The following is a 288,358-nucleotide window of genomic DNA, read 5'->3' on the forward strand; positions in this document are numbered from 1 at the left end:
TTCCTGCATGCACTGAGTTGCTTTTAATGATCCCCTTGCTTGCCATCAGTCTGCATAATAAGACTAGCCTTTGTGGGCATTTTTCCTGAGTTTTGAAACTCTGCAGGTCTTTTCTTTACCCTCTTTATATTTCTAAAGCATATGTGTTTAGTAGAGAAAGACTCCAAATTGTGCTCACTGTGCTTGATTGGATACGTAGTTTTTCTGCTTTGGGTTTTAAATAGATTTGCAGATTTAGGAATCTGCAGAGGTAAAGCTGCCCAAGCCTTCCTGAATGGACTACCCACTCCTGTAGCCAGATAATTCAGCACCCACCAACACTTTCCAGTTATGTTTTCCATGCTTATTCAGATGCAAATCCCAAACCATATGTTTACCTTTATGTTTAACATCATTATTTACAGCAACAAAATTGTAAATCCTTCATTCATATGAACTCTAGTAGGTAAGAAAAGGGTAACAGGAAATGGGGTGTGTGTGTGTATATATATATACACACACACACACGCACATATATATATATATATAAAATTATTTTTGACCCATAAAAGGTGTGGGATGGCTAAGGAGCTTGGCCAAGTAGTTGTATGGAAAAGTACAGGCTAATGCCAAATACCTAAATAAAAGCTAAAGAACTCATAAAAGTGTTCTGTCTGTCTCCATAATATCAGACAGCCAGATATATGAAAGTATCTGCATAATGAACTATGTTTTTCTAGATTTTTTTTCTGATTGTGATGTCATTCAGAGGCCCACCTGACTCTAAATTATTAACTTAGTTCTTGGCGTCTCTAGTGCTACCTTCTGTGTATGTGACCCAAGAAGGTATTAGACGGTTAGAGGCTGACCTAATACCATTATTGCCCTAGGTGGTCTCTACTTATCTAGGCATAATACCACCTTGAGGAAAGGATCCCTTAGTGATCTACTAAGTTAATTCATCTCTAAGGGAAACAATTGCCCCAAAGATTAGTTTAATAACAATGGCTCTGGGAATGTTGTAAAACATCTAGGGGAATTTGGTTTTGTTTCTAGAAGAAATCAAGACAAATCTTATGTCATACTATCTAGAGTTACTATTAAGCATGGCCATCTGTGTATTTCTGAATCTATCTAAACTTTAGTTCTTTCGTTATGAATGTGGGTATGACAATATCATTTTGGAGTTGATATGAGGTTAATAAGAAAATCTGTGTTTAAATGTCTACTCCAGGACCTGACACATAGTAAGTATTCAATAAGTGGTAGTTGTAGGGTAGTATCAAATACTTATTGACAAAACACTGAAGTTGTGTAGAGTAGCTGTACTCAATCATACAATAGCTGCAGCATAAGTGTTAGATGCCTTTCTCTCCCATTACTGAGTAAAATTTTATTTTTAATAGCTGAGACGTGAGGATGCGCCATTCTTCAGAGTCTTCAGCTGAGAATGCTTGTCTAAAGCACGCTCTCCTTAAGGGAGCTCAGGTGCACAGTTGATAGCCTTTCTATTTGTCTCTGTTGTCTAAAGACATTTCCTTCTCTGCTTTCTTTTTCTCGCCTAAAAGAGGTTAAGAGAAATGATGCAATAGAATGGGAAACAGTCATTGATGATTATGCTTACTACCGCAAGATCTGATTTCAAAATTACTTAGGACTTTGAGGAATTTTAAAAATTCTAAGTAGTTTTCATCTATTAATTTTTTTCTGTTTAAATTAATTACCACGGGAGTAAACACCATATAGAGATAGATTACTTGCACCTGTATTAATTCAGTACCATGTACTACCATGTTCAGAACATTGGTGGATATACTGCTAGGAAACAGACACAACTGTGGGATGAAATGAGTTAGGAATGACTTAAATTATAGACTTCTGAGCACTGATCATGTGAACACTGATAAGAGGGTGAGAACTTGAGTCCTGAGTTCTCTTTTTTACTCCTTTACTACAAGGTACGGAAGAGTGTCTTGACTAGGGTCCAGTCTTGAGATAGAAACCATACCTTTTTTCAATGTTATGAATTGTTAATTTTATATTAAAGAACGGAAAATGCCAAAAAGGTACATTGCCATATACCTTTTTGGAGGTAGTCTGAGTCAGCAGGGCTGGTTTCACGGATTTGCAGCCCCTGCATTTGCACAGTTTCCTTGTTAAGACAGGTCATATGCTAGGTTTAATGCTCTGCTACTGCCATCTTAAAATTCTTAATAATTTTTGAACAAGGAGCACACATTTTTATTTTTCATTGGGCTCTGCAAATGATGTGGCTGGTGGCACCTGTAGGAGGCAGCTAGCACCTTAAAGGTGGGAGAACAAAGGGAAATAATTGAGTTAATTAGACAGGGAGTCTTAGAGAAAGGGCCTCCCAAGTGTAGATACAGCCTGGTGTTGGTGTCTCCAAGTTTAAAGGAGGGGGCCTTGTGCAGCTGGGGCACAGACATCTGAGAATGGGTACTGGTCGACTGGTGCTGGAGTCTTGGGAGAACATACTTGTTCTAGAATCTGTGAAGTGACACCATGAGGCTGGTTCTGTGAATGCTAGAACTTCAGACTTCTGCCGCTGGAGGAACTGCTGTTGCTGGGCTGAAGAAGTATTGCTAGGTAAGCCAAAGGCAAAGAGGAACAGGAAACAAATGAAATTCAAGAAGCAGAGAAGTAGGAGCAGATGCTTTCTTCCTCCTCCAGCCTTCACCTTTCCCCTATTGCCTACTGGTAAAGTCTAATGGAATCAGCTGTCAAAGCAGATCTGTGGGCTGTAGAGCCCCAGCCTCAGAAACACAAGATACAGAAAGGTGTGTTGGAAGCAAGAGCTTAATAACCCCCACAAGCAGTTAAGTAAGAGACTAAGATTTGTAAAATGCCTTGGGTCTCTGTCCTCCCAGTTGTATCTGTAGCAGCTCCACCACCACCTATCGAAGCAAATCCTCTGATTGTCAATACAGCACTCAGGAGGCAACTAACACATCTTTTCAAATAGACTTACAATCATTGTAGCTCCAATTTGCTCTGATAACTTTATGATGATTTATGTAATAAGTAATTCTCGTTCAGACTAGTAAAGTCTGAAAAGGGGAGGGAATATTTTATTATGCAGAATGTTTCCTTTCCCTCTGAGTGCCTCCTGGCAGAAAAAAATTCAGACTTTTCCCATTATGTTCCCTGCAGATTTGGAATTGTGTTTATGCCAACATTTAGATAACATTGGTTGAACATCAAGTTTACATCTAGTATAGTCTTCTCACCGCCCTTTCCACCCTTTTCCCCTTTCCTTTAGTTCTTTTCATTGTACTCAGCTAAAGTAAGATTTTATTTTAAATAAAAAAACTTTTGCATTGAAGGATTTAAAGTTCCTATAAAGAAGGCCATTCTCCAGATGAATGGATATGTAATTTTCATCTTGCCCCATTTCATTGGGCTGTTCCTTGGCTACCATTTTGTTCTGACAGTCAAAGCTGTAGCAATGATGAGTTCAGCTATCAAGTTTGGTAGGTTAAAGAAAATAAGGTTCTTAGAGAGTGATTTATAAGACTGGTATCTTCATCAACATTCTTTCCCTTACAGTTGCTTTTATTTTTTTTAACTACTGTTTTTACGAAGATTGAGTATCACAATTTCCCAACACAAATAGGTGCTAAGGGAAAAGGGTTTTATCAGAATGATGGTGTCAAACAAGGTAATAATATGAATTTAAAGTTAATATAACCTTCACATGGCTACTTTACTTACCTTTAGGGCTGCCTTTCTAATAATGCCTTAAAAAAATCAAATGCCTTTTAAAAATCACAGTTGCTTGATTTTTAGCAGCTGTGGTTGCTAAAGGGTCAGAGGAATGAAAACTATATATATGGAAGATAAAAAGCCTGAAACATAATTTTTTTTAGAGTTGTTTTCAGATGAAGAACAAGTATAGTAATAGTTCATATACTTGTTATCCATGGTCGATCCCAATTTTCCTCAAAGAGGAGTGGATGGCACATTATACTAGAATGTCAAACCTCTACCTTGAGCAATTTAGCTAAGCCCCGTTGACACATTTAGTTCACAACTGACGTTAAGGGTACATTCAGGCAGGCTGACAGGTTAACCTGATACACTCAATTTCAACATCATGCTGGATCACTCAGGGTGCTGAATTCAGTGAAGTTATTGTTTAAGAAATGCGAAAGGTGGGTTCTTTACAAAAGTATCTAAGAGAAATCCATCTGTAAAATGTATTCGCTTCATAAAGTGCACAATTTGCCACAAAGAACACAAGAATCAAGGACCCTTCCTGCTGCTTTGCTTGTCTCTCTTTTTCATTTAACAGCAAGAATTCCCAAATTATGTAAACATAGAGAGGCTTTGGCACACTTTTGGAGAAGGGGAAAAAGAGACCCAGCTGAATCAGCTTCCTAAACGACTGCATTATTTTACTCTGATGGTTTTAATTAGAGAAAAAAAATAACTGCATTGAGACCATCTGCATATTCATAATGTAGAACATATGGCTGGTTTTCAGGATTTTGAAAAAGAAAACACATTAATAAGCATGCTTCTTTCCATTCATTTCTCACATTCTAGGTTATTTCTTTGAGAAATAATATATTTGAAAAATCTGTTTACTCTTTACATAAGCCAAATGTTCTCAATCCTTTAGGGTTTGTGTGTGTGTGTTGTGCGTGTTATTACTGTACATTTTAGCAACAAATGTTGAAAGAGAATATGGTTGTTTATGATTGAGAATGCCTCATAAGTGAGTTCATAACACTTTGTAGATGCATATTTACATTAACACACTGTCTTTTGTTAGCATAACTTACTGGAGTTAGATTTATGGGAAAGTCTTGTCAGAATTTCCCAAGAGCACGGTAAGGACTTAAAACCAAGATAAGTGTGTAGTATGTGTGTTCACACACACGTGTGTGTATACCTGTGTGTACGAAGGTCTGTGTATCTCAGATAGGCTATAATGTGCATCTCATTTGACCAATGCCAATAATCAGCTATTATAAAAACTAAAATGTAAAAGTATACTTAGGAATATGTAAGTATATTTGTAAGTTTATTTGTAATATATGTTTACATAAGTATATAAAAAGTATTTCAGACTTGAGATGATTTTTGAATTTTAAATTCTTAAAAAAAGAAAAACATTTCTAGTTATATTAGAAGAAAATAGAAAATCAATAGAACTTTTACTTTTTTTCCGGCTTTGCTGGTAGTTACTGGATCAATAAATCCAATTCCCAATGTGAAATAACAAACAAGAAACAACCGAAGAGCTAGAATTGGCATAGCTACCTTAATAACAACTGAGAAAAGGGTATAAACACTGGGAAAAAAGGATTAGAAAAGAAATGAAATGTTGTTCCTTTGAGACCAAGCTACCACGTTTGTTGAGCAAAGGTAAAAGGAAACAAGGGCAGCAGAATTTAGGTGGCAGAGATGTGTGTGCTGGGAAGAATTGGAGGAAATCACCCCGCTCTCTGGGAGGCTGCCTCTGAAACTCTTGTCTGGCGAGCCTTGATGCAGCTTAGTTGTTGCTAATGCTCCACCACGCTGTAAGAGGTCCAAGGGCTCAGAGATAAAACTTCTTTCAGGATTTAGCAAAGGGTATTAGAGCCTTGAATGAAACAATCTACAACTTGTTGCCTAGCTCAGAGATTTAAAAAAAATTGAGCTATTTGAGCAGGTATTGTTTATTGAAAAGGAAAGACTTCAAGGCACTTATTGGCACTGAAATAAACAACTTGCTTATATTGAAATCATGCTTTTATGAAATAAGTCACTATTTTGCAGAAGAAAACAATCTGACTTTTCCATTTATTCAGTAAGGGCATTGGAGATTTCCAGTATTTCACAAAATCTACTATGACAACTGTAAGATTGGGAATGAGTTTGCTTTTAGAGACATAGTTATTGAATAACCCCTTTTTCAAGGAATTGAGTTAATTTCAACTAGTTTCCTCTGTCAATTTTTTTCTCTTCCAGCGAAGACATCACACCTTTAATTTCACCAGATCTTGTTTAGCTCCTGTTTTGAACTAGAGGATACTAATCAGCTCCATTGCCATAGTAATTTTTTTTTTTTCGTGATGGAGTTTCACTCTTGTTGCCTACTGCCCACGCTGGAGTGCAATGGTGGGATCTCAGCTCACTGCAACCTCTGCCTCCAGACTCAAGTGATTCTCCTGCCTCAGCCTCTCAAGCAGCTGGGATGACAGGCATGTGCAACCACACCCAGCTACTTTTGTATTTTTGGTAAAGATGGGGTTTTACCATGTTGGTCATGTTGGTCTTGAACTCCTGACCTCAGGTGATCCACCCGCCTCGGCCTCCCAAAGTGCTGGGATTACAGGCATGAGCCACTGCACTTGGCTGACTTAGATTTTGAATAACAGACAGGATATATTGCATTGCTTCTTGGCCTTTTGGCTAAGATCAAATACAGGATATCTTCCATGTTTTATCTGTTTTCCAATTTCTAGTGATGAAGTTACAAAGTTAATCATTTTCTATGTATGATTTTGAAATTTGCCTCATATTTATGATCCTTTTATATGCCTAAAATTCCCTTTGCTCTTTTCTTTACTGTTAATATCAAACTTTTTCTTTAGATTCATTATAGTTTTTATTATGTATTTACCTTTGATATAAGCTGTGTGATACAAGTATTCTTTTTGCACTGAGCCCCATGTTGAATTATGTATCCTACTAATGACATTTTTTTTCTCTATGAGTTTATAGTATTTGGGACTCAGTTATAGCTGATGAAATTGTCTCCACTCCCTTCATGGGGACACAGTGTACTTAGATATAATAAAGCTACATTTTAGTAAAATGTGGACAATTTGGTCTTTTTAAAATTTGCTTATGACTGTATGCCAATCCAGAAGTCATAATAAGATAAAAGATTTTCATTAATAATTGTTTTCTTTTTCTTACTAACATGTGATAGAACTTGATGTAGATCATTAAGTACTGTGCATTTAACAAATCTGTGAAAACCTGAATCAAACCAGTTATTTAATATGAAGTGGCCAAAATATCTGAAATAAAATTTTCTTTTAAAAATTTTTAGTAAAATATACTTCAAATAAAATTTCCATTCTCATCATTTTTAAGTGTATAGTTCGTTGGCATTAAGTACATTTACCACTGTTCATGTCTAGAACTTTTCATTATCCCAAATAATGAACTTTTCATTATCTCAAACTGAAACTCTGCAATCATTAAACAACAATCCCCCTACCCCATCTTCGGGTAACCACTATTTCACTTTGTCTCTAAATTTGACTACTTTGTGTGCCCCATGTAAGTGGAGTTATACAATGTGTATTTGTTATTCTATGTAAATTTCCCTTTCTAAACAGATATTGCAGCATTAAGGAGATGATGTAGACCCCCAAATTGCTCTTCCACCTACCTTAAGTTTCCAACTCTGTTACCAGTCAAGGGAATGCTGTGTGTGGAATCATGATGGCTTCTCTGTTAGTCCTAGTGAAAATATGCCTCAACTTCATCGAAGACAAATTCATTTTGCATCTTATCAGAGGCATAGAATACATAACATAATATACATAACGTAATATAAGACTACTTTAAGTTACATGAGGTGGGCAAATCAACATATACTAAAATAATGAAGTAACTTAGATTCCCCCATCCCTGCTTCTTGTGTGTGTGTGTGTGTGTGTGTCTGTGTGTACTGATAAATGACACAAATTTGCTTGATAACATTAATAGCTAATAATAATGTATATTACATTATAATTTGCAAAGAACTTTTTCACAGACATTTCTCTATCAAATAACAGCCTTGAAAATGTTAATGTTTATTATCATATTTAGATGCTACAATTAAGGCTCAGTGAGATTAATTAATGCTCATCAGGCAGGTGACTAGTGTGCTAGGGTCTAGTGTTTTCGCACCTCACTCCTCTTGCTAATTACCCCCCAGTGGTACAGGAAGCCAAGGTCCAATGTGCAGCTGTGTACAGAGTCCCAGTCTGATGCAGTAATCAGCAGATACAGTACTCTTCTTTTAACTTTACCTTCCAAGAGATCTTTCCCTGTTCCCAACACTCTGTTACTCACTCTAAGGATCAGATACTTGACCTACCCATTGTGAGGTTCCATAAGGGTCAGAAACTTTCCATGTCTGGCAAAGCACTTTCCCTAAGCTACAGCAATAAAGGATCATGAAGTCTTTCCTTTCACCAAAACTGGATCACATCATAAATAGTTGGGAGAAATCACGTGGAACTATTTCAGAGTGGCAGCTGACCAAGTTTTGTTGCTGGCAAAAAAAAGAAAAGAAAAAAAAAAAAAAGGAAACCATTTTATTTCAAAGTCCAATATGAAATTGCAAAGAATTAAAGTAATAATACAAATGCTGCCAATATGTATGAAAAAGAAACTCTTTCAAAATTTAAGGAACATAGCATAGAATTTGTCAATTTATTCTGTGATCCTTCTGCTGTAACTGTGTGTCCAGTCTGTGCAGCAAACACAGCAAAGGGAAAAAGGTATGAAGTAGAAACCTCAGCTCCGTGCTTTCTTGACTCTTGGAACCTCACATCCCCAAGGGCATTGTCAGAGTGGTTTTTAATTTTTTTTTTTTAATGTAGGTTGGCAGGGCTGTAGAAGTGTTTCATTTTTTCATCCCTTGCTGGACATGTCCACTGACAGAACCAAGTTATGCTGGTCCTGAAAAGCTGCCAACAGAGGGAAGTGAGTTATGCTGTATGGATTCATCTCAGCTCTTTCACATTCACTCCTATTTTCCATGGCACTTTGATCCTTTCTTGTTTTCCACTCCAAATTGGTCCCTGTGTATCCTGTGCCAACTGGCACACTTCTGTTAAATAAGTATTTTGCTAATAATATCCTAGCTGTTTCTGAATTCTCCTCCACAGTCCCTTTTATTCTATCTGGGTATAAAGTTGACTGCTCTAAATCCCACTGCTGAATCTTGCTAATACAAGCATGACGGCTTAGCTTTAAATTCAGTTTGTTTATTGATAGATTCACCAAGCATCTTTATTCTAGAGTTCAAAATTTTTCAAAAGAATTTTTTATTAGATAACATTTTATTTTAACAACTTGATGAAAGCATAATTATTATTTATAGTGGTTTGTTAACTTGCTAACGTATCCTACTATGCTTAGGCTATGTGAAATACAGTTTTTATTAAATAGTTTGTAAAAGTAAATCTTATAAAGAGATACTACTCTAATGGAACAACTCAGAAGGCTCTCCTTCTAACCAGCTGTCCTGCACTGAGTGAGTGACTTAACCTTTCCAGGTTTTCAGTCTGCATAAAAAATAAGAGGTGAAAGCTTCCACTTGCCTCTGGGCATTAAAATGCAATGATTCTATGAATGTATTAAATAAAGAGCAAACTTGGCATGTTGCCTGATGACTCTTAGGAGTGATATTTTAGATGCTCTTGGCTGTGTGTTTCTGGAAAACAGTTTCCTCATTAGACTTTTTTCAACTTATTTTGAATTCCTGCCTCTGGATTTTTACTGTCTCCTTCCCACTGCAGCCCAACAAAACTCATTTATTTTTAGAAACCAGCAGCTTCTATATGTGCTTTGAAACAGAGCAGTATCAACAATCAAAGCTACATGTGGAATCTTGGTAAAGGGATTTCATAGAAGAGTGACTTGAAGGCAGTGACCTTCTATCCTTTGTTTTCTTTTTTAGGACGTTGAACGTTGCCAAACATAAATATGATTTCTGTGCTTTGTATGAATTGTGTGACTTGGTTTACATGAATATTTTATCATTATACATCAACTGTATCTGGAACATGATTTTTAAAAGAGTTCTGTTTGAGTAAGAATGTTTTTATTATGCCCTGGGCCTAATCTTTCTATGGAAATGTACTTTGAATATTATAATAGAAGTCAGTTGAAAAACAGAATAAAAATAAAAGCATTTCATTAAAGAAAACTTTTCAATAATGTTATGTAGAGAGCCTTGGTAAAGTTCTTACTAGTGTTTAGGCTTTTGATATTTAATAAGGTATTTTATAGGTTTGAGTGAATGATGCTTATTTCTTAGAGGTAGTATATTTTTATTTTTCATAACGAAAGATGTCTAAGCTTTCAGTTAGACAGCTTTGGGCTTAAATCTCATGCCCCACCCCACCTCAGCTGCATGACCTTAGACAAGTCATTTTACCACTTTGAAGCTCAGTTTTTCACCTGTAATGTGGGGGCGATAATTATCACTTCCCAAAATAAGAGTTGAATGCCATCTAGCCCATAGGAGGTACAAAGCAAATGATCTTGGGATGATTTTCTACTAATAGATGTGAGATGAGTACACACAGTCATAGAAACAAAACAAAACAAAAACAAGAGATGGGAGAGATTTCAGTTCTCCTCCCTCTGGAGTACCACATTTTTTTTTTCTTTTGGAATTGAAATAAGAATTCACTGGGTACAATTGTGCAAGTTAACTATCACTTATTTTAATAAGTTTGCTTTTAAATCATATCTACCAATTATTTCCTTCATACCTGAAACCACCTTTTATCACATACTTACCCTTCTTTAAGATTAAACTGTCAGCAGAGTAAGTCAGTGATTCACCAGATGCTTTTTTTTAGCTGAAAAATATTTCTAGCATATAGTTTAAGTCTTCATTATATACTTCATTTTGGTTTCCTGACTTCAATCAAAAGCATTTCTTTCTCTCTTCTTCTCTCTCCTGTGCCTTTCTTTCATCCTTTGATTCAACATGTATTTACTGAGTGTCAGTTACTGGCCAGACACCGTTCTACGCCCTGGGGATAGAGCAATAAATAAACTAGGAGATCTCCTTTAAGTTAGATGGTCAGAGAAGGCCTCTCTGAGCAGGTGACATTTAGGATGAGCAATATTTATACTATGATATCTATTCTACTCTTCTACCTTTACCCAGAGGCTGCTGAAATACTTCTGGTTCTCCGGCCATATCTTACTCTCTGAGACTACATCTGCTAGAGATGCAGGGCACCGGGCTTTGTCTTATCCTTATCTTGAATTCCGTCTGATTGCTTCTCAGAAATGCTTGGGAGGTCACATATGCCAAAAATCACTTTAGCCAATTTTTCCTTTAAACTCCCCCAGTTGAACTTTTCAACAAGAATGAGAAGCCATTGGTGGGTGGGTGTATAGATGTTGGGGACAAAGAAGCAATGTTTACCAAGCACTATGTCACAGATGCTATGCTAAAACATTCCCACTGGATTTTCATAATCTGATAAAAATCCTGTGAGATTAATATTACCATTATTTCTAGATGTGAAAGCAAGTTCAGAGATGTTAAGCCACTTGCTTAGGTCACCAGCTAATAAGAGACAAAGCTCAATTTCAATCCCACGGCCTTTCTACGGTTCCTTGCTACCATCTATATATCATGGTGCTTGTTTTGGTGAGTACACCTATTTGCCTTGAATCCTATAACAATGATGATTAACAGGGCTGCTTTTCTAGCTATTTGACATTGTACATTGTACACATTTAGCCAGAGTTACCCTTATATTAATAAAATTGAACTAAATATCCATAAAAATGAGCAAGAACAAGTGTCAAACAGTATAATTTTATTAACATGAAGAAAAAAATAAAAGGAGACTCAAAGCCATGGCAATAGGCATCTATTATTTTTGGTTTCTCCAACATCCCTTTCTTTGGGAAACCACTCTCCTCTACATTTCCATGTGGTTGTGAACATATTTTCAATCAGAGTATTTGCCTATGATTGATAGCACCCCATCTTCTTTCCTGCTGTACTCGTGGAAATGTGACCCAGGTCTGAGCAATCCTGGTACCTTTCACCCTAGGCCAAAGTGATGCTTCCAATGGGTAGAGTTATGACTCAAGGTGGGCCAATAGCAATCCTTTGCCAGGATTGGCATATGGATGTTAGGGGAGGAAAATTCATTTTGGCCAAAAGTACAAAATTGGGAGGACATAAATTTCTCCAGAAAGTGGTCCGTTTTTCTGAAACATAGCAAAAATTTGTCTGAAATATTAAAAAATTAAATTTTGTCCTTCCTTCCTTCCTTCCTTCCTTTCTCCTTCTTTCTTTCCCCTCTCCTTCCTTCCTTTCTGTCTCTGTCTCTGTCTCTCTGTCTCTGTCTCTGTCTCTCTCTCTCTCTCTCTCTCTCTCTCTCCCCCCCTCTCTCCCCCCCCACCTCTCTCTTCCTTGAGAGGAAGGCACCATTCCCTGGGGTGAGCAGACAGCTACCAGGTGGCAGATTGATTACACTGGACTGCTTCCTTCATGGAAGGAACACCGTTTTGTTCTTAACGGAATAGACACTTACCTTGAATATAGATTTGCCATCCCTGCACATAGTGCTTCTGCAAAAACTACCATCTGTGGATTTATAGAATGCCTTACCCACTGTCATGGTATTCCACACAGCATTGCTTTTGATAAAGGAACTCACTTCACAGCAACAGAAGTGTGGAAATAGGCCTGTGCTTATGGGGTTTACTGATTTACTACATTCTCCATCATCTTGAAGCAGCTAGCTTGAAACAATGGTGGAACAGCCTTTTGAGGACTCAGGTACAGTGCCAGTTATGTAGTGATACCTTGGAGACCTGGAGCAAGCATCTCAAGAAGGCTGTATATGCTGTATGTGCTTTGAATCAGTGTCCAGTATATGGATCTGTTTGTCCTATAGTCAGGATTCATGGAGTACAAGAATCAAGGGGTGGAAATGGAGTGGTACAACTCACTACTATCCTTAGTGACTCACTAGTAGTTTTTTTGCTTCCTATTTCTATGACCTTATGCTCTGCTGGCCTAGAGATCTGAGTTCCAAAGGTAGGAATGTTGACACCAGGAGGCACAACAATATCGAACTGGAAGGTTCCCCATGCCTCTGAATCAACAGGCAAAGAAAGAAGTTACTGTGCTGGCTGGGGTGATTGACCCTGACTACCAAGGGAAAATTTGACTACTATTCCACAATGAAGGTAAAGAAGAGTATGCTTGGAATACAGGAGATCCCTTTGGGCATTTCTTAGTATTACCATGCTTTGTGATTCAGGTCAATGGAAAACTACAACAACCTAATTCAGGCAGGACTGTTAATGGCCAAGATGCTTCAGGAATTAATGCTTGTGCGACCCTACCAGGTCAAGAATCATGACCAATTGAGGGCCTTGGAGAAAGCAAAGGGAATACAGAATGGGTAGTGGAAAGTAGTTATAAATACCAGCTATGACCATGTGACCAGTTGCAGAAATGAGGACTAAATTTTCACGAGTATTCTTTCTTATTTTGTTACAAATCTGTTTTTTCCTCCTCTTATTTCCTTATCAGGAACCATAAGATCTGCATTAGTCTGTTTTCACACTTCTGTAAAGATACTATCTGAGACTGGGTAATTTATAAACAAAAGAGGTTTAATTGACTCAGAGTTCTGCATGGGTGGGGAGGCCTCAGGAAACTTACACATGGTAGAAGGTGAAGCAGAAGCAAGGCATATCTTACATGGCAGCAGGAGAGAGAGCAAGAAGGGGGAAGCACCAGACACTTATCAAACAGCCAGATCTTGGGAAAACTCACTATCATGAGAACAGCAAGGGGGAAATCCACCCCCATGATCCAATCACCTCCTACCAGGTTCTTCCTTCAACATGTGGGGATTACAATTCAAAATGAGATTTGAGTGGGGACACAGGGCCACTATATCAGATATATTGCCTTTATAATATTTAAATATTGTTAACTTTATATCATACTATTTGAATTACATGAGGTGAAGGAGAAGAGTAAACCTCACTCAAGGATTTTACCTCTTCTTCTGGGGTGGGGATTAGTGAATTTTCAGTTGTATGCAGTATACTCGTATAATGTTCAGTATAATTATGATTTTGTTATTGTCTTTATTTGAAGATTAAATATGGTTTCAGGAGATGCATGTGGTTGACAAGGAGTAGATTTGTGATGGCTAATTTTATGTGCCAATTTTACTGGGTTAGTCAGTGCTTAGATATTAGGTTAAACATTATTCTGGGATTCTTGGTGTGTATGTGAGGGTACTTTTGGATGAAATTAGCATTTGAATCAGCAGACTGAGTAAAGAAGATTGAGCTGCCCAATGAGAGTGAATCTCTTCCAATCTATTGAAGACTTGAATATAATAAAAAGGCAGAATCAGGGAGAATTTGCCCTCTGCTGGACAGCCTTTGAGCTGGAAATTTGGTTGTCTCCTCCCTTTGGACTCAGACTTGAACTGGAACTTACTCCATTGGCTCTTTTGGTTCTTGGGCTTTTGGACCCAGGCTATGAATATCATTATCATTCCTGGGTCTCCAGCTTGCAGCTCTTGAGACTTTTCAGCCTCCATAATTGGAGGCATTCTTGACTGAGAAAACTTTTTTTGTTGTTGGACTTTAGTGGTCCAGAAAAACTTGTGTGATTGTTGTGTTGTCTTCTTTTCTTTCCCTTTTTTTTTTTTTTTTTTTTTGTGATAGGATCTCCCTCTGTTGACTAGGCTGGAGTGCAGTGGCAGTCTCAGCTCACTTCCACCTCTGCCTCCTGGGCTCAAGCAAATCTTCCACCTCATTCTCTCGAGTAGTTGGGACTACAAGTGCATATCACAACTTTCAGCTAATTTTTAAATTTTTTGTAGAGACAAGATCTCACTATATTGCCCAGGCTTATCTTGAACTTCAGGCCTCAAGCCATCTTCCCACCTTGGCTTCTCAAAGTATTGGGATTACAAGCATGAGCCACTGTGCCTGGCCCACAGCTGTTGTGTTCTATTGGTATCTAATTAGCAGTGGCAGTTCTGCGTTCTTACCCTTCAAACAAGAATTTCTGAAACCTCCAGTCAGATGATCATACTGCTGTCCATAATGACTCTCACTTTGGGTCTAAATCAATCCTTTTCTCTTCTCATGACAGATGTCAGGCTACTAAAAAGGAGCCTAAATTCTTAAAAATATGAACCTCACAGTTATGTAGCACATTTCTATTGAGGAATTCAAGATACCTTGCATGTTTTAATTACCTTTAATTTAAAATAACCCTGAGATTTAAGGTGGAGATGGTAGTTTTCTTGCCTACTAAATGGAGAAGGCATGAGCATGGGGCACTTTCATGCTAACACTCTATTCTGGAAAAATGACACCTAAACTGGATGCTTGCAAATCAAGCAGATGATGGTGGTAACATACAGCTTGTAACGTAAATAAATTTTGTAGTGAAAAATAGTGATAAAATATATTACCCTTCAATTTATTATTTTTTTTTACTAAATTTCAGATTTTTACATGTTTAACCTAAGGAAATATGCTTTGCCTGGACCTACATTTCTTGTACTAGAATTGTCAGTAGAATCTTCAGTCCAGGGCTGTTTGTCCTGGTTTTGCTGAAAGGTCAGTGACAAATGAACTTCCATTTAAAACATTCAAACTTCTAAGCCCCTCTAGGACTTTTTAGAATATGGGCATCACTTATGCTTTTCAATCTCATTTTCTACTATATGAACCTTTTTCTTTTGCCAATGAAGTAAATGTATTGTTAGTTTCTGCATGTCCCAGTTAAACCAATAGGCAGAAAGTACTGAATGCTGTGGGCTCAGTACTACCCTTGCCCTGTACCAAGAAGCATGAAGTTTGGCAGGTATATAAGGAACCTTGTTCTTCTGGGACAGAAATTACTTTGCTTCTCCGAACCTGAGTCCCTGAGCTAGACATCTGGGTACCAGCCCATTCACAAGTATTTGCTTCCTCGTGCCCTGTGGAATTCTGCCCCACAGTTTCCTACTGCATTCAAGTCAACCCAAACCCACTCTTCTCTAGCCAGTCTCTTCTCCCTGGTCTTTGGATCTTCCTCTTTCTTAACATAGCATGCAAAGCTGTCCATGAGTTGCTCTGACAATCTCTATTGATTTCCTGCCTCAATATTCATCCTCTAGTAACACACATCTTTTTATCTACATATTTTTATTGTCTCTAGAATTTTGTTAATATCGCATTTCTATCTGGAATGTCTTAGCTGATAAAACTTTCACATCTTTGAAGACTCAAGTTAGATGTCAGCACCTCCAGGAACCTTGCTCAGATCTTTCCCAGTCCACAGGCTAGGTGAATTTCCTTCCTTTATTCTTTCATAATAAATTGAATTGTAATTTCCTGTTTGTGTATATATTTCTAATAACTTCTCTGCTTAGTCCTATCCACTTAAATTTGATTTCAGGTTCTATCTCCTCTGTGAAGTTTCTCTGAACACCAAAATCCATATTCATCCCTTCTCTTTTGCATTCCTCTTAGTTTCTAGACCCCCACATTAGCCCTTATTTTTCTCCGTGTTGCCAATTTCTAGCCAACTGGACTATAAGAAAAATTATAGTCAATTGGACTATAAGCCTCTCAAGTACAGATGTTTTAACTTAGGGGAGATCTGAGTTCGAGCATGTGGGGATCTCAGTGACACAGACCCCTGGGGAAAGGGGTGGGAATGGCAGGATCAGGTCAGAAATAGATGGGAAAAAGTTGATCCAGGCTGACCAGTGCTCTATATCCCAGACACAGAGAGGTCAGAGGTAATTGATGCCAATGTTGGGATCAAGGGATCTGATCTGCTCTGGGGAGTGGGGCAATGTGGAGGGAATCACGGCAGCAGGATGAGTATTGTGGTTCCAGTGAAAAAGTCCTTTCCTGATAGGAAGCCAGGCAGGCTGTGGAAGCAGGGAAGGTTCAGGCAAGATCTAGGTAGAATGGGAAGAAAGGCTCCTAGTTTAGTAGTAAGTGGGCTGTTGGTCTAGCAGGTTGAGGCAGAAGCCCAAATAACATGATGGAGGTGAGGAAAAGATGGGAGGAAGAGGAGAAAGGGAGAGAAAAGGAAAAGAGGAGGCAGGAGAGGGAAATAAGAAGGTAGAGAAAGGTTGTTAATGAAAGCCTCAAATGAGTTGAAGGGAAGGGAAGAGAAAGAGAAGAAGGGTAATGGAAGTGAAAGGGAAGAGAGAAGATAAAGCAGAAAAGTGATTAAAAGAAAGAAGAAACAAAGAGAAGAAAGGGAAATCAGAAGGCTCATTCCTGAACACCGTCTGCCTGAACAAATTCCCACTAAGTAGTCATGCCAAGGGGTTAGGAACAATCACATTATATCCCTTAAAATCACTATCAGCTTTTGCTTCCCAAATACATACTTTGACATGAACAACTGCCATTTTTTCTCACCTTCTAGAGTATGAACAAAAGCATTTTAAGAAAATTTGATTATATATAATTTTTACTCTCCATACACCATTATATATACATGTATGCACATTAAATATATTATGCATACATTATTCATTTGATACAAATGCAGTGTGATTGCTATAGACACCCTGCCTTATAACTAATTCCCTAACTAGCTCACAGAGCCACATTTTGCCTACCTTAATCACGTTATGTTCTTAAGCTTAAATTCTGTGTGAAATTCTAGGACTTCCATAGTTCTAGTAGTAACTCACTTGTAGATTTGAGGCCGCCAACTGTATTAGTCTGTTTTCATGCTGCTGTTAAAGACATACCCGAGACTAGGCAACTTACAAAAGAAAGAGGTTTATTAGACTCACAGTTCCATGTGGCTAGGGAGGCTTCACAATCATGGTGAAGGCAAAAGACACTTCTTACACTGTGGGGGCAAGAGAGAAAGAGCTTATGCAGGGAAACTCCCGTTTTTAAAACCTTCAGATCTCACGAGGCCCATTCACTATCACGAGAACAACACAGGAAAGACACTCTCCCATAATTCAGACATCTCCCACCAGGTCCCTCCCACAACACTTGGGAATTATGGGAGTTACAAGATGAGATTTGAGAGGGGACACAGAGCCAAACCATCTCACTGACACACCTCCTAGTCTCCTTAAAATTGGCTCATCACTGGGCAGAGTAATGATGGAAGGTGGTTGAGAAGGTGGTCATAATCAGTTTTAATATACATATAAGAACAGCACAAAGAGTAATGAATTCTTAGCACTTAAATATATTAGGTATAAGACAGATTAATGAAAATAAAACAATTCTTAGATGTGCTGCATGGCAGTTACAGCTTAGCACATGGTGCTGCCTAACATCTATTATTACTTTTTTAAAATTTACTATTGTTTAATGCTTATACTTTAACATACAACATCTTATGTGATTTTGACAACCACTTATAAGGTAGTCAGAGCAGGTGTTACAGCCCAGCCTTACCAGTGAGAAAATAAAGTTTTGCCTCAGGTTGTGCACAGGCCCATGGAGAGCAACACAACCCTGGAAGTTCTTCAGTGGCTTAGTTCAGTGTTATCTGTATGCCTGTGGGCTATAATCAACTAGGTCAGCAAAATAAAAATGGTTGTTTCTACATTATTTCTAAATGGCCACAAAATAATATATAGTATGTCCTGACAACCCTCTGGTAAAGGATTTCACAACTATATATTGCTTGATATACTTAATTTTTTTTTCAGTTTCAGCCAGGGTTTATTTCTGTCCTCTTTCTCCATTATCTTTCAACATTGGGAAAATAATACTCAACATTTGAAGGCTAAAGGGCCACTGGGAACAAGTGTTCAAAATAAAACTGGCTTCAAAACTGTTCTGAATTTTATTAGTGTGTATAAAACTGACATTTGGTGGTGACTGTGCATGGCTTTAAAGCTATCCTTTGCTGAAGTGAAAAGACAAGGCAGTAAATCCAGGGGTGAAACCAGGACAGCCAATTTCTGACTTGCTCTGTGACTCTTGACAAGTCATTTAATATCCATCCCTTGTTATCTTCCAAATGTAAACCGGGGCAACTATGATTTCAAAAATGACAGGGGGCATTGTGATTACCAACGATCAAAACTATATCGAAACAATTTGTCCAGGAGCAGTTTTTCAATATATGAATCAGAATATTGGATTGATTTAAAGGTTCACAGAGCAGATTTCCTAAGGGAGACACCATCAATGGCATTGCTATTAAGTATTAGACACAAACTCTTATTCAAAAGCACCAAGACTGCTTTGGGGACTGTGATTTTACCAGGAGACATGTTATAAACATAACTACTGCTGCTGGTGGATTTGTCTTAATTCTATTCCCTATGGCCTCCAAAGGATTGTGAGGAAAATCTTGAGATATTACTTTGGATTAGACTCAGACAAAAGGTTTTCCTCCAAAAAGCCTAAGTACTGGTTGTGCCTCATTCATCTTCTGGAAACCCTGATGAAGCATTTACTAAGCACTTTCTGGCATATTTTAAATGTGTGAAACCTGAGGGAATAAAGAAATATGTCTAAAGAGATTGTATCTTCTCTCATATCCATGTTCTTTTTCATTAACTCTAACATGATGTTTAGCAACCTTAAATAAGCATGTTACATAGTTCCACTGAGAAACAGAATAGTCTCCAGACCTTTCACAATTTTACAGATCCTCAGAATAAACATGTACGGATGAAATTTGCTCATAGGCTGATTCATATTTCAAATTTACGGTATTCTTTTCTATTGATACTTATTCTTTAGGTGATCTCATCTAGTATTGACTTTAAACATCATTGATGTGCTAACACTCCTATATTTATATCTCTGACCCAGACTTCTCCCCTGAACTCCGGACAATACACCCAGTTGCCTACTTCACAGCTCCATTTGACTTCTTAAAAGCATTTCAAATCTAACTTGTGCCAAACCAAATTCCTGTTTGTCTCCATCAAACCTGTTCTTTTCATAATCTTCCCCAACTCCGTCAAAGGCAAATTTATTCTTAAGTTAGTCCAAAAGCTTTGGGTTACTTTTTATTTCTCCTTACCTCACAGCTCATATTAAACTCCTCAGCAATTCCTATCAGGATTACTTTTCAAAAGTTATTCAAAATCTGACCAACATTTGCCACCCCCACCTCTACCATGATGGGCCAAGCCACCATTGCCTTTCACCTGAATTAATTCTAATTGGTTTCCATGTTTGTTGTTTACAGTTTTCTGTGTGATTCTTTTAAAATATAAATCAGATTTTGTTATTGCTCTGCTCAAACCTTTTGGAATCTTGCCACCACATGGACAGTAAAAACAAAACAAAAACCCTAAAAATGATCTACAAATATTAAAATGTCGACACCTTTCTTCACCTCCTTATTCTCTTTCCTAATAGCTTTTCTCTTATACCCTCAGGTTTAGATACCAACCTACTTGCTCTTCCTCTAATATGCAAGGTACACTCTAGTCTCAAGAACTTTACAGGTTTTGTTCCCTTTTCCTGGAACACTCTTTCTCCAGATCCTGTCAAAGTGGCCATCCACACTTGTATCTCAATTTTCATATTCTGAAAATTGCTTCTTCCCTTCATTGCCACCTTTGGATTGTGGGTGGTAACAAGCAATCTGGAATAATACAGTTTAACTTATGGTTTACTCAATTTCCCATTGTGGCAAATTGTCCTTTTGCAAATATGCCTTCTTTTAATTATCCTAAATTAAATTGCCACCTCTAACCTGTTCTGACCCTGAATAATACAATAATTAGTATTGGTACCGGACCAATAGTAATTGGTACTGGATATTCTATGGATATCCAAATGGGATCCTGAAAATGAGTCTCTCTAAAATTTATGGAGTACAGGGATAATAATCTTGTCAGGGGAAGGTAAAAATGGGTAATTCATGGCATGGGAAAATATTACTATTATGCCAGTGATAATTGATGGGGGAACAGGATGATGTGCCGATTGAGGCATAGCATTGAAAGACCACTACTACGGCAAGAGTAGAGAGGATAAAAATTATGGAGTAGGGGGGCGGAGCAAGATGGCCGAATAGGAACAGCTCCAGTCTCCAACTCCCAGTGCGAGCGACACAGAAGACCAGTGATTTCTGCATTTTCAACTGAGGTACTGGGTTCATCTCACTGGGGAGTGCTGGATGATCGGTGCTGGTCAGCTGCTGCAGCCCGACCAGCGAGAGCTGAAGCAGGGCGAGGCATTGCCTCACCTGGGAAGCGCAAGGGGGAAGGGAATCCCTTTTCCTAGCCAGGGGAACTGAGACACACAACACCTGGAAAATTGGGTAACTCCCACCCCAATACTGCACTTTAAGCAAACGGGCACACCAGGAGATCATATCCCACACCTGGCCGGGAGGGTCCCACACCCACGGAGCCTCCCTCATTGCTAGCACAGCAGTCTGTGATCTACCGGCAAGGCAGCAGCAAGGCTGGGGGAGGGGCGACCGCCATTGCTGAGGCTTAAGTAGGTAAACAAAGCTGCTGGGAAGCTCGAACTGGGTGGAGCTCACAGCAGCTCAAGGAAACCTGCCTGTCTCTGTAGACTCCACCTCTGGGGACAGGGCACAGTAAACAATAACAAACGCAGCAGAAACCTCTGCAGACGCAAACGACTCTGTCTGACAGCTTTGAAGAGAGCAGTGGATCTCCCAACACGGAGGTTGAGATCTGAGAAGGGACAGACTCCCTGCTCAAGTGGGTCCCTGACCCCTGAGTAGCCTAACTGGGAGACATCCCCCACTAGGGGCAGTCTGACACCCCACACCTCACAGGGAGGAGTACACCCCTGAGAGGAAGCTTCCAAAGCAAGAATCAGACAGGTACACTCGCTGTTCAGAAATATTCTATCTTCTGCAGCCTCTGCTGCTGATACCCAGGCAAACAGGGTCTGGAGTGGACCTCAAGCAATCTCCAACAGACCTACAGCTGAGGGTCCTGACTGTTAGAAGGAAAACTATGAAACAGGAAGGATACCTACACCAAAACCCCATCAGTACATCACCATCATCAAAGACCAGAGGCAGATAAAACCACAAAGATGGAGAAAAAGCAGGGCAGAAAAGCTGGAAATTCAAAAATTAAGAGCGCATCTCCCCCGGCAAAGGAGCGCAGCTCATCGCCAGCAACGGATCAAAGCTGGACAGAGAATGACTTTGACGAGATGAGAGAAGAAGGCTTCAGTCCATCAAATTTCTCAGAGCTAAAGGAGGAATTACGTACCCAGCGCAAAGAAACTAAAAATCTTGAAAAAAAAGTGGAAGAATTGATGGCTAGAGTAATTAATGCAGAGAAGGTCCTAAACGAAATGAAAGAGATGAAAACCATGACACGAGAAATACGTGACAAATGCACAAGCTTCAGTAACCGACTCGATCAACTGGAAGAAAGAGTATCAGCGATTGAGGATCAAATGAATGAAATGAAGCGAGAAGAGAAACCAAAAGAAAAAAGAAAAAAAAATGAACAAAGCCTGCAAGAAGTATGGGATTATGTAAAAAGACCAAATCTACGTCTCATTGGGGTGCCTGAAAGTGAGGGGGAAAATGGAACCAAGTTGGAAAATACTCTTCAGGATATCATCCAGGAGAACTTCCCCAACCAAGTAGGGCAGGCCAACATTCAAATCCAGGAAATACAGAGAACGCCACAAAGATTCTCCTCAAGAAGAGCAACTCCAAGACACATAATTGCCAGATTCACCAAAGTTGAAATGAAGGAAAAAATCTTAAGGGCAGCCAGAGAGAAAGGTCGGGTTACCCACAAAGGGAAGCCCATCAGACTAACAGCAGATCTCTCGGCAGAAACTCTACAAGCCAGAAGAGAGTGGGGGCCAATATTCAACATTCTTAAAGAAAAGAATTTTAAACCCAGAATTTCATATCCAGCCAAACTAAGTTTCATAAGTGAAGGAGAAATAAAATCCTTTACAGATAAGCAAATGCTTAGAGATTTTGTCACCACTAGGCCTGCCTTACAAGAGACCCTGAAGGAAGCACTAAACATGGAAAGGAACAACCGGTACCAGCCATTGCAAAAACATGCCGAAATGTAAAGACCATCGAGGCTAGGAAGAAACTGCATCAACTAAACGAGCAAAATAACCAGCTAATATCATAATGGCAGGATCAAGTTCACACATAACACTCTTAACCTTAAATGTAAATGGACTAAATGCTCCAATTAAAAGACACAGACTGGCAAACTGGATAAAGACTCAAGACCCATCAGTCTGCTGTATTCAGGAGACCCATCTCACACGCAGAGACATACATAGGCTCAAAATAAAGGGATGGAGGAAGATTTACCAAGCAAATGGAGAACAAAAAAAAGCAGGGGTTGCAATACTAGTCTCTGATAAAACAGACTTTAAACCATCAAAGATCAAAAGAGACAAAGAAGGCCATTACATAATGGTAAAGGGATCAATTCAACAGGAAGAGCTAACTATCCTAAATATATATGCACCCAATACAGGAGCACCCAGATTCATAAAGCAAGTCCTTAGAGACTTACAAAGAGACTTAGACTCCCATACAATAATAATGGGAGACTTCAACACTCCACTGTCAACATTAGACAGATCAACGAGACAGAAAGTTAACAAGGATATCCAGGAATTGAACTCATCTCTGCAGCAAGCAGACCTAATAGACATCTATAGAACTCTCCACCCCAAATCAACAGAATATACATTCTTCTCAGCACCACATCGTACTTACTCCAAAATTGACCACGTAATTGGAAGTAAAGCACTCCTCAGCAAATGTACAAGAACAGAAATTATAACAAACTGTCTCTCAGACCACAGTGCAATCAAACTAGAACTCAGGACTAAGAAACTCAATCAAAACCACTCAACTACATGGAAACTGAACACCCTGCTCCTGAATGACTACTGGGTACATAACAAAATGAAGGCAGAAATAAAGATGTTCTTTGAAACCAATGAGAACAAAGATACAACATACCAGAATCTCTGGGACACATTTAAAGCAGTGTGTAGAGGGAAATTTATAGCACTAAATGCCCACAAGAGAAAGCAGGAAAGATCTAAAATTGACACTCTAACATCGCAATTAAAAGAACTAGAGAAGCAAGAGCAAACACATTCGAAAGCTAGCAGAAGGCAAGAAATAACTAAGATCATAGCAGAACTGAAGGAGATAGAGACACAAAAAACTCCAAAAAATCAATGAATCCAGGAGTTGGTTTTTTGAAAAGATCAACAAAATTGACAGACCACTAGCAAGACTAATAAAGAAGAAAAGAGAGAAGAATCAAATCGACGCAATTAAAAATGATAAAGGGGATATCACCACCGACCCCACAGAAATACAAACTACCATCAGAGAATACTATAAACACCTCTACGCAAATAAACTGGAAAATCTAGAAGAAATGGATAATTTCCTGGACACTTACACTCTTCCAAGACTAAACCAGGAAGAAGTTGAATCCCTGAATAGACCAATAGCAGGCTCTGAAATTGAGGCAATAATTAATAGCCTACCAACCAAAAAAAGTCCAGGACCAGATGGATTCACAGCTGAATTCTACCAGAGGTACAAGGAGGAGTTGGTACCATTCCTTCTGAAACTATTCCAATCAATAGAAAAAGAGGGAATCCTCCCTAACTCATTTTATGAGGCCAACATCATCCTGATACCAAAGCCTGGCAGAGACACAACAAAAAAAGAGAATTTTAGACCAATATCCCTGATGAACATCGATGCAAAAATCCTCAATAAAATACTGGCAAACCGGATTCAGCAACACATCAAAAAGCTTATGCACCATGATCAAATGGGCTTCATCCCTGGGATGCAAGGCTGGTTCAACATTCGCAAATCAATAAACATAATCCAGCATATAAACAGAACCAAAGACAAGAACCACATGATTATCTCAATAGATGCAGAAAAGGCTTTTGACAAAATTCAACAGCCCTTCATGCTAAAAATGCTCAATAAATTCGGTATTGATGGAACGTACCTCAAAATAAGAGCTATTTATGACAAACCCACAGCGAATATCATACTGAATGGGCAAAAACTGGAAGCATTCCCTTTGAAAACTGGCACAAGACAGGGATGCCCTCTCTCACCACTCCTATTCAACATAGTGTTGGAAGTTCTGGCTAGGGCAATTAGGCAAGAGAAAGAAATCAAGGGTATTCAGTTAGGAAAAGAAGAAGTCAAATTGTCCCTGTTTGCAGATGACATGATTGTATAGTTAGAAAACCCCATTGTCTCAGCCCAAAATCTCCTTAAGCTGATAAGCAACTTCAGCAAAGTCTCAGGATACAAAATTAATGTGCAAAAATCACAAGCATTCTTATACACCAGCAACAGACAAACAGAGAGCCAAATCAGGAATGAACTTCCATTCACAATTGCTTCAAAGAGAATAAAATACCTAGGAATCCAACTTACAAGGGATGTAAAGGACCTCTTCAAGGAGAACTACAAACCACTGCTCAACAAAATAAAAGAGGACACAAACAAATGGAAGAACATACCATGCTCATGGATAGGAAGAATCAATATCATGAAAATGGTCATACTGCCCAAGGTAATTTATAGATTCAATGCCATCCCCATCAAGCTACCAATGAGTTTCTTCACAGAATTGGAAAAAACTGCTTTAAAGTTCATATGGAACCAAAAAAGAGCCCGCATCTCCAAGACAATCCTAAGTCAAAAGAACAAAGCTGGAGGCATCACGCTACCTGACTTCAAACTATACTACAAGGCTACAGTAACCAAAACAGCATGGTACTGGTACCAAAACAGAGATATAGACCAATGGAACAGAACAGAGTCCTCAGAAATAATACCACACATCTACAGCCATCTGATCTTTGACAAACCTGAGAGAAACAAGAAATGGGGAAAGGATTCCCTATTTAATAAATGGTGCTGGGAAAATTGGCTAGCCATAAGTAGAAAGCTGAAACTGGATCCTTTCCTTACTCCTTATACGAAAATTAATTCAAGATGGATTAGAGACTTAAATGTTAGACCTAATACCATAAAAATCCTAGAGGAAAACCTAGGTAGTACCATTCAGGACATAGGCATGGGCAAAGACTTCATGTCTAAAACACCAAAAGCAACAGCAGCAAAAGCCAAAATTGACAAATGGGATCTAATTAAACTAAAGAGCTTCTGCACAGCAAAAGAAACTACCATCAGAGTGAACAGGCAACCTACAGAATGGGAGAAAATTTTTGCAATCTACTTATCTGACAAAGGGCTAATATCCAGAACCTACAAAGAACTCAAACAAATTTACAAGAAAAAAACAAACAACCCCATCAAAAAGTGGGCAAAGGATATGAACAGACATTTCTCAAAAGAAGACATTCGTACAGCCAACAGACACATGAAAAAATGCTCATCATCACTGGCCATCAGAGAAATGCAAATCAAAACCACAATGAGATACCATCTCACACCAGTTAGAATGGCGATCATTAAAAAGTCAGGAAACAACAGGTGCTGGAGAGGATGTGGAGAAATAGGAACACTTTTACACTGTTGGTGGGATTGTAAACTAGTTCAACCATTATGGAAAACAGTATGGCGATTCCTCAAGGATCTAGAACTAGATGTACCATATGACCCAGCCATCCCATTACTGGGTATATACCCAAAGGATTATAAATTATGCTGCTATAAAGACACACGCACATGTATGTTTATTGCAGCACTATTCACAATAGCAAAGACTTGGAATCAACCCAAATGTCCATCAGTGACAGATTGGATTAAGAAAATGTGGCACATATACACCATGGAATACTATGCAGCCATAAAAAAGGATGAGTTTGTGTCCTTTGTAGGGACATGGATGCAGCTGGAAGCCATCATTCTTAGCAAACTATCATAAGAACAGAAAACCAAACACCGCATGTTCTCACTCATAGGTGGGAACTGAACAATGAGATCACTTGGACTCAGGAAGGGGAACATCACACACCGGGGCCTATCATGGGGAGGGGGGAGAGGGAAGGGATTGCACTGGGAGTTATACCTGATGTAAATGACGAGTTGATGGGTGCAGCACACCCACATGGCACAAGTATACATATGTAACAAACCTGCACGTTATGCACATGTACCCTACAACTTAAAGTATAATAATAATAAATAAATTAAAAAAAAAAGAAAAAGAAAATGTGGCACATATACACCATGGAATACTATGCAGTCATAAAAAAGGATGAGCTCGTGTCCTTTGTAGGGACATGGATGCAGCTGGAAACCATCATTCTCAGCAAACTATTGCAAGAAAAGAAAACCAAACACTGCATGTTCTCTCATAGGTGAGAACTGAACAATGAGATCACTTGGACTCTGGAAGGGGAACATCACACACTGGGGCCTATTATGGGGAGGGGGGTGGGGGGGAGGGATGGCATTGGGAGTTATACCTGATGTAAATGATGAGTTGATGGGTGCAGCTCACCAACATGGCACAAGTATACATATGTAACAAACCTGCAAGTTGTGCACATGTATCCTAGAACTTAACGTATAATTTAAAAAAAAAGAAATATACTGCATGCACTGTCACTCCTCATATCACAGAACAACTATCTTCCTCACAGGAAAGCTTAAAAGTTAACACATCAGTCTGAATGGCATCATAGCTCATTAAGTTTGTCCCTTTGACAAAGAATTTTTGTACACAATGCCACTCCAAATGCACAGGGACTAAGACAAGGCTATTACCGCAGTGGAAGAGGGGAGCACTCTGTGTAAGCAGACATGGCCAGCCCAGCCGAGAGAGCCCCCCCTTTACTGACTACCTCCACGGACATGGGCACCTACAGTGCCGCCCAAGTGCCAGAGCAGAAGTGAGTCCCGGCAGTGCGTACCAGCTCCCTAGTCCTGCTGTAGCAATGACTACAAACTGAAACAACACCTCTGCTGTTGGCTTAAAACAACATAAATTTATTACTTACCGTTTTGGAAGTGAGAAGTCCAAAGTCGGTCTCACGAGGCCAAAACCAAGGTGTCAGTAGGGCTGAGTTCTTTCTGGAGGCACTAGGACAATAAAATGTCACTGACTTCTCCAGCTTCTAGAAGCCACCTACACTCCTTGGCCAGTGGTCCTTTTCCTGTATCTTCCAACGCCGCCAGTACAAACTGAATCCTGCTCCTACTGAATCACTTTGACCCAACACACCTTCCTCCCTCTTCCACTTTTAAGGAAACCTGTGATTACATTGGGCTCACCTGGAGAATCCAGACATTGGGCTCACCTGGAGAATCCAGGGCACGCTCATTATTTCCAGCCCAGCTGATTGGCATCTTTAATTCCCATCTGCAACTTTAGTTTATCCTTGCCATATAACACAACATATTCACAGCTTCCAGGAGTTAGACGTAGGCATCTTTGGGGACCATTATTCTGCTGATTACAAAATGCATCAGGTTCAAACATTCAGCAGGCGAGAGTTAACACCTTCCTTATTACTATCACAAAATGTAGAAAAGCAGTGAATAAATCATCGGGAAGTTTGCAGCTTATTTGGCTGGATCCACAACCGCCTTTCATGCCCAGAATGTTTCTAAAAGGAGAGTCTCTCCCAGTTACTCTACACCCATCCTGCCCTTGTAAAGTCACCTGGAAAACTGCAGCTGTTTTTCAGAAATCCTTGTTTCCATTATACAGATATTCTGTGCGAAAGTGTTCTTTTGGTCTGACTTATTCTAATAAATGCTCCCATTTAACATGCAAAAAAAAAAAAATTATGGAGTAAACTGGCTTCTTCTTTTCTTCAGGAGTGTACTTAGCGAAGAAAGAAATTAAGAGATAAAAATGTATATAATACTTCATGTAATATTTACTATTAATAATATAATATTTTTTATTATATAAACATTTATAAAATACTTCTTGGAGAACAAGAAGACCTCGAGAGCAACTTTGATGAAATTCTCTTATTGTTGCAGGACATAATTGGCTAAGGCTCAAGGTGTGGATTTGGTTATAAGAGATGTGGTATGGCAGCATCAATGAAATCTTCAAGTCTGCCAGATTTCTCATCTAAGAAAACTGGGGAGGAAGGAGTTATACCCTAAGGCACGGGTTTAAGACTTTTGAGCAGACATTGGCAGAACTGAGACCATCAAGCTTACAGATTTTTCTGGAAATTCTCTTGCTTGGTGAAGCAGTCGCTGCCCAATCCCCTCACCAAACATAGTCCTCTTCTGCATAACAGTTGTTCAGTGATTGAATATAAGGTAGTAGACTCAGCTTGGTGCTGATTTTCTTTCAGATCCAACCTCATGAACTCTCTTTCCTTTTATGCTTGTAATGATAATTTTTTTCCAATGACCTAGCACAATTTGAGAGATTCAAACCTGCCTCTGTGAGGAAAGCATATACAAAAGGAAAGAATAATTGACCAATCTGTACCACTTGTGTATTTCCAGCAGGTGCTGGAAATAAATTCTAAAGGTTTTAGAGCATGGGAGAAAAATACAAGGACTGGTCAAGCCGAAATCATTGACATGGTTACCCTTGCCTGGAAGGCTGAACTTAGTATGTCATCTCCAGGACATGAGAATGGCATTAATAGTGTGCTAGGTTTGTTAGTTGAATTCTGGACTCCTCTGTGGAACTTGCGTGGCATATTGCAGAGGAAAAAGACTTAAGCTTTAGGAAGATGGGGACATTTGAATAAATATAAACAACACTATTTAGCAACTCTCCATTCATACCCTTTGGGAGGGCCCAAAGGACCCAACTTTCACCAAAGCATTAAGAAGTGTATTGGAATAGAGCCAGGGGATCCTCCCCGACCCAGGGAAGTGGTGAGTGAATGAGTGACCCTGGGAAACCACGCTTCTCCCCCAGATCTTTGCAACCCTTGGGTTGGGAGATCTCCTTGTGAACCCACTCAACCAGGGTCTTTAGTCTTCAGTCTGACAAACAGAGCTACGTGGAGTCATGGCAGAGCAGCCACTCAGGCATGAGTGGAAATACTGGAGCCTTAGACACTTGGGCTTTCTAGCAAAAGTATCTGTAGCTTCAGCAAAGTGGGAGGTTAGATTCCTATACATATCCCTAGGAAAGAGGCTGAATCAAGCGAGCTGAGCAGCAACAGTCTGCAACGCCACTTCTATGGCACCTGGTAAGATAAGACCCACTGGCCTGGAATTCCAGCCAGCTACCAGGAGCGGCATTGCACCTCCCTAAGAAGGAGCTCTGGTGGGAAAGGGCAGGCCACTATCTTTGCTGTTCAGGTGTCATAATGTTCTGGCCTTCATGCTTTGGAGAGTCTGAGACCACCCAGGGCAGAAGGGATCCCCCAGCACAGCACAGCTGCTCTACCGAAACGTGGCCAAACTGCAGCTTTAAGTGGGTGCCTGATTCCATTCCTCCTCACTGGGTGTGACCTCCCAACTGGGACTTCCAGACACCCCTGCCCGAGCTCTCCAGCCAACAGGGATCTGAATACCCCCTGGGACAGTGCTTCCAGAGGGAGGCAAGGGCTGCCATCTTTTCTCTTTTGGTGACTTGTCCATTCCAACCTTTGGGCTTTGGAGTATCTAGGGTGACTGGGGACTGAAGTGGACCCCAGCACAGCACAGCACAACTGCTCTACAAAAACATGCTGAGACTGCTTTTTAAAGCAGGTCCTGATTCCATTCCTCCTCACTGGGTACGACCTCCCAACTGGAGTCTCCAGACACATCCTACAGGTGCCTTTGGGGCACCAAAGGTCCATATCTCCCTGTGACAAAGCTCCCAGAGGGAGGAACAGGCTGCCTTCTTTACTGTTTTGTAGCTTTCACAGGTTCTGAAAAATCTGAAGTGACTAGGGACTGGAGTGGCCCCCAAACACATTGCAGCAGCCTATGGAAAAGGCCAGACTATTATGTGGGTGCCCATTCCCATATCTCCAAACCAGACAGATCCTCCAGCCACCTCCTGCCAGAGCTCTTGAGCAAGTATCAACTCAGCAACTCCCTAGACAGAGTCTTCAGGGGCAACCAAAAGCCTCTCGGCCACTGCCTCTGCATGGAACTGCCCTTGCCACCCTCAGACTAATGAAGGAGCAAAGACTTTAAAAGCTTTATCCAGACCTCCAATAAGCTAAAGTTAGCCCAAGGGTAGGAAGCCAATCTGTCTCCCATGCGTCCCACTCCCTCCCCACATGGCTTATCACCAGACAGGAAACCCCTTACTTGGGTCCACAGCATTAACCCTCCATCTTGGGCTGACTACACTAAGCAATTGCTGACCTGTGTCTCTGTGTGGTGGAGCCCCCAGGAGTCAAGCAAATGACCCTTGGCCCAAACCACTACTAAGATGTATTCCTCTGCTCCCTCTAAGCTGGGGAAGGGACAAAAACATTGAGATCACACCAGAGCTGCAGTGGGCAGTCCAGGAGTGCCAAGTCATGAACTAAAGCCAACACTTAATGGGGAGAGGAACCCATACTTTCAGAGCACTGAGAGGGAACACAGCTGCAACTGTGAGGAAAAATAAGGAAGCCACACAACTAAGCAAGAGTCTACCAACTGACCAATACACCTCTGTGTCACCTGCTGGATCACACCCCAAAGCTTCAATGCCAAAAATACCTCACTAGCATATCCCCCTCTGAAACCAGAAACAAGAAGTTAGCTTCAAATAAAGACTCTACATAAAGCCTTGGCCCAGTGAAAAGAAGAGACATCCAGAAAATAAGTCTATTGACTTTACTCAATCTGCACTTCAGTTAAAGGAACACCATCATGCAGGGATGAGAAAGACACAACTCAAGAACTCTGGTAACTCAGATGGCCAAGATGGCCAGAGTGTCACATGTCCTCCAAATGATCACACTCGTTCTCCAACAAGAGTTCTTAACTAGGCCAAACTGGCTGGAATGACAGAAATACAATTCAGAATATGGATAAGAATAAAGATCACTGAGATTCAGGAGGATGGCAAAATCCAATTCAAGGAAAATAAGAATTACAATAAAGTGATATAGGAGCTGAAGGACAAAATAGTTGGTATATAAAGGAACCTCATGGCTCTGACAGAGCTGAGTAACACAGTACAAGAATTTTGCAATGACATCACAAATATTAACAGCAGAATAAATCAAGTTGAGAAAATAATCACAGAACTTGAAGACTGGTTCTCTGAAATAAGACAATCAGACAAAAATAAAGAAAAAGAAAAAATAAAAGGAATGAACAAAACCTCTGAGAAGTATGGGATTGTGTATAGAGACCAAACCTACAAATCACTGGCATCTGTGAAAGGAGGGGAAAGAAAGCAAACAAATTGCAAAATATATTTCAGGATATCATCTATGAAAACTTCTCCAACTTGCTAGAGAGGTCAACAGTCAAATTCAGGATATGAAGAGAACTCCTGCAAGATTCTACAGAAGATCATCCCCAAGACACATAACCATCAGATTTTCAAGGTCAAAATGAAAGAAGGAATGTTAAATGCAGCTAGAGAAAAAGGACAGGTCACCTACAAAGGTATCCCTATCAGGCTAACAGTGGACCTTTCAGTTGAAACCCTGCAAACCAGAAGAGACTGGGGGCCTGTGTTCTGTATTCATAAAGAAAAATCTTCAACCAAGAATTTCTTTTCTTTCAGGCTGGAGTACAGTCACGTGATCTTGGCTCACTGCAACAATTGCCTCCTGGGTTCAAGCAATTCTTGTGCCTCAGCCTCCCAAGTAGCTGGGATTACAGGTGTGTACCACCACGCCTGGCTAATTTTTTGCACTTTTTGTAGAGATGGAGTTTCATCATGTTGGCCAGGCTGCTTCTGAAACTCCTGACCTCAAGTGATCCTTCTGCCTCAGCCTCCCAAAATGCTGGGATTACAGGCACAAGACACTATGCCTGACCAACCAAGAATTTCATATACAGCCAAACTAAACTTCCTAAGTGAAGGAGAAATAAGATTCTTTTCAGATAAACAAATATTACAGGACTTCATTATCACCAGAACTGCCTTACAAGAGATCTTGAAAGGAGCACTAAATATAGAAAGGAAAGACCACTACCAGCTAATGCAAAAACATACTTAAATACACAGACCAGTATCACTGTAAAGCAACTACACAACCACACAAACAAGACAACATAATAACCAGCTAACAGCACAATGACAGTATCAAATCCACACATATCAATACTAACCTTGAATGTAAATGGGCTAAACGTCCCACTTAAAAGACACAGAGTGGCAAGCTGGATAAAAAACTAAGACTCAATGGTATGCTGTCTTCAAGAGACCCATCTCACACATAATGACGCTCATAGGCTCAAAATAAGGGGATGGAGGAAAATCTACCAAGCAAATGTAAAACAGAAAAAAGCAAAGGTTGCAATCCTGATCTTAGACAAAATAGATTTCAAACCAACAAAGACCAAAAAGATGAGGAAAGGCATTACATAATGGTAAAGGATTCAATTCAATAAGAAGACCTAACCATCCTAAATAAATATGCACCTAACAGGACACCCAGAGACATAAAGCAAATTCTTAGAGACCTACAAAGAGACATACACTCCCACATAATAATAGTGAGAGATTTCAACATTCCACTGACAGTATTAGACAGATTATCAAGGCAGAAAATGAACAAAGGTATTTAGGACCTAAACTCAGCGTTGGACCAAATGGATCTGATAGACCTTTACAGAAGTCTCCACCCCAAAACAACAGAATACACATTCTTCTTATTTCCATACTCATGACATGTACTCTAAAACTGACCACATAATTGGACATAAAACAATCCTCAACAAATGTAAAAGGTTTAAAATCATACCGAACATGTTCTTGGGCCACAGTGCAATAAACATAGAATGCAGCACAATAAAAATTGCTCAAAACTATACAATTACCTGGAAATTAAACAACATTCTCCTGAATTACTTTTGTGTAAATAATGAAATTAAGGCAGAAATCGAGAAGTTTTTTGAAAATAATGAGAACAAAGGTAATGCATACCAGAATCACTGGGACACAGCTAAGGCATTGTTAATAGGGTGATTCATAGCACTAAATGCTCACATAAAAGTTAGAAAGATCTCAAATTAACAACCTAACTTTACAGATGAAAGAATTACAGAAGCAAGAACAAATCAACTCCAAAGCTAGCAGAAGATGAGAAATAACAAAAATCAGAGGTGAACTAAAGGAAACTGAGACACAAAAAATCATTAAAAAGATAAACAAATTCAAGAATTGATGATTTGAAAAAAATAAAATTGATAGGTCACTCTCTAGACTAATTAAGATGAGAGAAGATTCAAATAAATACAATTAGAAATGGCAAAGGAAATGTTACTACTGATCCCACAAAAATAAAAACAACTGTCAGAAACAACTATGAACACCTCTATGCACACAAACTAGAAAATCTAGAAGAGATGGACAAATTCTTGGACACACACACCCTCCCAAGACTGAGCCAGGAAGATATTGAGTACCTGAACAAATCAATAACACGCTCTGGAATGGAATCAGTAATAAATAGCCTACCAACCAAAAAGAGCCCAGGACTGGATGGATTCCCAGCTGAATCCTATGAGATGTACAGAGAAGAGCTGGTACCATTTGTAGAGAAACTATTCTAAAAATTTGAGGAGGAGGGACTTTTCACCCAACTCATTCTATGAGGCCAGCATCATCTTGATACCAAAATCTGGTAGAGACACAACAAAAAAAGAAAACTTCAGACCAACAGCCTTGATGAACATAAATGCAAAAATTCTCAACAAAGTACTTGCAAACCAAACTAGCAGCACATCTTAAAGCTAATCCACCATGGTCAAGTAGGCTACATCCCTAGGATGCAAGGTTGGTTCAACATACAAAAATCAATAAATATGATTCATCACATAAACAGAACTAAAGACAAAAACCACATGATTGTCTCAACAGATGCAGAAAAGGCTTTTGATGAAATTAAACAATGCTTCATGTTAAAAACTCTCAATAAACTATGTATTGAAGGCATATACCTCAAAATAATAAGACCCATAGATGACAAACCCATAGCCAATATCATACTGAATGGGCAAAAGCTGGAAGCATTCCCCTTGCAAATTGGCGAAAGACATATATGTCCTTTTCACCACTTGTATTCAATATAGTATTGGAAATCCTAGCCAGAGCAATCAGGCAAGAGAAAGAAATAAAGGCATCCAAATAGGAAGAGGAGAAGTCAAACTCTCTCTCTTTGTACAATATGATTCTATATCTAAAACACCATAGTATCAGCCCCAAATCTCCTTCAACTGATAAACAATTTCAATAAGGTTGCAGGATACAAAATATACAAAAGTCACTAACATTCCTATACACCAACGACAACCAAACTGAGAACCAAATCAGAAAGGCAATCCCATTCACAACTGCCACAGTAAAATAAAACTCCTAGGAATACAACTAAGCAGGGAGGTGAAAGATGTCTACACTGAGAATTAAAAAACACTGCTCAAATAAATCAGAGAAGACACAAACAAATGAAAAAACATCCCATGCTCATGGACAGGAAGAATCAAAATCATTAAAATGGCTATACTGCCCAAGGCAATTTATAGATTCAATGCTATTACTATCAAACTACCAAAAAAGTTCTTCACAGAAATAGAAAATAAAATTTAAACTTTATATGAATCCAAAAAGGAGCCCAAATATCCCAGGCAATCCTAAGCAAAAGGAACAAAGCTGGAGAAATCATGTTACCTGACTTCACACTATATTACAAGGCTACAGTGACCAAAACAGCATGGTATTGGTACAAAAACAGGGACATGGATCAATGGAACAGAATAGTGAGCCCAGAAAGAAGGCCACACATCTACAATCATCTGATTTTTTTACAAAGCTGACAAAAACAGGCAATGGGGGAAGGACTCCCTATTCAATAAATGGTGCTGAGATAACTGGCTAGACATATGCAGAAGATTGAAGCTGGACAACTTCCTTATACCATATGCAAAAATCAATTCAAGATGTATTCAGACTTAAATGTAAGATCCAAAACTATAAAAACTGAAAGACAACCTAGGCAATACCATCCTGGCCCTAGGAACAGGCAAAGATTCCATGACAAAGATGCCAAAAGCAATCAAAACAAAAGCAAAATGACAAATGGGATCTAATTAAGCTAAAGAGCTTCTGCACAGCAAAATAAACAGAGTGAAAAGACGGCCTACAGAATGTAAGAAAATATTTGCAAACTATGTATCTGACAAAGGTCTAATATCCAACATCTATAAGGAACTTAAACAACCCCATTAAAAGGTGGACTAAAGACATGAACAGAACATTAAAAAGTGGACAAAAGGCAAAAGACATGAACAAAAGACACTTCTCAAAAGAAAACATATCTGTGGCTAACAAGCATTTGAAAAAAACCTCAGCATCACTGATCATTAGAGAAATGCAAATCAAAACCACAATGAGATAGCATCTCACACCAGACAGAATGGCTACTATTAAAAAGTCAAAAAATAACAGATGCTGATGAGGTTGCGGAGAAAAGGGAACCCTTCTACACAGTTGGTGGGAGTGTAAATTAGTTCAACCATTGTGGAAAGCAGTTTGGTGATTCCTCAAAGGGCTAAATGCAGAACTATCATTTGGCTCAGCAATCCCATTACTGGGCATATATGCAGAGGAATAGAAAGCATTCTACCATAAAGACAAATGTACCCGAATGTTCATTGCAACATTATTCACAATAGCAAAGACATGAAATCAACCTAAATGTCCATCAATGACAGACTGGATAAAGAAAACGTAGTACAAATACACCATGGAATATTATGCAGACATAAAAACGAATGAGATCATGTCTTTTGGGGGAACATGGATGGAGCTGGAGGCCATCATCCTAGCAAATGAATGCAGGAACAGAAAACCAAATACCACATATTCTCACTTATAAGTGGGAGCTAAATGATAAGAACTTATGGACACAAGTAGGGAAACAGACGCTGGGGTCTACTTGAATGGGGAGGCTGGGAGAAGGGAGAGGAGTAGCGAAGGTAACTATTGAGTGCTGAGCTTAACACCTGGGTGATGTAGTAATATGTACAACAAACCCTATGACATGTCTTTATCATATGACAAACCTTCACATGTACCCCCAAACCTATATAAAACAACAACAACAACAACAAAAATGAAACAAAACAAAAAGAAATGCGTTGGTGTGAGGGATATCAGTATGCTTGAAAATCAGTAGTAGGATAGTTCCTTTTAGGTCAGAGAAGATGGAAAGGATAATGCAATGTAATTGGGTTCACTGATATTAATGTGAGTAGTGGGATTCTCAGACTTGTAGAAGACTTTAGTAACAATTATTCTGCTAATACTATAATAAGCTGTAGGATTAGAATGGTAATCATAGAATTTTGATCTGCAGGGATCTTTAACAACGCTTACCTGATGATGGGGCCCCTCAAAATAAATAGATGGGCAGCTTGCTAAAGGGACATTTGACATATATAAGTCAAAACATTTTTGGTCCACAGTGAAGAAACCTAAGTTGAGTCCTTGAAATGGGCTTCATGCCTTCTATCCAGTTTCTAAATCTAAATTTTTTCAAACACCTAACGTTTCTTAAATGAGGTGTTGTCCAGGCCCCTTTGAGGAAAGACGTTGTAATATGGACTTATTAATCCTGTAAATCTTTTCTGAAGACTTCCTCACGGTTGAGCTGAAGACATTTACTATGGTAACTGTTCACTGAGGGAAGGCAAATGCTCTGACTAGTGGTTCTTAGACATTTTTTATGAGAGGAAGCTGTTCCCTGGAGACCCCTGTTGGCTCTGTCCCCTAATGAGCAGAAGCTTATAGAAGACAAGTAACGGATGGAATCTTGCTCAAATCTAATAGTAGCTCTAGGAGGACTGGGGATAAATATTACAAGTATTTATTATCCCAAAATTTTAGGGAAATTGATGTATTTAATAAAAAGCAAATTCCCTTATTGGTGCCCTGGCTTATGAAGTAGAGGATGTTATGGTAGGAAAAGTCAAGGGAAAACCCTTAGAACTGCCTTCCAATCCTTCTGTCTTTCCCCAATAATACAATGAACAAAAAACAATGTCCCATTCCTGGGAATATTGCATAGATTAATGTCATTATCAAAAATTTGAGAAATGAGATGGTAGTTATGCTTATCATGTATTATTTAACATAACTGACTCTTGGAAAAGCAGAAGTGTCATGGGGCATAACAGTGGACTATAGCAAACTTAATCATTTGGTGATTATGTTTGCAATTATGGTGTGATTCTATTTCAATCTGTAAGGAAAATTACAATTTGCCATTACATGGCAGGGACTACAGTGTACCAACACTATTTTGCCCAAGGGCTATGCCAACTCTCTTACCATGTAAGCAGGAAGTAACAAACACTCTTGATGTCTTCATAAGGTATATGCATTCCAGAGAATAGAAAAAATAGCAAAGTTTTAGGGTCTGAAATATGGGTGGGTCAGTAGGCATAATGTGATATCCTTTTTGAAGTGAGAGACAAATTCCTTCACCTTACACAATACCCACCACTTAGAAAAAGGTATGCACCTAGGACCAGTTAGAATTTTGTAGGCAATGCATATATTTGGGTATAATCCTCTCACCCATTTATTGGTAATTCATAAGGTTACCTGTTTTGATTGGGATCTATAGGAAGAATGGGCTCTGCCTCAGTCTACATTGGCAGTGCAGGCTGCTCATTTACTAAGAAAGGAAGTCTCCACGACAGATACAGATACTCTTCAAGCCTCTGGCAAACCCAGCAGGAAATTCAACAGCACATATATCTAGGGTTCTGAAATAAGGCTACATCTTTTTAAACTGACAACTTAAACTCTAACCGGCAGTTTTGGGCTTGCTATGGGCTTCGATAAACACTAAACACTTGACCATGGAATATAAATGACCATGCAATTCAAACTTCATTTTATACATGAAGTATTTTCTGATCTACAGAATTTAAAGCTAAATATCAACAACAGAATTATACTAAAAAATTGAAGCCACATACACAAGTCCAGTCCTGAGCGTATTCACTGACTACAGGAGCAAGTGGCTCAGACACATATTGTGGCTGCTTCTGCTGCTTTTCTATCTTTTTGTCATTCACAACAATGACTTCATGGGGAGTTCACAATTATTAGTTAATTGTAGAGAAAAAGCACAGGCCTGATTTATGGATAGATGACGATGCTTTGCTGATACCAGCTAAAGAAGTATAGGCAGTGCATAACAATCACACTCAGTGGTGACTTTGAAAGACGGGTGACAGTGTAATGGAACTGACATCACTTAATGATTATATGAAAGCTGATGGGAATTTGTATCTCTCTTAAGAGAAGACCATGTATTTGGATGAAGGACAAGAGAGAGAGGGGCAAAGTATATAGGCTCTGTTGGATATCTTTCACTGGAAACTGCAAATCAATTTCCACCCTCCAAACCTCATTCTCTGCTCTGGGAGGCAGATTTGTGTGGATGACATCGTAGGCTACTCTGACTTTCAGCTGAGTATGGTCAGTAGGAATACCAGGCAGAAGATTACAACCAGAGTGAGGTCATTGTATTTACTCCTTGGTTCTTTTCCTGTAAGCTCACTTTAAGCTAGCTGTGTCCCTTGACGCAACATCTTTTTTGTTTGTTTTGAGGCAACTTCTTCTACAGTAGTCTTCCCTTTTGTGTTTCTGGTTACTGCTTTCTCTCCTTGTCCTTTTAGGCCTAAGAGTGATTACAACACAGCTTTAACCAACCCTGAGTTAATGCACAACCCTTGTGGTTCTGGTCCACCCTGCCTACACTTTTGTAAACAGAACCTAATTTTTAAAATTCTCTAAAATTACCCAATTTGAGAGCGCCATCTGTTTCCTATTGGGAAATATACCTCACACAGTCATCTTTCCTCTGAACCACACACTGTTTATTATTTAGAGCTCACACAATTGCAAGTGATAAAAATATTCCAACTATCCTTGCTTAAACTAAGGAAGCATAGAGATCTATTGGCTTGTATCAGCAGAAAGTCCAAAGGATGATACTGTCTTCAGGCATGGTTGAATCCAAGAGCTCACATGATGTTGGCAGGACTCTCTCCTCTTGGCTCTACTTTGTGTTGCCTTCCTTTTCAGGTGAGTCCTTTCCACAAAGTGACAAATATGGACACTGGCAGCTTCTGGCTTACAGTGGCTTTACAAATTGCGGTTCCAGAAAAAAAGAACATGAGAGATACTGCAAGTGTTCTAACACACATCATGATGTGATTCCAATGGAGAACTACTGAGTATAGTTGAGGTTGTTTCCCTGGCTGTCATATTGACAGTCATGTAGAACAAGTTAAAAACTCTGCAGTTTGGCTGAGGAGTGGTTGTGAATAGAAAAGAACATTGCCTGGCTCAGAAGAGTGTCATCTCCCAACCCTCAGTTGGAGTTCTTTCCCTTTGAAGTATAGGTTTGAAAATAAGGAAGAATACCAATAATAGAGACAGTAGGGCAAGCTAAAGGCCTACTTCTCTTTTAAATGGACCACTCCTCTTTCTAGATACAGTGTCACGTGATCACCTTAGACTAAAAGCTAATTTTGCAGATTCATTTGAAATGGACTCTCAGCCTTAATCTTACTGCCAAATTCATTAATATGGTGAAGAGGGATCCCCTGGGATGAATAGTGAAACAGATCTGTTCAAAAGACTTCATAAAAGTCAAGAAAGCCCTTTGCCAACTTTGAATTTCTTTTTTGGCAAACCATTCTGCAAATATGACTTGGAGCAGTTTACATGAACCTTTGAGATGAAGAGGAATGTAAAAGAGCCAGCTTGTCTAGGATGGAGCGGGTAGTGGACTGTATAACACATAATATAGAAACCAGCTGGGTTATAGCAGTAGAGGGAGCAGTCAGGTAGGGTGGGGTGAGCTCCTGAAGGGAACTGCCCACATTTCTGTAATTAGGAGAGCCATGGGAAACCTTAGGGATTTCATATAAAAGTACAGCGTGAAAGTGGCAGGTATGGAAAATAGCTTTGGCCATGGTATTAGGAGACTGGCGGGAAGGTTATAGCTGTCTAGGAAAGGAGTTCCTGGGGTCTAGACAAGGGAATTAACAGTTTACTGGGGAAAAGTAAGACAAAGAGGGTAAAAGAATTATGCCAAAAATAGAATATGTGTTAAGAAATAGTAGACAGAATTCATTTGCCACTTACATTCTTGTTTGCACATATCAGGCCAGGAACCAAACTACTATAGAAATGCACATTGTCTCTTTCACAGAACATATAACATTTTGTGTTTGGAGATTTTGTCATGCTTTGCCCAGCAGACTTTTGTTACCTTCTTTATTTATTACTATGTATTTAATAACTCCCATGAAAAGTGTCATGAAATTTAAAACGTGGGTTTTGGTGTCAGCAAGCCCGATTTTGAATACCTGTTCTGTCACTTACTAGCTTTTTGTTTTTGGCCAGATAATTGAATGTCATGTGTAACATGTAGAACATCATTCCTACCTCATGAGATTGCTTGTAGATACTAAATTAGATAATGTGTGCAGAGTGGCTGGCAAAACATTCACTCAACAAATGGCTGCTAGTCTAACCAATTCCTTAATTAGAAATTGACTTGTTAAGCCCAGGATGACATCATACTTAGGGTTACTTGGCGTGTATATTGATATTTATTCATCCATCTCCCCATCTCATTTTAAATTGTTTAAAAAAACTGAGCTTGTTAAGACTTACCATCTTTTACTTCTTAGCCTATTTGGGAAAAGAGTTTGTGTGTGGCTTTTCTGTGGTCTGATGTTATTCTCCATGTTTGGGTCAAAAGATGGCATATACTTTGTCTGTCAGCCTGGCTCGCAGATTGTACTAGAGGAGACACAGATCATCTTGGCTGAGATTTGGAAATCTAGCTGCAGTTTGAAATTTCCAGTCTTCACACGGGCTGGTCCCTATACATTTCAATTTTCAAAATTTTCAATTTTCATTTTTTTTAACCTAACTAATTTTCCTACTTAGGTAAAAGATAAATCTTAAGATGTGCCTCAAAACATAAAAAGGAACATAACTGTGCAAAGGAGAAGTACCTCACTAAAGTTACATTAAAAAAAAATAAGAATGGCTTTATAAAGCTCAAATCTTTTTGGTTTTAATTAGAAAGTGTATATCTATTTAAAATCTTTATGTTAGATATAGTCACGTTGTAAAGAACAGAGGCATGCTCAGAGTACAAAGGTCATTATATTTATTGGAAGAGTATACTGGAGAATGTGCAAAATTGATGGACAGCCAAGTCTACCCAACACTAGAGTACCATTAGGAAAAACAGAGTAGCCCTGACGACCTGGCTAGTGGTCAAACTTTCCAGAACTGGTGCCTATAAATGTTTCACCATTCTGGGGTCTTGGATTCTTCATCTCTATTTCTATTGCCTCCACTTCTGCTGTTAGGGATTGACTGGTTATGACTTCAAGCTTTTGGTTAAACGTCCAGAGGGGGACAGCCCACAAAGACAGAGCTTGCAGGACAGAAACTGGTTGAGGAAATTTGGGTAGATGCCCTTTGGGGGCATCCTTTTTTTGTTCTTCCATCAAAACACCTGATTGTTGGTCTGGTGGTTCAGGTGCCATTCTTTTGTCCAAAGGGCAGGGTCACATGTATGAAGCATATTCCCACATGCCTCAGAAGCCATCTGGTACAAATTATGTGCATATATGCCTATTACCTCTTTTCTTAACAGAGAACATGGTCGTGGCAAACATTCTAAGTAAGATAAACTCTGCAGTTGATGTCATAACTCAGAATACAGAATCTAGAAACTTCTAAGAACTTAAAACACATATCCCACCTCATAGCCATTAAGAGGACTACTATCATAAAAGCAGTAAATAACAAGTTTTGGCAAGGATGTGGAGAAATTAGAAATCTTGTGCTTTGTTGGTGGGAATGTGAAATGGTGTAGTTGCCATGGAAAACAGTATGGCAGTTCTCAAAAAATTAAAAATAGGATTCCTGTATGATCCAGCAATTCTACTTCTACTTGGTATCTATCCAAAATAATTGAAGGCAAGGCATCAGAGAGATATTTGCACACTCATGTTCATAGCAGCATTATTCACAATAGTCAAAAGAAGGAATCAACTCAAGAGTCCATAGATGGATGATTGGATAAACAAAATGTGGCTTATGATACACTATGGAATGTTATTCAGCCTTTAAAGAGAAGGAAACTGGCCAAGTGTGGGGGCTCACGCCTGTAATCCCAGCACTTTGGGAGGCTGAGGCGGGCGGATCACAAGGTCCAGAGATCGAGACCATCCTGGCTAACACGGTGAAACCCCGTCTCTACTAAAAATACAAAAAAAAAAAAATTAGCCGGGCGTGGTGGCGGGCGCCTGTAGTCCCAGCTACTCGGGAGGCTGAGGCAGGAGAATAGCACGAACCCGGGAGGCGGAACTTGCAGTGAACTGAGATCGCACCACTGCACTCCAGCCTGGGCGACAGAGCGAGACTTGGTCTCAAAAAAAAAAAAAAAAAAAAAAAAAGAAGGAAATTCTGTCATATGCTGCAATACAAATTGACCTTGAGGTTATAATGATAAATGAAATAAGCTAGTCACAAAAAGGCAAATACTGTCTGATTTCACTGATATGATGTATCTAAGTTAGTCAAATTCATAAACAGTAAAATGGTGGAGAAAAGGGGCGGGAGAGGGAAGTTATTGTTTAATTAGTATACAGTTTCAGTTTTGCAAGGTGAAAAGAGTCCTGGAGATGGATGGTGGTGATGGTTGTAGAACAATGTGAATGTACTTAATGACATTGAGTTGTACATTTAAAAATGGTTAAGATGAGGATGGGGGCGGTGGCTCATGCCTGTAATTCAAGCACTTAGGGAGACTAAGGAGGATGGATATTTCCAGGCCAGGAGTTTGTGCCCAGCCTGGCCAACATGGTGGAACTCCATCTCTACTAAAAATACAAAAATTAGATGGGTGTGGTGGCATACCCCAGTAGTACCAGCTACTTGGGAGGCTGAGGTAGGAGAATCACTGGAACTTGGGAGCGAGATTGCAGTGAGCTAAGCTCATGCCACTGCACTCACTCCAGCTTGGGCAACAGAGCCAGACGCTGTCTCAAAAAAAAAAAAAAAAAAAAAAAAAAAGAAAGATTAACATGATAAATGTTTTTAAAAGTTAGTTTAAAAATTGTAAAAAATCTCATATACCAAAACACACCACATACACATAATGCACACACACTCAGACACCAATACACAATATTAGTTCTGTAGTGGAGTTAGCACAGCATAGTGGTAAAGACTGCAGTCTCTGTAACCAGGATGCCTAGGCTCAAATACTGTTTGTAGTATCTGACAGCCATATGACCTTGGACAACTTAACTTCTGTGGGCTTTGGTTTCCTCTTTTGTAAATAAAAATGCTAATACTATTTACCTCATAGGTTGTTGTAAGGATTAAATGAGCTCATACAACAATTGCAACAATGCCTGCAAAATACTAACTGCCCAAGGAACGGTAGCTGTTCTCAATATTTGAGTATGTATAAAGTATAATATTTTATTCTTAATGAATTGAATAAATCAAAGATCAATAACTTTGACAGGTACATTTCCTTTTAGAATCTGAAAAACGGAACTTGTAATAGAGGGTCCTAATCTTCTAAATGTTACAAAACAGTTGCTTTGGGGACATAATGGGTTGTTTTATTCAGGTCAGAACCACTCACATGTAAACCCTTGTATTCTCTATTCTGTTAAGTTAGCAGTATCTTTTGCTTGTTGTAATTATTTTCAATTTCATCATTCATTGAAACAAAATATATTTCCTCATTTGGATATTATGCCTCAGCCATTAGTTTTTCACTAACTTTCCATTATTAGTTATTCTTGCCTTACATTTGTTGCAGAATGATTTAGTGAGCCTCTAAAACATGGCTGTGGATATTAAGTTTTGCAAATAGGACTAGGCTAGACAAAGAAGGATCATATTTGCATAATGGCCTCAGTACAGCTAAACTTAAAGCATTTTCTATGCATAACAATGACATTCAAATTATTATGCAGCTCAGAATGCAGCAGTCATCTAATCCAGTCTGGTGTCCCAGTTTAATATAACATATTATGGTCTTTTTATCCCTGAACATACCTAATGATGTTCCTGCCTATCCAATTTTTTTGTGTCATAATCCATATAGGGCATCTTAAATGATTGTGTGTGTGAACTTTTTGTGTATTTGATATTCTTTTTTTGTTTGTTTTGTTTTGAGACAGAGTGTTGCTCTGTCGCCCAGGCTGGAGTGCAGTGGTGCAATCTCGGCTCACTGCAGGCTCTGCCTTCCGGGTTCACGCCATTCTCCTGCCTCAGCCTCCCAAGTAGCTGGGACTACAGGTACCTGCCACCATGCCCGGCTATTTTTTTTTTTTTTTGTATTTTTAGTAGAGATGGGTTTTCACCATGTTAGCCAGGATGATTTTGATCTCCTGACCTCGTGATCCACCCACCTCGGCCTCCCAAAGTGCTGGAATTACAGGCATGAGCCACCGCACCCAGCTGTGTATGTTATATTCTTATTTACAACTAAAGAATATTTTCCTGATTTGTTTTTACTCCTATTGCAATTATTTCCTCAATCTGTATTCTTATTAGTACAAGTTATTTTTAAAAGCATAGTAAATATGTATGCATTAATAGCAATCAACAACAATTTGTTTACATGTATACTATGGTTCTAGAATACCTATCATGTGATTTCAACATTTTCTTTTTAATTAGACATAATTGAGAATATAGGAGTTGTCATGACTCCCACCATGTCATACTTTACACTGGAGGAGAAAAACTCTAGAAGTGTAGGTTTTATTCATGTTCTCTTTTTCCTTGAGTAATATTGGAAACATGAACATGAGATTTGGCATTATAGAGGCCCAGGTTCCCGGTTTGCCATTTACTAGTTGGGACTCTATTTAATCTCTCTAATCCTCAGTTTTCTTATTTATAAAGTAGGGTAATAATACCTACCACATAGAATGGTAAATGCAAAAATGTCTTCTCTAATTATGCATGTATTTCCTATTCTAGTGCCTTAAATTTCTTTATGTCAATTTAATTTTCCACAAGGCATAATATTTCTTATGTCTGAAAAGCTTTCACTTTATAAGATCTTGTAGTGAGTTTCTTATGGAAAATGATTATCAGTTTTTGTTTGTCTGAAAAAGTGTGTATTTCACTTTTCTTTTTGAAATATATTTTTGCTGGGTATATGTAATGGTCTGGACATTAGGAACCCCCCAAAATTCATATGTTGGAACTTAATCCCCAATGTGACAATATTAAGAGGTGGGGCTTTAGGACTTGATTAGGTTGTACAGACAGAGTCCCCATGAATGAAATTAGTACCCATATAAAAGAAGCTTGAGAGGGCCTGCTTGCCCCTTCCATCATAAAGGACATACAAGAAGGTGCCATCTATGAGACATAAACTCTCACCAGACACCAAATTTCTGGTGGCTTGATCTTGTACTTCCCAGCTTCCAAAACTGTTAATAATATACTTCTGTTGTTTACATAAATTATTATTATCAGTAGTAGTATTTTCTGAGACAGAGTCACTCTGTCACCCTGACTGAAGTGCAGTGGCATGATCTCAGCTCACTGCAACCTCTGCCGCCCAGATTCAAGTGATTCTTCTTCCTCAACTTCCCAGGTAGTTGGGATTACAGGCATGAGCCACCATGTCTGGCTAATTTTTGCATCCCGTTATATAAATTCTGTTATAGGAGGCTGAGCTAAGATAATATATTGTTCTAGTTTGACAGAATTTTTATTTTCAGTAGTTCATTTCATTGTCCTCTGGTGTACCTCACTTTTGATGATAAATTTGCTGCCATTCTTGTGCTTGTTTCTGTGTATGTAATATGTCTTCTATTTCTCTCTGACTGCTTTTAATATTTAGTCTTTTTCACTCTTTTTATTAATTGGGTTGGAATGTGCCTTGATCTGGTTTTCTTAATGTGCATTCTGTTTCGAGTTCATGTAACTTATTGAATCTGTAAGACTATATTTTGCATCAAATTTAGAAAAATTTTATCCACTATTTAGTCAATATTTTTCTGACCTTCCTTTATTTTCTAATTTCCTGTGACTCAAATTTCATGTATATTTTACTTCTTGATGTTATTCCGCCACTAATGTACTAATCATTTTTGCTTCATTTGCTGTGTCTTCAATCCACTAATCTTTTCTTCTGAGGTATCTCATTTGCCGTTAGTTTTACCCAATGTACTTTTTATTTAAGATACATATATAATCTCTAGAAATTTTATTTTATTCAGACTGTTGTAGCTATCTTCTATTTCTCAAATCATTGTACTCATGATTTTTTCTACTTTCTTAAACATTAGGACAATTTGAATAGCTTCACTAACATTCTGGTCTGTTCTACCAACGTCATTTGTAGGTCTGTTTCTATGGACTACTCTTTTTCTTGATTACACTTTATATTTTCCTGCTTCTTTGGTGCTCTGGTAATTTTTGATTAGGTGCTGAATCATGTAAATGTTGTGTTGTTGAGTACTGGATCTTGTTATATTCTCTTAAGAATTACGAGATTTTGTTTATCATGCAATTAATTATTGAAGGTGTTTTTTAAAGCTTACTTTTTAAACTCTATTAAAATGGTTCCACAATAGCCTTTTATCTAGAGCTTATTTAGCCCTTTTACCATTGTGATGTCCTTTTAAAGAATCTGCCCAATGTCTCCTATATTATTAGGCTCTCCAGTATTGCTGATGAGAATAAAAATTATTCCCAGCCAGGTCTGAATTTTGAGAATTGTATGGCCTACTGATTTCTGGTGCTTCTTTCCCCTGCCTCAGGTGGTTGCCTCTTCCTCAGCATAAATCAGTAATCAACTAAAGACTTACAGATAGTCCTCTGCACATAAGTAGCAACCTCTTCTTTGGCATTTACCTTACAAAATTCTATCTTAGCTTTCCTGATCTCCAATCTATGTCTTCTCAACCTGGCTAAGTTGCTGGACCACTTGGGTTCCTCCCACCTAGACTGTGGTCAGCAAAATGACTCCAGGCAGCAAACCAAAACAATCATAGGGCTTCTACCTTTCTAATTTCCCTTCTCCCAAGGACAAAAGTCCTGCATTGCCTATTGTCTAAAGTTGGAAATGAGTTATGTCATATATTTGTCTAGAGTTATAAGTTGTTAATGATAATAAAGAAATTATTGTGCTAGTTAATAGATTTTTAATAGAAACATAATCTATTATGCTTATTAGAGCTGGAGTATGGGTTGGTCCAACCACAAGAATTAAGAGTGAAAAAAATGAACATAAAAAAATTAAGTTAATAGTTTTCCTATGAGATACCAAAAATAGGGATGATAGGTCCTAGATAGACAAAAGAACAACACTATTTACAATAATGTTATTATAGCATTAGAGACTCTGCCAATCCCAAATTACTTATCATACCCAATTTATCATGTCTGAAATGCTACAAAACTAAATTCATTCCTTTTGATTAGTGCTTTATTATTTTTATTTAAAACAGTAATTTCTCCTAGAATAGTTATAACTTTAAATCTCATAAATTCTAGGGCAAGCAAAAATACAGTAGTACTCCCTTATCTGCTGTTTTGTTTTCCATGATCTCAGACACCCATGGCCAACTCTGGTCTGAAAGTATTAAATGGGACATCCCAGAAATAAACAATTTGTAAGTTTTAAATTGCATGCCAGTCTGAGTAGCATGATGAAATTTCTTCCTATCTCACTCAGCCCCACCCAGGACATGAATCATCCCTTTGTCCAGCGTATTCATAATGTACATGCTACCTGCCCATTAGTCACTTAGCAGCCCTCTCAGTTATTAGATGGACTGTCTTGGTATTGCAGTGTTCGTGTTCAAGAAACCCTTATTTTACTTAATAATGGCCCCAAAGTATAAAAGTAGTGATGCTGGCAAACTGGATATATCAAAGCAAAGCCATAAAGTGCTGCTTTTAAGTGAAAAGGTAAGATTTCCCAACTAAATAAGAAAAGAAAAAAATTAGATGCTGAGGTTGCTATGATTTAAGGCAAGAATTAATCTTCTATTCATGAAATTATGAAGGAAAAATAAATTTATGCTACTTTTGGTGTTATACATCAAACTGCAAAAGTTACAGTCACCGTGCTTAATAAATGTTAGTTGTGATGGAAAAGGCATTAAATTTGTGTCTGGAAGATGTGAACAGAAACATGTTCTGATTGACAGCAATTGCATTTGGTACTATCTGCAGTTTCAGGCATCTATTGAGGGTCCTGGAACATACCACCCAGCCCCCGGCAAAAGTAGTTTTTGATATTGGAGAAAGACACAGAATGAGAAAGGATAGTAGCTATAGAAGTTGCATTGAGGATTCCAAGAATGGAAGGAATGTAGAAAATGGAGCCTGTTTATGATATCACTATTTAGATATACTTTTCCATCTAAAAAGAAACTTCCACTGCAGTTTCAAATTTATAAATTGGATCTATATTGATGTAAGACCAGAATAGTTTTATATAATTTACAACAGATATTATTACCTTTAAAAAACAGATCCTGACAAGGTATGAATTCTTTAATTCTGGCATGGCCAGAGACTGCAGGGCAAGGTTTGCTGGGTCAAGAGTGACTTTTATTATCTAATACAATTATTGAGGTTTCATTAATATACAATAAACCAAATATGTTTAAAGTATACAATTGGATACATTTTGACATATGAATATACTCATGGAATTATAACCACAATTAAGGAATATACCCATCATACCCAAATGTTTCTTCTGACCTACTCTCCCCATTCCAAGACAACCAGTGACCTGCATTCTGTCACTACAGATTAGCTTCAGTTTTCTAGAATGTTATATAAATACAATAATCTTGTAGATATTCTTTTTTGGTCTGGATTTGTTTTTTCACTCAGTATAATGCCTTTGAAATTAATCCAATTTTTTGGTGTATCAATTTCCCTCACCTCAGGGCTGAAACTCCTGCATTGTCTATTTATGCAGGACACCAATTGTGGATGTATTTATTTTTCCTCAGAGATACATCAGTTTTTGCTTTATTTTTATTTAAATTATGTAGTCAGGTGCATACATATTTAAGGCTGCTGTGTTCTCTTTAGTAGTTGACTGGTTTACATTATGAAGTAATCCTCTGTCTCTGGTAATATTATTTGCTCTGAAATCTGTCAGCTTTATTTAATTAGTGTTAGCACAGTACATCTTATTACATCTGTTTACTTTTAACTATTTGTAAATGGATTTCTTGCAGGAAACATAGAATTGGTTTTGTTTGCATATATTCTGACAATCTCTGCCTTTTAATTGGTATGTTTATGTTATTTATATTTATATTTAGCCCAGTTTCTGCTGTCTTTGTGCCAGTGTGTCACCTATCATATTTTGAAGGGAGTAACTATTAAAACTCCAAATTATACTTATTTCTCTTTAATCTTTTTTCCAGATTAAAGAAGTAAATTTATAATTGTAACTTGGCATCCAATATGTTTTTTTTTTCAGTGCCACAATGCGTTGGCAACTGATAAGAACCACTATAGTCTGCTTAAAAGCTATAATTCTCATTGTAAAGCTATTCATTAATATTCCTTGTGTTGACCTAAAAGAAGAAACTGAGACAAAATTAATATAGTTTCTTTGGAATACACTTTCAAGTTTTCATGAGGAGTGCTCCCTTCAGCCTTTGTTACAAGCACATTTTTGAAGGCAAGAAAGGGGAATAAGGACTGGGCTGATACAAAACTGTTCATCAGGAATTCTCATTGGTTTACAGAAATAACATTGATTTGTGATTACCTGTACATTGTTGAGCTATAGGATATGGTATCAGGATGAGACATTATTAGGTTAATTTATAGTTACTTGTGGCAACAGCCAGCAGTTTCAAGGGAATATTATGTAACTCAAGGGGGGAGATAAAATGTGATTGCTGTCTCATTTTAATGCCTCTCTGGGCCTGATAATTTAAAAAGTCTTGCATTCCTCAGATTAGATATATACATACACACACACATGTTTATACATATGTAAAACATATTTATATCATATTCATATTATATCTATATGTTAGATACTATACCATATATAATAATTTTATACTACATATAATATATAAGATATTTCATATCATAATATGATATATATATATATGTATATATCTCTCATTGGTTATGTAACTGTCTTTGTAACCAGGGCTAATTCCGAGAAACTAACCCTGCTGAATGTGCCAATATGCTTCAGAGCTGAAGTTTGTGTCTTTCAACATGATTCTCTCATTGAGGTACTATCACCCTTTGAAGCCTTGAATGGGTGCTCTACCTTCCCAAATAATTCTATTTTCTCCCTAACTACACTAGAACGTGGTTTTAAATGAATATTTCTTAAAGGGTGTCTATGGGGCATTTAAACATTGGAATCATCTTGGACATGGCTTGTGAATATAGATTTCCGGGCCCAAATTTAGGCTAACTGAATTTATCTCAGGCATGAAAGCTCCATGAATCTGCATTTTTAGTAAGTTTCCCAGGTGATTTTCATGTACACTCAAGTTTGAAACCTGTCATTCTATATCATGAACTCTGATAATTAAATAGATGTTGTATGCATCCTCTGAATTTATACTAATATTTATAAAAATTTTACCCTGGTATTTTACTTTTTACTCCTGTATTACCATATTATAGAGATCATTGACAAAAATAAATTTTAAAATTTTGAAATTTAAAATCAATAAAAATGGAAGTTATAATACTTCATGCCTACATTCAAATAGGTTGCATTTTTATCTCCCCATTTTGTAGACTTCTGTTCAAAACTTCGGGGGAATCATGGTAAGATGATGTCTATTTTCAATAATTTCATAAGAAAGAACCAAAACAAGCCAGGAAAGGTGGCACATGCCTGTAATCCCAGCTACTTGGGACACTGAGATGAGAGGATTGGTTTAGACTAGAAGTTTGAAACCATCCTGGATTTCTGAAGGAACTTAAGACAGAATTATCACTCAACACAGTAATCCCACTATTGGATATATACCCAAAGGAATACAAATCATTCTATCATAAAGACACGTGCATGTGTATGTTCATTACAGAAGTATTCACAGTAGTAAAGACATGAAATCAGCCTAGATGCCTACCAATGGTGGATTGGATAAAGAAAATGTGTTATTATATACACCATAGAATACTATGCAGCCATAAAAAGAATGAGATTATTTATTTTGTAGCAACGTGAATGAGGTGGTGGCTGTTATCCTAAGCGAACTAACACAGGAATAGAACCAAATACCACATGTTCTCACCTATAAGTGGGAGTTAAACATTGAGTACATATGGTTGTAAAAAAGGAACCAATAGGCATTGGGGGCCTACTTGAGTGTGTAGGGTGAGAGAAGGGTGAATGTGAATGTATTAGTCCATTCTCATGCTGCTATAAAGAGCTTCCCGAGATGGGATAATTTATAAAGGAAAGACGTTTCATTGACTCACAGTTCTGCATGACTGGGGAGGCCTCAGGAAACTTACAATCATGGCAGAAGGGGAAGCAAACACATACTTCTTCACGTGACAGCAGAATATAGAAGAATAAAGTCAAGCAAAGGGGGAAACCCCTTATAAAACCATCAGATCTCGTGAAAACTCACTCACTATCACAAAAGCAGTATGCGGGAACCATCCCCATGATGCAATTATCTTCACCTGGTCCTGCCCTTGACATGTGGGGATTATTAGAATTCAAGGTGAGATTTGGGTGGGGACACAGAGCCAAACCATATCAGTGAGGATTGAAAAACTACCTATTGAGCACTATACTTACTACCTGGGTGATAAAATAATTGGTACACTGAACCCTCATGACATGCAATTTACCTATATCACAAACCTCCATATGCACTCCTGAACCTAAAGAAAAACAAGAGAAACCAGCCTGGCCAACATAGCCAGCCAGCATTTTTGGATAGACTTCATCTCTATTAAAACGAAGAAGAAGAAGAGGAAGAAAGAAGAAGGAGAAGGAGAAGGAGAAGGAGAAGGAGAAGGAGAAGGAGAAGAGGAAGCAGAAGCAGAAGCAGAAGCAGAAGAAGAGGAGGAGAAGGAGGAGGAGGAAGAAGAAGAAGAAGAAGAAGAAGAAGAAGAAGAAGAAGAAGAAGAAGAAGAAGAAGAAGAAGAGGAGGAGGAGGAGGAGGAGGAGGAGGAAGAAGAAGGGGAGGAGGAGGAGGAAGAGGAGGGGGAGGAGGAGGAGGAGGAGGAAGCAAAACAAATTTTGTTGGAGGATTGATTATCAACCATGATTATGTCTTGGCTACACTCCAGTTCAATAAATATGAATATGGGATGGAACTCAGGCATCAGCATTTTAAAATGTAATCCTTGTGTGCAAAAATGGTTGAAAACCTCTCTATCAAACATGTGTGGGAAGCACTTGGAGAGCTTATTAGAACACGGATCTTTGGTTCTACTTGCAGTTAGGTCTAGGTGGGGCTGAATTTTTGTGTTTTTAAAACAATTTTTTTTTTTTGTATTTGTAACAAAATATTGCTGCACTCAGTAGCACACTGCTTCACAGTGATGGTATGGTCTCTCAGGACTTTTAGACAGGTCTTCATCACTGAAAATATCACATAACTTTTAGTAATTAAATCTTACATTCAGCCTATGCCTACATTAATAAGTTATTCCTTTGAGACAAAATTATCATTTAAAACAGTTTAATTATGGCTCTTTCTTGAGTATTTGAGAAAGCCCAATTATCACTTATGTACACTGGGTGATGCTGACCATAAATCCTCTGATCTAAATTAACGTAACAGCCATGTGATCTGGACCACATGGCCAAGACCTGCTGAGATGACCACAACCTGCCAAACAAGTGTATTGACCTGCCCTTCCCTTTCGCTGTAATTTTTGTTTAATAGATATATTCTTGGTGTAAGATGGGGACTGATTCCTATGATTGAAGTTTCTCTTTTTTTCCCAGATTTTCATCTTCTCAAACTTCCTTGGTACCAGTTCTCTAATTGTGTAGACACAGAGGAAGCGGCAGTGAGGAGAGTCAGGTTTAGCCTGACTTTGCCATTAGCTCTCTGTAGTTTAGGAAAGGCATGTTAAATTTTCTGGGCCTCGTTTTCCCTATCTATAAATTGATTTGGACAAAATGAATGTTCTTAAGTTCCTTTCCAGTTCTAAAATTGTCTTCTGTATCATTTCACAAAATACTATTCCCAGAGCAAACAAGTTGTTTATTATGTGAAAGAGTTTGTGATGGTTCAGTAATTCAGTACACAGAAAAAAAAAGCATTAGCGTTTCAGGTTTGGGGGCATAGTAAATACAATTAAAATCGGTATAGTTCCACTGTGGCTTTGCTGGATCTTGTTGTGGCCAGGAAACCTCTCCACAGAATATATTTGAAACAATTAAATTCATCGGTTTTAATCTTCCTTTGGGCTGTGTTCTGCTGGCAAAAATTACATTCTTCTGTGTAAAAGTCCATGTGGCAAATAAAGAAACTTGAGAACATTATTGTCAGATTCAAAAAGGAAAGATTAGTGGTTTTTAATAAGACCATGATTTGGAACTTTGAATCTGTTACCGCCATATAGAGCTGCTAGGTAATGGCCAGTGACCTGTTGTAAAGAAGGATTTAAAAGGCAGGATTCAGTTTATCATTCATTTTAGGGCTAAAAAACTAGAAACGTGTAGTGCTTAGAAAAAAATAAGAAACATTTTAGGTGTTTTACAGAAAAAAAAGAGCACTTGTAAATGAGTGGAATTCCTGAATGGCTGAGAGTGAGTTTTATAATTAACATTTAGCAACAAACTTCAAATTGGAAGGAAGTTGGAGGGAAACTCCTAACAATTGCTTCTTATTCCTAGTATAGCTCCTCACAGGCAAAGACTTTAATATCTTCTGTTTTCAGTTCTTATTATTACTTTCATGGCTTTAAATAATGTGCTTCTACTACTATTTCTTGATTTATGAGTGTTTTCTAATCTGACAAACTTGACAAGTTATTGCATTTATATATGTCCAATGGTTACTGGTGTATTTGAAGTTATTTCTACAACATTATGTTGTGTTTTCATTTTCTCCACTCCCTTCCCTTACCCTTTTCTACCTTCTTGGATTTATCAAGATTTTATAAATATTTTATCCCCATTTTCTATCACTTATTTGCTTTTACTAGTTTAGAAGTTGTAATTTATATGTCTTTTGGATATTTAACACACTTAAATCATTGATTTTCAAGTGTTAAGCCAAAGTTATGATAGACATATAAATCCAACTTGATCATGATATAATATTATTTTCATATATTGCTGTTTCTAAGATGATAAAATTTTGTTTGGAATTTTTTACACCTATGTTTGTGAATGAGATAGGCTTATAATTTTCTTTTCTTTCACTGCCATTGTTGGCATTTACTATCCAGGCAGTGTTAATTCTTAAAACCAGCTGAATTAGTTGAGAATTGAAATACTTGTTCAATTCTCTGGAAGAGTTTGTATGCAGTTAACATTATTTTTTCTTAAATGTCTGGCAGAACTCAGCAGTGAAACTATCTAAACCTGGAGTTTTTTGGTAGAAAGTTTTACATTACTGACTTGATTGATTTAATATTAAAACATATTCAGGTTTTAATTTAATTTTTTTTTGTTTTTCACTGTGTCTATTCTGATGAAATGTTTTCAGTATACGTCTCTATAAATTTCAAAATTTTTGCTCTTGGATCTGTAATAATTTCTGTTGTTTCATGACTAAAACTGGATCTCTTTCTTCTGACTACACTCTCAATTTTGTATTCATTTTCCATTTTGTTAACAGATTTTCCTCAGCTTTTTTCTCCCAGGATTTTGGCATGTCTCTTGTGTGTGTATGTTTCAACAAATATATTTTGTCATGGGTAGCAGTAGCTTGCTCATTTGCTTTTCAGTGTTTTCAGAAAATGACCTCAGCATAGCCAGTTCTGTTCTGAGAAAGTTCTAAATTAGGTGAAACAGAGGCAAGACCTTATGTCGTTGCTTCAGAGAATTCCCACACAGGTCAAAACACACAAACACAATTTCTTTAGAACAAGGTTTTTGCTCCCTTTGATACCAAAGACTCAAATCAGAAACACTGTATGCTATCTTCAAATAAGTCAGTGAGCTGGAATTGGGCAAGGGTAAGTTAAAATGCCACAAAATTCTTCTGCTGTGTGTTAGTACCCTTATATTTTGTAATTGTGCCTTTCCTTGAGTACTATAAATCTTTGATTAAAAGAACATCTTTCCAAAGTTCTGACAAATGTGATTCTGACAACTTTTGCCCATTTGGGGGCCCGTGATTCTTCGAAATTATTTATCTTCTAACTACTTGTGATAGATTTTTTGATCATTTTTTAGGGCTATATATTTCCTCAGTATAATGTTTTAGTTGCATCCTACACATTTTGGTCTACAATATTTTCAGTTCATTAAGAAAGATGCATCTGAGTGGAGCCAAGGGAAGACTGTAGTGGATTTTATGATGTGCTTTCTAGATTTCCCTTCCAGAAAAAATGACCTATCCCCTCAGCTGCTGAGAGTCCTCCTGGCAGAATGCCTACAGCTCTAGGTTCCCTTCAGGTACTCCCTTGGATGATGACAGCTGCCTCACTCAAGGTTACATTTCTTCCTTCAGCACTTTGTGTCCAGTACCTGCTTGACATGAAATATAAATTCCTGACCCTTTTCCCACAGCTTGGGACAATGCTGAAGGGTCAGCTTCAAAACTCTTCATAGAATCATCTGAGATTTCTGTTTGAATTTCATCACAGCTGGACTTCTCCTGTTGTTCAATCTCATTTCTTCTTTTTCCATCTGTGGATATTGATCCTAAGAGTTATTTCTAAAAATCCTCTGGCAGAGTGATCTTTGTGTCAGCCTTCTTTTCAAGGATTAAACAATGAAGAAAGTCTTTCTAGATAAATTGTTAGCCAACCTGGGAACTAGAGTAAATGAACACAAGAATGTATACAGAACCAATGGTTCATATTCTTGGAGGAAAGAAGGTATGTGCATGTGTGTGTGTTACAGTGGAGTCATTGTGAGAAAGTATGGCAGTATGAGAGACAGATCTAGTAAAGCAAATTTTGGCTAGATCACAAAGGATCTGATAATCTATTTGAGAGGTTTGAGACCTTAGATCCGAGAATATGGGGGAATCAAAAATCCATTGAAAGAGTAAACAAATTATCATTTCTTGAAATGTGATGGCACTTAGCCAACAACAAATGTTTGCAGATAGAAATGATCTCTAAGTGATTACAGAGTTTCTAACTACCCACTTCCTCATTAGAAGTTCATTCCACTGTTGACTTAGCCAGCAGGATTCTGGAAAATGTTTTTACTCTGTTAGGACCATGCAGCCTCCTGCTCACGGCTTGCAGGCTAATGGCACCCATAGGGAAAATTCTGCAGACTGTTAGTTTCAGATATGCAACCAGATCACTGCTGTGCCTTATTAAAGGCATAAATCTGAACTTGTGCTGAATAGGTACAGAGGAAATTTGATTTATACATCTTTGTAACATAAAAAGAGTTACTCCAGTTTCCAAAGGCAGCCTGTCTCTTACATGATCAACACCACGGTAATAGTTTTCAATAGGTAATACTAGTGATAGCTAGAATGCAACAATTATGCATTAAATACAAGATAATACCCACTTCTTCAATTGCCAACAATTTATCAGATATGGAAAAATGCTGATTTGATCATTATAAAAATTGCAGTTTAAAATTGAGCAATTTGGTTAGGAATCTCTGTAAGTATCAAGGGCATCAGAGTAAGTGTGGGTGGCAAAAGGAGAATGACAGGAAGAGAGGAATGTGAAGGGATGTATCTACCTATGCTTGATTGAAGAGAAAAATGATGCTTTTCTAAAGATTTGAGCAAGCACTTCAAAGCTCTGCCACCAGCAGGAAAGTCAGCAGAGTCACTTTGATAATGTGTTTAGCCAAATGTTGCAAATCCTGTTGCATAATACAATACTTCAAAAGCAGTATCGCAACTCCTAAGTGACAAACTATCAATTTTACCACTTCATTGTATCCAGGAACAACAACAACAACAAAATGTGTGTATATGGAGTTCCATGGGGAAATAAAAACACAACAATTGGTAGGCAAAGTGGTATTTTATGGTCTATATTTGGCTCAGAGTAGCTGCTACAACAATGAAAAACACCACAGTTTAGTAGCTCAATGTGAGAAGTTATTTCTCACTGATTTAATAGTCTAATAAGGACTGGTTGTATGTGCCCACCTACCTGTTTTGGAGGGTGGAGAATGTAATCTATGTCTGTGGAGCCACTTCCCAAAGTCATCTCTGTATTCTGGCAATTTTGGAGGGCAGTTAACTTTCTCTTCCACATGACCCATCACTCTCCTCAGAAAATAGCAGTGAACCCCCTTGTGGGTTACTTTTCTGATAATTTCTTCATCCGTAAGACCACATTTGAACAGTATCAAATATTCTGCATGTTGAAATAAAAACCATTGTGTTCAGCTCAATTTGACACAAAAATATCATGAACGATCCTACACTGTTGAAGTATTGTGCTAGAGTCTGTGAATGATGACAGTAAGATATTGTTAAGGTCTGTAGGGAATTCACAAGGAATATATTCTAATGAAACCAAATTTCAACACAATATAGTAAGCGCTGATCTCTTTTAAGAATGCCAGAAGCTTACTCTTTCTATATTTTAAGATGCTGTAATTCCTTAGAGGATTAATTGTCACAAATCCAAATACAGTTGTATTGACATTTAAATTAAGTTTACATATGTCATGTGTCAAAAAATGAAACAAGCTTAATAAAACTTTAGTAAATCTCTGAAATGTAACCATATAGAGAAATTGACTTTATATCAAAATTGTTTGATTTTCAAGGAAAGTCTTCTTCCCCATTCTGTCTTTTGGAATAACAGCATCAAGCAATCAGGCTAGCCAAATGTCATTTTTATTCCATAACATAACACACCCAGTCCGTCTTTTATTAACCTACTAATAATTGACACTTTGTTTTAATTAGTTCAAGAAGTTTTGCTCAGCACTTAGGAGTCTGACATGTCAAATAACAACACAACTGCAGCCATTTAATAAACAGTTTATCCTGACTGTGTCATTACTTCCTATGCTCTTTAGTGGCCTCCACAGCCCAGATGAACTGTTTCTCATTCCACTCTCACACTTTTTGATAAAGAATGAAATGCATTTAGGATCTTCATATGTAACTAGATATTGTAATACAAAGAAACTAAACCCAAATGGCCTAGGACTACCGTTATATAACCTGAAATATGTATTCAACCAGTCAGTGTCTCAGTTGCTTCACCTGTGAATTCAGTTTCAGATCAACAAAGTCTCAAGACCCTGTGTATTCTGTTTGCTGAGCCTACTATTCTAACACATTTTGGTAGGATGATGTCATCTATGCAGGGAATTCTAAAGTAAAAAAGGTCCAGTGGATATAGACTATTTGAACAATAGTCCTTGTGTTATTTAGATGTAAACTTATGTATATGGGAATAGTATATTGACTATTTGGAAATTAGATTTCCTTGCTGTATCTTCTATTTATTCGTTAGTCTCTTTTGTGCTATGTCTTGCTTCTTATCCTCATAAATGCAAATTATCAACTCCCTGAAACTTATTCCATGAGCTACATGGTTAAAAATTTGCACAGTTCTTTATGTTTGGCAAAATTTTACTGAAAAAAATAATGTATTAAAAATAAATAGGCTTGGTTTGGGGAATGCTTCCAATTTTGAATCTTTGGCAGGATTGGGCTTCTACAGGAAAATAAAATTAGCCAAAGCTCTAGCTCAAAATCTTTTGAAAGATAAAGCTATGGGGCTTACTCTAATGTATTCAAGGTGTCCGTGTACTTTGAGAGCAGCTAATAATAAGCTCCCTGGAAAATATGATGAAAACGTTGGCAGATTATCAGAGTTCAACAAAATCAACTTCATGCACATCCAAGACTACCATTTCCAAAATAGATCCTAGTATTTCAGGTTTATCATTTCATTTAGAATGTTAACTTTGGGAGTGTGGGAAGCGTTTTTCATAATCACAGGGAAGGGGACAGTAAGCTTGCCTCCCACATTCAATGTGTATCCTCATACTGTTTTATTTTAGCATCTGAAATTCAAAGTAGCTTCCTCCAAAGCAAGAGCCCACCCAGGAGCTGAAATGCAAGGAGTATATGGAGAAATTTGTGGTGAAATTTTGCCACAGTCCTTGAAAGCTTCCTTTCTTGTATTTTTCTGAAATTGATATGTTCTGCTCACCGAATTCAACCTTTAGGAATTCTGGCGCAACACTGTATTTTTCTCAGAGTGATTGGACTTCAAGAGTGACTAAAGGTATTACTTTGCTGTTCCAAAATACGGAAAACCCAGTAAAAATATTTCAGATCATGAAAATTTTCCTAGTAATTCAGTGATACCTAAAGTTCATAGAAAACAGTTTAATTTTCTTAGCTGAATAAGTAAACTCTCTTTTTATTCAGGAATTATATAACTTCCAGCAGTCGTTTTCAAGTAAGGAGGTAAAACGAAGGTTATTTTAGAATCATTTGTGACATTTTGTCAAACCACACATTCTCTCCTCTCAACAGGCCCCACTCTCTCCCCAAGATTCTAGCACATTCCTACCCTGGGGGCAGCATGGATAGAATGTGCCATTGTGATCAGTAGCTACTTATAAGAGTGGGCTGTATTTCCTGAATATTGGGGTTGGAAAAAGATTGAGAAATACAGCTCCTCTGTCTTCAAGCAATATTTCTCAACAGTGTCCCTAGATCTCAGGGGATTCATGAAGTTAGTAATGGAGACCTACAGGCAATGTTCATTATTTTTTAAAGTAACCTTATAGAACCTGTATATCTACTGACAATAAAGCTGCTCCAGCTGCAGGCTAAAACCTTGTCTCTTCTCTTCAAGCTAAAGTTATATAAACTTATGGTGATATACTAACTATTGCAAGCCCTTTGGAAGTTCTGAGGAAGTTACATGTTCTCTAGTGAATAGAAGTGGGAAAATATATTTCTATTTAAGTCTCTTCATTTGATAGAACATTTCAAAAAATGAGACACATAGATGAAACATAATTAAAAGGTCACTTGGAAGCTAAGTTTTGGAAACCATTGACCTAAAATAAGGCAGAACTGAGCATAGGGAAGATATCTGTCGATTTCTCTTTAATTAATAACTTACTTATTAATAGTAACACACACATATATAAGCACATATATATGTACATTGTTCTAAAATAGGACTGAAGAAAGAACAACAAATCTATGAAGAATAGAGTTCTGGCTGGGTGCAGTGGCTCACGCCTGTAATCCCAGCACTTTGGGAGGATGAGGCGGGCGGATCACGAGGTCAGGAGATCGAGACCATCCTGGCCAACATGGTGAAACCCCATCTCTACTAAAAATACAAAAATAGCCGGGTGAGGTGGCATGCGCCTGCAGTCCCAGCTACTCAGGAGACTGAGTCAAGAGAATTGCTTAAACCCGGGAGGCAGAAGCTGCAGTGAGCACAGATCGTGCCACTGCACTCCAGCCTGGGCAACAGAGTATGCCACTGCACTCCAGCCTGGGCAACAGAGTATGCCACTGCACTCCAGCCTGGGCAACAGAGTAAGACTCCATCTCAAAAAGAAAAAAAATATATATATATAGCTGTAGTAATCATTTATTAATTTTAATTCTGATCTTTTAAAATTATTCACGTTTATTTATTTCCAGTAAGTTTGAATTCCACATGCTTGCACTTCCTGGGATGGGCACTGTGGGTGGTGAGATTGTGGGAGGCTCAACTTCAGAATGTGTTTTTACAAAATTCATATCATCAGCAAGTTCTGGGTCTTACATAAGGTAGGAATGCTTGTCCTTAAAAGTATATCTGCAAATACAATGCTATTAATACTACTTTTTTGTATAATGAATTATAAATTAAAGTGTGGACATTGGGTCTCTCTCATTCTATTATAGAATTAGCAAAAATTTCCACCAGCAAACCATTATTAGAAAGGTTGCTGCTAAGGCGTAAAAATGATAGAACAGAAGTAAGAGGCCTTGGAATCTACAGGTATTCACTTTTGAAAAACAGAAAGTTATTTCTCCTTTTCTCTGTCTTCTTCCTAATTCCATTTAGAGTTGGAGGAAAAGACAAAAGATGACAGAGCTTTCTTAAATGGCAGTGAGGGACACAGACATGAGAAGGTGACATAAATTTAAGCTGAACAAGGATCTGCATCCACTATCTTGATCTCTAAGGGATCTAGTCAGAAAGCAATAAAAGCTGACTTGGTAATATTCCTGCATGGAATAAGAGTGTCTTCTAATTCTAAAACTACAGTGTATTCTGGAAGAATTCTGCTTTTTTAAACGATCCTCAACAAGTTCTTGAGATTCCAGGTCATCCAGTTAAGGAGCTTGAACAGAGAGCAAAAATACATTATCAACATCAACTTCAATTTATTCACTTAATTATTTACTAATACTTTGACATTCTTGGGGTGATAGTAAATTATATTGTATTCGCCATTCGGCTGGTGGCCATAGTGGCTCCTCAATCAAGTTTTGACAAAAGGAGTTTGGAATAGAGAAAGAGAGAAAAGAAGTGAAGAAAGTCAAGCATTTAGATTGTGAAATAACATTACATGGACTCATCTTTTTCAACTCCCTTCCTTATCTCTGCCTGTTTCCATTGTGAAGCAGGAATAATAATCGGAAACTCAAAAGCAATTTGACATGCACAAAGTGTCTTTACTCTTGTCAATGCACATTTTATCTGGACAGCAGAGGAAAGAGGAAGACAAGGTGGAAGTGACTCAAAGACCAACATGATATAGATTCTTCATTCTGTGGTCTGTCGAGTCAGAGGGCACTTAAAGTCAGGAGGGAAGTTTTCCTGGCCTATGTGTGCTCTGAGTGTCTACCTCATAGCCAATGGCCTAAAAACACAGCTGCATGGGAAAAAATGTCAGGTCTCACTCTCCCTCCGTCAGCAAATCCAAAGTTATACTCACCCTGCTTTGAATTCAGTGACTTTTCTTTTTAATCTTTTCTATTCTTCCTTCTCATCACATTGCTTAAAACCTAGTGCTCTGTATACACAATGGCCACTCATTGTGGGCAGGTTGGAAACAGGATAAATCTGCAACAGTAGCATGGCCTGTAGCTTCCAAGGCTTCTTATCTCTGTTCTATGATTTTTATGCCTTAGAAACAACCTTCCTAATACGAAATTATTTTTTAATAGTTCTGTAATGGAATGAGAGAGACTCAATGTCCAGACCTGAATTTATACTTCATTATACAGTAGAGTAGCAGGCTGCTGTGTTCGCACAGAGCCTTTCTTCTGGTGGTAAGACTGGCTCATTCTTGTGAGGGGCAGGACTCCTCACATGGGTGATGTTGGCTTGCAAACTCTAAGGCCTGACTGAAACGTCTCAGTGCTATGTTGCAGTGTGAGGTTCTTCCTATCAACCAACTTTCCTTCCTTTTTCCTCCCCTTCCACAGTGGACTTTCCCTGCCTCCTCCAGCTTCCTCTGCTTTTCCCCACAGGAGGGTTGTCTCCAATAACTCTCTTGCAGGTCTACTACTGTCTTGGCATCTGCTCCTCAGAGGACCTGAGCTAACACAAGAAGAAAGTAAGCTTTCTCCCATGGCTTAGAGCTCTAATTGTGAATGTAAATGTAAAACACACTAGGGAAAACCAAGAGATAAAAGGCACATATCCAAATGGCTTTTCAAACTGTGCTTGGCCATCGTCTCACCTTCTCAAGTCCTCTTCCTCTATTCAGCTCTAGGCAGGGGTTGGCCAACTTTTTCTGTAAAGGGCAAGATAGCAAATGTTTTACACTGTGTGGACAACATGATCTTGGCTGCAACCACTCAACTCTGCTATTGCAGTGCAAAAGCACTCATGGGCAATGCATAGATGAATGGACATGGCTGTGTTCTGATAAAACTGTGTGCTGTTAAAAACAAAAACAAAAACAGGTGGCAGGGTATATTTGGCCTGTAGAGCATAGTTTTACTGAGCCCTATTCTTTGAGGTTCATATTGGAGGTTGCTTTTGGCTGACTTAATCTGCCACTTATTTAGACCCCTGGATACTGAGCAGATCATTTAAGCTAAAAAGAAAGATCAGAGAAATCTGTGTTCTTCATTGGCATCTGCTGCTTTAGAATTACTTCACCCTGCAGTCAGCATTGGAAATTCCCTTCCCTGGGGATCCTGTGAGTGTTCCACAATGCCCAATCCCCAAATCTCTTTCATTTTGCTTACAAATTGCTGAATACCTCACTTTCTATTCTAACAAATGAGGCTTCACTTTCTTGTTGCTGGAAATTTTAAAAACTGAAATATAGCAACAGGATGGATGCATCTTACAAAAGCTTCTAGCAATTACTATAGGGGTCACCAAAGCAACTCATTTTTTTTTTGGTATTTTTTTTTGGATTAAAGCATTTTAGGGGCCAGGAGTGGTGGCTCACTCCTGTAATCCCAGCACTTTGGGAGACTGAGGCAGGTGGATCACATGAGGTCAGGATTTTGAGATCAGCCTGGACAACATGGTGAAACCCCATGTCTACTAAAAGTACAAAAATTAACCAGGCATGATGGCATGTGCCTGTAGTCTCAGCTACTTGGGAGGCCAAGGGAGGAGAATCACTTGAACCCAGGAAGCAGAGATTGCAGTGGCTGATATGGCACCACTGCACTCCAGCCTGGGCAACAGAGCAAGACTCAGTCTCAACAAAAAAGCGTTTTGGAGTGGGAACTGATGAAGAAAAAAATTCTGTATGCAACCGACTGAAGTTTTGACTTTATCAAGAAAACTACTTTGAAGTTTTCCCAGAGGTACAGGGGTTGAGAAAAAGGAATTGGAGCTGAAAAAGGTCCTGTGGCCCCAAACAAAGCCAGGTATTGGAGGAGAGTCAACCAGGTGACCAAGTACTCTGTGGCTGCAGGTGAAATGGGATGGTTTTACTTCCCTGATTATAATTAATTGGTGGTAGACATGGATATTTTGTAATCAGTATTTTATATACTATACCATTGCTTCATTAATATCATTACTTGGATATTACACTTTGATTGTACGATTCTCCAAGAGAAGATTGTAAAAAGGGCACTGGCTTTACTTGAATTGCCTTTGGCACTTGTTCTTCCAAATACGGAAAGCAAAAGAATGGCTTCAATTCTTGGACAACATGGGATAGTGGCAACAGCAACCTTGGCCCACCTCTTGAAAGAGATTTGTGACTCAGAATGGATTTCCAAGGCTTGTTTTTGCCTCTCAGCACTTGACTCTTATCCGCTGTCCTTCCCTCCCTCTTTGTTCTTGTTGAGGATTGAGGCAGAGCTAAACCTGCAATATAAGTAAGAAATGGTAAAGCTTCACTTATGTAGTATAACAATGTGCAATACTTTCAATGAAGTATCATTGTGAAGGCTAATCGTCAAATCAATGACAATATAGTATATAATTTACATAAATCATTAGTAGTTATGAAGTGGCAAATTAAGAATGATCACAACAATTACTAAAATATCATCTCATTTGATTTTCACAATGGTCTGTGTAGTTAGTTGCCATTAGATTAGCAAATTTTGACTTACAGTTTAATTTTGATTAAATGATTCTATCAAATTCATAAAGCTGATAATTTATAAAGTTGAAATTACTGGCTAGTTTTCTGGCCTCTAAAAACTGGGACACAAGAGTTAGTTGCAAGGACTTGGGAACCAAGTGACCTGGGTTTGATTTCCACTTCTACCTCTTGTGTGGTCAGTGACTGAACCTCTTTGTGTCTGCCCCACAGAGTCATTAGGAGGATTAAATGAGAAGTGTTTGGATAATGTCTCCAACTATGCTTGGCATAAGTACTGCATCAGTGTTTTTAAAAGCAACAAATATACTATGTTGCTTCTAAGAAATTGAATAAATTAGTTGATCCTAGGGAATTATCTGATCCCCCTAAGCTTCATTTTCTAATTATTTGCAAAAGGGAGATTATAATAGTACCTACTTTCTAAACAAGGCTCAATCAGAGTGAATGTAAAAACCTTTATATCATACATGGAGTTTATTAAGAGCTCAGTTTCTGTTAGCTATTATAGTTTTGTTGTTGTTGTTTTTATCTTCTTATATGAAACAAAATATATGCAAATAGATTAGTCAGATCAACATTGAAATATAGGAATGTGAATGGCTAACATAGATAATAGAGATGATATTTTAAAGTTCTTAGGAGATCACATATGTTATTTAAATATTAATCTGGCTGGCTGAAAAATATTTTCAAAAACATTTTAAGGACATTTCTTCTCACAGAGATACATCTTGTTCAGGCACAAGACAACTTAAGAATAGTATAAAGTTGACTGAAAAGATACTAGACTCACAGGAGACCATTGTATAAAATATTAAGGCTTTCCTTAAGTGTCAAGAGTTTGGACACATCAATAGGACAGCAGGCTTTTAAAACTGCTAAATTAAGTCAGAGTTTCTGCAACACAGATCACCTCTGCATGAGAGGGGAATTTGTGAAATATCCTGAATGGCTTACTAAAAAAGACCCAGAGGAAATCCCTACAACCTACAAATAAAGCTTCCAGTGTTGACCACAACTGCCCTCAAGCTGCTACTATGAATATGTCAACCCACAACCATTGTAGGCTGGGAAGACCCGGGGCTCAGGCTGTGATCCAGCCCCTGCCTGCCTCTCCTTCCCTTTTCTCGCCTTCACTCAAGCTGCACTTTTCCTGGTTTTACCAGTTAGCTATGTTTGTCCTCACTTCCAGGTCTTTGCTCATGCTGTTCTTTTATGTGTGGAACTTTCTTTCCTCACCTCCTGGTTAATTCTTTCTCATCCTTCTCTCTTAACTTGAGCACCATTTCTTCAAGGAGGGCATTCATGATTTCCCCGCTGAGATTAGTGCTCCAAGTACACCATATATTTCCCTCTCCTATAGCACTCAACTCTCTTATAATTACTTTTCTTACTATATTTTGTAGTAACTATATGCACTAAGATCCTCTAAACTTCTGAAGGGCAGGCAGTATGTTCACTCTGTATTCTCAGTGCTTAACATAGTGCCTGAAACACAGTAGGGGCTTAATAATTGTCATATGTAATTGAATATAAGATACATTGATTGGAAGATAACCCATTATTTCATGAACCCACTAGGAAAGAAAAAAAACCCTATGAATTAAACTATGGAACGATGCCTTTATCATCACTTAGAATTCTTATTCTATATTTATTAGAAGATCTCATTTAGTCTTATTTAGACATCGATTTTTATCATGTCACTGTCGCATATTATATATATATGTGTATACATATATATAAATTGGTTAGTGGATTCCTGAACTTCTTTTTTGGAGCCTCTGATGAATTATTTTTACACTTAATTTAGGTTATTTTTTCTCCCCACAAAATATTATGCTCTGTGCCATCAAGAGCATGGGTGATGGCACATTTCTTGAAAAGATCATCCCCTATTGTAAAGGAGAATTTCTTGCAAATTTCATACCCATTCCTCAAATATTTATATGCATAGGCAATGACAACCTTATCATAACTGCTGTAGGGCCAGAATGGCTTTAAGATGCATCCTATTTCTGCCAATGTTCAAAGCAAAAAAAAAAAAAAAAAAAAAGTGAAACAAAGAGCATGGCATTTCCCAAATAAATACTGTAAACTATATAAATGCGTGTAAAAAGTTCTATGCATGTATGTATGTGGGTAGGTAAGTAAGTAGCCAGAATATTTTCAGAACACTTGTGTGTAATATGTCTATGAAAAATGAGGAGTCCACATCAGATTGTTTATAGCAGGCCTCCTTGAGAATTTCAAGGTCAAGGGAAGCATGCTGCACTCTGTTTTCTTCTGCTTCTTCTTCCTGCTTCTGTAGGGCTGGAGTGGGAAGAGGGCTACGGCTTTTGCTTACAAAAGCTTTGCTTATGAAGGAAGCTTGGCCATCCGTTTTTGTGAGATTGGGCAATTTTTCTTCACCCTCTTGCCCTCTCACTATAACATCTAACTGGATCTTTATTCTGTTGACTTGAAGACACTGTAATTCTTATCTAGTCAAATCCCTTCATTGTGTCGGAGATAAAATTGGATGCTCATGTTGGTAAGAAGAAACTCATTTGCAGTTACAGGTGGACAATTATAAAGCAGAGTAAATTGAGTAGATGCTCCAGGGAAAGGTCTTGGGCTAAGCATTGGGAAGCCTAAATGCCTGGTGTGTACATGTATAATACTCATTGTTTGCAAGTATCTGTTATGGACTGTATTGTGTCCTCTCCAAATTCATTTGTTGAAGTCCTAACCCCCAGTACTTCAGAATGAAACTATTTGGAGATGGGGCCTTTACAAAGGTAATCAAGTTAAAATGATGCTGTAAGGTGGACCCTCATCCAAACTGACTGGTGTCTTTATGAGAGATTAAGACACACAAAAGGAGACATCAGAAACGTTTGCCCATAGAGAAAAGACAGCATGAAGAGGTAGGAAGAAGGTGACCATCTGCAAGCCAAGTAGAGGCCTTAGATCTTGGAATACCAACTTCCAGAACTGAGAGAAAATAAGTTTCTGTTCTTTAAACCACACACTCTGTGGCACATTTTGTTACAGCAACCCAAGCAGACTAATACAATATGTTAATGAGGGGATTCAGAAAGGTAATTGCAAAGGAAGGAGAAGGTACATACTTGAATGTCACTAGTAACTTACAGCAAGATTGGCTATTAGATAGTATTATTCAAGGAGTCCCAGAGGAACAAAATCCTTCAAACCATAGCTTTCTTCTACCCAAAGTGTTCAAGAAGAAATGAACCAAAGACAAGACTGCAAAACTTCATTGCTGGCAGAGCTTGGTGTGGAATTTCCTCAGAGAATCCTGGTTTGCTGAACTGAGAACACAGAGAGGGTTCTTTCCTTGCCCTGAATTCACATCTGTCTCAGCTCCCATTTGATTATAGAAGAGGACCGTGCACAAAAGAAGAGAAAATGTCATTCTGGGCACTTTCAGGTTCTTTCTTTTTTTTTTTTTTATACTTTTTATTTTTAACTTTTTATTTTAGATTCATATACAGCTTTGTTAGGGGTACATATACAGCTTTGTTACATAGGTAAATGGTATGTCACGGGGGTTTGGTGTACAGATTATTTTGTCACCCATGTCATAAGCATAGTATCCAATAGGTAGTGTTTTGATCCTCTCCTTCCTCTCACCCTCCACCCTCAAGTGGGCGCCAGTGTCTCTTGTTCTCTTCTTTGTGTTCATGTATATTCAATGTTTCGCTCCCACTTACAATGTGTGATGTTAGTGTTAGTTCACTTAGGATAATGGCCTCCAATTCCATCCATGTTGTTGCAAAGAACATGATCTTGTTCCTTTTTATGGCTGTGTAGCATTTCATGGTGTATATATACCACATTTACTTTATCCAGTTTACTGTTGGTGGGCATTTAGGCCAATTCCATGGCTTTATTATTGCAAATAGTGCTTCATTGAACATACGCATGCATGTGTCTTTATGGTAGAACAATTACTATTCCTTTGGGTATTTACCCAATAATGGGATTGTTGAGTCAAATGGTAATTCTGTTTTAAGTTCTTTGAGAAATTGTCACACTGCTTTCCACAATGGCTGAACTAATTTACATTCCCACCAGCATTGTATAAGCATTCCTTTTCTCTGAAACCTTGCCAGCATCTTGCTATTTTTTAACTGTTTAGTAATAGCCATTCTATTTCCTTATGAGCAAATCGAGACCATTTATGTTTCTGCAAATAAAATATATTTTATTCAAAATTTTACATTTATTAGTACAGAGTTATGCAGATTTTTCTTTTCCAATTCAGAAAAACACATACTTTATATATTTATTTTCGACCTTTACTCATTTCTTGTTTTGTTTGTGTTCTCCCTCTTTTTTCTTTCCTATTTTGTTGGTTCCCTTTGAAATCTTCAAGACACTCACTCTCACATTGTAATTGCCTCTTAACCTGTGATTTTTGTTTGGGTACTCTGTCTCATACAGGTCACATTCTTTTCTGGGCTGAGCCTCTGATTTTTCATGATAAATTAGTTTTCGACCTATGCCTTTGTCTGAGTCTTCATTATCTTGCTTTTAGTGTATCCTACAGCTTCTCTTAATAGGCTGTCTTCAACTAGCTTGTTTACTCTTCATTGAAAAAAAATAGATCTTCAGCTGGTGTTTGTAAACAAATAGAGTATATGGATTGCCTTTGATCTCACCACTCACTGGAGAGTTTGTTCTGTTTGTTCAATCTTCTGACAGGCACGGCAAGAGAGAGAGAAAATTATATCACACAGTTCCTATTTCAGTTTCTAGAGTTTGACAGGATTTTACCTAATACAGCCCTATTGAGGTTCAATCATATGGCACCTTCTGCTCAAGCTAGCCCATTTTAGCTTTCTTCTGTAACAACTTGAATCAGTGCAATAAATGAAAAAGAATAATGCTCAGAATATTCTAGTCCAAGGTCTCTTTTTATGCATGTACTTAAGAACTGTTTCTATTTTCTGGCCAGTTGTTTTCTGAGCATTGCAGTCTTTTTGTGGATATAGAAACTGGTATGATGTCCTGGGGGAAGGGGGAAGGGGGAAGGAAATATCACACAGCTTGCCTCAAAAATCAGAATCTATTCAGCAATAGAATCCATGTGCAATGTTATAGTTTGTTCGTATCCTTTTTCTGAGTGGGACAGCAGGGAGAAAATAAAAAGATATTTTCTTTTTCATTATCTTGCTTTTGCAGAACAACAAGTTTGTTTCCTTTTTAGAAACAAAGTATGTGTGGGACCATGATTGTGTTTCCTAGTCCTGTTTTATCACTTTAATTCTAGTTTCAGGCAATTATATGAATTTTCACCTTTCTCTCTAACTTTCATGTGGGCAGTAACTATGCTTCTTCCCATTTTACTTCGGACATAATCTCAGTGTCAGGAATATTCTAAGCACTCAATAAACAATTTATTTAATGAACACATAAATACCACAATTGTTACATTAGTGGGTCATTAGGAACAAACTGAATCAAGCACAGTTTGCTAAAAAGTAATCTAAACAAGGCTTCCCTATTATGATTTCATTACATCTTAGTGCCAATTTTACTTCCTTACAACCTAGTAATATTTCTATAACTCTTAACAAGGGTTAATAACTTGATCTGGAAACTTTGATGTGTGAGAAATTGTATGAAGATCAATCATTCATTCTACAAACATATATTGAGCACCTATTTATGGCTGGCGCTATGCCATGGTAGAATTCTTTCCAGCCACATTGAGAGTAGAGGTTTGGGGTGGCTATACACTAAAAAGTAATTACAAGATATTGTGAGATATCAGAGAGTTACATAAAATTTGCCATGAGATACATTTGAGCTCTGCTTTGAGTCTTCAGAGAAAATCATGAATACTAAGAGCTATAGGGGATGGAGATGTAAGGAGAGGAGTGTTTCTAGGAAAGGTAATAACACCCAGAGTCTGGAGTACTCAGGGGATTGCATGTAGTTAATTGTGACTGAAAACAGAGAGTGGAAGATAACCGGAAAGGCTTTAAATGCCATTTCCTATACATCACTGAGGATAGTTTTCACCTAGAATGGAAGGATAATGCTAGATTCAATAGGGTGGCTGACCATAAGCCAGAGTGATAATGACCGGGGAAGATATGTGAGTATAGGGGAAGTGAGGAGACTATGTGGGTGAGAGTTGTATAATTGGATAAAGCTTCTATAAAGAAAATGAATTTAAAGCTGCACTGGATACATTAGAAGAAATAGTGCTGAGAGAATCATTATGTTCTTGTAGGAAGAGGGGTGTGTGTGTGTGTGTGTGTGTGTGTGTGTGTGTGTGTGTGTGTGTGTTTGAGATCGTAGACACACCTGAGCTAGAGTTGGAGCTGTGTGGCTGCCTCAATCAGTCAGTATTTGTTTGCCACCCTTTGAAGTCATGGCTTAACACACTGGCTCATATCCAAGAGAGAAAAAATGCAGATAAAATTAAAGTATAAGCTAAAGCTAAGAATGCTCAGAGATTGGAACAAAGTGAACTACCAGTAAAGATGTTGGGAAAACATCATCTTAGATTTTCAAGGACATTGATCTGATGTCAGGGGAGTGATGTGCTAAGGGAATGGACAGCCTTAAACAGTAATTATAAAACTGGAAACCTATTATTAAGTAAAGGATTTAAGTGAGGCCTTAACTATAGAGTCTCTTGTATAATACCGCATCATGATTGTGCCAAACCTCTACCATTTTATTCAAAATCAAATTCCACTTCATCAACATTAGATTCATTTCTTTTAACATCTGCTGTGCCCTTTGGCACCATCTAGGTTTTCTAAATTTTTATTTCTTCATTTTCTCATATATTTTATGTATATACATACACACATTATATATATGTACATCCTCAGGTAATTTTAAAATAATTTTCACATTATGTTGAGAAACTATAGTACACCCGAAAATATTCTTTAGATTTTATTGATATAGCTTAGGTGTCCTACAGGTGAAGGTATACAAAATTTTGCTTTTACTATATCTTTCAGTTAGCCAAATTATTGCCTAGCCCAAAGTGAGTATTTATAATGATGAAATGGCTCTCTCCATTCAAAGAGGCATCCATTGTGTTTCTTTATGTAAGAGATATCTGGTAACAGATCCTGTGATGTGATAAGAATAGATCACTATTCCAGCTACAGGGTATCTGCCACTGGATACGGTGAAAAGGACCAAGGGTATGATTAAGAGTGTGAGACTGTGATGATACTCAGATTTGTTTCCTTGAGGTAATTTCATCTCTAGACTTCTTTCAGGAAAGAGGGCACAGCATTATAACAGCCACCAGGGGGCTGCTGTTGAAAGGTACCCTAGCCTTTTGCAGGGAGATTGAGCTGCTTTTTCCTAAGTGTTTAAGTTTGCTTTAAAAAGTAAACACAATTTTAAAAGAAATTAATAAAAATAGCAATGAGCCAGGTGCAGTGGCTCATGCCTGTAATCCCAGCACCTTGAGAGAATGAGGCAGGTGGATTACCTGAGGTCAGGAGTTTGAGACCATCCTGGCCAACATGGTGAAATCCCGTCTCTACTAAAAATACAAAAATTAGCCTGGCATGGTGGCACACACCTGTAATCCCAGCTACTGAGGAGGTTGAGGCAGGAGAATTGCTTGAGCCCAGGAGATGGAGGTTGCAGTAAGCCGAGATTGTGCCACTGTACTCCAGTCTGCCTAAAGAGTGAGATGCTGACTCAAAAAAAAAAAAAAAATCAATGAGACAAATGCCATGTTACTTTTAGTTTACAGGCATATTGATTTCATTAATATACTGATTTAATTATGGGTGTTCTGATAAGTTGGGCAAAATGGGAGACATGATGACTTCATGCTGCCTACTAATAGAAATCATACAAGCTCATCTGTAGCGACAAACTTCAGTGGCGCGAATTCAAAGAGGCATTAATTGTGTGAGTCTTTAAGAGATATGGGGTAACAGATCCTGTGATGTTTTCAATTGGGATTTTGCACAGGGCACATCCATTTTGTTCAAAATGGAGTTTTATCTATCTGTTGTTTATAAAAGTTGCAGAAGAAAACTTTAAGGCATCACTCAGGGAAGATATTTCTTCAGGGAAATGAAATGAGTTCAGGAATATTATTTCCTAATGATCTTTCTTAATGCAGGGACTAAGTGTAGGGAATCCAGGAGAATGGCTAATTAAAATGCCCATTACATTATTTCTCTGATATATGATTTGCTTAAAACTATCCATTGGTAAGTGCTCAGAGTTGACTTTCGGTAATTCTCTGATGAGAACCTAGAACCAAAATACAAAGATGCCTTGAGTAGGTATTTTGTACAGAGTTAAAAAATTAGAGCATGTTCAGCTGTATTTTATTTCCATTACAAAAAAGTTAAACCTGAAATCCATGTCAATTTTCAGAGGTCCTCATTCACCTATGATCTCTACCCCTTAAGGTTTTGGTTTTTTCTTTTTTTGGCGGGGGGCGGGGGGTTGTAATTAATTTCTTATAGAAACTAGCTTGCCTGTCAAGAGCAATCACAAACCTAAATGCCTTTATCTTTCTTGCTCAAATCTATAGGGCATCAAATATTGACCAAAATGTTTCTTCAAAAGAAAATATTAGCCTAGTAAATGCAGTTCATTTCTAACCATCCTTGAATGTTCACTGTTTTCCCAAAGTTGTTGACAGTGCATCTATATAACAACATGTATTAATTTAATATTTAATATAGGTCTTCTTTCTCCATGGAGCTTAAAGCACTGCATAAAAATTTTTATTTTAAATGAATTCAAGATACAGACTTGATAAAGCACAGGACAACTTCAAGTCTTACATATTTCAAATCCAATATACAATGAACTCACACCTGGATTATTAGAGCTATGCTAGAATAAATATGATTTATTGGTTGAAATGGAACTCACATTTTTTTCACTTTTTAAATGTGTTTTATTTTTTGAACATGATTTTTTATTATAAAAGTAATATATGTTCATTGTGAACATTATGAAAAGAAAAATAATAAAATAAAAATCATATATAACTGTTTTAATCTCTATTAAACTTTTAGACTATTTCCTTACACACATTTCCTATGCACTAGTATGTACTAAAAATAATTAGGATATATGACATTACTCATTTGTGAGTGACACTTCATTTAAAATGTATCACATTTTCCCATGTCATTAAATACTAACTGTAGTATTCCATAGCATGAATTGCACCATAATTCATTTAACAATTTCTTTAACACTATATATTTAGTTATTTCTAACTTTTCTATATTGTAAACAATGCTATGTGAACATTTCCATCAACAAATATTTGCATACAACTAGAGTTATTTTCTCTTGTTAAATTTGCAAAAGGAGAATTTCAGGGTCAAATTTTTTTTCACAAGTTTTCATTCATAGGCTGAACTATCTTCCACAATGGAAGTATATGAGAGTGTCTATCTTTATCTTTGCAACACTAAATGTTATTCTATCAAGTTTAAAATCATCTATAATTTAATATGTGAAAAAAGATTGTTCTTTTACTCTTTGTTACTTTGCTTACCTGAAAAATTTGAAATAATTCATACATTTATTTACCATTTACATTATTTCTTTATACTTTACTTATTCCTACACATCATTCATTTTTTTCTATTAGGGTGTATTAAATTTTGTATGAAGAGAATTCTTTATATAAAATTAGGATAACAATATGTCATACATTTTACAAGTTACTTTCCACCTAATTTTATCATGTTTTGTTATTGAACTTTTCATCTTTAAATTGTCAATTTCTCAAGTGTTTTCACTAAAGTTTCTACATTTGTTTGTACAATTAGAAAATCTTTCTCACAAAATGTTCAATATTCATTTTTATTTTACGTATTTGATTATTTGCTTAGTTTGTTTTTCATTTTATGCATTTAATGCTTTAATAAATCTGCAACTAATTATGGTTTATCATGTGAGGAGAAGATTTTATCAGTTTTTTTCTATTGTTGAGCAATTGTTCCTGCATGTTTATTGAATAATACACTTCTTCCTACTGATTTTAATATTTTAAAATTCAGCTGAAGCTTTTATGTTCTGTGGTTTTCTCCTGAGATTAATTTCTGCTCCACTGATTTCTCTATTCTCCCATGTTTATCGCAATATTTTAATAATGCATTCTCGTATCTGGTATTGCAAGTGTTTCTTCAGTAGTTTTTCCCAGAATGTTGTCATTCTTGACTCTTTATTCTTACATGTACTTCAGAATTACTTTATTAAGTTGAAAAAGATTCACTTAAGAAGACATGTTTCACTATGGAAAAATGCCCAGGATACATTAAGCAAGGAAAGAAAATTATATAATAGTATGTATATTATCCCTGTTACAATGAAACAGAAGTCAGAAAAAACACAGAAGTGTGTGTGTATGCCCATGTGTATATGAGAATGTTTCTTACAGATACATACAAAAGTTCTAGAAGAATGGCCAGAAAACTTATTAACAATGGTTACCTGTAGTGAGCGGGAATGGACATTGTGGGGAAGAGGAACTTTTGCTTTTTCACTAGAAAGTCTTTTCATGCAATTTGAATTTTCTACCATGAGCAAGCATTAATCTTAAAAATTTTAAAGATTTTAGAATGCCTTTGAAAAAATCATCCAAAAAATATTAAAAAGCTATTTACACACAAAAGGACAAAAACTGCATAATTTCACTCGTATGAGGTAATTGGGTAGTCAGATTCATAGAGACGTAAAGTAGAATGGTGGTTGCCAGGATATGGGGGAAGAAGGTAAAGGGAGTTGCTGTTAAACATGTAGAGAGTTTCTATTTTGCAAAATAAAAAATATTTTAAAGATGGATGCTGTCTCAGTGATAGTTGTACGACAATATGAATGTACCTAATGCCACTGAACTGCCACTGTACTTAAAATGGCTAAAATGATAGGTTTTACTTTATGTATATTTTACAATCGTTTTAAAAGCTATTTACAATGATTCACCTCCGGAGAGTTGCATTGAGGAGTCAGGATGTAGGCCGAGGACAATACTTTTCATTTAACATCTTCCGCATGGCCTGAATTTTTCATGCGAAGTTAGTGTCGTTTTCATAATGCAAAAAAATTTAGGAGTCTTTCTAAGCCTATTCTGATTTGAAGGGCTGCCTGATTAAGAAAAATTTAATGTCATAGCTAATTTTAAAATGTATTGAATTCTAGGTGGAATTATATTACATTTATGAATGATGGGACATCTTTATTGTTATAAAAATATTTTGTCCTTTAGTCATATAGAAATACTTTTCAAAAAACATTTGAAACTTTTTTTATTTCAATAGCTTTAGGGGTATAAATGGGTTTTGGTTATACAGATGAACTGTATATTGGTAAAGTCTAGGATTTTAGTGAACTCATCACCCAAGTAGTGTACATTGTATCTAGTAGATAGATTTTCATCTGTTATCCTCCTCCCATCCTCCCGCTTCTGAGTCTCCAATGTCTGTTATACCACTCCATATGCCTTTGCATGTCCATAGCTTAGGTCCCACTTATAACTGAGAACATGTGATATTTGGTGTTTGATTCCTAAGGAACGCACATGTTTGACTATCAGAAATAGAATGTTCAATTGAGTGAACATTCATAGAATGAATGTTCATTAATTCTCTCCCTTGGTTCTTCTCTACCCCCATTATCATTCAATTTTTAAATTTTCCTTCTGCCTGTCCTTTAAGTGTTGGTGCTTTTCACTGTTTTATGTCGCTGTGTGAACTCTTCCTGCAATGGTGCACTCATTCTCTTCAATCACCATGTACAAGGGGCCTTCAAAAAGTTCACAAAAAATGCATATTATGAAAAAACTATGCGTGAATTTCAATTTTTCTTGCACCAAAAAAAGTATACTAACTTGTTATAACATGTCTGAACAGGATTTAGTTTAAGGCATTAAGAGGCTAAGACATCAGTTTGAAAAGGGCCCCTATCAGGGCAACATGAATTCTGCTAAGATTGAAGCATGAACAAATATCAAATGTAGGTGAAGCTTGAGTGAAAGAATGGTGAAAATCACTGATGCTTTATAAAAAGCTTTCGAGGGTAGTACCCCAAAGAAATCAGCAGTTTACAAATGGATAATGGTGATGAGGCAATGTTGAAGATGAAACCAACAGCGACAGACCATCCACATCGATTCATGAGGAAAAAAATGCATCTTGTTCATGCCCTAATTAAAGAGGACTGACAATTATCAGCAAAAAGAATAGACAACAGCCCAGTTTACACAATTCTGACTGAAAAATTAAAGTTGTGCAAACTTCCACTTGACGGGTGCCAAAACCACTGGGCCCAGATCAGCTACAGACAAAAGCAGAGCTTTCAATGGAAATTTTAAACAAGTGGGATCAAGATCCTGAAGCACTTCTTTGAAGCATTATAACAGGAGATGAAACATGGCTCACCAGTACAATCCCAAAGACAAATCACAATCAAAACAATAGTTTCCAAGAGGTGGAAATGGTTCGGCCAAGGCGAAAGTGAACTGGTCAAAAGCAAAAGTCATGGCAACAGTTTTCTTAGGATGCTAAAGGCATTTCACCTGTTGAGTTTCTGGAGAGCCAAAGAACAATAATATTTGCTTATTATGAGAGTGTTTTGAGAAAGTTAGCCAAGTTTTTGCAGAAAAACATCTAGAGAAGCTTCACCAGAGAATCCTTCTCCACCACGACAATGCTCCTGCTCCTTCAAAAAGGGCAATTCCACAAGTTTCAATGGAAATTCATTAGACATCCACCTTACAGTCCTGATTTGGATCATTCTGACTTCTTTTTGTTTCCTAATCTTAAAAAACAATTTTAAATGTCACCCAGTTTTCTTCAGTTATTAATGTATAAAAGACTGCTTTGACGTGGGTAAATTTCCTGGACCCTCAGTTCTTTAGGGATGGACTAAATGGCAGTATCCTCACTTACAGAAGTGTCTTGAATTTGATGGAGCTTATGTCAAGAAATAAAGTTTATATCTTTCTTTTTATTTTTTAGTTCAATTTTTCCACAAAAGTTTTAACATTTTCTCATATACGCTGATGACTTGTAAGTCTATACTTCCAGTTGGGATATTTCTCCTGAGATCCAGGCATCTAACTCTCCCCACATGTCCACTTAGCCCAAAATATGTATATAACAAATATGTATTGCAAACTCTATTTCTTCAAAATCAAATTCACTCTCAATTCTCTTATGTTTTTAAAATTGATTCAACGAGTCACTTAAGTGGGTAATCTGGGAAGCATCTAAGGGATATCTCCTTTGTTCATCTTTTATATCTTAAACACCATAGAATTCTGTCAATGTTTTCATTATTCTTCCCTTATGGTAACTGTCTTAGTCCAAGTACTAATAAAATTTAAATGGAACTATTTTAATAACACCACACACACACACACACACACACACTCACAGAAAGAACACTAAATAAACCAGCACCTCTTAATAGCATCAATTTTTATCTAATTTTTGCTTTATGGAATTTATTTCTAGGTGCTAAATATTTATTGAATAGATATTTAATGGGACTAAAATGTTATTGAATTATGAATGTCCTTTTTTTAAAACAGGATAGAGGCTTTGGCATTTAGTTTCTCTTTTCCTTTTCCTTTTCCTTTTCTTTTTCCTTTTCCTTTCCCATCTTGTACCTTCTTTGGAGGTTTCTTGCAGGTTCTTTGGGATTTTGTAACAGAGAACTAGAATAAGAAGAAAAAAAGAGAGACATGGCATAGGGATCATCATGGCGGATGGGAACTAGATTGCAACTCTGACTCAGACAGACAGAGCACGGATCGAGGGCTGGCATTGTAAACTTTAGCTTCAGATTGACTGCAAGAACAAACCAGCAATCCTGAGAGGACCCACAGACCCTATGAAGGAAGTGAACTGCTCCTACAGGACCCGGGAGACACCACAAATACTGTGAGTGCCTCCACTGAGGTAGAGGAAAAGGGAGAGCCTCCTCTCCTAAACTCACACTCTCACTGCAGAAACTGAAAATCTGTTTGCTTGCGTGGAGGAGCTTCCAACCTTACCTGAAACTGAGTCAATTTAGAGAGCCGAGTGAAATACAGGGGTAGAGAAAGCAGCAGAATGGCTCTGGGAGCTCACTAGGTCCCCAAGTAGGCCATTCCTGCCTAGCACCACAGGGATCCATCAGGAGGGTAGCCAGAGGAGCGAGGGGTAAAACTGCCTAGGGAGAAGGAAATCTCCAGTTGATCTTTGTAACAATTTGAATGGGGCAAGAAGCCTCCTGGCCAGAACTCTGGGGAAGGCATGAATCCTACGAATCCTAGAATCCTACCTGTAGGCTCCACAGGTAGAGAAAGAATCAAGCCCTTTTCTTTTGCAGCTGGGAGGCAAGTAGCCTGGGGCAAGTTTTCAAGCCCAGCTCACCCACCACCTGGAAACAGACTCAGGCTTATTGGGGTAGAGGAATGGTGGGAGTGAGACCAGCCCTTCGGTTTGCATGGAAGCTGGGTGAGGCCTGTGACTGCTGGCTTTCCCCCACTTTCCTGACAACCTGCATGACTCAGCCAAGGCAATATTCCTCCCAGGTACATAACTCCATAGACTGGGGTATCTCACTCCCATCCCCCATAGCAGCCACAGCAAGACCTGCCCAAGAACAGTCTGAGCTCAGACACGCCTAGCCCTGCCCCCACCTGATAGTCCTTCTCTAGTCACCCTGGTAGTGAAAGACAAAGGGCATATAATCTTGGGAGTTCTAGGGACCTCCCCACTACTAGTTCCTCTTCCTACTACCACAGTTGATGCTCTCTGGAAAGCGTCACCTCCCAGGAGGAGGCCAACAAGCACAAAAATAGAGCATTAAACCACCAAAGCTAATGACTCTCATGGAGTCCATTGCAATCTTCAACCGAACAGGTGCTAGTATCCATGGCTGAGAGACCCATAGATGGTTCACATCACAGGACTCTGTGCAGACAACCCCCAGTATCGGTCAAGAGTCAGGTAGATTTGCTGGGTGACTAGACACAGTAAAGAGACAACAATCACTGCACTTCAGCTCACAGGAAGCCACATCCATAGGAAAAGGGGGAGAATTCTGTATCAAGGGAACACCCTGTGGGACAAAAGAATCTAAACAACAGCCTTCAGTCCAAGACCTTCTGTCTGACAGAACCTGCCCAAATGAGAAGGAACCAGAAAACCAACTCTGGTAATACGAAAAAACAAGCCTCTTTAACACCCCTGAAAAATCCCACTAGTTCGCCAGCAATGAATCCAAACCAAGAAGAAATCCCTGATTTACCTGAAAAGAATTCGGGAGGTTAGTCATTAAGCTAATTAGGGAGGCACCAGAGAAAGGCGAAGCCCAATGCAAGGAAATCCAAAAAACAATACAAGAAGTGAAAGGAGAAATATTCAGGAAATAGACAGCTTAAAGGAAAAACAATCTAAAATTCAGAAAACATTGGAAAAACTTTAAAAAATACAAAATGCTCTGGAAAGTCTCAGCAATAGAGTTGAACAAGTAGAAGAAAGAAATTCAGAACTCAAAGACAACATCTTCAGGTTAACCCAATCCAACAAAGACAAAGAAAAAAGAATTTAAAAAAATTGTTCTGAACAAAGCCTCCAAGAAATCTGGTATTATGTTAAATGAACAAACCTAAGAATAATTGCTATTCCTGAAGAAGAAGAGAATTCTAAAAGCTTGGAAAACATATTTTGGGGAATAATCAAGGAAATAATCAAGGAAAACTTTCAAGGAAGGGTCTCAGCCTTGCTAGAGACCTAGATATCCAAATTGAAGAAGCACAAAGAACACCTAAGAAATTCATCACAAAAAGATCATCGCCTAGGCACATTGTCGTCAGGTTATCCAAAGTTAAGACAAAGAAAAAAATCTTAAGAGCTGTGAGACAGAAGCACCAGGTAACCTATAGAGGAAAACCTATCAGATTAACAGGAGATTTCTCAGCAGAAACCCTATAAGCTAGAAGGGATTCAGCCTCCTCAGACAAAAACAATTCAACCTCTTCAGACAAAACCTCCTATATTCAACCTCCTCAGACTAAACAATTATCAGCCAAGAATTTTGTATCCAGCAAAACAATTATCAGCCAAGAATTTTGCATTCAGAAAAACTAAGCATCATACATGAAGAAAAGATACAGTTGTTTTCAGAAAAACAAATGCTGACTTTGCCACTACCAAGCTACCACTACAAGAACTGCTAAAAGGAGCTCTAAGTCTTGAAACAAATCCTAGAAACACATCAAAACAGCACCTCTTTAAAGCATAACTCACATAGGATGTATAAAACAAAAATACAAGTTAAAAAACAAAAAACAAACAAAAAAAAAAACAAAAAAAAAAACAAAGTAAACAGGCAACAAAGAGCATGATGAATGCAATGGTACCTCACATTTCAATACTAACATTGAATGTAAATGGCCTAAATCCTTCACTTGAAAAATACAGAAGGAATGGATAAGAACTCACCAACCATCTGCTGCCTTCAGGAGATTCACCTAACACAGAAGGACTCACATAAACTTAAAGTAAAGGGGTCAAAAAAGGCATTACATGCAAATGGACACCAAAAGCAAGCAGGGGTAGCTATTCTTATATCAAACAAAGCAAACCTTAAAACAACAGCAATTAAAAGAGACAAAGAGGGAGAGTATATAATGGTAAAAGGTCTTGTGCAACAGGAAAATATCACAATCCTAAACATATATGCACCTAAAACTGGAGCTCTAAAATTTATAAAACAATCACTAATAGACCTAAGAAATGAGATAGAAAGAAACACAATAATAGCGGGGGCCTTCAATTCTCCACTGACAGCACTAGACAGGTCCTCAAGATAGAAAGTCAACAAAGAAACAATGGATTTCAACTATACCTTGGAACAAACTGGCTTAGTAGATATATACAGAACATTTCATCCAACTACTGCAGAATACACATTCTATTCAACAGCATATGGAACTTTCTCCAAGACAGACCATATGGTAGGCCATAAAATGAACCTCAATAAATTTAAGAAAATCGAAATTATATCAAGCACTCTCTCAGACCACAGTGGAATAAAACTGGAAATCAACTCCAAAAGGAAGCTTCAAAACCATGCAAATACATGGAAATTAAATAACCTGTTCCTGAACTGAGCATTGGATCAAAATGAAATCAAGATGGATATTAAAAATTTCTTCAAACTGAATGACAATAATGACAACCTATTAAAACCTCTGGGGTACAACAGAGGCAGTGCTAAGAGGAAAGTTCAGAGCCCTAAATACCTACATCAAAAAGACTGAAAGAGCACAAACTGACATTCTAATGTCACACCTCAAGGAACTAGAGAAAAAAGAACAAACCAAACTCAAACTCAGTAGATGAAAGGAAATAACCAAGATCAGAGGAGAACTAAATGAAATTGAAATGGAAAAATACAAAAGGTAAATGAAACAAAAAGCTGGTTCTTTGAAAACAAAAATAAAATTGATAGACCATTATCAAGACTAACCAAGAAAAGAAGAGAGAAAATCCAAATAATCTCACCAAGAAATGGAACAGGAGATATCACAACTGACACTACTGAAATACAAAAGATCATCCAAGGTTACTATGAACACCTTTACACACATAAACTAGAAAACTTAGAATAGATGGATAAATTCCTAGAAAAATACAACCCTCCTAGTTTAAATCAAGAATTAGATACCCTGAACAGACCAATAACAAGCAGTGAGATTGAACTGGTAATTTAAAAATTACCAACCAAAAAAAGTCTAGGTCCAGATGGATTCACAGCAGAATTCTACCAGATATTCAAAGAAGAATTGGTACCAGTTCTTCTGACACTATTCCACAAGATAGAGAAAGAAGGAACCCTTCCTAATTCATTCTATGAAACCAGCCTCACCCTGATACCAAAACCAGGAAAGGACATAACCAAAAAAGAAAACTACAGATCGATATCCTTGATGAACATAAATGCTAAAATCCTTGACAAAATTTTAGCTAACCGAATCCAACAACATATTAAAAAGATAATCCACCATGATCAAGTGGGTTGCATATCAAGGATGCAGGCATGGTTTAACATATGCAAGTCAATAAATGTAATACACCACATAAACAGAATTAAAAATAAAAATCACATGATCATCTCAATAAATGCAGAAAAAGCATTGACAAAATACAGCATCCCTTTATGATTAAAATTCAGCAAAATCGACATGCAAGGAACATACATCAATGTAATAAAAGTCATCTGTGACAAACCCACAGCTAACATAATCCTGAATTGGGAAAAGTTGAAAGCATTCCCTCTGAGAACTAGAACAAGACAAGGATGCCCACTCTCACCACTCCTCTTCAACATAGTACTGGAAGTCCTAGCCAGATCAATCAGACAGGAGAAAGTAATAAAGGACATCCAAATCAGTATAGAGGAATTAAAATGATCACTGTTGTTGACAGTATGATTGTTTACCTTGAAAACCCTAAGGACTCCTCCAGAAAGCACCTAGAACTAATAAAATAATTCAGCAAAATTTTCAGATACAAGATTAATGTGCACAAATCAGTAGCTCTTTATCTACCAACAGCAACCAAGCAGAGAATCAAATCAAGAACTCAACCCCTTTTACAATAGCTGCAATACACACACACACACACACACACACACACACACACACACACACAGCACTTAGGAATATATCTAACAAAGGAGTCAAAAGTCCTCTACAAGGACAACTACAAAACACTGCTGAAAGAAATCATAGATGACACAAACAAATGGAAATACATCTCATGCTCATGGATGGGTAGAATCAATGTTATGAAAATGACCATACTGCCAAAAGCAATCTATAAATTCAATGCAATCCTCATCAAGATACCACCATCATTCTTCACAGAATTAGAGCAAACAATTCTAAAATTCATATGGACCCAAAAAAAGAGCCCACATAACCGAAGCAAGGCTAAGCAAAAAGAACAAATCTGGAGGCATCACATGACCTGATTTCAAACTATACTATAAAGCCACAGTCACCAAAACAGCATGGTACTGGTATAAAAATAGGCACATAGACCAATGGAGCAGAATAGAGAACTCCAAAATAAGCCCAGATACTTACAGCTGACTGATCGTCAACAAAGCAAACAAAAACATAAAGTGGGGAAAAGACACCCTTTTCAACACAGGGTACTGGGATAATTGACTAGTCACACGTAGGAGAATGAAACTGGATCCTCATCTCTCACCTTATACAAATATCAACTCAAGATGGATTAAGGATTTAAACCTAAGACCTGAAACTATGAAAATTTAAGAAGACATTAGAAAAACCCTTCTAGACATTGGCTTAGGCAAGGATTTCATGACCAAAACCTCAAAAGCAATTGCAATAAAAACAAAGATAAATAGCTCGGACATAATTAAACTAAAGAGCTTTTGCATGGTAAAGGAAACAGTCAGTAAACAGATATCCCACAGAGCAGGAGAAATCTTCACTTCTATATACCTGACAAAGGACTAATATCCAGAACCTATGACAAACTCAAACAAATCAACACAAAAACCAAACGATCCCGTCAAAAAGTGGGCTAAAGACTTGAATAGACAGCTCTCAAAAAATCATAATCAAAAAATCAAAAAACAGTAGGTGTTGACCTGGATGCAGTAATCAGGGAACACTTCTACACTGCTGGTGGGAATGTAAACTAGAACAGCCACTATGGAAAACAGTGTGGAGATTCCTTAAAGAACTAAAAGTAGAGCTACCATTTTATCCAGCAATCCCTACTGGATATCTACACAGAGAAAAAGAAGTCATTATATGAAAAAGAAACTTGCACATGCAAGTTTATAGCAGCACAATTCAGAACTGCAAAATCATGGAACCAATTCAAATAGCCATCAATCAATTAGTGGATAAAGAAACTGTTTTCAGAACTGCAAAATCATGGAACCAACCCAAATGCCCATCAATCAACTAGTGGATAAAGAAACTGTTATACACACACACACACACACACACACACACACACACACACACACACACAATGGAATACCACTCAGCCATTAAAAGCAATGAATTAACAGCATTTGCAGCAATCTGGATGAGATTGGAGACTATTATTCTAAGCAAAGTAACTCAGGAATGGAAAATCAAGCATTGTATGTTCTCACTGATATGTGGGAACTAAGCTATGAGGACACAAAGGCATGAGAATGATACAATGGACTTTGGGGACTTGGGAGGAAGAGTGGGAGTGGGAGAGGGATAAAAGACTAAAAATACGGTGCAGTGTATGCTGCGTGGGTGATGGGTGCACCAAAATCACCACTAAAGAATTTACCCATGTAACCTAATACCACCTGTACCCTAATAACTGGAAAAATTTAAAAAGTCATAAAATAAAAAGAAAAAAATAGTCAAACATATCTCTTTTTACTATTAATTTGCTTTAAAAAAAACAGAAAAGAGAGAGACATGAAGCCTTGAGATAGGTCCCGACAAGGAATTTCTCAGAGAATATTTGGAGGAGATTTGAAAAAGGTAGGTGTGATATATGAATAAAATGAATGAGACAGGAAGGGGAGATTTCAGAACATGTTGCTGTGGTCTGAAAACTCCTCTTATATGTTAAGAAATTCATTTAAAAGAAGAGAAATTCATTTAAAAGAAGAGAAATTATTTCCAAGATATAATTTGAAATGACTTTTTGGTTGCCTAACTGTGTACCCAAATTGGGCAACTGTCACGAATTTACTTCTGTTAATTATAATATGCACCCTGACAAGAGTCACAGATTTAATGCAAATACAGATGATTGAATACAGAATACATAAATGAAACGGGGACACACATGATTGAGTACAGAATATGTAATTGAGTGAACAAATAAGTAAATGAATAAGAGCCTGACCAACATCATTATACAGATGAAAGGTATTTTATATCTTGATAGAGTTTAGTGCAGGTTGTCCATGGATAAGGGAGTATAATCAAAGATTTCTTTAGCATTTGATTTGGGAGAGGCAAATTTGATTAAAAATAATATAAGATCAGGTGATATTTATTTAAAAATAGTAAAGGTATGTGAATAGAACTATATCCTGATGAACCTACTGGAGTAAATTTATGTAATTGCTTGTCAAAGCACTAAAAAAAGTTTGATGAGATTACTTAATGTTTTCCAATTAAATTGTGTTTCCAAATATAACGACTTCCACTTTAATGTAGTTGGTATGGAGCTTTGCGAGTGTGTGCTTCTTTTATTATGGATAATGTTCAGCTCCTTTTTATTTGCCTCCTAGTTATAATAGTAAAACTCTTGTTAACTTAGTGAAGAATGATTGTTTTTTCATTTGCTCTAGCAGATTTATCCAGTCACCAAGTAACTATTTAAATATGTACTGCAAGATTGAAGATTTCAAGACATGGTCTTGATTTTCACATCATTATCAATAGATTTGTCACTGTCACAAATTTATTTCTGTTCACTATGATGTGAGCAATTTTATCAGGAAAGATCCTCAAGGAAGCATTAATAGTGTAAGAGCAAGGGAATCATAATGCCATTTGGCTCACAAGCAGTTCCTCTTCATGAATTTTCAACATGATGAGGAATTGGTATAAATTAAAAATAACCTTACTTTATCTTTAACTATATTCTTGATAATTATTCAATAGCTTGATCACTATTGATAACAACCAGAAATACCTGCTAGGTCTATATGCAACATATTAGATTTATTTATTTATTTCAACTATTATTTTATATTCAGGGAATACATGTATAGGTTCATTACCTAATATATTATGCGATGCTGATGTTTGATGTATGAATGATTTAAAAACCTACTCTTTTTTTTTTTTTTTGAGAAGAAAGCTAGAGAGTGGGAATATCTAGTAGGGCAACTGATTTATCATTTAAGGTCATTCTTCTTTATAACGATGACGTAGGTAGCACTTTTTTAAAGGAATTAATTGGATAGTTTGTCAAATATTTGAGTCTGTCACTAAGGACTGGTTCTGAACTATATGATATTTTAAAGTATTGCTCCATTTCCCTCCCCGAGTCCTTATCCTTTTGGGGTACTGGAGTTGCTAAATCCCAAGATTGGAGTCCCTACAGTACCTAGACTTGTGCTGTTCAATGTGGTAGCCATTAAATATGGTGGTTATAAAATATTTGAAATGTGGCTAGTCTGAACTGATTGCAAGTGTCAAATGCATGCCTGATTTCAAAAATAGTTTGACCAAAAAAAAAGCTTTTTCATCGTCTTAAAAATATTTGTATATTTATATACAACTTGAAATAATAGCATTTTGATATATTTGGTTTAAACAAATTTCATATTCATAGTTTGTGATGTAGCTACTAGTGAATTTTAAATTATACATGTGGCTCACATTTATTTCTATTGAATAACATTGCTTTAGACTATAAAGAAGTTATCGTAGGATTGTGGAGTCTAGTGATATAATTTGTCTAGATGCCAGTGGACACTTGAGACTTAACAACTTTATAACCCAGAACAATCTGATAACAAATGTCTCCATATAGGTACCTATTAAATTCCCTTTATTCTCCTCTCAAGAAGCTAAGTTGATAACAGATGATAAGCTAAGAGCTATAGGTTGATAAGCTATCTCGATAAGAGAATTTGCTTTTAAGTCTTTGGTGACTGAATGATTTCTGGTTGACATGACGAGGAGTTTTGGGAATCCATCAATCAAGATTACATTCCAGGTGAGGATAGAAGGCTATCTGACCATTAAAGTTTAAAGAAAGCCAAAATTTCAGCCTCTCTTATGGAAATGGCTTTGAATCAGAAGTCAGAGACCTGGGTGAGAGCACTTGCTTGGTTACTTACAAACTGTGTGCATGTTTTCCAATGAAAAATTATGTTTCCAGGAGCTAACAATGTGTTGTCATAACTGTAAAAAGGGGGAAATTAATAATTGCAACCCAACCTATGCTCAGGGTTACTGTGACAAATAGAATCATAATTCTATGATTGTAACTCATTAATTACTCATAATTGTCAGATTATTCAATACATTATTTTGTAAAGCCTTATGTATGTAAGGTACTGTGATTTTATAACCTTTCAATCAATATACAGACAGTAAAATAGAATGTATATCTGTTTTATTTTTTTTCAAAGAGGAAATATATATGCAGTATTTTTTATAATAGAGTATATAATGCCACTTACCAAGCCTAAACTAAACTGAGATTTACTTTTACCCTCTGCTTCTGAGTGCTAACCAGAGATAAGAACCTTTAACCATTTCTGTTTTCCGTTCTTCCAGGATTCATCATTACAATTTTAAATAATAAGCATGTACTTTTTCCTACAACAGCTTTACACAGTGGCTAATAACCCCCTGCTATGAATGAAAAAGAGTTTAGCTCACTAACATTACTTCACATTTTCCCTCCTCTTGCTTCCCAAGTTATAGAATTTATATTAGTATTTAATGCCCATATTTCTTATCTTTTAAATTTTAAATAATATAATTAAATCTTTCTTTCATTAACTCAGACAGTATGCAATGGTTGCTCTTTCTGTAAAATAAAGACATTAATGTATCTACTGTGTCTTGCAACTCTCTTTGTCTCCATCTCATAACTCCTTTGGACCACATCATTATTTTATATCCTCAGTGTTTATAGTATTTCAGGTTCAACTTTAAATTCTGTCTACAGGATTATTCAAAAATTGAGAATCTATACATCTTCCATTATTATGATTAGATTTTAAAGTATTCATTGAAGAACCTTGTAGTAAGATTCACTTTCTCGTAGTCTTTGGACAATTCTGTTGAGGCTTTCATCTTGTGGACTTGACAAGCCATGCCTAGGTATGGTACAGCAAGTCTCGTGTTATTCTACACCAACACATAATTTGTGATTAAGGTGATAACGATAGTACAAGATGCACTTTTGTTATCATAGCTTGCACTTTCATGATACTTTTTGCCTACATGTAACTTGGTAATGTCTTTAGTAAACAGTGGAAATTTGCCTCCCAATGCCCACAATAGAAAAGTACAGATTGCAATTGGTTTTTGTTGCTGTCAGTCATATTGGATTAATATAAGTAGGCAGGTCACCATGATGGTTAGATGTAGTGACTGACCCTGTATGAATTAATTTTTAAATACATCCATCTTAAAAAAGGGGCAGAGTGGTTGAGTTAGAAAATAACTCAGACCTTTAATATAAAGGAGAGAGACTAAGTTGACTGAAGTTTGAGAATCCAGTGTAGATAATAGTAGATTATTAAATAATATTAAGTTCAGTAGCAAATAAAGGGATTTTTCTACTTAGAATAATGTTTGTATCTTAAGGTGTAGACCTTTTACTGACTTAGAAAAATGCATTTTTAATTAATTGGGCTCAGCAAGAAGAAGAGAGTCTTCCTTGGTTTTTGGTAAAGAGTATCTCCTAAAATAGACCTAGAGAAGGAAATATAATCCTCTGTCATTAAATTGTCCACTTAAGGATGCTATTTTAAATATCAACATTGCATTCACTCTTTGTGAAATATTGACTGTATTTTTTTCTCCCTTCATTCATTAAAAGAACAAAATTAAAAAGATCTGTTGCATCTTTCTTCTGTTTCTTGTTTTCATAAGATACTACCAAGCTGAAATACATTTATAATTTCTTCAACGCTTGTAGGAAAATAGCACAAACTTTTCCAGGATGGGATTTCTTTTTGTGCTTCAACCTTATGTACCTAATATCTATGTTAGCTCTCTGCCACATTTAGTTTCTTTTGTTTTGACATTATTATTTTGTGTGTTTGTTGTTTGCTTGGCTTATATGGTCTAAATTGTGTTAAATGATTTGCATGCATTATTTCACTCAAGCTTCTCAAAACTTTAGCAGTGACATTTTAGAATTAAGATAATAACTGATGGAAACTAGACAGGAGCTCATGTGTAATGACTGAGCTCCTCATTTATTCCACTGTTATGCAGTGTACTGTATGTGGCTTGGAGTATGAACAATGCCATATAACTTTAAGTTTTCCATTTAATCACATAATTTCACCTGCTCATATTAGTAGTAAGTCAAAAAACACTCTCCTCCTTAGGTTATATTGCTTATCTTCTATACTGCAGAACAAGCTTTTGGAAGTAGTTATCATTTAGGATGTCTTTTTGTAACTTCTCTGCATAAAGTAATACCTTGAACTAGTAGGAGGTAATAAAACTTCATTGATTATGATGATGATGTGATGATGAAGATAACAGCATTTGATATTAATAGTTGATTTCAATTTCCATTTCCTTCCCACACACATTTCTTAAAACTTCAACCTTTCAAAGCTTCCCACACTTCTCTATCCAGATAGTTTGACTTCAGTTCCGTATTTCAAACTCTGAACCTCCACAGAGTGGGAAGCTTAGCTATCAGAACTTTAGAGTTACTGTTCTTTTTTTTGAAGTATAGATTTATGTCAGTCCTAAGGAGTGTGTCATATCACAATAACAGGATGGAGCTAAGACTCAGCACATATTTCTAAGACAGCAAATTGAAGTTCAATACATTTCTGAACCACAATTCTTAGATAATAGAGGTATTAATTAAAACCTGCCTCTTGTAGCATGAATGTCACAAACAGTGGCATTGAACTCAGCAGATAAGTGGGTTTTACTGCAAAGCCAGAGAAAACCTCAATAGTGCCTCCTCCTAACCTGTCAGATCATCTAAGTTGTTTGACACAATTAAATGACACTGCAGTGGGAACACCAATACAGTGGCTAACAGTTTGTTTTCAATGCTTTCATTTGCTTTAGTTTTGGTTTCAAGCAAAATGCTGTAAATTTTACATGGTGCTTACATTAATAACTTAAATGCACAGAGCATCGGCAGCAGAAGTTGTTTGCTAATATATTGCCAGCACACCAAAGAAGCTCTGTCTTTTACCATAACACGCACACACACACACGGATTTGGTTTATATTTCTGAACAAGGGGATGTGCAGATATCTACAAACACCTGCTATTGGAAAAGACCAATCAAGATCTGACACTAAATTTGAATGCATAAGTAAGGTTTTGTACTTAAAAACATTGCAAACATTATCTTGTATTAAGTGTGCTTGAGTTGAGATGCTTCAGGTTGACATTTGGATAACAAAATGAACATATTCTAGAAATCAAATCTACAGTTAAAAAATTGTTTTCTCAAATTACTCATCCTTATTGACTTCCTCTTCATTATCAAAATATATCTCTAAACACTAGTGATATTCAAAATACCTAATCATAGGTGTGACATGGATGATTGACTTATCAGAACATATGCTTTCACTGTTGTCAGGCGTGAACCCTTTAGGTGCTGGATTCTGGAGAAATCTGAAGGTCTCAGGATGGGGATGAGGAGGGCATCTGGGGAAGGAGCGGGCTCAGGATAGCAGTTATTTATGAATAAACGCTTATACATTTCTGTAACATTTTGCACTGAAGCATTTCTATATTTTAAGTCTCAGACAAATGTCAACCTTGCTAAAACTCATTTATATTAATAGGTGGTGCTAGAATCATGGTGCTTAGAAATTTAGATGGCTCTAATCTAGTGATAGAATAGAAAGGTTTAGAAATTTTCCCAGCTGTTGGAAAGAAGTCTCAGGCTTGACAATTAATCTGGAATGTAAGCATGAATATTTCTAGCCCTTCTGGTCACTGGAATAAATGAGAGAAAATGTTAATATTTTTACGTCCGCCATACTTCATAATCTCATTTAATTGTCTCAATAACCCTGTAGGAAAGTTTAATCTTTTGTGGGGTGCAGCCATTAACAAAGTATCACAGACTGGGTGGCTTAAGCAATAGACAGTTAGGCCGGGTGCTGTGACTCATGCCTGTAATCCCAGCGCTTTGGGAGGCTGAGGTGGGCGGATTTTCTGAGGTCAGGCGTTCTAGACCAGCCTGGCCAACATGGTGGAACCCCGTCTCTACTAAAAATACAAAAAATAACTGGGCATGGTTGTGCATGCCTGTAATTCCAGCTACAAGGGAGGCTGAGACAAGAGAATTTCTTGAACTCAGGAGGCGAAGGTTGCAGTGAGGCAAGATTGCACCACTGCACTCCAGCCTGGGTGACAGAGCAAGACTTCATCTGAGGAGAAAAAAAAAATAGATATTTATTTCCTCAAAATTCAAAATCAAGGCATCAGCAAGGTTGGTTTCATTCTGTGGTCTTTTTCCTTGGCTTGTAGGTGGCCACTGTGGATGTCTTCACGTGGCCTTCTCTGTATGTGTTTGTGTGTGTGAGTGTGTATGTGTGTCTGTGTTCAAACCTCCTCGTCTTATAGACACCAGTCATGTTGGATTAGGACTCGCCCTAATGACCTCATTTAGCCTTAGTTATCTCTTTAAAGATCTTATCTCTGCAGTCACATTCTGAGGTAATGGGAGGACATAATTTGGCCCATAACAGAAAGTTAGTAATATCCTTCCCCACTTGTGAGTTTCTAAAAATATTTTTAGAGTCAGTTCTATTAAAGTATATCTTACATACAAAAACATACCTAGTTTATGTGTATAGCCTGAGTTTTGGCAAATATATACACCCATGTAACCGATACCTTAATCAAACTACGGAACATTTTATCATACCAAATCATTTCCTTGTGCTTCTTTCCTGGCGATTCTCCATCTCTGGGCTCTGGGTGGCCAGTGGTCTCATTTCTTTTCTAGCATTTCATATCATGAAGCCATGAAGTGTGTGCTCCACTGTGTCTAGCTACTTTTGTGCAGCACAATGCATAATGTTTTTGAGATGTAGCCATTTAACTGGGTATATCAGTGGTTTCATTTTATTGCTGAGTGGTATTCAATTGTATGACTATACCACAATTTGTTTATTGTTTACAGCTTCAGGCTGGTATGAATAGAGCTAGTATGAACATTTGATTATAGGACTTTGTATAGACAGGACAAATGTGTTTATTTTTCTTGGGTAAATATGGATAAAAGTGGCAATGCTGTATCATATGAGGCCTATATGTTTAACTTCTAAAGAAACTGCCAAATTGTTTTCCACGTGGTTGTGCAAGTTTACATTCCCACTAGCAACACAAGAGAGTTCTAGTTTCTCTATATTCCCACCAACACTTGGCATCAGTGGCCTTTATAATTTTAGTCATGCCTGTGGATATGTCGTGGTAGCTCACTGTGGTTTTACATTTGCACTTTCCTGATGACTAAGTGATATTGAGTGTATTTTCATGTGTATGTTGGCAAGTCATACATCTTCTTTTGTGAATTATCTGTTCAAATATTCCCCCATTTTTTAGTGAATTGTCTTCTTATTTTTAAATTTTTGCACTCCTTACATATTCCAGATACAAGCCATTTGTCATGTTTATATATGTGTGTGTGTATATATACATGTATAATGTAAATCATGTATTCTTTGACCTGTATTTTTCAATTTATTAATTCCCATTTAAAAAGCAGGGATTTTTAGTTCTGATAAAATTCAATTTATCGTTTTGTTTTTAGTTTTAATTTTTTTGTACCTTATCTAGGAAATCTTTACTGATTCTAAGGAAGGCAAATGTCATAGATTTGAGTTTAATATTTAAGTTTATGACACATCTTGAGTTATATTTGTGTGTGGTGTGAGCTAAGTGTTGAACTTCTTTTGTTTTTGTTTTTTTTTTGTACTTGGGTATCCTAGTATACTGAGCAATTTATTAAAAAGACTTCATTTCTCTCATTGAATTACTATGGCACACTTGTAAAAAAAAATCAATTGACCATAAATGTGTGTGTATATGGGAGAAAAAACACTTTTTTCTGGAATCTCCATTTTGTTCCATCAATTAAATTATATTTCTAAGTCAGCAGCACGTTGTCTTGATTACAGTAGCTTATATTAAGTCTCTAAATCTAGTAGTATGTCCTCCAACTTTTTGCTTTAAAAAAAGTTTTAGCTATTCTAAGTACTTTGCATTTCCATATAAATTTTAGAAGCATCTTATCAATTTTTATAAAAAGGATAGCTGAATTTGGATTGGAATTGTAATGGATCTATATATCAATTTAAATGCAAGTGACATCTTAATAGTATTGAGTCTTTTAGTTCATGAGCCAGTGTTCTTTAATTTCTCTCAGAAGTTAGACAGTTTTAAGGGTATAAGAAGTGCATATATTTTGAAAAATTTATCCCTAAGAATTTTACATTTGTTGACAGTATTCTAAGTTGTACTTTTTAAAGTTTTCAATTTTCATTTTTTGTTACTAGCAAAAGATACCGGTTGATTTTGTGTATCGATCTTGTATCCTGCAACTCTAACATATTCAGTTATTAATTCTAGTAGCTTTTTTGGTAAACGTCAGGATTTACGTATGATCTTATCATCTTCCTTTCCAATCTATATGTTTTTTTTCTTGCATTATTGCATTTGCTATAACTATCCTGCCCCCATGCCAGAACAATGTTGGATATAATAGGTAAAAGTGAATATGCTTATTTTCTTTCTAATTTTAGAATGTAGCATTTAGATTTAGATTTTAGCATTTAGATTTTTACCATTTATGTAAGATTTAGCTGTGTGTTTTTCATAAATGTCCTTTATCAGGTTGAGGAAGTTTTCTTTTAATCTTAGTATAATGAGAGGTTTTATCATAAATAAATATTAATCTTGTCAAATGCTTTCTCTACATCTATTGAGATAAGCATATAATTTTTCTCCTTTATTCTATTCATATGTTGAATCACAATCCCAATAATAGATTGTCAAATATTAGACAACTTGAATTCCTGGAATAAATCTCACTTATTACTTTTTAATTTTATGTATTTGATTTGCTAATATTTAGCAAATAGTTTTGATGTTTTTGTGCATGAGGGCTATTAGTCTGTATGTTTTCTTTTGTAATATCTTTGACTGGTTTTATTATCAAGTAATAGCAACATCATGGAATTTGTTGTAAAGTACTCATACTTTTTATCAATCTGACTTACTCTATTGTCATTAATAAATTTTTCTCAGGGTTTATGGTTCACAATTTAATTCTCTGGGGCATGTATATAATTTTGGATTAAATGGTGGATATTTAGACCTTTATGTTGTTGAGTTGTTGTTATACTCCATTTTGTTGTCTTTATAAAAGATTCTCAGTCTTTGTTCTGGAAGTCTGTTAAATATTTTGTGGATTAACTTAATTCTTGCAAGGCTACTTTTAAGCTGCGTTAGGGCTTACCTACAGTTGTGTATACTCTAGGGGTGTTTTAGAACAACTACTAAGATACAACCATTCCCAGGATATTAAGAAAGGTGACCAGTGAGGATTTTTGAATATGCTTGACCAGACCTTTAATGTTTCTCTGCTCCATATAAGACCTAGAAATTTTCAGCATACAACTACTTAGTTGCTCTTTCCCAGTTGTTCTTTTCCTGGCCTCATGGAGTTTTACTCTAAGTGTGTTCATACCTTCCTATCCCATTATTATCAGATACAGGGTCACCTTTGTATTTTTTTTTTTTTTTTTTCTTTGAGGTCTTTCTCTGTATAGCTCCCTCCTCCCTGGTTCCATTCTCAAAAAATTCCAGCTGCTTTTGTCTCCTGGTTCCAATCGCTGTCATCTCAGGTTCTAATTAGGGATCTTCTGCTATACAGCCGATCAGGAGTGTGTCAATCAGGGCATTCATAAGGCTCATTTGTTTTGTTTCTCTTTGCTCATGAATTCCAGTTCCGCTCTTCTTCTTGTCTACTGTGTGAAATAGCTGTTCATTTTTCAAACTGTTTACAGTAAGATAGGCCTGGTCCCTGTTTTTAATTATGACCTGGAGCATAATGCTTTCATCCTTTTTTATAGAAAAGTAAACTGAGGCTTAGAGAGACTAAGTAGTGTAGAGATGGAGAACAGGGATTTGGGCATAGGTTGGAATTCAAATTTTTCCTATTTATTAGTTGTACAACCTTGGGCAAGTTATTTAACTACCTGCCTTGATTTTCATATTTTTATAAGGGAGATGTTTCTGCTGCTGCTAATCATATATAAGGAATAGTTTCTTACTATTATTGTGATGGTTAACTGAGATGGTGACTGTGAAGTTTTCTACACAGTTCCTGGCACATAGTGAATGTTGGATGGGGTGTTAACTAGCTAATTATATTGCCCATGATCACTCTGCTAGAATTTCTCTTTTTTTAAAGGAAAATATGAGTTTAAATAGTCATATCTTCCTACTTATTTCTAAATGTCAGAATTCTTGGTCAGACTTGAAAACACTTTTAAACAGTTCTTGGAAGCTTTAAAATTATTCTTGGTGATCTTGATTTTGGTAGAAACTCTGACTTCAAATTCAGGAATGTAATATGGATGGCAAAATGAATATTTTCCCTTATTTATCAAAATTTTTTTTTCTTTAAAAAGTATTTAGAACAGAAAGCAAGTATATTCAAGCCCAAAAGACAAATTATCTAGAAGTAGGGGCAGAGTACACTCATTTAGTGGAACATGAGGAGTCCTGTGTGTGTAGAGAAATATTAAAGAAAATATCAGGGGATAATCCATCACAAATTCTCCATTAAAAATATTCATTATAGGTTTAATTAATCACAATGATGGATATCTTTAACATTAGGCAATAATTGGCAGTTTCATAGTGGTGAGACTATAGTCACTCAAAATACAACTTTTAAAGGTCATATTCACTTTTCTTTTCAACCTCATAAAATCTTGAATGACCACAAGTAGAGCTCAACAGAGAATAATCAGGCAAAAAATCAGGAATGTTCATCGTCGAAAGTTTGACTATGTCCTTCGTTGATACCCATACATTTAAATATGGTAGGTAGAAAAAAAATAGCACACAGATTTGTCAACCATATGCAATAGAATAGTTCAGTTCAGCAAGGGGAATTCAGAATTCTTTCTCTGCTGGCTGAGCCTGTGTGTTAGCCAACAACATCCGCTTAGTCTCAGGTGACAACAGTGCCAGTTGATTAGCTTTTGTTTATGCTTTGACTATTGATACACTTAAATTATATTCATATTATCATGCAAAACAAACACATAGAAAGTCCTGCTTTTGATCTAAATACAGGCACTTCTTTGTTGCAATGATATTTGAACTGTATATCAGAATAAAAAACTTATAGTAAGCCAGGCATAATTAAAACATATTTGATTAATGATAATTTTGGCTTGAAAACAAAATATCCTATCTCAACAGAAGTTTAAGTTGGTTTACAAAATGCAGACCTTACCTTTGAGATTGATATAACATGCCATGGACATCTCTGTAAACTTCTCAATCCTCCTTTGATCTTTTTGAAAGATTTAATCTTTGTTAGGTTAATGCATATTCTTTGTGTGCACTTCTTGAACTAGAATACATGTTATTTTTTTCTGACCATTCAAATTTTTCCCTCTTCCTGATTCTTGTAGACTCTTTTCTAACAATGCTCACGAAATGTAGAGAAAATGGTTTCTCTAGGATCCAAAATAACATATTACTTATAATTTAAATTAAATTACAGAAGAGTTCATTTCCTTGCAATATGCTGTATGTAACATGGCTTTTGCTGAAGAGCTCAGCAAATCATCTAGGGGTGCTAGGACTTTTCTTTCTTTCCTTTTCTTTTTGTTTGTTTGTTTGTTTGTTTTGCGACAGAGTCATGCTGTGTCACACTGGCTGGAGTGCAAAGGTGCCATCTCAGCTCACTGCAACCTCTGTCTTCTGGGTTCAAGTGATTCTTGTGCCTCAGTCTCCCGAATAGCTGGGACTACAGGTGTGCACCATCACACCAGGATAATTTTTGTATTTTTAGTAGATATGGGGTTTCAACATGTTGGCCAGGCTGGTCTCGAACTCAGATTTTTTTTTTATTTTCTGAAGACAAATGTTCTCTGATTGGCATGCTCCAGTCACCGCTTCACCATTTAAAGACTTCTAGATTAGAAATAAGCATGGGCACAACAGCTCTAAAGTGAAAACATACATAGTGGAGATCCCTGCCTTCTCTCCTCTCTTCCTTTCCTTTCTTTCTTTCTTTTTTTTTTTTCTACTTCCCATCCTTCTCAAACAGACGCCAGTCAGCAATATAGATATGCTTATGCTTGCTTGGTGTCCTTGATTATAAATAGTCCAAACATCAGGAAGCTAAAATCAAGGTGATTATGTAACTCCTAAAGATGGAAGTTGTCAAAATACATCACAACAAAACAAATTTTAAAAGGCTATTTTAAATACAAGATTCCATCTTCACTAAACTGCCCCTTAGATCACTAAGATAATTTAGCATGAAAAATCAACTTAGATAATCATACGTTAAAAAGCTGCCACCGGCAGCTTATTAGTTCTAAAGCTTTCCAAAAAACCTCAACCAACTTGACACTTTGATCTCACGTGTCAAAAAACTGGTCAAGGTTGATCAGTTAGCTTTTATCAGAAGAATTTGCTCCTGATGGATTGGCAGCTATAAATATATGGTATTTTTAGAACAGTGATACAATGAAAAATAATATCATAATTATGTATTTATAAAGTGTTGATTTTCTACAAACTAGAGGTTTAGCAATGGTTGCTAGAAGAAATAATTACATTTCTAAAAGAAATAAAAAATGCATGGAGATAATATCAATCAAATGAGCTAATGAAAAATCATGACCCTATTATCTTAATGAATGCAGTATAGTGTTATAAATGCCCTTACACTTACATCTTCATCACGTAGGATGAATGACAAATAGAAAGACAAAGAACTGATAAATTACTGTCTCCCTAACAGAGTCTGATATGTGAATCCCATGTCCCTTTCTCACTTATTACAGATGCCTTTCATTAGTGAGTTCATATATTCCAATAATCCATCCAAAAATATTCATAATTATGGGAAGACAATAACATTGCCATTTTCACGGTCATGTTATAGTATTTTTAGTGTACTGAGTACAGTAATTATTTATTAAAAGTAACACGAAAACAGGAATAAAATACTTATATGTACAAAGTAGCATGGTATGATTTCTACCTAACATTTAATAATACACATGCACATTGTCCCTGCATTAACATAGTGGTAAACAATAAATACTAACAGTAGGTAATATAAGAACACTGAGAAAAGTAGGAAAGTCTTCATGGATAAAAATTCTTGGCCCAGAAAACTTTAAACATTAAGGAAAGGTATGCCTGTCAGCGAGTCCACCTCCTGGGCTGTCAGATTCACTGCTCACAAATTCCCCTCCTAAAATTCCTTTTCCTAGGAACGCTCCTATAAATGGAGTAATGCAATTTTTAAATGTCAGAGGACTGGAGAGCGCCGGGGTTCTTTTTGATTCCGTCAGATTATTGCATGTCAGCTGGACATCACTTTACTGGGACAGATGACTGGTGTAGAGGCCAGCAGCAGGTATGGAAGTCGGGACTGATTCTGCAGGACTTTCTCCTTTTCCACCCTTGGAGCAAGGAAGCTGAAGATGAAGCCTGTGAGCAACAACAACAACAAAGTTCAGATTCCAAGAAAGCGAAGAAGAAATAGAGATGCTGGGGGAGTCCATCTCTTAGTAAGAAATGGTTGTCACTAGCTACATTTTTTCCACCTAGTAGAATCACTTGACTGTCTCTCAAGCACTTCAAACTTGACATATCTGAAAAGAAAAGCACTGTTTTCTTTCCCAAACCTGTTCCCCTCACTCCACTATCTCAATCTTCAGTATTTCCTCCATAATGCATTCAGAAACCCAGGATGGGAGTGTGGATATTGTCTATAGTCCTTCTCTTCCTCATTCCCCACTGGCCACATCCAGTCAATCACCACTTCATGAAATTTTTAACCTCCAGACATTTTTCTCTATTCTATTCTGCCTCTTCATCTTCCTCCATACTGCGGCTCCCTAGCTTAAGCCTTTATCTTTTTCCAGCGGAATATTGCAATAGCCTCTGACTTCTCTGCTTCTGGTCTTGCTCTTCTTGAATGAGTCTTCCACCTTAAACACACACTGGTGTATATCAAGCATAAATCTCATATTCCTCTTCTGCTTGAAGTCCTTAACTGTACTCTATCACTAATGCGGTACAGTTCAAGATCTGTTGCTTGGGGTGACAATGTGAGTAACTAAGAAATTTATGGGCAACTTTAAAGCTTTGCTGCTGTCTACTCATCAGGAAGAAGGATGAATAGGCATCAGAAGAAAGAATGAAGGAATACCATTTGCCACTTCTTCACAGGAAAGATAGCCAAGCCTTTGGTTTAGTATTTTGCATTTTTCTCTGCAGTGTAGGAACAACTTTCAGTATTGGTCTATAAAAGAGCAAGAGATGGAGAATTCTGTGTCCCAAGTAGGAAACGGGCAGTGGCCCAACCTGTCAGGGATTAGATGGTGTTGTGTTGCTGATGGCAGTGCTGTTGGTTTGCTAGGGTCTGGGGAGAGCATGATATGGTGTGTGTGGTGGAGTGTGGGGAGTGGTACTAGTGGCGGAGACCTGTAATCAACTCTTTTCTGGTTTGGTTGGTGAAGGCAAGTCCTTTGATAGGGATGGCTGAACTGTTGCTTTACATGGGGGAACGTTGGACATTGGCTGCCATGGCCTGCAGGTAGCAGCTACAGGTATCCACGTCAAGTCTTAGGATAAGGAAATGATTGTAGAACAGGATATCTGTGACTTCCTCCCAGAGCATTTATGTCTGATAGGTGGTTGAGCACATGCCAGAGCATGGTGTAGCTTAAGTACCATGATTTGAAGAATGATTGCAGACAAGGCCTCTCTTTCAATTATTGAACTAGTTTTTTAGGCATATTTTATATCCAAGGTAAAGTGAGGGGTTCCTCAAAATGATAAATGACTTCTTTTTTTATTTTTATCTTCTTTTCTTTAAACTTTTATTTTAGGTTCATGGGTATATGTACAGGTTTGTTATATAGGTAAACTGCATGTCGTGGGTTTTTTTGTGCAGATTATTTTACCCATGTAATAAGCATAGTATTTTTTCGATCCTCACCCTCCTCCCACCCTCCACCCTCAAGAAAGCCCTGGTGTCTGTTGTTCCCTTATTTGTGGATAGACTTTTGATGTCACTAGTGAATGAAGAAAGTTAGTACTTCATTCTAGCCTCATGCAATCCTTTATGATTTACCTTGGGAAACAAGGCTTCCTGTGATCTAGTACCCTCTACTACTTGAGCCTTATTTCCCAGTCAGAGGTCAACACTTCTCAAGCTGTTTATAGTGAAGAACAATGTTGGTTTCTAACAATATCTATTCAGCTACAAACAGACATTTTAAAAAATACAATAACATGAATGTTGCAGCAGTATCAGATTGCTATAATAATTTTTAAAGTTTTATGATTTCTTTCATATACCATTCAGTTTCACAATTCTTTTCCTGTTTGTACATGCTATTCCCTGTGCCTGGAAAATTGTTCCTCTCTTCACCTAGGCCACTATCTTTTTTTTTTTTCTTCTCTTTCTCTACGTTTTGGCTCAAATACCATCTCTAAGAAATTTGCCATCAAACTTCACGGTATCATGTCTGTCTTCACATAACACTGTGTTGTCATTTACCATATTATACTACAATTGTTTTTCTTATCTGTGTTTCTTTCCACTTCTATAAGCTTCTTGAGAACTGCAACCATGCAAAGCCCTCTTTATATCTGGGCTAGTACTTGACAAGGAGTAAGGTCTCCGTCACTTTTTGTTCCACTGAGCCATACTCCTCCATAGATGAGTTTTCAAGTGAAGTCAAGAGTTTGTAGCGTAGTTCAACTGGTAAACATCTGCGTTTGTGCTAATAGGATAATGCTCATGATTGATACTCTTTCAATTATTTTCTCAAAGATCAGCAAACCTAAATAAGAACAAACTCTAGTTTCATCAGCATGCATTTCACATCGACAGTCTCTCTCAAAAAATAAATCTTGCTTCATTAATGATTCTTTACGTCCATACCAATATCAGTCTTTGCTTTTAATGGCTATTTTATAATAAGATTTCATAATAGGTTTCTTTAACGCTACTGACAACAATTTATAAACAATCAGAATGGCCATAGGAGAAAAGACCATGGTTTTATAGATGTGGAACACAGTGTAGAGCACTATTAAGAAATTCATTCAGGGTTATAGAACATGATCATAATATACAATTGGCCTTCCATATCTGTGGGTTCTATGTCCACAGACTCAACCAATTTGAATTAAAAATATTAAAAAACAGTAAAAATTAATAATACATTAATAAAAATAATACAAATAAAATATAGTATAACAACTATTTATATAGCATTTACATTGTATTAGGTATTACAAATAATCTAGAGATAGTTTAAAGTACTACATGAGAGAATTTATATAGGTTATATGCAAACACTATGCAGTTTTATTTACATCAGGGACTTGAGCAATCACAGATTTTGGTATCTCCAGGCCTTTTGAAATCAATCTTCCACCTCTGTGAATACAGAGCAGCAATTGTAAATCTCCTTTATTTATGATGTTTTCCTTTTAGCTTGTGTTATTTCATTTTAAAATGAAAGAAAAATAAATGAAAAACACATTAAGCTCATCTGGAAGTTCACAAAGATACTCTTAGATTATCAGGGCACCATCTAGAAAATTACAGATGTACCAGGGAATTGTATCTTGGAGAAAAATGGAAATAGCTAACAATCCACATTGCTGAGGGTTTGTGGGAACGGACTTTCATCCAAGCTACTAGACTTTCTAACACCATAGTTCTTCACTGGTCTGAAACCCCCTTCACTCTTCAGCCTTCCAAAGTGTCTTGGAACAGAAGGAAGATGAGACCTACTGGTGAGGGAGCAACCAGGTAGCAGCAGATTCCTCCTTGACAACAGCGCAGAGTTGGTCATAGAACAGTTAAATGGCTATCTGTTCAATTCTAAAATTGTTATTTTTCCCTTTTAATTTTATATCTTAGGCATGCTTTCATGTTATTAAAAATTATTTTGAGAATTATTTTTACTCATTATATAATGTCACTGTGCAAAGTATAATTTATTTTATAATTTCCATATCATTAAACATTTAAGCTGCTTCTACACGTTTGCTGCCACCCTCTTGTATATGATTTCATGCTCCCACAAGGTAAAGCTTTGCAGAAGGCAAGGTTTATAGCTCATAAATGTTTCAAAATTCCTGTCTGCCCTGCCAAATCACATTAAACGTAATACTGTGAACAAAATAGATTATTAATATATGAAGCAACAAGCATTAAATATATCTAGAATATTGTTTTGGGATGGAAATTTTTAACATAGGCGATTATTTCTGTAATACTGTTTGCTGTTGCATGAGAGTTCAAGACTTTTTACTTCTTTCTCGAAATCTTCTAGGTTTGATGAATTCATTTCTATATATTCTGAATCTCCAAGTTGATATCTAATTTCAAGTTGACAACCTAGACAGTAGTTACTCTTTGGGTATTAAATTCAAAGTACAGTGATAGAAATATCTTAAAGAAAAAAGTGAGACAGACAATAGAATTGACAGATGTCAAGCTTGTTTCTTCCCATTACTTTCTGATCTTTACTCTTCAGAACATCATTATATAATTTCAAAATTACAAAGAGGAGTAACAAAAGTTATTTAGCTTTTCAAATCAAAAGCCTTGGAATCAGAGGCTCGGAATATTTTTTTAAAGTACAAAAATGGAAAGGAATGGGAGTTGAACAAAAATTACTTTTATTAAGCTAGTTTGAAAGTCAACACTGTTTCTTGCCTTCTATACACTTTTTCTTTCTTTCTCTCCCCCCCCTCCTCCAACTGCAGAAGACTTGCTTTCTCCAAGTTGATCAATTAGTTACTAATATTTGAACATTTTGGTAATTTAGAAAACAACCCTTTACTAGCCACTGGGTTGCAAAGCAACCATAGCAAGTATGGAAGGAAGCTTTCCATATATCAGCTAGGGTTGAACAACGTATCTCATCCCCAGCTTCTCAAACTTTGCACCTGGAAGTGTCCATTGCATAGGATGGACAAACTTCCAGATTCCTTTTTTTCTCCTTTAAAACTTTTATTTTAGTTTCAAGGGGTACATCTGGAGCTTGGTTACATGGGTAATTGCATGCCATAGGGATTTGGCGTTCAGAAAATTTTGTCACCCAGGTAATTAGCATAATAGCCAATAGGTAGTTTCAAAGTACTCACTCCCATTCCACCCTCCCGCTTCGAGTAGGTCCTGGTGTCTATTGTTCCCTGCTTTGTGCCTGTGTGCATTCAGTGCTTGGCACCCACTTAGACATGAGAAGATACAGTATTTGGTTTTCTGTCTTCAGTAACTTCAATTAGAATAACGGACTCCAGGTTCATCCATGTTATTGCAAAGGAAACAATCCGGTTCTCTTATATGGCTGCATAGTATTCAATAGTGTATGCGTACCACATTTTCTTTAACTAGTCCACCATTGATGGGCATCTAGGTTGATGGGCATCTAGGTTCATTCCATGTCTTTCTTATATTAGACAGTTCTGTGATGAACATACATGTGCATGTGATTTGACAGTAAAACAATTTGTATTTCTTTGGTCTATATCTAGTAATGGGACTGCTGGGTTGAAATGTAGTTCTGTTTTAAGTTCTTTGAGAAATCTCCAGGCTGTTTCCACAGTGATTGAACTAATTTACATTCTCACCAGCAGGGTATAAGCATTCCCTTTTCTCTACAACCTGACCAGCATCTGTGACTTCTTAACTTTTTATGGTCGCCATTCTGACTGATATGAGATGGCATCTCATTATAGTTTTGATTTGCATTTCTCAAATGATTAGTGATGTTAGGCACTTTTGCATATGCTTGTTGGTCCTGTGTATGTCTTATTTTGAGAATGTGCATTCATGTCCTTTGCCCATTTTTTAATGGGGTTGTTTTTTACTCTTTCATTTGTTTAAATTCCTTATAGATTCTGGATATTATATCTTCATCGGATGCATAGTTCATGAAAATTTTCTCCCATTTTCTAAGTCGTCTGTGTACTCTGTTGATAGTTTCTTAGGCTGTGCAGAAGCTCTTTAGTTTAGCTAGGCCTCGTTAGTTTTTGGTTTTGTTTCTATTGCTTTTGGAGTCTTCATCATGAAGACTGATGTCCAGAATGGTATTTCCTAGGTATTCTTCTAGAGAGTTTACAGTTTTTGTTTTACATTCAAGTCTTTAATCCATCTTAGTTGATTTTTGTATATGATAAAAGGTAAGGATCCAGTTTTAATCTTCTGCATATGGCTAGCCAGTTTTCCCAGCACTATTCATTGACTAGAAAGTCCTTTCCCCATTGCTTGTTATTGTCAGCTTTGTTGAAGATGAGATAGTTGTGTGTGGCATTATTTCAAAGTTCTCTAACTTGTTTCGTTGACCTATGTGTCTGTTTTTGTACCAGTATCATACTATACTGGTTACTGTAGCCTTGTAGTATCATTTGTCATACTGTGCTAGTTACTGTAGCCTTGTAGTGCCATTTGAAGTTGTATGTGTGTGGCATTATTTCAGGGTTTTCGAACTCGTTTCATTGATCTACCTGTCTGTTTTTGTACCAGTATCATACTGTATTAATTACTGTAGTCTTGTAGTATCATTTGAAGTTGGGTAGTGTAATGTCTCCAGCTTTGTTCTTTTTGCCTAGGATTGCTTTAGCTATTTGGGCTCTCTTTTGGATCCAAATGAATTTCAGAATAGGTTTTTTCTAATTCTGTGAAAATTGTCATTGGTAGTTTGATAGAGAATAACATTGATTGTGCAGATTGCTTTGAAGAGTATGGCCTTTTTAAACAATATGATTCTTCCAATGGAATATATTTCCATTGGTTCATGTCATTTCTGATTTCTTTTGTCATGTTTTATACTTCTCATTATAGAGATCTTTTGCCTTCCTGGTTAATTGTATTCCTAGGTATTTTATTATTTTTGTGGCTCCTGTGAATCGGATTGCATTCTTGATTTGTCTCTCAACTTGGATGTTGTTGGTGTATAGAAATGCCACTGAATTTTGTACATCGATTTTGTATCCCAAAACTTTGCTGAAGTTGTTTATCAGAGCTAGGAGCCCTTGGGAAAAGACTACGGGGTTTTCTAGGTATAGAATCATATAATCTATGAAGACAGATAGTTTGACTTCTTCTCTTCTTATTTGAATGCCTTTTATTTCTTCTCTTGCCTGACTGCTCTGGCTATGACTCCCAGTGCCATATGAATATGAGTGGTGAAATGGGCATCCATGTCTTGTTACAGTTTTCCTGGGAACACTTCCAGATGCTTCTTCCCATTCAGTCTGATGTTGGCTGTGGGTTTGTCATAGATGGATCTTATCATTTTGAGGTATGTTTCTTCAATGCCTAGATTGTTGAGGGGTTTTAACATGAAAAGCTGTTAAATTTTATCACAAGCCTTTTCTGTCTGCATTTATTAAGATGAACATGGAATTTGTGTTTTGAGTTCTGTTTACATAATGAATTGCACTTATTGATTTGTATATGTTGACTCAACCTTGCATCTCAGGGATGAAGCTTTCTTGATCATGGTGGATTAGCTTTATGACATGCTTCTGGTGTTCACTTTACTAGTATTTTGTTGAGAACTTTTATCTATGTTCATCAGAGATATTGGCCTGAAGTTTGCTTTATTCATTGTGTTTCTGCAGGTTTCATGGTATCAGTGTGACATTAGCTACATAGAAAGAGTTAGGGAGGAGTTTATTCTCAATTTTTTGGAATTGTTTCAGTAGGATTGGTACCAGCTCTTCCTTATACACCTGGTAGAATTCAGCTGTGAATCTGTCTTGTCCAGGGCTTTTTCTGGTTGGTAGGTTTTTTTATTACTGAGTCCATTTTGGAATGCGTTATTGGTCTGTTCAGGTTTTCAGTTTATTACTGGTTCAATCTTGGGAGGTTGTGTTTTTCCAGGAACTTACCTATTTCTTTTATGTTTTCTGGTTTGGGTACATAGAAATGTTTGTAATAGTCTCTGGATTTTTTGTTTGTTTGTTTTTTGTATTTCTATGGGGTTAGTGGTAATATCCACTATCATTTCTGATAGCATTTATTTGGATCTTCTCTCTTTTCTTTTTAAGTCTAGCTAACAGTCTATCAGTCCTATTTATTCTTCCAAAAGGCAAACTTTTGGTTTTGTTGATCTTTTGCATAGTTTTTATCATCTCCATTTCACTCAATTCATCTCTGATTTTGGTTATTTTTCTTTTGCTAGCTGTGGGATTAGTTTGTTATTTGTTTAGTTCCTCTAGGTGTGATGTTAGATTGTCAATTTGAGATCTTTCTAATTGTTTGATATAGGCATTTAGTGCTATTAATTTTCATCTTAACACTGTTGTAGCTGTATCTAGAGATTTTGGTATGTTGTATCTTTGTTTTCACTAATTTTAAAGAATTTCATGATTTCTGCTTTAATTTCATTGTTTACACAAAAGTCATTCAGGAGCAGATTGTTTAATTTCCATTGAATTGCAGGGTTTTTAAAAATCGTCTTGGTATTGATTTCTATTCTTATTGTGCTGTGGTCTGAGAATGTGGTTGATATGATTTTGGCTTTTCTGAAATTATTGAGAATTAGTTTCTGACTGAACATGTAGTCAATTTTAGAGTATGTGTCATGCATGGATGAAAAGGATTTATATTCTGCTTTTGTTGAGTGGACTTTTCTGTAGATGCATGTTAGTTCTATTTTGTCAATTGTCAAATGTAGGTCCCAAACATCTTTGTTAGTAATCTATCTTGATGATCTCTCCAATATCATCAGTGGAGTGTTGAAATCTACTATTATTGTGTGGTTACCTAAGTCTCTTTGTAAGACTAAAAGACTGTTTTGTAAATCTAGGTGCCCTAGTGTTGGGTGCATATATTTAGGATAGTTAAGTCTTTTTGTTGAGTTGAACCCTTTATCACTGCCTTTCTTTGTCCTTTTTGATCATTTTTGGTTTAAAGTCTCTTTTGTCTGAAATAAGAATAGAAACCCCTGCTCTTGCTTGTTTGTTTGTTTTCTATTTGCTTGATAAATCTTTCTCCAACACTTTACTCTGAGACTGTAGGCGTCCTTGAATGTGAGATGCGTCTCTGAAAGACAGCATACACTTGGGTCTTACTTCTTTATCCAATTTGCCACTTGATGCCTTTTAAATGGAGTGTTTAGCCCACTAACATTCAAGGTTAATATTAATATGTGTGGATTTTATCCTGTCATTCTATTGTTACCTGGTTTTATGTAGACATGATTGTGATTTTGCTTTATAGCGGCAATGTTGTGTGTACTTTAGTGTGTTTTTGTAGTAGCCAGTAATGGTCCTTTCTTTCCATATTCAGAACTCCTTATGAACCTCTTGAAAACTAGGTCTGGTGGTAATGAATTCCCTTAGTATTTGCTTGTCTGAAAAGGATTTTATTTCTGCTTTGTTTATGTGGTCTAGTTTGGCTGAATATGAAATTCTTTGTTGGAATTTCTTCTCTTTAAGGATGCTGAATATAGGCCCCCAGTCTCTTCTAGCTTATAGAGTTTTGTCTGAAAGGTCCAGTGTTAGCCATTGATGGGGTTCCCTCTGCAGGTGACCTGCCCATTCTCCCTAGCTACCTTTAATATTTTTCTTTTCACATTGACCTTGGAACATCTGATGACTATGTGTCTTGGGGATGGTTGTCTTATATAGTATCTTGCAGGGGTTCTCTGAATTTCCTGAATTTGAATATCAACCTCTCTAGCTAAGTTGGGGACATTTTCATGGACAATATCCTCAAATATGTTTTCCAAACTGCTTGCTTTCTCTCCTTGTCTTTCAGGGATGCCAGTGAGTCATAAGTTTTGCCTCTTTACATAATCTCATGTTTCCTGGAGATTTGCTCATTTTTGAAAATTCTGTTTTCTTTATTTTTATCTGACTATGTTAATGTGAAGAACTAGTCTTTGAGTTCTGAGATTCTTTCGTTGACTTGATCTATTCTGCTGTTAATACTTCTGATGTGTTAAGAAATTCTTGTGGTGAGTTTTTCAGCTCTATCAGATTAATTTTTTTCTTTCTTAAAATGGCTATTTGATCTTTCATCCCTTGTATGGTTTTGTTGAATTCCTTAGATTCCTTGGAATGGGTTTCAGTCTTCTGATTCTCAATGATCTTCATTGCCATCCAGATTCTGAATTCTATTTCTGTAATTTCATCCATCTTTTTTCTAGTTAAGAATCATTGCAGAGCAACCAGTTCAGTCATTTGGAGGTAAGGAGGCAATCTGGCTTTTAGAATTTCAGGAGTTCTTGAGCTGGTTCTTTCTCACCTATGTGGGGTGATGTTTCTTTAATTGTAGCATAATTTGAGTATAGTGGGTTTCATTCCTATATGTTTTCAGAGGGCTGAGGCTTTGTGCAGGGTCTTCATTTGCAGTTGATTTCTTGTCCTTGGTTTTGCAGAGGACTATATTACCAAAGTATTTTGGTGTTGAAGTTTGGTTTGCAATTCAACAGATAGTGCTTAAACATAATGGCTGGTAGATAGACTCTTAACCAGCCATGCAGCCCCTCTGTGTTTCCTCACATTTGTAGCCATGCTCCCCCTCAGTGCTCTGAGAGTGTGTGATCCTCTCCCACTCAAGTGCTGGTCGTAGATCTCAGCTTAGCACTCCCAGACTGTGCACTGCAGGCCTGAGACAAGCTTGGGATTTTTTCTCTCCCCCAAGCTTGGTCACAGCAGGGGCAGAGACCTTGGCTTGCCACTCAGAGCCACTGCCTATTAGACTAATCAGCTGGGAAAAGGTGATTGTATTGCAGGCCCAAGCTGGGGGCTCATGACTGGTGAAGAGCAGGAGGGCAGGGAGAGGCAGGCTTGCCTCTTTTCCAGAGGGCACTGCAGCATGCTGAGAGTGCACAAATTCCAAGATTCCTAATCCATCCCTAATTACTGGCTAGAGGGGGATAAAATCCTGATACTGACACATGTGTTTGGATGGCACTCCTCTGTCTTTGTCTTCTGCTCCTGGGCAGACAAGCACAGCAGGTACCATTTATTCTACAAGAAATTTCTGAGTGTCTGTAACAGCACAGGGTTGGTAGTTAGGCAGTAGACCTAGGCCATGAATACAATATTTCTCATCGTGGACACTTTACCTAGAGTGACTACCATTGTGATCAGGCCAATTCTGGAGATGTATTTATTTTATTTTATTTCTTATTGTTAGTTGCCGAAGGGTCGATTCTTCTACAAGTTTTATAAAACCTCAAAAAGTAAGTGACAACACTTAATTGATACTTCTTGTAACAATTAAGTTAAAGTCAGAAGAGCATTTCCTTACTCAGTTCTGGGAAAGTAAAAGGCAATCCCATACCAACTGGGAGAGTTAATTCCAAGGCAGGTTTAACATTGACCTGGGCTCTTTACTAAAATAAGAAATGTACCTGCCTTGAGCTTACTCCTGGTCATGACATGGAATATACTTTTGAGAAATTTCCATTTTTTATTGATTCACAATTATTGTAGTAAGATTGATCATTTGTATCTGATTTTGTCACGCTATCTGGAGGGCTCTGTCCCTTGGCTGGTTACACAGCAAGACTATGTCTACATGACCAGCTGAGTAAAAGGAAACCTGGCTGAAACTGAATTTTAGGTCATCTTTTTGAAGGTGTTTTTTCCACACATCCATGGTTTCTAGACCCAGAGAGAAGAGAGAAAATGTATTCTGGTATGGTCCTTATAGAGAGAGGGCAGTTGGACCCTTCATCTAGCTTCTCTGAACCCATTTCCCTGAACCAGACTGTGGCCGTGATACACACCTTTACTGTAACGCAGTTTCTATGCTTTATCATTTTCTTGCAATAAACTGCAAATTTGCAAGCACTGTCACTTGGATCCTGCCAGTCTTTGTTAGCAACAGAAGTCTGTCTAAGCGCCACAGTTAGTGTGTGCTTACTGATCTAGGTAGGCAGACTGGATTTACAAGGAAACATTAACAACAGGCAGAAAGAACAAATTGTATCATTCCTTAGATAGGCAAGAGAATTGGACAAATCGTCTACAACCACCAGGTCATGCATTTTTTGGCAATTTTTGTTAGAGTTTGTTTTTAGACAAATAAATAATGAATGATAATTGCACTGACACAAACCATTAACTTTTCAGCTTTTGAAATTCTTTAAAAACAATCTAAACTGCACCAGGCTAACAAAACAGATATTAATGATTGTCTCCGTGAATGAAATAGGGAAACTTACATAATTATTGCCTAGGTGTGGGGAGAATTCCTCAAGCTGTCAGTTCTTGGTTTTTCCTTGTGCAGAGTGCTCACCTGAGAACAGAAGATATGTTTTGATCTATAAGCTCAGAGACTGAGTAAGGATGAAAACAAAGTTTCCTAGCTTTTTTCTCTTTTTCAAGGAAAGTTCAATTTTCCTGCAAGAATGTCATTAGAGCCACCGTTTGCCTCTTGGTATTGTCTAGAAATTAGTCACCAAAATATATGAGCTTTGACAAACCATCATCTGTTTTCACTCCAAAGTAGCAATATGAAGTCCTGGGTGGGATAGGTCAGGGGGCAGTGGGTGTGGGAGATGTGAGTTGGGAGATAATAACATCAAAGAAACCCTGGGGAATGAGTATTGATGTTTCCTTGTTACATGACCTGGCGCTGCCTAAGCAAGCCCATATCATGTATTTAAAGTGCCATTTTATCAGGAAGACATTCTAGGGTCCTTCTGTTTAAATAATTCAGTGAGGGTTTTGTGAAAATGAATTTATAGGCCAAATGAACACTTGGGTGATATACAGAGCAGCGCAGGTGCCATTACTCAAAATCCCAGTGCTATTCCACCATCCGATATACACAGAAATATTAACCTAGGATGATGGCAAGTTGAGAGGCTCCAAGTATTTTTTCCATGATAGTGGATTCATTACCAACATATTTTGCATTACTTCTGTCTTTTAGGTAGAACTGAGTATCAACGTCAGTCACACAATATAAAAGCAATATAGGTCAAAATCTCCAGCTTTTAGAATAAATTTCATCATTTTGCTCCAGCTTTTATTTGCCAGTTGTTAGGAAATCTGTCCTCTGGGGACTCTGAGGATGTCACCTGTTACTTGTATCAACATGGCAATAACAAATAGTGCCAGAGACCTCTGAGGAGAACAAACTCAAGAATCCTCTTCAAGAGCTCCTTTGGTTCTATGCTCTGAGAAATGTTGGGCATAGTGCTGCAGCACTCCCAGACCCTGCTCCAAGGTAATCTTTTGCTAACTATTGTTCATTTTGCAAACGACGCAGCACCTGTTTGGAACCCATGGCTATGAAGTACTGGAATGAGAAGTAAACAAAATAAATATTGATTCATCCTCTAGCGTCTGCCAGAAGTCAAGCAAAGCAAGTCATTGAAAATCTTTACAATTCTTAATATTCTTCCTCAAGGTCTGTCTAATCGACAGACTAGAAATTTTGAGAAAAATTTAATAACAATATGATATCAGTAACAAGAATAATGATATTTATAGTAAAATCAAACAACCCACATACATATCTAGTGAAAATAAAAACATCCAGAGGGAAATATATCAAATGCCAATAGTGGTTGTATGAAGATTGTTTCATGGGTAGTTTTAAATTCTCTTTTATTCTCTGTTTTTTTCTATTTTTCATTATTCATAATCTGGTCAAATATTAAAATGGTAGTTTCAGCCATGAAAAAATATTATAAGGCAGTAAAGTATGTTAATTTGCCAAATTAACAACATCTTAAGATGAGGGAAAAACCATTTGCACTTGAAACAGTCAAGGAAAATTTGGTGTAAATGCAGAGAATGAGACAAATATTGAAGGGCTGAGGACAGAAGAGGATTCTACATACGGCTTTATAAATCTGTGAATGTTTTGTTCATTTTTACTCTGTGGTTCATTTTTTGTTTTCAATGAACTTTTATTTGTAAAAATAAGCAAAAAATGATGACTATGCACTTAATGAATAATTGCCATAGCATACTAATTAATTAGTTTGCTAATGACATATTAATCATATATAATTACCATTAGACGGGGAAGTGCACATGACAAAGAAGAACAAGAGACTCCTCCTTCAAGAAAGCTGGGTTCAGAAAGACAGAGACAGTCAGGGGACAGGGAAGGGAATAAATGAAGTCTGAGAAATATGCATTGTTATTGCATATCAAGTGTTGTCAAAACTGAGCTAGAGAAGGCAGGCATATCATGGAAGGTGTTGCAGACATGCTAAGGTGTTTGAACTTAATCTTAGGTTATTACCTATCAGAGTCTTCTAAGCAGAGGAGTATTCTAATAAATTCAGATCTGATTTTTCTTACTCTAAATGGTTCAAAGTCAACTGATGCTTTGAAGCTAAGTTTAGTGATACAATGTTTTTCTTCTTCCATAGAGTCATATATATTTCTAATTCCAAATTTTTTCTTTATAATTTGTATAACCTGACATATTAAAAGTGAGATAATGTGTATTAGATTTCTGAGATGATATAAGAATCACATTTAAAACACATGTCACACATACATTTTTTAGTCAATCATGGTGACCTTTAACCTGACGAGATCCCTTACTAAAGCTGAGGAGTAGCTCATATGTTCTTATAAAGGACTCCTTGATCTGCAACATTTGATACTCTTTTTTTTTCCTGAAAGCATCTTCTTGTTAGACCCTAGTAAACTTTCTCTTTTACATTTAAGAGAGTTATAAATTTAAACATGCATGAGTTACAACTTCAGCAGAAGACCTTATTCAACAAAGAATATATTTAAAGGAAGCAGGGAGAATGGATGGATGAACATCAACCACATTACTTACTCCATAACCTAATTGAAAAAGAGAGATTTGGAGTGAAAAAACTCTCTTCCCAGGAGAAAATGACCAGAACTTTAACTGTGGCTCATTCAGGCTTCTAGAAAACCAGAAGATTTGACATCCACTGGCATTTTTCCTAAAGGTGGGTTGCTGCAGAGGGCTGTTTCCTTGGAAACATTGTTTATTGGTCTGTACCATGGTAAAAAGTCCAGGGTTTCTACACTGAATTAATGACAGATTCAGATAATTTTTATGACCACTGAAGCTCAAATTTCATTGTGTTACCCTTCTATGCTCATTAATTAACATTATATTTCTTAGGTCTTGAAACCAAGAAAGTAAATTGTAACAGTCATCAATTCTGAGTAGTTGGTAGTCAGATATTTGTTCTATCAATGTTTTTCTGTATTTTAAAAATTTCTAAAAATTTTTATCTAGGCAGCAGTAGAAAAATTGAGCTAAGTTTGTGAACTTATATCAAACCTAGTCATTTAAGTTTTTTTTTTTTTTTGGACTTATTTTTTAGGAAAGACATCAGTATTAGGTAAGAGAAGTTACTTAAGTAAAAATAATTTTAGTAATGTAACTTCTCGAGTGTAGTGAGCATAGTATTATAAAGAAAATATATTTGAATACATTTTGAAATGCAGTGGGAAGAAATTTGTTTGCTAGTGTTTGGGGAGACACCAAGTTCTGTTAATGATAGACTTTAATAAAAATTGTGGTAGTACAAGGAGCATTTGGATAGCATTGTATTTTAGATAATAAATTCTGGACTACTGAAGTCTACTCTGAATCACCAATTTCAGTGTTGCCCTATCACCAAATATTTTCCATGGTAGTTATCTGGGTTGCCCTTTGAGAGGTTATTTTGCTAAAAGCAATATAATTTCTAAATTGAAGTTGGCAGAAATAAAAGTATTCAAGACTATATGTTACTATTTCCATGATAAAATCTCCCTTTTAGACCTGTGACCTGACTTTGTTTGAAGAAAAGGAAATTAGGTGGGCTAAGGGTCGATTTAACTAGTCTGCCACCGTCTATTTCACTTACTGCTATAGTCACCGCGAGAGTGGGAGAAAGCCTACATAGAATTTTCCCCAGGCATTAAAGAAGAGTCTGCTGTTACATTTGCAACCAAGAAACACAAGATTCTCTGAGGTTTTCCCCCTGCTGGAAGTCATGATTCTAGTGTCAGTTGTCCCATTTCTTTGGTGGAAATGGGTGGTAGAAAACTGCAGGTAGTCCCGATCCCAGCGCCGTCCTCAAAAGGAGAGCCGGGAGCTTCTACACAGAACATTTCCAGGTATGTTTAGCACCCTAACTCACCGCTTGGAGAGCCAACATGACTGCAGAGTGTTTGGAATATGTGTGATGCCTGTTTGCAAGCCACAGGCAGATTCTGAGGACTTTTCTTGATAAATCGTGTAGTCATGCTTAGGGTCTCTCATGTGCTTACTCAGGACTGGTTCACTTTTAGCCTGCTTGACCACTTTTTTATTTTTGCCCTTTTCCCTGACCTGGTAGAATAGGCCTGGCTACTGAGTAAAGGCTGGTGAATAGCCAGGAGGAAACTGTGAGTAGCTTCTAACCACTTTATGAGTAAATTCTGCTCCTTTGCACCCCTCAGATGGTTCCTCCTGAGACAAAGGATAGTACGGGAATAAAGCAAATGTGTGTATTAAAGAGTGGAAGAGATGCAAGGAAAAAGGAGCTCTCTCCTGAAAGAAGATGGCTCATGTGAGGGGTTTTAGCATTCCTGCGCAGGCTTCAGCTGTCCTTGCTCTTCAGCTCTTCTGTTTGCCTGTTGCCGTTTGTTCTACATTGAATTTATACATGAAATTGAAACCACTTTCAGCCTGTAATATCTTGCTCTTGATTTGGGACAATATTTATAGCTTCTGTTTTACGAAATTATTTTGAGCCACCAGCAATATTTATAATATAGCTTATCCCCAATATTCAATTGGAGAATTGGATATTGTAAATGTATTAATGTAACGTGATATTTAAATTAGACCCACAAGTTATTTATTTATTTATTTATTTATTTATTTATTTTTATGAAGTCTCGCTCCTCTGTCACCCAGGCTGGAGTGCGTGGCAGGATCTTGGCTCTCTGCAGCTTCTGCCTCCCGGGTGCCAGCATTTCTCCTGCCTCAGTCCCCCAGGTAGCTGGGATTACAGACATGCACCACCATACCCAGATAATTTTTGTATTTTTTAGTAGTGACAGAGTTTCACCATGTTGGCCAGGCTGGTCTCCAACTCCTGACCTCAGGTGATCTGCCCGCCTCAGCCTCCCAAAGTGCTGGGATTACAGGCATGAGCCACAGCTCCCAGCTAGATTATTTTATAAAACTAATAATGGCTTTTAATTGATCTGTTTTGTGATATCAATGGTTTAAATGTCTGATCTACTCAAAACAAAGAAAAATCTATGATTTTAATTTTGAAAAGTTATCCAGCATCACATTTTTTCATTGTTCTTGACACAAATCATACCTATATTTTGAAAGACTTTTACAATTTCAATCAAATGAATATACCTAAGAAACTGGGAACATTCACATTACATCAATAGAATATTATATTTTACCTTTATGGAGAGGCATGATTAAATTTATATAAATGATATAAAACCTGATTTACATTTTAACTGATGACCAGTTTTTTTGTCCTCTTGACCACATGTGACTCTACATAGCCAGTACCAAAATGAAACAAAACAACAGCAATAATTTAAAAACTTGTTAACAAATTTTGTGATCTTTCTGCCCTTCCTGCAGAATAGGAAATGCCTCCAGCCATCTACACATCCACACATATATAGAAAGCAACCTCTAAAGGCCACATAGTCCAATAATCTTATCAAAATGGTAAGATTTTTCTTTCCTTCATGGAAGAATTTTACATTTATTGACAGTAATTGGCTATTTCTAAAGAAGTTAGGCTTTTTGTTTATGTTTCACATGAACAAAATCCAAGGTTATAGTTAGATTCTAAAATAACTAATTTTCATCTAATCGATTGTCTGGAAACTTACCAGACTCATGAGAAATTGTCTTAACAGTAAGAAGCTTCACGCTCTCTTTATCAGACTGAGGTCTATTTGAAACAGAAAACATTAAATTAGCACCACAGTAATCAGCATTGAATGTTTGTGAAAGTACTGTGACACAAACAGAATGATGAAGATACATATGCATATATATGTATGTGTGTGTGTATATATACATATGTATATATACACACACACATACAATATACACACATACATACATACATATATCTTTCCATGGCAAGAACTTTGTCTTTTCACGTACAAATACACATATACTTTTTAGCAATTTTTACTTTTTCTGCAATCAAGCCAGTAAATCCCTGCCACTCTCTTATAGTGATTGTCAGATAAATTAAAAATTAGTATGAGTTGTGTGAAACACTTGGCACAAGGTCCATATTGCACATGTCTCCAATTCTGAATTATGGAGAGGAAGACATATAAATGTTTACAAACCTTTTGGGCTTATGCTGAATTCTGGAGATAATCCTTTTCATGAAGTCCTGAGATACTGTAGTACGGTATCTGAACTGTCTATTTTAATCAAGAGTTCTCACCTATCCGAAAGAGTTTCAAACTCTAATTATTTCCTTTGGACATCTCAGGAGTCTCTAAGTCATATGAATAGTAATGTAGCATTATCTCTAAAGTTTACAACCTTATGAAATATAAAAACACTTGTATGAAGGTAGACCGCAAACTCATGTCAACAAGGAAAACAAGGTTTGTTTTGACATGAAAAACAGTTCATCACGTGTCTTTGCAGCACCTTGGTTGTTACAGTTGCTTGGATTGGTAAAATCTGCTTTATTTTAATCAAGTCAAAGTAGAATAGCCATCTACCTTAAAGGCACTGAGAACTGGCTCAAGGTAGAAGCACAATTTTCTCTGTGATAAACATTAAAAATTGTCACTGGGAAAACTATCTAAAAACTCTAGGGATTTTTTCTATGATATTTTGCCTCATAATTATGTTCCTTCTTCTACTTTTTCCATTTCATCTTTTTATTTCCCATTTTACCACTCCAAGATTAAACATGATCTTATATTTGGAATTTCTCTGTTAAATGGAGAGAGTTCTGACAAATAGTCAAAGCCAATATGTAGTGCTTCTACACTTTAGAAAATAATCCAAAAACGTATAAGTAGAGTTAACAATAATTTTCACATGTAAATGGTAGGATCTAAACAAAAGATGATATGGGCTTACTTACTGATCATTTCCATTTTCTGGTGTGCCTAGAAGAAGAGGGAGTTGTTATTAGAGTTGCAAAGAAGTTGGCTACCAAAAATCTGAGCCCCTGTAACTCCCTTACCTGCCACCCACTCTTTTCTATACAGAGATGTTTCTAAGCCATTTTAAAATATTTTAATTTTCCCCTTGCCAAGCCATTTCCTCTGGTATGGTTCATATTTATCCTGGCATTCATGGGATAGTCCTAATTAGGTCAACCCCACTACATTTAGTTCTGGACTAATCTTGATCTTGTAGTTTCATATCACTATGTGAAATTACTGTTCATTATTGCATATCCCATGGACAACAGAAAATGTCTGTTTATTTCAGTATCTCTGAAAAAAATCTATTAAAAGTATTGAAGATTTTATGCCAGAGAATTGAAGTTTTGACTTTCTTTTATACATTGTTCTTTTCTGGGACACAAATCACTGTTTGTGGTGAGCTACAATGTAGATACTATATCTAATTGTATCTTAAACCCACTGATTCAGCCTCTCAAAAGAGCCCTGCAAAATATCACAGAGGCTACTAGCTGCAACTAATCTTTTGTACTCTTTGCCAGGCTGCTTCACAACTGTCTGGTAGAAAACACCTGGGGTTTAGAGTGAGAACTCAGAATGATTCATTCTGCATAAGGACGTGGCCTCTCTGGAGTGAATGTTAGTGATCAAATCTTGCATTAATCTATGGCCAATCAGGCCAACTGTTTAATGTGATTGCATAAGGTTTCCCTTGTTGTGCTCCTTTGCTCTGGTTTTATTCCATTGCTACTCAGCTTCTGTTTCTTAGATTTCCTTTCATATTTAATCTAAATGTTGTCATTGAATATGCCCTTTCAATGTAATTCTCCTGGCCTTGACTATCCTTATTTATAAAGACCCTAACTTCCACTAATATTTTGGCTGCTTCTATTTCTGTCATCTTGGTTAAGATATCCAATCATAACTCTTAATCCCTAGGATTTAACCCATGGCACCATATGCTGCTGACCAATTAGACTTAACCTCATCTTTGCTCCATCAGTAAGGATTTAACAGCATTTTTTTTTTATTCCTATGTGTCAAATACAGTATTAACTGTGATGCTAATAGCCCTGCTTTAAAATGAGTTGATTTTTTTAATTTATAATTTTTGTGGGTACATAGTAGGTGCAGATATTCATGGCGTATAAGAGAGATTTTGATATAGGCATGCAATGCATAAGAATCACATCATGGCAGTGGCGTATTCATCCCCTCAAGTATCCTTTGCGTTACAAACAGTCCAATTATATTCATTGAGTTATTTCAAAGTGTACCATTACGTTTATTATTGACTATAGTTGCCCTGTTGTGCTGTCAAATACTAGGTTTTATCCATACTTCATATATTTTTGTACCCATTAACTATCTCCACTTCCCCTCCACTACCCTTCCCAGCTTCTGGTAGCCATTATTCTACTCTCTCACTCCATGCGTTCAATTGTTTTGATTTTTTAGCTTCCAGAAATAAAAACATGGCAAGTTTGTCTTTCTGTGCCTGACTTATTTCACTTAACATGATTACTTCCAGTTCCATCCATGCTGTTGCAAATGACAGGATCTCATTCTTTTTCATGACTGAATGGACATTATTGCGTATAAGCACCACATTTTCATTATCTCTTCATCTGTTGATGGACACTTAGGTTGCTTCCAAATCTTGGCTATTGTGAACAGTGCTGCAACAAATGTGGGAATGCAGGTATTTCTTTGATATACTGATTTCCTGTGTTAGGCATATATACCCAGCAGTGGGATTGCCGGATAATATAGTAGCTATATTTTTAGTTTTTTTGAGGAACCTCCAAGCTGTTCTCCATGGTGGTTGTACTAATTTACATTTCCACCCACAGTGTACGAGGTTTCCCTTTTCTCCGCATTCTCTCCAGCAAAATGTATTGACATTTTTATATGCCTGTTTTAATATTTTTTTCCCTAGGAAACTATAGCAATATTCTCATTAGCAGATAGATGCAAGCCAACAGACTATTTTCTGCATATATACCGTTCTTATTTGGTTAAAGCTCAGTCCACTGTCAACCTTGTCCAGGTAAGCTTAATTTCGTATTGAAATCTCTGATTCATGTTGTCTTCCACAGAGCAGAATGGGTTTACTAATTTCTCGAACTAGATAAAGTCTCTCCCATATACTTGAAGAGTGATTAACTGCAGATATTTAATGGTGCTAATTTAATGATAACAGTGCTTTAAATTCTGTCTCAGAAACAAAGTTAACGATAACCAAAAAGATTTGGCTCTTTGTACAATTGCCAAACTTGACTTTAAAATACTTACGTCTTCAGAATAGCTATCCATAGTGGTTGGAATTTTACACATCCACAGAAGCCTCTTTAATAGAAAATGTCAACTTTTCAAATACTGTATTCTTAAATCTTCCTATGTAAAGTAATTTTTAGTATAGCATTTTTTTTTTTTACAAATAAATTTAGCACATTAATTTTTACCTATCCTATATACTCAACACTCACAGGCTTCAATTTGGATAGCCAATTTCCAGTAATAGATAGGATTAGTAGGTAGTTCAGAAACTTAGGGAAATTAAACTGACTTATAAAAATGCTGTTTCCCCTCTGAGAACTGAACAAGGAGACATGTTTCAGACTTTAAGAAGTTTATTCACTGATTCCCAAAGGAAAAGGCATTGATTTGTTTTTACTTTTCACCAAGAGCTAAAATGAACTCTGCTGTTTTGGTCTCCTAGTTTCTCCTGGTACTGTCACGATCATACTACAACTGTCCATGCAATGCACGGTCAGTAGGTGGCTTTAGGGATAACATTCATTAGTGTCCTGGGGGGCACATTGTCCATGAGGTAAACAAAGAATAATGCAGCTTATATTCCTTTTAAAAATAATTGCTTTTTACCTTTTAACAGTTTATGAGACTTAGGTAGAGTTTTTTAGTGACATATTTAGAATTAAAGTGGGGAAAGAGAATTCTATTTACTGTATATTTAAAAATGTAACTCAATAAGCATATAGTAAGGGCCTGCTTTAGGTACCATGCAATGTGAACAATATGTGATTTGTGACTTGGAGGGGTTGCCTGATTTTCAAGAGAGGTAGGCACATGGAGAAATAAGTAACTATTCTGTGGTATGATAAATGATATAATCCAAATATGTAGCATTACAATTAAAGGTAGAATTCATTCTGCTTGAAGAAGTGGTATGTTATAAAAAGATACAGTAAATTTGTGTTTGAGTTGAGTCCTAATGGGTAAGTTGGAGATTCGGTGTGTTATGAAAGGTAAGAGGTGGGCTGGATATTCCAGAAGGAATAGTATGGATGAGGGCATGGTTACGTGATACTACATTATATGACCGGGGCTGGGCTGTGAAATGGAGAGATAGTTTGGAATTAAGGTAACATGACAGCTGAGCTGTGGGAGTTGAAGGGGTATTTAGATGAAGGTTGAGTAAAGAAGAGTCAAAGTTCCTGGGACAGAAAAAAAGACAGTAAAGACTAGAATAAATCAGAATTTAGTTAACAATAATTTATCAGTATTAGTTCACTAATTGTGACAAACATACCATCAGATCTTAATAAGCGAATAGGGGAAACTAGGTGTGGTGACTCCCTGTACTATCTTTGCAATTTTCTTGTAACTCTAACTCTATTCTAAAACAGAAAGTTTATTTTTATAAAGGCTAAAAAATATAACATGGTCATGGAAGATACTTTCGTTGGGTGTGTCTCCAAGGAGAGCAATTAGTCACAGAACATTTTTTGAGATTATGGGCCCCTGAGCTGAATTCTTAGCAATCCCTGTCTTTATTTTCTGTTACATAGAAATGGAGTTAATCTTTACCACAGACAAGGTGTCATTTTTATGCCCTCTTTACTACCATATTCCCCTGACCACCCACAAAATTTGGGCTATTTCATTAAAAAGAATTTTCCCACATTTGATAATATCTACTAATAGTATTTAATTCCTACCCTGCAATTCACTAGCATTCAGTGGGTGTCTGTGCCCTTCATCCTTTGTTTCTATGATCAGGAAATACGACATTTCATTTCTTTCTATAACTCTTCTCTCCCTTTAAGAATTTAAAATCAAGTTTAAACTGAGCATATATTCATTCTTCTTTCAGGAAAATAAGAACAAACACAGTTACCTACCCGGGTCTGCCTTCCAGCACATTCGGTACAAACCCACCAGAACAAATACTGAAAGTGTTATTACAATCAAAGCAATAACCACCGGCAAAATAATACCTAAAAAGAATTGGAGACGTTGTCAATTAGAGTGGCTACTGAATTTCACAGCGATAGTTTAGTAACTGAGCAAAAGCATGAGTATCTCCTTTCTTCTTTAAACATCATTCTATTAAAAACATTATATTTTAGGCAAAGATTTCTCTGATTCATGGGGTTTCCTCTAGTTGTCATTTTTGACATAACCACTTGATGTCAGTCTTGTAACCTTTCTGAAACAAAATTCCAACCTTAAGAGAGAGTGCCCCTTCTTCCTGGAGACTGAAGAAGTGGGGAGATGGAAGATTGGAGAAGCAGAAGTTGTACTCTAGATTATAATTAAATCCACATTCACTCATTACATTTTTTAGTACTTTATAATGAAGTTACTGGGAAAATATATATAACCCAATTGGGATTGCTCTCGTCCTAATGCTGGCTTTCTAAAACACTCACAAATTTCTTTCTATAATAATATCTAAAAACTAGAAAAGGCATAAAATATTGTAAGTAGATATCACAGTGAAGATGATTCTTAAAAATGAACATGATTCAAGAAAGATAGGTGTATGTGTGTCTGTTTGGGGGAGTGATGTTGCTGCAGTAACTTAGGGTGAGTTTTTCATATTTGTATTTCCTTCCTTCCTTCCTTCCTTCCTTCCTTCCTTCCTTCCTTCCTTCCTTCCTTCCTTCCTTCCTTCCTTCCTGTTGGTTATTTCTAAGATGAAAAGTACAATGATAAAAGCAAGAGAGCTGTCATAGACACACAACTAAAGGAAATTAAGGTGACTATTAGTTTAGCATATTTGCTTGCATACATACTCCTTATATATTTATCAGGGGTGGGAATTATTCTCCAATTCACCTGTAGGATGGTTCACACTTCCATTGTCAGAGTTAAATATTTGTTTTAAGTAAGTTCTGCTGATTTCATAATAGATCTTAGGTGAAATTATTATTGCCTCCCAAAGTGAAGATGCCGTGAATCAGCAAGTCAGTAATTTCTATGATGACTTATTTAATGGAATGGGTTTACCTAAACTTAATAGAGCCTTTTATAGTAACAGCTTTGAATATAGTCTTTTTATTCTTAATTACTAAGGAAATTATTTAATATTCTGTATTCAGTCTTAGCACACACATAAACGTTATATAACATATATAGGTTTTAGTTAAAATGGAACATTTTTAAAGGTCGTTTTTAATATTCTATGAAGGCAAACAATCTGTTTTTTGATATAATTTATTTTTTGCTCTAATTATTTACTTGACAAAAATGAAATATATTCAGGGTATACAACCTGATAATTTGGAAATAATTCACTTTTACAGGGACATCTACCTGTGCATTTTGGCTTATCTGAAACTAGTGCCATCGAGTCATGCTTGGCCCTTGATTGTAATTGCTAAACACTAAGCTAAGAAAAAAAATTGCCAAAGTGTGCTTTTTTTCTCTTCTCTTCCCCTTCCTTCCTTCCTTCCCTCCCTCCTTCCTTCCTTCCTTCCTTCCTTCCTTCCTTCCTTCCTTCCTTCCTTCCTTCCTTTCTCTCTCTCTCTCTTTCTTTCTCTCTTTCTTTCTTTCTTTCTTTCTTTCTTTCTTTCTTTCTTTCTTTCTTTCTTTCTTTCTTTCTTTCTTTCTCTCTCTTTCTTTCTTTCTTTCTTTCTTCTCTTTCTTTCCTTCCTTCTTTTTTTTTTTTTTGTCATTAAGACCCGACTCACCTGTGGGAAATTTTCAGAGCAGGCAGCAGTTAGATAGTATTGTAATGGGATTGCAGGCTCAATAAAGTTGACAAAAGGCTGCCCATAATCTGATTCCTCCCCTTTACTGGTCATATGCAAAATTCTGTATATCTACTGCCATTAATGAAGATATTGCTATTACTCACTGGAATAAGACCGGCTGGTTGCTGAAGTGCTTGCATTTTTTCCACCCTCACTGCCTATTACTTTAAGAAAGAAAAAAAAAAAGTCACTTTTGGTTAATGTGTGCCAATCCTTGCAGTCCTCCCTCCACCCTCATTTAAGGAAGCAGCCATGATTTGTAGGTATGATGCTGCAAGTGCAAAATATTCAGTCTCATTCTGAAGGAGCTGTTTTGTGAGTCAAGATTGGTAGTGCTTCCTTGGTGAAAAAGAAGGTCAGGTAGAGCAGATTTCCACTCAGACACACAGATATCATACCTTGAGACTGTGAGGTGTTTTCTGGAATTGTAACTGGTATTGAGGATACTGTACCAGCTTTAGACGGTGAGGCATCTGGTTGTAAAATGCTACCTGTATGAAAATTACAAATGTAGAATCAGACTAGGGTATTAAGTCTTCATACGGGATTTATTTGCAGATTCAAACAGTTTGCCTCTCTGAAGATCTGTGAAAACTATTTATTGTCGAATAGTAGGATAAATGCAATCATAACACTAAACCGTAAGTTCATCCATTCCTTCTGGAAAGGTAATTAAATTTAGAATCAAAAAGCCTGAGTATCAGTTTTACATCTTCAGGAACTCGCCAAGAAAACTTCAGTAAGTTTTTTAGTGTAAGTTACAGCCTGTATAACCTACTGCATAAGATTCCTGTGGGATGTAAATCTATGCAAAAGCATTTTTCAAATTTCAGATATTATAACTTTGGCTTATGGTGATTTCTTTTTTCTATCGCACATAGTTAAAATGATCATAACTGCACAGGACTTCAGATTTTATAATATTTATCAGTGATTGAAGGGAAAAAAATTGCAGCTGAGGCTTTGGTTAGAAGAATTGAGGAAAAATCAAAGAAGACTCCTTCATTTTCATCCCTAAAGTTCAGCAACTGGTTTTATTATGTGACTTTTCTAGAGTAACTGCTGCTTGGCTGTTTTTTTTTTTTTTCACTAGTGTCCATGCTCTTTTTTTTCCCCAAGGGAAATATAAATAAAAAATGTATTGTTGTTATTTGTTTGTTTAGTTAACATTTGCCATCTTCAATCAGAAGGACTGAAGCAAAATTTATAAGTAAAAATCTACTATCCAAAATCCATAGCTGTCAATAAGTTTAAAGGACATATAAATAATTAAGTATTGTATAAGTTGAAAACATGTGTTCTTGTGAATTTGCAATAAAGTACAATTTGTACTTAGAAAATTTTTTGGACATTTTTTCTCTTTCTCTTGCAGTATGAAGTGCTCTATTTAAATCACGCCTGTTTGCCTTGTCTGTTCTCTGAATTGCAAGTTCCTAGAGTGTGAGGGCCATACTTGTCAACACACCCAACGTGGAGCTCTGGCCACAGGGGTTGTGCAGTCAAATGTAGCTGACACTAAGAGGCACTTCTTATGATTATGGCTCCTTGGGCGTATTGAGGCCACATATAATTGCACCAAAGAAATTGATATTTCTATGACTGCCTTGGCTCATTCCTTCTTCACCACCCACATCCCAGCACGCACTGCATGCTCATGCATTTTTGACATCTGTGGGTGAAGAATAATGTTCAGAGTCTGTACCGTTCTTGCCATGCAAGAGATCTGTGGGTGGAAGCTAGATATATGCCCATAAGAACAAAGAAAAATGTCAGGCTAGTGCACTAAGCAGGCAGAAAAAGGAATATTAAATAAAAGAGTGGGAACTAGCTGAAACCTTGGTACTTTCAGCTGCCTTTTCCAGTGTCAAGTAGTTTAGCGAGGATGAATGCTCTTTCAGTTGTCTTGGTGGAGAAGGTGGCTGATTAAATAACGGATGATGTTAATCCTCTTGCGATTTCCCAAGGGTTAATTGTCCTACCTTATTACCAAGTTCTTGTAGATAGGCTAAATGGCAGCCTCAGGACTAAGTGTAATCTGTCTAAGTCAGAACAAACTCCCAGCTTCCCTGCTTAAAATGTGTTGATCACCCAGTGTCAATGGTTATTGCTAATGACCCATGGATAGGCCAAAATGTTAACATTTCATAGTGGAAAGATTTGGTGGCTGCTTGAACAAAGACTTTAAATTTGTTTTGTTTTTCTTTAAACTGCAACCTTCAGTTAATAAATTATTTCTGAATCCAGCACACACACACAAACACACACACAGACACACACAGACAACATTACTGGTCATGATCCAATAATGGGAATTAACCTACAGTTTGAGAAGCTCTGTTTTGTAGCATGATCATATTGCTAATTATGAAATTATGGTACTTGAATGAATCCATAAAATATGAGCCTAATGTTATTCTTTCTGTGACTCAGATGTGGAATCCATGACATGCTCAGAGCTGATGATCGACACAGTTTTTGTCGAGACTGTATTATCCTATATTACTAACAACATAGCACTGCCAGAGGACATACAGCAGAGCTATAGCAGAGTGGCTAAGAGCATGATTCTGAAGACAGGATACATATCTGACTCTAGCACTTACCCTGTGGAATCTTGGGCAAGTTGCTTAGCTTCTATGTGCCTGAGTTTCCACATATATACATGGAGATTATAATAGTTCTACATCATAGTATTGTGAAAATTATATGAGTAAAAATAAATTTAAACTGCTTAGAAGGGAATGTGATATTAATATGTATATATTATATATAATAATAATTTTCTATTATTATATTATGATTATTCCCTTAGAGAGTTGAACCTCCCAACCAAGGTCAGTTTGTCTAATTTTCTCAAAAATTCTAAGAGTGAAATATATGAACTTCAGCCACTTCTGTGTTTTCAGATGCTTCTTTGCTCTAGTCAAGACATAGAGGAACTGGAGAAACTGGAGTAGAATATGGTACTCTCAGATGACATAGGTTTGTTCTTGGATCCTGACGTTTGGTGATTTTTACAATTATTGAATTTGTGGCTATGATATTTCAGGATTTAAGTCCAGCTGGGAAACTTCAGGTCAGAACTTGGAGCAAAGTGATGAGACAGAGACCCTCAGAGTCAAGTCTGTTATAATAATGTATATCCAAATTTACCCCATCAGCATCTGACAGTGGTACATATTTGGACCTCACTGTAGACCAATTACTTAATAAATCATTGAGAGTTTTAGAGACAGAAGACCTATCAATGTCCTAAGGCACCTGTGATTGCCATAATAATGCTCCTTACAGAACTCCAACTATAGAAAGTGTAAGTGACCAAAGTTACCCACATGTACTCTGAAACCCATCTCTCTGTTTGTACTGGTGTCATGTCTCTCTAAGGCTACTCCCAGCCAATGAGTGGACCTGCCAGAAATATTAGGCCGGCTTGTCCTTGGATGAATGTGGACTGGAGGATTCCCTGATGGTCTCCCTGAACCTCTCCTAGATGCTTCTGCTCAGCAACTGTGTTCTCTCTCCCTATCACCAGGTCAGATGTGCATTTCAGTCTGGTAGCTCTTCTAGACTTTCCTTGTCCCCTCCCAGGCATCCTTCCCAGGCATTTTTTTTCTCTCTTAGGTATTTTCCCCTAATAAAATCCTTGTACTTTTAACTGAATCTTGAACTCTGCTTCTCTGAACATTCAGATTAAAGCAGTCTCCCTGGCAAGTATTTAAAAGGCCACTTCCTATTGGAAGCAGAAATGAAGCCTCCAGGAATTTTAAACTGGACTTGGAAGACTTGGGCACTGGTTCATAAGGGAAATATCTGTTTGTCTAAACCTTTTTTTTTTTTTTTTTTTTTTTTTTGAGACAGAGTCTCACTCTGTCGCCCAGGCTGGAGTGCAGTGGCGTGATCTCGGCTCACTGCAAGCTCAGCCTCCCGGGTTCACACCATTCTCCTGCCTCAGCCTCCCAAGTAGCTGGGACTACAGGCACCCGATACCACGCCTGGCTAATTTTTTGTATTTTTAGGAGAGACGGAGTTTCACCATGTTAGGCAGGATGGTCTCAATCTCCTGACCTCGTGATCCACCCACCTCGGCCTCCCAAAGTGCTTGGATTACAGGCATGAGTCACCACGCCTGGCCCTGTTTAAATCTTTTATTTTCCCTTTTTATTTAGGGGAAGCCTAACTCTTCCTATGGAGAATCACCCCTTCCCCACTTCATGTGGTAATATGAGATGCCCTTTTTAAGTCCAACCTCAGAGTCACTATATGACTAAAGTTCTCTCCTAAGAATTTGCGTGTGTAGTGATTTTGAGTTATTCTCAGAGTGAAGCTCTAACGGGACTATCTATGGGTATACAAAATCCCTGAACTTATTACCATGCCATCCTTCTTTTTTCTGTGCGTTTCCCTCCCAAATTTTTTTGGTTAAAAGAAATCTTGGGCAGGGCATGGTGGCTCACGCCTGTAATCCCAGCACTTTGGAAATGGTCTCTAATTGTAATTTGATAGATTATTCATGTCCCATTTTAAAAAATAACTTTTCAGCCTTTGACACAAATCTTTCTCTTCTGCTTATCACACGTTCTTTATGTGGGTACTAATAGAATAGAGCAGACTCTATTGATTTTTTTTTCTTTTTGGTCTCCTTGGTTGGTTCCTCCTTCTCTTTCTTTTTTTTTTTTAAATCTTTTAAATTTTTCTTCTTATATTGAGACAGGACCTTGCTCTGTCTTCCAGACTGAATTGCAGTGCTTCCCTGCAGCCTTCATTTACTGGGCTCAAGTAATCCTCCTGCTTCAGCCTCCTGAGTAGATAGGGCCACAGGTATGCACCGCCACACCCAGCTAATTTTCTCTCTTTCTCTTTTTTTTTTATTGTAGAGATGAACCTTGCTGTGTTTTTCAGGCTGGTCTCGAACTCCTGGCCTCAAGTGATCTTCCCACCTCAGCCTCTCAAAGAGCTGAGATTATAGGCATGAGCCACCACGCCTGTCCCCTTTTTTTCTTTCTAAATTATAATCTTGGAGTGCCCCCTAGAGTTTAGTCCTTGGTCCTCATCTCTAATGACCCTCATTTATTTGGCGATTTCATTCAATTTCAAGGTTTAAATGCATCAATGTCACTGATTCCCCAACTTATACTTCCATCCCAGACCTTTTCCTAAGCTCCGGATTTGTAAATTCAGATACTTAACTTAGCAAGTAATACACATTTTAAACTCAGCATGTTCATACTTTAACTTCCACTCTATCTGAAGCCTTCCCATCCTAGTTTGGAGCAGACATTCCTTCCAATTGCTCAGGCCAACGACCTATTTTTGGCTCATCTCTTTCTATTCTATTCCACATGCAATCATCAGGAATATTTATTGGCTTCACCTCTGAAATAAATCCAGATTTTGAGATTTCTTGCCATCTACTCTCTGATCACCCTGGTCAAAACCACCATCTTCTCTCTCCTGTATCCTTTCTTCAGCTGACAGTGTCTCTTCAGCTCTCTGAGTTATAAAACATGAGTCGGCTAATGTAACACTGTTGCTCAAAGCCCTCAGTGATTCACCATTCCACTTAGAGAAAAAGCCAAAGTCCGCGCAATAGCCCACAAAACCCTAGGTAATCTGCCTGGCAAATCCCCTGCCTCAACTCTGCCCACTTGCTTAATGCTGTCCCTTAAACATGCCAGGCCTCTCCTCAAGTTCTAGCTCTGCCCGGGTGTTCTTCCTCCACATATTGGGTGACTCACTTCCTTCTTGTATTTACTCAACTCTTTTCAGGAAGACTTACCTTGGCCACTTTTTTCAATCTTGCAAACTCTTCCCCACCTCTCCAGTGCTTGTGATCCCTTCCTCTTCTATTGCTTCACATTTTCTCTTTCTCAGATCACTTGTATCTTTTAACTTACTATATAATTTAGTTAATTATTATTTTATTGGGTATAGTTTACTTTCCCTGCGAGAATATAAGAACCCCTAGGGCAAGGATCTTTATTTTGCTCACTGATATTTCCCAAGTGTTATAACAGTGTCTGGAAGTAGGGTCCATCACTATTCACTGAATGGATAAACAAACTTCTTGGCAGCAGAATTGACTACTATGAAAGATGAAGTGAATTTATGAGATTACCTTTTAAACTTAATATTGGGATTGGCACATATTTAAAATCATGATATTATTATTGTTCTCATTCATTCGACAACAAGAACAAAAATAGAGACCTACCTTAGGACCACCACTAAATGTTGAAGAAAATACAACAGAGTATGAGAGGTAGCTGTTGCATTTAAGGAGCTCACATTTTAGTAGGGGAGGTGAGAAGCATATCCCAAAATTGACAGATGTTAAACATGCAATAAAGAACAAGTAAAACATCATGGCAAAGACCAAGGATCGAAATAGGAGAGACTATGTTATTGTTTATTAAATTTTACTTATAACTCTTAAAAAAAGGACTTGAGGAGCTTAAGCAATTTTACAGACCGTAAGATGAATGAGATTGAAATAAGAAATTAGAACAAATGCAAATGAAAGAAGTGAACAGGCCCCTTCTAAGAGTTAATGCCGGGTATTAACATAATTGTTGCTGTTGGCCACAAGAATGGACTCTGAGCACCCTGACACTCAGGGAAAGGAGAACATGTGGTCTACTCTGGGCTTTTATTATTGGAGAGGAAAATAATCTGTTATATGAGTGATACATGAGTGGTATAGACAATAAGTGCTATGACTATGGTTGGTGCAATTCTGTGTTTTGGAAAGGGAGCATGTTGATGTAATCCTGGAGTCTCCTCTAACCAGGATTTTAGATTCTTTTCAATCCGTGGCTAGTATGTATTTTCACACACAATGGCACCCCCTATCTACTTAATAGGTAAAATATCACAGGAGGAATTTTCTGCCTTCAGATGATGAAAATTAATTCCCGCTCTCATCTGACCTTACCTTTCTGACCTGGTTGTACTCTTATAGCAATGCAAAAAACGTTTTACCTTAAATTTCCTTTGCTTTGCTTTGCTTTGGGCCATCAATGTTAGTAACCTGAGGTAATAACATCTTCTAATCCAGAAATAATGGAATAACTGAATGGGGATTCATTTACTTTAGGTAATTCTGTAGAAATATTTGTTGTAGAAAAGGAATTTTTTTTCTTTTTGATTTAAATAGTAGTTTTTACAAAATTATATATGACGAGAGTGACTGAGGCACTGTGTTAATTACTTCCATATGTGCTAATTTATTTTATTCTTAAGTAAACATTTTTAATCCTGTGTTTTAAAGATGAGAGATACTGTGGCTCAGAGAGATAAAGTAATATATTTAACAGTAAGTGCAAGGCTAAGCCATAAGCCAAATATGACTCAAAACCCTTTCTGTTTTCTTTGTAATATGCCATGTAATCGATAGATTTTAAAATGTTTATCTTAGTTACTTATGGCATCATTATCAATGGAATCAATAAAATCTGTTCTTAGCATTCTGAAAGTTTTGAGATATTCTTATCCCCTCCTGCATCATGAATTCAGACATGAAAATATTAAGAAGGATTTTATTTTCAAAACCTTAAAAGAGACTAAGTGTCTTGCAAATATTAACACACTTAATTATTGTATTATTAATATTTGCATTTTACAAAGTAGAAACTGATGCCTAGAGATATTCATTTGCCCAGGGCCACACAGCAAGTAGGTGGCAGAGCCAGGATTTGAATGCAAGCTCTAGAGTCTGTGATATCAACCCTAAAATCATGCTGCCTAAGCTGCTGTATTTCAGTAGGGATGAGTTATAAAGACAAGACTCTTATTTTTGCTACATAAAATACAATATATTTTCAATTTAGGCCTCAATCACATAGGCATTTTTCTTATCAAAACAAGCTAAACACTTTCCTTCAGTAGGTCAAACCAGACCATGCAGACAGACACAAGGAGACAGGGAGAATTATTCCTAATATAGTAAATAAGCATGTCATAGAGTTTATTGGAGAACCATACCCCTTTAGCAGTAGCAGGAAATGTGTTGGTTCCTAAAGTGATTGCTGGGCAGCTCACCAGTGAAGACTGTGAGTTCTTATGACTTTTCAGGGCAGACTAGGGTGATGCAAGAACAGTGCAGAGCGCTACTTTGAGATTCAGCAGATCTCTGAACTAGATAAGAAACCACTTAGCCATACCCGGAATCTGTACAATTTCCTAAGGGGAAGTTTGTACCAGACACTACCACATATACACTGATATATTTCTCATTCGACAATTGAATACTTTTATTCTCAATTAATTTTCTAAACACCCTAAAATCCTAAGTTTAAAAAAAACTCTAGATATTACTCTGCTAGAGGTATATTTCTAGCTTGACTGGATCCTAACTAAACGACAATGGCAGGATTCTGTCATTCAAAGTTAGAAAACTCAGATAAACTACCCCCTGTATAGAATGATTCATGTTTCACTTTATGTAAGTTCCTAGAGGTCAGCAGCCAATGCCCAAAACTGAGAGTGTCAACCACAGTGAATATACTCAGACAGGATGGAGCATCCTCTTTTCCAAAGGCCCGTGGTCAGGTTTGGTGGCACTTCTCATACCTGTTCTGACTTTGTTTTTCTATCAACTGTAAGGACCACAATGCAACTGAGACTCTGAAACACAGTTAAGGAAAGTAAAACAGGTATCTATGATGAGATCTTAAGTTATGCTAGTTGCTGTGGGAATATCGTGATGATTAATTTTATGTGTCATACTGAATGGGCCACAGGGTGCCCAGATGTTTGGTCAAGCATTGTTCTGAGTATGTCTGTTAGGGTGCTTTTGGATAAGTCTAATGTTTGAATCAGTAGACTGAGCAAAGCAGATAGCCCTCCCTGACTGGTTGCCTCTCGTCCAACCAGTTGAAACCCTGGGTAGAACAAAGAGGGAACTTTTTCTGCCTGACTCTCTTGAACTGGGACATTGGTCTTTCCCTGACTTAGGACGCAAACTGAAACACTGGCTCTTCTTGGAGCTTGAGGCTGCCAACTTTTAGACTGGAACTTATGCCATCAGCTACCCTAGTTCTCAGGCCTTTGGACTCAGGCTGGAATTACTCCATCAGCCTGCCTAAGTCTTTAGACCTCTCAGTCTCTATTATCACATGAGTCAATTATTACAATACATCTTTCTCTCTCTCTCATTCTCACTTGCTCTCTCTCTCTCTCTCCCTACATCCCTCTATCTATTTCCCTGTCTCTCTCTGTCTCTCATTCTTGCTGTCTGTGCACAACCTATTGGTTCTGTTTATCTGGAGGACCCTAATACAGTTGTTTTCCCCAGAAAATTAAGGGTTAATGGCTTATTCCTTTCTCAATTTGGTAAGGCACAATGGTCCATTTTGCTCAGGGCTGAGGTCTCTTATCAATGAAATCAAAAGGTTCATTTTTCAAGAACAAGTTATTAGCTCTGCCTATCTGTATGAAAATGATAAGGAAAGAAAAGAGAATTCCATCATTGCTCAAAATTGTTGTAATGGCTATGCAATGTTTGCATTATCTTTAGGGAATAAACAGCCCTTCATCACTTTTCAGTAGGTCTTTTAATCTCCTCATTAGGTCTGAACTTAGAGCTAGAAAAATGAGTAGGTAGAATAATCTGGCTGCCAAGGGGTCAATACTTTCATGAACCCTTTCTCCTCTTTTAAAACTGGCTTTCTTTTCCACCCAATGGTTACCTCAACCACAGCCAAAGGAAAAAAGCAAAAAACAAAAAACAAAAATTACTCTATCCTCTGATCTTATGTAAGATTATCTGAAATTCACCCATAACATATTACTTTATGCCTACATGGCTACTAGAATTATTATAGTTATGTATAATATTGACTTGTGTCCTTAGTAACTGCCAATGGCAGGCTCCATGTATCTTTCCTCTTTTAGCTAGTGTACACATAATAGGAACAGGATGAATATTTATTAAATGCCTTGGTTAATGGTGGTTGATTAAATATACCATTCTGTATAGTTAGCACAGGTTCATACCAAATTTGGGGCCTTACCGGATATGTTACAGTGGGCAGTTGCAGTTTGATTTTCCCCAATACTTTGAATATTGAGCATAATTTTCTCATGTTAAGCATCATTAAACACAGCTTTCTATCACATACTACTGTTGTGCTATTGAATGACATGAGTGGAGATATCTTTAGACCTTGATTGATCAATTGATCATTTCCATATAACTATAATTATCTTTCTTTGATCTCTCATTTTAAAAATTAAATACATTTTTTAAAATAAATTTTATTGTATATATTTAAGGTATACAACATGATATTATGAGATACATTTAGATAGTAAAAGTTACTATAGTGAAGTAAATGAATACATCAATCATCTTACATAATTATACATTTTAGTTGTTTTTGTGGCAAGAGCATTGAAATCTACTCATTTAGCATGAATCCCAAATACAGTACAATTGTGTTAACAATGTCCTTATGTTGTACAATAGACTCCTAGACTTTATCCCACATAACTGCTACTTTGTATCCTCTAATCTACGTCTCCCCATTTCCTGTCTGTCCCTAGTAACCACTGATTTGTTCTCTATCTCTGTATATTTGATTTTTTTATTTTTAGATTTCACATGTAAGTGAGATCATGCAATATTATTTCTGTGTCTAGCTTATTTCACTTAGCATAATGTCCTCTATGTTCATCCATGTTTTGGCAAAAGGCAAGTCTCATTATTTTTTAGGACTAAATAATATTTCACTGAATATGGAATATTTTTCTTTATCCATTCACCCATTAACAGACACTTAAATTGTTTCTACATCTTGGCTGTCATGAAAATGGGAGTTCACATATCCTTATATGGTAGTAATTTCATATCCTCTGGGTATTTACCAGGAAAAGGGATTGATGGATCACTTGGGTAGTTCTATTTTTAATTTCTTTCAAAATTTCCATACTATGTTCTTTTTTTTCCTTTTTTTTTTTTTTTTTTGACAGAGTCTTACTCTGTCATCCAGGCTGGAGTGCAGCGGTGCCATCTCGGCCCACTGCAACCTCTACCTTCCAGGTTCGAGTGATTCTCCTGCCTCAGCCTCTTGAGTAGCTGGGATTACAGTTACGTGCCACCACACCTAGCTAATTTTTGTATTTTTAGTAGAGATGGAGTTTCACCATGTTGGCCAGCCTGGTCTCAAACTCCTAACCTCAGGTGATCCTCCTGCCCCAGCCTCCCAAAGTGCTGGGATTACAGGCATGAGCCACTGCACCCAGACAAAATTTCCATACTAATTTCTATAATGGCTGCACCAGTATGCGTTTCCATCAACTGTGTACATGAGTTCCCCTGGCGATAAAAGGTGGAAAGATCTTGAATCAACAACCTAACATCACAACTAAAGGAACTAGAGAACCAAAAGGAAACAAACCCCAAAGCTGTCAGAAGACAAGAAATAACCAAGGTCCGAGTGGAACTGAAGGAGATAGAGACACGAAAAAATCTTCAATAAATCAATGAATCCAGGAGCTGGCTTTTTGAAAAAAATTAATAAAATAGATAGACTACTATCTAGACTAATAAAGAAGAAAGGAAAGAAGAATTAAACAGACAAAATCAGAAATGATAAGGGGGATATTACCACTGACCCCACAGAAATACAAACAACCATCAGAGAATACTATAAACACCTCTGTGCACATAAGGTAGAAGAAATGGGTAAATTCCTGGACACATACACCCTCCAAAGACTGAACCAGGGAAAAACTGAATCCCTGAATAGACCAAAAATGAATTTGGAAATTGAGACAGTAATAAATAGCCTACCAAACAAAAACAAACAAACAAACAAACAAAACAAAACAAAACAAACCTGGTGCCAGATGAATTTACAGTTGAATTCTACCAGAGGTACAAAGAAGAGCTGGCACCATTTCTACTGAAACTATTTTAAATAATTGAAAAGGAGGAACTCCTCCCTAACTCATTTTATGAGGCCAACATCATCCTGATACTAAAACCTGGCAAAGACACAACAAAAAATAAAACCTCAGGTCAATATATCTGATATACATCAATGCAAAACTCCTCAATAAAATACTGGCAAACTGAATCCAGCAGCACATCAAAAAGCTTATCCACCATGATGAAGTTGGCTTCATCACCAGGATGCAAGAATGGTTCAACATAAGCAAATCAATAAATGTAATTCATCATGTAAACAGAACTAAAGCCAAAAATCACATGATTGTCTCAATAGATACAGAAGAGGCCTTCAATAAAATTCAAAATCACTTTATGTTAAAAACTCTAAATAAACTGGGTATTGAAGGAACATACCTCTAAATAATAAGAGTCATATATGACAAACCCACAGCCAATATCATACGAACGGGCAAAACCTGGAAGCATTCCCCTTGAAAACCAGCACAAGACAAGAATCCCCTCTTTTACTACTCCTATTCAACATAGTATTGGAAGTTCTGGTTAGGGTAATGAGGCAAGAGAAAGAAATAAAAGATATTCAAATAGAAAGAGAGGAAGTCATATTATCTTAGTTTGCAGATTACATGATCCTGTACCTAGAAAACTCCGTCATCTCAGCCCAAAAGCTTCTTAAGCGGATAAGCAACTTCAGCAAAGTCTTGGGATACAAAATCAATGTGCAAAAATCGCTAGCATTCCTATACACCAACAGCAGGCAAGCAGAGAGTCAAATTATGAATAAACTCACATTCACAATTGCTACAAAGAGAATAAAATACCTAGGAATACAACTAACAAGGGAAGCAAAGAACCTCTTTGAGGAGAACCACAAACCACTGCTCAAGGAAATCAGAGAAGACACAAACAAATGGAAAAACATTCCATGCTCATGGATAGGAAGAATCAATATTGTGAAAATGGCCATACTGCCCAAAATAACTTATAGATTCAGTACTATTCCCATTAAGCTGCTATTGACATTCTTCATAGAATTAGGGAAAAAATTATTTTAAAATTCAAATGGAACCAAAAAGAACCTGAATATCCAAGGCAATCCTCAGCAAAAAGAATAAATCTGGAGGCATCACCTTACCTGACTTCAAACTATATTACAAGGCTACAGTAAGCAAAAGAGTATGGTACTGGTACAAAAACAAGCACATAGACCAATGGAACAGAATAGAGAACTCAGAAATAAGACCACACACCTAAAACCATCTGATCTTCAACAATCTTGACAAAAACAAGCAATGGGGAAAGGATTTTCTATTTAATAAATGATGTTGGGAGAGCTGGCTAGCCATATGCAGATAATTGAAATTGGACCCCTTTCTTACACCTTATACAAAAATTAACCCAAGATGAATTAAAGACATAAATGCAAAACTGAAAACTATAAAAATCCTAGAAGAAAATCTAGGCAATAGCATTCAGGACATAGGCACAAGCAAAGATTTCATAATGAAAATGTCAAAAGCAATTGGGACAAAAGCAAAAATTGACGAGTGGGGTCTAATTAAACTAAAGACCTGCTGCACAGCAAAAGGAACTATCATCGGAATGAACAGACAACATAGAGAATAGGAAAAAAAATTGCAATCTATCCATATGACAGAGGTATAATATCCAGACCCTACAAGGAACTTAAATAAACAAGAAAAAAAAAAAAAAACCATTAAGAAGCAGGCAAATGACATGAACAAATGCTTCTCAAAAGAAGCATTCATGCAGCCAACAAACATATGAAAAAAAGCTCATCATTGATAATTAGAGAAATGCGAATCAAAACCACAATGAGATACCATCTCACGCCAGTCAGAATTGCTATTGTTAAAAAGTTAAGAAACAACAAATGCTAGTGAGATTGCAGGAAAAAAGGAATGCTTTTACACTCTTGGTAGGAGTGTAAATTAGTTCAACCATTGTGGAAGACAGTGTAGCAATTCCTTCTTTAACTCAGACCTAGAAGCAGAAACACCATTTGGCCCAGCAATCCCATTACTGGACATAAACCCAAAGGAATACAAATCATTCTATCATAAAGTTACATGCATGCATATGTTCATTGCAGCACTATTCACAATAGCAAAGATATGGAATCAACCCAAATGTCTATCAATGATAGACTGGATAAAGAAAATCTGGTATATATATACCATGGAATACTGGGTATCCATAAAAAGTAATGAGATCATGTCCTTTGCAAGGATATGGATGGAGCTGGAAGCCATTATCCTCAGCAAATGCATGCAGAAACAGAAAACCAAACACTGTATGTTCTCACTTATAAGTAGGAGCTGAGCCATAAGAACACATGGACACATGGAGCAGGGGACAACACACACTGGGGCCTATCAGTGGTAGGAGAAGTGTGCAGGGGAAGAGAGAGCATTAGGAGTAGTGAATGGATGCTGGGCTTAGTACCTAGGTGATGGGATGGTCTATGCAGCAAACCACCATGGCACATGTTTATCTATGTAACAAACCTGAACCTCTGCACATCCTGCACATATACTCTGGAACTTAAAATGAAAGTTGGGGGAAAAAAAGAATTCCCTTGTCTTCACACCCTTGCCAACATTTGTTGTCTTTTCACTTTTTGATAATATCTATCCTAATGGGTGTGAGGTAGTATCACATAGTGGTTTTGATTTATATTTCCATGATGATTAATGATGTTGACCACCTTTTCATGCACATGTTGGCAGTTTTCATGTCTTCTTCACAAAATGTCTATTCAGGGTCTTTTGCCCATTTTTTAATCTTGCTATTTGTTTTTCTACATTTGCATCTTAACTCCTTATCAGGTATATGGTTTACAATTTTTTTTTTCACAATTTGTACTGTGCTGTTTTATTTTGCTGATTACTTCCTTTGCTGTGCAGAAGCTTTGTAGTTTGATGTAGTCCCATTTATTTATTTATTTTTGATTTTGTGGCCTGAGCTTTTGGTCTGATTTCCAAAAAAAAAAAAATCTTGCTGAGGCCAACGCCCAGCAGATTTTCCTCTATGTTGTCTTCTAGGAGTTTTATAGTTTCTGCTCTTACGTTTCAGTCTTTTATCCATTTTGAGTTGATTTTTGTACATAGTTTAAGATAGAGTCCAACTTCATTCTTTTACATGTAGAAATCCAGTTTTTGCAGCACCATTTAGTGAAAAGACTGTTATATACCCACTGTGTGCAGTTAGTGTCTTTGGAATTTGTGGACAATAAATGTTTGGATTTATTTCCAGGATCTTTATTCTGTTTCACTGGTCTATGTGTCTGTTTTTATGTCAGCACCATATTGTTTTGTTTATTATAGATTTATAATATAATTTTAACTCAAGAAGTGTGATGCCTCCAACTTTGTTTTTTTCTTTTCAGAATTTTTTTGGCTATTTGGGGTCATTCATGTTTTCATATGTATTTTTGGAATTTTTTTCATTTCTGTGAAGAATGACCATGGGATTTTAACAAGGATTGTATTGAATCTATGTATTGCTCTTTGACATTTTAACAATATCAATTCTTCTGATTCATAACTACAGGGTATCTTTCCATTTATTTCTGTCTCCTTCAATTTCTTTTATCAATGTTTTCTCTTTTTCAGTATACAGATGTTTCACTTGCTTGGTTAAATTTATTCCTAAGGACAGACGGTCCTCAACTTACAAGTTTTAACTTTACCATGGGGTTTAAGACATAACCCCATTGTAAGCTGAGGAGCATCTAGACTTGTGATGGTTTGACTTAACAATTTTTCAACTTTAATATGAGTTTATCAGGGTATCGAATGAATTTTTTACATACAACATTTTCAATGTATGATGGCTTTATCAGAATGTAACCCCGTGGTAAGTCAGAAAGCATCAGTAATTTTTTATGGTACCATAAATGAAATTTTTTTTTTCAGTTAGATTGTTATTTGTGTATGAAATGCTACTGACTTTTGTATGTTAATTTTGCATTTTGCAACTTTACTGAATTCATTTATTAGTTCTAACAGTTTTTTTTCTGTGGAATCATTACATATAAGATTGTTTCATCTTCAAATGGAGTTTTTTTTCTTTTTGATTTCAATGCCTTTTATTTCTTTTTCTTGTATGATTGCTCTTGCTAGTACTTCTGGTACTCTGCTGAACAGAAGTGACAAGAGTGGGCATCCTTACCTAGTACTGTGTCTGAGTGGAAAAGCTTTTAACTTTTCCCCATTGATTATAATTGTAGCTGTGGGTTTTTCATAAATGATTTTATTATATTGAGGAACATTCCTTTTATGCCTAAACTGTTGAGAGTTTTGTTTTGTTATTTTTTTTAAATCAAGAATTGATGTTGGACTTTGTCAAATGCTTTTTCTGTGTCAAGATCATTGTGTGGTTTTTATCTTTCATTCTGTTAATGTGATATATTACATTGATTGATTTGTGTATGTGAAACTAGCCTTGCATGTCAGAAATAAATCCCACTTGGTCACAATATATAATTCTTTTGGTATGCTGTTGGGTTTAGTTTGTTATGTTGTTGGGTTTAGTTTAATCCTCAATATTTTACTAAGGATTTTTGCATCTGCATTCGTCAGAGAGATTGGTCTGCATTTTTCTTTTCTTGTAATATCTTTGTCTGACTTAGGTATCAAGGTGATGTGGTCCTTATAAAATGTGTTTGGAACTATTCATTCTACTTCTGTTTTTTACAAAGGGTTTAAGAAGTATCGGTATTCATTCTCTGAAGGTTTGCTAGAATTCAGCTTTTATAAAACTATCTGTTTCTGGACTTTTCTTTGTTGGAAAGTTTTTTATTACTTCTTTGATCTCTTTATTTGTTATTGGTCTGTTGTTCAGGCTTTCTATTTCTTCTTGAATTGATCCTGGTAGGATTTGCTTTTTGTTTTGTTTTGTTTTGTTTTATTGTGTTTTTTAAGCAATTTACTTGTTTACTCTAGATTATCCAGTCATTGACATATATTTTTTCATAGTAGTCTCTTATGATCCTTTTAATTTCTGAGGTGTTTCATATTTTCACTTCAATTTATGATTTTATTTATTAGTCTTCCCTTTTTTTCATTTAGACCAGCTAAAGGTTTATCCTTTTTTTATTTTTTCAAAGCACCAACTCTTATTTTTATTGATTCTTCCTATGATTTTTCTGTTCTCTATTTGATTTATTTCTGTTTTTATTTTCATTATTTTCTTCCTTCTGCTAATTTGGGGTTTAATTCATTCTTCTTTTGTTAGTTCCTTGAAGTGTAATGTTAGATTACTTATTTGAGATTCTTTTTGTTTTTAATGTAGGCATGTATTGCTATAAACTTTTCTCTGAACTGCTTTTGCTACATTTCATAGGTTTTGGTATGTTGTGCTTTGATTGTTTTTTGTTTCAAGATATTTTTTAATTTCTCTTTTTATTTCTTCTTTGACTCATTGGTTGTTCAGGAGTATGTACTTAATTATCGTATAATTGTGGATGTTCCAAGATTCCACTTATCATTGATTTCTAGTTTCATAGCATTATGGTCTGAAATGATACTAGGTATTATTTCAATTTTAAATTTATTAAATCTTGTTTTGTGGCTTACCATATGGCCTATTCTAGGGTATGTTCCATTTGAACTAAAGAAAAATGTGGTATATTATGCTGCTGTTAAAGTAAAGCTCTGTATATGTCTGTTAGGTCTAATGGGTGAAAAGTGCAATTCAAGTCGAGTATTTCTTTATTAATTTTCTGTCTGGTTGATCTATCTACTGTTTTAAAATTATTTTTTATTAATTTTGTGTTCCTTTTTATTTTAATAGCTTTTGGAGTATAAGTGGTTTTTTTTTGTTACATGGATGAATTATATAGTGGTGAATTCTGAGGTTTTAGTGCATCTGTCACCAGAGTAGTGTATATTATACCTAATGTGTAGTTTTGCATTCCTGGCCCCACTCCCACCTTTCCCCTTCTGAATCTCTAAAGTTTATTATATTACTCTGTATGCCTTTGCATACTCATAGCTTAGCTCCCACTTGTAAGTGAGAATATACAATGTTCGGTTTTCTATTCCTGAGTTACTTCACTTAAAATAATGGCCTCCAGCACCATCCAAATATCTGCAAAAGACATTATTTCACTCCTTTTAATGGCTGAGAAGTATTCCATGGTGTGTGTGTGTGTGTGTATGTATATATACATATGTGTATGTACACACACACACATATATATACACACACACATATATATATATATCACATCTTATTTATATATTCATTAATCAATGGGTACTTAGGTTGGTTCCATTTCTTTGCAGTTGTAAATCATATTGCTATAAATATACATGTGCAAGTGTATTTTTAATATGATGACTTCTTTTCCTTTGGGTAGACACCTAGTAGTGGGATTGCTGGATGATTTATCCATTGTTAAAAGTGGGATAATCCCAGCACTTTGGGAGGCCAAGATGGGCGGATCATGAGGTCAGGAGATCGAGACCATCCTGGCTGACACGGTGAAACCCCATCTGTACTAAAAATACAAAAAAAAAAGTAGCCAAGTGTGGTAGCAGGCACCTGTAGTCCCGGCTACTCGGGAAGCTGAGGCAGGAGAATGGTCTGAATCCAGGAGGTGGAGCTTGCAATGAGCCAAGATTGTGCCACTGCACTCCAGCCTGGGTGACAGAGTGAGACTCTGTCTCAAAAAAACAAAAAGTGGGGTATTAAAGTTCCTTGTTATTATAATATTGCTCTTTATTTCTCCCTTCATGTCCATTAATATTTGTTTTATGTATTTAGGTGCTCCAATGTTGGTTGCATATATATTTACAATTGTAATCTCTTGTTGATGCATTGACCCCTTTATCATTAAATAATGACATTCTTTGTCTCTTGTGACAGTTTTTGACTTGAAGTATAGTTCATCAGGTGTAAGTATAGCTACTCCTGCTCTCTTTATTATTTGCATGGAATATCTTCTTCCATTTCTTTACTTTCAGCCTATGTGTCCTTAAAGCTTAACTGGGTGTCTTGTAGACAGCATATAGTTGGATCTTGCTTTTTACTCATTTAATAATTCTATGTCTTTTAACCAGAGAAATTAATTTATTTGTATCCAAGGTCATTATTGATAAGAAAGGACTCATTGTTGTCATTTTGTTACTTGTTTCCTGATTATTGGTAGCTTCGTTTCTTTCTCTCTCATTATCTATCTTTGTAATTTGGTAATTTTCTGTAGTGTTAATCTTTGATTATTTTCTCTTTATCATTTGTATACCTGCTGTAGTTTCTTATGTTGTGGTTACCAAGAATCTTCCATAAAACATCTTATAATCAACTATTTTAAGCAGATAATAACTCAAATTCTGTTGAATACAAAAACTCTATACATTTACCTTTCCCCTCACAATTTGTTTTTGATGTCACAATTTTCATCTTTTAGTATTGTGTATTTATTAGCAACTTGTTATAGTTTTAGTTATTTTTGACTATTTTGACATTTAACCCTCATGCTAGAGTTACACATGATTTATACACCACTATTACAGTATTAGAGTGTTCCTGATTTTACTACATATTTAGCTCTATCAGTGAGTTTGTACTTTATAGATATGTCGTCTGTATTTATAATAGTAATTGTTCATTTTTTAAAAATTCCCACTTGAAGAACTCCTTTAAGCATTTCTTAGAAGGCAGGTCTAGTGGTGATGAATTCCTTCAGCTTTTCTTGTCTGGGAACAATTTTATTTCTCCTTTATTTTGAAGGATAGCTTTGTTGAACATAGTATATATCCTGACTTCAAGTCATCTACCCGTCTCAGCCTCTCAAAGTGTTGGGATCACAGGCATGAGCCACCACACCAAGCCCAGCTCATTACTTTAAATCGCTTTTCAGACCGTTTGTAATTTCTGCTTCTTTGAGGCCAGTGATTGGAGAACTATGGTTGCCTTGTGGTACCATGCTTCCTTGCTCTTTCATGTTTCTTGTGTCCCTGCATTGATGTCTGCATATTTAGTGATGTAGTTTCCTTTTTCAAACTCCAGTAGGGGAAGACTTTCAGTTGCATATGGGTCTGAGGCTTCCAGTTGGGCAGGGTGGCTCTGGTTACATGTAGGCACAGTGGGGTAATCAATGTGCAGCTTCTTTAGTTGTGATCAATGTCAGCAATGAATGTAGGTGCCTCAGTGGCCTAGTTTGTAGGAGCTGGTGGAAGTGATAGTGGCTGCATAGGTTGCTAGGGCAAAGTCTTAACAATTCTCCTGTTCTTGTCTTTCCCACAGTGGGGAGTCTTAGCTGAAGAGAACCATTTTTGTGTTTGGTCTGATATGGCCCACAGGCAACCATAGCAGGACTGGGAGCCAGGGCATAGGTGATCAGAGTAGCTGTGGATATAGGTCATGGGCTCAGGGTCTTGTGAGACTACTGTAGCACCTTGGACTTGAGGCACAGTTTCACTTTCCAAGATACAAATGAATGCAGTTTCCCCAGTAAGGCAGGGTCTGTTCCTCTGAGGCACACCTCAGCAGCCTAGGCCCAGAGTGCTGAAATATAGTTGAGGTTGTGACCCTAGTGGACATGGCACCCCACTGGTACAGCATGATAGAAAAAGGAGTTTTTAGAAGCTTGGGTCCAGAGAGCAAAGAATAGCTGTAATTTGGGACCAGGAGTCAACAGAGGTCAGCAAAAATGTAGACACTTGGTGATGAGGTACTACGTAGTGGTGACTCTGGACCCTGGAATGGTGGGACATATCACTACCCCAGGCTCTATGAGGCCAGGTACAGCAGCAGCAATGACGCAGAAATGGCAAGACACTGCTGTATCTTGGACCTTGGTGGGAGGGGTGCAGCACAGCTCCAGTTCCCCAAGAGGCAGCGTGTCTCAGCAGTTCATACTGTAGGGGTGTAGTGCAGTTTTGGGTGGGCAGGGCATGTTGCTGTTCAGCCTGGAGGGCAGGGTGCCACAGCTCAAGCCAGGCACTAATTCTTTGAGATGTGTTGTGCCACATCTGTTTGGCCCCAGAAATCATGGTCATACGTGTCAGTGGAGCCTCTGGATCCCTGTGGGGTAGGGTACTGCATCAGCTATGGCACTGGGGTGTGCAATTGTTCTTGTGTGTCAAAAGCTCTGAGCCCCTGTGGGTAGTATGCTGTCTTATCTGTGGAGCCAGGGCTGAGAGTTGACTGCTCTAGTGTGCCAGAAGTCTGTGATCCCAGATGGTGGTGGTGGGGTATGCTGCCTCATCTATGGCATTGAGGGGCATGACTGCTCTGGTGTGCAGAAGACTTGAGGTCCCTGAGGGTTGGAGTGCCATTTCAGTTCAGCCCTGAGAGGAGGGTGCACAGTAATTGGAATGTAGGGAGTGGAGTAGCTCCATGGAACTTGGCCCTGGGGGTAGAACATAGTAGCAGCTTGGCTGGAGGATGTTATGCTATAATGTGGGCTTGTTGCAGTAGTAACAAAACATCAGGGATGAAGGGATGCAATGCATACTCAGGCTTGGAGCAGGATGCACTTTTTCTCAAGATTGTACAGGGCAGTAGCAGCATGAGCCATGAGGCAAGAGGTAGGGGCTGAGAAGAGGAGGGAGGGGCACAGCATCAGCTCCTTCTCTAGGGATAGCTCAGTATGTAGACTCTGGGGCGCTCCTTCAGCAGGCCTCAAACCCTATAAGGACTGCCGAAGTCTTTAGTGCAAAGACTGCGTGTGTGCATGGCGATGATGGTGGTTGTTGGGGTCCTCTTGCTTACCTTTTTCCTGCAGAAAGGGGTCTCTTCTGGTTTTGAGTTGATCCCAACTAGGGAAATGGGATGGCAGAGGCAAGGTGTTTCCTCCTCTTTCCCTATGTGGCCATCCTGTGTTTCAGTGGTCCACAGGATTTCTGCTGCTGTTCTCCAGAGCTTTCCTTTAGTTATTTTGATCAAAATGTAGTTGCTTGTTCATTATTTTTAGTTTTTTGTGGGAAGTGGGAAGAGCACTAGAAGCTTTTAGTTGGCCATCTTGCTGATGTCACCAACATGGATCTATTTTTGTTTTATAATGTTAAAATATTATATCTATGTATAATTGGTTGTAATTTACATTTTATATAGAATCCTTACTTATTTTATCCCCCATAAAGGTTCTACATAAAATCATCATCAATTTCTAGACTCTTAATAACAGTTTTTGAAGTTGTTGTAAAAATGTAACTTTTCAAGGAACTTAAAACTAGCTGCATAATGTTAAAGAAAATATCAAATGTGAGAACTGTATGTGATACATTCAAAGACTGAATACATATTTGCTTATATTTATAGAAAGAAAACAGGACTAGTAATTCTATGGGCTACAATTTTATGTCAACTTCTACCTAAAACAGAAATATGAATTATTTTAAATAATATGCCTGTCTTTAATCCTATGGATGAATATTCCACAAATTTGGTATTTTAACATCTTTGATGCCAAATACATAAAACTAAAGAAGTCTTTAATCTGAAAAAAATAAAACAAAGCACAGAAGTATAAAGAATGCCCTGTTAATAAATGTGTTAATTCATCTTTTGGGGGATGGTGTTTCTGATTTAGTCTTTGGCTGAAATACATATTTGAAGTTTGAATGAAAAAAATGAGACTCAATTTTCAAGTGGTTTATAGAACCACTCTCATTTCTTTCTAATCCACTATTCAAATAAATTGTTTGTCTATTATTTGGCTTAGGAAAATTAGTTTACATAACTCGAAAAATAAAAATAGCCTAAATGAGCTTTTTATTCCACTAAAATCAATTAAACTTATAGCTGGCACTTTGTAAATAAAATTTCTTTAAACAAAATGAAGGATCCTTCAGTCTCTCCTTAAAGAGAACTGACAATTTGGCTGCTTCCCAATTCATCTCTGACTTCTCCTTGATAATCAATCTATGAAGCAGAGGGGAAAGAAAATCTCTTCCCAGAACTGCATCAGTCTTCTCTCACTGGAAGCATTGTTTTTGTTTTGTTTTGCTTTTTTTCCTCTACAGCCTGCCAATTTTTAGCCTATGAAGATGGAAGTAATAAAAAGTATGGTGATTAGTGAATAAAAAATATGGTGTTTAGTGGAGTTAAGGGAATTAATAATATAAAAATAACTTAATAATGAGATATATGATACAGAAGAAGATAATTATTAAAAGTTAAAAGCATAATAATTTGATTCAAATTCCTCGAACACAAGAGGTAGAAGTTAGACTAAGGTGATTACTTAGAATATTTGCTGTGAAAATAAAGCACTCATAATTTTTAATGTCACTCATAATTCTTTTTATTTTTGTAATTTTTAAAAAGTTATATGAACCTATAGGTTTATTTCACATTTTTAGTTTATTTTCATTTTTAAACTTTAATTTTATTCTCAGGGATACATGTGCAGGTTTGCTATATAGGTAAACTCGTGTCATGGGGGGTTGTTGTACCAATTGTTTTATCATCCAGCTATTAAGCCTAGTACGCAATAGTTATTCTTAACGCTCCTCTCCCTCTTCCTACTCTTCACCCTCAGGTAGACTCCAGTTTCTCTTGTTTCCTTCTTTGTGCTCATGAATTCTCATCATTTAGCTCCCACTTATAAGTGAGAATATGCGGAATTTGGTTTTCTGTTCCTGTGTTAGTTTTCATTTAGTTTCCATATACCAAAGATAACCAGCATTGAAAGCTTATGAGATTTGTCATTTGTATGAGTACCAGGTAGGATGTAGAAAGATAAAAATCCCTCAGATAACTATGATTTCAAAACAAGAAGACTCAACATTGCCATCTTCCCGTGCCCAACAATTTTCAATTCCTGTTGCTCCATTATCAGAAACACATTCAGTCTAAAACTAAGGGTGGCAAATACGAGCACTAACTGGAATGATAACATTTTAGACTGTTAACTGTAGTTTCTAACATCATCTTTTTCAATACTACAACCAGATTTTATTAGAAAGTAAGAGAAGACATTTTGTACTTCTGGGAGAGGGCACACTGACAACAGAAACAGATCAAGAACAGTGAGTTCGGGGGCAGAGGACAGAGGACAGAGGACAGAGGGCAATTTCACACGCTTTATACATTTGCTAGAGCTGGCTCCACTCACCTTAGTCACAGAACACTCAGAAATGTCTTTATAAGTTATCCTGGTCTGCATTTTTTTAAACTCAAGTTTTTCTAAACATTTTATTTGTGATGTAATGTTTTCCCTTGTGCTATTTCTCCCTGCCCCCAAACTGATTGTTGTAACTTGTTTTATTTTTGAAATTTTACCCATGAAAATACTAAGAGAGAGAGAAAAGAGAACTTACCTGGTATTTTTGTTGTTTTAATTGAACTCTGAGTCTCAGCTTTAGAGGGAAAAAAAGAAAAAAAATACAATTAAATGTTGTATATCAGATCTATTCTCACAATTGTTTCAGGTGGTAAATGAGTATGAATTTTGGCTCATTTCTGATTCACTGTTTTCAAATCATAAAATCATGATTCTTCGTGATTACAGGAAACTTCCTAGAAGGTTTTTAAGAAAAAGTGGTTCAACCAACTTTTTCTTTAAGGGCCAAACATTTTAGGTGTTGCGGGCCATAAATATCTGTCATAATTATTCAACTCTGCCTTTTGATGTGAAAGCAGCCATACACAATATTTAAAGAATGGGAATAACTGTGTGCCAATAAAACTTTATTTTGAAAAAGTCAGGTATTCAACTTTGCCTGTGGGCCATAGTTTGCTGAGTCTTGCTTTATAGGATCTGGTATAACCTCACACCTTGAATATCCTGAGATAACATAGAAAACAAAAATCCTTCACTAAGTGCTTAATGAATGGGGCTGCCATGTGTCGTAATCCTACTAAGTCATGGTGCATCTCATGACCTGGGGAATATGCAGCAAAGTTCAGACAGATACTTTTAAAATGTAAGGAATTATTTTATGATATAGTCTAGGAAAGGTTTCTGCAAGGAAAGTCACTTGAAAGAATTATAATCAAAGATCACTTCAACACCTTTGAGTCCATGGAGCATTTTCAAGATTTGGCACATGAAAAATACAGAAAATAATTTTGGAACAAATAAAAGCCCAATAATGACATTTTTAAAAGTCCACTTGCTTCCTTTGTATATTCACTTGACTCTCTATATCAGTCCCTTACATTTAACATGCCCAAAACAGAATTCTTGACTGTTATCTTGAAATCTGTCTCTTCCCTTGCTTTCTTGGATCAGTACGTGGTGCTATTTGTTTTCCAGTCGCACAAAACAAAACGTTAGAAGCCTTTCTTGAGTCACCTATGTTTCTCACCCTTATCAGCTCTAGTTTCAAAATGTATTCCAAATTCAAACAAGTCTCACTACCTTTTCTGCTACTGTCCACCCAGCACCTATATCTCTCCCCTGAGTACCTGCAATAGCTGCTTAGGAAAATCTTTTTAAATTTAAACTTCACTGCTCCAATGGCTCCTATTACTCCTCAACTCATCTCCAACCATTCAGGCCCTGTTTCACTGTATTCCAACTCGTGGCTTTGCTGTGGCAGATTTAAGGCACAAGGCCCTTTCTGCTTTGAGGTTTTCTTTCTTTTCTTTCTCTCTTTCTTTCTCTCTCTTTCTCTCTCTCTTTCTTCCTTTCTTCCTTCCTTCCTTCCTTCCTTCCTTCCTTCCTTCCTTCCTTCCTTCCTTCCTTCCTTCCTTCCTCTCTTGCTTTCTGACTCTGCTCAGAAGTCGCTGTTCAGAGAAGTCTCCCCAACCACCTAAATTGTTTCCCCAGACCTTTTCACATCATTCCATCTCATTGCTTCATTCATTCAACAGTACTTTTATTACTACCACATTTTACTTTTGTCTTTAAAAAATTATTACTTTCTGTCAGGAAGTAACTCCATGGGGGCAGACTTCTTATCTTGTTCAGAGAAGTGATTCCAGTGCTTACCAGTAGAAACATATGGATATAATGAATGACAGTAGAAAATAATAATGTAAAAAAAAAATCTACCTAGCTGATTTCAATTTTTAAAGAAAAATGAATACTTTATTTAAAATTTCCTAGTTGGATAATTATAGTTACTATTTGCAAGCGACTTTTATGATCAGTTTCATATTATTAGTTGATACCTCTAAAGGAAGTATTATATTTCCATTTTGCAGATCTGTAAACATTAGCTGAGAGCAGTAAAATTACTTTCTTAAGGAAAGAACCAGGTATATAGGCCAGGTCTGTTAACTCTAGTTTTCATCTTCTTTCAGTAAAATAAACAGCTTTTCCTTCCACTAAACTGTTCCAAATGGAAGCTTGACAGACTTCATTGAGAAGACAAAACCTTCTGATTATCCTTTCTTTGAATATTTTTAGCCTTCAAAAATGTGTAATAATTCTAGAGGAACATAATAAAAGAAATATAACTATACATTAAGATGTAGCTGAATCTTAATAAAACATATCAATTCAAAACCCTTCAATTGAACAGTGTAAGAGGTTTGGACATTTATATATATTAATGAATACATTGATATTTTGAGGACAAAATTCTGTAAGTCTCAAATATTTAATCAAGTATAGAATATTCCTTTTTTTCCCTGAAATCAAGAAGATATTTTAAAAATGATAAAGTGTTTCCATATAAATACAACTTTCAAATTTGGACTCAGTTCTGTGGATACAAAAGCTTGGTAAAGATGAGTGCTATGGAATATAGTTAAAGTTGTGAGAATTAATGAGTGAAGACATTTTCAATTATTCCTGTTTATTATTTATAACTTTCATAAAACACGTGTTTTGAGAAAATGCCAAGCTTTGATCTATAAAGAATCTCAGGAAAGTCAAATACAAATTAGCAGTGTGCTTAGTTAACCATTATCAAACTGAGATGTTTAGTAAGGACCCAAAATTTAGTCAAGGTGGTTGGCAATCTGTTTGTTGAGTTTGATTTTTGAATATGAAATTGAAGTCTTATGAAATGCAAATGAATTTTGAAATGCTAATCACATTAATCCAAAGTTACACTTTGCTCAAGCATTTAGTTTTTAAATCAGAAATCTTGAACAGCAATACAACAAATAACTTTGTTAAATATTCTTATCTCACAAAGGATATTGCAGAATATTTCTAACTAACAAACTTACACAGAGAACATGATAATATCATTAACAGGTACAAGAGAAAGAATATATACATCTATTCTGATATATAATTCTCTACTGATTTGCTGTTGAATAATTTATTATAACCAATTCAAATTCTTTTCATCCTTTCTCCATATGGCATTGACTGAGTCATTAGACACGAGATTACTTCTCATCTGGCTAAACCATGACTTGTGACTAAGACTTTATCATCCTGAGGAGTCCTCTTGTATCTGCCTACTTGAAATGACATAAACTAATTAAAGAGCATATGAGAAATGTTATAATTAAGTCCAAAAGTAAGTTTCATAGACAAAATGTGCAATTCACAAAATAATACTGAAGCTGGGTGGGTAATTAGATAAACTAATGTTTTCTAGATTGTTGTGTGAGAGATTCTATAAGGTAGTACCAGAAAGCAGCATTAAATAAGATTGAAACATTTAATGAGAAAGTTGTTTCCTTTTCGGCTTTCTTGCAGTTTACTTGGTTATTTGAATGAGAAAATTCTAAAATTTTAATTGGATGCACATATATCATTAATATCTAACATTTGCTTATAATAGTTTCTTTTATTAAAGAGCAAGCACGTCTCAAGCTGAGCCTCAAGCAAAGAACAAACTCTAGCTAGAATTTTATTTTTTTATTTACATAGTAGTGATTTTTACAGCTATTGTTTATTTATGCCAAGCAAAACTGGTTTTTCATTTATGGTAGTTTATTTTTCAAACAAATTTAAGAATAAGAAGTGCATTGATTTAAAGAAAAACATTAACAAATAATAACACAGATGATATACATCTCTAGCAACACTCATGAAGTTGTGGGAAATATCAAGGTAAAGTCTAGTAGAGGTCCTTGATAAATATGAATGTGTAGAATTTGAATCAGCAATTAGAGGAAGGAGGAGGAAAATAGGAATTAAAAATATACAAATGAAGGGGCAAATAAAAAATATACACATTCAAGAATAAATCAGGCATAGTGGGCAAGAGGACAATCCTGGTTAGAATTGCAGGTTTATATTTATACTTTCAGTCAGTATCTTGTCTTATATTTATTGAACACCTACTTTTCAAGTGCATGATGCACCTAATTAGAGGCTAGTTGTTTTCTAAATCCTTAGATTTAGATACTTTATGTACAATAGTTGTCATGAGAACAAGTGTGGTATAGTGAAAGATTTATAGGGTTTGGGGCAAGAAAAACAGGGTTTTAATCTTTTAAATTTAATCTTGGCCAAGTCACTTAGTGTTTCTGAACTTGTTTCCTTGTTTGTGAAATTGGTATCATATATACTTACTTTGCCTGGCTTTTAGGAGAATTACTATGGCTAAAAAATGAACTAAAATGTATTGTGTTTGTTTGTGTGTGTTTATTTCTTTATATGATTTATCTCCCTTAATCTTCACAAAGATCCTGTGAAAGTATAATCTTATTTTAATTACTTTACAGATGAAGAAACTGAGGCACCGAGAAGTTAAGTAGTGGATTAAAGACCACAGCACAAATAAATAGTTGTGCTGCTTTTTGAACGCAAACAATCTGACATCGTAATCACTATCCATAACCAATAAACTAACTTACTGTTGGCATGATTGAGGTGCCAAATTTTTATTTTATGAAGGGTGTGATGCCTTGAAGAACAAAGACCTGGTGTTGGCCACTCTCATGTTCAGCTAGTAGCTTATCTAAAATGCCTACTTGGTTATTATAAAATTATCTTTGCTTTTTGTATAAAAATAAACTCCATATTAAACTAAGATAAATTATGCAAAAGGAAATATATTTGATAACCTATCTATTGTATATAAATGATATCAATTCCTACTTAACAGCATGCTGGTTGATTGTAAATGTTATTAAGAGAAGCCAGATTATCTTTTCAGTTTTCAAATCTCTAATATTGTATTCACTGTGGTAGAAGAAACTCTCGCTTGGCAAACCCTTAAAGGTGTTTCTTCTATCGAAGTATTTGCTTTAGTAGAGTTCCATATTGGAGTTCTGCACATCCCAACATATCATCTATCTATAATCTTATTCTGCATTCTTGCCTCAGCCAAGTTACAATTCAGTAAAGGGAAAAAGAGCAATAGCCTCTCCTTCCCTGCCGATCCCTTACAATGTGCAAGATATTTCCTTTGAAATCTGGTTGTAGATACCAGAATGACTAAGTTACCAGCAAGAAATACATATGTATTGTTTTCTTCCCTCCGTCTCGTCTTCTTTCCTTTCTCTTCTACCCTCAGAAACCAAGAGAATATGCACAGGAATTTTTTTGTTTGTTTGTTTTAAAAAAGGGTTAATGAGAACATCATGTTTTTAAGTCATTAGCAAAAAATAAAAAATAAAAATAAAATTAAAAAAATAGAGAGCTCAGGAAGAGTAAAAGATTTGCAGTTTTACAAGGAAGTTTTACCCTCAATCCCTCCACAGTTTATCTACTGAAGAGTGTGGACCTTGGTTATTGACAATTGATACTTCTTTCGAATCACCCTTCAGTGCCTACCAATGTAGTTTTGCGTATAGTCAATGATAAATGCATGGATTATGAAACCTAAGTATAGTGAGGGCTAATGCAAGGACCTGTTCTGTGGTGAGTTAAATGGTGACTCCCTGACCTCCTACTACCAAAAGATAGGTGGACCTGGAACCTATGATCTTATTTTTTTTAGCAAGAAAATAAAACTAATATAGATCATCAAGATACTGTGAGATTTCTACTCTAAGTAATCTAAACACAGAAGCCACTATCCTCTTTTGCTAAGCATACAATTTCTTTTTCTGCAGAATGTGTTTCGGGTGAGCATATCGGATAACTGTCACCAACGATGTCAAAGTATAGATCTTTCTATAAATACTAATTAAACATTTGGTGTCTTGTACTTTCTTTAAGAAAGTCAAGGTTCAAATAACCCTCTTTATCCCTGATAAAGCTCCTTCCCATGAAACCTTCTTTGTCTGATATTATTGTAGTCCCTTCAACTTTCTTTTAATTAGTTTTACCAAAGTATACCTTCTCCTGTCTTTTGTTTTTAATCAATTTATATTTAAAGTGAGTTTTCTGAATACTCTACATATTTGGGAAGAGGTTATGCTTTTTATCCAGTTTAACAATCTTATTTTTATAAATAAAATGTTTAAGCCATTTTATTTTATGTGATAAATTATAATTGATTTTAAGTACACACTGTAAAAATTTTCCATCTGTTCTCTGTTTCTTTTTTCTTATTTATTGCCTTCTTTTGGATTGAGTCTTTTTTAAAGATTTTATTTATCTCCATTATTGATTTTACAACAGTATATTTATAACCTTTCTCTCATTTTGGCATTTGTGCCATTGTTATGCAGTTTGTTTCTACATATGTCTTAAACCTTCCATACATTTTTGTTATCTTATCTTTAAACAATAAATTGTCTTTTGAAGAGACTAAAAATGAGATAAAATTCTTTTATAGTTGCTCACATATTTACCATTTCAAATGCTCTTCATGCCTTTATTTAGATTGAAATTTCCATCTGGTACCATATTTTTCTGTTCCTGAATGTCTTTATTGATATGAATTTCGCAGCTTTTGTGTGTCTGAAAAATATTTACAGAATTCTAGGGTGAAAAGTTTTTTTTTTTTTTTGCTTCCAATACTAAAAATGTTGTTTCACTGTTTTCTGGCAGGCATCGTTCCTGATAAGACTCTGCTGTAATTTTTATCATTGTTCTTTTCTATTTAATGTGTCATTTTTTTCAACAGCTTCTTTCAAGATTTTCTCTTTATCTCTGGTTTTCCTTGATTTGATTATGATGTGTTTTGTTGTAGTTTTCTTCCTGTTTCTTCAATTTGGGGCTCATTAAGTTACCTGAATCTATGGGTTTATAATTTTATACACTTGGATTATCTTTCCTTTTGTTCTTTGTTCTTTTCTTTTTTTTTCTTGAGACAGGGTTTCACTCTGCCACCCAGGCTGGAGTGCGGTCGCATGGTCATGGCTTACTGAATTCTCGATCTCCCTGGCTCAATTAATCCTCCTGCATCAGCTTCTCAAGTAGCTGGGAATACAGATGCCTGCCATTACGCCTGTCTAATTTTTGTATTTTTTGTAGAGACAGGGTTTCACCATGTTGCCCAGGCTGGTCTCAAACTCCTAGGCTCAAGTGATTTGCCCGCCTTGGACTCTCAAGTGTTGGAACTACTTTAGGGTGGGTGAGCCACCATACCTGGCCCTTCTTCAAATATCTTTTCTGTCCATCATTCTCACATCTTCTTCTGGAATTATATGTATCTTAGGCCCCTGGGTTGTCCCACACCTCACTGATGTTTTATTCTTATTTTTCTGGTCTTTCTTCTCTCCAATTTATCTAGTTTCTATTGCTATGCATTCCTGTTGAAAAACTCAAAATATTAGTTTTTGTTGATCCACTTTATAGTACATTTGCTTTCCAATTCATTAATTCCCACTCATATTTTATTGTTTTCTTCCTTTGGGTTTTGGGGGGTTTATTATTTCTTTTCTCTGCCTTATTGAGATGGTTGTTCCAGTAATTAAGTTTGAACCATTCTTTTTCCTGCCTAATATATGCATTTTAGAGCTATAAATTTTACTGTAAGATTGGCTTTAATTATATTGCACAAGTTTTGGTACTCCATATTTTTATTATCATTCAGTTCAAACTATTTGCTGATTGTCATTATGATTACTTCTTTGACACATAAGTTACTGTAGTTTAAAATTTATGAGCATATAGTTATCTTTTGGTTTTTGACGTTTAGATTAATTCCTCTTTGATCAAGAGACACACTCTATATCATTTAAATCATTTAAAACCTGTTGAGACTTGCTTTATGACACAGGCTATGATCTATGATAGTAATCAATTCTTATCTACTTGAAAATAGTTCACTTTCTTTAGTTGAGGTGCAGTGTTCCACATATTTCCATTAAATTAAGTTTGTTAATTATATTGATTTATGCTACATCAATACCTATATTTTGTCAACTAATGAGAAAGGTACATTAAAATTTTCACTAGAATTGTGGATTTGTCTTTTTCACTAAATTTTTGCTTTATACATTTTCATGCTATATGATAATAAGTAAAAGTTTTAACTTGCTTTATTTTCCTGGAAAATTAAGTATTTTAGTATTATGAAATGTTCCTATTTATTTCGATTTAATTTTATTGCCTTAAATTCTACTTTTTCTGATATAGATGTATTTTTTTCAGGGTATATCCCTTTTCACTTTTTAAAATTTAACTGTTGTATGTCTTTTTAAGGCAACATTTAATTTGGTTTTGTGTGTGTGTGTGTGTGTGTGTGTGTGTGTGTGTGTGTGATCATTAGGGTTTTCTATTAATAAGATCATGTTATTTGAGAACAGAGATCATTTTACTGCTTCCTTCCCTATATGGTTGCTTTTAATTTCTTTTTCTTTCCTGATTGCTCTGAATAGAACTTTCAGTACTATATTCAATAGAAGTGATGAGAGTGGACATCATTGCTTTGTTCCTGATCTTAGAGGAAAAGCTTTCAACTTTGTACTTTTGACTATAAAGTTACTTGTGGACTTTTCATATATGAACTTTATTATTCAGGGCAATTTTTAAAAATTTATAGTTTATTGAGCATTTTTATCCTGAAAGGGTGTTGAATTTTGTCAAATGCTTTTCTGCACCAATTGAGATAATCATGTGGCTATCGACCTTCATTTTGTTAATGTGGTATATTACATTGATTGATTTTCCTATGTTGAACCATCCTGCATTCCACAAATAAATGTCACTTGAAACACGATGTCTAATCCTCTTAATGTGTTATTGAATTTGGCTTGCTAGTATTTTGTTGAGGGTACTGGCATCAATATTCATTAATAATATTGGTCTGCAGTGTTCTTTTCTTGTAGTTTTTGTGTATGATTTTGGTATCTGCCTAATTTTAGTCTCACAGAATGCATTTGAAAGGGTTCCTGGCTGGGCATGGTGGCTCACACCTGTAATCCCAGCACTTTGGGAGGCCAAGGTGGGTGGATCATGACACCAGGAGTGCAAGACCAGTCTGGCCAAGATGGTGAAACCCTGTCACTACTAAAAATACAAAAATTACCTGGGCATGGTAGTGGGTGCCTGTAATCCCAGCTACTTGGGAGGCTGAGGCAGAGAATTGCTTGGACCTGGGAGGTGGAGTTTGCAGTGAGCCGAAACTGTGCCACTGCATTCCAGCCTGGGCAACAGGGCAAGACCCTATCTAAAAATTAAAAAAAAAAAAAAAAGTGTTTCCTTCTCTCTCTCTTTTTTTTTTTTTTAATAAGAGTTTGAGGAGGATTGGTGTTAATTCTTCTTTAATTTTTGGTGGAATGGTTTAGTGAGGCCATCTGGACCTGAGCTTTTCTTTGTTGGGAGGTTTATTTTATATCATTATTTTATTTTATTTTTAGGGCTGTTTTATCTGCTAGGCTCTTTGATAACAGTATCTGGGGCCTAAAATATTTCCAAGGGCCTAGTGAAATCTTTGAGATCTCAAACACAAAATTATTGCCTCCATTATACAAAAAATTCAGCAAAATCTAAATTAATAAATTATTCCTTAATGTGTCTACAAAATGCATACAACCTTAAAATCCATTAAGGTCTGAAACAGTTCTGATCCCAAGCACTTTGAATAAGGAATATTCAACTTGTATCACTTTTATAACTTTTGTAAATTTTATAAGTTTTTGTAACTTTTATAATTTTATAACTTATAATCTATAAATTTAATTAACATAAGATGTGAGGGAAATTCAGTGTTTGAAAAGGGGGACCTAAAGTCAGAAGGCGTACAGCTAACCAAGGCCTTAAAACAGCCTACACTCCAACAACAAACATACTCTATCTTCTTTTCAATTGACCTTCACTCATGGTTTTCCTTTTCCCAAAACGACTCCTTCCTCCTTTGAAGCTGGTGCTTACTCCTCAAAACTTATTCAATACTAGACAAGAAACTCTGTCTCCTCAGAAGGCTCCACCTTTTGTGGTTTGAAATTTCCTTTATCATGTTCTGTCTTGATGGTAAAACCTCATAAACATTTAGCCTTCCTCTGGGTGCTAGAGGCTCTCTTCAGCATGGAGAGAGGTTCTTTGTCCTGAAAGATGTCACTGTTGAGCTAGAGAAGCAGGCAAATCCATATAAAAAAAAAAAAAACAAACAAAACACACACACACACACAAAACAAAAAAATAAAACAGTATTAAACTGACTTTCCAGTGGATGCCAAGTCTTCTCTGGCTTTCTCTGTCTTGAGAATTACATGAATTTGTAGGACTTCTTTTAGTTAGTTTATTGAGTTGGACAACTCCTCCTAGTTGGACCCATTACCCTCAGATGCTCTCTCTCTCTGTCTCAAGAGAGAGACAGAGAGAGAGGCTGTTTTCTAATAGTTTCAGTATAGGAAAATATTTTGTGTGTGTGTACACCATATATATACATATGGTGAACAATTTGATGTTTTGATATATATATGTATTGTGGAATGATTAAATCAAGCTGATCAACATATCATCTCACATACTTGTTAGTTTTTTTGTGGTCAGAACATTTAAAATCTACTCTCTTAGTAATTTTAAAGTAGAAAATACATTACTATTAATTATAGACACTAGGTTGTAAAATGGCCTCCAGAAAGTATTCCTCCTAACTGAAACTTTGTATCATTTGACCGACATCTTCTCATTCCTACCCTACCCAACCCCTCACCCTCCAGCTTCTAGTAACTACCATTCTACTCTCTATTTCTATGAATTCAACATGTTTAGATTCTATATGTAAGGGAAACCATGCAATATTTGTCTTCCTGTGCCAGACTTATTTCAGTTAGTATAATGACCTCTAAGTTTATCCATGCTGTCACAAATGACAGGTTTTCCTTTTTTTCCAGGCAAAATAGTATACCATCGTGTATATATACCACATTTTCTTTACCTCTTCATCTGTTAATGGACACTTAGATTGATTCCATATCTTGTCTATTGTGAATATTGCTGTGATGAACATGAGAATTAAATATCACTTTGATATACTAATTTAATTTCCTTGGATATGTACCCAGAAGTGGGATTGCTGGATCATATGATAGCTATATTTTTAATTTTGGGGGAATCTCCTTTCAGTTTTCCACAATGGCTACACTATTTCATATTTCCATCAACAGTATACAAGATTTCCTTTTTCTCTACATCTTTGCCAGAACTTTTTATCTCTTGTCTTTTTGGTAACAGCCATTCTAACAGGTATGAGGTGTTACCTCATTGTGGTTTTAATTTGCATTTCCTTGATGATTAGTAATGTTGGGAATTTTTAAATATTTCTGTTGGCCATTTGTATGTCCTTTTGTTTGGGAAATATCCATTCAGATCCTTGGCCCATTTTAAAATTGGGTTATTTGTTTTCCTTGCTATTAAATTGTTTGAGTTCCTTATATATTTTGTATGTTAACCTCTTAACATTTGTATCGTTTGCAAATATTTTCTTCCATTTTATAAGTGTATTAGTCTGTTCTCACACTGGTAATAAAGACATACCTGAGACTGGGTAATTTATGAAAGAAAGAGGTTTAATTGAATCACAGTTCCACATGGCTGGGGAGGCCTCACAATCATGACTGAAGGCTCATGAGGAGCAAAGTCACGTCTTACATCACGGCAGGCAAGAGAGCTTGTGCAAGGGAACTGCCTTTTATAAAACCATCAGGTCTCATGAAACTTATTCACTGTCACAGGAACAGTATGGGAAAGACTTGCCCTCATGATTCAGTTACCTCCCACCAGGTCCCTCCCATGACACGTGGAAATTATGGGAGCTACAGTTCAACTGAGATTTGAGTAGGGACACAGCCAGACCATTATCAATAGGTTATATCTTCACCCTGTTGATTGTTTCCTTTTCTACACTGAAGCCTTTTCATTTGATACAATCTCAATTGTCTAATTATGCTTTTGTTGCCTTTGCTTTTGATGTTATATCTGAAAAATCTTTCCACAGACTAATGTCAAGAAACATTTCTCCTAGGTTTTCTTCTAGTCGTTTTACAATTTAGGTCTTTCAAAAATGTAAATAATATCATATCATTGCCCTGCTCCCAACTCTCCATTACATTGTGTGTCCAATTAGAATAAAATTCACTGTCCTTACCATGGCCTGCGTGGCCCTGTCTGGACTGACTCCTGATTCCTGCTCTAATGGCATCTGCTACCTTTTCTTCCCTTCATTCCTTCCACTCAACCACAGATGACTTCTCTTTATTCAAACAACTTAAATCCACCCACATATCAGCACCTGTGCACTTCGTATTTCCTCTTTGAATTCTCTTCCCCAAATATCCATATGTTAACTTCTTGACTTTATTTAGTTCTGTTTCCAAATGGCACTTGTTCAGAGAGGGATTTTTTGAACACCTTATGAAAATTGGCACTACCATCATCACTTGCTTTTTTTTTGTTACTGTTTTATTATTATTTAGAGTATCGCTGATATTGAATTATTAATATTTAACTTATTTATCTTTTTCATCCACTAGAAAGTAAATTTCATGATAGCATGGTCTGTCTAATATACAACGATTTATCACAATCCAGGATAATGCCAGGTACACAGATAATCCTCTGAAAGATTTTTAGTAAATAAGATAATTTTTAATTCAAAAAGCCCATATTTTAAAAATAACAAAGTCAGAGCACTAGATTAATGAGAAGTCCTGTCTTAAAAATTCTAGGATTCTAGAAATTTGTTTCCCTTTAAATAGGAAAAATACACACCACTCTAAGAGAATAGGAAAAGATTAGAGAGAAATGTTTTGAGTATGATCTTCTTTTTGGATCTGAATTCCAACTTTCTAGGGAATAAAGCAACAAATCTCACTAGCTCTTCTACTCTAAATTAAACCTGTACTGTTTTCATCTTGAGATGAAATACCCACAATGTATTTGTCTGATATTTCTTATCCAAGGAACCATTGCCCAGATGTTTAAGAGGGAGCTGAATCTTCAGCTGTTCAACATTAAACCAACAGTAGATTGTTTTGTTTTCTGTCTATCTCTCTGTCCAGTATCCATTAATCCTAAATGTGTTTATGTGTGATGGGTGGAAAGGGAGTGGTGCTCTCCTAACCAGGAATCTGGGAGAGGTACTGGTTTCATCACTTGGCAAATGGAAATGTATGCAATCTCATTATATCAAGTAGGGTCTATGTTGGGCAGTAAGCACCTTGAGAAAAGAAAGGAATCTAGGGAATAATGGCTGACCCAGAAATAAATGTAATAATAAATTCTAAAAAAATTTGTATAAAACTTGTTTATCAAATAACAAAAGCGATGGCCAACAGTAAAAACGCTTATTTCATTATCCTGCTTTCCAGAGTGTTTCATTTGTTAAGAAAATGACTTTGATGTGTTTTTTTTAACTACTTGGAAGAAAGCCATTTTAAACTGAGTTTAGAAGCTAAATCAATACAACAGTTCCCAGAACTGAGATGCAGAGAGCATTCTACTTCATGAATTGAAGTGGAATTAAAAGTCTTAATTGACTCATGGGCTGACCACATACTTCTGACATGTACTAGGTTTAATAAATCACAGACCCTGAATGACATTTTCTTCCTCATAAGTCACTGAATGGGTGAGTATTTAGTGCAGGATACAAATTATTTGAGTTTAATTTTCCAGAAGCTGCTATATACTTTGCAGATGTATATATAGTAGTTTTATTTTTATTTTATAGGGGCCATCATATTATAGGTAGATGAATTTTGGTTTCCTAAAGGTGCCTTTTAGATATATATTACTTACAAAATAGGTTCTACTTATCAGAAACCAAACCACTACTACATGAAAATGTTATTCATATGAAGAAGAGATGATTCTGCTCTTCAAATTCCTCTACGGGGTGACTGTCCCATTACAAAGAAGTATTAGTTTACAATTATAGTGTGAAATTAGACTCCTTCTGGGCAAACTTCTGTATGTTGTGCTTGAGATGATTATAATAAAAAAGAGAAAAATTATGTTTCTGAAGTTTCTAGACAAGAGTAGGTCTTGGACAGTCACAATTTCTACTTGCCATCTCTTTCTACCTTAGAGATTTCCCAAGAAAAGACTTAGACACTATGATTCATCTGTAGCTATTTCTTATTAAGGACTATGGATACACCAAAAATGCATCCATTACCTATATTCCTAACTCTTCCAGTCAGGTGTGTTTACTATACATACAAATTACTTATATCATGGAGGCGAGAATGTGAGAAGTATCTGTTGTGAGGAAACTGGAACTGGAAAGCTATCAGAAATCATGGGAGTTCTAGCTTCTATTTCTCTCTCTGCCTCACACAAACAATTTAATTTTGCTCACAGGGTATTCCCATCTCCCAACATACTCTCCATTCTTTTCTGTCAATCCTGTTTACTCATAACAATTGCTTCTGGATGCCATAGGTATGCACATGAATTACCATGACTACCGCAGACTCCCACTACTAAACTTTGCAGCTTCAATTCCCATAGCTAACTCCTGCTGTTTGTTTGTTGGGTTTTCTAGTTCAGACTATTCAGAAAGAAAATTTGGTTGGCTAGGCTCATCATTTTCTTTCCTTTTGTTTTTCAACAAAGCTTTATCAAAAATATGATTTACACACCATTAAATGCATGCATTTTAAGTATACAAGTAATAATTTTTAGTAAATCTGTAGGATTGTGCAACCATCAATATAATCCAGTTTTAGAGCAGCTCCATCAACATGAAAAACTCTGGTGAGCTTATTTAGAATCAATTCCCACTCCCATCTCCAGCTGCAGGCAACCACTTATCTGCTTTCTGTCCCTATAAAATGTCTTTTCCACATATTTACTGTAAGTGGAATATACCACATGTCATATTTTGTGTATGGCTTCTTTCATTGAGTATAATGTTTCTCATTATAAGGTCCATACTTATAATGTTTCTCAAGTATAAGGTCCATACTTGAATGCAATAGCTTTAGAATAAGTTTTGAAATTGGGTTGTGTCCTCCAACTTTGTTCTTTTTCAAAAATGTTTCACTATTCCAGGTCCTTTTTATTTCTGTACAAATCTAGGGTCATCTTACCAATTTATTTTAAAAAACTGGGATTCTGGTAGAGATTGCATTAAATATATTAATCAATTATTGATCAATTTGGAGAGAATTATCATATAAATATTGAGGTTCCTAATCTATAAAGATGTAACGTCTCTTTAGATATTTAATTTCTCACCAAAATAGTTTGTAGTTTAGTGTACAAATCTTTCACTTCTATTATTGAATTTATTTCTACATATTTTATACTTTCTGATGCTATTGAAAATGGAATTATTTTCTCGATTTTATTTTGGATTGCCACTGTTAACATACAAAAATATAATTTACTTTTACATATTTTATATCTTGTGCTACAAACCACTCTTTAGTGGTTTTAGTAGTTTTATAGTGAATTCTTTGAATTTTCTACATAGATAATTATGTAGTCTGCTAATAAAAAATGCTTTATTTCTTCCCTTTCAATCTAAATGGATCTATGTATTATCCATTGTTGAATTGTACTGTCTAAAACCTCTGGCTATAATGTTGAATAAAATTGATAAGAACAGACATCTTTGGTATGTTCCAGATCTTAAGGGGAAAACATTAAGTCTTTCTTTATTAGGTATGATGTTAGCTGTAGGCTTTTTGTATATGCCCTTTATCAAGTTGAGGAAATTTCATTATATTTCTAGTTTATTGAGAGTTTTTAATATGAATGAATGTTAGATTTTGCTGAATGCTCTTTCTACATGTACTGATTTTACTAATTTGTTGTATTACTTTATTTGGTTTTCATATGTTAAACCAATCTTGCATTTCTGGGATAAATCTGACTTGTTCGTATTTTATATTCTTTTTTACTTGTTACTCATTTTTTGCAATATTTTATCGAGGATATTTGCATCTATGTCTAAGAGCCATATTGGTCTGTAGTTTTCTTTACTTGCTTTTTCTTTTCATTCTTTTCTTGCTTTGGTATCAGGGTAACATTAGCCTCAGATAATAATCTGTGCAGTGTTTTCCCCTCCTTTACGTTCTAAAAGAGTTTGGGAAGAGTTAGTATGATTTATTTCTGAAATACTTTATAGAATCGACAATTGAAGCCATCTTGGCTTGGGGTTTTCTTTATAGGAATATTTTTAGTTCCCATTTCAATTTCTTTAATCATTATAGGTTTTTTTTTTCTTCAGATTTCCATATCTTCTTGAGTCAGTTTTAGCAATTTATTTCTTTCTGACGATTTTCCCATTTCATCTAAGTTGTCTAATTTGTTGGCTGAGCTGTCCTTTTAGTGCCAGGTAATATCATAGATTACTGCCCAGTCTTGCGTTAATCTTCGTTGTGACCCATTCATTTGTGGCTGCAGTATAATAGGGTATCTCTGTAAAAGATGAGGCTGCCAAATGATTGTTCTATTGGGTAGAGACTAAGAGACAATTTAAACAGGACATAATTCCTTGGCAGTTGTATGCTGGAAAACATTCTGAAACTAGTTTTATCCAACACACTAGTTTAACACTTCAGCACAAATCCTCATACTTACTCTTGGGTTTGGAACTTTGCAATGCTGAAACAGCATTTGGAGGTGTAACACTTGTTACTGTTACGTTTGAAATGATGGACTTATTCTCCCTGACATCAGGAGTTGTGACTCTTAATCCTGTAAAAAGAATGAACAGTCATCAGGAGTATAACAAATCACCAGATCATCTTATTAATATTCATATTAATATCCAACTAAAACTTGAAGATTAATTTCTAGAAGTCTTCTGACCAAGCCTTAGAAATCCAGCATTTTAACATTCACCTTTTGGTGATATAATTAATTACTTTAAAGAATGTAGAGGGACATTAACTTTCTTGTGTAGGTTATCTCACTTGATTATCATGGTAATCTTATGAATTAAGTAATCATGATGATAATTATTTTATATATAAGACTCAGAGAAATTAAATAATTTCCCCACAATCACATAACTTGTAATAGGAGAGAACCATGACCTGAATTCAAGCCTTTCTGATGCAAAAGTTAATCACTCAGTTACCCTGGGAAAAGAAAGGTAAGGATGTGGTAGTAATTAAGTATAGCACTATTATTCTCATGCCACTTGGGAAAATATTTTCAAGCAGGTGGAATAGTCAGGAGGTAAGGGATAATAGGACATAAATGGAATACACTTTTAATTATACTTAGTTCATTTTCTTTGAAAAAAAAGAAAAATTTACAACAAAAATATAAGCTGAGCTTTTCAAAGATAACATTTGAATAAGATGACTTGAAACAACTTATATTTGCCTATATATTCTGAAAAAAAAAATCAATGCCCTTCAGTTTTTTCAGTCTAGTGTGGAAACATTGGGCTAGTGAAGAAATGCAGACATGCCATTTACTGCATGCTTGGTGTTAGCTAGATGTGACGCTACCTGGAGATGAGGGGAAAGCAGTTTAGTAGATGTCTAACACGGAGTAGAATGGAGCAAGAACTACTGGTGCTTTCTAGAAGTGCAGTCAACTTCCATTCTATGTCAACAAGTATCTACTGTGTAATACAAATTCTTAGTGCAGTTGAGGAAGTCATGCTGAAGAAAGGGATCGTTTGCAAGAAGACTTCATAGACAGTAGATAAATATATTTTCCTTCAGGTAAAAGGCCTTTGGAAATTAGTGTGCAAACAAAATGAAATAAATTGAAATGTAGTCTACAGTGTTAATCCTGCATATGAGAGAGAATGAGTGGGAATGGCCATACATTTCAGAGGTTAAATAGGGAGGAAAATATGTGAGGTAGAGATATGCCTTATTATAGCAAGAAAGCAGAAATTGGTATTCTTGTTAGCATGGAAGTGGGACAGGTCACCCAAGGTGCAGAAACTCAACATTTGAGGATGGAGGAACTCCTGGGGGGTAAAGATTTTGCTTCCCACTGGAACTCCAACATATGTTTGGGAAAGATCAGAACAGGAGTTTCTCTTCAGAAATCTTTGGAGAAGAATTCTTCAGCTGACCTAAAATTGGAAAGCATGAAAAAGCTATCCTGAAAGCCTAAAGAGTTCCCTAGTATCAAGCAGACTCAACAGTCTTGGTGGAGGGAAAGAGAATATATAGCTAAGAAAGATGTGGAGGGCTCCCAGATTAGAAATATACAAAGAAAGGAGAAAAATAATGGAATAGCTGGGAATGTAACACTAAAGATTTTGCTTAAAGAATTGCCTATTATAAATGTGGAATATATTTCACAAATGAGAATTAGAGCCTACACTCAATGTAGGACAGGTTGTCAGTTATACCACATGAAGTAGGCCATGGAGCAAATCTTGAATGTTTAAGGTAAATCAAAATATTTTTAAATATTCATGGTAAACCCAAACTGAATAGAATAAAAGATGCTGCCACAGCCACAAATTTTTAAACTTTACTAATATACAGAAATGTTTCAAATCCTAGTCTCAGGAGAGAATAATCTACGCATGGTTGACTAACATTTATTAAGATATGAGAATCATAGTCATATTAACATCTTTTTGAGAAAACTTCCAGTTGTGTTTATGGTTAACACATAGTTTATTCCAGACTACTGCCAATGAGTAATTCACACCTTCAGATAAAAAGTAAATCAATCTTGAAGCTAGTCTTTAAATCTAAATACTTTCTACTTTCCCTTACATAACAATATGTACCTGCTTTCATCTACAGTTATGAATTGCACTATAATCCTAGACAATAGTGCATGCATTAGGTTTCACAAACATAATTTTTCTGGAGAAATATTAATTTATTAGAGAATTGCATCAAGCTACATTGGCTTTACATTTATGACTTATATTTTTGAGATTCATGTATGTTTAAGTCTTAGCTTTTGGTATAGGTGGGATGCATTAAAGACAAAACATAAGGAATTTATCCATATTTGAATTGGAAAAAATGAGAATTTAACACAAGAGACGCTTGAGGGAGTCGTATCAGTACCAGATTGTAAATGGATAAAAGAAATCTTGATTCCATGCATGTCCTTAGGTGAAAACCACTGCATAGGGCTGAGAGGAGTGTGAGGGAGAGGGTCTGTTTTATAATTATCTTGGAATTATTAACGTTAAATTTATTTTGTATATTTTGAGGAATTAAGTTTATTGAGGAAAACAGTAAATCAGGATATTAACTACATTAAGAATCTAATGTGTAGTTACCAATTAACTTGAAGGGAGGGTTTGTGATCATGGATTTTAATTTTACAGGGAGGGAGATTGGCAGTTTTATTCCTTTGGAATTACATAATTTTAATTATAGCATTGTTTTATCTGATGCCCACAGGAAAAATGTCTGACCACTTTGTCTTAAGCAATAGAATGAAAGGTAAGAGACTTTTGACAAAATTAGCATTTACTAAAATACATGCTATAGACTACTAGTACTGTGATATATTTGGTTTTTACATTAATCAAAGATGCTTTTAAAATATTTAGGAATAAATTTAATCAAGGAAATGAAAGAGCTGCACACTGAAAACTATAAAACATTAATAAAAACTAAATAATTCACAAATAAATGAAAAGATACCCTATGTTCATGGATTAAAATAATTAATATTAAAATGTCCATACTACCCAAATTGATATATAGATTTTTAAAAATCCCTATCAAAATTCACAAGTCATTGTTTACAGAAGTAGAAAAAAATTAATTTGTGTGGAACCACAAAGGATCCTGAATAGCAAAACAATCTTGAGAAAGAAAAATAAAAGTAGAGGCATCACACTTCCTAATTATTTAAAATTATATCACAAAGCTACAGTAATCCAAACAGTATAATACTGGCACGAAAGCAGACATATAGACCATTGGAATAAAATAGAGAGTCCAGATATAAATCTAAACATATATGGTCAATTAATTTTCAACAAGGGTGCCAAGAGGTTACTATAAGGAAAGGATAGTCTCTGCAATAAATTGCACTGGGGAAACTGTATAACCACATGCAAGAGAATGAAATTGTACCCTTATTTGACACAACACACAAAAATCAACTCTAAATGGATAAAAGACCTAAATGTAATGCCTGAAATCATAAACCTCCAGAAGAGAAGATAGGGGCAAATCTCCTTTACATTGGGCTCAGCAATTATTTTTGGATATTACATCAAAAGCTCAGGCTACAAAAGCAAAAGTAAATAAATGGGACTACATCAAACTAAAAACCTAGTGCACAGCAAAGGAAACAATTAGCAAAATGTAAAAGCAGCTTACAAATTGAGAAAAATAATTTGTAAATTATATATCTGATAAGGAGTTAAGAGTCAAAGTTCATAAAATAAGTATTTAATTTAAGTCTTTAATCTATCTTGAGTTAATTTTTGTATATGTTGTAAGGAAGGGGTCCAGTTTTATTCTTCTGCATATGACTAGCCTATTATTCCAGCTTCATTTATTGAACAGGGAGTCCTTTCCCTATTTTTTTGGCAGCTTTGTTGAAGATTAAATAGTGTAGGTATGTGGTCTTATTTCTGGGTTCTCTATTCCGTTCCATTGGTCTATGGTTACCGTAGCCTAGTAATATAGTTTGAAGTCAGGTAACGTAATACTTCTAGCTTTGTTCTTATTGCTTAGGATTTCCTTGGCTATTTGGGCTTTTTTTGGTTCCATATGAATTTTTAAATAGTTTTTTCCAGTTCTGTGAAGATTTTCAATATTAGTTTAATAGACAATACCATTCAGGACATAAGCATGGGCAAAGATTTCATGATGAAAACACCAAAAATAATTGCAACAAAAGCAAAAGTTGACAAATGGGATTGAATTAAACTAAAAAGCTTCTGCATAGCAAAATAACCTATCAAAAGAATAAGCAGATAATCTACAGAATAGGGGAAATTTTTGCAAACTCTGCATCCAACAAAGCTCTAATATTCAGCATCTCTAAGAAATTTAAATTTACAAGAAAAAACAACTCCATAAAAACATGAGCAAAGGACACGAACAGACACTTTTACAAAGAAGACATACATGTAGCCAACAATCATATAAAAACAGTTCAACATCATTGATTATTAGAGAAATGCAAATCAAAATCACAATGAGATACTCTTTCACACCAGTTAAATGGCTATTACTAAAATGTTAAAAAATAACAGGTTCTGGTGAGGTTGTGGGGGAAAAGGAAGGCTTATACACTGTTGGTGGGAGTGTAAATTAGTTCAAACATTGTGGAAAACAGTATGGCAATTTCTTTAAGACCTGAAAACAGAAATACCGCTCAGCCTAACAATCCCTTTACTTGATATATAACCAAATGAATGGAAACCATTCTATTATGAAGCACACATATGTTCACTGCAGCACTATTCGGAATGGTAGAGGCATGCAATCAACCTAAATGTCCCATCAATGACAAATTGGATAAACAAAATATGGTACATATACACCATGAAATACCATGCAGCTATAAAAAGAATGAGATCATGTCCTCTGCAGGAATGTGGATGAAGCTGAAGAACATTATCCTTAACAAACTAACACAGGAAAAGAAAAGAAAATATTGCATGTTCTCACTTGTAAGTGGGAGCTAAATGATGAGAACACATGAACACATAGAGGGGTCAAGGAATAAATCATAAAAAATATTAGAAAATACTTTGCAGTAAATGAATATGAAAACATAATATACCAAAATTTATGGAATGCAGAGACAGCAACAGAAACAAGGAAATTTGTAGGTGTTAACACATATTAAAAAGAAGAATAATCTCAAATCAAAATCCTCACTGGCCAATTTGAGAAACTAGAAAAAGAAGAGCAAACTAAACCCATACGAAACAGTGGAAAGAAACACTAAGGATTAGAGAAGAATGAAATAAAATAGGGAATAGAAACACAACACAGAAAAAAATAAAACCAAAAGTTTGTTCTTTGAAAAGATCTATAAAATTGAGACACTTTTAGCTATGCTAATAAAGAAATAAGAGAGAGGAGTCAAGTTATCAAAATTATGAATGAACGATGATTCACTACTACCAACCTTACAGAAATTAAAAGGATTATAAGGCAATGCTGTGAACAACTATATGCAAACAAATTAGATAATCCAGATTAAATGGGCAAATTCCTAGGAAATCACTACCTACAAAAACTGAGACAAGAAGAAATAGAAAATCTAATAGACTTATAGTAAGTAAATAAATTAAGTTAGTATTTTAAAAAAATTCATAAAGGAAGCTCAGCACCAGGGTCTTCCCTGGAAAATTCTACCAAACATTTAAAGAGCAATTACCACCAATCCTCAAAAACTCTTTCAAAAATTAGTAGAGAAGGGAACACTTCCCAACTTATTGTATGAGGCTAGTATTATTTTGATTTCAAAATTAGACAAATATGTGACAAGAAAACTGCAAACATATATTTCATGAATATGGACACAAAAATTCTTAACAAAATAATATAAATAAAGTTTAACACCACATAAAAAGAATTATACTCCATGACCAAGTTGCATTTAGCCTAGGAATTCAAGGTTGACTGAACATATAGAAATCAATATCATATGCCACATTAACAAAGTAAGGAATTTTTTAAAAACATGACAATTTCAATATAATAAGACAAGGCATTTTAAAAAATCCAATACCCTTGCATAATAAACACACTCAACAATCTAGTAATAAAAGGGAACTTCCTCATTCTGATAAAGGTCATCTATTAAAAACTCATAATTAACATCATACTTACTGGTGAAAAACTGACAGCTTTCCCTGAAAGTTAGAAACAAGACAAGGATATCTCCTCCCACCACTTCTACTCAACCTTGTATTGAAGGTGCTAGCCAGGGTAGTTAGGCAATAAAATAAATAAAATAAAATTATAAATAAAAGAAAGTCATCCACGTTGGAAAGAAAAAAGTAAAACTATATTTGCAGATGACATAATCTTGTACATAGAAAATTCTAAGAAATACACATACATATATACACACACAAATTCGAGCTAATAAATTAGTTCAATAGAGTGGGAGGATATAATATTGACATACAAAAATAAATTATACTTACATATAGTAGTGATGAATAATCCAAACTTGAAATAAAACAACAATTTCATTACAAAATAATTGTATTTAAAATGAATAAAATATTAGGAATAAATTTAACAAAAATAAATTTAAGCTTAAGCTTTCCACACTTGAAAACTACAAACATCATCAAAATAAATTGAAGAAGACATAGATAAATGGAAAGACATCCTGTGCTCATAAATTGAAAGCCCTGATTGTTAAGATGGTGATACTCCTCAAACTGATCTACAGATTCAGTGCAATCCCTATCACAATCCTAGCTGGCTTTGCAGAAATCAACAAGTTGATCTTAAAATTCGCATTAAAATTAGCGTAATAAAATTGGCATGATAAAGTTGAATAGCCAAAACAAGCTTGGATAAAAAAGAAAAAGTTGGAGGACTCACATTTCCTTTTTTCAAAACTTAATAGAAAGTGATAGTAATCAAGAGTACATGATTCTGATATAATAATAGGCATATAGGTATAAGTGGAGTCGATTCAGGAGTCCAGAAAAAACTCATATTAGGTGGATGCAAATGTAATTGCAGCTTTTACATTGTTGGGATGTGCCATTTGATATTGGCATACATTCTTAAATAAATGTGATTATGTTTTTTATATATATATATATATCCCTATCATAAAATGAACTTCTAGATATATGCATCTAGAATATATATAGATATATATTCTAGAAACATATATATTCTAGAAGAGTGTGTGTGTGTGTGTGTGTGTGTGTGTGTGTATATATATTTTTTTTTTTTTTGAGATGGAGTCTCATTCTGTCACCCAGGCTGGAGTGCAGTGGCCCAATCTCGGCTCACTGCAACCTCCGCCTCCCGGGTTCAAGCAATTCTCCTGCCTCAGCCTTCCGAGTAGCTGGGATTACAGATGCGTGCCACAGCGCCCGGTTAATTTTTGTATTTTTAGTAGAGACATAAACATACACAGAGTTTCACCATGTTGGCAAGGCTGGTCTTGAACTCCTGGCCTCGAGTGATCCACACTTCTTGGCCACCCAAAGTGTTGGGATTACAGGCATGAGCCACTGCACCCATCCATGTTATATACAATTTTAATGGGCATTTCCGGTTTCTTTATTTTTTTTTTTGCTAATGACATCACTTGTTGTTTATTTTGTGTTTATTTTAGACTATGGAAATGATGTTAGACAAAAAGCAAATCCAAGCGATTTTCTTATTTGAGTTCAAAATGGGTCGTAAAAGAGGCGCAGACAACTCACTATATCAACAAAGCAGTTGTCTTAGGAATTGCTTATGAACATACAATGCAGTGGTGGTTCAAGAAGTTTTGCATAGGAAACGAGAGCCTTGAAGATGAGGAGCTTAGTGGCGAGACATCGGAAGGCCACGATGACCAATTGAGATCAATCATTGAAGCTTGTTTCTCTAACAACTACATGAGAAGTTGCCAAAGAACTCAAACCTCAATGATTCTACAGCCGTTTAGGGGATAAGTGGGTGCCTCGTGAGCTGAGTGAAAATAAAAAAAATCGTGGTTTTGAAGTGTCATCTTCTCTTATTCTAACACAACAAACCATTTCTTGATCTGATTGTGATGTGCGACAAAAAGTGGATTTTATATGACAACTGGCAACAACTAGCTCAGTGGTTGGACTGAGGAGAAGCTCCAAAGCACTTCCCAAAGCCAAACTTGCACCAAATAAAGGTCATGGTCACTGTTTGGTGGTCTTCTGCCTGTCAGATCCACTGCAGCTTTCTGAATCTGGCGAAACCATTACATCTGAGAAGTATGCTCAGCAAATCAATGCGATGCTCTGAAAAACTGCAACATCTGCAGCCAGCATTGGTCAACAGGACTGAACTCTTCTTCATGAAATTCTACCCCATGAAAATCAGAGATTTTCAGGCTTCAAAAGATACTACCAACAAAATTAAAAGATAACCTATAGAATGGGAAAAATAATTGCAAATTATCTATCTTATAAAGGTCTAGTCTTGAATGTAGAGAGAACTCTTACAACTTAACAATAAGAGGACAAATAGCCAAATTTTTTAAAAAATGTACAAATAATTTGAGCTAATATTTTCCAAGGAAGATATACAAATGGCTACCAAACACATGAAATATGTTCAACATCATTAATCATTAGAGAAATATAAGTCAGAATTACAAAGGGATACCAGTTCACACCCACTGAGACAAATATAATTAAGACAGACAAGTGTTAGCTAGAATATGGAGATATTGGAACTCTTATATGTTGCTGGTGGAAAAGTAATATAGTACAGCTGCTTTGGAAATTGGTTCCTTAAAATGTTAAACATAGAGTTACCCTGTGACTTAGCAATTCAACCTCAAGACATATACTTAAGAGAAATGAAAAACATGGGCAGACAAAAACTTGCACATAAATGTTCATAGCAGCACTATTTATAATCATTAGCAAGTAGAAACAATGCAGATGTTCATCAATTAATAAATGGATAAACAAAATGTGGTGTATCCATAAAATGCAATATTATTTAGTGATAATAAAGAATGAACTACAGATACATGTTACAACATGGATGAACTTGAAAACATCATAGTAACTGAAAGAATCCAAACACAAAAGGTCATATATTGTATGATTCCATTTATATGAAATGTCCAGAATAGGCAAATCTATAAAGGAGGTTCATGGTTACCAGAGGCTGGGAGGGGGATATGGGAAGTGATTGGTAATTGATACAGAGATTCCTCTTGGGGAGATTAAAATGTGCTGAAATTAATAGTGGTGGTAGCTGTACAATCTTGTTAATATACTAAAAACTTCTGAATTGTACACTTTAAAAGGGTGACTATTACATTATGTGAATTATGTATTTTTTAAAATGGTAGAAAAATGAATCATTACTCACCTTCATCTTTACTTGTTATTAATAAAGTAACTGTTGTCGTCAGAGACGTTTTAGGTAATTCGCTGGTGATTGTTCCTAGTTTGATAAAATAGATTACATTATTAATCATAATCTCATGTTATCTATCAATCAATCAATCAATAAATAAAAGTAAGTTAAATCTATAGGTGGACTGGCATCTCTCCTTTGTCTATCTTTAATTTTTCCCATTTTCCCGTTCGTTTTGTCTAAAGAATATATATATTAAATGCTTGGGTGGCCTACACACACACACACACACACACACACACACACACACACATTTTTGCACAGTAAGTCCCCAAAACAAGTTTCCACTGAAGATTGTTACTTAGGTATCCTTAAACTTGCAACAAATTATTGCAAAATACAAAATTCTAACGTTTAAAATCATTTTACTTTTCCCTGTGAGAAAAGTGACATGGTCAATAGGACCTAGGAATATCATGCCTTTTTTTTTTCTAGAATTACATTTCATTTTATTGATTTAGTTATGACACTGAAATTTCTAAATGAATGTAAGTTATGAAGGAAACTGAAAACTTCTGTATTAATTTGTTTATTTATGGAATGTTCTTTGAGTTCCCACTCTATGCCAGGTGCCCCTCTTTGCTCTTGAGGGCAGTATCCAATTCTAGTCACAATTTTTTTTTTTTTTTTTTTGGTGGGGGACGGAGTCTTGCTCTGTCGCCCAGGCTGAAGTGCAGTGGCCTGATCTCAGCTCACTGCAAGCTCCGCCTCCCAGGTTTACGCCATTCTTCTGCCTCAGCCCCCCGAGTAGCTGGGACTATAGGCGCCCGCCACCTCGCCCGGCTAGGTTTTTTGTATTTTTTAGTAGAGACAGGGTTTCACCGTGTTAGCCAGGATGGTCTCAATCTCCTGACCTCGTGATCCACCCGTCTCGGCCTCCCAAAGTGCTGGGATTACAGGCGTGAGCCACCGCGCCCGGCCTCTAGTCACATTTTTAATCTTAGTATCAAGAATTATTCCTGGCATACACTAGGCATTTTGTCAACGTTGTTTCAAATAAGGAAGCACTCATATAACACATGAAAAGTCAACCAAGGGGCAAATCTGCCCTAAGTAGTCAAGGTGACTCATCAGTTTGATACCTACTCTCCAACTCTCTGTAATAGTCTTTTTTCCTTCCTTCCTCCGTTCCTTCCTTCCTTCCTTCCTTCCTTCGTTCCCTCCCTCCCTCCTTCTTCCATCCTGCCTCCCTCCCTCTCCCATCCTTCCATCCCCCCTTCCATCCCCCCTCCCCCCCTCCCTCCCTTCCTTCCTTCCTTCCTTCCTTCCTTCCTTCCTTCCTTCCATCCTTCCTCTTTCTTTCTGTCCTTGCTTGATAAGGTCCTGCTCCGTCACCCCGGCTGGAGTGGAGTGGTATGAGCATATCTCACTGCAGAATCAGACTTCTGGCCTCAAGTGATCCCCTAATTTCAACCATCCAAAGCTCTGAGATTACAGGTGCGAGTCACAGCACCTGGCCCCTCTTCTTTGTTCCTTTTTTAGCAATTTTAGTTTAGACTCAGGGGGTACATGGGCAGGTTTGCTCCATGGGTATATTGTATGATTAGGGCAAAAAGCTATTTATTTTTAAAGATATTATATCATTTTGAGTCAATAAATGTTTATAATGGATTAAATCATTAGAATATTATAATTTTACTCTCTGCAAAATTGTTTCTTAAACTAGCATTCATTCATACCATTTTCCAAAACAACCTTTGAGAACCATGTTGAATTCTATTTAGGCTACAAATGTTTCAAGGAAATGTCTAATTGGTAAACATTTCGTATTTTGTGATGATAAACTAAAAGCGAAACGTCAACTTTGCCACTTCAAAATTCTATGAAAAGGAGAAACCAAAAAATCATATACAAAGATATCCCAGGCACTTCATTTTCTATTCAAATATAACGAGGAACAGAAAGACAATAAATAAAAGGGGAAAGACTATAGAGAAAAATGGAGTACCCAAACTCATATTTTTTCTGACTAATCTTACAAGAAATTTCCAAGAATGTGTTTAAAATGTTCTTTGTAGTTGTATCTAGTTAGTTTCTACATAGAAGATGTACAACTGAAACATCACCATATTTAGCACCCTGTGTGAGATAGGTGGCCAAAAGCATTGGCCTCCTTTACTGACCTCAGGTACTCAAATATTTAATACCAGAAATTGTTAGTATCACTGTTGAGAAATATTTGTTCCTGCATTATAATTCAACTCATTGAAAAATACTAGACTTTTCAATGTTTTTAAAATGAAGCTGAATAATAATCAACTTTTTAATGTAAAAAAATTACATTTCGAGTTTCTTTTTTATCCTAGAAGTTTATTTTATGACAGGGATATTCAATGTCTGTCAAATGTTGATTTTTGACTCTAGCCATTTGGCCTTTGCACAAAATGTGCAGTGCACTTGATGTACATCTAGGAAGAGGTCAAGTCCCATTTCTCTAATTGGGCAAATCTCTGAAAGCAAGCCCTGCTCCAGGCAAAGCTCTATCAATCACATCTGCCACTTCAGTGATTATGTTGCTGCAAGAAGAATTCTCATCTCAGTTGCACATTTTCCACTTTTCTGATGATAGAATTTCTGCCATTGGCAAGAAAAATACATTTTATGTGATTTAGAAAGACATAAGCACTACTAGACCAACGATCTTTTGTCCTTTAAACAAAGAAATTCTGATTAGGAAGCCTTAAAATGAAAAATAAAGACACTTCTCCATGTTGTGTTTTTTCAGTAAATACTTTCATCGTGGCTAAGAGGACCATATTGGCCATGAGAAAGAGGGGAATAATAGACTTGTTCACTACAGATACCTTTTTCTTGTATTATTGAGTAATTTTTAAAATTATTATTTTGGAGAATGGGACAATAAAACTCCTCCAAATGTAAGCCCCTCACAGGCCTGAAATTAGTAAGTCAAATATACTAATACACAATGCCTAGAACTTGATAATTCAAGATAAATTCTCCATCTTCTTTATTACTGTGTACTAACTGTGTTGCCCTTAGGAGGATGGGCATATTAAGTGTACTTAGTCTGACTCATCTAACCCTTAATACACGGTACTGATCAAATAAGCCAGACAAAAAGAAGTTATTTTCTTTGCCTTCTTTGTCCAGTGTTGTTCCCTCATTCTCCTATAAGCACCACAGACCCCAATTTGCCTAACGACTTTCTCAGCCCTACCACCATGCCAGACTTTCTGTTTCCCACTCTGGATCAAAGCAGCTGGGGACGTGAGAGCCTGCCTTTCCTGCTTTATATCTCTCTTCCACCTCGCTCTCTCAGCAGCTCTCACTAGAGACCCCAGACTAACTTCCTTCCTTTAATTTCCCTCCCACCGCTAGATTTATATTTTGAGATTTTAACCCTTAATATTCTCAAAATAAATATCAGATGATACTAAAGTATTATTATTGATTTGGAGGATTTGATGATGGCCTTGTAGGTTTGTGATAAATTGTCTCTTTTTTGAGATGCATATTTAATGTATAGAAGTAAACTGGCATGAAGTCTGGGTTCCCTTCAAAGTACCTTGACAACCAAATTAAGAGAGAGAGTAAAACAGAGAGAAGGCAGGAAGGAGAAATAAAAAGAAAAATGAAGCAAATGTGATAAAATCTAGATAAAGAGTGATTTGGGGAGATGGACATACGGAGATAAATTACAGTGTTCTCTACTTTTGGATATAGCTGTCTATTTTTATAGTAAAAATTGATAAAATGTAAAACTTCTCTGACCCATTACATTTTTTTATAGTTGTATATGAATAATTTAACACTCAAGTGGATACCTACTGAAGGACACAGACAACAGTGTAGTTTCTATTACATGAGTAATATAAATCAGTGAAAGTGTCCCAACAAAGGAGTGTGTGTGTGTGTGTGTGTGTGTGTGTGTTGATGTTACCTCGAGTATTCTATGCACTTGCTTCAAAGAAGGGTGCTTCAGTGTTCTGCTATGTGGGACCCCAAGAAGTAAAGTTGCTAGAAATTTTCTGGTTTCATCTTATAATCAAACAACGCAGAAATAATGGACTATGATCATAGTACTCTTTGTCTCTGACAATCACCACCCTATTCAAGCCCAGCAAACTAGCTTTCATTGGTCATCTGATATATTTGATCCTGGTCTTAGATTGAAAATTAAGTGGGGGATAGAGAGAGGTAAAAAAGACAACATAGGAATTTCAGTTATCCATTCATCAAGATACATGATTTTCTGGTCTTTCCATGACCTTAGTATTCTAAGCAGAGTTTTTGCCCATAGACAATCCACAAATCTGTTTTTCTTTTCCATTGATTACAGGACTTGTGTGATATGCCTTATTTTATGTGTGTTACAAGATGGGCAGATGCAGTTTGCATTGCATTGATAACCTCTTGTTTTTTTTAATGGAAGTATTCCAATGCCTTTTAACATTTTTGTGGATGGTAAAGTAATCTCCTTTAATACCTAGCTAGAAAACATAATATAGTTGTCACTCAGTCCAATAACAATAATGATTACATTGCTACCGAAACCTACAAATTAAATCTATTATCAACACAATACAACCAACAAAAGCAGTCTGTTATTAATACAGTTTCAACATGTTGGCTGTGCTGCTTAGGTGGAGAATTGGAATATTTAGAAAGACATTTTATGACTTAGGACATGGCAATTTCTTTCTTCTCTAAAAATAAACTTTGTGTATGTAACATTCACAATAAAATCATTCTCAAACAGGAAGTGATCCCAAAGAATATCAACAAAGAAGCTCACTGAGATTTCAGGGTTTTGTATGGAACCCCAAGTAACACATAATTTCAAAATCATGAAATAGCACTGGCCTTTATAACAATCAGATATAAGATCCCAAATTATTTTCTCATACTGATGTATATACACTACTAATTTCATTTGTTAAAGTTAAACTAAATTTACCAACAGTTAATCCTACCTTTAGGAGTTGTTTCATTTGTTGTTGTGGTAACATTTTTCTGTGATGATCCTGTGTTTGGTGTTGTTACAGATGTTTCTGTTGTAGTAACGACAACTGATGAAGGAGTAGTTGCATTTATAACACCTGAAAACAGTAAATTACATTAAAGTAGTTGCATTAACACTTACATATAGTTTTCCAATTAATAGACTAGTATATTTAAACAAGTATACTGTATATGTACTACTGCTAAACCGATCAGTAGAATGTGAATTTGCAACCAATTTTCTAGTTGTAATCAATTTATCCTTAGCTGAGCATTTATTCACTAACTGCATCTACTTCTCACCAATCGCATGAATTTTCAAGACGACTGGTTAGGAGTAGTTTGTGGTTTCAGAGTGATATAATTTCTGAGAAAACTAATGTGGAATAAATGTATAAATTTGAAATTTAATAATTTTTTAATCCAACTCAATGAAACTTGCAAGATGAAATGCTTACATGGGCACTCTCTGGGCAGTAGATATTTCACTATATATTTTTACATCACATTAAAGTTACTAAGTAGTAAAAAATCAATTTTAGTATATGTCTTCTTCATATAAAGCACTCTATATAAATATGTACTATATAGAGTATAAAATATAAAACATAATAAAGACAAGAGTATACATATATACATACACATATATACATAGATACATAACTGCAACATACTTAAAAGTAATAGGGCCACCATAAATCCACATTTTTTAATAGTTTATTTCTCTAAATTTTAACATAATTTGGGCAGGCAAAGGCACAGAAATGAAGGCAATACATTTTTAATCCATACTATATATTTATTTTAAATAAGAATTCTTAAAACTTCTGTTCAAACAAATGAGGAAATCAGTCTTCTGTAACAACCAGAGTTGGCAAAATCATCACTTCATTATTATTTTTCAAAGTGAAGTATGTAGGATTTAACTCAGTGTTCTATAAAAAGATTTACTTCACATAAAATTATTGTAATTTAGTAGCATTTATAAAATATTTTTAGTCCTGTATTTTGTTGTTTTCATCTCTGGAAATACAGTTTTATGTTAAAAATCAACATACAGCAAGCAAGTGTATAAAAATTTGGAAAAAAATATTCACATCTATGGTAAGGCGTTGTTTTTTGTTGTCACTTGGTCTGGATAGAGTATATAAGAGGATGGACTTTGAATAATAAAGGCATATTCAAATCCCAGTCAAACTGGGTATGCTATTACAGTAAATATATGTCAATAGTATGACTTCTCAAATTTAAATTACATTTGAAATGTTCCTTTTTGAATCTGAGAAAAAACAATAATCTAGTATGTCAATGAAACCAACATCTCAGACGTCATGACATACAGTATAAGTGCCATATAATTTTATAGTCTTGAGATGCTCGGAAGTGTTAGTTCTTAGCACTGACTGTTTATAGATAGCACATAGAAATTGCTTGAGGTATTCAGCACACGGAGAAATGTGTTCAGCACATACAGAAATGATAGAATTGCATTTTCACAGGCTTTATGGAAATCAAGTCAAAAGCTTTTTTCACCTCTGGAGGCGCACTTCACACCCTTGGTCTTACCTCCGTACCCCACAATATTCAGCAGGGAGCAGGAATACAGCCTGTTGAAGCTTATCTTTTCACCATTAGTCATTTTGTTCTGGCTATTTTTGTTTTAGTCTTAACATCCATAGATGTGACACTCATTTTAAATTTTATATTGAGGTTGAAGAAATCACTAAAAAAAGTAGCACTTAGACAGGAAAATTCACCTACAAATAGCCTGAATGATCCTCATCTGTGGACTTCCTAAATAGCAACATTGTTAATTTCTGAGCATAATCAACATCTTTAGAGTTGTCTTCCTTCCTTCCTTCCTTCCTTCCTTCCTTCCTTCCTTCTTTCCTCCTTCTTTCCTTCCTTCTCTTCCTTCCTCCTTCCTTCTTCCCCTTCATTTCCTTCTTTCCTTTTCTCCCTCAATATTTATTAAGCAACTACTTATGTAAAAATCATGATTAGATAAAAAAGACTCTATGATTTATCACATGGTATCAAACATTACTTTTAGTCTGGTAGGAAATATAATGCCTATGCACAGTAAATAATAAGGTATATCATGTATAGGTTGTACAAACCAGTGTTTTTCAAACTGCAGGTTGTGATACAATTAAAGAATAATTAAATCTCTGTAGTAGATTGCAGTCAGAGCTTTTTCCAAGTTGGAAAAGAAAAGAAACAATATGAGAGTGTGGTATTGCAAATAATAGGTAAGTATTGTTTCATGAAGCTTTGGTATAGGTGTGTGTGTGTGTGTGTGTGTGTGTGTGTGTGTGTGTTAAGTCTGCACGAAATGTGTGCCAGGGCAAAACACATTTCTTACTGTGATTCCAGTCAAAAATATGAAAGCTGCTGGACAAACAATAAATTGGACAAGACTTTATAAGATAAAATAAGATTACCCTGCTGGTATGAACAAGGAATATTTCATGCTAGGAACTAGGGCTTGAAGAGTAATAATATATCCATACAGGGAGAGGAAAGGGCATGAGATGAGCTCTGGAGTGGAGAAGTGAAAGGTATTTTGGAGTACTGCAAACAGGTCTGTCTAGCTGGATTGCAGTGTGCTATGAAAGAACATAGTGTGCATGATCTGGGAAAATACTGGAGGCCAACTGTAGAAGACCATGAACACCCAGACCAAGATTTAAGATTTTATCAAGTCACTGGAGAGCCATAGAAAGTGACCAAACAGAAATTCCACCCTAGGAAAGACAATGGGGAAATGAGTGGGGCAGAGAATGAGAAGACTCCATTTGGATCAAGCTGCAAGCCCTCATTTTTATATTTATTAATGTCCTCTGCCCTTTTGAAGTCATCATGTGACATCAACGAATTCACATCCGAGAAATGACTTTATGAAAACTACAATTAAGCAAATTTCTAACCACTGGTGCAGTAAGATTGAGGTGTACTATAAGGCTTTTCCTCCTCAACATCCTTAAACATATTTGGCCCCTGATTTCTCCTGAATCAAACTTTAATTCATTCATACTCTTTAACATCTCTATTATTAATTCTATGGGTTGTTTAACAAACAGCGTGCCCTCTTTCGGCAACTCCTAAAAGTACTGAGTGTGCCATGTTCTATGCTCAATGGAAATACTTTCTGTGGGTTATCTAATTTAAAGACACAAAGAGGCTCATATTCTTATGATCACCATTTTATGGATAAGGACACTGAGGCTCAAAAAAGGTAAACAGCTTGCCAACAATATGCACTGGTAAGTGATATAGTTGGAATTTAAATTCAGGCAGCCTTGACTTCAGATAGTATTTTCTTAACCATCACACATCTGGCCATAAGAAGGTAGCGCTATGTAAAGCTCCATACCTCAGCTCCACTTGCTCTCTGCTTTTGACAGGGAGTGATAGTGACTAGACACACACGTGTTTTTCTCTTATGTAACTACAATGATGAAATAGACAAAATAGTTCACTATTTTTTTCTTAAAGAAACAAACATTTCAAGTGCCACATATATACATATATATGTGTACATACACACACATAAAATGTTTCCATGTTAGACTTCAAGTTTTAAAGAAAATTTCCCATTTGATAACACTATTTAGATCTGAAAAATGCAAAAAAAAAGTTTTTTCATTTAGAAAAATTTTGCAACTGGAAACTTTGTCTTACCACGTGGTGGAAAATAATTATTTCCTCTAACTACCATGGTTGAAGATTTTATAGACCATGATGCATGTAACACCAGATATGGTTTACTGTATTATCTGTAAATTCCTTTTAGGTCTTATTTGATTTTGTAATAAACCATTGGGAGGAATAGCTTATTCTAAAGTATCTTCTTTTCACAGGACATGGTGAGATACTATTTTTTTCCTCTGTATGTCAAAATGATTAAAGATAAATTTAACAAGGCAAATTGAGCCTCCTGACTTTACTTGTGCCAAAGCAGATAGTACTGCTCTTGGGATGTTGTAAGAGAAACAGATGGTATTTTGTCCTGATTCCACCCTGTCCCCATATATCCAGACTTGGAGAGCTCAAGGGATACTGTGATACCAGTTTCCTGTACTACAAAGGATGAAGCATTATCTGAATATTAAGAAAATAACTATTCTAATTATTAAAATTCTATGATAGATTTTTGCTAAGGTCTTTCCATAGATTCTGAAATAGTTCTGTATTCTCTGAGGTTCAATATAGGAAATTCCCAACTGTGCACATACAGGAACTTTCATGTGAACTTTCTTTTTTTTTTTTTTTATCTTTGAGAATTCAGCTTATAGCTGAAAACTAAATATATTCTATTCTGTCTTCAAATGATAAAGTCATCTACTCTTTGTAATTACAAAGCATGTCTAATCTTTGTAATTATATTTTTAGGTAATTGTCAAATAGTCACTAAAAGTTAGGTTTTTGTTTAAAGGGACAGAGTCTTGCTATTTTTCTCAGACTGGCCTTGAACTCCTGCACTCAAGGTATCATCCCACCTATGCCTCCTGAGTAGCTAGGATTACAGGTGTGCTCCATGACTGGCTAAAGTCAGAATTTGTATCCATCCTTATAATGAGTAGTGCTCTCTCCAGTTACCTTTCCTCTTTGGGACAGCGGATGGCCTCTCCTTTACTAAGTCTGCACCTAAAGTCCAGTAGAAATCCACTACTAAAGAAAATAGATCTGGCTTTTTCTAGATCAACACAAACGTTGAAGACAGTAACTTAAAATTCTAGGATGATTTGAGATGGGGAATAAATTTTTTGGTATCTGAATGAAATATAATCTTTGCATTTTCTAACTTAGAAAAGTTATGAGTTTAGGGTAGTTTCAGAAGATCACAGCACCAATTAGTAAAAAAGTATCTTTGATTTATATTTCAGTACTCTTCAGTAAATGATATACAAAAATCTGTTTTTGTTTCTAATTATACTACTTGGGTGTATGGAGTGCATTTGCCTTCTGAATTATCTCTGAGAAAATATTTGCTTGCCAGTTTGCTCCATAAACAACATTTTGAAAGGAAAGTTTACACTCTTTAAGAAAATGAAAAAATGATTTCTTCAAAAATATATAATTACAGTACATACAAAATACAGTACATATAAGACCAGGTGGTCTTATAAATGTCAAATGTCCTATTCCTATTATTAGGTAACAATGTCATAACCTAGACCAACTAATTTATGGAATTGATGTTAAAACAATTTTATATCTCAATAACTTATAATGTATTATTTCTACAAATTTATATGGTCTTCATGCATCTCTACCTTGTATTTACTCCCAGCAACTCAGTCTTTTACAATTTTTAAACAAATTTATCTTAAAATAAAATAATTGCCAGATTTTCAGTTATGATTTTGTGGATTTTTATTCTCTTGTGTATCACAGTATATAATGAACAAAGACATACTTCTTAAGTTTGCATGTAATGGCAAAGCACAAATTAGGACTTATAAATGGTAGGAGGATCCCTTTTCATAGTAATTTGTCAGTAATTACTAACATTATAATTCTTATTGTATACTTTCTATGGCAGTAAATGACCATTAATGAAGTGTAAGTTGAAAATTTCCATCTTTCTCACATATTAAAGAGATTTATAAAAACATATGTAAATATAATAAAATATACAAAAATAGATACAAATAAAATAAAGTACTGTTCCCATATTTGCATCAAATAGTCTTCATAAAAAACCTGGCACCAACTTCTTTTTGATAATTAATTTCATATTAACACAGTTGTACACTAATGGTGATCCTTCTCTTTTGATGTGGGAGAGGTCACTTTGATCCACTGCCAACCAAATTAAATACAGCATTTTTTTTCAATTAAAAGAAAAAAAGTTATTATGTGATAATGCAGCCCAGATAATTTCTTCTGTTTGCCTTCCTCCAAAAATGGTATGATATCATATAAAAATGTATAAGTAACTCATTAACCAAGAGTTATTTGCCTCAATAAATATTTATTCAACATCAATTTCAACAGATGTTCAGCACAATTTTAAAATGTGTGTTTTTCCTAGAGGAACTTAGAAGTTTTTTTTCTGATACTTAAGCTATAAATATATGTGAAACATCTAGAAGATTATGCTTGTAGTTATGCCATATAAAAATGGCATTAAATAATTAGTACTATACATAGCTGGTTCCATACAATATTAAGTGAAATCAAAGTAAGGTCATGTCTCTCTGTGTCTGGCATAATCAGAAATTATTTTCTTGGAGGAAGATTTTTCTTTTTTTTTTTTTTTTTTTTTTTGAGATGGAGTCTGGCTCTGTCGCCCAGGCTGGAGTGCAGTGGCCGGATCTCAGCTCACTGCAAGCTCCGCCTCCCGGGTTTACGCCATTCTCCTGCCTCAGCCTCCCGAGTAGCTGGGACTACAGGCGCCTGCCACCTCGCCCGGCTAGTTTTTTGTGTTTTTTAGTAGAGACGGGGTTTCACCATATTCGCCAGGATGGTCTCGATCTCCTGACCTCGTGATCCGCCCGTCTCGGCCTCCCAAAGTGCTGGGATTACAGGCTTGAGCCACCGCGCCCGGCCGGAGGAAGATTTTTCAAGAGAAGCCAGATAACTCTTTTCTCAGGAAAGAAAAAGTTTATATTCGAATAGAAGAGAAAAACCAATAGTGCCAATAATATGAGATCCAAAAAGGGACATTGATGATGTTACACATTAATAAGCATAGTATTTTCGAAGGAGAAATCAGGGAAATCCCATTTGCAATGAAAACATCAGAGCAACTCTTGTAAAAGAGGATTTTAAATTTAAAATACATTTTCAATTAAAGTTAAAAAATATTGTAGCAGGCACAACAGTTCTGAGAATGTTTAAATTTCCTATATGAAAGGACTTTGAAAGATAAGTAAGAAAATCTCATCTCTCACAGAGAGAAAAATATTCAGATAAGTGGGAGAAAGCTGCACCCAAAAGAGGAATCTCCTCAGGTTGCCAGCCATCTGTGAGGTGGGGAGGGAGTGCCAAGCCTGGCAGACTCTGAGGATGGACAGGTGTCTCAGCCACCTGGCTGCTCTGGGGAGAACAGGAAGGCAGCATTCTAGTGGTGAGTTTGTTAAACAGAAAACAACAATATCTGCAAAATGGACCCAAGAACCTGAGATGTCCTGGCTGACAAATGGATGGAGGTGTACAAGGTAAATTGCCTACACTCACCCAGGTGTCTTGTTCAAAATTACGGGGCCATGCAGTTATTTTTCCTTCACAAATGGATAATTCTTCAAAGATCATGTCCCATAGTAATAAGATATTTTTAGATTGTGGACTTTAGTATAAGGAGACTTTTTATATATTATAGCCAGTTTGGTTGAGGAATTTCAAATCCTGAGGTAAAAAAGGCAAAGTTACATTTAATATTTATAAAGGTAGGAGTGGGAGGAAAAAAGAATGTCTTGGTGATGCTCCTTGGCCCTCAGACACTTGTCCTGAGATCTCTTTCTTCCTCCATACAGTTCTCTGACTCCAGAAAGGAACTATGGTTCTGCAGCTCAAAAGCTACCTTCCAACGAAGTAAGATGCTGGAGCTTAGCACATCCTTGTAGGGAGCAATAAAAGCAAGCAAGTCTCTTGGATCCATCTCATGACTTCAGACGAGGGATCACTTTGGGTGCCCTCTCAGTCCTGAGGGGAGTAGCACTGCTTTGTCCCTTCTCTGGGCTCCACATAGAGGAGGGGAAAGTAGGACAGGGTGCAGTTCCTTTTATCTCTTGAATTAAATCTTCAGCTTTTGATACAGCTAGGAGTTGTGTCCCCACCCAAATCTCATCTTGAATTGTAATCTCCACAATCCCCATGTGTCAAGGGACAGACCAGATGGAGATAATTGAATCATGGGGACAGTTTTCCCCATGCTGTTCTAGTGGCAGTTAGTGAGTCTCGTGAAATCCGATTGTTTTATAAAGGGCATTTCCTGTGCACTTGCACACATGCTCTCCTGCCTGCCACCATGTAAGACGTGCGTTTGCTTCTCCTTCACCTTCCACTGTGATTGTAAGTTTCCTGAGGCATTTCCAGCAGTGCAGAACTGTGAGTCCATTAAACTTCTTTTCTTTATAAATTACCGAATCTCGGGTACTTCTTCATAGCAGTATGAGAATGGACTAATACAGCTTTCCTCTGAACTTCAAATGTAGCCACTTAAAATCTTAATTTTTAAACTACTGGCTCTCCTGAGCATTTCCTTGGAGACAAGGAGCATCTCACTGGACACTTTTTACTAGCAGATCACATTAGTTTAGTATAGTGACTTGCACACATGAAATGGCATGATGGAAGAAAATTACAGACCTGGCAACTCTGACATTAGCTAACTGTGTAACTGTGTGAGCCACTTTACCTTTCTGGGCCTCCCTTTTTTAATCTGTAAAAAGTGACTGTTGAACAATGTCTCTTCAACTATGAAACTGTATTACATCTAAGGTTCGGTTACATTGTAAATATACATTATGGCAAATAATAAAGAATAACTTGCATTTATACATATCAAGGGGAAGCTTGTATTTCAGGAGTTCTACATAATTGCTCTATGGAGTTATTAACTTCTTACCTGGGAGAAATCTGTGCCCAAACGGGAATTGTGTATTTTAGGGGACAAAGATAACTACACTCATTTACAATTTGATGTTGTTGCCTAGATTAAATGTATTTCCCTTTAGTGTGTTGGTCTGCCCAGAACTAGAGAAAATGTTAAAGGCAAAATTTGAAACAGACATTTGGAATATTTTGCTTTGGAATTTTCTTTTCACCATGGAAGAGTAAGTATAATAAGAAGAAATCTTTTTTATGGATAAATTAATTCCTACCTGAACAGAGCCCATATTCAATATGTTAGCCAATTCCCTTTTAAAGTGTAGTATGTGTATGTTATGTCTATAATTAGTGAAAAACTTAGTTTCCAAAAATAGTCTACAGCATTGCACTTGAAGCTAGAACATGATATTTGGCTGAGTCTGAGATGTCTTGCTTTTCATATTATCTACTCTTATTTTTCTTTTCTCTAAATGTAAATAAAAACTATCTAGTTGATTTAAAATACTCTTTAGTTTGTATCAACTGAAAGACTAGTTATAAAGGTGAAAATTTTAAAAGTTATTTCTGTCTTCTAAAAAATCAGACAGAAATTTTCTGTCCTGAAAAGTTATTTTAAGTTACAGAAAATGTAACTTAAATGACTGGCATTCCAAGAAAACAAGCACATATAACAATAATTACTTTTATTTACATTATTTGATTTTAATGACAATTTTGTGAAACAGTTGAATAGGCACTACTTGCATCTCCATTTTATAGATGGATAGACTGAGGCCCTGGTAACCAATTTTGACTTCTGAAGATGCAGAGTCAGAAAGTGTTAGACCCTTGTTCAAATTCAGGTGATCTGGTCTCAGCTTCTGTGTTTTCTTTCTCTGCATTGTTTAGAGGTTTAGAACTATAATATGAAATTATGCTGCTTGTGGTTGCAGTATTCCCATGCTACTACTTTAGTATTCTGATGACATTAAAGAGTTCATTTTTCCCTTACGCTATTCCTAATCATTATGAAAATAAATGCAACAAATTAGGGTATATGATCATATAGTAATTCTATTTTTAATTTTTTGAGGAACCTCCATACAGTTTTCCACAGTGATGGTACTAATTTACATTCACAGCAACAGTGTAGAGTAGTCATGTGACACATAACACCATTTCAGTCAGTGACCACATATGCAAGAGTAAGATGATAAAGGAGCTGAAAAATTCCTGTTGTCTAATGACAGCATAGCTGTTGTAACATTGCAGTACAATGCATTACTGACATGTTTGTGGTGATGCTAGTATAAACAAACCTGTGCTTCCAGTCATATTCAAGTATAGCATATATAATTATGTACAGTACATAACATTTGATAAAGATAATAATTGACTATGTTACTGGCTTATGTATATACCACACAGTCAACCCTCCATATCTGCACCTAAAATTCAACCAAATGCAGTATTTCTGGGATACAAAACCTGTGGATATGGAAGACCAGCTTTTCATATCTGTGGGCTCCACAAGGCCGACTGTGGGACTTGAGCATGCCTGGATTTCAGTACCTGCAGGTGTCCTAGAACCAACCCCGTCAGATACCGAAACACAACTGCTTTACTTTATTATTATTATTATTTTAGAGTGTGCACCTATTTATTTAAAAAAAGAAAGTTAACTACAAAGCAGCCTCTGGCAGTTCCTTCATTAGGTGTTTCAGAAGAAGGCATTGTTATTATAGGAGATAAGAGCTCCATGAATGTTATTGCCCTTGAAGACCTTCCAGTGGGACAAGATGTGGAGATGAAAGACAGTGATACTGATGATCATAGCCCCGTGTGGGGCTAGGCTAATATGTGTGTTTGTGTCTTAATTTTTTATAAGTTGAAAAAGTAAAAAAAAAAAAAAAAAAGATTGAAAACAGAAAAAAAGCTTATAGATTAAGAATATAAAGAAAGAAACTATTTTTGTATGGCTGTGCAATGTGTTTGTGTTTTAAGCTAAGTGTTATTTCAAAAGAGTCAAGAAGTTTAAAAAAAAGTAAAAATGTCATAAGGTAAAAATATTACCATAAGCTAAGCTTAATTTATTAGTGAAGAAAGAAAAATATTTTTTATGAACTTGGTATAGCCCAAGTATACAGTGTTTATACAGTCTATAGTATTGTACAGTAAATTCCTAGACCTTCACATTCACTCGACACTCACTCACTGACTCACCCAAGGCAACTTCCAGTCCTGTAAGCCCTATTCATGGTAAGTGCCCTATACAGGTGTATTGTTTTTACTGTGCCTTTTCTATGTTTAGATACATGTATATTTACCATTGTGTTTAAATTGCCTACTGTATTTCACACAATAACGTGCTATATAGGTTTGTAGCCTAAGAGTAAGAGGTTATACCATAAGGCTTAGATGTGTAGTAGGCTGTGTAAGTGCACTTTATGATGTTCGCACAATGTCCTAACAAGACATTTCTTAGAATGTATCCCCATCATTACATCCATCATTAAACACTGCATGACTGTATTAGGGTTCCGTTTTCTCTACATCCTATCTAATATGTATCTTCTTTTATATTTCTTATAGTAGTCATTCTAACAGGTATGAGATGGTATCTCACTGTGATTTTAATTTGCATTTTCCCTAATGATTAGTGACATTGAGCATTCTTTCATATATCTGTTGGCCATTCATATGTTTTTACTGAGAAATGTCTCTTCAGTTCTCTTACCCATTTCCAATTGGGAATTATTTATTTTCTTTCTATAGAGTTGTTTGAGTTTCTTATATATTCTGGATACTCTTTTATGATAGCTATGGCTTGCAAATATTTTCTCCCTATCTATCGGTTGACTCTTCATTCTGTTGTTTCCTTTGATGTACAGGGCTTTTTATTTTTATATAATCCCATTTGTCTGTTTTAGCTTTTGTTGCCTGCCTGTGGGGGATCAAATATAAAACAATCTTTGCCTAGACTAATGTCTCTATTCTGTTCCATAGGTTGATGAATCTATTCTTATGCTATCACTATACTATTTTAATTACTATTGATTCGCTAAGGAACTAGCTGCACCACACTCGGGAGTTTAACAGTTCTCTGCATGACCTCAAATTCCTTCCCTAGTTCTCGCCAAGGGAGGGAGATGACCATCACAGCAAATTTTAGCAAAAATCAGAGGCTAAATCTGCCATACTTATGAATTTAAACAGTGTTCAGCCAAACCAAGGCCCCCCATAGGCAGGCAGGCAAACTTCAACCATGCAGTTCTACAGAGCAAAACAGCTGGTCCCATCCATCCTGATCAGCAACTCCACCTAACCTTAGGGCCCCTTCTGCAACCCTGTCCAACACTTAAAATAGTGGTACCACTTGACCAAGGAATAGACCCTGCAACCTGGCCCAATATGAGGTGGTTGTAGTGCCTATCTAGCAGCTTAGCCTGATTATAGAGCTCATTCAGTGGTCTTGCCACATAGCAGAGCCCAGCCAGCTGTCTCACCCAAATTCATAGCAAAGGCAGCAGGCCAGTTATCTAGAGAACTCAAAAGCAAGCTCTCGCTGACCAGGGTTGTTACCAACTGGTTCATCTAGAATCACAGGCTAGACTAAATGGTGAAAGTTTATCCCTTCCAAAGAACACATGTGAAATTTAGAAAAAGTAGCTGTCTCCTCAAATGTACAGACACCGATGCAAGGATACAATGATTACAAAGACTTAGGAAATGATGACACCTCCGAAAGAAACTATTAAAGCCCCAACAGTAACCCTAACAGAAGATCTAAGAAATGACAGGAAAAGAATCAGAATAATTCTCTTGAAGAAGTTCAATGAACTATAAGAAAATAGAAATAAACCATTAAATGAAATTTACACACAAACATTAAATGAAACAATACACAGACAAAATGAGAAGTATGACAAATAAATAGAAACAGCTTAGAAAACCAAATAGAAATCCTTGAGATAAAGAATACAATGACTAAACCGAAAAATGCAGTAGAAAGTTCCAGCAGCAGACTCAAAGAACCAGTGAGCTTAAAGATAGAACATTTGAAATTATCCAGTCAGAGGAACAAAAAGAAAAAAGAATGAAAAAAGCCTGTAGCAATTGTAGGACACCATCAAGAGACCAAACATACACATAATGGGAATTTAAGAGAGAAGCAAAAGAGAAAAAGAAAGAGAAAAGAGACAGAAAACATATTTAAAGAAGTAATGGCTGAAAACTTCCCTAATCTGGGGAAAAATTTTAACATTCAGATACAGGAAGTGCAGAAGTCTTCAATCAAATTCAATCCAAATATGAGTTCACCAAGACACATCACAATCAAATTACCAAAACACTAAAGATGAATAAAAAATTCTGAGAGCAATACATAAGAAATATGTCACATACAAAGGGATTCCAATACAACTATCAACATATTTCCCAGAATATTATTATTTAATATATATATCCAATGTCCTTTGTGAATGGAAGAGAAGACACTAAATAAATCAAAATAATTTATTACCAAGAAAAAAAGTAAGGGGTGGTGTAGTGTAGGGAGTAGATAACCGGGTCTGGGGACCATGTTGCCCAATTTGAGTCCAGGCCTCATCACTTACCAGCTATGTGACCATATGCAAATAGCTTAACCTTTTTAGCCTCAGTTTATAATCTACCTTATAGACTTTTTGTGCATATCTAGAGATTAAAATATATAAAAATTTAAGAAGTACAGCTAACATCTGGGTTACACTTGAATTTATCATGTTTATAACTCAATGATATAAAGTACATTTTAGAGTTCTACCATTAGGTTATGTTCCTTGCTAATACTGCCCCTATATATTCAGTTAACTAGTTAATGGGACCATCTCCAACCCATTTAGTAAGTTCAGGACACTAAAGTATTTTGAATCAAAACTTAAGCTCCTCCTAACTCATAATTTTATTCTCTGAATTTTATAACTATATTTATTATTCTCTTTTTCTAATATCCTTTCACCATTCTTTCTAAGAAACTGTGATTATAGTTGTAAAACAAAAAGATTGCTGAATAGAAAAAGGAAAACTTGCAAATTGGGCTCATGTGGTAGAAGAAAGAGATTTTACATGCTGTGGTTGTGGTTCTGTGGGCTCCATATTAAGTGCTCTCATGCCATAGACCTGGGCTACTGGAATCTGCAGAGTTCACACCAGGGATCTTTGAATCCATATTCACACTAAATATTGTCTATATATGGATAAAATGACTTACTCATATATGTTACTAATTTAAAATCGATAGCTTCTATTCTGATTAAAAGTATATATAATTTCAGAAATTGCAAAATATTTAGTAGATTTTATTTCTGTTTCCTCTATTGATGAGTGCAGTTATTATATTATTATTATTTTACATGGGGGTTGTTTCACAACTTTTTTCCATATAAATGAGTTATTTATATTTTAAGAGTTGGGGGACCACTCCTCTGTGGATCTTCAATTAGTATAGCAGTAGTAGTAGAGTTTATTTAAATTCACTCAAGTCTTCATATAGCATCACAGGACAAATCCATAATTTGGTAACTTTTCTTATCAATTCCCTGCAAATAGTCAGAGACTTTCTTCAAACACTGATGACTCATACTTTTTAATTAAAAACAAATAAGCAAATACCTACAGAGTAGAGGATTTATAGCTTTTTGGTTCCAGGATATACCAGTTATAAGTGCTAGGACAAAAACATAACTTTTCCTTTTCCAAATCTCTTCCCCCAGTTTCTCCACATTGGATGTGGAAAAACTGCTCTGAACCACATGCTCAGCAAAAGCCCATCATGTATTCATTCAAGAACAAAGAAGAATTCATGATTGTCTGCTTTTTGATTTTTTATACTAGCTTTTATATAATATAGTTTCCAAATTAAAAATATTTTGAGCTATGTCATTAAGATGCCATCAAAAGAGTTACTTGTGGTGACTTAATTAGAGCGAACACATTTAGAAATAACTCTGCATGTTGTGGGACAGATGTAGCCTTTGGAGAAAGAATGAGCCTACACTGAACATTACAACATATTTTTGTATTTAGTAATAGGCAGCAGACACAGTTCCAGAATATGCTCAAAGTCTGGTTGGGAAGTATCTGCTCTGCTGACAGTGGGAGAAGTCAGGAAATTCATATTTAAAAAGAAGGAGAGCAAGAAGTAAACAGTGTATCTTTGCTTCTCAGTATAATATTGGCCAACTTTAATCCACACTAGAAAAACAAACCACTCTAGAATCCCTTCTCAAATTCCAAGACAAAGATGAGGACAGAAATGATAATTATCTAAGAACACATGGTCAGGTGTACCCTTGCAAGAGGTAATTTTGGAAATTTAAAAGAATGTCTAGAACTAAGAGTAAAAGAACTAAAGATAAATGAATTTTTTCTGCTGCGGAAAATAAAACAAAACTTGTTATACCTTTTTTTTTTTTTTTCCCCCAAGAATGTGGGTAAGAGAAGACAAAAAGGGTCAAGAAAAAATGAAGCATCCAAAGGACTTCCAAGAACAGAACTATTTAAAACTCACCCTTTGCATTACTGTGATATAAACCTCCCATCACCTACCAATATTTTAATTAACTGGATTTTTTTGTCATCCATGAAGGAATGGGAACTACATTTTGGTTGTTGCTAATGTGAATTTAAACAAAAAAGTCATAAGAATTCAAATAAACATGAGATTTGACAGATGCAGGGAGCTGGGAAGAAAGGTGAGCATGAGAACTTAGTCCTCCCTCTACCACATGGGATTTGCAGATATTGGTGGCATTGGATTTTTGAGCATAGAATAAGTCTTCAATCTGAACATATTTATATTAAAGGGTGGCAATACCTAGATGATATTTGAGTTACCTAAGAGTTTTTTATGCCATTAAACATTGTTTACAAGGCTCAAATCAAATTTGCTGAGTCACAATAATGAGTTTGACAAGCAGAGGATAATCATAAATTTGTTCTATAACAAATTATTCCAAACAGTTTGGCTACAAATGTTCGCTTTGCAAATATGACAAGATAATCAGAACAAATAAAATCTGAAGCTATTGAATAAGTACTTAAATGCAGCCTCAATATACTTAAATCTGAGATATCACCTGTATTAAGTAATAAAGCATTTCCTAAATGTGAAGACCACTATTAGAACAGAGCTAACATTTGTATACTGATTTTTCTGGTTTTGAAGACAAATTCATGCCAGAACAATTAAATTTACTTTCCTGATGGAGTAACAAGGATATAAATAGGAGAAAATCAATAGACATAATCTCATATTATGATCAATACGTAATTTCTGTTATCGAGACCTAAGAGATATGGTGCTTTGTATAATTAAAATTTTGTTAGTTTAGAGTCATTATAGAAAACATATAAGAATAATCGGTCTTCAAATAACTTTAATATATAGCATTAACATTTATCTGTGTATCTTTAGCTACTAATGCAGTATTTGATTTTAGGCCCTCAGTAAGTGTTTATTAAATGCTAAATGTAAGTAAACTTTTTCCTGAATAGCCAGTATCATCAAAATATTAGGATTATTCTATCATTTTAAATAGAATTACCATCTGCTCAAAGTAGAAGAGTACAAAAATTGTGTTGAATCTATATTGATTACATGATTTACTGTTGAAACTTCATATTGAAATAAAATTTCTTGGCTTAAATTTGTTTGCAAATTTTTTTGCATATAATTATTATTTCTAAACACATCTTTGCTCTTTTGTGACCTCAGTAGTGTTCAATGCTGAATAAATATAGATTTATGATTTTTGTTTTTCAGATAGAGGGTCACTTTAAAATCTGGGAATAGTCATAGAACATTGGCCATGTTCTTGGCATTTTTCTTATCTCTAGTGAGACTCTGTAACATTTGAAAATACTACTCTTCATATCCTCCTGGGTGATAAAGGTTGAAGTAAAATGTATTTCATAAGTTCAGAAGAGTCATTTACCAACTATAAAAATGTCCTAAAACCTCTTGTTGATTTTAGCAGCCTTCTAGGGAGAAGAAAAGAGCTGGCGAAAGGAAATGCCAAATTTGGCTGTAGCAGCGCCTGTGGTTTAATCTCCAGAAATGTGTGTCCAAAACTTCATTCACTTTCTTAGCACCTTTATGAGTTTTTTCATATTCTTTACTATTTTCTTACTCTTTTTCTTAAAATTACCTCCCTTTAAATAATTCAGTTCAATGTTGAAAAAGAAATGTTATAATATTATCACAAAAATGGTAGTAGAAATAATTATAAAAATAAATACTGTGAAAAAAGTAATTCAACTCTAGACAGGTATCATTAACTATGATGGTTTCATGCTTGAACCTTGCTCTCTTGATGTTAAAGAGTGAATTAGTGAGTTTAAGGGCATGGTAAAAACAGGAAATCACCAAACATGTATGTTCTAACTTAAAAACCAGAAGCAGATTAGAGATTTGAGTCAATGTTATTTAATTCCATGGGCATTTATGGCTAAAATTATCTTAAGTACTAGAAGTTGTACCCTATTACACAAACTGGAAATATTGCTCTAGATAAAGCTTTTTAAGGTCTCCAAATCAGTCATGAAGGATTTTACCAAATTATAGCTTCACCATACGACAGAAAGTGAGTCCCATTCCATTTTCTCTCTTTCCTTTTTTTTTTTTTTTTCTCGTATTAGCATGCCTTGAGAACTGTATTAGCATGCTTTAAGAAATAAAGTCAGAGAAGCCCAAAGATCAGTATTGTTTTAGGGACTGATAATATAGGTAGAAACTAAGGGCCATGTAGTTGATTAAAAACCACTTAATGTCTAAAGTCCCTATGAAAAGAAAAAATTATATATAAAAAAGGAAGTATAAGACCTACAATAATCTAGCTAGACTTGAGTAAGGCTTTTGATTTTTGTCTCATGTTACTACAAAAACAAGACAAACAAAAAAAACTAGATTAATCTATAAGCCAGTAAGTAGCAAAGTCAATCTAAAGAAGATTTAGCACAGCATTGAAAAGGAATATGAACTTTACAGTTTAAAAAGTAATTCAAATCAAGTTTTTTTTTTTTTTTTTTTTTTGAGACAGAGTCTTGCTCTGTCGCCCAGGCTGGAGTGCAGTGGCAGGATCTCGGCTCACTGCAAGCTCCGCCTCCTGGGTTCACGCCATTCTCCTGCGTCAGCCTGGTCCAGAGTAGCTGGGACTACAGGCGCCCGCCACCTCGCCCAGCTATTTTTTTTCTATTTTTAGTAGAGACAAGGTTTCACCGTGTTAGCCAGGATGGTCTCGCTCTCCTGACCTCGTGATCCGCCTGCCTCTGCCTCCCAACGTTCTGGGATTACAGACGTGAGCCACCGTGCCGGGCCCAAATCAAGTTTTTAAAGAACAGAAAGTTGAGCTTCATTTTTAAAGTCTTGGATAATACTAAGGAAAATAACAACATAAAAATAATTCGAGAAATTATTGCTCATTTATAGATAAAGTTCGGAAGAAAAACTATAAAGTAAAAAACAAAAGTGGAAAAAAGATACATAAAAATTTAGTAAAATAGTATAGGAGTAAATGCATCAGGAAAGGATGTGAAACCAAAGAAACCCTAAGTAGGGAATGAGTCATTAATACGATATTTTATTTTAAAATCTTATTTTCAAATGGTACTAGAGTGAAGAGATCATGATATGTAAGTATTAAGAGATAACTATTGCTGTTTTTTTTAAATAGTGGTTGGATTCTTATTACAGGATGAATCCAGTTTTCATTTGTCAATTTTGAACAACAGCAAAGTTGTCAAAGAAGAGAAACTAACGTGAGTAAAGATGTAAATTGGATTCCAGGAGGAGAAGGAAAGGAGTTGGAATGATTTACTGTTTAATCTGAAGAAACAATGTCTGAAACGAAATTTAATTCCAACCAAATTTACATATCTATATCATTTGTCTATCTTAATTTTCTGATCTGTAAATGAAAGTAAAAAGAATTTTAGCCTAAAATTTCTGTTTCACTTGATGAAAAAAAGTGTTTATTTTCCTAATATTAAGACAAAATAAATAGGCAAATCTAGTTTATGAACAATGTAACTCTCATGGAGACATATCAAGGAATGTAAATTATAATTATAAACTAAATCAATTAGTAAAATATCTCTGTCATGAAAATAACATGATACTTTCCATAATGACAGTGTATCACTTTTTTTTTTTTTTTTTAAGGCAGAGTCTTGCTCTGTCGCCCAGGCGTGCAGTGGCACAATCTCAGCTCACTGCAACCTCCACCTCCCAGGTTCAAGTGATTCTCCTGCCTCAGCCTCCTGAGTAGCTGGGATTACAGGGATCCACCACCATGCCCAGCTGGCCGGGCTGGTTTTGAGCTCCTAACTTTAGGTGATCCACCAACCTTGGCCTCCCAAAGTGCTGGGATTACAGGCATGAGCCACTGTGCCGGGCCTGTGCATAACAATTCTTAAACTCTACATTTAAACATTTAATGAATCTTTTTCATTCATTTAACACAGATAATTACAGAATGCCTATGTGTACTAGGGCTGTGCTAGGTGATGATATAACATTAATTATTTATTTTCCTTATCAATTCAAATAATTTACTTATATATCTTATATTCATTATACTACTATTTAGCATGTTTTGCAGGTATGTTCTTAGAGATATTGAACGCATTATTTTAAAAATATCCTCAAGTGTACATTTTGTTTGCAGAAAAGATTTTTTTTTGGTTGTTAGTTAGGCTTTGGAAGTTAATGTTCCATTTTATTTTAAGTTACAGAATAAAAAAATCTATTTATCTTGTAAGATTTTAAGTTTAATTTACAAATGTGGTTATTCCATTTACTAATGTAGTGAATGCAATCATCACCCTAGAGACCCTTTAGCTTTAATCCCATTTATATGTTTTGTTCAGTAAACTTCCTTAAGTATTCAAAACTATTATTAATTGAAAATAGCTAAAATATACCACTTTGACTGCTTTTAAGGGTTTTGTAGAACTGACATATGTAAAAGTATTTTGTAAACTCTCAATTAAATACACAAATATGGCATTATTATTATTAAATTACAATGTCAGATGTGTTACCATATTGAAATGATTCATCAAAGAACAAACTGCATGATTTTGCTCATAAGTGCTTTAATAATTGATTAGTTTTTAAGATGTTTATGTTTTTTTAAAGTACTTTTTCTGCCCTGAATTAGATGGGATTTGAGGAAAATCAAATTTAGGTGAATTAAAGTCCTCAGAAGAATTTAAACATTTCTCCAACTAATGATAGTCTGCCTTAAGCACCAAGAAGCATTGTAAGGAAGCATCAGTTTGGGCTTCAGAAGACAGCCTCATGACAAACCTTTTATCCTCGCCTTGCGACAAGGACCCCGTGCAGAACAAGGATTTTGAAGTGTGCAGTTGGCCACAAATCCTTGGGGTTAGTTTTCAATCTAGTGGGACGACAGATAAATCAATTAGTGTATAACAAATTAAAGATGGTGAATGCCTTTAACTGCTAACATACTTTGAGGCAGTCACATCTTACAGAAAGCTATCTCCCTACAAAATGACAAGCCTAAGCAAGGCTTACATGTGAGTCTTTTAACCCTAAATAGGTAAGGCTTAATGAGAAACTAAAATTCAGAATAGCAGAGTATCATTGAGAGTAAATTGATAATAGCTAAATTAAAGCTTAAAAGTATACAGTATATCTTCTTTGTTCATAGGGGATTTGTTCTAGAGATGTGGGGAAATGGAAAATCCTCAAATAGTGTACAAAGAATAATGATAATAGAAATTTATTCGTAAAAAAGAGTTTGTTATTGTCACAAAACACATCAGAGGCCACTGACATTTCTCTCCAAAGTTTTCCTGGTATTTCTTAAAATTTTTGAATTAAATATCTTCAGTCTCAGTTAAGTACTAATCATTCTTAAGACCCTGAAGGATCTTATCATCTCTCCCCAGTAAGACTTTTAATAGATTCCCTGCTTCAATTTAAAGTTCTTAAACTCAAAATCTGAGTTTTATTTATTTCTGCCTAACATTTGTGACAACTGTAAAAGCTAACAGACCAAAACATGACAAAACATAAATGTAAACATAATGAATAAATGTTAGGCAAAACCTGGTGTAATCATTACCCAAATTAAAAAATAAAATATTACCAGCAGTGTAAAATCTCCTTGGGAATGTAAATGTATCAATTACATCCCTCTTTCAGTACTCTACAGGTAACTGCCAATCTGATTTACGGTAATCATTCTTAGCCTTTCTTTATAGAACTACTCTCTATGTGTACATTTGAATATAATATAGTTTAGATTTCAGTGTTTTACCTTTATGTAAATGGCAACATATTGAGGCATTGTGTTTTTCTCAGTATATTTTATTTTTTTTCATTTTATTGATTATAGCTGTAGTCATTGTCATTGCTATATACAATTCACTGAACAAATAAAGCATAATTTACATATTTATTTTACAATTGATAGACATTTGAGCTGTTACTAATTTGGGGCTATTCTCAAAAATTCTGCTATAAACATATTTCTATTTCTATTATTGCATTAAAGGAAAGTACTTAAGTCTGCCAAATTTTTTGATTGGGTTATGTTTATTTTTCTTACTGATTTGGAGGGTTTTTTTTCTATATTAAGATGAGTCATTTTTTTGGGTGGTTATATATACATGGCAAATATTTTCTCCCATTTTGTGACTGTATTTTCAATTTTGCCACTGTGTCTTCTGATAAATAGAATACTTAATTCCAATGCAATGAAATGTATGTCTTTTCTTTTATGGTTAGTTCCTTTTTGTGTATTTTCCTGAAACAAGGTTATAAGGCTGTTCTCCTATATTTTCTTAAAGTTCCAAAGATTTCCATTCTATATTTAAATCAATGGTTCATCTGGAATTAGCTTTCATATGTAGTGCTATGTAGGAGTCTAATTTATTTTTTTCCACTGGCTACCCAATGGTACCAGCAGAATTTATTGAAAAGATCAATCCTTACTCACTGCTCTGTTGTACCATCTTTGTTTTATATCAGAGATCTATATATCTGGAAGTCAGTTTCAGAGCTCTCTAGTCTTTTCTATTCATCTATGTGGCATCAGTGTGACTGCCACTTGATTTGTCTACCTTGCACCAATTTGACTGTTTTAATTACTATATCTTTGTTATGGGACTTCATAAATGGTAGAGTATGTTATCCTTTCCTGTTTTTCTTCATTAAAAATTACTGAGGTTTTCTTGGTTTTGTGCATTTTTATACAAAATTATAAAAAGTTTCTTCTATTCCACATATTGGATTGCCCAATTAACATGGTATATTTTTCCATATTTCAAATTTTCTTTAACTTTTCAATAAAGTTTTATAATTATTCTCACACAAATAATGCACATCTTTTATTATAGTTATTTAAAGGTGCTTTTTTATGTTTCTGTAAATGGCATACTGCTACATTTTCTTTTTTAATTATTTGTTGCATCAATAGAAATACAACTGATTTCATAAACTTTATATCCAGAGACCTTGATAAACTCTTTAATTCTAGTGGGGGTGTGTGTGTGTGTGGTTTGGTTTTTTTTTTTTTTCTTTTTTTTTTTGGTAAATTCTCATAAATACTGTACTTTAACAATCATGTTGACGTGGTGTCATTTGTTTGGGGAAATACCCGAGGTTCACTGTTTAGTGCTAAGGAAATTGAAGATGCAGACACACAAGGAGTGGGGTTAAAAGTAGAAAATTTAATAGGCGAAAGAAAGAAGAGAAAAGCTCCCCCATGTAGAGGAAGGGAGGTTCCAAAAAGGTCTTCCGTTTCAGGGCAGGATGCAGTTGGCTTTATAGAGGGGCTTGAGGAAGTGGTGTCTGATTTACATAGAACATAGTGGATTGGTTGGACCAGATGTGACGTTTACATAGCTCACAAAGAGGCTGGCCGTCCCACCCTAATTTCTTATTATGCAAATGCGATCTTTACCTGGCTGGCCTCAGGTTACCTGCACATGTGGCAACAAAGAAAAGGGAAGAGAAAACCTCCATGTTGAATATACCTGGCTTCCAGGTATCCCTTTTCTATTGGTACAGTTGCAGGCATTTACCTATGCAAGCTTCCGTATCTATGCTTGCGGCTTGATTTTTCAGGCTGCCCTAGAGAAAAAATGATTTGGGGGCTGCTTTTTATTAAAAGGAAATTCCACCAAGAAATCTTTTATGCTTACTAACTGCCTAAATGATTTCTTTTTAACTCCTATATCAATGTCATATATCATCTACAAATAATATCAATTTTGATTTTTTATCTTTCCAATTCTTAATATAGTCATTTTTCATGTTTTACATCATTAGCTAGGATACTTTGTACAAAGTTTTATAAAAGTAGGATTGTTGGGCAAGATTGTCTTATGTTTAGTCTCAAAAATGCTAATATTTTACTATTATTCATGATGATTGCTATAGTTTTTGAAGCTGCTCTGTTAGATTAGGAAAATTCTTATTGTTTTAGTTTTCTAAGCATTTTTATCAGCAATAAATATTGAACGTGCAGAAGTGGTTTTTCTGCCTCAATGAGATTATCATATATTTTCTCTTTATTTTTCTATGTAATGAATTATGTCAATTGATTTTCTAGTGCAAAACCAACTTCACATTGATAATATAATCCCAATTTGGTACAATAAAGTATCATTTAAAGGTTTTTCTGGCTTTTAAAAAATCATTTTTCATAATGAGATTGGTCTATAGCATTTCTCTCTTATTCTTGTCAGGTTTGGGTTTCAACAATAAGCTAACTTTATAACATAAGTTGGAAAATAAAACCTCTATTTTTATTCTGTAGAAGAGCTTATGTAAAAGTGAATTTATTTATCATTTGAATGTTTTGTATAACTTTCTTGTGACACCAAATGGGCTGGAAATTTTTTGTGTGAGAAGATTTTTAATTGCTGATTCAATTTCTTTAACAATTTAAGGCCTACTAAAGTTTTGTATTTCTGCTTGAGTCAGTTTTGATAGTCTGTAGTTTTTAGAAATTTATTTACTTTACATAAATTTTCAAAATTATTGGCATAAGCCTTTTCATAATATGTATTTATTATACTTATATTTTGGCAGAATTTGCAGTAGTATATCCTTTTTCAATCTATTCACTTGTTTCTGCCCTCTTGATTAGTATCAGCAGAGGCTTACCAACCTTATCATTACACATGGGTATTCTTTGCACTATGTATTTCTTTTCCATTTCATTAGTTTTGGCTTTTATTTTTATTATTTTCACCAATCTACTTTTTTATTTTTTATTTTTAAGACAAGGTTTTTCTCTGTCACCCAGGCTGGAGTGCAGTAGTGTGATCATGGCTCATTGCAGCCTTGACCTCCTAGACTCAAGTAATCTTCCCACCTCAGCCTCCCGAGTAGCTGGCACCACAGGTGTGCACTACCATACCTGGCTTACTTTTGTATTCTTTTGGAGAGATAGGATTTTGTCATATTGTTCAGGCTGGGAAAGATACAGATATTTTATTTTTTAATTATAATATTGATTTATCACCTAATTATATTAAACTCAGGGAAAATACACATTCAAATCTTTAGTTATTTTCAAAGGAAATGTTAGTGCAAGATATCAAGCACAATATGTGAATACTAACGTTTTTAACCAGGTATCTAGATATGTGAAATTACAAAAAGATGGGAAAAATAACCATATGCAGATTTTCAAGTAAAAGATCTATAACTTGTTCGATAAACCCTGGAAACCCTTTACCTACTCCATGACATAAAAAACATCAAAGTATGTGTGCGGCGAGAGAAAGAGAGAGAGAATTATCTGAGAAGAGGTTGTCTTTGTCGAATATTATCTTTGAATCCCATTCCCACCTCCTCCATCCCCAAGGAGAAGGGCTTGTCTGCTCCCTCAATCCAAACCTACTTTAATTTGTGATCCATACAGTCAGAAGGCATAACAGCCTAGGATCTGACTCACGCCTGGGAAATCCAGAGAATTAAAGAGAGCTGATAGCTGCCTAACTGCCTTGGTGTAGGACCGGGAGAGTTGTTAGCCATGTTGAGAATAAGCCTGCACTGCTGGATGTTGCCAGGGAAAGAGGTACTGGACTGTTTCCTGTGGGCCAAATAAAAGGGAGAGAGAATGAGAGTGTGGGCTTAGGATTATCCTGAATTCCATTCGTTAGCTCTACCTGGAGGACTGGGAACATGAAGAAGCTCTCAGTTGACAAGGACAACCAGTGCTTTGGAAGGGGTAACCAGTGAACTCGCGGAATAGGTATCCATTCACATGAGCCAAGGAACTACAGAGGACAGAGGCTGAAAAGTGCACTTTTGAGGAACCCTTGAAAGTATACCATTCAGCAGTTGGGTTTTAACGATCTCCCAGAATGTGAGCACAGCTTATGGCGCCACATCAAGTAACATCTTTCATTCATGCTCTCACTTCTTCCTTACTCTGCTCCCGGTACAGTTGATCAGAAAGGAGCTTGAGAGGGAACAGGAAAGCAGAAAAATAGAGAACCTCTAAAAAAGGCACTTTGTAGAATTCTACTCCACACTGGCATGACCTACAAGAGAGAAATTTTAATTATAATTTTGGATCATATATTCTAATTTCTAATTGATACACTCTGAAACTTTAGTTGTCCACAGAACTGTCCATTTTTTAAGGGTTAGCAAAAAAGCCATAGGTTTCCAATAGTTTCATCAAAGATGAAACGTTTATATTCACCAAATCAATATTAAAGAGAGAGTGGGAAACAAAAATAAAATAGAATTTTAATTACATTTTATGATTTGTGGTTTTTCTATGTTTTTAAATCATTTTCTAAGTTTCTTGCTTTCCTAAGACTATGAGACAAGAGTGATAATCACTGCTAAGTTAATTATTTATAGTAACATTTAAAAAAAAGCAATCATCTTTATGAAAAATGGAAAGATTTGGCACCTAGAATGTGTCTTTAAAATTCTCAGATTGAGCTGGCAAGCCTAGTTACTTGTAGCAAAAGGCCACTAGAACCCTATCTTTTCGATATCCATTGAGTCACTACAAACATGGTGACAGCTTTGCAGATTGTATGCCTAAAGCTTAGACAAAACCCTACAGCTACTATGAAATAGGTGATGAGATTGACCCAAATGCCCATGGGTCATGCAGAGAGGTGAAAGAGGATAAGGTAGGGTTTAAATACATATATGTTTGTAGAAATAAGGGGCATTTCTCAATTTAAAGGGCTGCTTATTACTCAGATCTAACTGAATATCATGAGGGAATATGAAGTCCAATTTGTCAAAAAAAAAAAAAACCCTGAAAATACAACTTTATTTCTTTTATTGTTGTTATTGTTGTTTTGCAAAATTTCCTTATTTTAAAATATTTATAAATATTTATACAGTCATAAAACACACCTGGTATGTTATATGCTTAGTGTGGTCAAACAACATACACATTCAAGTTAGAGGTCAAGGGTTGCTAGCTTGTAAATTCTGGAAGATAGACTGCTAAATTCTTCATGTAAGTTATCCTAATTCATTAAGTAATGGCAGACTGATGTACCAGTTGTCAAATTTCAGTCTGTTGTTTTTTGATACTAGAAGTTTGACTACCCTTCTAGCCTAGATTCATAGTATAGCTTCTGCATTTTTTTTTCATGCTCACAAATGCTAGTAATTTAATCCTCTATATATTATTAAACTCTTCTTACAGTTAACAGTTCTCTGGGAACCAGAAATATTTGTGTTTGGATTATCTAATGCATCTTGATCCCACTTGAAACTTTGAAGGGAATACCATAATTGTTTCTCTAATAAAACTATTATTAAAGGTGGCTAGATTTCTTGAGTATCCTATAGGATAGAGGCCAGGATCGTTCAATGTTAATGAAAACATGAGGGAGATTAATAGTAGAAGTGAAAGCAATTGATGTGATTTTATAATGATTAGGGAATGAAGGACGCCTCTTTTCAAGGAGATTGTCAAACAAAGCTGGAATTTAAGCCTGTATGCCTAGTGAGATTTCAGCACTTCAACTAATATTTGTCTTAACCAAATCTGTCCTTGGCCAAATTTGTCCTAAACTAGTACAAGCAAAAAATAATAATAATAATTTAGATTAAATTTATGCCAACATTTTCCCTGAAAGCCCTAGACTCTAACACTTTCCTTGAAAGGTAAACATCTCTGCTTACCTTGTGGATATGGGACAGTGAAAAGAGCACACTTCACATCGAGTGGATGGAGGGAAGAAGGATTGGCAAGAGCTTTAATGGCAAGAAGGAAGAACTCCACTGGGTACTGGCCTTGTAAGAGTGGCTAGAGGGCCTGTGCGGGATACTCTTCTCAAATCCTTAGAGCAATTAATGAGTTTCCCCATTTCTTCTTCCCAGCTTCCCAGCTCTCTTAGACGGTTTCTCTCTCTCTCCCTGCCTCTGTCATTTCTTCAATCTCTTTAAACCTCATTTTTATTCTCAATCTTTTTTTCTGGATGTTGGTTTCTCTCCCCACCCTCTCTCCAAGTATTTTTTTCTAGCCCCACTCCTAACAAATATCTCCCATTTACATATAAATGAGACCACATGGGGAAATGAAAAACATGTTTTTTGTTGATGTGTACTATGAGAAATGTCTCTCATGACACGGAATTGGCCTCTTACATGCAAAGCAGATGCTTTCTAACATCCCTAACTGAAAAATCTCGAAAGGAAATAAACATTAGGAAATAGAATAAAACATTTTGCTCCAGAAGGAGCATATCTAGTGATAACAGGATGAAAATGAAGCAAGATAACTTCAGGCAAAATATATAAGAATTGTTTGTTAACACAAAGATTATAGAACTGTAGATCTGGAAGAAATCTTTCATATCACATAAATGAGTGTGGTAACACTCATTTTATAGACATGAAAATTAAAGCCTTGAGAGGTTAAAAATTTTGCCTGCCTCAGTCACACAGCAAGCATGTGGCCCCTGGTAACTAACCCACGGGCTCTTGGCTCAAAGGTTCAGTGTATTCTTCACCACTACAGTATGCTGGCTTGTCACACCAGTCAGGGCTCAATGGGAAAAAATATAAGAAAGTTGGTATATTGTCAAATATATTCTTTTTTTGAGTGAAAGTACCCTTTCTTTTATGTAATATTCTAATGAATAGCATATGTATTATGGGGAAAGGATTCTGTATTTAACAAAGAACAAGGTGGTTTATCTCATATCAATTGCACAAAGGGTGTTTGGCTTATTTACTAATCTAGGAACAACTGAATTATCTGGTGCTTTTGCTTCTGCACAAGATTAAGATAAAGTTAATTACTCAACATACTGAATTAATACTTCAAAGTTGGAAAGGCAAACTACGTAATCAAAGTGCCTTTACAATTGAATTTTCATAATTTTACAGTCTGTCCTGGTGGGGGTGGGGACTAATCTGATCTGAATGGTTCAGAATTACCTGATGAATTACAAATCACTAATTTTTGTGTATGTGAGCAAGAAACAGGAATGACTTGGCACTTGTATTCAGATATTCACGACACTCTGGTATGATTTAAACAGTCACTAGAATTCAAAGTTAAGTATTTTCTGCTATTTATACAACAGTAAGATGGTAGGTCAACTTCATAAAGCAAATCAAATAAGTTTAGCCAACCAAAAGAGTATTCCAAAATACACTTACTGCGTCCCCTCTACAGAGAACAGGGATAAAAATAAATATTGCCCTCAAGTAACTGAAAACAAATCTAGGAATGCCTTGGGTATTTTCAACTCTGCTGACTTTTGAAGAAATAGAATTCTCCAAATTAAAGCAAGGGCTAGCTACTAAATATCACCTATGTGCCCAAAAATAGGTCTTGGGAAACACACACAAAAAGAATCACTTAGAAATTGTCCTTGCTTCCCATATACAGTTAAGTTGTAACAAAACCTAATAATAGATGTTTAAATGATTTTTTCTTCTCCTTTGTAAACCTTTAGAATTTTAAACTTTAATTGATAAAAAATCCTGTACCCAACAAATGAGGCTGTCAAAAAATGAAAAGGAAAGAGAAAAAATAAAAAGTTCATTGATCACATGATTTAATTATTCTAATCCCAATAATGCAATTACTTAATGAATCTTTAAGTTAGTTCACTCTGTGCATTTAAAAAAAAGATGAGTCCCACTTCTAAAAATTGGGTTTGCAGAGAGAGATAATTGGGGAAGTCTCGTGGTTGTTTAGAGTCGTCACAATGGCTTTGAGCTGATCAATGTAGGAGTGGTCTTTGTATCCCAGGGAGAGTGCCCAAGAATTCAACGTTTATGTTCTCACATTTGCTGAACACCCTAGGAGGGCGATTTCGCAGTTCATACCACAAAAAAGTATTTCTTTTCCCACTTCAGTTAAAAATAAATTCAATGTGTGACACAAATGGTTTTCCATGTTTTGTGTGTGTGATTTTTATAACTGAAGCATTATTTCAACACATGGCCATTTGGATGTGAACAGCCATAAAAATTATGTAAAGGTATTATGGCTAAAATAGAAATGATACAATGGTAGTTAAAGGCCCAACTAGTAAGGGAAAGTTCTGAAATTTATGGAATGGTTTCCTATTTCTCTCTTGATTCTGTGAGTTAATGTTAACTTATACAATAATAGCTAATGTTTTAGTAATTTATGACATGCACAGTATCTAAAATGGGTATTGCCATTGTCATGTAACACCAATACCATGTCAACATGTATCTTTCTTCCCATTTTTTACATGCAGAAACTGAGATTAAGAAAGATTTAATGTCTGGGTCAATTTGAGCATACTTAGAAGCTAGACTCCTTAAAGTTTTCACATTAAGACCGTGTTTCCTTCCACTAACTTATTTAAGCTCTCAGATTAATCTACATTCAATACTTTATGAGAGTAGTAACAATATTTGAGGATGTTGACTATTTTCAGACTAAAACGTTAGAATTTTTATTAAATACAAACACAATTTTGCTTATTAATTTGAGTGATTAGTTTACAGATGAAGTTAAATAACACAAATCTGAAAAGTATTTGAGAAAATACACCTGTTTGCATATAATGTATAAAATTGTGCCTGCATATATTGTGATTAAAATATTACTTGGCAGTCATCTTACTAGTATCTCACATCAGTTCTATTGTGAAAAAATTTCAGATGCTCATTTTTTACTTTGTGAGAATTAACATTATAATTGTTTAAATATTTTCTGCTTCTGGATTGGAATCAACTTAGAAATAAAATATTTTATCTACAGTGCAAGATATGAGTTCCAAAACTCAGCAAAACTTTATATAACTTTTGTCTCATATCAGACACTATTTTGGGTGCTTTCTGCATATTACCTTGTGTGATTCTTCCAATATCCCTATGAGGTAATTCCTTGTAGAGATATTGCAAGAACCACATAAGGCAATCATCTCCATTTTACAGCTGAGGAAACCAAAAGTTGAGAAACTTGTCCAAGTTTACACAGTTAGTAAGTGACAGAGCTGGAACTTGAACTCAGACAATCTGTCTCCAGAAGAATTACAAATGTGACACCAAATGATTAATTCACTGATAGCTATTTCCTCTTTGTTTCTTTCCTTCTTTTCCAAGTCCTATGTTAGCTTCACTGACATTTATAGCCAAGTACATGTTTTTTTCAACCAACATAACAATGACTGGTAGGCAAATGCCTACAACTGCTTCCAACCCATCGCCTAAAAATTAATTGAATCCAGGATATTAAGAAAACATTATTGCTAAGTAAAAATTCATTTATGGCATTATAGTCTTAGTTGTCAGTTTAGAAGGCTGAAGTTGCTGTGAGGCGCAGTAGTGACTTCTAAATTACTCGAGCGGCAAGTCTTTATCCTTATTCGTTTTCAGAAAACTCAATTTACTGGAGTGTCACTACAACAGAAGGTAGCTGAAGGGCAACAGTTCTTGCTTTGATTTTAAGCCACACCACCTTTGTGTGACTTTATACTATTTCCGAGCATCTGTTTCTTAATCAGTAAGATGGGATAAAACTGGCCTTGAAATTTGTGATGAAAGTAATGTGTGTAAAGCGCCTGGCACAATAAATGGTGGATGCCAGTAAATGTTGTGACAATACTTCTTTGGGCTAACTTGGACCATTCCCAACTGTGATCTCCATTCTCTGGTCTTTGACGCAACCAATACAGGTCTCAGCTAGAGTATGACTGATTCAACGGATTTAAGAAAACAGTTCACATTTCAGATGAAAAGCACAGAAAGAATAAAATCAATGACATCAACATTTTTTACTACTAACCTCACAGTATAATTCATTACTGCAAACAGGCAAATAATTGCCTTAGAATGGAATCTGTTTAGAATATTGTTAAGCTTATTTAACAAAAGATTGATCAAAGATATTTCATTTTTTGGAAATGAAAAAGAAGAGGGGTAGTACATATTAATTAGAGTGTCAGAGAAACTGAAACTAATCTTTAGTTAGATATACACTACCATCTAAACTAAAATGTTCTCATCAAGAAATATAATAAATCCTGGATTTTCCTAAATAGCAGAGCTGAAACAAGGGCTTCTGTTCAGACAGTTTATTAAAAAAAATTTATCTCAGGAAGAGGAATAAAGGACTAAAACAATGAAACTGGAGCAGGAATATAAGAGAAAAGCATTTATGTATTCAGTGGCTCCATTCCCTCTTTTGTCAGGAGCTGTCTCAAAGAATGCTAATGCTCCTGCACTTCTAGTTCAGGCATCTGATAATGCCAGATTCTGAAACGCACCTTTATATCAGAATAGCACCAGAAAGAAAGCAGGATACATGCGTTAAAGTAAGGCAAGCAGCTGTCAGGTTACCCCTGTGCGTAGCTGGTTGCCATAGCAATAACTGGAGTAAACATGGCCGGAGAAGATGTAGGGAAAGACACAACAGGAATCTAATGCTCATAGGGTGACTTCTTCTACTTTGGGACTAAGTATGATTATCTCCATATACATCATTCTACAGGATATGAAACCTCTATTCAAGTTTTAAAAATCTATTTTTCTTATGGTTGCCCCAAATTTGGGAACCATATACTGCCCTTTCTAGATGTAATTGACACCACTGTTTCCCATTGTGTGCAACAGTACAAAAAGGATCTTGTTTGCTAACTGAGAGAGCTTCTTCAATCAGCCAAAAGGTACTATTAGCCTAACCTAACAGACCTATAATGGATAGGAATTCAGTAGCTAGAAAGGATTCAGTACACAGGAATTGAAAGTTACTTAAATTCCTACTCTGAACTGGGCGTGATGGCTCATGCCTGTAATCCCAGCACTTTGGGAGACCAAGGCTGGGTCAGGAGTTCGCAACCAGCCTGGCCAGCATGGTGAAACCCTGTCTCTACTAAAAATAAAAAAATTTAGCCGGGCATAGTGGTGGGTGCCTGTAATCCCAGCTACTTGGGAGACTGGGGCAGGAAAATCTCTTGAACCCAGGAGGCAGAAGTTGCAGTGAGCCAATATCACACCGTTGCACTCCAGCCTGGGCAACAAGAGCAAAACTCCATCTCAAAAAAAGAAAAAATTCCAACTCTGACATTCAGTGTTTAGAAACGTGCATCTCATACTGTTCTTAAAGACAAAGAAGAAGTTGGAAGGTGATTACTAAGAAAAAAAGAATGTGAGTAACTTGAATTAGATAATTATTCACAAGTTAAAATATTTAACTGCAGCTTGGAATGTAACTTCACCAATGAAAAGGAAAGGATGGGCAGTTGTCTAGGAAATTCAAAGCTTTGTGAAACCCTTAAATATTCATTTTTTCTTAGTTTTCTGGGTAACTACAATCTTCAAGATAAAATTGCCAGATAATTTGTTTCTGACAACTGTACACATCTTTTGAAAGTAGGAGTTCTAGAATGATCACTTCTACTTTTAGGTGGGGATTATTAAAAATCAGCAGTGAAGAAAGAATGTAAAGAAATGGTTTGCAGACTAAATACTTTTCCATTTCGATTTGTTTTATATTGGTTCAGCCTTCCTACAATAGACTACTCATTTCAGGTTAGAGATACTGGTGTGGATTAAGCTCAATGGAAGTACTTAGCAAAATTATCTACTCTGAAGCAACTCACCTTACCTATAATGACAAATAAAGATGTATGGTATTTTTTTAACTTTCTTCCAACTTTTATTTTTGTAAACTTCGCTTCTAAAAAAGCCATTTTGTATTTTTGAGAAGTTGATTGGGAATAAGGTATCTCCTTGAATACTTTTAACTATAGGAATGTATTACATTGAGTATTTGATACCCAAAAAGAAGTAGAGCTGGTTCTGTTTAGATTCCTCCCCATAGTGGTTATAGTTTGAGAGCTGGCTAACCTTTGATAAGAATCCTTTCCCCTTATATTTGGTGCTCACTTTCATAACTGAAATCAAAATAATTGACTTTTTTCTATATTATGTTCTCTGATTTATACTCATCCATAACTTTTTCATAAGGACAAGGTAGTAAACTGTTAGGTGGTTGTCACAGGAAGAAATTAAAATATGAAAATAATAAGAAGGCAACTATTTCATTCAATTATCCATTCATTCAGATAACTGTGTCCTTATTATGTGTTCAGAACTGTTGCTGAGCAATCTGTAACAAATATAGCCTTGTAGATAAATAAGACATTCGTACAAATAACTGTGACAGAATTGGAAATAAGTGCCTTAGGAGAGTTAGATATATGGGCATCCGAAGAAAGACATATTGCTTCTCTCTGTTATTAATGTTACAATGGGCAAGATTAAGAAATATTTGTATTCAGGACTAAAGAACCTTCACCTCTCAACATCACCTCTGGCTCCAGGGGCATTCCAACTATGCATCAGACACTTTTAATTTACCATTGAACATCTCTACATAAATATCAGGATTTCAAAATCACCATGTCCAAAACCAAACATTATTTTTCTCACTAAATTGTATCCTCATATCTTTCCTAATCTCTGCTCCCAAGCCATTTTCCTGTTTCTGGTATTTAAAAAACTCTGTCTCTGCATTTCAGTCACATTATCCTTCATTGCCAGTCAATGATATGTCAACTCACACACTTTCTACTTCCTTAAAGCTCTTTCTAGACCCTTCTTTTTGTTTTATTGACACACTTTCAGACTGGCAATGACATTTGAACTAGTTTCCCTATCTTTTATTTCTCTTGACTCCAGTAGTCTAATCTGTATTCTGCTGACAGATTAATCTTCCCATTTTATAGCCATGATCATATAATTCCCATACTCAAACACATTTACAGACTCAAACTAATTAACTATATGAGTCAATATTTCTCATCCTGGTATTCAACATCTCCTGAGGCTATATTTCCAACCTTATTTCTCAGTACTTAACTATTCCCAAATTGTGACCTCTTTACATTTCTAGACTAGAATATACCAATGTTTCAACATATCTACTCAATAAATTCCGTTCGTCTAGAATCTCTTGATTTTCAAGCTTCAAAGCTTATAAGAATTTCCACTTTCATATGTGGCCTTTTTGGATGTCCTTATATCCAAAACCAGGCTAGTTGTAAATTTTCTGTCATTCTTCATTTACCTCTTAAAGCCTACAATATAATCAAACTTATAATAACTTCCCTCATCTTCCTCTCTCCCCTACTTCTACAGTGAGGGCTAAGTTTTATTAAGTTCTATAAACCTATAATATTTAGCATGGAGTCTGCCGATAGTGTGTTTAATCTTTCTTTTTCATGAAATTGAATGTTCAATCACTAACAAATGAATTTCTCCAAGCAATTAAATCCTTCTTCATATACCAATAAAGAAAATGGTGTTTGTCCCTGTCTGAGAATGCCTACAACATTTTAATATTTCCCAAGTTAAGGTAAATTTCAAAAAGCAAGTGGCACTTGATGAGTAAACACATATTGTTTTCTTCTTCTTGGAGGAATCTCTCTTCGTTAACTTCTCAGTCCTGACAGTCAAAAGCTCATCCATACATCTAGATTTAAAAGCCACTGTAGGGGTCTGTTCAGTTTTAAACACAATTTAGAAAACCTTAAGAAAGAATGGCAGTTCCCTTTCAGAAATCTCCCACACATATTTCAATAGAACAGCTTTCCAAATTGGAGACTGAAAAATATTATACCACCAACCAAGTAATAAAAAGTCACTCACTCACTGTGATGTAGAAAGACTCCCTTGATTTTCACAAACAGCACAAAAAAACTATATTGCATTTAGTTAAATCTGACAAAAACATCAGAAGAAGAGAAAAGTAGTCAATTTATCTAAAAGATCGTTATGTAGGAATAAATTACTATGCAAAAAAGCATGGATCTGCTTGACAGCTTGTGAATTTAAAGCAGATGAAATGCCTCCCTCCTCGCCCTCAAGAATCGACTTTGCTGATGAAATATGTTAATCATTCCCAAGTTTGAGGAACATATAAAACTCTGAAATCAATGTGTATCTGGAACTGGGAGTTAAGGAAAAAAAATGTACTCAATCAGCTTAGGAAATGCTTTATTTCCTGTACCCAATCTGCAAAAAAACAAAACAAAACAAAAAAAACACAGAACCAGGTACAACAAAATCATACACGTAGATGGGAAACTATCTTCTAGTCCTTTCATGCTCCACTCAGATGGCCAATTTATACTCTTGAGCTATAGCCTCCTCTTCTAAGACAAATGGGGTAGGTTTGGTTTGGTTTGTTCGTTTGTTTGTTTGTTTACAAATACTAGCCTTCAGTTAACAAGTAGACTTGTTAGCTGACTTGAAGGAGATAGTTATTATGTAACTATTGTCTCTGCTCAAATGGGAAATTATCCTAAAGGGGTTAACAGTTCATTAGAAAGAAGACACTGTTAACAGGTTAGGCTCATTACCAGTAAGCAATAGGAGGTTTGTATTTTCCCGAAATGACCATAATGGAAAAACCTGCCAGGACATCTCTGGGTTGTCCTTCACCTTCATGTCTTTCTCAAGGTCAGGTATTGCAGGCTACTTCTATTGATATTATTCCACTATACTTTCGGAAGGGTGAATGATCTATTCAGAGTTTAACAATGCTAGCAAAGTACTGTACCCGTCGATGCTTGCAGACCTGGAGCAGCGAGCAGCCTAAGCCAGACTTTCAGACTTTATACTAATCTGACACATCTAATTGTGAGCAATAATTTCCATGGCATTGAGATTTCTATCAATCTTCCCCAAGCAGACTGAAGTTACTTATAAGCTAGTGCAATGATTTCTGTGGCACCACATAAATATTCTTTACTTAAAAAAATCCAATTCCAGTAACTCTTCTAAGTTGAATTTTCTGGCCTTGATACCTGCTGCAACTTAACCCCAGAAACTCCAACATGCATGGTGGGCAAATGTATGTGAATTTGAAGTGTTTTTGAATTTGTACTAAATTTACATAGATATTTACATAGAAATGACTGATAAAATCAAAATTGTTCAGGGAGGGATGTACTTATTTTCCTCCAACATTATCACTGTAAATTAGAATTTTGTAACCAGTATTCTTTTAAATTGAGAATGAGCAAAATAAAATTAGAAATCAATGTTTTTGCTTTTTTTTCCCCCAAGATCCCTCAGAGTCTGAATCAGTCTTTACCAATTGTGTTCGTTTATGGTAGTTTGTACTTTGATTTTCATATTTATTAAATCTATTTTGTATTAAAATCACATGCTTATTTCTCCCAATAGTACATTTACCACTGTGGGCAAGGACATCTTACTTGTTTTTATGTTCCTTCCAGTACAGGGTAGGAACCTAATAAATATTGATTAAATTTAACTTTATTTTCAATCACTCAGGAAGGGTTAAAAGTCAAATGTAAATCATTCTCGATACTGTCCATTAATATACTCAAGGCTTATGAAGATGCATACCTATTTTTTATCTGAGTTTCTTAACCAGACGTCAATAGGTAGGATTTTTATGTGTATAAATTCCTGAAATGTTATGCAAAATGTATGTATATGTTTAGATATGTGCGTATTTCTTCAGCAAAAGTCTATAGACTGTAATCAAATGAATCTCTCTCTCTTCACCCTACCCCAAAATATTAAGATTCACTTCCCTAGGCAGCTTTATCCAACTTCTCAATCTATCAGAGCTGAAAATATAGTTGGGAAAAATACAGGCTAACATCTGCAATACAGTATCTCCGATTACAGCCTTTCACCTACACATGCCAATCTTATTATTTCTGAGCTGTGTCTGAAAAGAATACATTTTTGAGAGAGAGTACATTTTTAACCAGCATTCTATTCCTAGATTTTTATACTCTAAAGAGGCCATTGTATATTTCCAGTACCTTGTGATTTCATCAAACATGCTTTCAGGCTGCTGTACCCGCAAATATTTCCCTTCAGTAGAAACAAATACCGTCTCTCTCAAGCCTTCTCCATGCACTCCAAGTCGACATCCAAACACTCAACTCATCAAAGGAATTGCTGCATCTAAGTGTCAGGGGAAGATCCCTGAAAGTAAACTGAGGCTGAGTCACCTACTAAGTGATTTCCAATCCGTACCACCAGAGGAACAAGAGACAAAAATACCTGTTCTGTTTTCACTGCTGCAAATACTGGGCAGAAGGAAAAGAATGGTCACTTGAAGCAGTTCCATGGTGCCCGTAGATGGTGTCAATGGCTTCTCTCTCCAGAGGCAGGCAGGGACAATTCCCTCCCAGCCTGGCAGGGCCTTATTAGCAAATGGAAAAGGTGTACTGAATGTGAATAGCCACTGCCCATTCCTACTTATTTTGGGGGCTCTGATAAAGAACTGGAGGAAATACACACACTCCCTTTGGGAGTTCAGCAGAGAGGAGATTTATTGTTTCAGTCCCTTACAGGAACTCTTTTTTTTTCTCTCTCTCTTCCTTTGGCAGCTACTTGTGTTTTTGTTACTACGTTATTTTGTTCTTCTTCAACAGAAAGGTCGGGACTGGTTTTGAACAGAAACAGATCCTTCTTGAGAACGGATCACAGCGCCTTCTAACTTTTGTTTTGAAAGTGCATTCTGAAGTGGTTATAAAGGGGCCTCATTTAGCAGCTACTCAAGTTGGGATAAAGAGGCTTTCACTGCCCGAGGGTTAAATTTTAGAGCAAAATCCATCAGGAGTCAACTTAACTTTTCTCTTTCCAACTTGAAAGCCAGATTAGTGAAGGCCACCTTTTGGATATAAGTGAAAAATGGTATTAAATAGATTATGCTCTGCTCTTGAGTAAGCAAGAAGACTTTTAAATAGTGTACAGAGAAATTTTTCAGGATTTTTAAATAGAATTAAGCAAAGACATGTGAATGTCTATTGGTCACTCCTGGTTTTTACTAAAGGACTTTGATGATGAATAAGGAACGATTACTTATAACACCTCATGAATGCTCTTCTTTAGGGGACAGCATTGGAATGGCAGTGGATGAAATGTCATCACACATCAGTAAAGCTGGGAGAGGTTGACTCTTTAAGACTGGAATGCCAACCAGGCTGGATAATCTATATAGTAAGGATCACGTTGATGTCAGTCGTGACTGATTAAAACGTAGTGATAACACTGCCACAGTCCTGGGTACAACCCCTGTGTGTGTCAATGACTTAATATTTTTCTTCAGTCACAGGCTTCATGTCTCATTTTAGCTAATCATCCTTTTATGTACCTTTACTCATTAGGTCTTACTGGACAATAGTGTCAATGAATCAGTGTAGATTCATTTGCACCCCATCCCCCGCAAAAAAAAAATGTTCAAAAATTATACCTTTACCTGTTTGCAAGGAGGGCACACATTTCACTGCTGCACCATGCTGGAAAATACTTCATACAAAAGGAGTTAGACTGAGTCAACTGCTCAAAACATTTAAAAAACATTAACTTGTTTTATCCAATGTTATACCAGGGGTCAGAAGAACTAAGTTTCTGTTTTGTGCACAAGTAAGATTGTATTTTACCCTCTTCTGATTGATTTTCTAAAACAGACTGCCTTGGGGGTTGTTACTTTATTTGGCATATCCTGGAGAATATAAAGATAGGAACATATGTGAATAGATGTCACATGTACCTTCCAGAAATAAATTGGGGTGTGGCCATGTGAAATCACAGTCAAACACTCACATTGCCTCACTTCCTGCTCCTTCTGTACTCTTAACACTGGAGTTGTCAGTACTCAGAGTCACCCCTGATGCTGGTCACAATAATTTCTTCAGGGATTCGATGACATGTGGACTTCTCAGCACTGACTGCTATGCATTTCCATTTAGTACACTAGATACCTATTCTAAGAAAGCTTGACAATAGAATATTAAGGTTACTTAAAAGACAAAGGGCCTGTTGATGAAAACCAAAAACTAAGAATATATATCTTAAAATAGCTAGCCAAAAAAATTTTAGAATATAAGAACAGAAAAGAAAAAAAAAAAAGGAGTAATAATGGGGGGAGGGGTCAGCTTTGCCTTACTAAATCAGAAGGTATTTTTAAAGTAAAATATTTAATTAAAACAGTAATGACTGCCAAGGGAGACAAACAGATCAGTGGCATAGAATAGAAAGTACAGACACAGAAATATTTATATTTGTTGCTATCTACATAACTATACACACAGATATATTTACAGATATGTGTTTGCATATGCATGCTTGTGTGTATATGCATATATATATATATAGAGAGAGAGAGAGAGAGAAGATATAGATGAGTTTAACATGTAGTAACTGTGATGAATAGGGTATATATTTATTGTGGGGTTTTGACAATGTGTTAACCATCTAAGAAAATGTTAAAGTTACGTGTCTGTTTTACTTAAAATACCACATCTTACATGTTAATCTTATATGTTAAAAGTTTAAGTTTAAAAAACAAATCACAAAGTTCCACGAGAGAATATGGGCTACTACATATAATTGGGGTAAAGAGGACATTTTATGCATGACACTAAAGGCAAAGCACATAAAAGAAAGACTTCATACATTTTCTTACACAAAAATTAAAATATTTTTGGCACAACACACCGTGAGTTTAACAGGCAAATAAAAAATTTTGTAACAGCACATGATAATTTATCTTAAAAAATAACTTCTGATCTAAAAATCAATGACTCTACATCTGAAAAAAGGCAAATAAAGTCACACAAGAAATGGAGGGCCAGTAAAATGCAAAACTATATTCATCACACCAGAGATCAAAGAAACGAATATCCCAACATCGAAACAACGTATTTTGCCTTTTATATATAATTACGTATAGTTTATGACAATATGCATTTTTGATAAATGTTCAAATACAGTAACTAACATTATTGGGGTATGATCTTTCTGAGATGTGACTTAGCAATGTACATCAAAACAGTTAAATAACCACACTCTGAGCTTGCAATGATATGTTTAGGAACTTATTCTGGAAATGAAGATGTTCATTGAAGTCCATGTAACTACAAAAATTTGTCAAAACATGAATTGTTAAGGAAGAATATTATTCTGCCACAAAATACTAATTAGATAACTTTTCATAGACGTGGAAATATATTCATGACACTTTGTTGCATGTATATATACATATACATACATATGCATATCATGTATATATGTGAATGTATATGTATATGTGTATATACGTATGTATATGTGTATATACCTATATACATGTATATGTGTATATACACATATACATGCATATGTGTGTATATGTAAACACACATATACATACATACACATACAGAGCAAGAGAGAGTAAGATACAAAATGTTTACATTGCTTATCTTCTGAAATGAATTATGGGTAGTTTCTATCACATTTTTAAATTTTTCATAAAAAGATCTTCTAGATTAAATAGATATTGCTTTTGCACCCTTTAAAAGTCTTCTTGCTTACTCAAGAGCAGAGCATAATCTATTTAATACCATTTTTCACTTATATCCAAAAGGTGGCCTTCACTAATCTGGCTTTCAAGTTGGAAAGAGAAAAGTTAAGTTGAATCCTGATAGATTTTGCTCTAAAATTTAACCCTTGGACAGTGAAAGCCTCTTTATCTCAACTTGAGTAGCTCCTAACACTTCTCTTGACCTATATATTTTGTTTAATTTAATATTTTGAGTGTATATTTATACATATATTTATTCAACATTTTGTATTCTAACCTGCTGGAATGTTTTCATTATTGGGAAGTGTATGATTTAAAAGCACTTTAATAAAAGAAAATATGTGAAGAGAACTGAACCACTCTAACCTGAGAGATGAAAAAATGTCTTTGCTCTTATTTTTTGTTTGTTTGTTTCACAATTATTTTTCTGAATTAATCTTTTTCACAATTAATCTTCTGAATTGCTTGTCGAAAGAAAAGGTAGCTGCTAGGAGGTCATGCAAGAGAAATCTTAGAAATCTTTCCAAATGCATATCAAGGACTGTCACTGACATCTTTAACACTGAAGAAATTGTATAATGAAGACTCCAACACTCATGATTTATGTTAGCTTATGCGGCACGGAAAAGATTTATTCAGATAGCACCATTACTAAGGCCCCAAATTAAACTCTCTTTCCATACTTGCCTTCTTCCTCTTAGCCAGCTCATTTCCCTGAATAAAATTATCTAAAATGAGAGGAAAGCCAAGAAGTAATTTCATGAACTGGCAAAGAGCGTGATCTCGAGTTCAAATCCTGTCTCTGCCTTAGTTTTATGTGACTTACTGACCTATTTGGCCCCTCTGTGCTGAGCTATTTGGCCTCTCCATGCGTAGCTTCCCCACAGATAAATAGGATAAACATTATGCCAACTTTCTAATGTGGTTTAGAGAATTAAGTGAGATTCCAGAAAGTCTTCTAAAAGTATATATTAAAACAAACAGAAAAAAACCTACTAACCTTAAACTTCTAGAATCTTTCAGTTGTTATGATTTTATATAAACCATCTTATTCTAGAGTGATTAAGAAATTTCCTAAGAAATATTCAGATGATGAGAGTCACAAAATATTGGTTTGAACTGATTGTACAGAATCCCAACTCTTATTATCAGGAATTTGTTCTATGCTCCACTTTAAGTTACTTTAAATATCAAGTGCTTTCTTCAGTGGAGATGGACTCAAACAGCTTATTTTTGTTACTTGCCTATTTGAAATGGGAATTGGGTGATCTCCTGAAGATTAGTGGGAACAGAGCTGAAACCAAAGAGATATTTAGAGCCAATGATTGTTGAGATATTAAGTCTCCCTTCCTCAGAGCCAAAATGGATAATGAACATCAACAGTGGGAGGGCCCAGCCATTTGGCCAAACTTATGCCAGTAAAATCACTATCTTTCTCACCTACCATGTTCCTATTAATCAACTCCCAGTGACCCAAGGCCAGTGGTATTTTGTTATTGCTCACGTGAAAGGAAAGCATCATAGCAAATTGATTCTTGAAATTTCTCAAGAGCTTATCTCTCACATTCTCCAACTGTCCATCCCAATTTTACTCCTCAACATGTAAAGATGGTTCTCATACCTCACATCAACTCCCTAAACTTGAATAAATCTCTTGATATATAAGGACATGAATACAGGGAAATTATAAAACCAAAGTGGCTCAGAGATGAGACATACAAAAAGTTAATTTAGTACAAATTTGTCCTAACACAGGAACATCCCTGCAAATGCTGAGCGAGCCTCCATGCTAACAGATGAAATGATTGAGGCTCATTACTCTGTCAGGCAGTCCATTTTCCTACTGGACAAATCTCCTTTTTAAAAAGTCCAAGTACCATTGTTTCATCCTCATCTGCCTTAAGAAGCTCTGGAAATCAGTGTCATAAATGGATTCTTCCTAGACAAACTCAGTTGCAGGGGATAATTTTCATAAATTATGTAAATAATAATAGGAAAAATCAGATTTTTCCAAGAAGTTTATAATTTCTAGTATATATTAATACATCAATAATCAATCTTAATTGTATCTAATGAAGCATTGAGATGATTATTTCTTTGGAATTCTGGAATATGTAAATAAATTCTGAATAACAGGGCAACTGTAAAGTTCTTCAACAGTTTGTTCAACTTTCCATATAGCTTAGCTATTGCCAGTCATGAACTTCATGTCCAAGATTTCTGCTCGATGTCTCATTTTTGGTGTTCCAGGAATAGTATCTTACAGAAATATTCTTCTCTTATATGGCACCTATTAAAAAATTATTGGGTGTCTGGCATATGCCAGGAATTTTTACATGCATGTTCATACAAAAATGTGACATTTAAGTGTATGACACCTAAATGCAATTCACATTTTACCATATATATCCTCCATCTAGCTTGATTAATTTATCTATGATTATATTTTAAATAATCCTTTTGTCCACCCATTTAGTTCTTGCTTTCAGTCTGCCAAGTCCCCTTTTGCATTGTCTGGCTCTGTGTAATAATCAAAGGAAACTTTCACAGAACCAGATCTGAATCAATGTAAAAGTACGATATATTTCTTTCTCACTTCCTAACTTCCAGAGCAATGAAAGTTGAAGGTAATTCTTTAAAAAATGTAAACTTTTTTTCTTTTTTCCAAACAAAAAGAGTATTCTGGTATTTTCCAGTGTCCTGGTATTCATAGAAACATGTAAATTTTAAGTTATAATAGAAATGGAGTGTCTGCACTGGTTTATTCCTCCTAACAAACCCTTCCTACACATAACTCAGTGAAGGAGTTACCTTACTAATGGCTCCTGGGCTAATCCTCAGGGATTCAAGAAACTACTTCTTACTCTTTGCCTATACTTCATTCCCAATCTTTTTTAGTTACTCTCTTCCAGGATTCTTTTAGCCTAGCCTATACCCTTCAGATTGGCGTCTACCTACTGGTAGTTTAGTTTGATGTTGTCTTTGGGTATTGTATCTCACATCAGTGTTCTGCTCTCCTGTGGAGAGATTTTGCAAATGATAATGTTCTACACCTTTCCCCCAATACTCTTGTCAAAACTGGCATAGATCTGTGGCCAAGATTTCTACTGCTTACTGAATGGCTAATTCTCTGTATTAGGTAGGCCCATGTGACTAGTTCTGGCAGGGGTTTGAAGCAAAAATGACATATGTCACTTACAGAACAATGCATAGAAGAGCAGATATGCGTACTCTATGTTTTCAATTTCTTGTTCATGCGACCTTGATATCCTGTATTCCTGATGGTGCAGTCTGAGTCCCTGAGTGACTGTAGAGCAGAGCTCTCCAACCCTGACCACAAATCTACTATAAATTTGAATGAGCAACACATAAACATTTATTGTATTAGGCCACTGAGATTTATTTTTTTCATTTAATTTAATTTAAGCTCCAGGATACATGTCCAGGATGTGCAGGTTTGTTGCATAGGTAAACATGTGCCATGGTGACTTGCTGCACCTATTAACTTATCACCTGGGTATAAGTTATACACCCTCATACATTAGCTGTTTATTCCGATAAGCTGGAGGCATCAAACTACCTGACTTTAAACTATACTACAAGGCTACCATAAACTAAACAGCATGGTACTGGTATAAAAACAGATACATAGACCAATGGAAAAGAATAGAGATCTCAGAAATAAGACTGCACATCTACAACCATCTGATCTTTGACAAACCTTACAAAAATAAGCATGGGGGAAAGGATTCCCTATTTAAAAAATGATGCTGGGAAAACTGGCTAGCCATAGGCAGAAAACTGAAACTGGACTCCTTCCTTATATTTTATACAAAATTATCTCAAGATGGATTAAAGACTTAAATGTAAAACCAAAAATTATAAAAACCCTAGAGATTTCAAGTTTATTTTGTTACTGAAGCATAGCATAGCCTATCCTGACCAGTGAAAGTTCTTATTACCTTCTCTTGAAAATGTTTTTGAGATGGAGTTTCTCTGTTGTTGCCCAAGCTGGAGTACAATGGCATGATCTCAGCTCACTGCAACCTCTGCCTCCTGGGTTCAAGCAGTTCTCCTGCCTCAGCCTCCTGAGTACCTGAGATTACAGGCATGCATCACCATGCCCAGCTAATTTTTTGTATTTTTAGTAGAAACAGGGTTTCACCATGTTAGCCAAGCTGGTCTCAAACTCTTCGCTTCAGGTGATCCTCCCACCTTCTACCTGCCAAAGTGCTGGGATTACAGGTGTGACAACTGTGTCTGGCCGAAAATGTTACTGGATGAAATTAAAACTGAATTGGTCACATTTTTCAGACATCATCGGCCTCTCACACTAGACAGTAAATTTTTCAATGACAGAAGTTTTGTCTCAGTCATTTATCCCCTTAGTTTTAGTCTGACACCAAATAATTAACTTTTTAAATAAAATAGATTGACTTTTCAGCTCTGACCTCAACCTTTTGGGAAGATCTTATATTGGGTTTTGTTTTCTACCAACTTTCCCCCAATCACCTGCTCCATTTAGCAATAAAATGTAATTGCAGCCTCACTGACCCAGTTGAAAGCTCATGGATCACTTTTTGGCCCTTGACTTGTGTTTCACATCCTGGCTTTTGTTTCCCGCGCCCCCTCAGGTTCAGATTGTGCCATCACTATCTTGATTCTTGGGCTGGCCTGAAATCTCAGGAACTTAGAAACAGGGTGTTAATAATTATAAACATGGCCATTATCAAATTCCCTGCCTTGCTAGAATGCAAACAATTTTAGTAAAATGCAGATTGATTTTCCATCCAACTTCTCAAAATAAATTATTTTCATTTAATCATCAAATAAAGCTATTTACAAATGTTTTCAACTTTATTAAACTAGCACTGGCTTAGTAATTTCCCACCCCGTATATATAACTAAACATAAAAACATCTTGGATGAACAACAAAGCTGGGACCCAACCCAACCCATTCTTTCAAATCCAGCCTTTGGTCAGAGGAAATGACATAGTAATGGCTTTCACAAGCAGATGAGTGCTGCATCTGAGCACATTTCCAATCATAGAATCCAAATTTCCTGTCCCATTAGGTTTTGAATTCTAATATCCTGTACTAACACTACAATACCAGCAGTTTTGCCCGTGTTTAACCTCAAATCTAAGCATCAGAATTACCCCATGGAGCTTTGCAAAAACATGTATGTTTAAGCCTCACCCATGAAATTTCTGTTTAGAAAGTACAGGGTAGAAGCCAGGCATGTATATGAGAAAAAACATCCACCAGTGATTCTGATAGTCAACCTCAGTTAATAATTACTGACTTAGATCATTATAAAATGTGTATGTGTATACACACACACACACACACACACACACAAATATATATTATGTATATATATTTTTATACATAAGAAATATATATATGTATATATATGTATTTTTAAGTGTGCTTCCGACTACTTAAAAAGTAGCAGCAGCATTTCTTGGTTTTCACTGCTGACATCCATACAGAAGGCATTCACTTTAGGATTCTTTAAGTGTTCGTAATTAACTCCTATCAAGCCTTCTTAACATCAGTACATTCAGATTTTGAAAATCAGTGACAATATTTCAGAAATTCACTTTTATGAAATTTTTACCATTTTATATTAAATTATAAATTTCATTCACATGGCCAACTCATAGCTAATTAAACCTGGCTTGATCTTTTCAAATGGAAATGAGTCCAGGCTATGGGCAAGAAAATTATTTCTTATGATTTGAGCCCTTAAATTCCAAATATTCCAAATTGCCTGTAATTATAATTCATAAATTCCCTTTTGAATCTTATTATATTTGCATCCTGATTTATAGAACAAGATAAAAATACTTTTAACTCTTGAAGGAAAATGGTTATATTCTCAGTGTTTTTCTAAAAACTTTTAGAAAAAGCTTTTTCTTTCTATTTAACTGAGATGTTTTTGTGAATGTTCAAGTTTGAGATAGAGTGATCAAGGTGTGATTCCATTATAAAGGCATTCTGTCCAATAAGTTTAATTATAATACCATGTGTTATTTCATGCTGTCCAAAAAAAATCCTAATTATAAGTTTGCTACCAAGTAGAATTCTCTTCTTGAAAAAATAGCCTGCTGACCCATCACCTTAGCAGGAATTATGCTCTGTTTAAATTAATAAGTTAAAATTTGTGTTTTTATACAACCAGTCTCTTCTGAATATAACTAGTTTGGTTTAATACTCCACAGCTGATAAATCTGAGTTTCTGATCTTATTAAACTGAAAGCTAGACTGATCCATTGTGACCCAACCGAGTCATCTCTCTATGAAATCCCTTTTTATATGTCACTGGATAGCATCTCTATTTTTATTTGTGTTGCTGTTTTTCTTGTTGCTTCTGTCACAAAAAGAAATTTCTAAATTTCATTATCTACTGTATTGTATGGAACATATTGCTTTCTTTTCTTCATTTTTTCCCAAAATAAGTATTTTTTATATATTTTTTATTATTATACTTTAAGTTCTAGGGTACATGTGTACAATGTGCAGGTTTGCTACATAGGTATACATTTGCCATGTTGGTCTGCTGCATCCATTAACTCGTCATTTACATTAGGTATTTCTTCTAATGCTATCCCTCTACCCTCCCCCAACACCACAACAGAACCCGGAGTGTGATATTCCCCGCCCTGTGTCCGAGTGTTCTCATTGTTCAGTTCCCACGTATGAGTGAGAACATTTGGTGTTTGGTTTTCTGTCCTTGTGATAGTTTGCTCAGAATGATGGTTTCCAGCTGCATCCATGTCCCTACAAAGGACATGAACTCATCCTTTTTTATGGCTGCATAGTATTCCATGGTGTACATGTGCCATATTTTCTTAATCCAGTCTATCATTGATTGACATTTAGGTTGGTTCCAAGTTTTTGCTATTGTGAATAGTGCTGCAATAAACATACGTGTGTATGTCTCTTTATTGTAACATAACTTACAATCCTTTGGGTATATACCCAGGAATGGGATCATTGGTTCAAATGGTATTTCTAGTTCTAGATGCTTGAGGAATCGCCACACTGTCTTCCACAATGGTTACACTAGTTTACACTCCCACCAACAGTGTAAAAGCATTCCTGTTTCTCCGCATCCTCTCTTGCATCCATTGTTTTCTGACTTCTTAATGATCGCCATTCTAACTGGTGTGAGATGGTATCTCATTGTGGTTTTGATTTGCATTTCTCTGATGATCAGTGTTGATGAGCATTTTTTCATGTGTGTGTTGGCTGCATAAATGTCTTCTCTTGAGAACTGTCTGTTCATTTCCTTTGCCCACTTTTTGATGGGGTTGTTTGTTTTTTTCTTGTGAATTTGTTTAGGTTATTTGTAGATTCTGGCTATTAGCCCTTTGTCAGATGGGTAGATTGCAAATATTTTCCCCCATTCTGTAGGCTGCCTGTTCACTCTGATGGTAGTTTATTTTGCCATGCAGAAGCTCTCTAGTTTAATTAGATCACATTTATCTATTTTGGCTTTTGTTGCCATTGCTTTTGGTGTTTTAGTCATGAAGTCCTTGCCCATGCCTATATCCTGAATGGTATTGCCTAGGTTTTCTTCTAGGGTTTTTATGGTTTTAGGTCTAACATTTAAGTCTTTAATCCATCTTGAATTAATTTTTGTATTAGGTGTAAGGAAGGGATCCAGTTTTAGCTTTCTACATATGGCTAGCCAGTTTTTACAACACCATTTATTAAGTGGGGAATCCTTTCCCCATTTCTTGTTTTTGTCAGGTTTGTCAAAGATCAGATGGTTGTAGATGTGTGGTGTTATTTCTGAGGCCTCTGTTCTGTTCCATTGGCCTATATATCTGTTTTGGTACCAGTACCATGCTGTTTTGGTTACTGTAGCCTTGTAGTATAGTTTGAAGTCAGGTAACGTGATGCCTCCAGCTTTGTTCTTTTGGCTTAGGATTGTCTTAGCAATGTGGTCTCTTATTTGGTTCGATATGAACTTTAAAGCAGTTTTTTCCAATTCTGTGAAGAAAGTCATTGGTAGCTTGATGGGGATAGCATTGAATCTATAAATTACCTTGTACAGTATGACAATTTTCACAATATTGTTCCTTCCTATCCATGAGCATGGAATGTTCTTCCATTTGTTTGTTTTCTCTTTTATTTCGTTGAGCAGTAGTTTGTAGCTATCCTTAAAGAGGTCCTTCACATCCCTTGTAAGTTGGATTCCTAGATATTTTATTCTGTTTGAAGCAGTTGCGAATGGCAGTTCACTCATGATTTGGCTCTCTGTTTGTCTGATTTTTGCACATTGATTTTGTACTTTGAGACTTTGCTGAAGTTGCTTATCAGCTTTTGGAGATTTTGGGCTGAGATGATGGGGTTTTCTAAATACACAATCATGCCATCTGCAAACAGGGACAATTTGACTTGCTCTTTTCCTAATTGAATACCCTTTATTTCTTTCTCCCACCCGATTGCCCTGGCCAGAACTTCCAACACTATATAGAATAGGAGTGGTGAGAGAGGGCATTCCTGTCTTGTGCCAGGTTTGACAGAGAATGCTTCCAGTTTTTGCCCATTCAGTATGATATTGGCTGTGGGTTTGTCATAAATAGTTCTTATTATTTTGAGATACATTCCATCAATACCTAGTTTATTGAGAGTTTTTTGCATGAAGTGCTGTTGAATTTTGTCAGAGGCCTTTTCTGCATCTATTGAGATAATCATGTGGTTTTTGTCATTGGTTCTGTTTATGTGATGGATTATGTTTATTGATTTGTGTATATTGAACCAGCCTTGCATCCCAGGGATGAAGCCCACTTGATCATGGTGGATAAGCTTTTTGATGTGCTGCTGGATTCAGTTTGCCAGTATTTTATTGAGGATTTTCACATCGATGTTCATCAGGGATATTGGTCTAAAATTCTCTTTGTTTGTTGTGTCTCTGCCAGGCTTTGGTATCAGGATGATGCTGGTCTCACAAAATGAGTTAGGGAGGATTTCCTCTTTTTCTATTTATTGGAATAGTTTCAGAAGGAATGGTACCAGCTCCTCCTTGTACCTCTGGTAGAATTAGGCTGTGAATTCGTCTGGTACTGGACTTTTTTTGGTTGGTAGGCTATTAATTATTGCCTCAATTTCAGAGCCTGTTATTGGTCTATTCAGAGATTCAATTTCTTCCTGGTTTAGTCTTGGGAGGGTATATGTGTCCAGGAATTTATCCATTTCTTCTAGATTTTTCTAGTTTATTTGCATAGAAGTGTTTATAGCATTGTTTTATGGTACTTTGTATTTCTGTGGGATCGGTGGTGATATCCCCTTTATCATTTTTTATTGTGTCTATTTGATTCTTCTCTGTTTTCTTCTTTATTAGTCTTGCTAGTGGTCTATCAATTTTGTTGATCATTTCGAAAAGCCAGCTCCTGGATTCACTGATTTTTTGAAGAGATTTTTGTGTCTCTATCTCCTTCAGTTCTGCTCTGTTCTTAGTTATTTCTTGCCTTCTGCTAGCTTTTGAATTTGTTTGCTCTTGCTTCTCTATTTCTTTTAATTGTGATGTTATGATGTTGATTTTAGATCTTTCCTGTTTTCTCTTGTTGGCATTTAGTGCTATAAATTTCCCTTTACACACCGCTTTAAATGTGTCCCAGAGATTCTGGTACATTGTGTCTTTGTTCTCATTGGGTTCAAAGAACACCTTTATGTCTGCCTTCATTTCATTATGTACCCAGTAGTCATTCAGGAGCAGGTTGTTTTGTTTCCATGTAGTTGTGTGGTTTTGAGTGAGTTTATTAATCCTGAGTTCTAATTTGATTGCACTGTGGTCTGAGAGACAGTTTGTTGTGATTTCTGTTCTTTCACATTTGCTGAGGAGTGCTGTACTTCCAACTATGGGCTCAATTTTGGAATAAGTGTGATATGGTGCAGAGAAGAATGTATATTCTGTTAATTTCGAGTGGAAAGTTCTGTAGATGTCTATTAGGTCTGCTTGGTGCAGAGCTGTGTTCAATTCCTGGATATCCTTCTTAACATTATGTCTCTTTGATCTGTCTAATATAGACAGTAGGGTGCTAAAGTCTCCTATTATTATTGTGTGTGAGTCTAAGTCTTTTTGTAGGTCTCTAAGGACTTGCTTTATGAATCTGGGTGCTCCTGTATTGGGTACATATATATTTAGGATAGCTAACTCTTCTTGGTGAATTGATCCGTTTACCATTATGTAGTGGCCTTCTTTGTCTCTTTTGATCTTTGTTGGTTTAAAGTCAGTTTTATGAGAGATAGGATTGCAGCCCCTGCTTTTTTTTTTTTTTTTTTTTTTTTTTTTTTTTTTTTTTTTTTTTTTTGCTTTCCATTTGCTTGGCAGATCTTCCTCCATCCCTTTATTTTCAGCCTGTGTGTGTCTCTGCACATGAGATGAGTCTCCAGAATACAGCACACTGATGGGTCTTGACCCTTTATCCCATTTGCCAGTCTGTGTCTTTTAATTGGGGAATTTAGCCCATTTACATTTAATTTTAATATTGTTATGTGTGTATTTGATCCTGTCATTATGATGTTAGCTGGTAATTTTTCCCGTTATTTGATGCAGTTTTTTTCCTAGCATTGGTAGTCTTTACAATTTGGCATGTTTTTGCCGTGGCTGGTACCAGTTGTTCCTTTCCATGTTTAGTGCTTCCTTCAGTAGCTCTTGCAAGGCAGGCATGGTGGTGACAAAATCTCTCAGCATTTGCTTGTCTGTAAAGGAATTTATTGTTCCTTCACTTATGAAGCTTAGTTTGGCTGGATATAAAATTCTGGGTTGAAAATTCTTTTCTTTAAGGATGTTGAATATTGGCACCCACTCTCTTCTCTTCTGGCTTGTAGAGTTTCTACTAAGAGATCTGCTGTTAGTCTGATGGGCTTCCCTTTGTGGGTAACCTGACCTTTCTCTCTGGCTGCCCTTAACATTTTTTCCTTCATTTCAACCTTGGTGAATCTGACAATTATTTTTCTTGGGGTTGCTCTTCTTGAGGAGTGTCTTTGTGGTGCTCTCTGTATTTCCTGAATTTGATGTTGGCCTGCCTTGCTAGGTTGGGGAAGTTCTCCTGGATAATATCCTGAAGAATGTTTTCCAACTTGGTTCCATCCTCCCCGTCGTTTTCAGGTACACCAATCAGATGTAGATCTGGTCTTTTCACATTGTCCCATCTTTCTTGGGGGCTTTGTTCATTTCTTTTTATTCTTTTTTCTCTAAAGTTCTCTTCCCACTTTATTTCATTATTTTGATCTTCAATCACTGATACCTTTTATTCCACTTGATCAAACCAGCTATTGTAGCTTATGCATGCATCACATAGTTCTCATGCCATGGTTTTCAGCTCCATCAGGTCATTTAAGGTCTTCTCTACATTGTTTATTCTAGTTGGCCATTCGTCTAATCTTTTTTCAAGGTTTTTAACTTCCTTGCAATGGGTTCCAACATCCTCCTTTAGCTCAGAGAAGTTTGTTATTACCAACCTTCTGAAGCCTACTTCTGTCAGCTCGTCAAAGTCATTCTCCCTCCAGCTTTGTTCTGCTTCTGGCAAGGAGCTGTGATCCTTTGGAGGATAAGAGGCTCTATGTTTTTAAGAATTTTCAGCTTTTCGCTCTGGTTTCTCCCCATCTTTCTGGTTTTATCTGCCTTTGATCTTTGATGCTGGTGCCCTACAGATGGGATTTTGGTGTGGTTGTCCTTTTACTTGATGTTGATGCTTTTACTTTTCTCTTTGTTAGTTTTCCTTCTAACTGTCAGGGCCCTCAGCTGCAGGTCTATTGGAGTTTGCTGGAGGTCCACTCCAGACCCTGTTTGCCTGGGTAACACCAGGAGAGGCTCAGTTGGAAATGCAGAAATCACCCATCTTCTGCGTTGATCGCACTGGGAGCTGCAGACCAGAGCTGTTCCTATTCGCCATCTTGGAATGGAATTGCAAAATAAGTTTTATAAAGGTCAAGGATGGCTCGCTAAGCCCCAATTTCTGAAATTTAATAAAAAGTTTATATTTTTCCTTAGTATATTTTTGTTTTTATAAACATTGATAGTCTCCCAGTGATTAATGTTTATTTTGTTTCTTTAAATGTCATTCCATTAAAATTCTGACTTGTTAAATCTTTTATTTCTAAAGAATGATGGGTTTTATTTTATACTCTTGTTAACACAGATATATTTAGTGGGAGCTTGTTTCACGTTGTAAGGAAGTACAAATAACAGTTACAACATTCTTACAATAACCATGGATCTATGCAATGAGTACACTACTCTTACAATACAATCAGGTACTTGTCCAAAAATTTCTCTTTGTAGACTTCTCTTTCTGCACTTCCAAGGTTAGATCCTAGAAAGTCTGTAAGTGATATTGATGTTGAACTACATAGCTGTGAATTTCTAAGAACTGATTTAATAATGTTTTAATTTGTACCAAATTTCCATAATTGATGGAACACAATTGATCTTAGTGGCTATTTTGTTCCACTGGATTGCTTGCTTGCTCTTGAGTGTGATTTTTGGAGGACAATTTATAGTATATTGAGGAAAACTCAAGAAAAGAGAAAAATTATAGCTGTGTGATTTAGAAGGATGTCCGACAGTCATTTAAAACAGCAATATTTATACACAACAATTTCTTATCCTAATACTCAATGTTAGCATCTGAAAAAAATCTTACTTCAGTATTTTAAAAAATTTAAATGAATTGTAACACTAGAAATAAAACAAACAAACAAACAAAAAAAAAACAAATAAAACTAGAAAGAACTTTAGATGTGGAAAGCAAGAAAGAAAACACTTAATGCCTTTATGTTAGGAATGGCTAATGTATTGGTCTCTAAGCTGATGTACTGATTGAGTAATAGCCATCAAAAGAGACATGGTTTGTAAATATAAGCTTGAAAATCCTGCAGCAGAGTGATTTTCTAAGTGTGGCGTTGAATCACAAACATAAAAATCACCATGAATGCTTGTTAAAGAATAAACATAGGTTTTAAGTATGGACTAGATAGTCAAAATCTAAAAAAATTCGTCCAAAAATTTATATTATTGAGAAGGTCACTCAGATAATTCTTATGCAGGCTAAGGCTGTGGAAGCACAGCTATAGAGTGTGTGTGTGTGTGTGTGTGTGTGTGTGTGTGTCTAAGTGTGTATTTCATTTCTTTTATTTGTTTTCCCTACAGTTTACTGAGTGAGAATTCTATGTAGAACCTGAGACTTGTCAGTCAACAGCTAAGGGAATGAAACACTTTGCACTTGATGAGAATCAACATGATTTTCCTGAAGATATTTCAACCCATGTTGGACATTTGAGATCTGAACCAAAATAAGGAGGTTCATCCCCGTTGGACGTCAGCCTTGCCCTGCATACGTCTTTTGTAGCTCATTGGTAAGTGTCAAAATGTCAATGAATATAAAAGAAAAGGGAATATTTCTGTTTGCTTATATGCTGGCTTGGTGATTTTATTGGATAGAGAAAACAAAGCCTCACCAACTACAAACGGCTATTTTGCTAAGCCCAGAATTGATGCAGTAAAATATGTGCTTTGGGGAAAATACATGCTTTGGGAAACTTGTTCATAGCTAGCCTTGAGGCTGACATTAGTAGTTGTGTTACAGAACGAAGTTATTTACTGATTATTACAATAATCTGAGATGTCTGGAGGACAAGGATTACCTATAGAACAGAAACACAAACATTAGGGAGACATTATTATTGAGGATATGAAAAGGACTCATAGCTTACTGAAATATATTATTTTGCATTTTTTCAGACATGTTCTTATGCTAGCTATCATTTTGTGCACAGAAAATAACCTAAACTCCCAAAAAGGAATATCAGAGTCCATCCCCTTCAATGAATTTTTTCATGATGAACATAATGAAAAATAAAAGCACCTGCTATAACCAAGTATAAATTCACTTTCCCCTTGACCTTCCAAGAGACAAAAGATCTAGGAGACAAAATACGAGACTCAGACTAATGGCTTTTTAAGAAGTTCACTCTGATGGAAGCCAGACTCCCTCTCTACCCCAGTGGCCTCTCCCAGTGTTCATTCTGCAAGAAAAACACATACATCAATGGATGAGACTTCACCAGAGGCAGATCTGGGGGCAAAGACAGAATTACCACAAAGCTCATGAAATTTAGGCTTGAGTCTTTCACTTGCATTTGCTCATTATGAGGTCATCTGGTGGGACCTAGCAATGTATTCATGGAGTCATATTTTATTTTTTCCTGTAAAATTTGCAAAACGAAGATGCCTTAACTGAAATCAGTTAAGATTACTTTCTCTTTCTCCACTGTCTCCCTTCTTCTGCTGGGTAGCATAAGAAGTGGATATTATGGGGATATGGCTAAAGGGAAATTGAGTTGGGAAATTTAGTTAGGATTTGGTGGTATATAATTATGTGGTATATAGTATCTATGTCTGTTAAGTTATGGCTAGCTGTTACAGTGTACTACTAGCGTTTTCAGGGACATGTCTACTTCTTACTGCACTGGTAGCTCTTGCTTTGTGTGTAAATGGGCAAGCCCAGTTGTCTGATTGTAATGTAAATGTGTTTTATGGTTGTTGGTACTGGGATTCTATGGGCTGTGGAAGCCAAAAAAGTTTGAAATGTATAGAGTCACATGCTAGTTTGTGGATACTTCTTCTAATCACAGGTTGCATCAACTTATACCAGAGCACATGGTTTCCTTTGTTCTCTTTTATCAGGAAAATACTTTAAAATGTCATATATTCAAGTATATAATGCAATGTGTAATTTTTTCATTTTTGATAAAACTCATGAGAAACAGAATTTATCATGTTGCCTCTATTCCTTGTTAGTAGTACAAAAAACAAGCATACATGTGTATGAAGTCGTATGTTTCAACATTCCAACTGTGTGTAATGTAACTCAAATTTTGTTTACTCCATCTTGAGAAAGACTTTCTCTTTTCCCCGTAGAAAGTGGTTTTATAAAAGTGGTAGAAAATGGTTTTACAAACTCTTTGTCATGTGAAGCAATGATCAAGTATTACAAAGCCAAAACATGTAGAAAATAAATTAGAGAAGGATGTTTGTATGACCTTTGTGGGCATTTAATATATGCAATTTGCTGTGCTACTTTCTCCTGTTCTGAATGATTATTTTTATACCCTATGTATTTTCCGTGAAAAATGACCATCACATTTTATAAGCTTCAGGCCCCATAAATTCCTTTTTTTGTCCTTCCTAGGAGAGCTAAGTAGAGTATTTCAAAATGTCTAAAATATTCAAATGAAATTTAATGTGGCTCTGAACAAAAGTCAACAAAACTGTAAAGAGTAGTATTAAACCATATCAAGTCTCTGCCTCTCAGTCTTTCATTCTCTCTTACACACAGAGGCACACACAAATATAGAACCTGTCTAGTCTTTTCATGCTTTAGAGAACAGAACAGACATTCTCAACGTACAACATTATAATTTACATTGGAGATCAATCACCCTCACAAAGAAAATTCTGAAGTGGGTTTTATTTTCTTGTTTCTTCAAAAAGGCAAATACTTCTATTTTATTGACTTCAAATCAACTAGGAAAGTACACACTTCTCAAGCCCCTATGTCTCTAGATAATGTTTATCTGCTTTGTGTGTCTGAGAACAATCTTTAAGCTCCTCTTATATTCCTAAGAAGTTGTCTCTGATTATTTATGCTGCAGATGCTAACTAGGAAAACAACGCAAAGCCATGCAGGAAAAAAATATTCAGTTCTCTCTGGGAAAACTATAAAAAAGAAACCTCTTGATCAGATGAATAGATTATATAAGTAAATCTACAAAACTAATGATGATTTTATTTTTTTGTACACTATCTATAAAACAAAGAGAAGTCATTCAGCTTCTCTAAAAGAAACTTGAAAAGTTCTCATTTAGTTCAATATTCACACTGAAGTCTTAGAAGCTAAGCAGTGTCAGGCTCTGAACCAGTCTCTTTGCCCTTGGTCCACTCATATGCCCTCTCCAGCACTCTAACAATAGACAGCAGGACTATAATAGCAATGGGTTCAAGTTCAGCATCCCAAATTAAACTCAAGACTTAAGAAATAGATGGAGAGGTGCAGCAAGATGGCAGAATAGAAGGCTCCACCAACCATCCCCTCCCCACCCCCTCTCGTCCCCTGCCACAAAGCCACCAATTTAACAACTATCAACACAGAAAATAAAACACCTTCATAAGAACCAAAAATCAGATGAGCCCTCATAGAACCTAGTTTTATAACTTCATATTGCTGAAAGATGGACTGAAGAAATAGGAAAAAACTCCTGAATTGCAAATGCTACCCCTTCCCCAGCCAAGGCAACAGCAGTGGCATGGTGCAGAGAGCTTCTCTGGGCACTGGGAGGGGAGGGGATAACATGGCAATTGTGAGGCATTGAATTCAGTGCCATGCTGTTGGAGCAAAAAGGAAAGCCACACTAAACTTGGCTGAAGCCCGCCTACAGAGGAAACATTTAAACCAGCCCTAGCTAGAGGAGAATCATGAATCTCAGCAGTTAGAACTTGAGTACCTACAAACCTTGCCACAGAGGGCTACAGCACTCTCTGTCTTCAAGTAAACTTGAAAGGCAGTCTAGGCCATAAGGACTGCAACTCTTAGTTGAGTCCTAGCGCTGAACGAGGCCCGAAGACAGGAGACTGGCGGGGCATGTGACATACTGAGACAACAGCTGGGGCAGCTAAGGGAGTGCTGGCATCACTCCTCGCCTAACTCCAGGCTGCACAGCTCATGGCTTCAAAAGACACCCCTTCCTTCTGCTTGAAGAGAGAAAAGGAAAGAGTGGGGAGTACTTTGTCTTGCATCTTGGATACCAGCTCAGCCACAGCAAGACAAGAGACTGATAAAAGTCATGAGGCCTCTGTTTCAGGCCCTCTAGCTCTCAGAAGACATTTCTAGACACACCTTGGGCCAGAAAGGAGCCTACAGCCTTGAAGGAAAGGATACAGTGCCTGCAGCATTCCTTAACTGCTAATTGAAGAGTTCTTGAGCCCTGAATAACCATCAGGGATACCCAGGTAGTATATCAAGGACCTTGGATGAGCCTCTGAGACTTACTGGCTTCAGGGAGACTCAGCACATTACCAATTGGGTTGGCTACAGGGTAAAACTCATTCTGCTTGAGAAAAGCAGAGGGAAAAGTAAAGGAAATTTTGTCTAGCACCTTCGGTACCAGCATGGCCACAGAGGGGTAGGGCACCAAGGAGGCTCAAATATAATCTTATATTTGAAAAAACCTAAAGTATCTGCAAGAAAACTATTAAAACTGATAACAAATTTAGTAAAGTTGCAGGATGCAAAATCAACATACAAAAATCAGTAGCATTTTAAAATGCCAACAGTGTCAAATGTGAAAATGAAATAACAAAGTAATCCCATTTACAATAGCCACATATAAAATTAAATACTTAGGAATTAATCAAGGAGTGAAAGATAACTATAATGAAAACCGTGAAATACCGACGAAAGAAATTGAAGAGGACACCAAAAAATGGAAAAATATTCCATGTTCATGGATCAGAAAAATCAATACTGTTAAAGTATCTATACTACTCAAAGCAATCTACAAATTCAATGCAATCCCTGTAAAAAACACCAATGACATTCTTCACAGAAATAGAAAAAAAAATCCTAAAATTTATATGAAACCACAGAAGACCCAGAATAGCCAAAGCTATCCTAAGCCAAAAGAACTAAACTGGAGGAATCATACTACCTGACTTCAAATTATACTGCAGAGCTATAGTAACCAAAACAGCATGGTACTGGAATAAAAACAGACATGTAGACCGACGGAACAGAATAGAGAACCCATAAAAAAATGCATACACCTAATGTGAGCTCATTTTTGATGAAGGTGCCAAGAACATACACTGGGGAAAATACTGTCTCCTCAATAAATGATGCTGGGAAAACTGGATATCCATATACAAAGAAAGAAACTTGACCTTTTTCTATCACCATTTATAAAATCAAATAAAAATGGACTAAAGAGTTAAATCTAAGACCTCAAACTATAAAACTACTACAAGAAAACATTGGGGAAAATCTCCAGGTCATGGTCTGGACAAAAAACTTCTTAAGCAGCACCCCACAAGCACAGGCAAAACGAACAAATGAACAAGGCAAAAATGAACAAATGGGATCATATCAAGTTGAAAAACTTCTGCACAGCAAAGTAAACAATCAATAAAGTGAATAAATAAGCCACAAAATGGGAGAAAATATTTGCGAACTACCCATCTGAGAAAGGATTAATAACCAGAATATATAAGGAGCTCAAACAACTCTGTAGGAAAAACAATATAGTAATCTGATTTTTAAAAAATGGGCAAAACATTTGAAGAGCCATTTCTCAAAAAAGGGCATACAAATGGAAAACAGACATATGAAAAGCTGATCATCAGAGAAATGCATATAAAAACTACAGTGATGGGAATGTAAATTAGTACAACTACCATGGAGAACAGTTTGGAGGTTCCTCAGAAAACTAAAAATTGAGGTATGATATTATCCAGCAATCCCACTATTGATATATGCCCAAAAGAAAGGAAATAAATATATCAAAGAGATACCTGCACTCCTAAGTTTGTTGTAGCACTGTTGACAATAGCTAAGATTTGGAAGCAACCTTAGTGTCCATCAACAAATGACAAGATAAAGAAAATGTGGCACATATATACAATGTAGTATTATTCAGTCATAAGAAAGAATGAGATCCAGTCATTTGCAACAACTGGATGGAATTGGAGATTATTAAGTGAAACAAGCCTGACACAGAAAGACAAACCTTGCATGTTCTCACTTATTTGTGGGGTCTAAAAATCAAAATAATTGAACTGATGAACATAGAGAGTAGAAAGATTGTTCCTAGAAGCTGGGAAATACAGTGGTGGGATTGTGGGGAGGTGGGGATGAATAATACATACAAAACGACAGTTAGAAAGAATGAATAAGACCTATTATTTGATAGCACAACAGAGTGACTATAGTCAATAATAACTTAATTGTACATTTTTAAATAACTTAAGGCATGCAATTATATTATTTGTAACTCAAAGGACAAATGCTTGAGGGAATGGATACCCCATTCTCCATGGCATGTTCATTTCATATTGCATGTCTGTATCAAAATATCTAATGTACCCCATAAGTATATATACCTAGTCTGTCCCACAAAAATTAAAAATAAAAATAAATTTAAAAAATAAATAGATTTCAGACTTTTGAATAATTTGGGAAAGCTACGAAAAACTAAAGTCAAAAAATGTAATAGTATGCAAAGATTAAATCATCATTCATTCAGCAAATATCTGTTGCATACCCATTATGACCTCATCAACTGGTCTTTAAGGAAGTAAGTACGAATCAATGAACAGGGAAGACATATACCTTTCTTATTTAAATAATAATATGCAATTATCTGTTTAATTAAAATATAGAAATATAATTATAAACACTTAATTATTAAAATTATTTAATTACAGTTGTGATAAGTTATTAGAGAAATGTATATTATGCAATGAAACTATACAACAAGAGAACTCAATTCTAGTAATTGAGACTTCTCTGAGGAATAGATATTAAATCCCGACCGAGAGGATGATTGAGTCTTAAATAGGCAAAGGGAGAGAGTTGGGAAATCGTGAAGGACTTGAAACAGCAAAATCTCATTGCACTCAAGGCAGAGAAAAATAGGCCATGTGGCTACAGAAAAATGAGCAGGAGGGTGGTAGCACAATATGAGATCAGAAAAACTAGCAGGAGCCAGGTCATGTAAAAGGCTCTCTTGAACTTTATATTAAGGGCCAAGAGATTTCAGAAAAGTCTTCTAGGCAGGGGAGTGAGTCGCTGATGTTGTGAGAAGGGAAATGCTGTTTTTACCATAATCCTTAGTTAAAAGAGGTAAACAGATGAAACTAACAAGGCTGTTCCTTATGGGAGAAGTTGCTGAAGGAAAACTAGACTGTAAATCACAGACATCTGTTCATGGGGGAGTCTGGGGAAAGCAATTAAGTATAGACTGGTGGTTTAGAGAAGAGAAGAAGTGCCACAAAGGCCAAAGAGAGGGTAGGCTACGTTGGACCCTAGGCAACTCTCTGTGAAAACACACATCTTCAGTAAAACTACAAAAACGAGAATAAGTTTAATGGGCCTAGATTTCTTGTGAAAGGTGTAAGAGATGTATTTCCCACCAAGTTGACTGAGTAGATGGAATACAAATAGCTCACAAAGATCCATAAGTAGAAAAGGAAGGAAACATGAGGGAATCAGGTCAGTAATTACAACAGCTACCATTTAATTAGCAGTTTCTCTGTGACAGACTGTGCTGAGCTACTTACTTGCATGTCTTCATCTCATCCTCACAGAAACTGTGGGTCATAGTATAGTTATCTTCATTTATCAGAAACGGAAGCTTAGAAAGGTTAAGTAATTTGCAGAGGTTACACATATATTAGGTGGCAAAGCCAGTTTGAATACAGGCAACCTACCTTTGGAACTCAGCTTTTAACCAGTAAAGTAAATTCACCGGGATTATGTAGAGGGCATTCGAGTCATCCATATTTTGGAGTTTTCAGTAATACATAAATCTTCAAAAAGAGAGAAGCCCCTAAGGAATATTCCATATACTTTCATTCATTTGTTTATCCAGCATATACTAACTGTCTATTGTATGCTCAATATTGTCCTAAGCACTAGGGAGAAAATGGTGAGCACCAGCAAAGGTCTTCTCATGAGGCTGGCAATATTCATGAGAAGATTGGTTGGGCTGGGGTTGGAAAAAGATATTAATCAAGTATGCACAGCAATTGTCCATTTTAAACATCTATGTGATATGACATGCTATGATAAAATATTATTTGAAAATTTGATTTAGTAGAATTTGTATAAGTGAAATATTTTATCCAGTTAGGAAAATACGTCAGGGCTTTCCTGGAAAAGTGACAATTACATTTCAATTTGAAGGATACTTAAGAGTTAACAAGTCAAAGGAACCGGGGCTGAAAGGAAACAGGGATGATCACTCCAGACAGGAAGAAAACCTACAAAGGTCTTGTGGCAAGAGGTAACACAGAAGACACAAGGGACAGAACGGAGGCCAATGTGTCTGGAAAGTGAGTGCAATGACAGACACACAGGGTGAGATAAGGCTGCAAAGGAAGTTGAGGAGGATGAGGTAAAGGTTTATGGGCTATGTTAAGAATATAAGCCTCTATGATAAGAGCATAGGAACAGATTTGCGTTTTGACAAGATCACTCAGTCTGCTGTATTGAGAATGGATTTGACCGAGGTAAGAGCAAATGTGGGAGTCTAGTAAAAAAGTTACTGAAAAATTCCCGGCACAAAATGATAGAAAACTTTAACTAGAGTGAAGGTAGTAGATATGAAGAGAAATGAATAAATTAGGGGGAAACTTGGAAGGTAATATTGAGAGCACTTGGTGAAGGATTCACTTAAGGATTGAGGAAGGGTGAAATGTTGCTAAGTTTGTGACATACAAAATTCCAAGAATAGCAGTGTCATTTACAGTGGTAAAGAACAAAAATAAGTTTGGTTTTGCAGATGTTGAGGTTCAGGCTCTCTCCTGAGCTATTCAAGAAGAGATGCAAATAGACACCTGCATTCTATCTGAAAGTAAGTGGAAAAGTATGTGCTGGAGATGCGAGTTTAGTATACCTTGCGTATACATTGTCATTTAAAGTAACAGGATGGATAAAATTGCCCAGGGAGAAAGGGCGTAAAAGACAGTCATCCTTTGGTATTCAGAGAAAATTGATCACAAGTCCCGTTCCATGGATACCAAAATCCACAGATGCTCGAGTCTCTGATATAAAAAGGCAAAGTATTTGCATATAACTCATGTACATCCTCCTGTGTACTTTGATTCTATATTGCTTATAATACCTAGTACAGTGTAAATGTTAGGTAAATAATTGTTACAGTGTATCGTTATTTATTTGTATTATTTTAAATTATTGTATTGTTACTTTATATTGATATTGCATGTGTGGAGTATTTTTACTCCAGGTTTGGTTGGTTGAATCCACAGAAGTGGAATCTGCAGATATGGTGGGCTGAGAGTGATCTCAACATTTAATTGCTGGGTAAAGAATGAGGAATCTACTACACAGACAAAAAGAAAATCCAAAAAGATGAGGTTAAAATCTCTTGACAGAGAAAAGGAAAGAAAATGTCTCAAGAAGAGTGTAGAGACCCATACTATCGAATGCTATTAGAAGGCTAAGTAAGATGAGACTTTAAGTTTCTGTTTGTATTTAGCCACATGGAGGTTGTGGTGTGATGACAGGTTGTTCCCAACAGGTGACGTGAGTGAAAGTCATACGGGATCAGTTGATGCATGATTAGAAGATTGGGGACTAACCTGAGGAAATGTAATTTCAAGAATAAGAGAACATTTTTGAGAAGTTTATCTGGAAAGTATAGGAAAAGACGAAGAAAGGATTTCTGGGACATGGAAACTCTTTTGGAGTGGATCAGTCATGATTAGGAGTTGGGACATTTAGACACAGATGGGAGTCAAAGATAATTCTCAAATGTCTTGTGTGAATGATCAAATGATTTACAGGGTTGTCTATGGAAAAAAGAAACTACAGGAGTTGCTGCTTTGTGGGGTAGAATATGGATTAACGTTAGAGCATGTTGAGTTTGGGATGTCTATAAAAACACTAAATAAAAATAGTCTGTCAAGGCCAAGCATGGTAGCTCACATCTGTAATCCCAACATTTTGGAAGGCTGAAGCGGTAGAATCACTTGAGCCCAAGAGTTCTAGACCAGCCTGGGCAACATCGGCTGCTAAACCCTCTGTTTACGAGACCCTGCAAAACCTTATATTTATTTAAAAAATTATTTAAAAATTACTCAGATGTGGGGTGTGCACCTGTGGTGCCAGCATCTCAGGAGGCTGGGATGGGAGGCTGGGATGGGAGGCCAAGGAGGTCAAAGGTGTAGTGAGCTATGATCACACTGCCACTGGACTCCAGCCTGGGAGACAGAACGAGAACCTGTCGCCAAAAAAAATAAATAAATAAAAATAAAGGCTGTCAACAGATGGAATGGGGCTCAGAAGAGAAGATGAGGTTAAAGATTTTAGGAGGGGCAGCTCTGGATTATACATGGTAGTTAAAGCCATGAAATAGATAAGATATCAAAGAAGAACATGTACAGAGAGGAGTAAAGAGAGATTAAACCCAACCTGGAGGATCCCTATCACTTAAAAAATCACAGTATGGGAGAATGCATGAAAACAGCAACCAGAAAGATAGGAGGAAAACCAGAAGTTTCTGTCTCGAAAGACAAAGACAGAGATTGCCTAGAGAAGAAAATTGTCAATTTACATCAAATGATTCTGAAAGGTCAAATAAGATGAGGATTAAAAAATGTTATTGGATGTAGGGCCATGAAGATCATTGATCACTGTACTGGAAGCTATGGAATAAAGGGTTAGAGTTAGTGTGGGAATCAAATTTTAGAGTTAATAGGATATAAAGATGAAGAATCAGTGTGTAGACAATCCTTTCAAGAAGCTTGAAAAGAGTTGAAGAGGTAGTAGTAAAACTGAGAAGGCTGTAGGGCTGTATCAGCTTTAGGTACTATCAGTTGTAAATACTATGTGGCTCTTCATATTCCTGCGGCACCGCGTGCCTCCCAGACCATTGGCCCAGTGCAGGACAACCAATTGTGTTTGACCAACGCAGGTTCACGTCTGGGTTCAACTTGCCCTGGGAACACCAAGCCTTCCCTCTTGGCTACGTTTTATGCAGCCAAGTTGACCAGATGCACCCCTGAATTTTTTGGCTTCTCTTGCCATTTCTGAGTTTGGAAGAATCATAACCACACTGACAGAGTCCAGTGTGGAATCTGACATCCAAAAGTACCAGACCACAAAATTCAAAACAGTGGAGAAGTGAACTCCTTGAGGGCTACACACTGCCCCATACAAAACAAGAGCTAGGAGGGAGTTAGGCAAATCGATTTCCTCACCTTTCTTTCTTCCCAGGACTACTAGGGTCACATTTTCTTCTTGCAGCCTGCCTGGAAAAAACTGCAAATGTCAAGCAGTTGCATCTGTTGAACAACAATGTATACTTTAGAGTTTTCATGAGAAGAGGTAGCTATTTGGTAACACCTCATTTAGTATTGCCTTACATTCTTTCTTTTCTTATTTTTTTCTCTCTTAAATAAGACATCAACACTTTCATCTTGGTATGAGGCGCTCTAGTTTATAGCAAACCTGAGGTAAAACAAGGGTAGATTCAGGAAACCATTTTTTTTTTTAAGGAGGGGAAGAGCTGAGCATGTCCAATTACTGATGATAAGAATCTAGTCAGGAGGAAATGTTGAAGATGCAGGAGAAGGAGAGAATTATCACTGGGGTAAGGTTTTCAAGTAAGGAGGAGGGACAGGCTCCCTAGCACGTGTGGAAAGTAAAACAAAGTTTTTCTGAGCTTTAATTATGTTCCAGGATCTCTTCACAATTATGGAAATGTTTTTTTTTTTTAAATTTTTTTCATTTTTGTCCTCACACCATCTTTTGAAGTAATTCTTACCATTTTTTTCATGTTGCAGGTGAAGAAACTGAGACACAGAACTTCTAAGGAATTTTCTCAAGTCACACAATTTAGGTGGAAGAGAAATTATTATACATCTATTCTATTTCTAGAGCCTTCTATTTCTAGGGCCAATATTCTCACTCAGTGTATTTTACTGCCTATCTTTCATTAAAGAGGATAATTTCTTCTATCGTGATAAGAGGAAAGGAAGAGAGGTTGAATGCAGTTGCAGATTTGAAGATGTTCACAGTCTGTGGTGGACTCCATCAGCAGTGAAGAGTGACTGGAAGAAGGGCGTTTTGGGAATTTGGCAACAGTATGAAAAATTGGAAATCATTTCGTGGATAGCCTAAGTTCTTGTAATATCTTGCCACCCATTCATATTGCTTCTGCCTTTGTCTTTCTCCAATCTATTGTCAACACAGCAATAGACTGATTCTGTTAAATAAGTCAGATCATATCACTGTACTCAGACAAACCAATGACTTTCCATCTTACTTAGTAAGAACCAAACAATTCTTATTAAGACCTGCACGGCACTACATTATTCAATCCTGCCCCTATCTGTCTCCTCGTTGAGCTCATCTACTTTTCTTCCCCTTGTTCACTCAGATCCAAACTTCCATGAAAACACTGGTCATGATCTCAGTGCTGTTGCACCTACTACTTCCTCTGCCTGGGATAGAGGACTCTTCCTCAAGATGCCCAGGAGGCTGGTTTCTACAGCTTTTTCAGGTTTGCTCAAAAGTTGCCTCTTAGAGAAGCCTTTCCTGGCCACACTCAACTGCCCTACCAATATTTTCTATCTCCTTCCCTTCTATACTATTTTCTTCTTATCACTTATAATTATGTATCATAAATACTTTAATTTTTTTGTCTTATTGTCTGTCTTTCCCACTAGAATTTAAAGTTCCTCAAGGAAAGAGTTTCTAATCTTTTTTTTTTTTTTTTCAGTGTGATATCCTTAGCAGCTAGTATAATGCCTGGCTCATACTACCTTAGTAAATACTTGCTGAATGAGTGAATAATTGGGGAGAGTGGGAGACCCAGGTTCCTGGTAATATATGCTAAGATATCTAGGCAATACAAGACACTAGGTTGAAGGTAGTGACCAGGAATATGTAGTTTTCTGCTTTTATATTTCTCATTTGCTAGAGTACAGATACGAGGTGGGGTGTTTTTTATACCAGAATTTGTTCTAGACATGTCTTTTCTGCCTTGTGTTCTACCTTAGACAAAAGCTTGGACTTCTTTTTATGTCTTATGAATCTTTAGACAGACAAAAACTAATGATAAGCCACTTTTAGAGGGATTTTAAAAATTCAGATGGGCATTATTAATTGTTATATCTATGAGATATATTTTGAATAAAGGAAATTGTTTTTGTATCAACAGCATGAACATAAATTCAGACCTTAACTTATATATCTGTTTTTTTTTAACTTTGAAAAAATTTGTTATTTGTTGAGAAATATGTGAATTTGCAGCTTTAGATGTTCTATTCAGGCAGCGTTTAAGTTTGGAGGGTCAACAGACCAGATTTGGAGTCCTGATATGTTAGTCAGTACATTTCCATCTAATTTTCCATTCCCAAGAAATGGAAAAGTTTGAGTCATTAAGTGATAAGAAGCTTCCTAATTGAGACAAACAAGTTTTCTAGTGCAGCATAGAAAGTTAGACTTAGCTATAATTGAGAAGACCAAAGATAAAGGAGAAATTCTTATGAGAACTTAAGGAAACTCGCATGATCTTCAACAGGTTAACGGCATGCACACAGGAACAGTGTTTCATTTTTGTTTTGTTTTTTTTTTCAAATTTTCTGAGCACAGGAACTCCTGAAGTGTTTGCTAAATGCAGAATCCCCCAGGTTTAATGTATGAGCATCTGTAAAGCTAAGGCCCTAGAATTTTACATTTTAATAAGCACCACAGCTGATTTCATTGTAAGCCATTAATAAACCAAACATGGACAAACATTATTGTATAACATATCCTGTAATAAAAAAAAGAAACATTGCCACTAAGTTAACCAAATTAATGAAAGTTAGACACTAAAGCTCCTACATATTCCTAAAGCAGGAAACTCTATGGACTCTTTCAGTCTTTTCACTTTTGTTCTAAACAAATGTATGAACCATTGCTTGGTTATTCATTTTAAATTTGTTTAATTGAATTGAAATGGCAATTAGAAGAGCGAATGATGCCTGTTAAAGCCGGGCAGGCTGAGGTCTAGTAAGAACTAACAGATGAGAGTCTGTCGGGGAATTAAGAAAACAACAATTTCCAAAAGCACACAAAAGCGCAGAAAGCACTGCAGTCTAGGATCTGTTTAGGCAGGGATAAACCGATCTCAATCACTCCAGAGGGCATTCCTGCTTTACAGCCTAATAATGTCCCTGAGTTAACAACATAAGATTCCATCATTCTTAGTACTCTTTGTTTAAGCTTTCAGGGAGGCACAGTGAGTCTTCCAAAGACTTAGATGCAGAAAAATAATATTAAATATATTAGAGTAAATTTCAGTTATTTGGAAAATTAACGGAAGTAGAAAAGTTTATTCCACAGAGAAATGAAATACATACTTTCCGTGTGGACAGTGGTTAAATAACCCTCTTCTGTTGGACTTGTGGTCTCGTGGGTGGTAACATAATTTTTCCTTTAGGTGCCAGAAATTGGGTAAGATTATTGCCTGAGACAGCACAGGACAGCAACAGTGAGAGATGAAAGCCTCGTCAGTGTGCGCCAGAGTTTTGCAACTCCAAACGCAGTCCATCATGGGCCAACAACTGCAGCATCACCTGGCAGCTGTTAGAAGTACAGACTCTCAGATCCCACCCCAGATTCCTGAGTCAGAATCCATAATTTGATACAATTCTCAGGTACATTAAAGTTTGAAAAGTGCCGTGTTAGTGAACTGCGATTTTTGTGTCAAGGGATGTACTTGGTGTTGAAGAACTGGGTTCAGAGTTCAGAGAGTAGGTGTTCAAAGCAGCTTCAAGTCATACAAAAGAGCCAAGAATAACCCAAGAGCTTCCACATATCTCTGTAAACAGGGTTAGAGGTTGTCAAGGTCACAGGCAGTACAGATGCCATGGAACATTTTTTTTCTTAAGAAATCTCAATTTTCAATCTCACATTTTCTTTAAAGTGTTTTTCACTGTAACACAAATATTGAAACACACAAATGTGTGTACAAATTAATGCATTTTAATACTGTTTTAATGAGGTAAAATTTACATGTAATAAAATGCATAACTTTTGAAGAATGTGTCCATCAGATAATTGGTACTCTGATCAAAGCATAAAACATGCTCATCACCCCAGAAATCTCTCTCTTATCCTCTCAAATTAATTTTTAGTCCCTATGCAACTGCTGTTTTAATTTCTATCACTATAGATAGTTTTACTTGTTCCTGAACTTAATACAAACAGAACCAAACATTACAAACTTTTTTGTGTCTAGATCCTTTTCCTTGACGTACTGCTTTTGTGATTAATCTTATATTATTGTACATATCAATAATTTGCTACTTACTAGTGACTAGTGTGGTATGAATATACCACAATTTGTTCATTCTCCTGTTGATGGACGTTTGGGTTGTTTCCAGCTTTTTGGTATTATGAATAAAGCAGCTATAAAAAAATATACTTATACAAGCCTTTTGTGGGCAGTGCTTCATTTCTCTTAGGTAAATATCTAGGTGTAGAAATTACTGTTAACTTTCTGAGAAATTACTAGTTTTCCAAAGCCGTTGTACCATGTTATGCTCTCACCAGCTCCACATGCTTGCTAGAATTTCAATTGCTCCACATCCTTGCTAGCATTTAGTGTGGTGTTATCAGTCTCTTTAATTTTAACTATGTGAAATGGCTATGAAATGGTAAGTTTGTGAAATGGTGCATTTCACTGCTTATGAATAATGCCAAACACCTTTGTGTGTGTGCTTGTTCCTTATCTGTATATCTTCTTTAGTGAAGAATCTGTTCAAGTTTTTGGCAGATGTATTTGCCAAAATAATAATGAAAATAGGTACAATGATATCTCCCAATCTAACACATACTTCTATTCTTTTTTTTTTTCGGGGCAGGGATGGAGTCTAGCTTTGTCGCCCGGGCTGGAGTGCAATGGCGCAATCTTGACTTGCTGCCACCTGTGCCTCCCGGGTTCAAGCAATTCTCCTGCCTCAGCCTCCCCAGTAGCTGAGATTACAGGTGCCCACCGCTATGCCCAGCTAATTTTTCTTTCTTTTGTATTTTTAGTAGAGATGGGGTTTCACTGTGTTGGCCAGGCTGGTCTCGAGCTCCTGACCTCGTGACCCACCTGCCTCGGCCACCCAAAGTGCTGGGATTACAAGCATGAGCCACTGCGCCCAATCTATAATGCATTCTTGACATTCCTACCATTAGGTGGTTGGGAGTGTGTCACTTTATCTGAAAAAAAGGAGGGAAATCTTGCTACTGCCTTGGATGATAGCTTATGGTGGAAGTTTTACTAGATGACTTCAGAGGCTAGATTATAAAAGGTGATGTGCTTCACCTAGTTCTGTGGGAATGTCTCTCTTGAGAGCCAGTTATTATGCAGTTTGAAAACCTGTGCCACTTTGTGCAGGGGTCCAGCTGGATAGGAACCTACAGCCAACACCAACTTGCAAGATGTGAGTGCACTATCCTAGAAGTGGATCTTTTAGCCCCATCTGAACTGCCTTAGCTGATACCAAGTGAAGCAGAGACAAGTTTTCCCCACTGAGCTTTATCCAGATTGTAGATTCATGAGCAAAATAAATGATTGTTGTTGTGTTGAGTCACTTATTTATGGGGTGATTTTTTTATACGGCATCAGTACAGAACAGATTTTGGTTGTTTCATAACAAAAATTGGCTTTGTGACTAAATGATGAGAAAAAAAAACAATGTTAGTGAAATTCGAAGGCCTTTAAGCAGCAGCCTAAGAAAACTTGGAAGGCTGCCAACGGAGCATCTAATGTAATGAAACTGGAACCTGCAGCAAAGGGGACTGTTGTAATAGAGAGATGTGTGACCACACTGGCATCTGAGGTAATGAGAAAAATAGGAAATTTGTCAAATTTATCAAAGTACTAAATGAACTCCATATCAGTTCATCAAGAGTCAGCAGCAAGCGTTTTCTTAAAGGGCTGGATAGTACATATTTCAAGCTTGGAGACTATAGGGCTTCTGTTACAACTTCTGAACTATGCCATTGTAGCATGAAAAAGATATAGAACATACATAAATAAATGGGCGGGAATATGTTATAATAAAACTTTATTTACAAGAATGGATGCAACTATGGTTTAGACATGATTTGTTTGTCCCTGGAAAAACCCATGTTGAAATTTGATGCCCAGTGTGGCAGTATTGGGAGGTGGATCCTAGTGAGGGGCGTTTGTGTTATGGGGGCAGATGCCTAATGAATAACTGGGTGCTGTTCTCTTGGTGGCGAGTAAGATCTTGCTCTTGGGAATGGATTATCTCCTGAAAGAATGGGTTGTTGTAAAGCCAGGATACTGCTCACAGTTGTCTCCTTTTTGCATGATTCCACTTTCCCTTTGATCTTATCCACCCTGTTGTGACAAAGCACAAAAGTCATTGCCGGAAGCCAAAGCCATGCCATAAACGTCTCAGCCTGCAGAACTATGAAATAAATAAACCTCTTTTCTTTATAAATTACCCAGTCTTAGGTATTTTTTATAGCAACACAAAACAAACTATGACAGACACTGTCCCACAGAGCATGGTCTGCTGATTCATCGTATAGGTAGAGATTTCCAGGCAGAATATTGAAAGGGCCACCTGATATATTCTTGTTGTTTATGATAAAATGCAAAAAGAGAGAGAGGAATCAAAGATGAAATGTATAGGAACCAAGACTTGCTAGATTTGGAAAGAAACCTGTTTCTTATGCCCTGACTCTCCAGATGGCAGAAGTAACAAAATTTTTAGGGAAAAGATCAAATCCAGTGCAGTAACTTAAGAGCCATTTTGTTACTTCTGCAGTAATTTAAGATATCAGGAAGATGATAGTTTATATAACCTTTCTCTTTTTTTGTTTTTTTGTTTGTTTGTTTGATAGGGTCTCGCTCTGTCACCCAGGCTGGAATGCAGTGGCACAAATATGACTCACTGCGATTTCCTGAGATCAAGTGATCTTGCCACTTCAGCTTGGTGAGTGGCTGGGACTACGGGTGCACACCACTATTCCTGGTTAATATTTTATTTTTCTTTTTACTTTGTGGAGATGGGATCTCACTATGTTGTCCAGACTGGTCTTGAACTCCTGGGCTCAAGCAATCCTCCCACCTCAGCCTCTCAAAGTTCTGGGATTACAAGCGTGAGCCACCACAACTGGCTCATAGAATCTTTCAAAAAAAAAAAAAAGTATGAATTCATGAGCTACAGAGTATTATTTTAAGGAGGCAGTACTTGATCCTGATCAAGAAAGTGGCAACTTGTACCAAGATGGTTTTCAGAATTGATATTGACCACTGACTGATGTCTGTGACCTATTCCCTGCTTCCCTCCTTTTGAATCTGTCTAAAGCAGTTAAGTATGCCTTTTTCACTAGTACTTGCTGGATATGGGAGGGGGGGCATATACCTTGTTTCTTTAGTTCATATGGCTTTATATTGAAAGGAATCATGTTAAGAATATAAAACAATCCATCTTGTCTGCACTGGTATACGGTTTAGATGACAAGATTCTGGACTTCAAAATTCAGCCTGATGATGTAATGGATGAGATTTTTGAAGGTTTTAGAAGGAGGTGAGTGTATTTCAGATGGGAAAAGAATATAAATAATATGTGGCCAGAAGGTGAACTGTGGCACTTTTAAAACATAGCCCCCAAATTATTTTACTCTTGTTCCATTAAGATACAGGTTCTACAGCCTGTTCCATTGAATTTAAGCTTTGTAATTGGTTCACTAATCCATTACAGCAGAAGAAATATTGAGCCAGTTTATGACCCTAGACTTAATAGCCTGCAGCTTCTTCCACTTCTATTTTCTCTTTGAATGCTTACCCTTAGAACCCAACTACTCTGCTGCAAGGAACCAAGCACCCCTGCGGACAGGCCATGTGTGATGTGTTATGGACAATAGCCTCTGATGAGGTTCCCGTCTCTTTCCAGAAACAATTTCCGGACATGTAAACGGGCAATACCCCCAGGCACTGAGTTATTGTCTATTAATGCTTTCATGTTATCTGAGCCATTGCTGCATTAAGTAGATACATGCTGCCCCCTTGGAGCCTTGCCCAAATTGCAAATTTGTGAACAAAATAAATGATTGCTTTTGTTTTCAGTCATTAAGTTTGAGATGGCGCATTACGTAGGGATAGACAACTGGAACAAAGTTTTTTGCTCATTTTTAAATTTTTTAAAAATAGTTTGTAGGAGTCTTCTCTATATTCAAGATACAAGACTTTGTCTGATATAGGCACTGAAAATATGTCTTACGAGTCTATGACTTGCTTTTTCCTGTAATTAATGATTAGTTTTGCCTAGCAGGAGTTTTAGTTTTGATGTAATACAGCTTACTTTTTTTCTCTTATGGTTAGTGCTTTCCATTCCATTTTTGAATGAAACTGCACCTACTCTAAGTTGATGAAGCATTTTTATGTTTTTTTTCAAAAGGCGTAACAGTTTTTGCTTTTAAATTTAGGTCTATAATCAATCTGAATTTATTTTTTCAGTATGGTGTACAGTAAGTGTTGAAATCTGTATTTTTCTATATGTTAGCTAAACATTCCAGCACGCTTTGTTGAAAACACGATTTTTCCCCAATTGATTTGTTTTGCTACCTTTGCTAAAAAATTTTGACCGGGAGTGGTGGCTCACGCCTGTAATTCCAGCACTTTGGGAGGCCACGGAGGGCAGATCACCTAAGGTTGGGAGTTCACAACTAGCCTGACCAACATGGAGAAACCCTGTCTCTACTAAAAAATACAAAATTAGTCAGGTGTGGTGGTGCGAGCCTGTAATCCCACTTACTTGGGAAACTGAGGTAGGAGAATCACTTGAACCTGGGAGGGGGATGTTGCCGTGAGCAGAGATTGGGCCATTACACTCCAGCCTGGCAGAGTGAAACTCTGTTTCAAAAAAAAAAATAAATAAATAAATAAATAAGTCTTATAACTCTCCCTTCTGCTCCAGTAATCACTTTGTCTGTTTTTCATGCATGATTAATACAGACTTACAGGAAGTATTGAAATCAGGTAGTGAAGTTCTTCCAATTTTGTCCTTATTTTTAAAAATTGTTTTGGTTATTTAAGATCCTTTGCTTTTCTGTATTAACTTAAAATCAATTGTTAAATTTTTACAAAAGAGCCTATTAGAATATTGGTTGGCATTAAGTTGAATCTATAGATCAAGCATGGAACTCTTATCTTAATAATAGTTTTCCAGTCTACAACCATAGTTCCTCTCTCCATTTTTTTCCAGCTGAAAATCAACATTTTTCTCTTATTCTCAATCTTAGGGGAAACACATACATTAGTTTACTATTAAGTATAATTTCCCATAGGTATTTTTTTTGTAAATGCTTTCTGTCAGGTTGAGGAAATGTATTTTGGTTTCAGTTTGATTAATGTGTTTTACTGCATTTATTGAGTTATGTTTTCCTTTATTCTCTTAACATGGTAAATTACACTGGTGATTTATGCCTATTAAACCAACCTTGCATGCTGGGATAAAAGCTACTTGCTCATAATAAATCTATATATTTTATAATATTATATATTATATTATATAAGTATAGTATATATTTATATTATATATAGTATATATTATAGTATATAATATGTGTAGTATATAATATATAGTATATATATTATAGTATATAATCATACTATTATAAAATGAAATTTATAATAAATCTATAAATCCCATCTATATATTGCTGAATTATATTTACTACTGTTAAGAATTTTTGTCACTTTTGTGTATGAGGGGTAATGGACTCTATTTTTTTTAATGCCTCTAGCATCTTTGCAAGTTTTGGTAACAGGGCTAAGTAGGTCTCATAAAACAGTTTTGGATATGTTTCCTCTTCCTATGTTTTCCAAAAGAGTTTGTATACATTTGTTATTATTTCTTTCTTAAATGTTTGGTAGAAAATACCAGTGGACCCATCTGAATCTAGATTTTATTTAGGGGAATATTATTTTTTATAATATATAAAATTGATCTCTTTAATAAGTCTATAAAACTCTTTACATTTTCTATTTCTTATCAGTCTTGAAAGGTGTTTTTTGATGAATTTGTTCATTTCATTTATGTTGTCGAATTTCTTGACCAAAGATCTTCCTAACATTTTTTATTATATACTTAGTATCTATAGGATCTGTAGAGATAAGCTGTCTTTCATTCCTACTACTGGTAATTTGTTTGTGTGCACATTTCCCTTCTTGATTAATCCCACTAGTGTGTTTTCAATTTTATTTATCATTTCAAATAACTAATTTTAAACTTTGTTAAGTTTCTTTATTTTTTCTTACTCATATTTCATTAATTTACTCTCTTTATTACTTTTTTCTCTTTCCTTTTGGTTTTATCCACTCTTTCTTTTCCCACTTCTTAAGATGAATACTCATTACACTGATTTTAAATCTTCCTTATTTTCTAAAACCACACACTACATATTTTGATATATTGTGTTTTATTATTATCTCATTCACAATATTGTCACATCTTTTGTGATTTCTTCTTTCACTTGTGGGTCATTTAGAAGTGTGTTACTTAATTATGAAATAATCATGAGTGGTATTACATATATTACTGATTTTTAATAATTTTATTACTTAATTTTATTTTAATTTTTCCAAGAACATATTCTGAATGATTTTATTCTTTTTAAGTTATTGATGCTTACTTTATGGCCAAACATATGATTTAATTTGGTGATCAATTTATGGGTATTTAAACATAATGTGTGTTCTGCCATTTTGGGGCAAGGTATTGTTCTCTAAATGTCAAATAATTCAAGGTAATTGATAATGTGGTCATGTTTTCTGTGTCCTTCCTGATATGTCAATATTTTCTTGTTCTAGTAATTGATGAGAATTGAGTATTAAAATCTTCATCTATGATTGTGGATTTATCTAAATTTCTCTTTAAGTTTTTTTGTGTATATAGGATTGTAATGTCTTCATGAATAATTGATCATTTTATTATTATGCAACATCCTTATTTATTTACAGTAAACTGTTTCTCTTTAATTTATTTTGGCTAATATTTACATAGCCTCTCCAGCTTTTGCATGCTTATGGTTTGTATACATTTTTCATCTTTTTATTTTTAGTATATTTGTATTTTAAATTTACAATGCATCTCTTCCATACATTTTTTTAAATTTAAACATTCTTGAAAATTTTAGTCAGTCAGTAAAACAAATATTGTTATAAATACTTCTATAAAGTGGGAAACTGATATAAAGAAAATTTAAAAATCTGGCCTACTCCTCAAACTATGGTCTTCTAGCTTACAACATTGTATTATCTGAACAAGATAACATACACCATTTGATTTATCAAAACTGAATTTGACCCAAAACAGTAAATACAGCATAAGTTAGTTAAACATATGTTGTGATCTATTTGCCTGATATCTTCAGCTTCAGCTGCAAATCTTACTATAATCATAGCAAGATATAACAATGATATCTAACCTCAACCTATCTTCTGAGCTCCATTTTATATTTACAATACCTTTTTAGAAACTTTTGTTTAGATAAACTGTAGGCATTGCAAATAAATAATTCTATGTTTTCATCTCACTTTGTCCATAAGATCTGTCTTTATTTATTTAGCATTTTGGTTAATTAAACCAGTACTAATTCACTGAACAAGTCATCTTTTACTTTTTGTTTCTTATTTATTTCTCTTAATAAGTCAACCAGTTTTGGTTTTATTTTTCTCTTTCCTTCTATTTAAGATAGTTCTTTAACACATCCCTGCTTCTCTGGTTAGACTTCATCCTCTCAGTTGTGAAGTACTGCAAGAGTGTCTTAATTGGTCTCCTACATCCAGTCATTTTCTCCACCAAAATCACAGTGACAACCAGAATCATTCGACAATATTCAACCAAATCTGTAAATCTTTTTCTAGTTATGCCAAAAAAAAGAGAAAAAAGTTCACGATCTCTACTCTTTATGGTTTGTGTGATAAAGCATTTCTATTTAACACATTTTCTGTATCCAGTCATCTGTTGATAGACACTTAGGTTGCTTCCAAATCTTCACTATTGTAAACAATGCTGCAACAAACATGAGAGTGCAGGTGTCTCTTCAATATACTACTGATTTTCTTTCTTTTGGGTATACAACCAATAGTGGAGTTGCTGGATCGTATGGTAGCTCTATTTTTTACTTTTTGGGGAACCTCCAAACTATTCTCCATAGTGCTTGTACTAATTTTATAGAAGAACAGGGTCACCATAGCCAATAACAACTTACTTGTACATTTAAAAATAACCAAAAGATTATAAATAGTTGTTTGTAACACGAAAGATAAATGCCTGAAGGAATGAATACCTCATTCTCCATGACGTGATTATTTTACATTGCATGCCTCTAACAAACTCATGTACCCAATATATATTGTATATCTACTTTATACCCACAAAAATTAAAAATAAAAAGTAAAGATCTCTAAATTTGGCAGATATCAATTCTCTTTGCAATGGCATTTATTACACAGTCATGCATTTACTCTTTCTACTAACTGAGGTATTTTTCTCTCTACTCTCTGCTTGGCCATGACCTTCTATCTATCTGTCTGTCTTCCTGTTTGTCTGTCTATCTATCTATCTATCTATCAATCTATCTATCTATCTATCTATCTATTCTTTGAGTCTCAATATAAATGTGACTTTCTTTTTTTTAATTTTTTTATTTTTGATTTTTTTTATTTTTCTTTTTATTATTATACTTTAACTTCTAGGGTACATGTGCATAACGTGCAGGTTTGTTACATATGTATACTTGTGCCATGTTGGTGTGCTGCACCCATCAACTCGTCAGCACCCATCAACTCGTCATTTACATCAGGTATAACTCCCAATGCAATCCCTCCCCCCTCCCCCCTCCCCATGATAGGCCCCTGTGTGTGATGTTCCCCTTCCCGAGTCCAAGTGATCTCATTGTTCAGTTCCCACCTATGAGTGAGAACATGTGGTGTTTGGTTTTCTGTTCTTGTGATAGTTTGCTAAGAATGATGGTTTCCAGCTGCATCCATGTCCCTACAAAGGACACAAACTCATCCTTTTTTATGGCTGCATAGTATTCCATGGTGTATATGTGCCACATTTTCTTAATCCAGTCTGTCACTGATGGACATTTGGGTTGATTCCAAGTCTTTGCTATTGTGAATAGTGCCGCAATAAACATACGTGTGCATGTGTCTTTATAGCAGCATGATTTATAATCCTTTGGGTATATATCCAGTAATGGGATGGCTGGGTCATATGGTACTTCTAGTTCTAGATCCTTGAGGAATCGCCATACTGTTTTCCATAATGGTTGAACTAGTTTACAATCCCACCAACAGTGTAAAAGTGTTCCTATTTCTCCACATCCTCTCCAGCACCTGTTGTTTCCTGACTTTTTAATGATCGCCATTCTAACTGGTGTGAGATGGTATCTCACTGTGGTTTTGATTTGCATTTCTCTGACGGCCAGTGATGATGAGCATTTTTTCATGTGTCTGTTGACTGTATGAATGTCTTCTTTTGAGAAATGTCTGTTCATATCCTTTGCCCACTTTTTGATGGGGTTGTTTGTTTTTTTTCTTGTAAATTTGTTTGAGTTCTTTGTAGGTTCTGGATATTAGCCCTTTGTCTGATGAGTAGGTTGCAAAAATTTTCTCCCATTCTGTAGGTTGCCTGTTCACTCTGATGGTAGTTTCTTTTGCTGTACAGAAGCTCTTTAGTTTAATGAGATCCCATTTGTCAATTTTGGCTTTTGTTGCTGTTGCTTTTGGTGTTTTAGACATGAATTCCTTGCCCATGCCTATGTCCTGAATGGTATTACCTAGGTTTTCTTCGAGGGTTTTTATGGTATTTGGTCTAATATCTAAGTCTCTAATCCATCTTGAATTAATTTTCATATTAGGAGTAAGGAAAGGATCCAGTTTCAGGTTTCTACTTATGGCTAGCCAATTTTCCCAGCACCATTTATTAAATAGGGAATCCTTTCCCCATTTCTTGTTTTTCTCAGGTTTGTCAAAGATCAGATGGCTATAGATGTGTGGTATTATTTCTGAGGACTCTGTTCTGTTCCATTGATCTATATCTCTGTTTTGGTACCAGTACCATGCTGTTTTGGTTACTGTAGCCTTGTAGTATAGTTTGAAGTCAGGTAGCGTGATGCCTCCAGCTTTGTTCTTTTGACTTAGGATTGTCTTGGCAATGCGGGCTCTTTTTTGGTTCCATATGAACTTTAAAGCAGTTTTTTTCCAATTCTGTGAGGAAACTCATTGGTAGCTTGATGGGGATGGCATAGAATCTATAAATTACCTTGGGCAGTATGGCCATTTTCACGATATTGATTCTTCCTATCCATGAGCATGGTATGTTCTTCCATTTGTTTGTGTCCTCTTTTATTTCACTGAGCAGTGGTTTGTAGTTCTCCTTGAAAAGGTCCTTTACTTCCCTTGTAAGTTGGATTCCTAGGTATTTTATTCTCTTTGAAGCAATTGTGAATGGAAGTTCATTCCTGATTTGGCTCTCTGTTTGTCTGTTACTGGTGTATAAGAATGCTTGTGATTTTTGCACATTAATTTTGTATCCTGAGACTTTGCTGAAGTTGCTTATCAGCTTGAGGAGATTTTGGGCTGAGACAATGGGGTTTTCTAAATATACAATCATGTCATCTGCAAACAGGGACAATTTGACTTCTTCTTTTCCTAACTGAATACCCTTGATTTCTTTCTCTTGCCTGATTGCCCTAGCCAGAACTTCCAACACTATGTTGAATAGGAGTGGTGAGAAAGGGCATCCCTGTCTTGTGCCAGTTTTCAAAGGGAATTTTTCCAGTTTTTGCCTATTCAGTATGATATTGGCTGTGGGTTTGTCATAAATAGCTCTTATTATTTTGAGATACGTTCCATCAACACTGAATTTATTGAGCGTTTTTAGCATGAAGGGCTGTTGAATTTTGTCAAAGGCCTTTTCTGCATCTATTGAGATAATCATGTGGTTTTTGTCTTTGGTTCTGTTTATATGCTGGATTACGTTTATTGATTTGCGTATGTTGAACCAGCCTTGCATCCCAGGGATGAAGCCCACTTGATCATGGTGGATAAGCTTTTTGATGTGCTGCTGGATCCGGTTTGCCAGTATTTTATTGAGGATTTTTGCATCGATGTTCATCAGGGATATTGGTCTAAAATTCTCTTTTTTTGTTGTGTCTCTTCCAGGCTTTGGTATCAGAATTTCATATCCAGCCAAACTAAGTTTCATAAGTGAAGGAGAAATAAAATCCTTTACAGATAAGCAAATGCTTAGAGATTTTGTCACCACCAGGCCTGCCTTACAAGAGACCCTGAAGGAAGCACTAAACATGGAAAGGAACAACCGGTACCAGCCATTGCAAAAACATGCCAAAATGTAAAGACCACCGAGGCTAGGAAGAAACTGCATCAACTAACGAGCAAAATAACCAGTTAATATCATAATTACAGGATCAAGTTCACACATAACAATATTAATCTTAAATGTAAATGGACTAAATGCTCCAATTAAAAGACACAGACTGGCAAACTGGATAAAGAGTCAAGACCCATCAGTCTGCTGTATTCAGGAGACCCATCTCACATGCAGAGACATACATAGGCTCAAAATAAAGGGATGGAGGAAGATCTACCAAGCAAATGGAGAACAAAAAAAAAGCAGGGGTTGTAATACTAGTCTCTGATAAAACAGACTTTAAACCATCAAAGATCAAAAGAGACAAAGAAGGCCATTACATAATGGTAAAGGGATCAATTCAACAGGAAGAGCTAACTATCCTAAATATATATGCACCCAATACAGGAGCACCCAGATTCATAAAGCAAGTCCTTAGAGACTTACAAAGAGACTTAGACTCCCATACAATAATAATGGGAGACTTCAACACCACACTGTCAACATTAGACAGATCAACGAGACAGAAAGTTAACAAGGATATCCAGGAATTGAACTCATCTCTGCACCAAGCAGACCTAATAGACATCTACAGAACTCTCCACCCCAAATCAACAGAATATACATTCTTCTCAGCACCACATCACACTTATTCCAAAATTGACCACATAATAAGAAGTAAAGCACTCCTCAGCAAATGTACAAGAACAGAAATTATAACAAACTGTCTCTCAGACCACAGTGCAATCAAACTAGAACTCAGGACTAAGAAACTCAATCAAAACCACTCAACTACATGGAAACTGAATAACCTGCTCCTGAATGACTACTGGGTACATAACGAAATGAAGGCAGAAATAAAGATGTTCTTTGAAACTAATGAGAACAAAGATACAACATACCAGAATCTCTGGGACACATTTAAAGCAGTGTGTAGAGGGAAATTTATAGCACTAAATGCCCACAAGAGAAAGCTGGAAAGATCTACAATTGACACTCTAACATCACAATTAAAAGAACTAGAGAAGCAAGAGCAAACACATTCAAAAGCTAGCAGAAGGCTAGAAATAACTAAGATCAGAGCAGAACTGAAGGAGATAGAGACACAAAAAACCCTTCAAAAAATCAATGAATCCAGGAGTTGGTTTTTTGAAAAGATCAACAAAATTGATAGACTACTAGCAGGACTAATAAAGAAGAAAAGAGAGAAGAATCAAATAGATGCAATAAAAAATGATAAAGGGGATATCACCACCGACCCCACAGAAATACAAACTACCATCAGAGAATACTATAAACACCTCTACACAAGTAAACTAGACAATCTAGAAGAAATGGATAATTTCTTGGACACTTACACTCTCCCAAGACTAAACCAATAAGAAGCTGAATCCCTGAATAGACCAATAGCAGGCTCTGAAATTGAGGCAATAATTAATAGCCTACCAACCAAAAAATGTCCAGGACCAGATGGATTCACAGCTGAATTCTACCAGAGGTACAAGGAGGAGCTGGTACCATTCCTTCTGAAACTATTCCAATCAATAGAAAAAGAGGGAATCCTCCCTAACTCATTTTATGAGGCCAACATCATCCTGATACCAAATATGACTTTCTTGTCAAAATTTCCTTAACTCCTCAGCCCAAGGCAGTTAGGTGCTCCCTCCTCACTATGATTGTTCTCTATGCTTACATGATAGATTCTTAAAAATTTTTTTAATCATTATTTTGTTCTATTTTAACATTGCAAACTGTGGTTTATGATATTGAATGTGAGAACAATTCATAACTATCACCATTATAGTATAAAACAAATTTTACTTTTTATATAGGTATTTATGTGATCTGCTGTATATTTACTGGTAGAAGGGTCAGGTGGGTCATACCATGCACTTGACTAATTTTATGGTTTCCACTGAATAATCTAGATTAATTTTTGGAGTGAATATATGTCTATACTATCTGAAACAAATAATGTGCTAAAAAGTAGCAGTGTACAAGTTACATCATAGCAATTTGTTTTTCTCACCTACATATTGTAACATTTTTGATGTCTTCAACTATACTATGAATTATGTGAGAGAAGAAATCATTTTTTATTCACCTCTGTATTTTTCTTATCATCTGGCGCAGTTACTATCCCATAGTAGGCTCTCAGAAATGGTCTTATAAATAGATTTTCAAAATCCCATAACTATGGAAGCCAAGACTAAAAGGGCTGCATGCTATAAAACTAATAAAGGATAATGTGTTTCATTTAATAGTTTATTTTAGAGATGGGCCACTGAGTTCAATAGACATGGTGGCATGAAGGGATTTGGGAAATAAGAGAGTTCAATGCAAAGAACCTCATTAAATATTTAATCAAAATTTCATGATCTGTGTAGGGAATAGAGAAAGTGCCCTGAGAAATCATAAAAATTAATTTGGAGGGGAATTAAAAACTAGAGACTCATAGTGCTGTGTAAGTGTTTTTGTGTCCTATAAAGCTCTCTAAATGTGTTTATGAGCTGAGCATCCTGTCCTGAGCTCATGAAATAGGAAACAAAACATCAATCTTGGCATCTCCTGGTATTTGAGATGCTTGGAATTATTATCTCATACTCTTGGCTGTCTGAAAGGAAACAAAACAGAAATGTATGTTTGGGTCAGGCTTTAATTTTCCAGACTGAAAAATTAAATCGCTGTCTACCCAGACGCAAATCTTGTCCTGTTTTTCTCTGATCAGAAGTTTGTTCTTCTGGGACTAGAAGAAAGTAACAGGCAGTATGGGAAGGTGCTATCCCAAGAGTATCTGAGCACTTGCTCCACATTTATTCTCTCCTTCTCTCTATCAGCTTCAACGCATGGTGGAGATGATTGTTTAAATTTCTCTAGCTTGGTTTCCTTATGTATTAGTAGTGAGTAAAAAATAATGATATGTTAAATAAGATATATAAATATAATGTCTGTGACTGCAAGTGTAAATTACAAAGTATACTATGAAACATCATACTGAACACAGAAGACTTACTCCAAAAAACTGGATACATGAATGTGAATGTAAGATAAATAGCAATATAATGTTAAAGCTTTAGTGTTTAAATGTTAAAAAGTTAAGTCATGTTTAAAATAAGTATTTGCATAACTGAAATGACTTATTGTACACATTTTTGATAATATAATCGTTTTCAAAATTTGACATATAAATGCTGAAGAACTATTAGCAATAGACAAGTCTTTTAAAAATGGTTTAAAATTTGTTCTGTGATGACCAAAAGATTTTCCACCTTTTCAACTACAAAAAATGTAGAGGAAGACAAAATATATTTTAATATATTAATTAGAGTTATGTTCAATGTAGTACACATTATAAATCTGGGTTTATATCTAATGTACACTTCTCAATAAAGAAATAGATATTTCTACATATCGGTCATTATATTCTATAGCTTTCATAGTAGCAAAAAAAGGAGATGATTATCTTTTCATGATTACCAAAGGACACTGGGCACTGGGTAATGGGGATTCAAATCAAGGTAATTGATAATAATTGAGAGTAGCTGAAATTACACATAAGAAAAAATGTACTTATAAGCAATGTCCTCAGAACTCACTAACTATCCATAAATAAAACAATTAGCTATGTTAATATATGAGAGAAATGCAAAAGGCTGCAGGAAACTGGAGACCAAGGGTAAGTGAGAATCTTCTGACTTCTTCAGCAGCATCCAGGAAACATGTTTTAGAAAATGTCCTCAGATTAAAGACCACTAATGTAAACATCAACCTATAGAAGGAGAAGGTGAGATATTCTGATCCTAACTTTTCAATGCACAGGCTGGAGTAAATAATAAAGGAGAAAAACTCAGAGGACTGAGAAAGTAGTCAAAATTGGAATTAAGAAGGTGTTCAGAAGAAGGCAGTTCAAAAGAGAAATAGAATATACACTATTCCTTGTAAGGATATCAGGTTGTTTTACACATACTTTCAAATCCTTCTAAACCAGCCCAGAAAATCTGATCTATTTTCTCCATTTTACTGATGATGATACTGAGATTCAGAGAGTTTTAGTAACTTCACCAATGCTAGGTGACTAGTGAGTGGCAGAGTTAGAATTCAAGCCTAGATTTGTCTGGTTCCAAAGCACATTACAGGTGTAAAGTGATTATTTGTACAGTAAAAAATCTTGGTTCTTGTGAAAGAACCAATATTCCATAATCTATGCTATAATCAGAAAAAAATATGCTTTTATCCTGATATTAAAAGATTTGCAGTGGTGGCTGGTGATTCCTGTCCTAAAATATTCAGAGGGAACCACCTAATATGGACTTTTATAATATAGTTAACTTTATTAAAGAGATAATGGAAAAAAAACTACACAATTCAAACTCCTTGATCACTCCTTGCTTTCCCTGATATACAAAGCTTCATATAAATGAGAGTGCTTAAGAAATCAGAAGCATATTTAATGACTTCAAAACTAGGGTCAGATAATAAAATATTTCTAGGATCATGGCAGCCGGAAGGCAGGACTAAATTGCAGCTCTGGACAGAGCAGCATGCAGAGGATTGAAATGTGAATTTTAGCTCCAGCAATCCCAGGAGCACCCACAGACCCTCTGAAGGAAGAAGACTGCTTCTGCAGGACCTGGGAGACTCCCCAAATACTGTGAGTGCCCCAACTGTGGAAGTGGGAAAGGGAGACCCTCCTCTTCTGAGCACACACCCCCACTGGAGAAGCTGAAGATCTGTTTGCAGAAGTTTCTGACCTCACCTGGAGCTTAGTCAAATTAGAGAGCTCAGCGAAACACAGGGGTAGAGGAAGCAGCAGAAAGGCCCTGGGAGCTCACAGGGTCTCCAAGCACCCATTCCTCCCTGGCACCACAGGGATCCACTGGGAGGGCTTTCAGGGGAACCCACCCTCAATATTTCAATGTAGGTTCTTTCTGTTTTCCCTAAGTGTCGGCCAGTTTGAGAAATAAAGAGATAGAGTACAAAGAGAGGAATTTTACAGCCGGGCCTCTGGGGTTGACATCATATATTGGTAGGACAGTGATGTCCACCTGAGCTGCAAAACCAGCAGGTTTTTAATAAGGACTTTAAAAGGGGAGGGGGTGTATGAACAGAAAGTAGGTCACAAAGATCATATGCTTCAAGGGGCAAAAGGGAGAATAAAGGTCACGTGCTTCTGAGGAAACAGGACCATGGCAAAATCAGAAACTCCTGATAAGGGTCTATGTTCAGTGGTGCACATATTGTCTTGATAAACATCTTAAACAACAGAAAACAGGGTTCCAGAGCAGAGAACTGGTCTGACCTCAAATTTACCAGGGTAGGGTTTCTTCCCCACCCTAATAAGCCTGAGGGTACTGCAGGAGACCAGGGCGTATTTCAGTCCTTATCTCAACCGCATAAGACAGACAATCCTAGAGCAGCTGTTTATAAACCTCCCCCCAGGAAGGCATTCCTTCCCAGAGTATTAATTATTAATATTCCTTGCTGCAAAAAGAATTCAGTGATATCTTCCCTTCTTGCATGTCCATTTATAAGCTGTCTGCAAAAAAAAATTATGACTCTATTCTGCCTGACCCCGCAGGCAGTCAGACCTTATGGTTGTCTTCCCTTGTTCCCTGAAAATTGCTGTTATTCTGTTCTTTTTCAAGGTGCACTGATTTTATATTGTTTAAACACACATGTTTTACAATCAATTTGTAGTTAGGTACAATTATCACAGTGGTCCTGAGGTGACACGCATTCTCAGCTTACAAAGATAACAGGATTACAAGATTAAAGTAAATACAGGCATAATAAATTATAAAAGTATTAATTTGGGGAACTGATATATGTCCATATTAAGAAGAAATCTTCACAATTTATGTTCAGAGATTGCAGTAAAGACAGGCATAAGAAATTATTTGGGAAATGATATTTGTCCATATTAAAATGAAATCTTCACAATTTATGTTCCTTTACCATGGCTCCAGCTGGTCCCTCCGTTCAGGGTCTCTGACTTCCCACAACAGAGGGCAGACAGAGGAGTAGGGGGTAAAACTCTACAGGGAGAAGGAATTCTGTAGCTGAATTTTGTAACAATTTGAATGAGGCAAGAAGCCTCCTAGCCAGAACTCAAGGGAGGGCATGAATCGGGTGTACAGACTTCACAGGGAGGGAAAAATTAAAGCTCTTCTTTCTTGCAACTGAGAGGCAGATAGCTTCAGGCAAATTTTCAAGCCCATTTCACTCTCCACCTGGAAACAGACTCAGGGCTGTTGGTTAGGGGCATGGTGGGATTGAGACCAGCCTTTCAGTTTGCATGGGCACTGGGTGAGGCCTGTGACGGCTGTCTTTCCCTCACTTCCCTGAAAATCTGCATGACTCAGCAAAGGCAGCCATAATTCTCCTAGGTACATAACTCCAATGACCTGGGAATCTCACCCCCATCACCCACAGTAGCCGCAGCAAGACCGGCCCAATGAGTGTCTGAGCTCTGACACACCTAGTCACACCCTCAACTTATGGTCCTTTCCTAGCCACTCTGGTAGAGGAAGACAAAGGACATGTAATCTTGGGACTTCTAGGGCTCCGACCACTGCCAGTCCCTCTCCACACTACTGCTACAGCTGATGCCTTGTGGAAAGTGCCGCCTCCTGCAGGAGGCCAACCAGCACAAAAATAGAACATTAAACCACCAAAGCTAAGGACCCTCATGGAGTCCATTACACCCTCTGCCACCTCCACTGGAATAGGCACTGGTATCCACGGCTGAGAGACTCATAGACGGTTCACATCACAAGACTCTGTGCAGACAACCCCCAGTACCAGCCCAGTGCTGGGTAGACTCACTGGGTGGCTAGACCCAGAAGAAAGACAACAATCGCTGCAGCTTGACTCACAGGAAGCCACATCCATAAGAAAAGGGGGAGAGTACTATATCAAGGGAATACCCCATGAGACAAAAGAATTGGAACAACAGCCTTCACTCCTAGACCTTCCTTCTGACAGAGCCTACCCAAATGAGAAGGAACCAGAAAACCGACACTGGTAATATGGCAAAACAAGGCTCTTCAACACCCCCAAAATTCACACTCGTTCACCAGCAATGGATCCAAATCAAGAAGAAATCTCTGATTTATCTGAAAGAGAATTCAGGAGGTTAGTTATTAAGCTAATCAGGGAGGGACTAGAGAAAGGCAAAGCTGAATGGAAGGAAATCCAAAAAATAATACAAGAAGAAAAAACAAGAAATATTCATGGGAGTAAATAGCTAAAAAAAAAATCCATAAAAAATCTCAGGAAACTTTGGACACACTTTTAGAAATGCAAAATGCTCCGGAAAGTCAGCAATAGTATTGAACAAGTAGAAAAAATAAATTCAGAGCTTAAAAAAGTGAGGTTTTTGAATTAACCCAATCCAACAAAGACAAAGAAAAAAGAATAAGAAAATATGAACAAAGCCTCCAAGAAGTGTGGAATTATGTTAAATGAGCAAGCCTAAGAATAATCAGTGTACCCGAGGCAGAGGAGAATTCTAAAAGCCTGGAAAACATATTTGGGGGAAAAAATCGAAGAAATCTTCCTGAGCCTTGCTAGAGACCTAGACAGCCAAATATGACAAGCACAAAGAACACTTGGGAAATTCACCACAAAAGGGTCTTCACCTAGGGACACTGTCATCAGGTTATCCTAAGTTAAGATGAAGGAAAGAATCTTAAGATCTGTGAGACAGAAGCACCGGGTAACCTATAAAGGAAAACCTATCAGATTAACAGCAGATTTCTCAACAGAAACCCTACAAGCTAGAAGGGATTGGGGACCTATCTTCAGCCTCCTCAAACAAAGCAATTATCAGCCAAGAATATTGTCTCCAGCAAAACTAAACATCATATAGGAAGGAAAGATACAGTTGTTTTCAGACAAATGCTAAGAGAATTCGCCATTACGAAGCCACCACTACAAGAACTGCTAAAAGAAGCTCTAAATCTTGAAACAAATCCTGGTAACACATCAAAACAGAACCTCTTTAAAGCATAAATCACACAGAACATATAAAGCAAAAACAAAAGTTGAAAAGCAAAACAAAAAACAAAATCAAACTAAATAGGCAACAAAGAGCATGATGAATGCAACAGTACCTCACATTTCAATACTAACATTGAATATAAATGGCCAAATACTCCACTTAAAAAATATAGAACTACAGAATGGATAAAAACTCAACAACTGACTGTCTGCTGCCTTCAGGAGACTCACCTAACACATAAGGACTCACATGAACTTAAATTAAAGGAGTGGAAAAATGCATTTCATGCAAATAGACATCAAAAACAGCAGGGATAGCTATTCTTATATCAGACAAAAGAAACTTTAAAACAACAGTGGTTAAAAAAGACAAAGAGGGACAGTATATAATGGTAAAGGGCCTTGTCCAACAAGAAAATATCACAGTCCTAAACATATATGCACCTAACACTGGAGTTCTTAAATATATTAAACATATTTACCAATAGGCCTAAGAAATGAGATAGACAGCAACACAATAATAGTGGGGGACTTCAATACTCCACTGACAGCACTAGACAGGTCATCAAGATAGACAGTCAACCAAGAAACAAAGGATTTAAACTACACCTTGGAACAAATGGACTTAACAGATATATGCAGAACATTACATTCAACAACCACAGAATACACATTCTATTCAACAATGCACAGAACTTTCTCCAAGATAGACCATATGTAGACCATAAAATAAGTCTCAATAAATTTAAGAAAATTGAAATTATATCAAGGCACTATCTCAGACCACAGTGGAATAAAACTGGAAATCAACTCCAAAAAGAACCTTCAAAACCATGCAAATACATGGAAATTAAATAACCTGCTCTTGAGTGAGCATTGGGTCAATAACAAAATCAAGGTGGAAATTTAAAAATTATTTTAACTGAATGACAATGATGACACAACCTATCAAAACCTCTGGGATACAGCAAAGGCTGTGCTAAGAAGAAAGCTCATAGCCTTAGATGACTACATCAAAAAGTCCGAAGGAGCACAAACAGACATTCTAAGGTCACACCTCATGGAACTAGAGATAAAAGAACAAACCAAACCCAAACCCAGCAGAAGAAAGGAAATAAACAATATCAGAGCAGAACTAAATGAAATTAAAACAAACAACAACAACAACAAAATACAAAAGATAAATGAAACAAAAAGCTGGTTCTTTGAAAAGATAAATAAAATTGATAGACCATTAGCAAGACTAACCAAGAAAAGAAGAGAGAAAATCCAAATAACTTCACTAAGAAATGAAACAGGAGATATTACAACTGACACCACTGAAATACAAAAGATCACTCAAGGCTAATATGAACACCTTTATCACATAAACTGGAAAACGTAGAATAGATGGATAAGTTCCTGGAAAAATGCAACCCTCCTAGCTTAAATCAGGAAGAATTAGATACCCTGAACAGACCAATAACAAGCAGCAAGATTGAAAATGGTAAATAAATATTACCAACAAAAAATTCCAGTACCAGACAGAATAACAGCAGAATTCTACTGGACATTCAAAGAAGAATTGGCACCAATCCTTTTGACACTATTCGACAAGATCGAGAAAGAAGAAACCCTTCCTAATTCATTTTATGAAGGCTGCATCATTCTAATACAAAAACCAGGAAAAAACATAACCAGAAAAGAAAACCACAGACTGATATCCTTGATGTTAAAAATCCTTAACAAAATACTAGCTAACTGAATCCAACAACATATCAAAAAGATAATCCACCATGATCATTTCATACCAAGGATGCAGAGATAGTTTAACATATGCAAGTTAATAAATGTGATATATCACATAAACAGAATTAGAAACAAAATCACATGATCATCTCAATGGATGCAGAAAAAGCATTTGACGAAATCCAGCATCACTTTATGATTAAAACTCTCAGTAAAAATCGGCATACAAGGGACATACCTTAATGTAACAAAAGCCATCTATGACAAACCCACAGCCAACATAATACTGAATAGAGAAAAGTTGAAAGCATTCCCTCGGAGAACTGTAAGAAAGACAAGGTTGCCCACTCTCACCACTCCTCTTCAATATAGTACTGGAAGTCCTAGCCAGAGCAATCAGAAAATAGAAATAAATAAAAGGCATCTAAATTGGTAAAGAGGAAGTCAAACTATCACTCTTTGCTAACAATATGATTGTTTACCTTGAAAACCCTAAGGACTCCTCCAGAAAGCTCCTAGAACTGATAAAAGAATTCAGCAAAGTTTCCAGATACAAGATTAGTATACACAAATAAGTAGCTCTTCTATACACCAACAGCAACTAAGCAAAGAATCAAATCAAGAACTCAACTCCTTTTACAATAGCTGCAAATAATAATAATAATAATAATAATAAAATACTTAGGAATATACCTAACAAAGGAGTTGAAATACCTCTACAAGGAAGAGTACAAAACACTGGTGAAAGACATCATAGACAACACAAACAAATGGAAACACATCCCATGCTCATGGATGGACAGACTCAATATTGTAAAAAGCAATCTACAAATTCAACACAATCCCCATCAGAATACCACCATCACTCTTCGTGGAACTAGAAAAAAAAATTCTAAAATTCATAGGAAACCAAAAAGAGCCCACATAGACAAAACAAGACTAAGCAAAAAGAACAAATCTGGAGGCATCACACGACCTAATTTCAAACTATACTATAAGGCCATAGTCACTGAAACAGCATGTTACTGGTATAAAGGTAGGCATGTAGACCAATGGAACAAAATAGAGAACCCAGAAATAAACCCACATACTTATAGACAACGGATCTTTGACAAAGCAAACAAAAACTTAAAATGGGGAAAGGACCCCTTTTCAACAAATGGTGCTGGAATAATTGGCCAGCCACATGTAGGAGAATGAAACTGGATCCCCATCTCTCATCTTATACAAAAATAAACTCAAGATGGATTAAGGACTTAAACCTAAGGCCTGAAACTATAAAAATTCTAGAAGAGAACATTGGAAAAACCCTTCTAGACATTGGCTTAGGCAAGGATTTCATGACCAAGAACCCAAAACCAAATGCAATTTAAAAAAAGCTAAATAGCTGGGACATAATTAAACTAAAGAACTTTTGCATGGCAAAAGGAACAGTCAGCAGAGTAAACAGACGACCCACAGAGTGGGAGAAAATCTTCACAATCTATACATCTGACAAAGGGCTAATATCCAGAATATCTACAATGAACTCAAACAAATCAGTAAAAAAAAAAAAGAAAGAAAGAAAGAAAGAAACAATCCCATAAAAAAAGTGGGCTAAGGACATGAATAGACAATTTTTAAAAGAAGATATACAAGTGGCCACCAAACATATGAAAAAATGCTCAACATCACTAATGATCAGGGAAATGCAAATCAAAACAACAATGCAATACCACCTTACTCCTGCAAGAATGGGCATAATCAAAAAATCAAAAAACAGTACATGTTGGCTTGGACATGGCAATCAGGGAACACTTCTACACTGCTGGTGGGAATCTAATCTAGTACAGCCACTATGGAAAACAGTGTGGAGATTCCTTAAAGAACTAAAAGTAGAACTACCATTTGATCTAGCAATCCCACTACTGGGTATCTACCGAGAGGAAAATAAGTCATTATTCAAAAAAGTTACTTGCACATGCATGTATATAGCAGCACGATTCACAATTGCAAAATCGTGGAACCAACACAAATGCCCATCAATCAATGAGTAGATAAAGAAACTCTGACTAGATAGATAGATAGATAGATATACACACATATATATGTGTGTGTGTGTATATATGTGGTGGTATATATACTTATATGTGTGTGTGTATATATATATACACACATATATATATAAAACACAGCCATTAAAAAGGAATGAATTAACAGCATTTGCAGTGACCTGGATGAGATTGGAGACTATTATTCTAAGCGAAATAACTCGGGAATGGAAAATCAAACATCATATGTTCTCAATGATATGTGGGAACTGAGCTATGAGGATACAAAGGTGTAAGAATGATACAATGGACTTTGGGGACTCGGGGGAAAGAGTGGGAGGGGGGCAAGGGATAAAAGACTACAAATGTGGTGCAGTGCAGTGTATACATGGGTAACGGGTGCACCAAAATCTCACAATCAGCACTAAGTAACTTACTCATGTAAGCAAATACCACTTGTACCCCAATAACTTATGGAAAAATAAATAAAAATAAAAGATTTCTGAGCTAAGATTTTTAAAAATGCCTTCTATTTGAAAGGGAAAAGAAGAAGAAATGATAGATATGATGGATTATGTGGATGGTAGCGAAAAATACAGAAAGTGAGAGAACTACGTGGCTCACAAAATAGTTGTTCATGGTAGTAGAAATATGGGATTCTGCTGTAGCAGAGACTGCCCAATATTTTTATTAATATCCAGGTTTTATTTGTCTCGGCACACTGCTAAATTACAACAGAACCCCTTTCATTTGGGACCTTTTGATGCATTCTCACCAATGGAATATGAGAATTAATATGGGTCTTGGCTGATATGATTAAAAGCAGAGGTTTGAAAGCTCTTTCTTTTCACTTGTCTATTGACCTGGCATGATGATCTGGTTGAGGACTCCAAGGCCCTTAAGAATGGTGAGTCCTCTTGATCCAAGTAGCCTGGATCCCTGAATGATTGCAGGAAATAGAGATCTTTGTCTGCTGACTTCGTGCTATGAAAAGAAAAGAAATTTTGATCATATTTAGCCACTGATACTACAGTCTGTCTACTCTGACATGTCTTCCAATAGATGGCGTATGCTTTATTCTTACAACAGCAACAACAAAAACACCTAAGTTAATCACTGTTTTAAGTTGAATTTTTAATTCCAGAAAGATAATGCACTGAAAAAAAAACTGGATCCAGTGGATTAAAAGAAGTATGGCAGAACAGTGTTAAAAATAATCCCAACTAATTTCAGGATAAAATAACAGTAAGAAAAATCATGAGTAACATTTGTTTTATGAGACGTTTGTTCATCAAGGTATGGGTGTCCAACATGATGAACTTGACATTATAGTAGAAGGAGGTGTACAATGTCTCATGTATTACTGAGACTTGGTAGATAGAGCTCTTGGCTACACTATGACAATGTAATAGAAATCATTATTTATAAAGCTAAGCTGATTAGAAAGGGCGACAAAATTGTATGTGCAAGACAGTACTCTCTTTCATGCTTTTACCATTCTTGCTCATCAATAGTTGTCCATGTTCTAGACTTGAGGGGTCATTTCTGTCCATCTGACTTCAAATATCATCCTACAGTCTGAGCTAATGCTTCTGTATTTTCTGCACCAGACTGGACTCAAGTTTAGTTTTGATATAAGGAAAATTATACAATGGACTCTGGTCATCTCATCTCTACTCCAGGGCCAGCCGTAAAATATGGGTAGATCACCCTACGGCATTGTCACTTCAGTCTGACCCAGCCTGATCTTCTTCTGACTACTTTGAATAAGAATTCCACATAGCTGACCACCATGTCTTATCTAAGTAATTAAAGCACTAATTGGTAGAATTCATGAGACTATTGTGGTAGTATGCATTTGGAAGGTATCTGAGTGAGAATAAAGAGAGTAAAATAAGAGAGAAGCAATAGCAATTGCTGTTATAGGAGTTAGCATATTAGACCAGTTGGCACATTTGGATACTGCAATCAACATACAGGGCTACAGGGTTGTAACTAATATATAAAATTCACAAAAGTGTATTGAAGCCCTCATATACAATGATGTCCTTTGGAAGTCTCATTCCTCTTAAAGTAGAACATCTGATACCTGATTGGATTTTTTCACTAATAAGTTCATTTTTTTGGAAGCTACTATGGGGATTGCTACTTTGAACGTCATTGAAAAAAAAAAAGAAGGCTGATTTTTGGCATATAAACACTGACATAAAATCAAAGGAAGGATATACACAGGGTGTATAACACAGGGTGTAGTCTGTTATGTGCATTGGAAAACAGCTTCAAAATATTCACAAAAATCACGACTCTATGTTCATGAACTTAAAAGAAGACGGTTATTTAAAAAGGAAAACAATCTCAAAAGAAAAAAAAGGATAAGAATCTGCAAGAAAATAAATTCTGACAATTCAATTATAAATAATCCCATAAAAGAAGAAAAGAAGGGTGACAAAGAAATCAGTGTAGCTATACCAGGAGTTATCTGAGAATGCACAAATGATGGAAGAGGCACATTTCAAAGGAAGAAAATAAAGAAGTATTCTAACCAGAAAATTCATTAGAAAAATATTAAAACCCAGCACAAGTTAGGATTTTGAAATACACTGACGAAAACAAAAATGTCTTTGTTATTCTATTGTGTATGGGAAAAGACCATAAAGAAAAATTACTCTTGGCCCAGATGCTGTGATGTTAAAAGGGAGAAAGGAGAAGTGAATATTTATTTTACTTCCACTTGCCATGTGAAAGATAACAATTCTCAAAGCGTACAAGGCGATACTTTGCCAAGAAGAAATTGGGCTTAAGGTAGGCAAGGAAGGAAAAATTAAACCAACATTTATTGACATCTACTACGTGCCATGTATTTATTCAGCAAGTACTTTTTGGAAATGTTCTATACGTACTTTTATAGTCTCCAGATATATAGCAATGAATAAGGTAAATGAGTCCCTGCAGTCAAAAAGCTTTCATTTATTTCCAGTGAAATTGTATAATACATCTCACACATTACTAGGAATTTAAAAGATATCCATTACTTTTACAAAAATAGAAATCAAAGCTAAGAGAGAGTCATTAAGTTGCCCAAAGACATAAAGCATATTTAGGATAGACACGGGAATGGTAACCTAACGCTGATTAACTCCCAAAACTGTCTATTTTCTATTTTCTAGTATGTAGCTTTCTCCAAAGTAGAAACTAGAAGTGTACATGAATTGCATCCTAGAGCATCTGATAATTGCCAGTGTAATTGTAAATAACTGTGGCATTTTACAAAATTAGAAATATGAAAAACTCTACTGCAAAAATATAAACATTTCACTATTCAAATAGGGAAAAAAATATATATATATATTTCAGAAATTAAAAAAGGCAAATCTAGTGTGTATTTAAAAACAGATTTTCACCAGTAACATATTAATACTTAAAAATAAGTAATAACCACTGCTATAAGTAATCAAATAACAGGCTGTGTGATTTCTAGAAATACTTGCTAGACTTAGTTTGAAAAACTAAGAAAGTATTTAACCATTTAGCTCAAACATTTTCGCAGTAGTATTTCTGGTGTCTTAATGCTTAGTGACACAGGTAGGTTTATGTGTTACTGCCATTTGAAAATTATTTCAAGATTACTGAGCCAGGCATGGCAGCTCATGCCTGTAACTCCAGCACTTTGGGAGGTTGAGGTTGACAGGTTGCTTGAGCTTAGGAGTTCAAGACCAGCCTGCACAACATGGCAAAACTCCATATCTACCAAGAAAAAAAAAAATTATGGGTTTGGTGGTGTGTGCCTGCGGTCCTAGCTACCTGGGAGGCTGAAGTGAGAGGATCACTTGAGCCCAGGAAGTCAAGCCTGCAGTGAGTCGTGATTGCATCACTTCACTACAGCCTGAGCAACAGAGTAAGACTCTGTCTCAAAAAAAAAAAAAAAAAAAAAAAAAAAAAGAAAAGAAAGAAAAAGAAAAATTACTGGAAGGAAGTCTTGGTGCCATAAAGCTCTGATGTTGAGCCTAGTTTTACATATTTTAAGCTACATCATTAGCAAAGACATAGAGGCCTATTTAGAAAAATTTTAGGAACAGAAAATTGTGAAGGGTAGCTAATACATTGGACTTCTGAGTAAAAATGAAACCTAATTTTGAGAGATCAAATAAACAACATGAAATTTGACAGGGGAAATATAAAATTTTACACTGAGTTTCAAAAATTGAATATTAACAAAGAAGGGAGGATTTGCAGCTCATCATTTATTCATGTAAAAAAAAAATCCCAAAGGATTTTTGGTATTACAAATCCAATTATAGGCAACAGTATACAATAGCATTCCATAAGAAAATAATGGGCCGGGTGTGGTGGCTCAAGCTGGTAATCCCAGCACTTTGGGAGGCGGAGGTGGGCGGATCACGAGGTCAGGAGATTGAGACCATCCTGGCTAACACGGTGAAACCCCCTCTCTACTAAAAATGCAAAAAAAAGAAAAAAAAAAAAATAGCCGGGCGTGGTGGTGCGCGCCTGTAGTCCCAGCTACTCGAAGGCTGAGGCAGGAGAATGGCGTGAACCCGGGAGGCGGAGCTGGCGGTGAGCTGAGATGGCTCCACTGCACTCCAGCCTGGGCTGAGAGCGAGACTCTGTCTCTAAAAGAAAGAAGGAAAGAAAGAAAGAAAATAATGTAATCTCAACCTCATTTCTATTCATTTACACAACCACACAAAATATATTTTAAATGTGAGATTGTCATAATAAAGTCCACCCAAAAGAGAAGTACAAAGACGTGTAAGATCAATGACTATTTTAACCATTTCTCTATCTCCAGTGCCTAGCTGTAGGTCTGGAACAAAATTTTCATTTAGTAAATATTTGTTGAATTAATAAATGATAGACAACATGTATCATGTAATACAGTTAAGGAAAGGTCTAAAGAAAAGAGGTTTAACAGGGTGGTTGTAACGGCCCTTAAGTAAAGAACAGCCTGTCATACAAAAGGCGGGTAAAATTTTTTTCTGGTAGTCCCAGGGAAAGTTAAAACATTTTTTCTGCAGTAGAAATAAATCTTTAAAATGTTTACAGGTATCTAAAAATGGAATGCTAGTCTGATAAAAGGATTATCAGATTTAAGGGAGATGCTGGATAAGTCTCTGCCGCAAACACTTCTAATGGAAAAATCTCTGATTCTATGTATAATTGTGGTTGCATTTTTTTCTTTATTGTCGTTTGAAGTTTCTTATTTCTTCAGTTCACAAGTCCTAAAAGTGTTCAGGGTTAGCTCTAAAATATTCCATCTAAAGAACATTGAATTTAGTGTTTAGACCATCTTAAGATAAAAAAAAAAAAAAGAACTGTCTGTTCATATCCTTTGCCCACTTTTTGATGGGGTTGTTTGTCTTTTTCTTGTAAATTTGTCTGAGTTCTTTGTAGGTTCTGGATATTAGCCCTTTGTCAGATGAGTAGATTGCAAAAATTTTCTCCCATTCTGTAGGTTGCCTGTTCACACTCTGATGGTAGTTTCTTTTGCTGTGCAGAAGCTCTTTAGTTTAATTAGATCCCATTTGTCAATTTTGGCTTTTGTTGCTGTTGCTTTTGGTGTTTTAGACATGAATTCCTTGCCCATGCCTATGTCCTGAATGGTGTTACCTAGGTTTTCTTCTAGGGTTTTTATGGTATTAGGTCTAACATTTAAGTCTCCAATCCGTCTTCAATTAATTTTCATATAAGGAGTAAGGAAAGGATCCAGTTTCAGAAGACATTCATACAGTCAACAGACACATGAAAAAATGCTCATCATCACTGGCCGTCAGAGAAATGCAAATCAAAACCACAGTGAGATACCATCTCACACCAGTTAGAATGGCGATCATTAAAAAGTCAGGAAACAACAGGTGCTGGAGAGGATGTGGAGAAATAGGAACACTTTTACACTGTTGGTGGGATTGTAAACTAGTTCAACCATTATGGAAAACAGTATGGCGATTCCTCAAGGATCTAGAACTAGAAGTACCATATGACCCAGCCATCCCATTACTGGATATATACCCAAAGGATTATAAATCATGCTGCTATAAAGACACATGCACACGTATGTTTATTGCGGCACTATTCACAATAGCAAAGACTTGGAATCAACCCAAATGTCCATCAGTGACAGACTGGATTAAGAAAATGTGGCACATATACACCATGGAATACTATGCAGCCATAAAAAAGGATGAGTTTGTGTCCTTTGTAGGGACATGGATGCAGCTGGAAACCATCATTCTCAGCAAACTATCACAAGAACAGAAAACCAAACACTGCATGTTCTCACTCATAGGTGGGAACTGAACAATGAGATCATTTAGACTCAGGAAGGGGAACATCACACACCGGGGCCTATCATGGGGAGGGGGGAGGGGGGACGGGGGAGGGATTGCATTGGGAGTTATACCTGATGTAAATGACGAGTTGATGGGTGCTGACGAGTTGATGGGTGCAACACGCCAACATGGCACAAGTGTACATATGTAACAAACCTGCACGTTATGCACATGTACCCTAGAACTAAAAGTATAAAAAAAAAAAGGCTACTTTTTCTGCAAAAAAAATGAAAGTAAAACAAATTAGAAGAACAATAAGACTGACTTCAATTTCAGAAGATAAATTCAGAGCTAAGATGAATTGATTTGACTGAAAATGGAAGTTACAGCAGGTGAAATCCCAGCTTTGTGAGGAGTGAATTGTCACATGAACTGGGATGACTGCTAGAGCTTGCAGAAGGCACCACATGGCCTTCTCGGTGCTGCCCATCTCCCTCTGCTTGCCCTGGCATAGCCCTCATCACATGTCCTCATCAGCAACAACTTTTCCCTGTGGACCCTTTTCCTCAGTACGCTGTGAGCTCTGTGAGGCAAAGACACTTTCTATCTGACTAACCATGAGATCTCTAACAACGAACGGAGTGCTTAACACATTAGACTCAATAAATATTTGTTAAGTAAGATGCATGAATAGATAACGGAATCTTTACTATATCAAAATTATATTTTAGATGTAGCCCCCTTATTTCTGGAGTGCAGTGATGACAACTTTCCTACAAGGATGCTGAAAAATTTACCTCATTGGTAGTGAAGTCATTTGAAGATCTGATCTCTTGATTTTAAAAGTTACTTTTTTTTTTTGTAAATTAGAATATTCTCTATTACTATATTATTATATACTTATCATTCAAACTTAATATTTTTAGTTTTCGTTTTACTATCAACAAAATAAGTGTTTGACTACCTCCTAGCATAGAGGAATGACCACTATATGAAACAAAAGAGACCCTCTATCAATGATTCCGACCGACACTCCACTAAAGTAATAAAGATAGAAAAATGAGTAGGACACAGACTGGCTTGCTGGTTCCTGCCTGATCCCAATACTTTGGGAGGCTGAGGCGGGCAGATCATGAGGTCAGGAGTTCAAGACCAGCCTAGCCAACATAGTGAAACCCCATCTCTACTAAAAATATATAAAAAAATTAACCGGCCGTAGTGATGGTGCACACCTGTCATCCCAGCTGCTCAGGAGACTGAGGTAGGAGAATCGCTTGAACCCGGGAGACGGAGGTTGTGGTGAACCGAGATCATACTACTGCATTCCAGTCTGGGTGACAAAGTGAGACTCCATCAGAAAAAAAAAAAAAAAAAGAAAAAAAAGAAAATGAGTAGGACACAGTCTCTGCTTTTAGAAGCTATCAGTACGGTAGTAGAGATAATGTGTTAATAGCAATATACGAACGAAGTTGGTATATTTAAGGGGCATATCTAAAATAGATAATAAGGCAAGAGAGATATATCAGGATATCTCAAATACATATAAGGAGGAACTAATTGATTCAAATAATGGTTGAAGAGGAGAGAGACATAGGGAATTTTCATCGTGTATCTCAAAACCATGGATGTAAACTATCCATCTTGCTGGTTGTTGGGAGAGCATGTGTTGAAATCATGAATGAAAGCTGTAATCATCACCAACATTTGTATAGTGCTTTGCTGACCACTAAGCTCACAAAACTCTGTATTATCACCATTTCATAGATTAAACTCTGAAGCTAAGAGGAGTTAAGGAGTTAGCCCAGATCTCTTAGCCAGTAAATGATAAAACTAGAACTGTAGCCCAGCATCGAATACCGAGTGTTTTTCACTCTTATATGAGAAAAGATCTTCAGACCTGCTTAACACATTAAATAAATATTCCATGCATGTATCTCATTTCTGTAAAATTATTTAAATTCAAGGATTTTATGCATAAAAGTACTACCTAAATGTGACATAAATGTTACACGATCACATTAATTCAATACAGAAGCTTACTCCTTCGCCTTCCCCATCCTTTTCCTTATCTACCTGTGAAATAACTGAGGAACACTGCTCAAGTTGGAAGCACACAGCCTCTGTTAGCATTAACAAGGAAACCTATCTGCAATGTTGTTTTCTTTCTTTTAAAAAAAATGGACTGAGTAGATGAACGGCTTAGTTTCTTTTCATCATAGTGATGGTATTCTGAATTGATGGCCATAACAGATCTGTTTTTTACACTACAAAATAATGACACTTTCAATGTAAGCTGCTGTCATATACTGATTACCTGAGCAGAGATAAAAATAATACTAATAATTTTTATAAACATACTTGCTTCTGAGTTCAGAGGAATATTTGTGGTAGGATGAAAATTTTTACTAGAATTATAGCAAACTTCAAACCCTCTTTCATATTATGATTTACACTTCTAAGCTTTTGAACTTCTTACTAGGAAGGCTTCGAGTTTATGAACAGAAATAAAATTGAAGTAGAAATTATGTATACACTTTAATGCTTAATGCTTTACATTAACTAGAATTATTAGCAGTGGTCTTAACATGAGCTTTGAATTAATATAAACATGGGTTTTAGGTTTCTGCTTCCACGCATTAACACTATGACTAAAAACAAGTTATTTAAAATTTCTATGCCTCAGTTTTATCATCTGTAAAATGGAGACATTAAAATTTTAGAGTTATATATAATGTGTGAGGTAATATTTGTAAAGTAAAGTGATTAGCATAGTGATTAACATGTTAAAGGCTTAATAAATATTATCTATTGTTATGGGATTCCAGAAAAAGGGTTTTGAACACAAGATTCTGTTTCATTTTGTTTGTAAACATTTTTGGAAGGATCAGGTGATTCAGTGAGTTAAATAATTATCTAGGGCTTCAGGAGAGATTAAGGTACAAGATCTAATTTTGCCTTTCTGAATTTTGTTTCTTAAAATATCTCACCTTATTTGCTACAAATTTGTCAGCACCACAAAGGAAATAATACTATCCATTTGAATCTTAGGATTTTGAATCTAGAAAAGATCATAGGCATGATTGATTGCAATTTATTTATTTTATTAGAAAAGAGACTGAAAAATAAAATCCAAAGAATTTGTTTGTGACAGTATGAATTAAAAACTAGCAACAACTTTGCTTCCAGTTTGTGTTTTTGGTAGAAGAATAAATTGCCCATGAATTAGAAATAATACAGCTAACACCACGTTTAGCTTTTATTTTTACAGTAAACTCTCCATCCACATATGAAATCTTCATTTAAAATAATGTGTTGGGCTGGCTGTGGTAGCTTACACCCATAATCTCAGCACTTTGGCAGGCCAATGTGGAAGGATCACTTGAATCCAGGAGTTTGAGAATGCGGTGAGCTATGATCATACCACTGCACTCCAGTCTGGGCAACAGAGTGAGAACTCTGCCACTCCTACAGAAGAATAAATAAATAATAAATAAAATGATATTTTGGTTTCTATCTGACATTTCCCTACTTGTATAATTTCTAGTGAGTGGTCTACTTAGCATATTGGGCACATGAAGGGGATCACTTAATGACACCTCTCTACCATACAACAAAACTATTTTCCATAATATTCACAAAATGAAATAAATAACAATGCAAAAAGAAGCATAGTTGTAAAAATGTTCTTTTATTGAACTTCATATAGCTATGCAAATGGAAACTAAGTGTGCTAATATAAAAATAAAACAATAGTTAAATTTTTTAAATTGCATTAATTTTGTTAATAGAAAACTAACACAGAAAGAAGGGTTTCCAAAGAGTAAACTCTGAAAGTTTCAAATAATAACTTGAAAACTAAATGACAAACTAGAGTGGGTTAAAGTCCTGTTTCCTTAACTTTATAATCACTGTGATCACATTTATTTAAGTATAATTTGTAAATGCAGAAATCTGTAGTACCACAGGACTTGGATAATCCAACTCAGTGTAAGATTATCCAAAATTGTCTTGGTGTAGGCTCACATTAGCTCACAGGTAGCTATTATGGACATCTCTTCCTAAATTCTTGCTCAGTGACATCACTTTATTGATTTGATTATTAATTCAGATTAATTATGGAGGATGTAATAATATCAAGGAAATCAGCAAGCACAACAAATCAAGATTTTTTTTCTTCAGTTAGCCAATTGTTGAACACTTACCAGTACATCACAAATCAAACTATACTCAAAGTGAGCCCAAACTACTTCAGTTGAGAAATTACTCTCAAATCAATGAACTGTGGTGAGTTTATAACAGTTGGGAGCCAACTGTATAACTGATACTTCTTTGAATTAACTTTCACATGAACACAACATAATTGGAGAATTTGTTTAGAACTTAGATGAAAAGTCATTCAGAATTGTTGTTTCATGGTGATAATGAAAAACAGACTGATTTCAAATTGGTTTTAGTATTGGTTTAAGTTTTATTTGTGAAATCAATTTTATTGACATAATTTGTTTGTATATTTTCACCATTCAGTGAATGTTGACAGTTGTATAAACTTTGAATTCACTATCATTATCAATAAGCAAGCATTTCTAGAACAAACAATAGACTCCTCTTGCCCCTCTGCAGTACGTAGCTCCCATTGCACAAGCCCAGGCAACAACTGATACGGTTTTGTCATTAATGGATTAATTTTCATTTTCCAAAATTGTAAATAAATTGAATTGTATAGTATGCATTCTTTTGTGTTTAGTTTTATTTCATTGTACATAATGATTTTTTAAAAAGAGTCATTCTTTGTGTTACATTTATCAATATTTTATTATTTTCATTGCTGAGTGGTTTCCAATTGAATATATAGTCTATATTTGGGTTATCTATTCACATATTGGTGGACATTTACCTTGTTTCCAGTCTGGGGACTCTTGTGAATAAAGGTGGTGAGATTTGTGTTCATATCTTTTTCAGGACATACGTTTCTATTTCAGGGTATAAATTATTAGGAGAAGAATGTCTGGGTTCTATGATAGGTTTATGATTAACTCTTAAAATAAGACATTTTTCTAAAGTGGTTTCGCCATTTTTCAACCCAACCAGCAGTGCAGGAACATTCTAGTTGCACCTCATCCTCACCAACATTTAGTTAGAGGGAGTAGATCATTCCTTCCCAGTAGCCCAAGTAAAGGTCTTATGAACTTTATTGGAGCTGACCAGGTCACACAACCTTCCCAAAACAACTATCGTGGTTTCTGTTTGTTCAGGTCTGCACCATGGATCTATCTTGTATCTGATATTTGAGTCTGGTCCACTGTAAGCCACAGACTGAGGGTTGAGGAGGCAGCCTTTTCTCAGGGGGAAACTAGGAAACTGTTAGAGAAAGTTGAATGGATTCCAGGAGGCCAAAGATCGACCTAATTCTGCTAAACATTTCCATTATGTATAGATAACTCCTAGAAGTAATAGCTTTTTAAACTTAGAAGTCCATAATGAAAGAAAAGTCTGGGTTTGGTTGGAATAACAGTACAATGAAACACAGCAACTAATAAACATATGCTCAGGACCCATAGTGAAGAAACTGATGGGTGGGTGTTGAGAAAAACAGATTAAGTCCATTGCTTTCTGTTTCTTTTTTGTTCAAAATTCATGGAAATCTGTAAGGCAACTGAGTGTACTTGCTAAAGGCAGATGGTTGTGTTCTCTTGCTTGGTGGCATAGAAAGCTGAAGGAGGTACAGATGGCCAGATGGGGGAGGCTTTAGAAATGTGTGTGAGGCCAACACTAATTTTAGGAATCATAGCATTTATGAAGACCTAAAACTTTTAGAATATTTGTTGATCTGACGACTTATAGTCTAGAACCTAGGAACATTACTGTTACTATTTAACCTTGGCCTTTGGGCACAGAAGGAAGGAGAGCTGGATCATTTCCACTTGCATAGCCATGTATACAAAGTTAAAAGAACAATTTTTCAACTATGATTCTTCTTTGCATAGTTATTTATTTCATTTTGTGGATATTATTGAAAATAACTCTGTTGTATAGTGGAGAGCTGTCATAAAATGATACCCTCCAGGTACCTGACATGCTAAGTAGGTCACAGGCTAGATTGATTATGTAAGCATGGAAATGTTTGGTACCAACCAAAATATTCTTCTATTTATTTATTATGTATTTATTCTTTTTTGGTGAGGGGAGGGTTCTCACCCTGTTGCCCAGGCTGAAGTTCAGTGGCACAATCCTAGCTCACTTAAATCTTGAACTCCTAGGCTCAAGTGATTCTTCCACCTCAGCCTCCCCAAGTCTGGAGACTATGGGCATGAGCCACCATACCCACCCCAAAACATTTTTTAGCTGCTTGTGTTCCTTGAACACGGTTTATGGGTATGAAATCTAAAGTTTGATTAACTGGTCCTGTTTCTCTTCATTACAAACTGAATGGTGATTTCTGAAAGTTATTTAAGTTAAAAAAAACATTTTATTGACTTTACATTTTGTCTTACCATTCCTATCCCCCTTACCCTGCTCACTTGACATATATGTATACACACACACGCACACACACACATATACACACACACACACATATATACAATTAAAGATGTGTGGATATGTATTTATAATATATACACCTATAATATATTTATTTTTACTATTTCTCTTCATCCTCTCACGAAATGAAAACTTTATGAGAGAAGACTATTTTATATGTATTCTCTTCACTGTTGTATTTCTTTCACCAAGAAAAATTCCTGGCATGAAGTAGGAACTTCAACAAATTTACTGGATATTTTGTGAATATGTTTTGGATAGGCAGTGGAAAGTTAAAGACGAGGGTAGGGACTTAGCCAGACTTATTCAGTGATCTATCCTGAATGCCAACAATAGTGCCCAGCAAATAGTAGATGCTCAATGAATGTTTATTGAATAAATTAGATATCTATTATTCAACCCTTTTTTGTGAGGCACACAATGTTAACTACCGGATAGTGAAAGAAATCGGGGTGTTGGTGGTTTGAAAGAAATGCCGAAAGTTTGTAATAATTACGTGAGCAATCATAAAAATAGCCAATCAGAGACACCAACTCTCCCATTCACCAAAGGATTTTACAGACGAAGAAACTCTGTATTTGTAGTGGCTCTAACCTACATGATTCTATAATTTCCTTCAGCATGGCTCAGCTATCAAGGACAAGCAGATAGTTGTATTGACTTAATGCCACCTCTCCACCCTTCCCTACGCCCCAAACCAAACTCCTATCTAAATAAAAATCACCATGATATGTCTTGGAATTTAGATTGCACAGTAATAAAAGTGGCTCCACAGGGGACAGAAAGACTGCGATAAAAAGTACAAAGATTAGAAGACAGTGGAGTCAAAGAAAAGGAATAGCGGAAGGGGTGAAAGATTCAAAATATGAGCAATTTAGTCACAGAATGGGATATTGGAACTTGTTTTTTAGGGAGCATTTCAGTTTTTAGGTAATAATATTCAGTCTGAGGCCAAGGTAAAATGTTAGCATGAGTAGAAGTAAGCTTGTTTGAGGTTTGTTTAGCAGGGGATAGGAGTGGAGGAGTCCAAGCAGTAGAGAACTAGATTATAGGTTGAGTCTTCGAGAGTTGGGTTGAGTCATGTTCGATATCTCAAATGAAGGAAAAAGTGAGAGACACCTATAGGTATCAGTAGACAGGAGGAGTGGGGTTGGGGTAGTATAGACAGATGATGGAGGCTTCAGAAGAGAAAGGGAGTGGCCGGTTAATGTCTTTAAAAAGGTAATAGTTGGCTAAGAGAATAGGGTTGGGTGAGATGGGGTTGTCTTAGTTTGGACGGCTATAACAAAAATACCACAGACTGGGTACTTTAAACAACACATATTTATTTCTCACATTGACTTATGGAACTATATTTCTAGAGGCTGGGAAGTCTTAGATCAGGGTGTTGGCAGATTTAGTTCTGGTAAGAGTCTACCTCCTGGTTCATGGGTGGCTGTCTTCCTGCTGCAACCTCACGTAAGCAGAAGGAACCACGGAGGTCTCTAGAGTCTTTTTGTAAGGACGCTAATACCACTTATGAAGGCTCTAACTCCATGCCCTAATCACCTCCCAAAGGTTCTACTTCCAAATACCATCACGTTGTGTGGTTAGGATTTCAACATATTGATTTTGGAAGGACACAAACATTCAATTCATAACGGGGGTCAAGCCAGGAACAAGACGACCAGTTGGAGGCTATTGCTGCTGTACAGAGAGACACATTTGTGGTTTAGACCAGGCAGTAAAGGTGTAGGTGGTGAGGAACGGTCGTTTGAAGGACATTTTGTGAAGGTAAAACCATCAGAGTTGACTGGTGGAATCAGATGTAGGGTATGAAGCCCCTCGGTATTTGGTCTGAACAACTGGATTAATGTAATACTAGGTGGAAAAGGCAAAGGAATGAGTCAGTTTGAAGGAGAAAAGAAATAGTTTTGTTTGGGTTTTGCAAGTTTAAAGAACTTGACAACTACTTCGACATTTATAGATGTGTTGGGAACTGTGTCAACTGCTTTCGTATACACTATACCATTTGTTATGTTATCCTACTGATCCTATGAGGTATGTACTAATATTATTCCAAATTCATGTATCAGCTTCAGCAAATGAGTAACTCACCCAAGCTCATATAGTCAGAAAGTCACAGCGGCAAGATTTGAACCAAGGCTATCTGACTAGAGAACTCGCAATCACTGTTCTACACAACTTAAAACCCTTCTGATCAAGTGGATCCACGTTTTGTGATGTCAAATGCACATGTAATTTGGGAGTACTCTTAAAGATCACAAATTTACAGCTACAAATGTAAAAGGAAATCATAATAAATTGTAAACTTAAAAAAATTGGCAAATATTTTAAGCATTGAAATATCTAGAAAATTAACATTCTTAAATGTTAGCAAACGGATGCACTTTTATAATATTTCGCCACATTTTTGTCTCCATCGTTGCTGATCATCTCTTCATGTGACAAAGTTTTTGTAATGCTATTTTCTATTAAGATAAATTAGTAGTCCATTTTCTACAATTAAAATTGATCAAATTCTAATTATTGGTAGTCTAGAAAAAATTCTTTCAGGTTCACAGCTTATTAATGGTAATACTGCATACAGGTTTGTGAATGTTGGGAATTTATTGATGACATCTAAGAAAACATTCAAGTTTTGCCACAATGTATAATCAAGCGATACCTCGTTAGAACCTCTCCCTAGGTATTCCAAGGTAGCCATGTAAGGCAAGGACCAGGAGCTTCAGTTTCATTCACTTCACCATGAATTCACCTCTGAACTGGCTTCTCTCCAGGTAGTTGGGGACACCAAAGCAGGGCAAGGATGCCCATGAGGACATTAATCCCATGTGGTATGACATAAGAGTTACCTTTCCTGAGTAGTCAGTGAGGAAATTGGTTGTCTCCTCAGATACTCAACCTTTGATGGAACTCACAGCTCTTCAACTGTGAGCCAAGAGGTAAAAAAGGACAAGACTGGAGAAAATGACCTTTTCTTACAGTTTTCTTAACAACTATTTTATAAACATAATAAAACTAGCATTACATTTTTCTTATCTCCCAATGAGTCAATAAAATAACATATTAAATATCTATTTTTCTCAGCTTTCTATTATTTTAAAATATTTTCTTTTTTGAAGTACAAGTATAGGTAGACATTTAAAATTTTTCTTTATAATTAACTAATCAATATTTGAAAGACTTGCCATTGCTATTCTCCTACTGAGGCCCACTGTTTTAAAACAGTGATTGAACTTGAATTGTACATGGTTTTCTTTATTCTCTCAAATAATTTTCCTTCAGTTGAAATAATTACGTGTTGAAGACTCTAATGTTGTATAGAAACTGTGAAATGAGAATAAGTTGGTTCAATTTTTTGTATTCTTGGGCCTGAAAAGTAGATGGCAACTGGAATAATCATTACAGAAGAGTGACTGCTGTCGTAGGGAAAATGTAAGAAATTTAAAGAAAGAGAAATAGTATGAGAATGAAAAGAATAAAAAGCTAAGAACATGGAATTAAAAAGTGGTTTCTGGGATGTTTAAGAACCCCATTTAGCCCAGTTTTCCTTCCATATGTTTAGTAATCTGAAAGGCAGCAACAGGGAACCTTGATTCAATTGAACATGCTTAATAGAACTTCAGAAGTCACTATAACTAGTTTGGCTAATTCCCACCAGCCCAGAGTAAAATGTCATTCTTTAGTCGATATTTCAGTGTCCAGACTCAATGCTCCCACTTGCTGAAATCAGCAGGAAGACCAATCTGATAAGTCGAAAATCCATATCCCTATGGATCCCAACTGTCCTAGCTGCTTGTTAATAGAACAGAAATCCCAACTCATCCTAGAGGCTTGAGGTGTCCTTGCTAGGGTGGGCAATGGAAGCTCTCAGGCTGCCAGCGCACAAGAGAACCTCCTGCTGCTCAAAGGGCAGGAAATCATGGAGTCCACCGTTGCTGAATTCAGAATGTCCCCAGTTGCATCTGGAAATTCTCTGTGCTCTCAGAGCTACTTTTGTTATGTTTGCCTAAGAGGGTGGGAGGAAAAGATGAGCCCTAAACCAGATCTATGATGGCAGCAAAGTGTAGGCCTACTTGTACTTGCAAGTGCTATAGACTGAATGTTTATATCCTCAGATTCTTACATTGAAATGTAATCATCAATGTGATGATCTTCAAGGTGGGGCTGATGGGGTGGGATTAATGTCCCCATAAAAGAGACCCCAAAGGGCTTTCTTGCCTCTTCTGCCATGTGAGCACACAGTCAGAAGACAGCCATCAATAATCCAGGAAGTGGACATTCCTCAGACACACTGATACACGGATACACACGGATTCAGTGTGTATCCACTGGTACCTTGATCTAGGAATTTCCAGATTCCAGGCTGTGAGAAATAAATTTCTGTTATTTATAAGCCATGGAGTCTATAGTATGGAGTCTATGGTGTTTTTGTTATAGCAGCCCTAGCAGACTAAGAAAATCGGACTTAACTACCTTTGCTGGCAAACTGCCAGTTTGATCTGAAGGGGAAAGAGACAGAAAGGAAT

The 288,358-nt window shown here is 36.1% G+C and overlaps 1 protein-coding gene across 2 annotated transcripts; it reads right to left on the reverse strand.

Moving 5' to 3' along the window:
• Positions 1–99,425: 99,425 nt before the first annotated feature.
• EMCN (endomucin) lies at positions 99,426–216,907 on the reverse strand. 2 transcript variants are annotated; one of them, XM_001108331.5, is made up of 12 exons: positions 216,733–216,907; positions 179,609–179,734; positions 174,627–174,701; positions 165,241–165,357; positions 148,829–148,867; positions 125,023–125,115; positions 124,729–124,788; positions 122,768–122,863; positions 118,577–118,601; positions 117,345–117,406; positions 111,710–111,783; positions 99,426–99,977 (listed from the first exon to the last, which is right to left on the reverse strand). In XM_001108331.5, exons 1-11 carry the CDS (start codon positions 216,797–216,799, stop codon positions 111,749–111,751), a joined length of 795 nt encoding a protein of 264 aa, XP_001108331.2. In that variant the 5' UTR covers positions 216,800–216,907; the 3' UTR covers positions 99,426–99,977; positions 111,710–111,748. The 2 variants fall into 2 exon arrangements, with proteins under 2 accessions (XP_001108331.2, XP_077858815.1); XM_078002689.1 differs by lacking the exon at positions 124,729–124,788.
• Positions 216,908–288,358: the final 71,451 nt, after the last annotated feature.

The sequence above is a fragment of the Macaca mulatta genome, chromosome 5 (assembly GCF_049350105.2).
Source record: "Macaca mulatta isolate MMU2019108-1 chromosome 5, T2T-MMU8v2.0, whole genome shotgun sequence".
Taxonomy (NCBI): Eukaryota; Metazoa; Chordata; class Mammalia; order Primates; family Cercopithecidae; genus Macaca; species Macaca mulatta.

Excerpts from the sequence above, each read along its gene's own strand:
- EMCN (XM_001108331.5), bottom strand. The coding sequence starts at position 216,799 with ATGGAACTGCTTCAAGTGACCATTCTTTTCCTTCTGCCCAGTATTTGC. Across the intron at positions 148,868-165,240 it reads GCAAAGTTCCAAACCCAAGA|CTGAGACTCAGAGTTCAATT; the intron begins GTAAGTATGAGG and ends TTCCCTCTAAAG. Across the intron at positions 111,784-117,344 it reads GACAATTTCTCATGAGTCTG|GTGAGCACTCTGCACAAGGA; the intron begins GTAAGTTTCCAG and ends TTCTGTTCTCAG.